The sequence below is a fragment of the Crinia signifera genome, chromosome 3 (genome assembly GCF_055691185.1).
Source record: "Crinia signifera chromosome 3, ASM5569118v1, whole genome shotgun sequence".
Lineage (NCBI taxonomy): Eukaryota > Metazoa > Chordata > Amphibia > Anura > Myobatrachidae > Crinia > Crinia signifera.
Window position 1 is genome coordinate 281,754,898 of NC_139219.1, and position 288,358 is coordinate 282,043,255.

Consider the following 288,358-nt stretch of genomic DNA (forward strand, 5'->3'; position numbering starts at 1 on the left):
ATCTCGCTGGTCCCGGCGGCTCCGTTCTTCTGCTGAGGACCACCACAAAATGGCCGCCCCCCTATAGCACACAGTTCTCTGAAACTGTCTGCTATAGGGGGGCGGCCATTTTGTGGTGTTCCTCAGCAGAAGAAGAAATGAGCCGCCGGGACCAACGCGATAGGTAAGGCTGCAGGGGATTGGGGGGGTTTGCATGGGCGGCGGGGGATTGGGGGTGCTTGGCGGGGTGGCGGCGGGGGGGGGGGGGGGCGCGCCCCCCCTAACGGCGGTGGGGCGCCCAAAACTTAGTTACGCCACTGGCTCGCTGATTAGCCCTCTGGTGTAGGACAAGAACCTGGGACAAATATACCTGCCCTCAAACACTACTCCAGTGTTCTTGTCACAATATATCTATCTATATCTAACTAACTATCTATAGATATATATATATATATATATATATATCTATAGATATATATATATAGATATCTATATATATATATATCTATATATATATATAGATATAGTATGGGAATAATGGGCGTCACTCCGGGACTTGGTGAAGAAAAGGTGAAAATTTATTTCTCTGCGCGGTCTAATGTGTATCACATTGTTGTTTGCACTTGTTCCATATTTCTGGTCCTGACGAAGGGTTTGTCCCGAAACGGCGTAGACCGCACAGAGAAATAAATTTTCACCTTTTCTTCACCAAGTCCCGGAGTGACGCCCATTATTCCCATACTATATCGGTGGTGAGTGCACCACAAAGGGAAGGCACCCGGGCACAGGATTCTAACAAGAGGCGGGGAGTGCCGGACATTGTACTGCTATATATATATAGATAGATATATATAGATAGCAAACAAACGTGCACATTTTTTTGCTTTGATAAAGGGGGTCAAACCCCGAAACGTTACCACCTACCTCACAGTGTGTCTGGCTGGTTATTGCTATTTGCAGAAGACCGAGGGAGTGCTTCTTCTATCTTGCTCCTGTATTCTCTCCTGCACAAGCACCCCGGCAGTTGTGGTCCTAGGTTTGGAGTGCCAGTCCTACCACAAGGACTATATATATATATATATATATATATATATATATATATATATATATATATATATTGGACAAAAGACACAGAATATGATCCAGGTATTGCGCTAATAAAGTCCAATAACAAGCTGCTACTGTGAAACGTTTATCCTGTTAGCTAGAGACACAAAGCAAATGATATAGAAGGGGGTTGTGCAGAGTGCGCTCTAGCAGTACCACGTAGCGACAATATGAAATACACATGATATAACAATCACTCCGTTCAGCAATGAGACGTAGACTTTGTTTATAAGAGTTAACCTTTATTAAAAATCCCAATGCGTTTTGTCAACACGACTTCTTCAGGGGCCAGGCTAAAAAGTGGTAAAGAAAGAAAACAGGGGGAAAACTATAAATAATCCCAACAAGAAATGAAACATAAATAATATAAAAAACAAATGGTAAAGAGTAAAATACATACCAAAGTACAAAATCAAGGTTATAACAATGAAGGTATTCCTTATACCGAACAATCTGTTGAAAATCTACAGAAATATACATACAGTACATAAAATAAGAATGCATTCAAAATTCATAATTTTTACACCAAAGAAAAAATAGTTGGAGGAGATGAGCAAGCAATTCCAAGAAAAAAGGGAAACATACACCTATCAATGTAAAGGTAGTGGGAACAAATTCCCTGAGGTAACTAGATATCTCCTTTGGTGATTAAGAGTAAGGCCCGGAAGTTATAAATAGTGGTAATAGTTAATACCTTATCCACTGCTGAGACCCAATATAGATATCAAGAGATATCAATATAAATATCCAGAGATTATAGTTATATTGATCTAAAGGATTTTAGTATTAGAAAAGTAGGCACGTACCGTATCAACAGAGTATACAGATCTGGACCGGCCCGCCGGAAAATGGCCCGGTTTCCCGCCGGGCCAATCCGCTCATGATAGCTGTTAAAGGGTAGCATTATGGTATTGTCTGTTAGACCTGAATGAACGTGCCACTGAAATAAACGGTCATATTGAGGTACCACCATATACCTATTGCAGGCACCCGAGGCTATACTGCTGTTGAACACAGGGAGATCCGGACAGAGTTCATCATCATTGCCATTTCCCTGCATCGGTTATAAGACCAAGGACGTAACTGCCATAGGTGCAAGGGGTGCAGCTGCTATGGGGCCCAGAGTTGAAGGGGCCCATCTTTACTTTCTAAGTAAAATGTTTTACATACATTTATCACCATCAGTTGCTTAATAGGGGGCCCTTACAAACTTTTGCTATGGAGCCTACGAATATCTAGTTACGCCTCTGTATAAGACACAACGATCCCTGTGACTATGTGCATTTAAAAAATTATTTCTTGTGACCACATGTAAAACACAGTGCATGAACAATGTCTGCCATGTATCAGTGTCTTTTCTTCAACAAGTACAGGAGACCTTACTGCTTTGGGGCTCATCCTAATTTAGATAAGTTTTTATGGCCCACCTCTCAGATGTAGCCGTGCATACTCGCCCTTTCCCCAATAACATTGCCTCTTCATCTTTCTCATTTGGAAAAAAGATATATGAATAGTTATTGTGAAATCTGTTTCGCTTGTTGATGGAGTTGCAAACAATGACTTGTATTCCGAATGTGAGGAAATGGAAAACAACAAGACAGGACAGATTGGAGGAGATTTATGCTCTGGAACCTCTCCTGTCAGACTCATCCAAATGGGACTGTTATTGTTATCTTTCTCTTATTAAGTAAAAAAATAGGTAAATGTCCTCATATGGAGACTGCATAAATTCGATGTATTGTCTTATGTTATCTCTCAGAAGTTAAAAACACAGATAATTATCAGGCGCTTGCAAATGTTTTCAAAGCTGTCCAAGTGCTTTTGGCAAATGTTTAAACACAGCAGGGAACAGACAATTATTTTCATCTCCACGTCAAATGCCTCTGGAATTAGAAATATTTCAGATGGCTCTATTAAGATAATCTGACCTTGGAGCCTTCACCACTCGGCTTAGAACAGTTCCGAGAGATATACACTGCTCTGCACAACACTGTCCATGACAAAAAAAAAAAAAACTTATACCACTGGTATATCGGGCTCAATTAATTAAAAACTGCTAATGAGTTTAAGTACATTAAATTACTGCATAAACATACTAGTGTGCTGCTCCCAAAATAACCAAACAAGCAGAAGAATATACAATATCACTGAGAGCGCACTGTAATGTCTATAACAATTTATTAAAGTAAAAACACATTAAAATATAAACAATAAAAATATATATAAAAATTTACAGTACTTTGTTGCCAAATAACATGCCTATCACGATATAACACAATTATATTGAAAGTATACCCCCAATGTTCTTACCCACTCAGGTTGTGTATAGTTTGATTGTAACGTGGGGACTCTTGGCAGGTAACGATTTTTGGTACTTGTGGAGTATCACGGCTCCCATCGCATGCCATCGCATTCCATCGCATGCCATATGTAGTGGCATGAGATGGCATGCGATGAGATGCGATTTTTACAGTTTTTAAGCCATTTTTAGCAAAATCGCATCGCATGCGTTTTTGCACTGAAATGCATCCAAATGCATTGAAATGTGCAGCAAACATGTTAAATGCCCCCAAATCTCATTTTTCAGAGTGTACCACCCCCACTATCAACGCCAACCCGAAGCGTGGCGAGCGCAGCGAGCCCGCGAGGGGCGGCGGTACGCGTCCTACGACCTTTTCATACCCCCACTAACCACGTCGGCGTGGAGTTGAGAATAGAAAGTGTGGCGAGCGCAGCCCGAAGCGTGGCTAGCGCAGCGAGCCCCGCGAGGGGATGCGGACACCTGTGAACCCCGCGAGGGGACGTGTGAAGGTATCCGCGTCCCCTCGCCACGCTTCGGGCTCGGTGGCTCGCTGCGCTCGCCACACTTTTTATTCTCAACTCCACGCCGACGTGGATAGTGGGGGTATGAAAAGGTCGTAGGACGCGTACCGCTGCGCTCGCCATGCTTCGGGTTGGCGTTGATAGTGGGGGTGGTACACTCTGAAAAATGACATTTGTGGGCATTTAACCTGTTTGCTGCACATTTCAATGCATTTGGATGCATTTCAGTTTAAAATCGCATGCGATGCGATTTTTTAGCATGCGATGCACATCGTGGGAGCCGCGATACTCCACAAGTACCCAATTTTATGTCCAGAATTCAAGGTGGCCAATTAGCTTATATTTGTATCCAGATATTATGGTTTGAGTTGTGGTAGCAATTGTAATTTTTTCAAATGTCCCAGTTAGACACACAAAAGAACCACAGATTGGAGACCGATGGTATGGGCAGGTGGGGATGAGACAACCAGTTGGTCAGGCAGGAGGACAGGGTAGATGGAAAACAGGTGCAGCGTCTTGGTTGCTACCACCGGCGTAGCTCTGTTGGGATGAGAGCCGGCGCCGGGAGCAATCTCCGACGCTTCTGTGTGGGTGGTCAGTCGCTACCACCGGCGAGACTCCGTTGTTATGAGAGTCACCGCGGGGAGCAACCTCCTCAAGATGTAAATGCCTCCTGACCTTAAACTGCATTGACCGGTGACGTGGTCCGGTTTCCTGCGGGTGAGCAGACGCTCACTGGCTCCACACTGGTCCCGCTGTGAGGTGAAGATAACAGCGCTGCAGTGTGAGGGAGACGTTCCCGCCGGACACCCAGTTGGTTTGACAGCCCTGCGTCTCCAAGCTTGGTATTGGTGCTGGGGAGGTGATTCAGCCAGCTAATGAAGGATAGGCAGATATTGGGTGTAATATTGTGTGTAAAGCGGGTGAGGCATAGTGCCAAATTTTTTTTCATGTTTGGGGGCATGCCCAGCACTTTCCTTGCCACTGGACAGCCCCCCGGCCCCCTCCCTGCCCTCACTCCTTCTCCCCCGCACAGCATATCTTCAGCGGTGATCTTCTGACTCCCCCCCAACTGCCCCCCACCCACGGGACATTGCACACCCATGAGAGGGACAGCAGGACAGTCTCCCAATAGAACTGTAACTGGGACAGTTGGGAAATGGTTATTGTATGTATTGTAGCATGGTTTGTAGCCATTTTGAGCAATAGTGTTAGGACCTGCAGAAAAGTGGGGTCCCGTGAAGGGGGCTGCAGGCTTAAATGCATTGATCAATTCATGAACTAAATCTCAACTATTTATTAATATCAGTTAATTAGGATTCGGCATGAAAAGCCAGTGGTCGGGATCCCGGCGTTCAAAATGCCGACGCCGGAATCCCGAACGCCGAAATCCTGACAAGGGGGGGACGTGGATCGCCCCCCTTGCGGGCTCGCTGCACTCGCCACGCAGCGGGCCCATGGGAACCAAACAAACAAACAAACGGCAAATCAATACGTGCATATATAAACAAGTGTAGTGTAAATCAGAGAAATGTGGCAGACATGTGGTACAAGACAAGGAACTGTTAAAGAATATAATAGTGAACATGGATCTATAATCCCTCTCAATGCTGGGTATATCGATCGGTCACAGACTATAAAGAAGGGAGCACATGATTACTGAAATGGACCTATAATGTTAATTAAACATATTAAATGTCAATTGTTCATTGAGCCCCCTGGGGCTGACAGTGTCAAGTCTGTATATCCATTTGGTCTCCGCTTGTAGCAGTTTCTTGCCTCGGTCCCCACCTCGAATGTCCCAAGGGATTTGGTCAATAATCATATACCTGAGGTGTAGGATTGTGTCCTGAAGACGGGGTTTAAAACCCCGTCAGCTTGACAATACACTTCCATTTTTTGTCTTTAACAGTTTATTGCCTCTGGAGTGCCAGTTATTTCTTTGGACTGTATACATACCCTGTATGGGCACCGGGGACCGCTGTTATATTTTCGAGAGTGCCGGCAGGCTTGGAGTTATATATCTATATATTGCTCTTTTGTTGCTCTTTTGTGGGACTCAGGACGCCATGATTAAGGGCCTTGTTAGGTCCGAAACGTCGGCATATCTGTTGTTGGCTATGGAATTGCCTTATTTGCTGCTTGGTGAGTGCCCTGATTCTGTGGGACTTTGAATTTGGACCATAAGCTTTGCTTGTGAGACTGGCGGGAGCACCTCCGGGAGCACCTCCGGACTGGCGAGAGCACCTCCGGAAAAAAGTATACCAAACCGTGAGTGCATTGGAAAAATACACATATATATATATACTAGGTGCTTCATCGCGCCCTACGGGCGCTCTTCACACCGTCGTAAGGGGCTGCGCCCCCTTAATTTGTGAACGTTTGTATATGAGAAATATGGTTAGAATTGTATGAAAGATGCCCTGTATTGCAACTTAGGTGTCCGCGAATCGCGGGAGGGGGGGTCGCGGAGGGTGCCGCGAATTGCAGGAGGGGGGGTCGCGGGGGGTGCCGCGAATTGCAGGAGGGGGGGTTGTGGGGGGGTGGATGCTGCGAATCGCGGGAGGGGAGGGATTGCAGAGAATCGCGGGAGGGGGGTCGCGGGGTGGGTTGCCGCAAATCGCGGGAGGGGGGTTACGGGGGCGGGGGTTGCGGCGAATCATGGTAGGGGGGGTCGCGGGGGGTGTGCCGTGAATCACGGAAGGAGGGGTCACGGGGTGGGGTGCCGAGAATCGCGGGGGGGTGTGTGTGTGTGCCGTGAATCGCGGGAGTGGGGGTTGCGGGGGGTGGGGGGGTGTGACGCGAATCGCCACAAGAAAAAATCAACACAGAAAGGTCAACACATGTAAATGTTGACATAAGTGTGGCACTTCATTGGTGTCCATGTTGACACATGAAAATGAATATGAAAACATTCAAAAAATGAAAAAAAAAACTTCAAAAACTCATGTCAACCTTTTTCATTGTCGACCATAGCCATGTCAGTGTTTTCCATGTGCAATTTAATTCTGGAGCTGCCGCGAATCGCGGGGGGTGCCGCGAATTGTGGGAGGGGGGGTCGCAGGGGTGGGTGCCGCGAATCGCGGGAGGGGGGGTTACGGGGCGGGGGTTGCGGCGAATCATGGGAGGGGGGGTCACGGGGGTGTGCCGTGAATCACGGGAGGGGGGTCACGGGGTGGGCTGCCGAGAATCGCGGGGGAGGTGTGTGTGTGTGCCGTGAATCGCGGGAGTGGGGGTTGTGGGGGGGGTGGGGGGGGGTGTGACGCAAATCGCCACAAGAAAAAATCAACACAGAAAGGTCATTACATGTAAATGTTGACATAAGTGTGGCACTTCATTGGTGTCCATGTCGACACATGAGAATGAATATGAAAATATTCAAAAAATGAAAAAAAAACTTCAAAAACTCATGTCAACCTTTTTCATTGTCGACCACAGCCATGTCAGTGTTTTCCATGTGCCATTTAATCCTGGGGCTGCCGCGAATCGCGGGGGGTGCCGCGATTTGCGGGAGGGGGGGGGTTGCGGGGGGGGTGCCGCGAATCGCGGGAGAGCGGGGTTCATGGGGGTTCCGGTGGGGGGTTGTCGCGAATTGCGGGAGGGGGGGGGGTCGCGGGGGGGTGCCGCGAATTGCCGGAGGGGGGGTTGCGGGGGGTGTGACGCGAATCGCCACAAGAAAAAAATCAACACAGAAAGGTCAACACATGTAAATGTTGACATAAGTGTGGCACTTCATTGGTGTCCATGTCGACACATGAGAATGAATATGAAAATATTCAAAAAAAGACAAAAAAACTTCAAAAACTCATGTCAACCTTTTTCATTGTCGACCATAGCCATGTCAGTGTTTTCCATGTGCAATTTAATTCTGGAGCTGCCGCGAATCACGGGGGGGTGCCGCGAATTGCGGGAGGGGGGGTCGCGGGGGTGGGTGCCGCGAATTGCGGGAGGTGGGGGGTCACGGGGGGTGCCGCGAATCACGGGAGGGGGGGTTGCGGGGGGGTGTGACGCGAATCGCCACAAGAAAAAATCAACACAGAAAGGTCAACACATGTAAATGTTGACATAAGTGTGCCACTTCATTGGTGTCCATGTCGACACATGACAATGAATATGAAAAAATTAAAAAAATTAAAAATAAATCTTCAAAAACTCATGTCAACCTTTTTCATTGTCGACCATAGCCATGTCAGTGTTTTGCATGTGCCATTTAATCCTGGGGCTGCTGCGAATTTAGGGGGGGGGGGGTGCCGCGAATCGCGGGAGGGGGGTCGCAGGGGGGGTGCCGCCAATCGTGCAAGGGGGGGTCGCGGGGGGGTTCTTTTTGCAGCGAATCGCGGGAGGGAGGTCGCGGTGGGGGTGTTTTTTCCGCGAATCGGGGGGGGGGGGTGTGTCACGGGGGAGGGTTTGCCGCGATTCGCGGGAGGGGGGGTCGCGGGGTGGTGGCTATGCCGCGAATTGCGGGAGGGGTCGTGGGGGGGTTCTTTTTGCAGCGAATCGCGGGAGGGGGGGTCGCGGGGGTGTTTTTGCTGCGAATCGCGGTAGGGGGGGTCGCGGGGGAGCGGGTGTTTTTGCCGCGAATCGCGGGAGGGGGGGGAGGTTTTGCCGCAAATCGCGGGAGGGGGGCGCTCACCTGGTGGCTGTGGAGTAGCAGTGCTGGGCAACATGGGAAGGCAGTTTGTGTCTGGCACTGTCTGTGGGCTCACTGGGCTGGTTCTCTGTCACATACCTCCCAACATGACCCTCTCCAGGAGGGACACAATGCTCTGTTTCTAGACTTCCCCTTAATGTATGATTGCCATCACCTGTTTTAAACAGGTTAATTTCTCAGAAAGGTGTTCAGCACAGATGAAGGCAATCACACATTAAGAGGAAAGTCCAGGAACAGAGCGTTATAGACACAGACACCCACTTTGAGTGACAGATGTAGCCAAATATATAGGAGATATATATATATATTATTTTTTTTTACAAAAAAGCAGGCTAAGGATAGTTTCTTCATAACTTAGGACCTTATTCTGATCGGTACGTACTTTCCCGAATTTTTACGGAGCGGGCCGCACGCCACGCTGTGCGGACATCGTCCGTAGAAACCCCCACCGAGCCTCCGCATTCGGATGGACTCACTCTTTAAGAAGAGGGCGTGTGTACGGACGACATCCAAACCTTGCGTGTGCGGTGGACACGCACAGATTCTGCACGGTCTTACAGCGTTAGAACGGACGGGAACCTGGCCGTACGCACCGATGCGTGTATTTACGCACAAATCACCACTCTTATCAGAACACCCAAATCTGTACCATGACCCGCTTATGCAATTAGGCTACCTCATTCAAAAGGGATTGTTTTTAATGGTCATCTATTATTTATCTAATTGATAATTAAACACTTTACTACCACTTTACATTAACCCTTTCATCATGCTAAGTTCACAACATTCTTTGTATGCATATTACATCATCATTTATTCTTCACCTGCAAACACACACATACAAATCAAAACACACTGTACATCTTTACATTACCCTTCACTTTCAACCACTTTTATGCACTAAACCCATCTATATATACTGTATATCCCTTTTGCACCTTACATAAATAAACACCACTATTTATACTTATATACTTATATTTATACTTACGGTATACTGTAAAATGATACAATAACACACAGACCACTTATAACTTTAACTGGAAAAATGTATGTACATCTTAGAAATTTTTTAAAACAAGCTCTTCAGACCAGGAGGTCGCAAACATTTTTCACCTCTTCTGCCATGAGCAGAAAGTGCTGGTGCAGTTTGAGGAGGGCCCCTCTCAACCCCTCGCCTTCTTGCATCTGGTCATCTGTTAAAGGGGGATCAACATTAATTATGCTAATCAGGTAGACCTTGTACTGTCAATCCTAAGTACCTACAGCATGCGAAATCATACATACAAACAATTACATAGGCAATACTGTTTGTAATGGTAAAAAATAAAATGGGCCCACACACACACACTGGCTTACAGTACTGAATATGTGACTGATAAAAATCTCCTGCCTTAACAATCACCAATCTACTACAAAGCTACATTAAATACAACATGCCACATTTTGCCATACATATATACCTGCATGTCACTGCTTAATAGCTAAACTGCATGATAGATAGATACATAGATAGATAGATACATAGATGGATACATAGATGGATGGATGGATGGATACCACATTTAAAGGCTAGCCTAGTCCCTCTACCCCTTACTTCCGGAATCATTGTCACATTGCCAGATAGGTGAAACTGCTGCACTAATCCGCTTCCTTACACCAAACAATTTCTAAAGTCAATGCATCCTACAAAATAGCTTGACAAAATACATGGCAACAACACGGGCCAACTGGCTAGAGGGGGGCCCAGGGGAACTGGCCACTTGGGACTCCATTATAAATCACGCCTGACCGTACTCCATTGATGTTTTATTTCTGCTAGTATAGAAAGGCCCTCCATAAATAAACACGCATCACCTACCTGAGCCTCCAGATTCCACGTTTGCAGCTTGGGCTTATAACCCCTAAGTGTGTCTGTTGTAACCCACTTTTGTTTATTTATTAATAATAGAGTAAAACACACTAGATTCACCAGTGGTACCTAACAAATAGTACTACCACCAATTATTAATGATGCCTTATGTTTACCTACCAATTCCTTCTTCCTCCACCACCTCACATGCCTCCTCCTCTTCCACAACCTCCTCGGCCACCTCCTCGTGGCCCATAAACTCCGAGGCCACCTCCTCCTCTTCGTCTGTGGCCTCCACCTCCACCATGTCTTCTGTGGCCTCCTCCTCGGCCACTTCTTGCACGGCCTCCTCCTCTGCCACTTCTGTGGCCTCCTCCTCCACCACTTCTGTGGCCTCCACCTCCACCATGTCTTCTGTGGCCTCCTCCTCCGCCACTTCTTCAGGGGCCTCCTCCTCTTGGCCCTGCTCACGGGCCCGTCTTGCACGGTCACGTGCTGTAAGGAAAATCAAAATGCAGAGTGTTAAATAAGTCACATGATTTGTTCATTCATCATGCATCCCAAAAAATGACATATTACACACACATTACAGCATGTCAAACATGAAGTACCACACAAATAGTGTATGCCATGTTTAACTTATGATCAACCAGGTTACCTTATTGTCAAAAAAAAGGTCATGTAAGCATTAATGTACAATTGGCCATTTAATGTGTAAACACTTACATCGTGCAATGCTGGCCCTTATTTGCTGGAGCTTTTCTGGCTCCTGGCGCCTCAGATCAGACCATCGCCGCTCCAGCTGGGCGATGGTCCTGCGCACCTGGGTGTGCGCGAATATGCGTCTGCGGGCAGCGGCATACGCCTGGCGCTTCTGGCGGTTTGTAATGAAGGGCCCCGCACGCCCCAGCCTGGTCTCCATAACGGAGACCAGTGCCCTCAGCTCCGCGCCAGAGAAGGGTGCTGCTCTCCCATAGGCCGCCATCTTAGCAATGGCACAATTCAAGCAATCATGTCCTGTAATTGGTTGTTCAGTGTGATATTTGGTATTAACTTTATTGTTCATTTTGACATTAACAGCGTGTATGCCCCACAACAGACGGCTAACCCATTGCATCGCAAAACAACACATGCTGTACCTTTGCATAGTTGAGCAGACCATGCCATTACTTAGTATCTCCTAAACAGACAGTGTGAAAGAAGTTTGCAACCCATTATATGTAATCTATTACATTCACCAAACATGGGTGAAAACAACAGGTGAAATAGTCTGCATCACTGGCCAATTACGCCTAACTGTACAAGGTACTAAACAGCTTTATTATAGTGAAAGCTATACAGCAGAAACATAGCAAATAGTGCAAGACCTTTTCCCAATATTAGGCCATGGTGCCATGTGTACACTTACCTTCTACTGGCCCACACTAGAGATGTGGAATGCAATGTAGCTAGCATCAAGCCAGTATTTTGAGACCTTTCACATGTGATTTGGATGTGTGGCAGTCCACCCCAGAGGTGTCCCTGTGCCCTCAAAGAAGGTCAATTGCAGCTAATGCTGCTCAGAGAAAGAACTGCATTTTTATAGAAACAGCAGGGCTGTGAGGGGTTAACAGACAGCTAGTGTCCCAGCTCCCCTACACTTGTGACAGGAAGCTAAGAGGTCAGAGGTGATCCCAGCAGCAAGGTGAGAGGGAGGAAGTGTGCAGAGAGTGAGAAGACATGCTTGGAGCAGGGAGAGGCTCGGGCAGAGAGAGGAGAAAGCCCAGCAGCGTGTGTGCAGTGAATGGAGAAGCTGTTCCCCTGTCCTGCACTGAAGAGGAGATCAGGTGCTGCTGATAGGTGCCAGGCAGAGTGAGAGACCCAGAGAGGAGTGAGAGACCCTGAAGAGTCATGACCAGCAGGAGCTGGCATCTGCAGCTGAGAGTTAAGGTACAGGAGCTCCCCTACCCCCAGGCTGGCCTGCACCTCACATTGGCCCACTTTACCCAGCTATTGAAGTGGCTCTCCACTGCATAGGGGACAACTGTTATTGGGGTGCTGATCACCCTGCGACATTACCAGCCCAGAGACACCTGCAATGCCCCTCTGGCTGCATGCCAGATTTGCCACCACTGCCAAGCCTATATCTACAGCCTGTGTTGTATGTCTAGCAGGGAGTTGCCCTAGGTAACGGGGACTCGCCTGTACCCCGTTATAGGGGACCATTAATATTTTCTGGCCTTTATATAGTAGTGTGCACACTAAGGTAGGGCCTACCCTTGTACTTGTGAGGATGTTCCTGCGTGGGACCGTTTCTTCATTGACTGTTTTCCTTGCACCAGGGACTACAGTTCAGTATAGTGTTATATGTGCAGTATAGTGTTATATGTGCAGTATAGTATTCTAGTGAGGTCATATTATTGTCTTTAATATTGCTCTCTTTGATGTCATTGTCTTTGTGTTTTTTTATCTTTCTTATTGATGTTTGCATATGTGTAGGAGTATATCACAGCGACTAGTCCAGTTGTTTTTCTTTAATAAATATTTGTCGCTGCTAACCGAAGTAGCGTTGTCTTTTGTGGGTCCCTTGGGTTGTGCCGTTCCCTGCCACAGGTTCTCCAGCAGAAGCCGCCGTGGTCACCAGCTCCAGATTTAAGGTACGCCATCTTGCACCACACCGTACAGGGGCACTGTCACACTTGGCGTCTACGAACAGGATTGCACAAGACCCCTGTGAATGGCAAGATGTGGCGATCGCAGTACATAGAACCGCTGGAGATGCGAAGAACTGCCACTCCACCAGCCCAAGCCAATCAGAACTCGATTGGGGCCATCATCGAAGCGATGACCGAAATGACCAGGATGATCCGTGAGATGCGTCAGGAATGGGCGGAGGATGAAAAGGAAAGACAGCAACGTGAAGGTGGCAGAAGGCATAGATGGCAACAGAATCGCCAATGGAGGTCGGAACGACTACACCGTGACCGAGCCGATGTATGCCCACAGACTGTGAGATGGCATGGGAGAAGAGGTCCACCGGCAGTGTTCCAGAACACGTCAAGAGCATCCGGTGTAACGCAGATGACTGATAGGCCGCGAACCGGCCCAAGAAGGATCACAGGTCGTGTCCTGTGGTTTGATGTGCCACGCGGATATGGATACATTAGACGTGTGGATACTGGGCGGAGCGTCTATGTCCATTACACCGCAATACAGAATGAAGACCCCCAGAATTGCTTTCGGAGCCTGAGCGATGGTGAAGCCGTCGAATTCGAATTAACAAGCGGGAAGAAAGGCACCAAGGCCGCAAAAGTGACGGGGCCGAATGGAACACCGGTGCTACGCAACAGACATGCCCCAGAACATCAGTGGCACTACCCGCACCGTAAAGAGCCTCCACCCTACCACCAATATAGCGGAAGCAGAGTTGAACCGAGAGTGGTCAAGCAGGAGAACGAAAGGGTCAACACCAACCCTCCTCGACCAGGACAGATGGCCCGCCCTCCAGAACCTGACATCACGAGGTCAAGCAAGAAACCGGTCGTGCGGAGTGAGGCAGTCCATCAGAACTGGCAAAAAGCGACCAGGCCTCAACTTCCGGAGCCGACGCGGGAGTATGTGCCCAGGATGGACGATGCCGATTACCGGGTGGCGAATCTAAGGCCGAGAAATGTCGGAATGGTAGACCAACAGAGAAGCCCTGAAATTGTGGTTCACATGGCTGTGACACAGACAGTGGAGCCGTCAGCAGCAGAACCAGTTGTGCCACTGCCTGAATCCAAGGCCAAGGTAGAAGCACCAGAGAGAGAAGACAAGGCCAAGATCTGTTTCATCGGTGGGAAGCCGGTAACAAGTGGTGAATATACGACCATCTCAGGAGAGGAATTCGCCCTCAGAATCCAGCAGGCGATACAGAGGTCGAAGAGGCAAGATCGAGAGGTGAGACATGCCTAAAGATGCGTACATCGTGAGAGTGGGCGCCATCCATTGACAGCCTTGGAGAAGCTGGACCGCGGAGGGATGGAGGTCCTGTGGCAGAGGGATGGTTGACCTTGGGAGCCCACATTAGATATCAGGTGGCAGGAAGGTAGTGATGCTTATAGTTGTTATTGAATGTATAATTGATCCCACCTGTTTTCATTTAGCGTTTGAATGTTGTCATGGACATTGACAGGACTTTGTCAAGAACTTGTTGGTCCGGGTAAGTTGCCTGCGGACAGGCAAATTTCCAGCAGGGAGGTGTGTGGCAGTCCACCCCAGAGGTGTCCCTGTGCCCTCAAAGAAGGTCAATTGCAGCTAATGCTGCTCAGAGAAAGAACTGCATTTTTATAGAAACAGCAGGGCTGTGAGGGGTTAACAGACAGCTAGTGTCCCAGCTCCCCTGCACTTGTGACAGGAAGCTGAGAGGTCAGAGGTGATCCCAGCAGCAAGGTGAGAGGGAGGAAGTGTGCAGAGAGTGAGAAGACATGCTTGGAGCAGGGAGAGGCTCGGGCAGAGAGAGGAGAAAGCCCAGCAGCGTGTGTGCAGTGAATGGAGAAGCTGTTCCCCTGTCCTGCACTGAAGAGGAGATCAGGTGCTGCTGATAGGTGCCAGGCAGAGTGAGAGACCCAGAGAGGAGTGAGAGACCCTGAAGAGTCATGACCAGCAGGAGCTGGCATCTGCAGCTGAGAGTTAAGGTACAGGAGCTCCCCTACCCCCAGGCTGGCCTGCACCCCACATTGGCCCACTTTACCCAGCTATTGAAGTGGCTCTCCACTGCATAGGGGACAACTGTTATTGGGGTGCTGATCACCCTGCGACATTACCAGCCCAGAGACACCTGCAACGCCCCTCTGGCTGCATGCCAGATTTGCCACCACTGCCAAGCCTATATCTACAGTCTGTGTTGTATGTCTAGCAGGGAGTTGCCCTAGGTAACGGGGACTCGCCTGTACCCCGTTATAGGGGACCATTAATATTTTCTGGCCTTTATATAGTAGTGTGCACACTAAGGTAGGGCCTACCCTTGTACTTGTGAGGATGTTCCTGCGTGGGACCGTTTCTTCATTGACTGTTTTCCTTGCACCAGGGACTACAGTTCAGTATAGTGTTATATGTGCAGTATAGTGTTATATGTGCAGTATAGTATTCTAGTGAGGTCATATTATTGTCTTTAATATTGCTCTCTTTGATGTCATTGTCTTTGTGTTTTTTTATCTTTCTTATTGATGTTTGCATATGTGTAGGAGTATATCACAGCGACTAGTCCAGTTGTTTTTCTTTAATAAATATTTGTCGCTGCTAACCGAAGTAGCGTTGTCTTTTGTGGATCCCTTGGGTTGTGCCGTTCCCTGCCACAGGTTCTCCAGCAGAAGCCGCCGTGGTCACCAGCTCCAGATTTAAGGTACGCCATCTTGCACCACACCGTACAGGGGCACTGTCACAGATGCTAGCACTGATTACTATTGCCTAAGTGGTGGACTGGATTTACATATGTAATGGTTAGTGTCATTTGTACTACATACCAAACAAGTGCACAGTACAGATGTACATTCACATATACATCTCATGTCTGACCTCTGTTTTATTTGGTCATTGGAGTACAAATCTGCAATTAGCTACTAAATCAGACTTACTAAGTTTGCCAGGTTTTGAATTTTTATTTTCCGCAGGTAGGGGCGTGGCCTATGCGCTGCACGGTCTACGCTGCCGTACGGAATGCTGCCGTATGGAACGCAGGGTGTCGCTGATGTACGCCAATTACAGTAATAGGATATAAAGGTGTGTTAGAAAACTGGAATGTTGTTGCAAACATGGCTGGCTCAGAATCTGAGGAAGACCAGGTGTTGCAGGACCTGTTTGCCCACATGGACTCCAACACCAGCTATGTCCCCCTCAACCCAGACCAGCCATTGGGAGAACAACAGCCAGATGGGCCATCTACATCAGGCCAATCGGCAGCTGGCCCATCTTCAGCCTCAGCAGAATCATTGGGAACACAACAGGTGGCTTCCCAACAGAGTAGCCTGGCCAGCACTTCGAGTACAGCGACAGGTGGCCGTGGCAGTGGCCGTGGCGGTGGCAGTGGCCATGGCAGTGGCCGTGGGCGTGGCCGAAATAGGGCAACAGAGGAACCAAGCAGCAGAAACATGGCATTCGAAGCACAGGAGCTTGCCATCCTGGTACCCCGCGCACGGGATTGGATCGAGTGTCCACAGGACAGGTTGACACACACAAGGAGATGGAAGATCTGGGAGGACATGACGGCGGAGATTAATGCGGTGGCTCCACAAGTTTGTGAGACGGAGCATGTTAAGAAGAGGCAAGTTCATGTGTGTTACATTTGAGCAGTACAAGACCAGTAATGTTTACATTAGATGTTAGATGGAGTTGGTCAATGGCCGGTCACGTTGCTTGGAGCCACAGACATGTTTGCCATGTCATTTAATCGATAGTTATTGTAGGGTGAGTGTGAATGTATCTTCTAAGGGTTGTTTTTATATTTTCATTGAATGTAAGTTGTGTGTAATGAAGCAAATGTTGTCATCTGTTGCAGATTGCAATGTGTGCTACAGCAAACATGAGGAGTGACATGTATTAATATGTAAACTTTGATTGCAGGTGGCACGACTTCAAAACCAACCTCAAGAAGAAATTGACCCAGCCGTGGGAACACAGCCACACCTCTGGGGCTGGCCCCATGCCTGGAAAGCTGAAGCTCACCCCCCTGGAGGAGATGGCAGAGTGCTGCATTGCAGTAGAGGAGGTCCGGGGGGTGAGCACCATCGACAGCGAGGCCCCCCGCGGAAGTCATGGCTTCTTTTCTTGAAGGTAATTATTTGCCATGCCATAAGTACCTGGTCCTAATTTTGCATGGAATGTGTTGTAATTGTAATTTTCTCTTTCACCAGCATCCCCACCGCTTGGGCCAGAATCTCTTGAGGTTGAGGAGTCTGTGCCACCTGCCACCAGTACCAGGCCCGTGCAGCAGCAGCAGCCACCGCCCGAGGCTGAATTCGACAGGTGGGTGCAGGTGCTTTCCCATATTCAGCAGCAGGGAGAGTCGGCATCAGAGCGGGTGCGTAGGACCGAGGAGGTGTTGCAGGGTTTGGTCAGCAGCCAGCAGGCTATCGCTGGGAGCCTGCAGGCTATGGCTGCCACCCAGCAATCAATTGCTGCTAGCCTGCAGGTGTTGGCTGATCAAGCCCTGTGCCAAAATGACCTCCTCCTCCACCATAATGAGCTTATGGTGGAGCTAGTTGCCAGCAATAGGGTCCTATTGTCATCTGTTTCTGGTGCATTCCCACCATCAGCACTCCCTGCTGGCAGAGGGGGAACACCATCCCCCCCTCACCAGCATCTGCTCCACCTGGCCAATCATCTGAACGTGGCCGTGGCCGAAGAGCTGCTGCACGTGGCAAGGAGCCTGCCAGGGGCAAACGTGCCCGCAGATGAACTTGTGTCCGCATTAATCTCCACCCTTATGTCTTTCCAAATCTTTCATTGAGCTGTGTGTGTCAGCTTCCTGTGTCCAATTCCGTGCAGAGGGTACCCACATTTGCCCTCGTTTCGAATGTCATGTTTGGTTCTCCTGTTGCCCTCTTTCGGCTACCATTACTGTCTGCTGTACTTGAAGTGTTGGTGCTATACTTTTGTTGTGAAGCCACCTGATGTGTTCCTAATGATTCTGCTGTGGCTATGTATGTCAAAAATGCATGTATTTATTATATATTTTTTATTTTTATTCCTGGCATGGTACCTTTTATTTTGTTACGGTTTCCATTTTATTTAATAAGTTCTTGTAATAAATGTTTTTTTTTTCCCCCAAATGTGTGGCTTAATTGATACATGTAGAAGTGACATGTGTATTTCTATTATTAATATTAAGTTGTGTCCATTATTTGCAGTGTAAAAGTGTGTGAAAAGTGCAGCATATATGTGTGTGTTTAGTAATGGTCCATTTAAGCTGCAATGGTTCCAATTGAAGCAGTGACAAGCGTGTAATTAATGAGTAATGCGTAAAGGAGTGGATTGTATTGTGTTCAGCTGACATTGGTTGTAGTGATTAGGCGTTCCGATTGCCTAGCGCATGACCGAGTGGTGTCCGCAAAGCAATACTTGCTTATTGACACCGCATATTTCTAGGCTTTTTGTTCGCGTGCATTCGGTGTGCTGCCCGAATGCACGCCTACCAAAATAAGTGCACTCCCTTGTGTCCGCCCATGTTTCCGCCCAGTTTAGCCCACTTTGAAAGTACGCCCCTGTGTAGTTCCGAATGACGCCCATAATACGCCCATATTTCCCGAGTGATTGCAGTGCACATTTCTGTACGGTATTGGGGAGTACAAGTACGGAGACCATACGTGGCACATGCGCATAGCGTTCCCCACGCATGCGCAGACGGCTAAAAAACGCCATCCGAAAGTATTCGGAAATGTACGCACCGACCAGAATAAGGCCCTTAAGGAGAGGTTTTGTTTAAGTTGTGAATCCATTGGCATTTGCTTTGTAATAATAATTTGTTACAAATCTAAACCTCTGCGAAGAGGGAGAAAGTGATCCAATAGTATGAATACAAAATGTTTTAAAGTACAATATGGCCACATCAGGGTAATACTATATAGCCACGGGCAGAGTAGTATGATCAATCACTGGGAGCCTTCTTGATAGATGATCTGTGCATGGCTACTCTTTCTATAAGTGGTTGACCAAATTAAATAGCAATAGGTCATTCTTTAGAGAGGAATTATTAACTTTCAGAAAGAGTCAGAGACTATTACAAAAACTTGTTTATCCTTGTCATCTAAATAACAGTTGGTGTCCTTGAAAAAGCCCAGAGTGGAAGACAGGTGCATCTACTGGACCTTTGAAGCAGAGATGGAAAGAGATTTTTTCACCTAGGTGAAAAACACAGGCGCTTATGGGGTGGATTGTTGAGCTGGCTGCTCACACCTAGGGAGGGTCAATCCCCAAAAACAATAATGAAAAAGAGAACAAAGAATGGGGTCGGAGCGCTCAATTTTACTGCTTTAGGAGTGTAAAAATAATAATATGATCAATTGGGTATCACATAAAATGATTTAATTCAATCTACTGAATATACGTATAAAAATTAATTAAAAACATAATGCAAGGAAATAAGAAATACAATAAAATATGCAATCAATTGTATGTTAGTGTTAAAAGGATGATGCAGGTTATACTTATATAGTGTGTTCCGCTTGTTCCTAATAGTACTCTCCTCTACTTGTTATGCATGGTCTCCCTCATTGATTTCCATAATTTAACTGGTATGATGGGTATCAATATACCTGGCTGGAGGCCATGTGTCTTTCTACAGTTCTTGAGAAATAAGGTGGTTTAATCTCACAGTCCGGATAGGCTCCAAAATTAAGCAGGTTGTGGTGTCCCAGTAATCAGAGTCCAGTTAGTAAATGTGCAGCAAAATATGGAGATCCAAGATGGAAAAAGGGAGAGGAGAGTTGGTCCAAGTGAGACAATAGCAATTAAAGTCCAAAGTCCAAAAAGGAGTGTGGCCGGAACTGACGCGTTTCATCGTCTTTAGACAACTTTATCAAAGTTTGATAAAAAAATCATCTTTAACACATCCAGTGTTCTTTATTTACTTAAAGCTTTCATAAAATATCAGGAGTGCCAACTTCCACTGTAATTCAACTGTGATTGCAGGGACTGTCCTAGGCCCTGCAACAAATCAGGCATATCAGACAGTGCTGATTTACATGCTCCTGTGTTTGTTAGCAACATTGTCCTCAGGTCCATTCTACAGCTCATGTTGCTGCTGAGAGATGGCGGGGACACCAACCTCCTTTGCCCCCAGCCAAGCAGTAGCGTAAGTTTGTCCCAGTTGCCCAGAGGCAAGAAAAATATTGGTCGCGATGAGTTTACTGCTAGGAAGAAGAGCCAGCCACAGAAGCATTATCGGTGTCTTTCAATTAACTTTCAGGGGAGTAGAGGAGCCCGGTGACAACCCTCTATCAGGTTTGGGTAATAAGTCCCCGCTCAAAGCTCCCCCCCCCCTCTCGGCAGCCATGGTCTGTACACGGCTCCGCTTTTCTCTTATACCCCCCAGATTTAATTCATTTTTATGCTTTAAGTTAGATGTTAAATATATACTTACAGCATACCATAATGAGACAATTTCTCAGTACATAAAAATAACGTCCTCATTTAAAGTAATATTATTAGCAGACCAACGCTCAGAGATATTTAACTTAGCAAGTAAAAATCTCATTATTACACAGACTAATCTGTACAAAAGAGTAAAATATCTGTCCAGCAAAAATGTCAATAAAAGTTGATTTACTCATTGATTTAAACAAACTGCCAAGAATAATGACTTTATTATGGGTTTTTGAAATGCACAATAAAGGAAACTATAATGGGACTCTGCGGGATGATAAACAGTATTTCACATCACCAGAGCAGCAAAGGATTCATGATCTTGTCATTTTTCTTTAGATAATAAGGAATGTATTTATTATAATAGATAAAATGTAGTGTATTGTGCTGTAAATGAGCAGATAATCAGCACAAGAGGAATTTCGGAGGAATTTTAGAACTTCAATAATAATGATTGGAAGCAGAGGAGCAGCTATTACACCAGCTTAGAAGCCATCTTCTGCCTACAATTTGCGCAGCAGAATAGGGAGGTGGAAGGTGAAAATGTAATAAACAGGATACCATTGAGGAAGGTTTTACTTTGTTAAGTGATGATACACATTCCCTTAAATTAAAAAGAACAGTCAATAAGTAATTACATATTTCACTTAAAGGTGCAAACTCAAATTCTGTTTATTCCAGATAAAGGTACAGTCAAGGGCATAACTACCATAGGTGCAGGGGGTGCAGCTGCTATGGGGCCCAGAGCTGAGAGGGGCCCACTTTGCCTGTCAAAGTACTACAGATAGAGCGGGTCTCGCTCTTGCCGGGGATGGCGGAAGATTCGCCATCCGCCAGCCGCCGTAAGGGGACGCGCGCGCGTCGCCTTACAACGGGGCTCCCCCCGGGTCCCCGCTGCCTCGCCGACGGTCACCCCGGGTCCCCGCCACCTGCCCCCCCCTTAACCCTGTCCGTCTCCCTGAAGCAGGAAACTGAGATGCGTGTGCGTGTGAGACGCACGCGCGTCTCAGTCAGATGGGGCGCCTCTCCGCCAGATTCTGGTGCTGGCGCATCGCCAGCAAAAATGAGAGGCGCTCCATCTGTACAGTATATACATTTTTCAGCATTAGTTAATGAATAGGGGCCCTTACAAACTTTTGCTATGGGGCCCACATGTATCTAGTTACGCCACTAGTATGTGCAAACTTTGGTCCATGTGCAAAACACATAATACAAGAACATTTATAGGGATTTGTTTATTAAGTTGGGAGTTCTATTGAGGATGGGCTGTTGCTATGGGCAACCAATCAGTATCTACTTATTTCTCAATTAGCACCTTCTAGAAGATAAAAGAATCTGGTTGGTTGCCATAGCAACAGCCCATCTTAAATAGAACTTCCATCTTAGTAAATAAACCCCTCAGTGAAGTGTATCCAAACAAAAATAAAGGGTGACATTTAATGGGATACATTTTTTAGTAAAGGTTCTGAAATTGCACATTATTGCATTTTCCGAAATCTGATTTTTTATTCTAGAAAAGCAACTATTTAATGGGATGCGAATTTGCGGATGAAAAGTGCGATATGGTGCCTATTTGGTACGATTTTTAGTTATGAAAATGTGAGAATTAGTGGACATGCGCGATTTTGTAGACATGTTAATGTGCAGGTTTTTTTGTTACATAAAAAAACATCTAACAATAACGAGACCAGACAAGTATTGGTGGGGTTAAAAGGTCAGCTTTTATTTAAATGTATTATTTGTTTAGTAAGTACAAGGTGTCAAAGAAATGACAAGCAATTACTGCATTAAAGTCAACTGCCTGGATATTTCCGAAAATTGGGATGACAATGGGAATGTTCTGCCCATAAGCTCAATAATGGGGTAATTCTGCCAGCCTGGTACACTGAGAAATGTGTATACTTAGTTGAGATTTGTACTGCGCTGCAATGGGGGAGGGAATGATAGAGGAGGCGAGCAGTAATGCCGGGTAGAGGAAGGGAGCAGGTAGAGAGTTGGGTAGGGTTAGGCCAGGTTATGGGGGGGGGGGGGGGGTCAGTGCTGCTGATTCTAGGGTGGTTTTCACCCTTGGGAGTATATACAGTACAAATGCAGTGTGAATAGTGCACTTGTACAGGAATGGTCAATAACATGTGTTGTATAGTATGATATGACAAATTATGAGGAAGAGGTTTAATTCAAATGAATTTTTATTTACTCAACAGGTAATGTTGTCAATTTGGTCCAGTTACTTCACTGGATCTCTGTCTAAGTACGTGGATGGTTCAGCGGGACACAGCATGAGCACACTTATTATCTAAGAAAGAAATTAACTGAGTATATCACACAATCTCTAAATATAATTGACTTTCTTTGACTTGACACCACCCCTGATTGCAGCAAGGTCAACTGCAACTACCTGGAGGAGACCATAGACTTCCAGTGGGGGCCGTGGATGTTTGCACGTACGCGGAGCTCCCAGCTCTGGGGCTCCCATCTCTGGGCCCTGGAGAAGCAGAGAAGGGAGTGCTCTAATGTGTGACCAGAGAGAGCGGCTAGAGGAGGTCAGATGACGGAGGTGAGGTCGGGAGGATGGAGGAGGGAAGCAGCGTGGCAGACCCCCGGGCTGGAGACAGGCTCTCTGACTATCCCCACCCCTCTTCCTGCATGCTGGCTCTCCCCCCAGCCGCAGCCGCAGCCTCAGCGCTGCCCCCTCTACAGCCTTAGGATCCATCCTGTGGTGTGCTGTAGAGGAGATGGCCTGCTGAGCCCTCTACTGCTGCCTGTGAGTAGCATAAATAAGATGGCACTGCAAATGGCTGCCTAGGAACTATACCACCCAGCCATATGTTCCCCCGTGTCTCCCCTGTCTCGTACCATGCATATCAACATATAACTGTACTGTCTCTGCTTATCTGTTACCTACCTGGCTGTTGCAATAACCAGTGGCGCTGCTGATGGCTGCCTGGGCGCTGTGCAGCTCGGCAGATACAGTATATGTTCCTGTGTCCTCCCCTGTACATGTCAATCACTCTCTCCCCAGGGTACATCTAGTGTATACCTGTATGTGTTATGTATATCTGTACTGTCACTGTTTAATTATTACCTAACTGGCTGTTGCACAGCAATCCAAATCTAATTCCTAGTATACACAAGTATACCTGGCCAATAAAGCTGATTCTATGGGAAAGAGGGATCCCTAAAAGATCACCTTATACCTCATGCAGGTTGATTCTCCTGTTGATCCAGTGAAGCAACTGGACCAAACTGATATTATCACCACCAATACCTATTGAGTAAATAAAAATTCATTTGAATTAATCCTCTTCCTCATAGTAAAGAATAAGTAAAGAGTAAATAATTTTGTTTAACCCTTTGAGTTCCAAAGTTGCTGTTAGAGATCCTCAACATATCTGCTAAAAATGCCAGCATCGCTCACAGCGACTGTTCTTTTTTAGCGTGCAATATTTAATTAAATGACTTGGCTAAATTTGTATTTACGTATACTAAAAGAACAGCCGCTGTGAGCGACTTGGGCAATTTTAGCAGATATTTTGAGCATATCTGACAGCAACATTGGCACTCGAAGAGTTCATCCTCTTCCTCGTAATTTGTCAAATCGTACAACACACACGTTATTGACCCTTCCCCTATAAGTGTGCTATTCATACCGAGAAATGGTTGCGTCTATTCAAGGCAGAAATATTGGTGACATGACCAGCAGATCCTAGAGTGCTAGGCATGCGTCCAGCATGATGAAAACGGCGGAGGCGTGGTTAATAGGTACGTCAGTTCCGGAAAGGCCAAGCCCCTTTCAGCGCACAAGCCCGAAGGCTCCAATCTACTGTATATTTATCAAAAGATGGGAAGTATAGGTTACAGCTGAGCTATCCATAAATTAATATAAGTAACCCCATTTGAATTCTGTTGCAGACAGGGGCGACTTCTGCCATCTTCTCCGGGCCAAGGGGCTTAACATTGCTATGCTTAGTCTCAGTTCAACTATTTTTGTCCTTCACATGGCCAGATAAAAGTTTGTGTGAGGGCATGTAGCTTTTGGGGATGCCCATGCCTGTTTAGATGCCCATGGGTTCTGTATTAATGCATTATGAGCATCCTAGTATGAATAACCATACTGACCAATAGGAAACATGAACCTAAATGCTTGGGGCATCTTATTTGTCAGTCAATCTCCATCCAGATGGTTAACAGGCCAACGATGTTGCTCATTTGTTGAAGGGAGCCAATCAATCTGTAGACTCAGCTCCAGACTCTGCTCCCATCTACAGTATACATCATCTCACGTTACAGTTTGGTAGATCTATACATTTAAAATAATATATTTTATAATACAATTATATAAATATTTAACCTTACAAAACTATATTATATTTATATATATATATATATATATTATATTTTATTACATAATAAAATCTCGCCTCCTATGTGAAGGTCCATGTTCATATAACTGGTGTCTGATAGTGTGATGAAATAGACACTTGTTGTTGCACGGATCTATAGGTTTCATTAATTAATAATATATGACACAACCGGAGCTCTGAGAACATCTCAGACACATACATATACATACATTTATCATTACATAAGCAGACAGACAATATTTTGTGTACCACTTCTGAACACCTACACAGATACTGTACATAATGTATGCTTAACAAATACTCTGAATGGCACATGTTTGGACTTTGCACATTACAGACTGGAGAGAACACATTTTATAGCACATATGCCAATATCATCAAGTCACATTCCCAACATGTCCGGTAACCAATCAAGAACATTTACTGTGTGAAAAAGAAGGAAAGGTGTTTTTCACCAATATACAAAAGTAAGACTCTAACACAGTGGCGTAGCTACATTTTGGGCGCCCCCCCTCCGTTAGGGGGGGGGGCGCCCATACCCACCCCCCGCCGCCGCCGCCCCGTCAAGCACCCCCCCGCGCCGCCCCGTCGCCCCGCCGCCTATGCTAACCCTCTCCCCCTCAGTCTTACCTATCGCGCTGCGCTGGTCCCGGCGGCTCCGTTCTTCTGCTGAGGACCACCACAAAATGGCCGCCCCCATACAGCAGACAGTTTCAGAGAACAGTGTGCTATATGGGGGCGGCCATTTTGTGGTGGTCCTCATCAGAAGAACGGAGCCGCCGGGACCAGCGAGATACGTAAGTCTGCGGGGGATTGGGGGGGGTAACTATAGCACCGCAGCCCCCGGCGCCCCCACATGCACAGCGCCCCCCCGCGGTGGCGGGGGCTGCGGTGCTATAGTTACGCCCCTGCTCTAACATATTCTTTATTGCAGAGTCTTCATTCAAATAGAAGTGTTTATACTGTGGCAGAGACAGCATTTCTTTTCACATGAAAGTAATGTGGACGATCCAGTCCAGGTTTTGGAGGAGCAGCAGCAGCAGGAAAACTGATGTGATCAAAGTTGGGCTGATTAAGCAGCACCTGTGGCTTCCTAATACATGTGTTTCCAGGGCAGAGGATCATTGCTCTTGATGGTGGAACAGCTGCCCAAGTGATAGGCCGGGGTGTGGGCTACGGTAGGGACCACTATAGCTTTCTGAAGAGATTGTACTATGCTGTGACACCTGTATGCTGCAATGCGGTACCCCTTCTTGCTTATGTTGATACCTGGTATGCTGTTTTGCCTGCTACAAAATAAAGACCAAGGGGCCCATTTATCATGGAGCGCATTTACAATGCGATCTGTGCATAATGTTTCCGCCAGGATCGCATTGAAAAATGCGATCCCATCGGAGGTATATATCATACCTGAGGGTGCAGGAACAGGGCTCGGAAAAGAGCTTGTCCCTGCAATGTCCTGAGCTGGAAGCCAGGGGGTCTGCGCATACGCAGTTAGCGCTGAACCGGTTAGCGGCAGAACTCTGGTAGGCAATGAAGTCATCTGCCACTGGGCTCCTGCTGCCAAGGGGGCACCTTTCCTCCCCCTGCAAGTTTAAATCAGTTATTTAAAAGCAAAAGATATTGCTTATGTGGCTGAGTTCTGAAAGATATATGTGTTTTCTATCTATATATCGATCCATCTATATTTCTTAACAGAAATATATATTTCATTTAAGGTTATAGGGTTGTGTGTGAGAGGGGGGGCACCAATAAATATCTTGCCTCTGGGCAACTGGAACGAACTTACGCCACTGTGTATAACCCATAGGCTACAATGGGCTATCGCCATCTCAGAATGGTGATAGCCCAGGGATGCAAAGCCGGGCTGCCCGATGTTGATACATTGGGCAGCTTCGAATCCCCCATAGAAACCTAGGGGATGCGGATGGTCGTGGTGCTGGGGGGATCTCAGCAGGGATCGGAGATTCCTGGTGCGGACCCCCTTAGATACATTCAAGGGATACTAAGTATTTGCGGCTAATCTCAGAAAACAGGGATTTAGCCGCAAATATTGTTTGATAAATGTGCCCCAAAGACTTCATCTTTATCCAGTGGATGTGATTCCTTATCATAATACCTGGAAGATCCTTTTATTTTTATAAACTGGGCTGCACAAATGACTGTGGTGAAGATGTATCTAAACTTCCAAAGAGGACAATTAGTGAAGTTGGTTATAGCAATCTATAAGATTCCCACGGTCATTTTATAGAATAAAAATTAAAGGCAGAAACTGATTGATTGCTTTTGGCTTGTTCTTCATTTGCCGTCTTTAAAAGGTTTGATACATCTCCCCAGAATATTACCATGTGTGACGGGAATACCAGTTCTCTTCTCTGTTCCTGAAACGTTCCTGACTGTATATAGCTGTGCACACAATGAAACAAATACAACTCTTGAAAGAACATATACAACAAACATAATGCACAACCCTGATGTATTTCACATTGTGTCGTTCACTTGTAATATTTGCCTATTTTTGTGCTCTCCCGGGCCCCTGGGAGAGTGAGTATGCCAGGCTCCCTGATGGCTCACTTTCCCAGTAATCTTGGGAAGTCCAGGGTCTTGATATTGCAATTTGCCCCCCCCCCCCCCTTATCATCCGATTGAGAAGTGTGCAGAGGGGTCACAATTCTCCAGGCTCCTGACAGCCCAGTAATGTGCCTTCCTGATGGATCTAGGAAGGTTCCATTTTAAAATGACGGCAAGTATGAAACATGTTGTATAAGACTCATGCTAACATCTGTTCTCTACATAAATATTGATTCATCTGAGACATTTGCATTGATATGATGAAACATGTTCACTATAGAAGACAATGCGATTGATGTAAAGTCTAACTAGTCAGATACTAACTAAAAACCTTGTAGTGGGAGAGAATATAGCAAAAGCAGGGTATCGCATTACCAGTGAGTTACAACTTACTGTCTGCTATAGGCTTCGGCGTACTTCTGTAAAAGTTCCACAATCGGCATACTCATACACTCTATCTAACTTACTACATCCAGTTGCCTTCCTCTTAAATTAAAATCTCTCTACAAGTAGCAGTAGGATTCTTGAAGATAACAGAGGAGTAAGCAGATGTCCTGAGTCTGGAAGTACAAGAGCAGGAACGAAGAACGTACAAATGAGCACATAGCCAATGAGATGATCATGTAAGGCTCTTCTGAGTGGAAACCTTGCTATGGTCAGTTTCCTCTGCCCAGCAGTCACCTACCAGCCATAAAATGACAGAGCATCAGGGTGTGTAATCAGGGTGTGTAATGTGCCACTAGAGTTACAACTAGTTTTTGTTGAAGTTTACACATTTGACTTTTGTTCTCATTTTGGTAATAGGTGACTGTATTGGTTTCGGCATTTGTGCTGGGTTCTCTCTCTTCTTCTGAATTTGGAAGTTTGGTGGAAGCAGCTTTAAACGAGATGTTATCTGGTAGCTTTCGTGTTGCTAAGCAGATCTTGGTGGACTTGGAGGAACCTTTAAAGCTGGAGGATTGGGGCGCACTACTGCAGTGAAGGAGGGCAATGAAGCATCTGTAGAACTGAAGGAAGAAAATAAAATCATTATAGTATATTCCTGATTGGCACAGTAACTATACTGCATACATGTAACTATATGCATACATGTATACGGGTGTGGATTATTATATGGATTGTGTCTAAATAGACAGTTAATAGGTCGACCACTATTGGTCAGCAGTCAAAAGGATGACACATGAAAAAGGTCGACATGCACTAAATCGAAATTGACAAAAGGTCAACATGCAATATGTTCAAAGGGGTCAACACCTGAAAAGGTCGACATGAGTTTTTCAAATATGGGGAAGTTAGGAATGACAAGTAAAATGTTTAGAAGAGCAGAAATGATTAAATGTGTTAGTTGTCACCATACAGTATATCACATACAGTAACAGATTGATTATATAGATAAGATGCACAAAATATCCACAAACACAAAAGTGTATAATGACTATAAATAAAAACTTTATATATTTACATACAATGTTTCTCTACATTGTACAACAAATAGTTTGACTGCGATTGACCTTCACATCTTCTAACAACTTCTCTTGGACATTATCTTCTGGTTTGATGGTGCATGTCCAGCACCTGTGACCCTTTGGTGTCAGACATACTACAACACTAGGCACAGTGGTAGATATAGTATTTGACTAAGTTCTATAATTGGTTAATATTCATACATCTTTCTTGTCTTGCCATTGTTTTTCTTTAGTACAAGTTTTACAACAGGTAAGGATCTCTTACTGTTTGTTCTCTGTGTTTGCAACCACTTATAACGTCTAAGGGCCAGATGTATCAAGCTTCAAAAAGTGATAAAATGGAGAGTGATAAACAACCAGCCAATCAGCTCCTACCTGTCATTTTTCAAACCCAGCCTGTAATGACAGTTACAGTAGGAGTTGATTGGCTGTTTATCACTCTCCATTTTATTACTTTTTTTCCTTCAATAATATATTTCTGTTATCACTTGTGGGATCTATCAGTGTGTAGTGATATCAACATTGTAAGCTTGAATCACTGCAGTTTAAAAAGGAAAGTTATCACTGGGAGACTTCTTAAATAGCAATTAGTATTATCTCCAATAATACCCATTCTTGATGGATCTGGTACTTTTTCCCCCTATAATAAATACATCCCTATAAAGATGTAGCCAGTGTCAACTTTGCTGTGATGCGTGCGCACAGGGATAGGCATCATGACTGCATGGCGCACTGGGCTTCCGACTATTTGCACCCAGCGATTGCTACATGTATTTCTATGGTTGTGCACATGCGTGTGTTCTACCTACAGTATTTTCAGACACACTTGTCACACCAGCTATGCCTCAATTGCTCAGCATGACCACATCCATACATATATTGTAGTGCCTAATTCAGGGGTGCAGATAGAGCTGTGATTTATCATGGATTCTCAAGTGCAAAAAATATACAAATGGAAGGCTTCTAGAAGTTAATAGATATAATCCGATTGGTTGCTATGGGCAACATCCCATCTTCAATAGAACTCCCATCTTAGTAAATTTACCTCAGAGTCTCCCTACCAACTTTATTAAAAAGTGAACAGTGCAGTACTGCTAAAGAGATCACAACCATATCCTGAGTCACACCCATGACTCTCCCATAACACCTGGGTGGTGATTATAGGCCACCACCCAGCTTCCACCCATGGGGCTTATTTCCAAACCCAAATGGAAAGGGACAAATTTGGCCCTGTTCTGATGGTGGGGTGGTGGGTGTGTGTCGAACGGCTGTGGAGAGTTTCATAGTCACCGAGCCATTCACTCCAGTGGGTGTGGACACCAGGCTGGAGCAGAGGAATGCAGGGGAGAGAACTCATCCAATGAAAGTATGATTTCATTTTATATGTGCAGAGAGTGCTGGGCTGGGGAGAGAGGCTGCTGCAGCTGCTGTTCTCTGTCTCTCTGCCCAGCTCTCTGCAATGGGGGAGGGGGTAGCGGGCCGTGGGCCCCTCCATCAGGCGGGAGAAAAGAGTACATGCTTACCCATCTCTGCGCCTGCTGTCTGTTGCTAGTGACATATTTAAAATGGATGTGGGGTGTCCATAATGCACACCTCTCATCTAGGGTCCTGCATCAGCGGCTCTGCAGAAATCACTAGGAACATGGTGTGGTGGCCATTTTCTTGATCATTTGCCCATGCACAGTAGCATCTTGGCCACCCCACCATCTACAGTTAATACAGGCACTGTCAGGCCAAAGATAATCTCCATTCTGACTGCTCCACCTTCTCCTTACCTACAACCCTTCTCTGCCTGCGTCTAGGTCTCTGCTCTTCCCTCAACCCAGCTCCAACCCCCAAAGTGTGTGGCTATTATTTGTGGGCTGAGCCCTCCTCTGTGAACCACCCTGCACCCTTCTAACTGCCACTTCCTCCCTCTCGGCTCCCCCTTTAGTCTCCTACACCCTTCACATGCTGCTCTTCATGGCCTCCCCTTTTCCAACCACGTTATGCTGAAAGTGTCCCTTGTAAAGTTTTATATCTTTCCATGCACAGCCTCAGCCGGTTTTTGTAGAATATTTATCATACACATTTTGGGCCTGAGTCAGACCAATTCTGCGAATTCACAGAGCAGCCGAACATCGATAAACCATGCATGCATACAGTACGCTGTGCGTATGCATGGGATCCCCTTTCATTTGGACCATGTGAGGGGTAGCCTTTGCTAGCCATACCCCGGGTGACTGACAGGTGGTGGTGGGGGGGGGGCGTTCCCGGGGTGGACCCATGGAGTTTCATGGGCATGCCCAATAAGGTGGCCGTGTCCATAGAAACCCTGGGCGGGCCCCAGTGAACACAGGCATACCCCTGCAAGTTCGGGCGGATGCATAACGTCGGCGCCTGCCCTGAAACCGCGTCCATACGAGCGTGACCCGGAAGTGACTCCTTACTCAGGGCCGGATTATAATGGGGGCACAAGGGGTCAGTGCCCCTGGGCCCCCCTCTAGCTAGGGGCCCCCTGTGGTTGGCATGTATTTTTCAAAAAAAAAATAATTATTTTTTTAAGCTAAAGGTTTTGTGCATGGGAGTGGGGTAGTTCTGCAGCTTCACCTATCTGCCAATGTGACAATGATTAATGGTGCTGAGCATTGGGAGCCAAGTGTGAAGTGCATTACTGGTAGTTGACTAAGTCCCATGACACTTTGCACCAGAGGGCAGAGGCTGAGACGTTTGTGCTGAGCTCTGATTGGTGGAGCTCATTACATGCTTCTCAGGCCCATGGATAACAGCAGCAGCAGCCTAGTCATGGAAGGGTTTTTAATTAGAGGCAGCACTGGGACTGTGAGGTCTCCTACAGAGTAAGATGCAGAGGGACAAACACAGGCTTTTCATGTGGTATGTATGTATGTATTTATGTATATATATATATATATATATACACATATATATATATATATATATATATATATATATCCCCTGCGGTTACCCATTGACCAAGTTTATACTGCATTTACTCTGTGTTTTGACAGTGTAATATTCCCCCATGCAGTTTGCGGCCAGTAATGACAAGTGCAAGGGGGCCCCCCTGTCTAAAGTGCCCCGGGCCCCCCGAAGGCTTAATCTGGCACTGTCCTTACTCGATGGTAAGCAACCATCAAATGATTTCTCCTCTGTGTGGCTGCATGCGAACAGATGTCTACATGTGTACACTCGTTCGCAGGCCTGCACATGGTTTTGGCCAGTGGGGGAGGGGAGCCAGGAAGGGACGTGCCATCGCCAGGGCTGAGTTAACTTTCTCGCTGGGCTCCAGACACACGCAGCCCAGTGAGCAGGTCTAAATTGGGCCCTTTGTGGGAAACCACCCGAAAAACACTCATTAGGTCCTTCAAAGCAGCAGATCATTTTTCTATTCTCTTCCCCAGATTTTTACCGAGAGAAAATCCTGTCTCGGAGGTCTACAGACAATTCCTTTCACTTCATGCTTGGTTTGTGCTCTGACATGCACTGTCAAATGTAGGACCTTATATAGACAGGTGTATGCCATTACAAATCATGTCCAATCCACTGAATTTACCACAGGTGGACACCGAATCAGCTGTAAGATGTAGAACATCTCAAGGATGATCAGTGAAAATAGGAAGCACCTGAGCTCAGTTTTGATCTTCATGGCTGAATACCTATTTTTTTTTTTTTATAAGTTTGCAAAAATCTCCCAAAAGCTTTTTTTTCACATTGTCATTATGGTGTATTGTGTGTAGGCGATTGAGGGGAAAAATGTATGTATTCCATTGTGGAATAAGGCTACAACATAACAAAATGTGGAAAAAGTGAAGCGCTGTGAATACTTTCCGGATTTATGGGGTCATGTAAGCTTGCCTGGATGCCTTCTCCAGGAGACAGAACTCTGCCCACACATGTACTGTACTCACAGAACGAGCATCACTCCAGGACTTTTATAAAGTGTATTTTAATCTGGTCTACGCCGTTTTGGGCTGTAACCCGTCTTTCAGTCTTGTTTGTCCTGAAGACGGACTACGGCCCAAAACGGTGTAGACCAGATTAAATGACACTTTATGAAAGTCCTGGAGTGACACCGTTCTGTGAGTACTATGTATAAACAGTACGCACAGAACCAAGCACACTTACCTCCCAGGGGAGGTGAGTGTGCATACTGTATATAGATTATTATTAATAACACCGGAAGGCATTAATAATAAAACTAAACTAAACCTCCACTATTTATTAATATCAGTTAATTTAGTGTGTGCAGAGCCCCTACAATTTCTGTTTAAACAATGTGGTCACAAGCCATAGGGCACCCCAAAACTAAGAAAGGTGAGTGCCAATGTTTAGTGTATATTGTTTATTAGATTAATTTTTTAATTAGTCTTATTGTGGTCATATTCTCTCATGCACCCTGTTTTAACCTATATTTCATAGCTTATGTTAACCATTTCCCTAAATGATTAGTGACAGGTGTGTTGGTAACTGCTCACCTTTAATAGCATAGTCTGCTGTGAGCTTTAGACCAGATAGCATGCCTGAAATAAACTTCTACTTTCTACTTGCAGTGAAATGGGGTCCCTTGGTGATGGGCTGCAAGCTTAAATGCATTGATCAATTCATGAACTAAAACCCCATTATTTATTTAATTGATTATTTGAATGTTAAGGTGAGTTAGTTTGTTGTAGTGAGTGCTGGGCCCCCTGTATTTGTATTCCCCCCAACCTGGGAAGTGTGGGTGCTGTTTGCACCCCATTCTTAGGAATGGCGAGTGTGTTGGTACTTCTGTATCTACAGTATATATATGTATATATCTATATTACAACAATATTCCAATACGCTCTATTACATAAGATAAAATTGGTGGATCTTTGGAGCAGCCTATACACTTCATTTCCCTGAAGGGAGGGAAAGGGAAGAACAATATATACAACAATAGTGAATCAGCGCTATTATTAGGCCGATTCACTGATTCACAGATAAAAAATAATAAATTAGAAAAGGCCTCAGGAATTTACCTGATTCAATAGAACCAGTTGGCTCAGAGTCTGAGGGTGAAATTTAATAGGATGAGAGATTCAGAAAGTGAGAGATTTAGTAAGAAATGTCCAGGTTTTTTTAAAGCGGCAATCATTTGCACTGAAAAATCAAACTGGTTTTGCATGTGCCTCTTTAAAAAAACTGGAGATTTCTTACTAAATCTTTCACTTTCTGAATTTCTCATCCTATTAAATTTCACCCTGAGAGTCTCAGTTATTATTTTTTATCTGATTTATCTTCTTGATCATGGGGGACTATACTATATATATGTATGTCATTACCCTATGATGCAGCCATTTGTAGTATAGTATAGCGTATAGAGTCTTCACTGGAGAAAATATTACCCCCGATGAAGTCCAACAAAGATGAAATGCGTTGGATACTTCTTCTTGCTTTTGAAAACCACTGAATAATTTGTTGGCATGTGCCAGTTTACATCTAAGAACTTTTTAATAATATTTTTTGGATAAGACTTCTGCTTAACATCTTGAACCTTGGGAAAACATTTTTACATCATTTTCAAAATCTGAACATCTAATCCAAGGGCCTAATGATAGCGCCGATTCACTATTGTTGTGTGTGTTTGTATATATACAGTGTATATATATATATATGTATATATATAACAAATTTCCAAAGGATGGCCGGCACTCCAAACAGCTGTAATGTAGGACCGGGTGCCCTCCCAAAGGGAGAGAGAGACAATCTCGCTCCAATATACCAGTACGACACGGGTGGCACTCCAGGAATAAAGACAACAGACCGGGATCAGGTTACCAACGTTTCAAATGTTATATATATATATATATATATATATATATATATGGCATAGGCCCTATCCAATGATTTGGCAAACCAATGTGGTTGCTGGTCACACCCCCCTTTGGAGACTAGCGACATCCCCAAATATGCTCTACCACTGCATTCCACCGGTGGGCCCTTCATGCCCCAGTCTGACACTGGTTATGAGGTATGCTATATCAACTATCTTGAATCATAGCCTACACATCTAAATCCATTATTATATTCATAGGCAAACGCGGGGGGTGGCGGGTTCAGGTTGCCTGGAAACCCCCCTCCTTTTTGTAAGTGCCTTAAATTATGACAACAATAGCACTGGTATATAGTATGATCAATAGAGCTGCCACCACATCATGCAGTGTAAGGGACAGAGCAGAGCTGCTGCACATGCCCAGTGTACCAGCTTCTTCTACCACATTTACTGTATTTGTGGATTTGAGCACTCAAACTTTGCAATGGACCAGAGAGTAGCTGCCAGGAAGAAGAGACAGGAGCCTTACCATGAAGTGGGAGAATGTGAGCTTAGAAAGTGCAGTACTAGTTCTATTATGTTTGTGTATTTATTTATTATGATACGTTTAGCCTTTTTCTGACCACTTATCTTATTTAAATAATTAAAATAGCCTATACTATAAGACCATATGCATTGTTAAATATTAATCATAATTGCTGACTTCTATGCTGCCCTCTTAGGCAGAGGGCAGCCAGCTCACTGAAGTAGGGGGGGGGGCATCACCGGGAGGGGAAAAGGGTGGGGTGGGGGCGGAGCCATGGTTTCTGGGTGGAGCTCTATTGGGGCATGGCTATAGCAAACGTGCCATTTTAATCCCGCCCCTGCAATGCAATGCCGGTATTTGAAGCATTGCACTGCAGGGGCGGGGCTAAAATGACGCGTCATTTTAACCCCGGACCCCCCCACCATGGGGGGTTTTGCGGGTGATGGATGGAAATGCGGGAGATCATTGTCCTTTCCTTTCAGTCCTCTGTTCTCAAGTGCACCTTTGATTATACATCTTAATGTTTATCAAACTTCAACTGCTGAACAATGATTATAAGACCAAGAGGAACATAACATTGGAAATTCATACTTGGCAGTCAGCTGCTGAGCCTGTGGGATACGTAACACTATAGAGTTACTGTAACAGATGCCATATGTCTTCTATTCCTCTGGAAAATTGGCAGAAGAAGACATGACTTTGAAACATACTTACAGCGTTCAGCTTAAGCTCTGAACAGAAACACTGAAAATAAAAATGGTTTTCATACGGGATGCTCAGATATAGGGGTACATTTACTACAGCTTGTAAAAGTGTGAAGTGGGAATGTTGCTCATAGCAACAGTCATATTCTAACATTTCTGTGTTGCATCCAAGACAATGATAGACATAATCTGATAGGTTGCTATGGGCAACATCACCTCTTTTAATCTTTAGAATCTTTAGTAAATTTACCTTATAGTCTATGGCAGTGGTCCTCAACCGCAGTCCACCAACAGTCCAGGTTTTATGGCTATTCCTGTTTATTCACAGATGGGTTAATCATGCTGACAGAGGTACTTATTAGGTCACCTGTGTCTAAGCCTTGACTGCCCTAAAACCAGGACTGCTGGAGTGCCTTGAGGAATGCGTTGAGGATCACTGGTCTATGGAGCTAATTTATCACCATCCACATCTGAAGGGAAGAACTAATCCCTCTATGTGAGTGTAAAGATTGCACAAACATATCTGCAGAGCTTGGCAATGGGCACCACCTTATAGGTGAGTGCTCGCTTCCCCTCCCTGTGGCAGTCCCCCATGCCAGCCTGGCACACCAGCAGAGGCATCACTGTCTCTGAATCCATGGTGCAGGGACACTATTTGTCCATGGGGTTTTCTGTGTAATCTACTATTGTGGGTATTATGTGTAAGGGGCACTATTACTGTGGGTATTATGTGTATAGGCGGCATTACTATTGCAGGCATTATGTGTAAGGAATCTACTACTGTGGGCATAAGGTGCATAAGTGGCACTACCACTGTGGACATTATGCTTAAGGGATGCTACTACTGTTCGCATTAGGTGCATAAGCGGTACTACTACTGTTGCCTTTGTGTGTATAAGCAGCACTTCAACTTTGGGCATTGTGTGTAAGGGGCACTATTGCATGGAGTAACGTATGTAAGGGGTGCTACTGTGTAAAGGGTACTATTGTATGATGGAACGTGTATTATGTAGCTATGTTTGCCTCCCCATCCTTGTCCTCTTAAGGAAACACACCCTTATTAAGTGGCAATGCCCTCTTTTCTAATAGGAAACCCCAGAGTGAACAATATAGCATACCTCTGAACTGTCCCATTTACCTCATTTTTGGGGGACATTCCCGCAGCCCGCCCAGGGCTAGCAGTGGCTGGCGGGGTGGGGGGGCAGTCAGAAGTCCCCACTGCCACCTGCTTGTCAGCGTGGAATAGACACATGCACACAGCGTCTATTCCCCGCAGGCAGAGGGGCATCAGCGTCAAAATGGGGCGTGGCCTCGCACAAGTGATGTGATTCAAAGACCACGCCCCGTGCCACGAGGCCATGCCCCCAACATTTCAGGCGCTTGGCTCTGCCACGCGCGAAGATCCCGCAGGACCAACAATGACAGTTGGGAGGTATGATATAGCCCTTTAATTTTTCCATACCCCCAGCTCAAAATTCCCACTTTCCACTTTATATAATGTGTGTGTCTGTAATATATGCATGGATAGTATCTCCTTGCTGTCAGTGTGGACAGCATACACAGCACAGCATATGGATTAATGGATACCTTGCAGCTTTCCTCCCACTGAGATAAAACACGACTGAATTACAACAACCGTATGATGTTGATGAGAAGGAATTGATTATAGCTCTTGTATTAGTAGTTACAAACTGTAATAAAGGAGAATGTATGGAAAGGTGAGTGGATGGAAGACAGTGACATGCTTCTCCCCCCGCCCATGTGTTCTGTATGTCTCCCACCCAGCTGGGCCCCTGCTGCTACGCTCCCCAGCCGCTTCCCATAACAAATGAAGACGGATGATGAGTTGCAATTTAGTTGTTTTGCTTTTATTGTGCTTTGCTGTCATTAACTAGAGTAATTGGAAATAAATGGGACATGTACACTGGATCTATAGCAAAGCATTAGTTCTCATTGAAATGAGTTTCTTCTTGCAATATAAAGAGACTGAAGCACACCCTGTATATTACACAGTTTTCTGCTTGAGTAGAATAATGATCTCGCTATGACACAGGGGTTATTCAGACCTGATTGCTGTCCTATGATCAGGTATAAGCCGCCCAGCCATAGTGAAGACCCACTTTGTGCAAGCCTATGAATTGCATAGCGCGACTCAGGGGAAATTAGCTGGATCTCGATTCGCTGCAAAGCCATTCGCAATTGTGTTCTCCCTGCTACTCCCAGAAAACAGCTGTACCCCTGCTCCAGCCCCCTGCCCACCCCATTCCCTCCCCTGAAAGTATGAATTCCTCAGTGAGTGTGTTACTCTCCAAAGGCATTCGCACAAGGGGTTTCCACATGCCTATATTCGCGCATGCGCAGACCCACACCATCGGAACCGGGGCTGAATCGGCCCCTGATATTTCAGCGAATATCTGCACTGTGTGACTCTTAATGAGCCACTTAGACCCTTATGTGCTGAACCTCGGAGAGAGATAAAATAATCAGATGCAAAGTCCCATCCTTGTGAGTGACCCAGATCCCGCCTTGCGAATGGTGGTACGCCGGCCCACCATTAGCAAGGCGCGTACGTTCACACTGGCTGCAAATGGATATTTTACATAAACATCCATTTGTATGCCACTCGGACCCGCCCACATTTTTCACTGGTCGGCAACCTTCGAAAGATGTGGAAGGTGCACTCATACGTATGGTAGATCTGAGCAACCTTACATATGCGTTTACGCTCGGGGGGAAGTGGGAGGGCAGCTGACATCCGGTGATGTCAGCTGTCCACCCCCGCATGTCTGTCAAGGCATGTCCGTCTTGAGAATGCCCACGAAATGCTGGGCATTCCCATATGCTAATGGACCAGCCCACCGCTCCCCGCCCTCCGTTCGCAAGCATGGATTGCACGCACCAAGCGCATGCACATGCTCAGAAATGCAAAAACATCGGCCCCCTGCGAATGCACGCGGGCCTGCGAACGGAACGAAATCAGGTCCAAAGTCCCAGCCATTCAGCTCTTAACTGTGATGATACATGCTTTGCTTTGAAAATGACAGGAGCTGATTGGCTGGCAGAGCAAGAATGGTTAGAGTTACTAAAGTGCCTTAAGCATGTTTGTAAATAAGAGTTAAGTAAAGAGCATCATTAAGGTAAATATGATAAAAGTGTCTGGATTTCAGAGTCTGCAGACATCATCATTAGCGCTAAAACAGACATCACCAACATTACACATTCCCCTCACACATTCCCCTGCTCCTGTCAGCATTTGCAGCATTCTAATGCGCCTGCCATGTCTCTAGTTGGATCATTAGCATGCTTTCTTTTTGTACCTTTATCAATCTGTACAGCTTCACCTTGATCCCTCTAAAGACTTTTGTACCTGAAGAAATATTAATGTAAAAATATTAATCCAAATCCCAACCTAATATGAGATTCATCTGTCATAATAAAGCTGCCAACATTTTTCGTCTGTATTATTTTTTTAACCAATGAAAGGCAAGCCTTAAAAGAAAAAACACTAATGCCTATACCATGGAAAACAACTATTGGGATCCTTATTCAGGGTAATGCTTTAAGCGCACTTATTTATTTATGCAAGAAATATTAAGTAAATGCTGGAGCACTGCCTTCATTTCTTATCTCTATAAGAAGTTGTGATAAAAATATAAATTTTTGATAAAACTTTCATAATATGAGGTCATGGGTTTGATTCCCACCATGGCCCTAACTGTGCAGAGTTTGTATATTCTCCCAGTGCTTGCGTGGGTTTCCTCCGGGTACTCCGGTTTCCTCCCACATTCCCAAAAATATACAGGTAGGCTAATTGGCTCCCAAGAAATGAACCCTAGTATGTCAATGTGTGCGTGTACATGTGGTAGGGAATATAGATTGTAAGCTCCACTGGGGCAGGGACTGATGGGAATGTTCAAATATTCTCTGTAAAGCGCTGCGGAATATGTGTGCGCTATATAAGAAACTGTTGTTAATAATAATATTAATAATAATATAAATAAATAAATCCCATAACATACTTACCTACTCTCCTGGTTCCTGCAGGACACACCTGATTTTTTGTTTGTCCCCTGTATCCAGGGGTGGGCTGGGCCGGGGGGGCACGGTGCCATGCCGGCGGCAATGTTCATGTAGCCCGCTGCACCGGCTTTCAAAACATGGCCACAGGTGTAGGGACATGGCCACCGGCCTCCAGGGCTAAGTGGAGGAGAGCATGGCCGCCTGTTCCTCCCGATGCCCAGTGGTGACACGCTGTGTGGAGAGTGGGACGTCATGACGATGATGCCGCCCACCCATGTGTCTATGGAGGACGGCAGGCAGAGGACGGGGACTGTGGCAGCGGCGCAAGGAAGCAGCAAGGACATGTAGGGAGAAACATCAATCAGGTGAGGCTCTAACTCACAAAAGAAAAAAATATATCTTCTGTTTCCTGTGGTGTCCTCCTGTTAATGTGCAGGGGGAGCAGCCTGTTGTGTCCTGTTCTTTACTGAAGGGAGCATCCTGTAGTGTCCTGTTCTTTATTTATGCAGGGGGCAGCCTGTAGTGTCCTGTTCTTTATTTATACAGGAGAGTAGCCTGTGGTATCCTGTTATTTTTTTATGCAGGGGGCAGCCTGTAGTGTCATGTTCATTATTTATACAGGAGAGCAGCATGTGGTGTCCTGTTATTTTTTTATGTATGGGGGCAGCCTGTATTGTCCTGTTCTTTATTTATACAGGAGAGCAGCATGTGGTGTCCTCTTATTTTTTTATGCAAGGGGGTGGAGGGGGGGCAGCCTGTAGTGTCCTGTTCTTTATGCGGGAAAGCAGCCCGAGGTTTCCTCTTTTTTTTTATGCAGGGGAGCAGCCTGTGGCAGGGGCGGATTAGGACGCCAGGCAAATATCCAGTGTGCCGTGTCCCGCACCCCTCTCAGTCGCCGTTCTCCTATCAAGCCAGGCTGATACATACAGAACCTCGGCTGCCACAATTGGAGCTTCTGCACATGCTCAGAAGCTCAGTTACAGCAACAATGGCGTGCTAGGCCGGGGCAGTGTCATTAGCCCCCCTGCATCATATATTAGGCTGGCTGTCAGTGTGGCAGCTACGGCCACTCTCATAGGCGAGCAGCTCCGCCTCCTTCAAAATGTGCTGTTACTTATGGGCCAGTGCTCTGGACTTGCCCCCCAGGCTAAAATTTGCCAGCCAGCCCCTGCCTGCATCCCCGGGAAATGGCATTCCACCAACTTGTGAAGTGGACAGCCTGGGAAATATAGGCCCTTATTCTGATCGGTGCGGATATTCCCGCATTCTTACGGTGCGGTCCGCACGCCACGGTGTTTTGCCGCGTGCGGCCATCGTCCGTAGAAACGCCCACGTGTCCTCCGCATTCGGACGGACTCACTCTTTAAGAACAGGGCGTGTTTACGGACGACATACAAAGCATGCGTGTGCGGGAGAAACACTCCGATTCGGCACGGTATTACAGAGTATTACAGAGTATGCTCGGGAATACCGCATCCGAACGGGAGCCAAGCGGTGCTACCGCACGTAAGCGGAGTATTTACGCCAAACAACCCACTATGAAGTATCTTCTGCTATACATCACATGACCCACTTATTCAATTACCTATCCTCATAAAAAACTGCTTATTTGGAATTGGAATCAATTAGATGCCAATATATCCTTACAAGCATGCCTAACACATGCATTGCACACATTAACCCTTACAGCAATTGAAGTGCAATGGTTTCAATTAAAGCACTGACAAGCGTCCTATTAGTGAGTAATGAGTAAAGGAGTAGATTCTATTGGGTTCAGGTGTTAATGGTTGTAGTCATTAGGCGTACGTTCGCCTAGCGCATGAACGAGTGGTGTCCGCAAAGCAATAGTACACTTGTGGACACCGCACATTTCTGCCCTTTTTGATCGCGTGCATTCGGAGTGGTATCCGAATGTACGCCCCCCAACATAAGTGTACTCCCCCGTGTCCGCCCATGTTTCCGCCCCGTTTTGCCCACTTTGAAACTACGCCCATGTGTCATTCCGCATGACGCCCATAATACGCCCCTATTTCCCGAATGATAGCGGTGAACAGTTCTGGACGGGATCTGGCCGAACTGGTACCGAGTCAAGGCGTGGCACATGCGCGTTGCGTTCTCCACGCATGCGCAGACGCCGTAAACACGCGATCCGAAAGTATGCAGTAAAGTCCGCGTCAATCAGAATAAGGGCCATAGTGAGTCCATTGTTTTGGCAGAGGGACGGGGCCTAATGACACATTTCTATGATAATCGCACAGTTTGCTCCAATCATGACAGGCAGGGCCTAATAATGTGATTAGTCGTCCCCCCCCCCCCCCCCCCATCATTCCTCACCTGCTTCTCCTCTCTGTGCATCTCATGGAGAATTTTTTTTATGTGATATGGCCCATAATGTGGCATACCAGCAAAGGGCAAGGCTGCCCTGCATGCCAGGTTCCTCCCCAAGATGCGCCAATGATACTTTGATAATGCTTAGCTAGCTGCGAAGCCAGATGAAGACCAGGCATTTGTTAGCATCATGCAGCTTCCGTAGCCCCTCCAAACATTCCAGACAAGCCGGAATTGCCCAGACTGCACCCCCACAACAAACTACCGCAGTTTAAGTGCTCGATCATGTGCAATGGCGATCTGCAAATTTCTGCAATCTGCGGGCTAGCGGAAATAGCTCATATCTCCCAGTCAAAATGAATAAGTTTCAAGCTGTGCTACTGTTAATAATGATAATCATAATTATTATTATTATTATTATTTTTGCAATATAAGTGAAATTAAGTTTTGTTTGTAAGAAATTTGACACTGATGCTGTATGTCCAATGGAATTGCCTGTGGGCCCTATTTCTAGATGCACCGCTGAGTTGTAGGATAAGTATATAGAGAACCTGATTGAGAAATTGCACAGATTCCATCCCATATACTGTACAGCAATTGTGTGTGAAAATGCAAATGTCGCAGCCACTAGGATTTGTATTGAGACGTGCATGAATCTCAGATTCAACGCTTTTACACAAAAACGCCAGAATTGGACACACAACGGAGAATCATTGTCCTTCTGAGTAGTCATATGATCACGCAGCATGGCTGATGGAAGGCCATATAGAAACACAGAAGGCTGATTAAGCCTGAAGTGACATAAACCACTAAGGGTTTCCACAGGGTACACTCTGCTGTTTTGGTCACATGACTATGATAATGAGGATGGGCACAAGGCCTATCAGAACAGGGGGGAGGGTCTAAGCAGGGTAGGAATGATCACGTTGTTAGAGTGATCTGCCCCTGTCCAAGAAGCTGTCCACCAGGCAAGACGTCCAGTGCAGCTTCCCCCCATTGAGTCAGGTTTTTACTTTGATATCTCAGATTCTGATATATATTTTCTCTTCTTTCTCCCCTCCTGCTACATTAGTCTGCGTGACATACCTGTGTTAGTCTGCGCTGTTACATTCCCTTAGAATTGTATAGGCAGCGTGTTGCAGGATGCCACGTCCAAGCAGGCTCTCCCGCTTGCCTGCCCGGCTTGCTGATGCGGCCTTCACGGCTGGGGGGCCCGCTGTGTCCGGCTTCGCCGCCCCTCCGGGTCCTGTGGTCCGGGGGAGGGCGCGGCGGGGATCGGCGGCTCCCAGCGCACGTGTGCGCGGCGATCCGGCCGGGCGCCCGGCCGCGTCATCACCTCGCGCCCCGGCCGGATCGCCGCGCACACGTGCGCTGGGAGCCGCTGGGAGCCGCCGATCCCCGCCGCGCCCTCCCCCGGACCACAGGACCCGGAGGGGCGGCACACGCGGGGAGAGGCCGCGGCCGTGGCGCCGCAGCTTCTCCGGCTGCAGGGGGGTCGGGCAGGGGTAGCGCCCGTGGTGCTGTTAGTCGCGGGCGCGGGCTAGGTACCCGCAGCCCACGTGGCGCCATAAACCGGCAGGTGGCGACCAGGTCAGGCGCCCGCCAGGCGGGGCCTGATTCAGGCCTGGTCGCGCCTGCATCCACCAATCCCCCACCCCATAGAGAGACGAGCAGGCCCAGTATAAGGGCAAGGGGTAGGGGGCGCCCCTCTGGGATACATCAGACACCCAGGGCCCCCGCTGCTATCCCCAGGGGGGAGAATGTACAGCGGGCACCCCTTCCAGTAGTTGCCCCTACTGCCACACCCACCAGGGCAGGTAGACTGGGGGTCACATCTGCACTGCACCTCGCTAGGAGGCGCTTGCTGCAGGTAGCTAGGAGGATTCCCCAGAGGGCCACCGGGGGCGGGTCTTCAGCGGCCCCCACTAGTGGGCCCACGTCTATAGTTTAGACAGCCCCGGCCCCCCAAACACCTATGGCAGGGGAGGATGCAAGGCAGTTCCTGGCTTTGCTGTCTTCCTTTCTGGGGCAGGCCCCAAATGCAGCATCATCCACCCCTTCCACCTCTGCGTTGCCCAACGTGACGGCCCAATCATCGGGAGGGGTCGGTGGTACCCATGCTCCGGAGGCTTCCACATCCGCGGCTGCAGCTGTCCGGCCAGCCTCTACGGATGCCCTTAACCAAGGTGGACCTTTGGAATTGAGCCTCGTGCCTCGGGACGGCACTTCAGGTGGGTCAAAAAAGAAGGGCAAGGGCAAGAGGCGCAGGCGTAGAGATTCCCGCACCTCCTCCTCATCCTCCGGGCGTTCAGATTCTGCTACGTCCGGGGAGGAGGGAGGAAGAAGGTCGCGGAGACGTCGGCGTCGCCACGGGCGACGCCGCCGCCATTCTAGCTCTAGCGGCAGTTCAGGGTCCCCCCTATACCCTAGAGGTCAGGTGGTGCAGTGTGAGAATACTGCTGTGCTTAGGGGCCTGAGGCGCAGCGTGCAAGAGCGGATCAGGGATGGGAAATATGTTAATTTCTTTAAAATGACAGCCCAGGACGAGAAGGATTACCGCGCAGCGACGCGGAAAGGGGGGATTGGGGAGGAGGCCTTTTGCACCTACCACCGGTGGCAAGCGGGCCTCTTCATGTTTGCCGCCTGTTACCTGGAAACTAGGCCCCAGGAACACATGAATATGGTGCGTTATATGCACATGATTCATGCTATGTTCCTTACGGATGGGGACTCGACATGGCGATCCTATGACGAGAGTTTCAGAAGAAAACAGTCGGGTTTGGAAATCATGAACCTAGGTTGCAAAGATGTAGAGATTTGGATGGGCCCAAAACCTGCAGCTCCGGCCACCGCTGCCCCCACCCCTCCTCCAAAGAAGACCACGGCGCCCTTTCGCGCAGGAGGGGGGGGCCGGGGGAGCTTCCGCCGGTCGCTGTTACGCATACAACGGGGCGGGTTGTCCCCTGGGGGCGCGATGCAAGTACAAGCACTGCTGTTCTAAGTGTTGGGGCCCCCACACCGTTAAGGAATGCAAAAAAGGGAAGCATGGAGGCCCGCCAGCTGCACAAGCGGCAGGGGGACACCCTCACTAAGGCCCCTTCCCCAATTAGGCTTGATCGCATGGCTAGTTGGCTGGCGGCATACCCCCAAAAGGAGGAGGCTTCCTTCTTACGGTCGGGATTCGACGTGGGTTTCCGCCTTCCCGTTGGCGGGGAGGTGTCGACCTCGTCACCCCGGAATTTAAAGTCCGCCATTCAGATGCCCGGGGTGGTCTTGGATAAGGTGGCTAAGGAGGTTTCACTGGGTAGAATGATAGGTCCTTTCCAGTTCCCCCCAGTGACCAATTTAGTTTTATCACCAGTGGGAGTGGTTCCCAAGAAGGCCCCGGGAAAATATCGGCTCATTCAACACCTGTCCCATCCTGTGGGCAGTTCGGTGAATGACGCCATCCCCGAAGAATTGTGCCGGGTTCGGTACCAATCTTTCGAACAGGCTTTAACAATGGTTCGGGGCTTTGGCCCTGGGGCACTGCTGGCAAAGATTGACATCGAGTCGGCCTTTCGCCTCCTTCCCCTGCACCCGGAATCGTTTCGGTTCATGGGCTTTCGCCTCCCCACAGGTTTTTACGTGGACAGGTGTTTGCCCATGGGCTGCTCGATCTCATGTGCTTTCTTTGAACGCTTCAGTAGCTTTCTGCACTGGTGCGTCGTTACAGGATCTGGGGAGTCTGGGGTGGCCCACTACCTGGATGATTTCCTGTGCGTGGGTCCCGCGGAATCAGTGCGCTGCGGAGTTTTGCTCGCATACATGCAGGGCCTGTTTCAACATCTGGGGGTACCGGTGGCTGCTGACAAGACGGAGGGGCCTGTTTCTTGCCTTTCCTTCTTGGGCATCGAGATCGACACCGTCGCCGGATGCTGCAGGCTGCCTCTGGACAAACTGGCCCGTTTGCGGGCCGCAATAGCCCTCGCGCTCTCCACAGGTAAGCTGCAGTTGCGCCAGATGCAATCCTTGTTGGGCCTGCTACATTTCGCCTGCAGGGTGATTCCAATGGGACGGGTTTTCTGTAGAAAACTTGAGAGATCCGTCTCTGGGGTCAGACATCCCTTACACTTCATACGGCTCTCAGCCGAATTGAAGAGGGACCTGCGCGTGTGGCTCTCCTTCTTGGAGCAGTTTAATGGGGTCCTCATATGGCCTTCCCCCCCCTGCGACAACCACCAACTGCAGTTGTTCACTGATGCCGCAGGAGGGGTGGGTTTTGGAGCCTTCCTGGACGGGTCTTGGTGCGCCGCACCGTGGCCTCCGGAGTGGGTCACAGAGGGCCTCACTAAGAATTTGCTGCTCCTCGAGCTGCTCCCCATAGTGGTAGCTCTGGAAATATGGGGCGATAGGCTGCGCAATGCTAGCATTGTTTTCTGGTGCGATAATTTGGGAGTGGTGCACGCAATCAACCGCCAGGGTTCTGCCTCCCTTCCAGTAGTTCGCCTCTTAGCGCGGCTGGTCTTAAGATGTTTGCTGCTGAACGTACACTTCGTGGCAAGACATATTCCAGGGGTGGAAAACTCCTTGGCGGACGCCTTGTCCAGGGCTGACTGGGCAAAGTTCCGGGCCCTGGCACCTCATGCTTCTCCCGTTGGTGAATGTTGTCCCTCTTATGTTTGGCAGATGATCAGGCCGGAATGGAGGGGCTAGCCATGCGGGCTATTGCGCCCACGACGCTGCAATGCTATCGGGCAGGTTGGCAAGAGTGGGAACAGTTTCGGCTGTCTGCCCCTCAATCAGGTAAGACACCTAATGCGGCCATGGTGGCCTTCGTATGGAGTTTATACTCCTTAGGTCGTTCTGTTGCATCCGTGCGCAGGATACTGGCAGGGGTGTCTTTCTTTTCTGCCTTGCAGGGTAGGGCGGACCCGTCCCGGTCGTTTTTGGTGTCGAGAGCATTGCGTGGCTGGCGGAGAGCCTCGCCGGCGCCCCCAGACCGGAGACGCCCGATTGATATGACCTTGCTACCGGCTTTGCTGGACGCCCTAGGGGACATTTGTTGGCCTGCCTACGAGGTGCTTTTGTTCCGAACGGCGTTTGCAATGGCATATCACGGGGCTTTCAGGGTCGGAGAGCTGGTGGCTCCGTCAAAACGGGCTCCTTCACCTTTGTCCGTGGACGATTTAGTGGTCCAGGAGGATTCGGTGCTTTGTCACCTGCGACGATCCAAGACAGATCAGGCTGGTAGGGGGAGATGGCTGTCCCTGCTCCCATGTACGGTGGAGGGGTTCGTGCCCTGTGGCGCTGGCCACGGCCTTGACGCAGGCACGCCCGAATCTGCCTGGTGCTTGGTTGATGCATGAGGACGGGTCGCCTCTCACCAAATACCAGTTTGGGCACGTCTTGGGACAGGCGCTGGAGGCCATAGGCCTTGATCCGAAGAAATTTGGGTCGCATTCCTTCCGGATCGGGGCTGCTACCTCGGCGGCTGCGGAGGGCCGCTCCGACGCAGAGATTCAATCTCTGGGTCGATGGCGCTCGGCAGCATTCCGAAGGTACATTCGGCCGTCTTTGTCTATCACTGATCACCATGGTCGACTGGACGCATAAGCGCTCGCCAACTTCCAGTGGGGGCCTTGAGGTGTGTTTTCGCATTCGCCCGGGGGCACAATTCGGCTATAATTACAATCTGGCATGGCGTACTTGGTAGTTTACTCCGGGCGGTGTGTTTTGTGCCTCAAGAGCTGGTCGGCCACGGTTTTTCCTCCTCCTATCTTCATAACCTGTTCAGCGTGTGAGTGCAACGATGAGTTTTCCTCCGACTAACTAACCTCTTGTATGCATATTTCAGATCGACGGGACGTTAAGTCCGTGTGGATGTTGGGCCATTCGTTTGTGTACTGGGCCTCGCAGGCGAAAATCGCCTCTGACGTATGCATGTTTCCGCAAGCTGGGGAGGTTAGGTGGTTAGGAGTGAGGGGCATGAGGTGGTGTGCACTGCAGGCCCAAATGATTAGTGCCGTGAAGCAGTTTGGGGTCCCGGAGGTCATTATATTCCACCTAGGCGGGAATGACCTTGGACGGGGATCCGTCCTGGAGCTGCGCTCCATGATTGTCCGGGACCTTCACATCATTGCCCAGGTGTTGCCATCATGTATGTTGGTGTGGTCCTCCATGATATCCAGGATAGTATGGAGGACAGCGAGATCATGCACCAGCATAGAGCGTTCACGCAAGAAGGTGAACTCTATGGTGGCAAGATACCTGTTAGCTAATGGCGGGGGTGTCATTCGGCACAACGCCATCAGCTTCCAGCGCCCTGAGCTATACAGGAGCGACGGCGTGCATTTGAGCCCAGAGGGTATGGCTCTGTTTTTAGGCAACATTTTTGCCTGGTTAGCGACACGGTGCTGAGCGTTTTATTAGTGGTGGCGGTGGCTGCGGCCTAGGGCCTGGCTGTGGCGGTAAAGAACGGTCATGCTTTAAGAACTCTGTGTGTGTGTAGGTAGTGGGGTACACTCTCCCTCGACAACGATTGTCATGGGCCACGCTTCTGCCCGGGGGATGGCCGTCACCACCAGGCCTGGTGGCTGACCAGGGAGAGTGGTCATCCAGCGTTGTATGTATGACTTAGTGATCTTTAACCCCTCCTTCCTATAATGACCGTTCTTTGGCGCTGCCACCATTCATAGTCTTAGTTTAATTTGTCAAATAAATTTGACATTCTGTTTTGAAACGCCAGCACTTGTGTCGTGTCTTTATTTTAGGTTAAGTTTTTAGATAAGGTTATATAAGTTATATATTTAAGTGTATCAACAGCAGGTGGGACCAAAGGGATACCCGATGGTGAGTTTAAGAAACACAGAAGGCTGATTAAGCCTGAAGTGACATAAACCACTAAGGGTTTCCACAGGGTACACTCTGCTGTTTTGGTCACATGACTATGATAATGAGGATGGGCACAAGGCCTATCAGAACAGGGGGGAGGGTCTAAGCAGGGTAGGAATGATCACGTTGTTAGAGTGATCTGCCCCTGTCCAAGAAGCCCCACCCACCATTCCCTGTTTTTCTTTTCCTCTTCGGCGGCGGTAAAGAACGGTCATGCTTTAAGAACTCTGTGTGTGTGTAGGTAGTGGGGTACACTCTCCCTCGACAACGATTGTCATGGGCCACGCTTCTGCCCGGGGGATGGCCGTCACCACCAGACCTGGTGGCTGACCAGGGAGAGTGGTCATCCAGCGTTGTATGTATGACTTAGTGATCTTTAACCCCTCCTTCCTATAATGACCGTTCTTTGGCGCCGCCACCATTCATAGGCCCTTATTCTGATCGGTGCGGATATTCCCGCATTCTTACGGAGCGGTCCGCACGCCACGGTGTTTTACCGCATGCGGCCATCGTCCGTAGAAACGCCCACGTGTCCTCCGCATTCGGACGGACTCACTCTTTAAGAACAGGGCGTGTTTACGGACGACATACAAACCATGCGTGTGCGGGAGAAACACTCCGATTCTGCACGGTATTACAGAGTATTACAGAGTATGCTCGGAAATACCGCATCCGACCGGGAGCCAAGCGGTGCTACCGCCCGTAAGCGGAGTATTTACGCCAAACAACCCACTATTAAGTATCTTCTGCAATACATCACATGACCCACTTATTCAATTACCTATCCTCATAAAAAACTGCTTATTTGGAATTGGAATCAATTAGATGCCAATATATCCTTACAAGCATGCCTAACACATGCATTGCACACATTAACCCTTACAGCAATTTAAGTGCAATGGTTTGTATTAGACCCTGTGTAAAAGATTATAAACAATCTACACATATACTGTTTAATGTGCAAAGAAAACCAACAACTGTGAACTTGCATAAACAATTTATTTGAAAACACAATTAACATATAAATAAAAAAATATCAAATAATAAATTAAATCAGGAGATCTCTGAGGTCCTGCAGGTCGGCTAGCAGGAGCCTCAAATGGTGCTCCGCCCGCAGGAGGGCCCCACGCACCCCCTCATCTGCCGGTGTGGTGTCATCTGTGGGCATGTCAAAGGGGCAAAAATTAGTCATGTTATTCATGCATACATTTCACATACTGCGACATAAATTGCACAAATGCTAGGTGACATGTGTGTGTATATATATATATATATATATATATATCTATCTATGTAGAGAGATAGAGACACACATAGATAAATAGATATGACACATACATATATACATACATGCAAACTTATTTACTACATACTGTCTTTTTTTGCCTCTACCCTTTACTCTGCAGAAGACATAACAGTCATAGTGTTTCTTCTCAGTCACAACCCACCCATGACTAACCAATGACAAGCATGTCATGGCCTCCGTCAATAAGAACTTGTCACAATCTGCTCAGTCTAAGTTCAGTGATGGTTCGTGGCATGGGAGTTATGCAAATGTCAGGAATGCACAGTACACATCCTCAAAATCATAATTCTGTCTAAACCAACCTACAATTCTGTGAGGGCAAAAAAGAAATCTGAACTACAGGGGGTGTTTAGGTAGAGGAGGCTCCTGGGACACTGGCAACTTCTGACTCCATTCCAAGGTAGGCCGGCCCATACTCCATTTATAGCATACATCCTAGAGTTTATAAATAACATTCACCAACAATATAGATTCCACTATTTGATGGGTCATAATCTACGATTGCAGCAGGTGAATTTAATCCACAAATGATCCACTCATCCCTTTACTCCAGGATCCTGTTTAACTACAACGGTTATGTGGCAGTCAAAATGGAGCTCCAACCCATCCCACAAACCTGTGTAATTGAGAGGTGTCCTGGATGAAAGGGATGCCTTGGACACCCCATCTAACCCGTACCTGTATCTGTAGCTACCCACTTTGGGGTCTATATGAATAGTATTGGAACAAAATTTTTAATCACCAGTGCTACATAACAAATACCAGTACAACTACTTCATGAATGATGCATTATGTAAACATACCGATCTGCTGGGACTCCGGGGCTTGGCACGCCTCCTCCCCCTCGGAATTGGAATCCTCTGGGGCAACCGTGGCCTCCTCAGCCCCCTCCTCCGCCAGCTCCTCTGCCACCATGACCACGTCCACCTCCTCCGCCACAAGCACCTCCTCCTCCACCTCCTCCTCCTCCTCCACCTCCTCCTCCTCCACCTCCTCCTCCACCACCACCATCTCCTCCTCCACCTCCTCCTCCGCCACCAACACCTCCTCCTCTGCCACCAACTCCTCTTCCACCTCCTCCACCACCACCTCCTCAGGCACCTCCTCCTCCTCCACCACCTCCTCCACCATCTCCTCCAACATTTCCTCCTCCTCCACTTCCTCCTCCTCCTCCACCCTTGCCGCCACCTCCTCCTCAGGGTCTTGGGCCTCCTCCTGGGCCAGGTCTGCCTCGGCCTCTTCACGGGCCTGTCGGGCTCGGGCTCGTGCTGTGTGGTAGAAAAAAAAATCATGGTCAATGTCGGGTCATTGGGGCACATGTATTAATCCATAACAAGACATACATGGAAGGGTGATAATGATGGCAAACGATGCAGGCAAGTAGCTCCTTACTGTTAATGGACTCAAAAATGTGACATTTAAATTATTATGTGATTGTTAGTAATTTGTTCAAACATTACAACCCTGGCATTTATCAATGTGTAACACATATTAGATCTGGCACATTGTATGCATCAGAATCCTCAATGCTATGTCATTACATATAAAAGCCACATGACTGCATGTTAACCAGGAAGAAGCACACATAACAGTCTATGGACTTTTAAACCCATGGACACCCACTTATCATGAGACACATGTTATTGTTTATATATGCTATGTTGTAAGTGCGAAATTTCATAGCTAAAATACTCACAATCAGCAATTTCGCCCCTGATTTGCTGCAAGAGCTGGGGCTGGCGCCTGCGGAGGTCCGACCACCGCCTCTCGAGCTGCCCGAGGGACCTCCGCACCCGAGTGCGGGCGTAAATACGGCGCCCTGCCGCAGCATAGGCCCTCCGCTTATGGCGGTTAGTGATAAAGGGCCCCGCACGGCCCAGCCTTGTCTCCATGACGGAGACCAGAACCCTCAGCTCCGCATGTGTAAAGGGGTCTGCCCTTCGTGTCTCCGCCATGTTAACAATGGCATCTATCAACCAATCAGGTGGTGGCATTGGTTGATCACAGTTATTTGTGTTAATAACTTTATTGTTCATCTTTACATGAACAGCGTCTCTGCGCCAACACAAATGGTGACAAATTCGCATGCCTTCAAAACAGTAGTGCTGATGTATGGCAATGAACAAATCTGATATATATAAAACACAGTGTGTATGCACTTAGCAAATCCAATGACGCCTCGCTCCGCCAAGCAACGCGTGCTATAGCTTAGCAACGCATAGCTGTAGTTAGCATTACTTACTCTATGCATCTATGTGTATGCGTACATTTATGTGTAAAAGACACATACACATACTTGCAGGTATCCTGAGACCAGCATTATACACCAGCCCTGCCTGCCTGCCTGCCTGCCTGCCTGGGTGCCTGCCTGGGTGCCTGCTCCTTGAAATGTTGAAACATGTGAATAAATTCAAATATCATATATATATATATATATATATATATATATATATATATATATATATATATCTGCAAACAAATCATACATCAACACAGGAAAAAAACCCCAACACATTAGAGAATAAATCAATGTACTCACCAGTCATCAGGGATAGTATCAACTACAATAATGAAGATATAACAAACACATAAGATCCCTTGTACAAGGTATAATAATTAGCACCTATATTGAACTTCCCCCAAAACTAAGCACATATGATAAATATCTCCTATTTCTTTGCCATTAGGAGGGCAGGCTGGCTAATTTTAGTTTTGTAACACTGACAACTAACACACTGTACTTATTTGAAGGGCTGATTTTGACTAAAATTGGTGTGTTCTGTCAACTCGATAACATGTACCTGAAGTATCTTTGCGCCACAGAGTCCCGCAGCTGGTATCCCCTCCGGCATTCAGGGGCGCGGGATGGGCGCATGGGCGGATCTTGCGGCTCAGATGGTACCTCCCACTCATCAAAGGATATCTCACGCCGCACAGCAATGTTGTGGAAAAATATACACAGGCCCACGATCCTCGACACCATTTGAGGCGCATATTGTAAGTCACCACCAGTGCGGTGGAGCACTCTAAATCGACCTTTTAAAAGGCCAATTGAGCGCTCCACCACTTGCCTGGTGGCAACATGCGCCCGATTGAATGCCTCCTGTGGGCCCGGTGCTGGGTAGCTGTACGGCGTAAGTAGCCAGGGCGTACATGGGTAACCGGAGTCACCCAGAACCCACGCATCACGGCCTTCCAGCTCTTGGAGTCTTTGCCATATCCCGGTTTGTCGGATGACATGAGAGTCATGGGCACTTCCGGGAAACTTCGAGTTGAAGGCGAGAATTTCCATGGATGGGCCACATACCACCATCACGTTCAGTGAGTGGAACAATTTGCGGTTCCTATATATCTTCTCACTTCGAGATGGAGGCACAAATGGTACATGGGTGCCATCCACAGCCCCTATCACATTAGGGAAGCCAGCAATTTGATGGAAGGCCTGCTGGCTTCTGCGCAGGGTCTCGGTGGCAAATGTCATGGCCATGAAGTGCCCCTTGCGCCTGAACATGGCCGACGTCACACGCCTCAGGATTCGGCAGAAGGCCGGCTGAGATATTCCAGCAAGTACTGCCACTACTTGTTGGAATGATCCTGAGGCGCAGAAATGCAACACCGCCAGCAGCTGTGTGTGAGGCGGAATTGCTGTCGTGATCCCGTGTAGAGGTTCCAGATCGCTCTGAATTAAGGTGAGCAGATCCAGAATTACATGTGGCGGTAACCGGTACCTAGTAAGTACCTCATCATCGGGCATAGCAAACAGAGTCACCCGTGTGCGATAGATTCTAGCACGTCCTGGCCTCCTTGGCCGACGAGTGGGGAGAGCCGCAAGTGCCCTTAGCCTCCTCTCCATGTAGCGCATCATTGCTTCAGCAACCTATAAAGAAATGAACATAAATACTGATGCACCTATGCACATAATGGCCATATCCCACTACAAATAGATTTGTAGCCTTCAATACGTACAATAGATGGCCGCCCCGTGAAATCCCTCAGATCCATTTGACTCTATAATGATGACACAATAATATGAACTCAATACACACCATCCAAAACACTCAGATAAAGGTGTCAGCATTTTTTGCCGACATCATGTACTATGAGACATTTCATCTATTGCTGGGACATGTTGTCCTGCAATAGATGAACCCACACAGGTTTAAGACCTGTGAGTGAAATAGTGAACATGTGACATGTTGCAATAATGCTACACGCACTTTGCTGGCCCAACAATCTGTAGTCAGTGAGGCAATGGTGCATACATTCATACACTTACATTGTTAATGGATATCATATCTACAAGGAGCATGGAAGAGCTTACCTTAGACCCTGACAAGTCCAGATCTGGAGACAAATGATTCTAGCAGCAAGTCACTATTTATAGGCCTCTCACATGTGTGGTCTATAACAGTAGAGATGAGTATTGCATGACTTGTGGCCTGGATTATCTAAGGGATTGGGCTACTTTTAGCTTGCAATCAAACGCCACAATACCACAGTAGTCATGAATCAAATGTCATGTCATGCTAGCAAATAGCATGTGTATTGTGCAATAGTCACAGGTGTATCAGAAGATTCTATGCAATGTTAGCATTGGTGCCCAGTATTTCATGTAGAACTTTCGCCAGGTTTTACACAATGGAATTTCCGCCACCGTATGCGGCGCGAAAAAACAGCGACGTACGCTCACGCACGGAACGCAGCTGCCGCTGATGTCCGCCAAACAGGATACACAAACAGTATATAAAGGTGTATTAGAAGGTGACCATGTTGTTGCTAACATGTCTGGATCACAACCAGAGGTGGACCCAGATCTGCAGCAACTATTTGACCAGATGGACTCCAGCACCACCTATGTGCCACTGCACATGCGGCCAGTGGGTAATGAGGAGGCTGCTGGCCCTTCTACAGCAGGGCAACCTGCACCTGACCATTCTACAGCAGGGCAACCTACACCTGGCCCTTCTGCAGCAGGCCAACCTGCAGCTGGCTCATATGCACCATCAGCAGAATTGATTGGAACACAACCGGGGACTTCACAAGGTAGTACCATGGCCAGCACTTCAAGTGCAGCGACACGTGACAGGGGGCGTGGCCAAGGACGTGGCAAGGGGAGAGCCAGGGCAACAGAGGAACCACCCAAAAAAAATAAGGCATATGAAGCACAGGAGCTTGCCATCCTGGTTCCCCGAGCACGTGATTGGATTGAGTGTCCATCGGAGAAGCTGACACACACACGCAGATGGAAGATTTGGGAACAGATAACGGCAGAGATTAATGAAGTAGCGCCACAAGTTCGTGAGACGGACCATGTGAAGAAGAGGCAAGTTGTTTTGTGATACATGTGCCCAGTAATAGCCAAGTAATGATTGAATTGATGCTTAGATGGATTTAGCAAATGGCCCGTGAGGTTGTTACGATACACATACATTATTGCCATGTTATTTCGGTGAGAATTAGAGTAGGGTGATTGTGAATGTGTATTGTAACGGTGGATATCATAGTTGCATGTAATATTATCTTTTGGACATTAATCACATGTCGTAATATGTAGCACAGAGCAATGGCTGCAACAGCTAACATCTGGAGTGACATGTATTAATATGTCAACTTACATTGCAGGTGGCAGGACTTCAAAACCAACCTGAAGAGGAAGATGACCAAGCGGTGGGAACACAGCCAGACATCTGGGGCCGGGCCCATGCCATCAGGGCTAGAGCTCACCCCCCTGGAGTTGATGGCCGAGAGCTGTATATCAGTTGAGGAGATCAGGGGGGTGAGCACGATGGATAGCGAGGCCCCAGCTGAAGTGTTTGCGTCTTTGCTGGAAGGTAAATATTGGTCATGCCATAAACTTGTGCAAGTAATTATCTTAGAATGTCTCCTAATTGTGTTTATCTTTTTCCACAGACACCCCACCGCTTGGTGACGACTCTGCTCAGGAGGTGGAGGAGTCCGTGCCACCTGGCCCCAGTGGTAGGCCTGTGCAGCAGCAGCCATCGGCCCAAGCCGATTTGGCCGCCTTGGCCCAGATGCTTGGGGACATCAACCAGCAGGGAGACTTGGCATCAGAACGGATGCATAGGACCGAGGAGATCCTGGCAAGCTTGGTCAGCACCCAGCAGGCCATCGCTGCGAGCCTGCAGGCCATGGCTGAGTCACATCAGGCCATGGCTGCAAGTGCTCAGGTGCTGGCCGAGCAAGCCACCCGCCAAAATGATCTCCTCCTCCACCATAATGAGCTTATGGTGGAGCTGGTTACCAGCAACAGGGTCCTAATGTCATCCGTTTCTGGTGCATTACCACCGGCAACACTCCCTGCTGGCAGGAGGGGTAGACCAGCCAACCCCTCAACATCATCTGCTCCACCTGCCCCAGCATCTGGCCGTCCCCGAAGAGCTGCTGCACAGGCCAAGGAGCCTACCAAGGCCAAACGTGGTCGCAAATGAACTTGTGGCTGCATTAATCTCCACCGTTATGTGGTCCCAAATCTTCCATTGTGCTGTGTGTGTCAGCTTCTTGTGTCCAATCACGTGCTGAGGGTAACCAGATGAGCCCTTGCTTCATATGTCCTTTTTGGTTCCCCTGTTGCCCTCTTTTGCCTGCCATTACTGTCAGCTGTACTTGAAGTGATGGCCATGGTACTATCTTGTGAAGTCCCCGGTTGTGTTCCAAATGATTCTGCTGATGGTGCATATGAGCCAGCTGCAGGTTGGCCTGCTGCAGAAGGGCCAGGTGTAGGTTGCCCTGCTGTAGAATGGTCAGGTGCAGGTTGCCCTGCTGTAGAAGGGCCAGCAGCATCCTCATTTCCCACTGGCTGCATGTGCAGTGGCACATAGGAGGTGCTGGAGTCCATCTGTGTGCAATTATATTTGTTTTGTATTATTATTTATTTTGCTACATTCCTGCCATGTTGTTTCTTTTTTGGATTTTGTATTTTTTGGTCATTGCATCACAGTGGCATTGACTGTGACATGTATAGAAATAAATTTGTTTACTTTACCCAAAAGTGTTTGGTTTCATGAGTACATGTCGAATACACATGTGTATTGCTAGTATTAATATTCTGTCATGTCCATTGTTAGCAGTTTTAAAGTGTCTGACAAGTACAGGATATGTGGGTGTTTAGTAAGGGTTCCTTGAAGCAGCAATGGTTTCAATTAAAGCACTGACAAGCGGCCTATTAGTGAGTAATGAGTAAAGGAGTAGATTCTATTGGGTTCAGGTGTTAATGCTTGTAGTCATTAGGCGTACGTTCGCCTACCGCATGAACGAGTGGTGTCCGCAAAGCAATAGTACACTTGTGGACACCGCACATTTCTTCCCTTTTTGATCGCGTGCATTCAGAGTGCTATCCGAATGTACGCCCCCCAACATAAGTGTACTCCCCCGTGTCCGCCCATGTTTCCGCCCCGTTTTGCCCACTTTGAAACTACGCCCATGTGACATTCCGCATGACGCCCATAATACGCCCATATTTCCCGACTGATTGCGGGGAACAGTTTTGGACGGGATTTGGCCGAACTGGTACGGAGTCAAGGCGTGGCACATGCGCGTTGCGTTCTCCACGCATGCGCAGACGCCGAAAAGACGCGATCCGAAAGTATGCGGTAAAGTCCGCGTCAATCAGAATAAGGGCAATAGTCTTAGTTTAATTTGTCAAATAAATTTGACATTCTGTTTTGAAACGCCAGCACTTGTGTCGTGTCTTTATTTTAGGTTAAGTTTTTAGATAAGGTTATATAAGTTATATATTTAAGTATATCAACAGCAGGTGGGACCAAAGGGATACCCGATGGTGAGTTTATTACTGTGTGTATGGGATTACAGGTACAAGCTTAATACGGGCGCAAGATTCCTGCGTTTGAGTCATCACCCAAATTATCCCCCACAAATGCTCTCTGACTGTTAATTACTTTGTAACCAATCCTCACTGCGATCGCCATCACAAGGCCATCATTGTACATGAGTCACTGTGTGTTACTGCAATGACTGTCACCTGGAAGAACGTATAAGTGGTAGACAATGTCAAGGTCGACATGAGTTTTGTGTCTATGTCAACATGCACACTGTATAAGTCTACTGTGTCTCCTGGCATGCTTCGGGCACGGTGCCCCGCTGTGCTTGGCACACTATCATTTTTCTAGTCTATGCCCACTTGGATAGTGAAGTAAAAAAAAACTTTTGTCAGTGTCGACCATTTCAAGGTGTCAACCTAGTCACTGTCGACCATTAGTGGCTGACCAAGTGACTGTCAACCTAGACATTGTCTACCCAGTGACCGCATACCCATGTACACACGCAGCATACATATGCACAGAATGTACACACACACTGGGGCAGCCCAACCAATGTCATGACAAAATGTACATCCACATAAATGAAAAGGGTAGAAGAGAGTATGCCATGTTAGAGGGGTGCTGTGACACGATAATCACAATTGGTGACAGTAGATTTAGGCTAATACTTTTAAGGGATACCTGCTCTGTTACAACTGATTCCTCCCTCCATATCAATGTGTCAAATGTTGTTTTATTCTCATAACATAATCAGGGGTGGTGGGAAGATGGCAGAAGGAGACAGACTGGTGGTGTGGGTCTGTTAGGGGATAGAAGGGAAGAATCAAACCTTTTGAGGAGGGATCCCATCCCTTCAATAGACCCCACCCCCTCAACAAACTCCACCTCCATGAGGGTTCCTTACAGAAATTCCCCAGGCTACTTTTAAATCCCATCCCCGTATACATGGGCAGTCATTTGAAACGATTGCCTACATCCCAGAGACGGAACTACCATTGCTGCAGCAGGTGCAGTGCACTGGGGCCCCTGAGGACTAAGGGGCCCACTGCTGCCCCTGTCCCCCTCTTCCTGTCACCCGCTGTTTTCCCCTGTCACACTCTGCGCCCCCCCCCCCCTGCCTCTTCCTGTTCCCCTCTGCCTCTCCTTGTTACCCACTGCCATGTTGCATATTGTGAATTTGGGCTGGGGTGGAGGAGGGGGGGGGGGGGGGGGGCGAATTATATTTATGTACATGGGCCCACAAGTTCCCACACTGATACATTCTTTATGCAAGCTGACCTGCATAAGAAAAAGTTATATATCAAAATCAGTTGTGTCTTTTAGTTGAGTAAGTCATTCTCTAAAGTGTGATTCTAATGTTAAGACATAAGTATTACAGCACCTGCGGGTTGTATTAGAGGATGATTACAACTCCTTTTTATTTAGAGGTAGAAAAGGAAAGCTTCTTACTGGAATATGACATATTTTAGACCCCCGAAGCCTCTTTATAATGAAACTTCTTATCTCAAATCTCCAGCAGATTTCTGTAGGACTCGACAAACTTTCCTGATGAAAACAAATCTTGAAATTGACAAATTTAAATATGGAGTGACTAAACTCTATAAAGGTAGCGATAATTAATCCAAAAACACCCAAGGCTTGATGTGTGCTAAGGAAACACACTTTTTTAAATTAAATGTTTTGATTTGCTTTTCCTGCAGAGTGACGCGGTTAAATGGTGGTACTCCCATTGCCACAGGATCCTGCTGCTAATGGTTCTGTAGCAACAATACACCAGGGAAAAGGCATTTTAGAGGGTGTGGATATGCAGGATTGTACTTTTTATTTCTTTATGTTTGCCATAACAATTCAAAGTTACAGTATCTATCCTCCTGCATCATGCAGGAGGCTCTCATTTCAGCCATAAATCTCCTGTTTTCCTGCATTGTACTTCTAATTTCCCATATTCTTCAGATTCTGCCAGGGGTGCCACTAAGGAGTTTCTTTACAAGGTCAGCAATTTGTACTATGATTAGTTATTATTGACAAGTGAATGAATGGAGAGCTACAATTCCATTCAGCCATCAGCTGTGCTACACTGACAACGCGATATGTCTTTGTTAGTAGATACTGGCTGAAGGACCAGCGATACAGTATATTGCCTGTTCAATTGACACCTTAACAGCCTAAAGCTGGGTAAATACTACTAGATATATCTACTGATGAATCAGGCAGCATATTCTCCATTCACACAGCCCCATTTGTCTGAACTGACATCACACTGAGCTGTCAATCACCGGTGGCTCCCGTACACACAGCAGAATGCGCTAGTTTATCTCCAGGTGATGTTAATCTCAAAGGGTTTAAAAGCCCAGACTCATCTGACCTTGCCCCAACAATTAGTACCTTGGGTTCCTCTAAGCAGTTGTGTAGAACACTGAAACAGAATAGTTGATGCTCACAAAGCAGGAGAAGGCTGTAAGAAGATAGCAAAGCGTTATCAGATACCCATATCCTCTGTTCGGAATGTAATTAAGAAATGGCAGTCATCAGGAACAGTGGAAGTTAAAGCAAGATCTGGAAGACCAAGAAAAATATCAGACAGAACAGCTCGCAGGATTGTGAGAAAAGCAAGTCATAATCCAGGTTTGACTGCACGATCCCTCCAGGAAGATCTGGCTGACACTGGAGTTGGGGTACACTATTCCACTATAAAGAGATACTTGTACAAATATGGTCTTCATGGAAGAGTCATCAGAAGAAAACCTCTTCTACGGCCTCACCACAAAAATCAGCGTTTGAAGTTTGCAAATGAACATATAGACAAGCCTGATGCATTTTGGAATCAAGTTCTGTGGCCCGATGAGGTTAAAATATAACTTTTTGGCCGGAATGAGCAAAGGTACATTTGGAGAAGGAAGGGCACAGAATTTAATAAAAAGAACCTCTGTCCAACTGTTAAGCATGGGGGTGGATCAATCATGCTTTGGGGTTGTATTGCAGCCAGTGGCCCAGGGAACATTTCACAAGTAGAAGGAAAAATGGATTCAATAAGATTCAAGCAAATTTTGGATGCTAACTCGATGCCATCTGTGAAAAAGCTGAAGATAAAGAGAGGCTGGCTTCTACAAATGGATAATAATCCTAAACACACCTCAAAAACCATGGTGGATTACATCAAGAGGCGTAAATTGAAGGTTTTGCCATGGCCTTCACAATCTCCTGACCTCAACATAATTGAAAATCTATGGATAGACCTTAAAAGAGCAGCGCGTCACAGACAGCCCAGGAATCTCAAAGAACTGGAAGACTTTTGTAAGGAAGAACGGGTGAAGATACCTCAAACAAGAATTGAAAGACTCTTGGCTGGCTACAAAAAGCGTTTACGAGCTGTGATACTTGCCAAGGTATTAACTCTGCAGGGTGCCATTTTTTATTTTCTGTTATTTTGAAAGTGTAAATGATGGAAATAAAATCAAACTTTTTTTGACATGTTATAAGAATGTCTAATCTGTAATTTGATGCCTTTTGGAAGTTTTTCCATCTTTCCTTGGCTTCTTTTTGCACATTAAAATTCATTTTTGCCTGGGGTGCCCAAACTTTCGATCCCAACTGTATATATATTCTTCCTATATATATATAATTTAAATGTCCAGACGGCGGCACTCACCCAAAAAAACGCACCCAAAGGCAGTGTTTCAATGTTTCGAACCTTTTAATCACGGTTCTTCATCAAGATGTACATATATCTATCTATATATATATATATATATATATATATATATATATATATATATATATATATAGATAGATAGATAGATAGATAGATAGATAGATAGATAGATAGATAGATATATTATAAAGCATTTTTTTTATTTTTTTTTATGGAAGTCATTTTTTTTTTCATATAGCAGCAGGATCTAAGCCTGAGACTACAGTTACCTTCTAATTTACTATCAAATGATGCATTTTGTTGTTACACAATCCCCTGACATAAGGAAAATATAATTAAAAGGGCTTTATGCAAGCACACAAGCGTTCTTTGTGAAAGATCAGACATTCCAACCAATCATACATGCTAGACTTTATTTACAGTAAAAGAAAAACACTATATAACAATATATTTTACTTTTGATTGCTAGTATATGTATTTATTTATTATTTATTAACAGTTTCGTATATAGCGCATACATATTCCGCAGCGCTTTACAGAGCATAGTTATTAGCAAAAACACATAACGAATTACAGCACAAGACAGTTTAGGACAAGTACATGGTTAATACGGATAGTTGCATTAGTGGACAGGACACTGAAGCAATCATCAGGGTGGCAGAGGTTTATATATTCTAAGAAAGGCACATGAGGAGAGAGGGCCCTGCTCGTGAGAGCTTACATTCTAAAAAGGGAGGGTTAGACAGACAGGGGTGACACAGAAGGGAAAGAGGTGAGCATAAACAGTAGGTTAGGATGAGAGATGTACAGAGCTCCATAGAGAGTGATGGAATTTTAATTTATCTGATTAACTAATAAAGCACCCTGTCTGTGTAGGATCCATACTATTTGTCTACAGCAAAAAGATAGACAACCATTAGGTCGACACCATTAGTTCGACAAGCAAAAAGGTCGACATGTGAAAAAGTTGACACTGCCATTAGGTCGACAGTGTCTAGGTCGACAGTCAAAAGGTCAACATGGGGTTTTTCACTGTTTTTTGAGCCGACATGTGCCAACAGGCAGTATTTGATACTCTACCATCCACTAGGGCGAGGAGTAAGAATAAAATAGTGTGCCTAACGCAGCGAGGCACCATGCCCAAAGCATTGCGAGCGAAGCGAGCGATGCGAGGGGCTGCGGTTCACTTCAAACTGTGTTCATGTCGACTGTGTCGACATTTGGGTAAAAAAAAAAAACAGCGAAAAACCCCATGTCGACCTTTTGACTGTTGACCTAGACACTGTCGACCTAATGCTTGTGTCGACCTTCTCGCATGTCGACCTTTTTGCCTGTCAACCTTTTTGCTTGTCGACCATTTTGCATGTCGACCATTTTGCATGTCGACCTTTCTGCTTGTCGAATGAATGGTGTCGACCTAATGGTTGTCTATCATTTTGCTGTAGATCCCTTGTCCAGGTTCCTTCTCTGTTCTCCATTACAATTTGCTCACACAGTATTGTGTGTGTAATTATAATTGTTGTATAAACTCTGTCTCTGATTCTATAGTAATATGTGCTGCAGACAGATAGATCATGTACGACAATAGGTCCGATAATGCAATGTGCTGAATGCAGGATCTGCATGGCAGATAGGTCATGGGTGACCAATAAAAGGATGTGTCATGGGCAGAATACAGGGATTATATGCTCCATTTACTGAGGAGGGAGACACAGTCGCGGCTACAGTACAGAAATTGTCACAAACAGTCAGGAACTAAATTCAGTTCTGTCCATGGAAATGTTGATAAAATTAGGTTAGTTAGAAATTTCATGGCCTGCTACCAGTGTCACGCTGGAGTGGTGGAGAGAGGGGGCTAAGGAGAATGGCAGACAGATTATGCAGAAAGGGGATTAGACAGTTTGTCAAAAAAAAAATAAGTGATGGAAAAAGAGAGGACAGGAAAATGTAAAAACAGCTGGAGCGAGAGAGAAAGATAAAATGAAGATAAACAAAACAGAATGAGAAAGAGTGTAATTATACTGGACCTGTCATCTATGCACTTAACCGATATCTGAATAAACATATATAGGCCTACTAGAAATGTATACCCTGAGGGAACTGCAATAGCCTGTGAGATGCAGACATGAGCATGATATTAGGAAGTCTGCCTTTTAAAGCAGTGAACATAGGTAAATGACTATAGTACAGGGTTGCCAACCCTCCCGGAATGGCCGGGAGGGTCCCGAAAATCGGGTCACCCTCCCAGCCCCCCGGAAAGGTGGGCAACCCTCCCGGATTCTGGGGCCCCCCGCTCCCCCCTTACCGCGGCTCCCTCCCCCCCCCTTACCGCGGCGTACATTACCTTATCTGCGCTGATCTCGGGGGCGGGGCGGGGCTAAAGTGTCATAATCGCGTCATTTAGCCCCGCCCCCTCAACCGAGATAGGCAAAATGAGTAATGTTCCTTCGTGGGGGCGGGGCTTAATGACGTCACATTTAAGCCCCGCCCCGAACTCCTGCTGAAAGTCTCCTTTCCAGGCTTCTCCCGGAGAGGGACTTTTAAAAGTCGGCCACCCTGCTATAGTAGCTGCAAATGTCTGATTTTTTAAGGAATATCTAGATAGGTGTATAGCAGCCCATTTCCAACAACCATTACTCCAGTGTTCTAATGGTACATTGTGTTTGCTAATCGCCTTAGAAGGCTAATGGATGATTAGAAAACCCTTGTGCAATCATGTTAGCACAGCTGTAAACAGGTTTGCTCGCTAGAGAAGCTATAAAACTGAGTAGTTGAGTATCTGGAGCATCACTTTTTTGGCCAGAAAGATAGAACTGTCATGTGAAAGTCGACAGTCTATTCTTGTTCTTCAAAATAAAGGCTATTCCATGCGAGAAATTGCCAAGAAACTGAACATTTCCTACAATGGTGTTTACTATCCCCTTCAGAGAACTGCACAAACAGGCTCTAACCAGAGTAGAAAGAGAAGTGGGAGGCCCTGGTGCACAACTGAGCAAGAAGACAAGTACATTAGGGTCTCTAGTTTAAGAAATAGATGCCTCACAGGTCCTCAACTGGCAGCTTCATTAAATTGTATTCGCAAAATGCCAGTGTCAACGTCTACAGTGAAGAGGTGACTTCGGGATGCTGACCTTCTAGGCAGAGTGGAAAAGAAAAAGTCATGTCTAAGTCTGGCCAATAAAAGGAAAAGATTATTATGGGCAAAAGAACAAGACAATTAACAGTGGAAGATTGCAAAAAAATATTATGGACAGACGAATCAAAGTTTGAGGTGTTGGGATCACACAGAAGAACATTTGTGAGATGCAGAACAAGTGAAAAGATGAAGAAAGAGTGCATGATGCCATATGTCAAGCATAGTGGAGGTAATGTGATGGGCTGAGGCTGCTTTGGTGCTGGTAAAGTGAGAAATTTGTACAAGGTAAAAGGGATTTTGAATAAGGAAGGCTATCACTCCATTTTGCAACGCCATGCCATACCCTGTGGACAGCGCTTGATTGGAGCCAGTTTCCTCCTCCAACAGGACAATGACCCAAAGCACACCTCCAAATTATGCAAGAACTATTTAGGGAAGAAGCAGGCACCTGGTATTCTGTCTGTAATGGAGTGGCCAGTGTGGTCACCAGATCTCAATACCATTGAGCAGTTGTGGGAGCAGCTAGACCGTATGGTACGCAAGTAGTGCCCATCAAGCCAAAACAATTTGTGAGAGGTGCTTCAAGAAGCATGGGGTGAAATTTCTACAGATTACTTCAACAAATTAACAGCTAGAATGCCAAAGGTCGGCAATGCTGTAATTGCTGCAAAAGGAGCATTCTTTGAAGAAAGCAATGTTTGAAGGACAAAATTATTATTTGAAATAAAAATCATTATTTCTAACCTTACCAATGTCTTTACTATATGTTATATTCATCTTGCAACTCATTTGATAAAAAAATATATATCTTGTCTCATCGCATACCATGCATCTAATCCATTAACCATATATCCTAGAAATTATGGCCCATAGTCAGTCAGCACTGATCCAGACCTTAACCTGCATAATACCAGGATCATGCCATGCTATAGTCGTGGGAAGAATTTACGTGACTGGGTTATGAAAACTGACATTATGGGAATTAGGTCCACACATTCTGAACAAAACTGGACATTGATATGCATTGGGTGATGTGTACAACTAAAATCATTATCTATTTGTTCACTTGCCCTTGCGGCCTGGGGTATTTGGGAAAACTGATCTTACACAAGTCTGCCAAATGAGCAGGGTTTGTTATTGGTCATAGCGACCAACCAGTAGCACGTCACTTCGTGCAACATGGAGATAATAACATATCGATGTTATGATACGTTATCATTGATCATGAACTGGCCAATGTCATTAAGGGGGACTGTTCATTATGACTTCTACAAAGGGAGGCCAGGTGGATCCCCAGGTTGGGTACACTGGCCCTTAGGGCAGTGGTTCCCAAACTTTTTGGAATCTAGGCACGCTGGAGCATCAGAATTTTTTCACGGCACCCCTAAGATAAAAGCATCTTATTGACAATGTAGAAAAAAAAATTAAGTAAACTGTGTTTACTGTATATGCCATTCTTAGGATTAATTATGTGAGGAGTGACATGCTGCACCTCTGTCAGTCCACATATGTTATGATTGGAAGCCACAAGCACTGGTTTTGGCTATTACAATGACCATAAATAATTTAATTGCTCCTGGACCACCAGCCTTAGGCACCCCTATAAGTGTCCTGAGGCACCCTGGGGTGCCACGGCACACAGTTTCAGAACCACTGCCTAAGGGGATTGAACGAATATGCCGATCTTCATTGCTTTCTTTGAGATATTTATTTTTACTTTTATTTTTATTATTGTTACCATGTGAGTCTGCACGGTAAACCGCCGTCATTATTACATATTGATGCTTGACTTTATAAGATTAATTTATTATTGTTTATTATGTACATGCTTATCGCTAACATTATCATGGTGTTTAGCATATATTTTTGGAAGTTGCCATGAATGTTTAATTTCCGTATTGTGTCAAGTATACACGGTTTTGTTATGGGCTCCCATAGCAACTGGCACAGGATGATGGCATCATCAGCTACCCGGCAAAAATCCTGCAAGTGTAAGTGGGAGCGAGTAATGAGTGTGGGTGAGAGTGCAGTTACTATGCACCTTGGTACTGTACTCTGTACATCTAGCCTCAATTCAGCAAGAGATGCCTTTCATGAGCGAGCTGACAGACCCTGTGTAGCTAGCGCCAGGTGCCTGTAATACATCTTAGAAACAAGTAATGTCACTATGATGCACCAGGAGACTGTGCTCATTAATGTCATATGCAACACTTGTATATTGTGTTTGACTGAGCCTGTTTACAAAGTACAATGGAATTTCGTACTAAAAAAACACCACGGCCGCTGCATCACAGCACACTTATGCAGAGTCGGAGACTCAATCTAAGATGCATTTAGGCAAAAAAGATGCCTGACACTAGCAGAGTCTCCCAGGACCAGCTCTGCCATCAGGGGCTGTTTGGCACCACTGCCGTAAAATGTATGAGGAAACATCTGTATATTGCACTGCAGCTGGGGCAGATTAAACTGTACAGAAAGATTCAGATTTGAGACAGCTGTGTCCCAGATCTAATCTAAAATGCTGTTTTAAAATAAAGCTGCTCAGTATTTTACAACTACAAAAAATAAAATGTATCTGCACCCATTTCTTGGAACATGGTATGGTCAGGTGCAGTTACTTGCTCTTTTTATTGCTTTACTCTCACCTCACAAATTATCCCATTATGTTTTTGTCTATTTGTTTGGAATTTTTTTAGTTTTCTTTGCATATGACATACCTCCTATTGTCCCACCAATGGGATGCGCTGTTCTGTAGGTGGTCGAAAGGTTCAGGGACACTGTGTCATATCTGCAGGCCAGAGCAGTGGTGAATGGATGTTAAGCTCTTGGGTGCAAGCAGAGCAGTGGTAGCCATGCACATGTGTGCAAAGCCCATTAAGTGTCAGGGAGAGGCTGGGTACAGCAAAGTAACTGCTGGAATGCTGGGCTCGAACCGAAATGTTATTAACCACAGGATGGGACCTCATGGACAATATGCCCCTCACTTGTAGGAGATGAGTCCTGCTGCCTAATATTAAATGTTGGGAGGTATGCCCATGGCAGGACTGACAGTGGGGTCCACCCTGGATTTCTGTATACATGTTTAAAAATAAAATTAACATTTTAAATTTGGCTTTTTTTTTATTATTCCATTAAATTGACTATCATCAAATGAGGGCGTATAACCAATCAATAAACATAAAAAAAAATAAGGCAAGGGGGCGGCCACTAATGTTGTGCATATGGGTGCCCTAAATCCGCTTATGATTAAGCAAAACTAAAACATGGCAGTACACCAACCTGATTTGTGCAAGCGACCGCATGGCTTTCACCACCATCTATGATGCTACTGCCACACGGATCCAGAAATCTCTTCGCAAGCACTGGCCCAATCTGGCCAAATTTAATCCACCAATGATGAGTTACAAGAGAGCACCCAACCTTAAACAACTTCTGCTCAGGCCTACAAATCCCCCCAAGGAAGCTCACAACACCACCTAGCTATTGGCTTATACTACATGGAGATGGCAAACCATCGCCTCACCATTAGACAGGCACTGGACACAGGTATAGCAGAACTTCCTGTACCCTGACACTTCCTCAGTGCCTGGCATAATGTCTCCGATCTCCGTTGTAAACATATTGACTGGGTCCCACCCAATGTTCCCTCTAATTTTACGAAGGCTGTGTGCGGCAAAAGATATTGGCTGTGCAACCTTTGAAGGAAATTTAAATTTTTGTGCGTCACATAACGTATAAAGGCCTAGGTTTCGAGTTCTGTTGAGTTAATAAAGCAATTTGAATGTTTACAGACTTTACACACCACACATATAGGCTATAGCAGTGATTTTTAACCTTATTAAACTCGTGGCACACTAAACAAGATTTTAACCTTTGTGCGCTCAGTTGTAATGTCTGTGCGCGGGCTTGGCGAGTTGTGTGCGCGCGCACATGCGCACAGCTTAGAGGGAACACTGGTCCCACCCCCTACCCGGGGTGGAGACCGTGCCATTTACTTATGCAAGACCGAGAGCAGGTTGATATACAAAACGTAACACTATTGAACCACACAGCAGGACTGAGAATAACTCCCTTTCCATCTTCCTTCGATTACATCTCTAATTACGTCAAAGTAGATTGACTCATGTGCCTGTGCCTCAGTGATCTGGACTCCCCCTTGGGGAGATATAGCTTTTTTGTTTGTCTCTACCACTTTTGCCTTTTTTTGATGCATTGATGTTCCTAGTCTGTAAAAAAAAGAAGTACTTGTTTCGTAGCACAGCGCCACCGATGTAGATTGTATGACATCGGGTGTGTAAAAGCGGTCGCATCGCATGCGACCAGATCGCATGCGATACGATGCGACCGATTTGATCCGATTTTTATTTGTACATCCACCCTGATGGCTGATTCCTATGTTAAATGTCCCCCCAGACCCGATTTTTCATTGTATACCCACCCTGATGGGTAATTACTATGTCAAATGCCCCCCACGCCACGATCAACGGCAACCCAAAGCGTGGCGTGCGGCTGCGGTACGCGTCCTCCGATCTTTTCATACCCCCACTATCCACATCGGCGTGGAGTTGATTTTATATAGTGTGGCGAGCGCAGCGAGCCACCGAGTCCGAAGCGTGGTGAGCGGACATGCATTACTTCACGCATTACATCTCATGTATTCCGTGGCCGCTCGCCACGCTTCGGGCTCGGTGGCTGGCTGCGCTCGCCACACTATATAAAACCAACGTGGATAGTGGGGGTATGAAAAGGTTGGAGGACGCGTACCGGTTTTTAACTGTACAGCCACCCTGATGGCTGATTCCTATGTGAAATGCCCCCCCAGACCCGATTATTTATTCTATACCCACCCTGATGGGTAATTACTATGTCAAATGCTAACTGTTAACACCATGCCACAATCAACGCCAACCTGAAGCGCGGCGAGCGGCGGCGGTACGCGTCCTGCAATCTTTTCATACCCCCACTATCCACGTCAGCGTGGAGTTGATTTTATATAGTGTGGCGAGAGCAGCGAGCCACCGAGCCCGAAGCGTGGCGAGTGGACGCGCATTACTTCACGCATTACTTCACGCATTACTTCTCATGTATTCCATGGCCCCTCGCCACGCTTTGGGCTCGGTGGCTCGCTGCGCTCGCCACACTATATGAAATGAACTCCACGCCGATGTGGATAGTGGGGGTAGGAAAGGGTCGGAGGACGCGTACCGCCGCCCCTCGTGGGCTCCCTGCGCTCGCCACGCTTCGGGTTGGTGTTGATTGTGGCGTGGCGCTAACAATGGGGGGCATTTGACATACTAATTAACCATCATGGTGGGTATACAATTAAAAATCGGGTCGGGGGGGGGCAATTTACATTGTAATCTGCCATCAGGGTGGCTGTACAATGTAAAATCGGGTCCTATTGCATACCTTAAATTATGGTATGCGATGGGACCCGACGGGCGCCATGCTAGGAAACAAGTACCAAAAAAAAATACCGGCCCACCTCCTTCTGCCTTTCCAACACCCCCCATTTCCCCATTGTTTCACATTTATCTCCTAACATTTCCATGGTTTATGTACTATTTCCATATATTTTGTGACAAGGATCACAAACACAGGGTCTCAGATGACGACTTTGTTGTTTTTCTCAACAGCAGGTGACAGCATAGCAGGTTACATTCATATGCAGTTGGTATTACAAGCAGTAGCATACAGGTTCTCTGAGCATAGCAGATTGACACGAGGGCAAGGTGACTCTACCCTGGAAACCCTTATATCAGAAAATCCCAGGTGCTGCAGATTACATCTGGGATTCTGCTACTGCTACCAAAACCTGGTCTGGATCCTCCACATTACGTTCATGTGGGGGAATACTGGCTCTGCCACCATTTGCTTTTTTGCATTTTTCTTTATTTTTCAAAAATTTGTATTTTGGCGTATGTTGCTTGTTTTCCGATGTGTCCATATCTTTTGCCTTCCATTCCTTCATGTCCCCCTCTCTGACCCCCCCCCCCCCTCGCCCCCTTTTCTTTTTAATATTAATATAGAGGTGGATAAGGAAAACTTTAAAATATAATACAGTATAAAGCTTCCAAAAAATATTGATCAACAATTGATATTTAAAAGTCCCATATGGATCAGGGGGAGCCACTGGTCAGGTAATATATATCCAATATCTAATCAGCTTCTGTATTATCTTATCTCTGCTGCGGGAGACATGTCCGTAAGGAATGTGGGACGGTTACTCTGCGGGAGATGTAGCAGGTGCTCCCGGTCTGCAAATTTACCTCTCCGTGCTGTTAATGGTGTCTGAAATAAACCTCAATGTTGTGCACTGCACGGCTGTCTACTGCAGACTTCCAGCATGTATGGCAAAAGGAGCAGTAAAACGCCGGTCCTGATCTCCACAATACAGGTGATTCACAGATACTACATGGCAGGTCGCTATAGACTGCTGCGTTTCACTCCACAGCAGGTGCTTTATTGAAAAGAATACTCCCAAAAATTAATATCTCTTGGATGTAATAAGTAAAGACAGCAGCAAATATAATTCCTTCATTTCTGAAAGCAAGAGAAGCCACCTTAGGTTCCTCTGGGACTTGCTACAAGGTGAAATTTACCAAGCTCTGGAATATTTCAGATAATGATATCCAATAGTAGCCTAAAGGCTTCATTCTCATTTTTTTTTCATCATAGAGGGATCCTTTGATATCATTTCCCACTGATACATACAAACGCCTGTACAATCAGATCTGGTCAGATCCCATAGCAAAATGATAGCACTAGCTTACGTATCTCTTTGCTTCTAACCCTTGTGTGATCCAACAACCCAACAACGATACATCCAAGCAGTACATTTTGGCGGTATACTAGGAAGTTCAACTCAAACGCCAAGGCAAAAGGCAAGTTGGAGTTTGGTGCCCTTAACTCAAATATATTGTGTCAACATTCACCTGTGTGTATCAGCACTGCTTACTGCAGCGCAGGTTGAGTGACACCAGGCAGGAGCCATCCTGCCCCTTATTGTAGAGGGTAGCAGGGCTCCTGGTATAGAGACAAATAACTACACGTGCTCTATACAGGAGCTGCCCTACATTCAGGTGCCCCTTCAGGGCTCAGAGCCTGGAGGCTCCATTGACTCTTGGAGTTAAGCCTTTGAGATAGAGTATAATCTCTATACATGCACAGATACAACGATAGATCGATAGGGGTGCTCATCCAATGCTACTCATAGAGCTGCATCCATATACACCCATAAGTGTTAAAAGAAGGATCACTCACCACTGACTTCTCTTCAAGTTGAAAATGTATTACTCACGTATCACCATAAAGTGTCATTACATCGACATTTTCACCAGGAAATAACCCAGCATTAGAAGAGACAAATAATTAATAAATATGCAACTCATCTCACCCAAAGTGCACCAGGTACAAGAGCTCATAGCTTGGGCTGGTTACCACTAAAGTAGGTGGGCGGCTTATTACCTCAGACAAAAACTACAAACCAGCACCAGGTGACGTCAGCCCGGGTTGGTGACCTTATAACGGGGCAATGCTAATTATGCGAGCAGGCCCTAAACCTCTTGGGAATTTATTCCTGTACTGAACTAGCTATATCTGTGTAACACTATAGCAGGTGTTCCCCAGCTTTTCCCTTTCCTTGGTATATAGGGTAACATGCCCATGTTGTTATATATAGCCTGATGCTTGGGCAGATAGTGTATACATGGATAGAACTGTACAAAAAGAAACACAATTCTGTTATATAATTCTGTTAAAATCCATTGGGTGGGATGCCCTAATATGAAAATGCAGTAAAAACCCTGTTATTGGGTTTTTACCGCATTTCCATAGGCTCCAAACCCCCTTCGCCGGGTCAGCGATGCGGAGGGTATCCCTAGCAAAAGCTGGCGATACCATGTTAAAGCCCATGTGATCCCTCCCAGCATGTCCCGCGGGCGGTTCAGCATTCTGCGCATGCACAGAGGGACTCCCGGGTCTCAGACTTGGAAGTCCAGCACTGGAGCCGCATCACAAGGGACAGCTGTTATCGCAAGAGCCATCCCTTGCATTACTAATCACATATGTTAGAGCATACAGTATGTGATTAGTATCGATGCAGTGGCTGATGGAGGGGGGTGAAAAGGGGTGGCGGATGTTAGAACATCCCGCCCTGTATCTGTATACATATATTAAAAAACAATCCTAATAAGATATATTCAAATAATAATATGGTACTTGTGTAGTTTCACGGCGCCACTGCCCCCCGGATCGCATAGTATGAAAATTGCATGTAATTTGCATACGATTTGCATGCAATGCAATTTAGCACATCCCCACTATCCACGTCAGCCCAAAGCATGGCGAGCGGAGCGAGCCCTGCAAGAGGATGAGGTATCGCATGTGATTTGCATGTGATACGATCCATAGTAGGTACCAATAGTACCAATAGTAGCAATACTAAATTTAAACTGGTTATTGTAATATTTATATGGATAACTGCTATGCCTAACTGATCATCACAGCCCTGTGCAAACGGATCATTAGTTAAATTATAATGCAGTTCTTGTTTCTCTTCTCCAGCGTTTTTCCCAAGCAAGAACAGATACTTAATAAAATATTCCCTATAGTGTGAGAAAAAAATTCTTCAAACCACGTCCCATTTCAGACAAGCCAACCAGCACAAATTCACATGTGACCATCCTGCCTGTCTATTAAAACTTAGGTACTCTTTACCTAGAACGGCGCCCATCGGGGTGATCGCGGGATCGCGGGCAGTACATAAACGGCCGCGACGCGATGCCCGCGATCACCGCGATTTTACCATAGGAATCAATGTTAAATGGGCTACAGAGCCCAAATAGGCTCAATTAACCCTTAAATGTCACCCCCATTTTTTGACGCCACCTCACGATCCACGCCAACCCGAAGCGTGGCGAGCGCAGCGAGCCCGCGAGGGGCGGCGGTACGCGTCCTCCGACCTTTTCATGCCCTACTATCCACGTCGGCGTGGAGTTGAGAATAGAATAGTGTGGCGAGCGCAGCGAGCCACCGAGCCCGAAGCGTGGCGAGCGCAGCGAGCCCCGCGAGGGGACGCGGATACCTTCACAGTTATACGCGTCCCCTCGCGGACTTCACAGGTGTCCGTGGCGACGCCGACACCTGTGAAGCCCGCGAAGGGACGCGTTTACCTGTGAAGGTATCCGCGTCCCCTCGCGGGGCTCGCTGCGCTCGCCACGCTTCGGGCTCGGTGGCTCGCTGCGCTCGCCACACTATTCTATTCTCAACTCCACGCCGACGTGGATAGTAGGGCATGAAAAGGTCGGAGGACGCGTACCGCCGCCCCTCGCGGGCTCGCTGCGCTCGCCACGCTTCGGGTTGGCGTGGATCGTGGGGTGGCGTAAAAAAATTGGGGTGACATTTAAGGGTTAATTGGGTCTATTTGGGCTCTGTAGCCCATTTAACATTGATTCCTATGGGAAAATCGCGGGCATTGAGGCATTTTACATTAAAATCGCGATCAATTAGGCTTTTTAACATTGTTCCCTATGGGAAAATCGCGGTGATCGCGGGTACACGATTTTGATGTACCCGCGATTTACCCGCGATGCCCGCGATGACCGCGATTTTTTACCCCCGACGCCCGCGATTCTGATCGCGGGCGCCGTTCTAGGTAAAGAGTACCAAAACTTATTAAGAAAATAAAAGATACAGTAATTACCCTCATTGTCAATCTGTATATTTCTCATCAAAATGACTTTATCAAAATGGGTACTTGTATACCTTCATGGCTCCCATCGCATGCCATCGATTTTTGCGGGGTTTTTATGCATTTGTGAGAAAAATCACATGCCATCGCATCGCATGCCATGCGCTGCGATGCGCTGCGATGGCATGCGATTTTGATCACAAATGCATCCAAATGCATTTAAATTAGTAGCAAACCTGTGAAATGCACCCCAAATGTAATTTTTCACACTGTACCACCCCCACTATCAACGCCAACCCGAAGCGTGGCAAACGCAGCTTTTCATACCCCCACTATCCACATCGGCGTGGAGTAGAGAATAGAAATTGTGGCGAGCGCAGCGAGCCACCGAGCCCGAAGAGTGGCGAGCGCAGCGAGCCCCGCGAGGGGACGCGGATACCTTCACAGGTATCCGTGTCCCCTCGCGTGCTTCACAGGTATCCGTGTCCCCTCACCACGCTTCAGGCTCGGTGGCTCGCTGCGCTCGCCACACTTTCTATTCTCAGCTCCACGCCGACGTGGATAGTGGGGGTATGAAAAGGTCGTAGGACGCGTACCGCCGCCCCTTGCGGGCTCGCTGCGCTCGCCACGCTTCGGGTTGGCGTTGATAGTGGGGGTAGTACAGTGTGAAAAATGACATTTGGGGTGCATTTTACATGATTTTAACACATGTCCATGATTTTTGTGAAAAATGCCATGCGATGACATGCGATGCGTTGCGATTTTTCCCTGTACGATGCCCATCATGGGAGCCGTGATACTACACAAGTACCTCAAAATGTACTAGCGACTATGATTTTTCTAAAACCATCAGCTCCATGTCTATAATATGTACACACACTGTACCCAAGTTTTATAACTTACCTTTCTGAAATCCTGTGTCGGACCTGCAGTGGTGGCAACAAAATGGCTGCTGAGCATGTTCAGTAGGAATTTTTGTCTCTTGAACATGGTGGCTGCCATGTTTCCAGAGACCTGCACATGAGTCGTAAAGAGGAGGAGCCTACCTGTAGTCTGCACACTGTCCCTCTCCTTTGTTCAACACACCCCTAATCAGCGCGTAGAACTGTAGCCATGACATTATTTGACATTTAGAGGTTGCTCTGAGGTAACCTTAGATGTGCGTGGGTATTCTGAAGGAAGTGGACTGGCAGCTGACATCTCCCGTCGCCGACGTCAGTGGGTGATTTCCATGGAAACGCCCAGCGAATGAAATGCTGGGCTTTCCCATGGGCGGGTGCCCCTTGGCCTTCACACTTCAGGGAGACAGGGAGATTGCTACTATTTGGGGAACTCAGTGCATAGGGATGAGAGAGGCTGGAGTTGGTAGAGGCACATGCCAGAACTGTCTCAGATGATGATTGCATCAGCCAAGGAACTCTCTGTCTCACACACTAGCTTCCAGGTCTATGGAACAGAAAGGTGGCAGATCAGAGATTTCTCTATAGAAACACCAGTCGGCAATAACCACAACACAGGGCTGTTAGTATTGGATAGATGTTAGTTGTCAAGGACCACACATCCAAAATATTATTTATTCAGTTTGTGGAGCGATAAGTGGAAACCGGACGGACCCTAGTGCATTTCGGCCCACATTTTGTAATCAAAATCATTTAGGTAACAAACATCACAAGGTCCCCCTGGATTTGTGATGTGGATTAAAAAATGCATCAAAGAACATTGGGGCAGATGTGTATAGTGATAAAGTGGTGATAGGTATAAAGTGGAAGGTGATACCACCATCCAATCAACTTCTGTCATTTTTCAAACACAGCCGATTGGCTGGTGCGTTATAACCATCCAATTTATAACCGCTTTATCACTTTACCAAGCTTAATGCATTTGCCCCATTGACACAACTAGATAAACCTTATTGTTTAATGCACTTGTCAGGTGGTATGTAACATAGAAGGATAACCAGAGATGTCTCCCATGCCAGCTGATAATATTCACTCCTATAAAGCTCTCTTTGCCTTGGGGTGCCCCACTGCTATGTAATATAGTGGGGGTATTCCGTCTCATTAAGGGTAATTAAAAAAAAAACATATACTGTATGTTACAGACAACAAAGAGTGGAAGGACACACTCTCACCGCAATGACAAGCTACAGAGCTTTTATTACAGAGGAAATCTATGAAGCAGTGAAAAGAATGGAGAAGTAAGTCAGTGGAGAAGTCACCCATGGCAAATACATGGGAATTTATATCATCTATATAGAGAATATGTCTAGTGTCCATTTGTGTGTCTCCGAAACACTGCCATCTGTTGGCAGCGAGTGAAACTACATCTCTTTTTCTCTCACACATGCACAAATAGAGAGGCATTCACAAGATAGCTTTCGAAGCATTTGCTTTTGGATTTACTAGTACATGAATATATCTATCTATCTATCTGTCTGTCTGTCTGTCTGTCTATATATATATATATATATATATATATATATATATATATATATATATATATATATTTATATATATATATATATATATATATATATCTGGTTGGATATAAATACTATATATGAAATTACCCATTTCACTGTTATCTATCTATCTATATTTTTGCTCAAATACAATATTGTTTTAAATACCTTGTGCAGTTAATCCCACAGTATGAATTATGGAATAAAGTATGTTTCTTGAAAGCCTTTGGAGCAGATTTTTATTCTCAAAACGCATAGCTGGGAGCAGGTGTTCCTGATCAAGCATGACTTTGCTCTGATGAGCTGAATGGCGGCCCTAAATGATCTAATGTTCTGGATTTCTTTATTAAAATATAAAAAAACATCTTTATAATCTACTGGGATCATTTCTTTTTCTCCATCCAGCACACTCTACAACTTAAACTCAAAATGTATACTGATAAGAGTTATATGAATGAAATAGATGAATAGTAGAGATGAGCGCTGAGGCCGAAGATTTGGATTTGGATTTGGGTTTCTCAAGCGGCAGTGAAAGGCTTTGGATTTGGATTTGCATAAATAAAAAAAAAAATCATGTAATTTTTGCATTTTTTTTGTCCCTAAAATAATATTAACCTCAATAACATTCATGTCCAGCCCTTTCTAGACAATTTTGACCACTTTACAGCACACAATGTTATTTTCATTCAATTTAGGCCAAGGTCTGCTGCAAGCTGGCTGGTTATTAACACGCGGAACTTCTGACAGTATCAGGTTTTTTTTTTTTTAGGTGTAGCTTGCGCAACACTGCATGGAGGCAGAACAATCACACACAGAACTTATAAAGTTATATTATAGTTTATGACAGTATCAGTATGGTGTACTGGGGTGCAGTACACACAATCAATAAAGAAGGTTGCATATCAGATGAAAGCTCAGGAAATTTTTGCTTTTTGTAGGGACTTAAGTGCCCGTGGTCCTCTTCAGATATCTTCGATGTCCACTGCTGACCATTTTTAATACATATAGGGGTTTATTTACTAAAATGGGAGTTCTATAGAATCTACTCCTTATTTATTTAGCTCCTTCTAGAAGATAATAGATAGAATCTGATTGGTTGTCCATAGCACCATCCCATCGTCAATAGAACTCCCATCTTAGAAACCCAATAGGGATTACGTAAAACTCAGACAGACAGCAGTTTTCAAAGATTTGCTGCATTTTGGAGTTCAGCACCACACGCCTGCATGGCTGAAGATGTAACTATTTATTGTCTTGACTCAAGACTCTTGAGGAATGGACATTTGAATACAGCATTGGCACACTGGTAAGCTACATGGTACACATACAGTATAACTAACAAGTACCCTATATTAAATAAATAATAAACAGTACTACATTACAAAGAATAAAGTGCTGTTTTGTGCGGATTTTAATGAAACTACTCAGGAAGTGGCATCCAAGGATAGCATTAGTAGAACAAAGTGTACTGCTTTGATTCTTGATAAATAGGCTCGCCCACCACCCAGCAAAAACTGTTACTATGAGGATAATTATCAAAGTTTGAAGAGTTATAAAGTACAGAGAAAGCTAAAGTACCAACCAACTATTTCCGTTTTTTTTTTGTTTTTTTCATTCCACTTTATATCTCTCTAATGGGGCCTACACACAGGGAAATGTGTGAGTGATGCTAGATCGCTCAGAACAGCATTATCGCTCAGCACACAGCGCTGCTGAGCGATCTATCAGGATCAGTGTTCTCCATTGAGAACACTGGCCATGATTACCACAATTATTGATTTGGATAATAGTCGCCGGACAATAGTGAGTTGCGGGTCCACACATCGCTATCGCTATGGTTTATACACACAGAGCAATGTAGGGGCATTTTCTAACTGATCTAGTGAGATCTCTTAGAAAATGGCCTCAAATCGCCCCATGTGTAGGTCACTTTAGATTTCATACATATATCGTGTGATCACCAATCTCTAATACATGTCATAATTAATGTTTCATGCACATTTATATTTTCATTTACTAAATATTTCATAACTTAAACTCATTATATTATTCCATTCACCAGTTATATCGTTTTAGTTCCTCTGTACTAAATTCCTTAATTGCCATTAATATAATCATATTCATTAATATTCATTTACCGCTACCGGCTCCCTCAGGACAAAAAATAAATGTAAAATGTGCAGCTTGTAATAAGTATGAGAGTATTCCACCACTTTAATTCCATTTATTTGCATGAATTGTCTTCATCAAACTTTAACACTATGAATTATTCTAACGTTTCCTATACTTTTGCAGAATTCCTTTACAAAAATTTTTTTTTCCCTAAGTTCTCTCTTTTTTATATACAGTCCCTAATTTATTTCCTCACTATTACAAAGTTATACTTTCATTTATCATTAAATTGTTATTTGGAATTTATATTTATCAATCAATTATTGGCAGTCCTTTATTCACCCACCACCTTCTGTTAGGCACAAGGTGCCGGGAACCCAAAGTGGAGGTATCGACACGGCTCAGACGTGCTAGGGAGACCCGGTAACTTTGAAGCTAAATGGGTCCTAGCTGGTAATCATCACCGGTCGACATGGGCCACAGAGAGATCTACCGGGTAGTGAAGGGAGATAGCCCTGGAGGGCCACTAGGTAATAGCGAGGGGAGGTGACTGACCAGGAGGTGGAAATGATCAGCACCGGTAGGGAGGAAACTGTCTCAGCCCCTAACTCCGTTGCCACCCTGTAGTCCAACGGTAGGTGCAGAGGCCCTAGATCTTCTCGCACGGCAGCCACGTTTGAAGCACGGGTTAAGCCTGTACAACTCCGGTGCCCTCCAAAGCGTCTTAGGTGGTGGCGACAACGTACCGTTGGAGGAACGAGGTGGACAAGGGGAGAACTGACTGGATGACCCCGGTGGCCGAGACAGGTGACAGGGAGACGGAAAAGGGTAATGGACGGGAAGCCCTGGTAACCCCTAAAGTAAGTAACCTAGCACTAACAACAGCAAAAATAATAAACCACGGTACAGCAGGAAAAATGAGAATAAGGAGTGAGTAACGATACCACTCCGGGGCACAAGGCATAAAGCAGGAAAGCTCCCAAGGAAACTGCAGGAAGCCGGAAGCCAGGAAAGGTTGCACAGATCCTCTGAGCTGCAGGATCCACCGACCAGAGGCAGGGAGAGCAATGTGGGTCTTAGAGCTGGAGAGCCCACAGGTACGATGCAGGGAAGGAACTGCGGTACTGAGCTGAGGGAACGAGAGAGACACCCCAGGGTGCCTAAGGTATCCTATAACCAGCGACTTGCTGGCTGAGCAGTCTCCATTTATAGGAGAGTGTGTGCGCACAGCACATCGTGCGGGGCGCGCCGTGATGACGCGGCGGGGCAAGACGCCGGGCGGCAGCGGGACGTGGTAGCTAAGCAACGCCCCGATGCTCGGACGCCGGGCGTGACGTCACCGACGCTCGGAACGTTGCCGACGCTCGGGGCGTTGCCGAGCAACGTCCCGATAGTCAGAGGACCGCCCGCCGTGCACCCCGGAGGACGGGGAAGCGGCTGCACGGCGGCGGCATCTGACAGTACCCCCCCCTTGAGGAGAGGTCAACCGACCTCTGAATCCGGGTTTGTCAGGAAAAGACTGAAAAAACCTCTTTTTAAGTGAAGGAGCATGGAGATCCTGATCAGCGACCCAAGACCTCTCTTCAGGTCCAAAACCTTTCCAATGCACTAAAAAGAAGATCCTCCCACTGGAAGTCTTGGTATCCAGGATGGAATCAACCACATACTCCTTTTGGCCACGACGTAAGATGGGCACTGGCCTGCGGACAACCGGCTGGAGAGCAGGTTTGAAAAGAGAGCAATGGAAGGTGTTGTAAATCCTGAGAGAGCGGGGCAGCCCCAATTTAAAAGCGACCGGGTTAACCTTTTTGATAATCCTGTAGGGACCGATGAAACGTGGGCCCAATTTGCGTGAGAACTGACGGAGCTTGATATTCTTGGTAGAAAGCCAGACCCAGTCCCCAACCTTGAACAGGCACGGTCTCCTGTGGCGGTCAGAGAAATGTTTGGCTGACCTGGCAGCAGAGAGGAGCGCTCCCCGAACCATGCGCCAAATCTTTCTCTTAGAAGCCACCCACCTAGAATTACCCACTTTGGCATACGTGGGAAAGAAGGAATTCGCTCTAGGGTGGAAACCGTAATTGCAGAAAAACGGAGACTTTCTGGTAGCGGCATGCCAAGCATTATTATAAGAGAACTCCGCAAAAGGCAGATTCTCAACCCAGTCCCTTTGGGTCTTGGAAACGTAACACCGTAGGAATTGTTCCAAGGATTGGTTAACCCGTTCCGTCTGACCATTCGACTGTGGGTGAAAGGCAGTCGATGGACTAAGTTTAACTTGCAGGGCCACACACACTGTTTTCCAAAAACTGGCAACGAACTGGACACCTCTGTCCGAAACAATGTCAGAGGGCAGCCCATGAGTACGAAAGATATGGGTGATGAATAAGGAGGCTAACGTCTTAGCCGAGGGTAAGCCTTTGAGGGGTACAAAATGTGCCATTTTGCTAAATCTGTCAACCACAACCCATATGGTATTAAGACCCGACGATGGTGGTAAGTCCGTAACAAAATCCATGGAGATGTGCGTCCAAGGTTTATCAGGCACAGGTAACGGAACTAGCTGCCCTATGGGGGAAAGACGAGAAGATTTGTTCTGCGCACATGTGTTACATCTGGACACTAACTGCTCCACTTCTCTTCTCATGTCTGGCCACCAGATCGCACGCGACATTAAGGAAAGTGTCTTAGAAACCCCCGGATGGCCGGCGGATTTACGTGAATGAAATTCTGAAAAGACCCTTTCACGGAGCTTCTGGGGAATAAATAATCTACCCTCCGGGGTGGTAGCAGGAGCCGAACATTGGGCCAGCAGCACCGAATCCAGTAGTCCTTGCGTGAGTCCAGCCAGAATGCATGAAGGTGGAATAATAGGATCGGGACGAGATACTGGATCTTGCATGGCCGCGAAACGTCTGCTAAAACGTTTTTTGCCCCAGGTCGATAAGTAATTAAAAAATTAAACCTGGCAAAAAACAGAGCCCACCTAGCCTGCCTCGAATTCAACCTCTTGGCTGAACGTAAATATGCCAAATTTTTATGATCGGTAAAAATCGTGACCTGATACTTGGCCCCCTCCAACCAATGCCTCCACTCCTCTAAGGCACATTTGATGGCCAGCAATTCCCTATTGCCAACATCGTAGTTGCATTCGGCCTCCGAGAATTTCCTAGAGTAGAAAGCACAAGGATGTAGCAAGCCATCCAGTTTGTCCATTTGGGAAAGAACCGCACCCACGCCAATCTCTGATGCGTCTACCTCGAGGATAAAAGGGAATTCGGGATCGGGGTGTCGAAGAATGGGAGCGGAAGAGAATGCCCGTTTGAGCTCTTTAAAAGCCTCAATGGCAGAACCAGGCCAAGATGCAGGATCGGCTCCCTTCCTGGTGAGGGCCACAATGGGGCCGCAATATCTGAGAAGTGGGAAATAAACCTCCTGTAGTAGTTCGCGAAGCCCAAAAACCTTTGAACCGCCTTCAAATTCGAAGGTTGCACCCACTCCCGAATGGCCTTAAGCTTGGCAGGATCCATGGCAAAACCCTTGGAAGAGATAATGTAACCAAGGAAAGAAATGGAATCTACCTCGAACTCACATTTCTCGAGTTTGGCAAAAAGATTATTCTCCCTAAGCTTCTGAAGCACAGCCCTGACATGCTGGCGATGATGATCCAGAGAAGAAGAATAAATTAAGATGTCGTCAAGATACACCACAACAAAGATGCCAAAAAACTCCCTGAGGACATCGTTGATGAGGTCCTGGAACACGGCGGGTGCGTTGGCAAGGCCGAACGGCATGACTAAATACTCATAATGGCCTGAGTGAGTGTTGAACGCCGTCTTCCACTCATCTCCCGCCTTAATGCGGATGAGATTATAAGCTCCGCGTAAATCAATCTTTGAAAAAACCACAGCTGCACGCAACTGATCAAAAAGAACAGAAATCAACGGCAACGGATAAGAATTTTTTACCGTGATATCATTTAACTGACGAAAATCAATGCAGGGACGTAAGGTCCCATCTTTTTTTTTAACAAAAAAAAAACCTGCTCCAACTGGACATTTAGAGGCTCTGATGAAGCCTTTTTCTAGGCTCTCCTCCACATACTCCTGCATAGCCTTCTCTTCAGGCAAAGACAAAGAGTACAATCTACCCTTGGGTAATTTAGAGTCGGGTAACAAATTAATGGCGCAGTCATACGGGCGATGCGGAGGAAGAGAGTCCGCCTCTTTCTTAGAAAAAACATCTGCGAATTCTGCATACTGGGCAGGAAACCCAGCAGGAATGGAAGTGGTGAGAAGAGCTGGAAAACTGATACAATGCTCAAAGCACTCCTTACCCCACCGTATCAATTCCCCAGACCGCCAATCAAAGACCGGATTGTGTCTTTTAAGCCAGGGAAGGCCAAGCACAATAGGTGTAATGGGACACTGAAGAACAAAAAACTTTATGCTCTCCGAATGGGAGAGTCCAACTCGGAAATCCAATAATTCAACAAAATGAGTAATTGCTCCACCGAGCAGGGTATTACCGTCTAATCCGCAAACGGTGAGCTGGGACGTCAACGGTTGCAGCGGTAATCCCATATCATCGACAATTTTACTGTCCAAAAAATTGGCTGCGGCGCCAGAATCCACTAACGCCCTACCCTCCCAGGAAAGGAAACTAACTGGGATAAACAACGAATCAGATGGGGAAAACAATGAAAGGCCCGAGAAGATACTCCCCATTACTTCTGGGCTCTGCCGTTTCCCTGTAACAGGGGACATTTGTTCAGAATATGATCCTTAGATCCACAGTACATACATAGACCCAGGGAACGTCGTCGGGCCTTCTCCTTGGGAGTGAGCCTAGAAAATAACCTGGTAGCCCCAAGCTGCATAGGTTCACCCAGGTCTGGGGGAGCCTCCTCTGGGAGCTCAAAACTGGGTAACGCTTGAGCCTCTTTTTCGAACCGCCTCTCTCTAATTCTCCGATCGATACGTATGGCTAGAAGGATTAATTTATCCAAAGAGGGAGGAGATGGATATTGTACCAAGCCATCCTTAACGTTATCCGCCAGACCTAGGCGAAACTGACTCCGTAGGGCTGGATCATTCCACCCAGAGTCGGCGGCATAACGTCTAAACTTGGCGCTGTACTCTTCGGCAGAAAGATGACCCTGTTTAAGGGCTCTAAGATAAGCCTCAGCGGAGGCTGATCTGTCAGGATCGTCGTAAAGGACTCCTAATGCCTGAAAAAAGGCATCTACCGAGCGGAGAGCAGGATCGTCTGGAGCCAGACTAAAGGCCCAAGACTGGGGGTCCCCCTGGAGAAGGGAAATCACAAGCCCCACTTTCTGTTGCTCGGAACCTGAGGAGTGTGGCTTTAACTGAAAAAACAACCTACAACTCTCTCTAAAATTTATGAAATGGGGCCTATGACCTGAAAACCTATCAGGGAAGTTAACCTTGGGTTCCTGGTGAGAAACCGCTGGCGGCTGAGCTGAGAATCTGGTCTCTACCTTAATCGATAAATCCTGTAACTGTTTGGTCAGGAGCGAAACCTGATTGGCCAGAGCTTGGGCCGCGTTGGGATCCATGACGACCAAGCAACACAAAAATGAAAAAATGGCGGTATGAGAATATGGACCGTTCACTGCGGGGGTGAATGGGCCCACAAAACTATTGGCTGGTTATACTGTTAGGCACAAGGTGCCGGGAACCCAAAGTGGAGGTATCGACACGGCTCAGACGTGCTAGGGAGACCCGGTAACTTTGAAGCTAAATGGGTCCTAGCTGGTAATCATCACCGGTCGACATGGGCCACAGAGAGATCTACCGGGTAGTGAAGGGAGATAGCCCTGGAGGGCCACTAGGTAATAGCGAGGGGAGGTGACTGACCAGGAGGTGGAAATGATCAGCACCGGTAGGGAGGAAACTGTCTCAGCCCCTAACTCCGTTGCCACCCTGTACGTCCAACGGTAGGTGCAGAGGCCCTAGATCTTCTCGCACGGCAGCCACGTTTGAAGCACGGGTTAAGCCTGTACAACTCCGGTGCCCTCCAAAGCGTCTTAGGTGGTGGCGACAACGTACCGTTGGAGGAACGAGGTGGACAAGGGGAGAACTGACTGGATGACCCCGGTGGCCGAGACAGGTGACAGGGAGACGGAAAAGGGTAATGGACGGGAAGCCCTGGTAACCCCTAAAGTAAGTAACCTAGCACTAACAACAGCAAAAATAATAAACCACGGTACAGCAGGAAAAATGAGAATAAGGAGTGAGTAACGATACCACTCCGGGGCACAAGGCATAAAGCAGGAAAGCTCCCAAGGAAACTGCAGGAAGCCGGAAGCCAGGAAAGGTTGCACAGATCCTCTGAGCTGCAGGATCCACCGACCAGAGGCAGGGAGAGCAATGTGGGTCTTAGAGCTGGAGAGCCCACAGGTACGATGCAGGGAAGGAACTGCGGTACTGAGCTGAGGGAACGAGAGAGACACCCCAGGGTGCCTAAGGTATCCTATAACCAGCGACTTGCTGGCTGAGCAGTCTCCATTTATAGGAGAGTGTGTGCGCACAGCACATCGTGCGGGGCGCGCCGTGATGACGCGGCGGGGCAAGACGCTGGGCGGCAGCGGGACGTGGTAGCTAAGCAACGCCCCGATGCTCGGACGCCGGGCGTGACGTCACCGACGCTCGGAACGTTGCCGACGCTCGGGGCGTTGCCGAGCAACGTCCCGATAGTCAGAGGACCGCCCGCCGTGCACCCCGGAGGACGGGGAAGCGGCTGCACGGCGGCGGCATCTGACACCTTCGGCTCATGGAACCCGGTTTTTGTGGCAGCTCCCTTGACATCCAGTCCTCGCATACACATTCCACCGAGCACTTGGCAAGAAATGACTAAATCTGTTTAACACCCATAATCTGATATTAGGTGACGCACTACTTTTATACAGGAAATAAAGTTTTTTTATACACAAAAAGCAAGAAATAAAATAATTAAAATACAAATGTAACACAGGTAATAATCGGAGCTGTAACATTTTGATGCCCTGTGCCAGAAAGAGAATTGATGACCCCCCAAATGACCCAAAATAGTACCGCTTCACATTGCACCACAGTATTTTCCATTAATCACACTACACCTGACAGTAATACCCCTTATACACATTACACTACACAGTATTGCCCCTTATGCATGTCATGCAATATAATAGTGACTCTTATACACACCACAGCACACCAGAGTAGAGCATCCTTTACACATTATGTCAGGTAGAGTCGCAACACCTCATTACTCCTCCATGATCAGCTGGCCAGTAGCATTCCCATCATGGCTCCAAGCACCATCAATGCTCACTCCACCACTACAGAGCCTAGCTGCTGCCCTTTTCTTCATTGTCCCTGCTCCTGGGTGACCCCGTGGCACCACCTGAGATGACTAACTCACCAAGGGGCACTCACAGTGGATCTTCTCAAGCCAGATCCTAATCCTTACAGTGGTGGGCTGAAGCTTAGCCTACATTTGGGTATTTATACAGGTAGGTTCATATAGTATTGTGCATGTATTAGTCTACACACATGTAATTGCATGATAGTGTGACTACACTCTATACAATGGCCCTTATTCTGATCGGTGCGGCCCGATCAGAATATGCGGCCACGACCGTGCAGGCGAATCCCCGCCTTCCATACGGATCGCCACCTCCGTCCGTACGCGGATATGTGGCGATCCGCATGAAAGTGGACGGGGATACGCCTCCTCCGTCTTGGGAGCAGCCCCTGCATTCGATGTTCGCCGAACATCGAATGCAGGGCTGCACGCTCCACTAGGTCCCGCCACCCAAGACCACACGGACACTTGGGCCTTATTCTGATCGGTGCGGATTTCTCTGCATGTGGTCGTCCCGCCGATGGTTATCGTCTGCGCATGGGCAGAGGTCACTCTGCCCATGTGCAGGCGATTTCGCCGCACGTATTCTTTACACGCCACACAGGGGGCGTAGAGGGGCTACTTAGCTTCATTACCCTATGCATACGCCCCGCGTTTCATGGGCGTTCCCATGCAAACGCGGGGCGTATGCATGGTAATGAAGCCGTGACGCGTGTGTAGGGGGCGGGCATCTGACATCGCCGGATGTCAGCTGCCCGCCCCCATACATGATTTCACACGGACAAGTGTCCGTGTGGTCTTGGGTGGCGGGACCTAGTGGAGCGTGCGGCCCTGCATTCGATGTTCGGCGACCATCGAATGCAGGGGCTGCTCCCAAGACGGAGGAGGCGTATCCCCGTCCACTTTCATGCGGATCGCCACATATCCGCGTACGGACGGAGGTGGCGATCCCTATGGAAGGTGGGCATTCGCCTGCACGGTCGTGGCCGCATATTCTGATCGGGCCGCACCGATCAGAATAAGGGCCACTTGTCCGTGTGAAATCATGTATGGGGGCGGCCAGCTGACATCCGGCGATGTCAGATGCCCGCCCCCTACACATGCGTCACGGCTTCATTACCATGCATACGCCCCGCGTTTGCATGGGAACGCCCATGAAACGCGGGGCGTATGCATAGGGTAATGAGGCTAAGTAGCCCCTCACGCCCCTCTACGCCCCCTGTGCGGCGTGTAAAGAATACGTGCGGCGAAATCGCCTGCACATGCGCAGAGTGACTTCTGCACATGCGCAGACGATAACCATCGGCGGGACGACCGCATGCGGAGAAATCCGCACCGATCAGAATAAGGCCCAATATTAGGCTACACTGGGTAAATGTGTTACTCTAATATATATGCACTTAAGATGTATGTCCTATTTTGTTTCACTATATGCCAAGGGAAAGTAAAATTGCATGTACGTACCTGCTTGTTCAGGAAGATGTAGATAATAGGGTTGTACACCGTGCTGCTCTTTGCTAGTACAGAAGGTATGATGCTAGCAGCAGGGGTGATGAGACCAGGCGTTCCAAATGTAGCAATCAGTGCCATTATCCCATACGGCAACCAGCAGAGAAGAAAACAGATGACCATCACAATGACCATGATAAGGACCTTCTGCTCCCGTGTGCGGGCTGTTACTGTAGTGACACCACTGATCTGTAGGACACAAAGCAGCAGTCTAAGTTCCTCATACTTTCCGGAGATACTTTAAAAGCAGATGAAAGTTTCACCACCTCAAATTGTTAGTCAACTAACTAAGTCAAAAGAGTCAACTTTAATTGATTAAATGTAATTTAGATGCAGGTCCTGATTTTCCACAAGGCAGCCTAGGCACCCCCCCCCCCTTAGGGCCGGCCAGCAGGTCACTGTGCACACTTTACATCTACCCCATCTGCAGTGCACATGGTTTTGTTCATTTAAGAAGGGATTTGCCTTTGCGAGTAAACCAGAATAAGGGCCTGTGACTAAATTGGAGCATGCTGTCCTGTCTGAATTATAGGAACATTGAAAGGAAATAACCCAGATAAAGGCCGAGCAAATGATACACCATGGATCTGGAGTGAGACACAAGTCTAAAAGCAGATGCATCCGGTGAATACATACCTGCACTATGCATGCTATCCAAAGTGAAGGCTACAAGAGTGGCTGCTCCACAGTTCGTGGCCAGATCTGTGTGTCTGTGAAGTGGGTATTAAAACGCCCGCCCACCACACACACCGCGAATGTCCCCGCACGCATGCGAATGAATGTTTAGCAGAAACATCCATTCGCAGTCGCCGACCATCGAATGATTTCTACAGTGCACGCAGATCTAAGCCATCTCTTTGGTGTCTTATATCTGCGTGCTCTCTGTACAGGAAGAGGGCAGGCCACTGACATCAGCTGCCCTCTCCCCGCACTCTCGTCATTGCCGAATTACCATGGGAACAGCCAGCGTTTTCATGGGGATATCCATGAACCGCTGGGTGCTCCCATGGATGTAGACCCTCCCCGCCGCCCCACGTCCCCCTCCCCCACTGTCCCGTACGAACGGATCGGGGACTATGCAAGTTGCCTCGTATCAGTATGCTCATGTGCTGAATGAAAACATTTCATTCATTCAAAATGACCCCCTAGGTGTATGAGGACTCACCTGTACCTTGGACTGCCGAAATTAAAGAAGGCCATGACAATATGCCAGATAGTAATGCAGATGTTCAATTTGACGAAAGTCACAATTTAAAATACAGGTATCACACAAATCCAATGGTATTCATAGCTTTTTGCAATAAGGGATGGTTATAATCCATTCCTAAATGCCGGAAAGCTTACGTATCAGTGTATGGTTGGTAATTGATGCAAAACTGGAGCAAATACACCAAACTGCATAAAATGAAATCAAGCACAAATCCCAGCAGAGGATTATAGTGTGTTAGTCAAAAAGCGTGCTGTGTCTGCTAATGTTGTACCTGGGAAAAATACTACTATCAGCATTTCAAAGTAGTCCATGAAATATGCAGCAAAATGACCCAGATGCCATGGCCGAGGCTCAAAAGTCAGATTTACTCATCACTTTCACATGCAATTCAAATTGGAAAGAAATACTGTAAATCCTGTTACATGGCAACATGGTCGACCTGATTTGGTAGCAGAGTGTTCCATTTAAAACTAAAATCGTTACGCAGATCTGAAAAATCTGATTCACTATAAATTGTCTGCAATAATCTGGCTAATTCCAAATTTATTTAATCTGCTGATTTAAAAAAAAATAACCATTTTTTTTTCTAATACATTTTATTTTCCACATGAAGATAAGGGAAATATTGTAAAATGTTATTTTATTAACAAAAGTCAAAGCATATTCTGATATACAAAAAAAAATAAAAGCAAAACTTTGCAATGTTACTTAAATGTGCAATTTAGGACCTCATCAAAGAACTTTGGGGGTTATTCTGGTTCACTTCTTCTGGCAAATTCCTTCTCAAATGGACAAAACAATGTGCACTGCAGGTGGGGCAGATGTAACATGTGCTATACGTCAGAAAGACAGCTAACCGCGCCAAATTCCCTTTGGCTTGAATGCAAGATTGCTTGAACACATGACATGATGAATAATGGAACGACAGAATGATATTGCATGCTGCCCTCCATTACACTGAACGGCTGAGCATAAGATATTGGGCCAGATGCACTAAGCTTCAATAGGGATAAAATGGAGAGTGATAAACAGCCAGCCAATCAGCTCCTACCTGTCATGTCACAGACTGTGTTTGAAAAATGTCAGGCTTGAGGCGATTGGCTGGTTGTTTATCACTCTCCATTTTATAACTTTTGAAGGTTAGTGCATCTGGCCCATTGTCTGATTGGCTGGTCAGAAGATGTTGCATACATTCTGTGGGAGTGCACAATTGTGCGTACACAATAGATGATGTAAATGATTTGTTGTTACAAAATGGAAAATTCTACTGAAATTGATTTTGTGTCCCCCCAGCATAGGTCTCACCTAACTGAATTCACTCCTATGAGTTTTTAATGGGAACAAAACAAATGCTATACTACATGACCAAAATACTGAATGCATACACAATCATGTGCCTGTACAGCCAGGTCCGTCGGATTTAATGGAGCGATTGTAGGTTGAGAATAATCACACATGTATAATTCCTTAATCTTGTGAGTTGTCCCTCAGGAGTGTTATTAACCCACAGTAAAGTATAGAGGGACAACTGATTGGTACTTCAATCTCTAGTACGCTATTTTGCTAATGTTGACATTTTCATTTCTGACTCTGAGGTCGAGATGTAGTAAAGAAAAAAAGGAGGTAAAACCCCTGTTTTCTCTGTTTTTACCACATTCACACGGACTGCGAATGGATGTTTGAGATAAAATTCCATTTTCAGGCTGTGGGTCAACACCCACATCATTCGATGGTCCCTGACCATCAAATGATGTGGCAGGCCCATGCATATCTAAGGTTACTTTCAGGTCACCTTAGATATGCCTGGACATTCGACAGGAAGTGGGCGGGCAGCTGACATCCTGTGATGTCAGCTGCCTGCCCTCGGCATCCACATCACGGGCTGATTACTATGGGAACACCCATGAAACACTGGGCATTCCCATGGTCACGACTATCCACCGTTGCCCCCCGGTTGCAGTCTTGGGTGCGTGCACATGGCGAACAGTCTGTTTGCCATTCCCCCACGCACCGGCTTATGCACTTGCACAGAAATGCCCCCGCGCCTGCACCCCAACATCAGTCCCCTGTGCGAACATGCGGGGGATCCGAACAGATTAGATTAAGGACCTAAAGCCTCTCTGGACAGGGCTTCATTGCAGAAGGTTAACCCCATAGAAGCCTATGGCTCCTCTACACGGCCCTTCTGTGTGAGGGATCCGACATGGATCCCTCCCAGCATGCCTCACAACCGCCAGCATCTCTCAGCATAAGCAAAGGGACTACCGGATCATGGACCCAGAAGTACTGTGAGCAGCGTGGATCGCAAAGGGCAGCTCTTATCCGGAGAGCTGCCCTTTGCGTTGCTCATCACATATGTAAGTACATATGTGATGAGCATCGGTGCAATGTACCATCACTGCTTGGTTCATCCCTCCCATTGAGTGCTGTCCACAAATATGAGAAAGATGTCTTGAATGTATCGCATAAATGATGGCTAGAATCTTTCTTTCCCTCTGATAGCCATAAGGTGACATTTCTTAGCATGGAGTTGCAGGCTGTGCGGGAATTGGTGCGAGTCTGCCCATATTATTAAAGCGGCAATCATTTACAAAGCATAACCAAGCTGTATTTACTTTTGCTGGTGAATGTCACTAATGAAGCTTTACTTCAAGGATTACAGAGATGAAGGTACCAGGAGGCTTGTGGACCAAAGCACAGCATACCAGCATGATAAGAAAGGCTCACGAACCACACACAGATGACTTGCATCATACTTATAAGGAGATTTACACAAGCTGCTTTATCAAATTGGAACACATGGCTACAAAAGTACATCCGTCGTCCTCTGTTGGCTATGTGTTTTGTTAATGGAAACAGACAGTCCAATATTCGCTGTAATCATCACATTCTCTCTTTAAAACCTCTGAATTATTTTCAGTACACCTAATATTCAGACTGATCTTTTAATATGTTCCTTCTGTTTCCCCTGCAAATTCTCCTCATCTCCTGAAAAATGTTCCCATAACTTTCTCTCTCAGGGCTTCAAATCTCTGTAACTCTCGCAGTTAGTAAAAAAACAGCTTTTCCTATATTTATGAGAAGTTCCGGACCCCAAATGTATTTAGCATTGACATAAATGACACATCGATCAGGTAGGTGGTACTTTTTCTAAAATCCATTTGGAACATTATCCCATCAAGCCTCCCTTATATAAATATGATGTGCCAGTCTTGCAGTCAGATAAGAATGCTTTGGTTATTTTTATAAGCAAATAATATGTTTTTATATAAAGCATAATTAATTGAGGGCAGACAGTAGTACTACTTTTATTTTACTGTGCACACATAAATTTGTTTCTCCCATACATTTCTATCATGTTAGTAAGAGGCAGAACAAGTGGTCTGTCCAGGTGCAAAAATACAGTTTGGGCCCCACACCAGTGGGTGACAGGGGTACAAGCTGCTGGTCTGGGCAGCAGTGATGCAGCAATGGTGCAGCTGTGCCTCTGATTTAGTGGCGATTTGGATAACAAGGGCACTTGTCAATATATACAACAAACTACTTATCAATAAAAAGTGCATACAAAAATATACAATAAACGTCATGCAGGGATATAGGGGGTTATTCTAATTAATTTGCTCCCGCGGTGTGTTGTGCATGTTTGGTGTCTGTGTATGTGAATTTATGCACACATGCAGCCACTTGGTTCAAGCAGGCACGACAAATTGCTAGTTCGCCGTCCCGTTCACACATAGCAGTGTGGGCGGGGTGTAGGGCGCCAGCAACGGGCTGCGCCCATGGGAACACCCAGGGTTTCATTGGTCATTCCCAAGGAAATGCTGGGCGTTCCCATGCTAATGCGCACGTGACGCATATGCGGGGGTGGGCAGCGGATGTCAGCTGCCCTCCTGCTTCCCGCACAGGTCGCCCGCAAATCTAAAACACCAAAGAGGTGTCTTAGTTTTGCGAGTGCTACCAAAATCATTCGATGGTCAGCTACCATCGAATTATTTTTTTATCCACACGCAAGGCTGCAAATGGATGTTTATGCAAAACATCCATTCACATGCCTGCAGGGGAACGCAGCATGAGAGGGGGGATAGCCACGCGGGCGGCATTTGGGTGGACTCGAAAAGCTGCAAAATTTGCAGCTTTGCGAGCCAACCAGAATAAGGTCCATAGTCAAGAGTTAAAAAAATGCTTATAGTCATAATTTCAACACCACAATATTGACAGTTATGTTGATGCCATTGTTAAAAGGTCAACAGATTAAGGGCGAGATGTATCAAACGGAAAATGCAGTAAAACCCCGGTTTTACCGCATTTTCCAATGTATCCTATATCCTATACCCTATAGAAGCCTATGGGCTTCTTTTCGCCGACGCCGACGCAAGCCCGTCGCCTCGCCGACCCCCCCTCTGGCTTACCTTCCTGAAGGGTCCTCCTGGACCCCAGAAGGTAAACCCCCTCCTCCCCCTAGTGAAGCAGCCGGACATCCTTCCGGCTGCAGGGGGGAGGAGGAGGCGCCGGGGACAGCCTGCTTAGCTGTCCCCGGCGTGAGGGGAGAGCCAGGCAGCAGGGAGGTGACGGAGACCCCCCGCACACCAGAGTACAGGTATCGCGGGGGGGCTCCGTCACTGCACATAGTACATATGCACTGGCATTGCGTCGGGGGGTGGGGGGGGCGCGAAGGGCGGCGATGTATTTTAATACATCTCGCCCAAAATGTCAACACTATCAGAATGTAGACATTAGGGTTGGGCTGTGTGTGGAATGGTTAGGGTTAGGCTGTGCGTGGAAAGGTTAGGGTTAGACTGCTGAGGGACAGGTTAGGTTTAGGCACTAGACGGTTTGTTATGGCTATGGATTTGGCTATGGCTATGGCTATGGATTTGGGTAGAGGTTGTAAACAAGATCCCAAAGGCACCCCAAAGCACCGGGTTTTAAGTATATTCCTGGTTCAGCACAAATGGGTAAGGTATAGCCCTCTGGCAGTCGGGATTCTGACGGTAATTTCTCTGACATCAGAATCCCAACGGTCAGGACTGACAGGGGGGCGAGCGCATTCAAGCCCCTTGCTGTCGAGTTGCGCTTGCCACATATTCTATTCTCCCTCTATAGGGGTCATGGCTATGAGGGAAAAATAGCCTTTGTCAGGATTCTGATGTCGGAGAAACCACTTTCGGAATCCCGACTGTCAGTGAGTCATCTGGTACCCGCACAAATGGTTAAATCAAACTGACTCAGGTACTCATTAAGTAGGCAACCCTGATTTAAAATGCAGCATTAACATAGATTTGAAAAGTAGAAAAGAAGGCAAATACAGTAGGTGCGGTCGTTCACAGAAAGTGAATTTCTCTCTGTATTACTGTATATTTCCTCAAGTAATTACAGTTGATTTTCTGTATCATATTAAGATAATTTTTATCAAAAGAAGATACAATCACTTAAAATAATCTGTCAGTATGATCCGGGCAGCCTTTTCTTACACAGTTCAGAAAAAGGTCAAGATTAATCAGCCCCTTCGTTTTTCAGTATATCCACATTATCGTCAAATTTTACAGTTGTCTTTGTGCATCTAATCTTCCCTACTACGACAAGAGAAAGAAAAATGACCTCCAGAAAAAGATTTCCTGCAACAATGTTTGATGCTAAAGTGAAACTATCTAGGCCATCATTTCTTTTCTTTACTCGGCATGATTTTAGGGTTGCTGCAAGTTACAGACAGAAATATAGAAACATTTACCAGTGAGCAAAAACACTTTGCAGAGAATAGTTTAGTCATTCAAATCTGTCCCAGTGGAGTTTACAATTTACATTCTCTACCACATGAACACATATACAAAGCTCTTCCCTGATCTGGCCTTAGGCATAGGCAAAGTAGGCAATTGCCTAGGGCATTTGGAATGCCTAGGGCATCAGCAGCTTCTGCTGATTAAAATGATATGCAGCATGCCTATATTCTGTGCGTGAGTGAGGCTGTATCTGCATATTAAACAGTGTATTCATGGAAATCACTGTAACATACAGTAGCATTCTGTATGCAGGTACAGCCACAGTCGCACACAGAATATATTCATGCCACATATCATTTTAATCATCAGAAGGTCCTTGTGTGAGCTGGTCATAACAATGCAAATAAGATGAATTTTCAGCAAAAAATGCACCCAACGTTAGCAGAACTGGCCAGGAGCTGCATGGCTTATTGAGTCAAGATGTATGAGGAAACATCTGTATCCAAGCAGAGGCAGAGGTCACAGTGTTAGCGGCTGTGCGAGTGCTGTCTGCGGGTGGGTTGGTTGTGCAATAGTGTTCGGCATATGTGTAAGGGGCATTATGTGTGTCATGTATAAATGCATTAATAATGTGCAACATATGTGTAATGGGCATTATGTGTGTCATGTGTGTAAGGGCATTAATAATGTGCAACATATGTGTAAGGGGCATTATGTGTGTCATTATGAGTATGAAGGGCATTAATAAAGGTTGGCATAATGTGTAAGGGGCATTATGGTTATAAGGACATTAATAATGTGTGTCATGTGTAAGGGGCATTACTGTGTGGTATTATCAGGGGTGCCGAGAGAAAGGGGTAGGGGGTACAAATTACCCAGGCCAAAGTCTGATGGAAGGGCCCAGTGGGACCCCCGGGCCCCCTCCCCTTAAGTGACAGCTACACTGCTTTGTGCTGGGTTGCAGTGTGACCATGGAGGTGCTTAAAATACAATATTTTCTCAGGATTTTTTTCTAAGGGTATAATGTGAATAATGTGAGGAGTAATGTACCTAAGGTAAAGTGGTACCACTGTGTGATGTAACGTCAATAAGGGACACCATCGCATGATATAATGTGAATAAAGTGGCACTACTGTGTGGCATAATTTGAATTGGGGGTACTATTGGGTGGCCATGCCCCTTCCCAGGAAGAACACACCCCTGTTTGGGCTGCGCACCGAATGTGTGCCCTGTTTCTATTTAAAATATTGCGGGTAGGAGCACCAAAATGATGACTGCTATGATGAGGGTTAATGGTGCTGGGAAAGGGGAGCAGGGTCAGAGGCGGAACTAGTGGCGGTGCTAGGGGGCACCAGCCAAAATCTTGCCTAGGGTGTCATTTAGGATAGGGCCGGCTCTGGCTCTTCCAACGGCCTAGATACTGTGTATAGTCCTTCAGTCCCATCCAGGGGATGCAGAATCCTATGCAGGAAGGAGGGTCTAGGTGCAGACAAGTTTGACATAGCAGAACAGTGGTGAACGACCAGATCGAAACACTATGTAGTGGTACTGGAGACAGTCCAACAGCTCAGAAAGCACTAAGCATGCTCCTTGCATGCTGATAAGCTGGGACATGAAGCACAGTGATGTCCCTGTACTGTGAGGCCACACCTTTTACTTTCCACAGCTCCTCCCTATTGTTGGCAGGTATGCACTTGCATAAATCCCAGCATGACCCTCTCGGTCTCCAGGAGGTACAAAATGCCCTGTTCCTACTAGGGCCAAACTAGGATCTATGTCATCCAGGCCAAGGCAGTAATATGACCCCCTGTGTCTCTGAAACAGCCTGTAGCCCCCACACCTGTGTCTGTGGGTCCCCCCAACTTTTCTCCAAGTGGTCATTCTACAGTAAAATACTTAGAGTCCCAGAAATATTGCAGTTATTGGGTTGGTAAACACTTATGTATGTGATCCATAAAAGTCTAAAAATATAGAATATTATCTACATTCCCCAGAATGCCTTGATAAATAAATGGTTCCTTCTGTTGCCGCATACACCCGCCGGAAGTGATGTGAGTCCAAGTTATGCACTGATTGGAGTCCTCGGGGCCTTTGCTGCCTTAGAATGCTGTCAGGATGCCACTACAGGACCCTGGCCCTTATTCTGATTGAGTCGAATGGCTCAGAATGCGGACGGACGATGGTTGGTGTTTGCGCATGTGCGGAGGCATATCTGCGCATGTACGAATGCCTCACACGTACGAACACGGCGTGAGTTCCATGCAGAAAATGATCATATGGAACCATCTGATCAGGGGATGGAGAGGGGCATGAAGGGCGGTTTGGGCTCATTATCATATGCGGATGCCCCGTGTTTCATGGGTGTTCCCATGAAAACGCTTGGCGTACGTATGGTAATGCGGCCGTGACGCACATGTGGGGGGTGGACAGCTGACATAGCCGGATGTCAGCTGGCCGCCCATATCCCTGCTTTCACTCGGTAAAATGTCAGTGGTCTGGAGCACTCGGTGCTGCCTGACCACTCGGTCCACCATTCAATGGTAGACGACCATCAGAGGATGGGGGAGGTTCCCACAGATGGAGGAGGTCTTCACATGAAGCATCCACTTGAGGTCCATTTGGTCGGCATTTTACCGCATTTGACGGTGTGAGCGATCTGTACGGTAGGCGGGGCTAAGAACACTCAGTTCCTGTCCGAAATACGCGTCCGTCCGATTCAACTAAAATAAGGGCCCAAATGCCAGAAGATCCCTGGCATTTCCAATAATAATTCAGTCACCCACACAGCAATTATCCCACAATACTTAGATAGACTACTATACTTTCTTGTGGGTCAGCATCTGAGGGAAAGATTATCTATTCATCTGCTGCTCATTTCATCTTCTTATCTAATTTAATCTCTCCTTGAACTCCATTGCTGGCTGTCCTTTCCCCACAGAAGTCAGATTTTCACACTAATGTTGGATTGAGAATAAAGGGTGTACCATGGGAATTTCATAGTATGGGCCTGCTGAAGGGAATGGACAATCTGCAAAAGTAGGTGTGGCCATTCAACAGGAAATGGTGGTTCCCAAACATTGGGTAAGATTTAATAGGATGAGAGATTCAGAAAGTGAGAGATTTGGTGAGAAATCTCCAGGGTTTTTTAAAGCGGCAATCATTTACACTGCAAAATCAAACTGGTAAATGATTGCCGCTTTAAAAAAACTGGAGATTTCTTACAAAATCTCTCACTTTCTGATTCTCTCATCCTATTAAATCTCACCCTGTGTGCCTAGGCTCTCTGAGGTGCAATGATGCTCTTGCAGTGGTGCCTCGTATTGGTGGCCAAAATTGACTAAATTAACTTATTCATGGTCAAAGTGATAGGTGAATCCAATAGTAGTGTCTGGCAATCAGAATGTCAGTACAGGTACAACACCAATAATCCGGCACCCTGGATTCCAGCACTGTGCTGGAATATCCATTTTGCCGGATTATTAGTGGTATTCCCCAGAGTGCGGCAGAACCCGAACATGAAACCCCCCACCCCCACAGTTCGCCTCCCCACTCCTCACCCATCTCACCCACCACAGTCTGTATATGTGATAGAGCACACCTTCCCCCCACAGTCAGTCTCTTCATGTCCCCTGTAGAGTGGCTCCCCCACCCACAGTGTGGCTCACCCCCGCTCCTGCTATTCGGCACCTAGATGTGTGTGGATTAAAAGAGATTCTGCACCATCATGTGCTATAAAATCGGTGTTGTACCTGTACTATGTATTCATACCCTCCAACTGTACCGAATATCCTGGTACAGTACTGTTTTTTAACGGTCTGTACCGGCATACAAAAACCGTACCGAATGTACTGTTTTTTTGCTTTTGTCCCGACTCCCGCCTGTCACTCCGGGCTGTCACTGATGGTGCGCTCTCCCCTGGCCAAGCACCCGTACCCGTATCCGATTTCTGTGTGCAAAACGTAGCAAAGAGAGCTGCTGGGGCTGTGCACAGCTTGGGTGCTGTGGCCGCTGTACAAGGGGATCCAAATCATCAGGTGCAGCTTTGCGAGGAAGGTGGCTATACCAGTTATTTATCGATCTCTCTCTTATCATTCGTGTGACATGTGCTGCACCTTATGTGATATGTGATGGCTGCTGGCATATTAAACAAATAATTAATTTATTTTCAATGTTCTTCCTATAATATTATGAATAATTACTTTTTTTTAACATTTAAAATGTGAAAAAAAAAAATTATTCATACTGTAAGTTATTTTAGGCAGAACATTGAAAATAAATTCATTTATTACAAATCTGTGACACATCCCATTAAAGGAATTCAGCCCAACAGCACTTAAAGTGCTCCTTAAAAGTTAAGGAGTATCACCTTATCAAAGGAAAAAAAATGCCCAGTACACATTTGGAAAGGAGACATGGCCCCGCCCCATTTTCCCATGACCAAGCCCTGTTTACATGTGGCCACACCCCCCTTTCTGAATGTGTACCGATTTCTGCCCTTCAAATGTTGGAGGGTATGCGTATTGTGTATCATTGCTTTAGAGATCGTCCCAGGCTGGTTTTAGTTTCATGGATGGCAATGACTGGATAGAAAATAGAAAGCAACGTGCAAAACACCATTGCAGACATTTCTCTATCCTATCTATGAGTCTGGGTAATGTGCAGCAATGGGCGGATGAGAGGTATGTTTGTATTCTGTATACTGCTAAGGTTCTGCTCCCTGCACATTGAATGGAAATATGTTTGGATCTCAATGATGAAGAAGTACTTGGAAGCACTTGTCAACAATAGACGATGCACAATGTAATATTCCTGCAGAAAAGGTCAAGAAGATTTAATCATGTTTCTAACGAACATTCCATATATTGATGGCATCATTTCACCTCCCTAGAAGTCCTTGGACACAATACACCTTCAGTGAGGGCATATATGCATTTATTAATCTGTTTATTTTCTAATTGCCAACAAATTATGCAATGCAGTTAAAGATCAGAATGCTAAGCAGATAAAAGACAATATGTCCATGAAATTATTATTAGTTATGTAGAACAGAAAACATGTACACGTGGCTTCTGTCTGTGATCTCCCGGTTCATATACTGCAAGCTGTGCCCCTTTTTCTTCAAGTATTTATTATGTATTACTGAGTATGAAATATTTTCAGTGAACTATGTACAATAGAAGATGTCAACCTGCTCATGTTCAAAGAAAAGAATGTAAGAAAAGGTTATCAACGTACATATCAATGTACATCCCTGTTCGATACATTGTGTAGCTGAATTTGCACTGCACTGCACATGCTCGGAAAATGGGGCAGATTGGGTGCAGAAGCAGGGGTGAATTTTGAGGTCAGGCTGCCACTAGGCACAACATTTTTCGCCACCCCCCCCCCCCCCCCCTATTTTAACATATTAATTATATATCTATATATATATATATATATATATATATATATATATATATATATATATATACATTTTTTATGCATAGCTCCGCTGAGATCTGCGGGAGAACGTCCTGCGGCTTGGGACGTGAGCTTGGTCGGTTTCCCAGGACAACGGGAGCTGGAAGCTGACGTCAGCATACCGGAACACTCTGTGAAGGGAGGGACGGCGTGCACCCGGCCGCCGGGCGGACCCTGACAGGTAAGCATTCTATTTAAATCATGCATCATGCTTTATTCTTTTGCTATGGTCTGCATGTCATGTCCTGAGGAAAATGGCTAAGTGCCATTGAAACGTCGACTGCATTGACATGCTGATGTCGACTTTTTTCTGCATAAAATATATTTGAAAATCCCTTGGAGTGACGCCAGTTTCTTACACTGTTCACCATTTGTGGATGGCACCCAGGGTACTTTACTTCTTCGATTGAGGAGTGCCGGCTCGCACAGCAGTATATACACCAGGAGCACCACGGTGTTTCACCCGGAGCAAGGCACCCATCTGCTGTATTTATACACCTAGACCTGACTTGTACAGTCCATGGATTCCAGCATGGAGAGTTCTTCACAACCTGCGGCAGGCTGTCACACTATGCCAGCCACCAAAGGTTTGCTACACAGTTTTAACGCAGCACAGGTGGAGCAAATACTTTTTGACGACACAGACGATGATTTGACTCCAGACACATCACTTGAAGACATTATGAATCAGTTGTTCCAATTTAAGAAGAGGGAGGTGGACTATCATTTACATGGATCATCCCTCTCAAAATATTATCGACAGCATATGATTCCTCGGGGATTCCGCATTAGAAATGTCCCCACTATCGGGAGGTTCAACCCCGATTTCTGTGCCAAATGGGTCGGCACATTGAACAAATGTAGCCTAGATCTAATGCTCTTAGTCATAGAGGAATCTAAGAGGGAATTGGGATCAGTAAAGGAGAAAATTGATAAATTGGAAGCACTGCACCAAGTCCCGGTGATACAGACCACTAACCCCGATTGGCAACGCAATCTTACCACTAAGGTGGAGAATTATAGAAAGGAACTACTTAAGTTCAAAGCCAGTAAGTTCACAACAGTGACCCGTGACTATGACGATAATAAAGTATACAGGTGGCTTATGGGAGGTGAACCAGCACCACAAAATTATAATAAATCCGGCCCCTATGGATATCGTCGCAGAAGGGAAAACCGGACTTGGGATACAGTGACCTCTAATTCGGACAGTGACTTTTGCATACAAGAGTCCGATGATACCACCCGCAGGACGGACGTCCCTTTAGAGCCACCCGTCACCACAAGCCAAAAAGGTCGGCCACCCGCAGGAGCGGCCAAAATCAGAGGGCAAAGAGAGCTCAAGGCCCTGTTGAGGAGCTGATTTACAACTTGTCCTCGCACACTTTGAAGGCAGCTGAGATCTCTGTCCTTAAAAAAGGCTTATCATTTATCCCAACTAATTCCCACAACAAGCTACAATGGCAGATTGATCGCCATAGATTTGATCGTCACCTCCGTTTAAAGGAACATTTTCAATACTCTGATTCAATATGTCCCACAGATCCAGTCCACAAATTTATTCAGTCCAGAAGCAGCTCCAAATTTGATCCGACATCCTCCAACACTTCCATCCCCACTTTTTCTCGTTTGGTCAATGTCGCTGTGACCAAATACAACTCAGCTACCAAAAACACCCACTATAATCTAACGAGGGAAGAACGAGACGCCCTCAATGATTTAGCTGGGTATATAATCATCCGAGCAGCAGACAAGGGGGGAGCCATCGTCGTTCAAGATTTAAGCGACTACAAGGCTGAAATTGAACACCAACTTAGTGATACAAATGTATATGACCGTTTGGATGTTGACCCCACCAACATCTACAAACGAGAGTTGGATGCTTTGTTACTTGATGCTACCCACAATCATCTCATCAACAATGATTTACGTAAAGCCCTCACACAGCAGTTTCCGGTCATTCCCATCATTTATACGGTACCAAAATTGCATAAAAATCCGACCAAGCCACCGGGGCGTCCGATTATTTTGGCGATTAATTCCCTATTTCAGCCTATTTCAAAATTCCTGGACACTCTGTTGCAACCTTATGTCCAAATCCAGCCTACTTACGTTAAGGACACCACCGACTTTTTACTTCGACTGCAAGAGATCTCACACGTTCCTGACAACACAGTGTTGGTAACACTTGATGTGTGCAGTTTGTACACTGCCATTCCACAGACAGCAGGAGTGGCAGCGGTGGTAGAATTCCTTCGTATTAATGACATCAACGATTTGGACCACAATTTATTTGTAAGGCTATTGACCATGACCTTAGAAAATAATTACTTTCTATTTAATGGAGTCATGTATCAACAAAAAACAGGGTGTGCTATGGGGAGCCCGGTGGCGCCGAGCCTCGCAAACATTTTTATGTTCGCGGAAGAGAACACCAGGTTCCTAAGAGTGGATCATATTTCTAAACATCTGTTGATGTACTGTCGTTTTATCGATGACTTATTCTGCTTGTGGACAGGGCCCATATCTGTTCTGGAAGAGCACATTCTGGCCATCAACAACAGCACCAGCCCCATTAAATATACGCATAACATCCAGCGGGAATCAATAGAATATTTGGATGTGAGGGTCTCATTGCAAAATGGACAGTTAGAAACTTCAGTGTATTCAAAACCTACCGACCGCAACACTCTGTTGTTGGGGTCCAGCCATCACCCCAAGCCTCTGAAAAAAGGCCTCCCGAAATCGCAATTAATGCGGGTTGCTAGAATATCCAGTACACCGGAATCAGCCAAGGACAGCACCAACATGATTGTGGATAAATTTGTCAACAGAGGTTACAACCTCAAACATCTGCGCAATCTTCAAAGACAGGTTTTGGCCACCCCAAGGGAAGAACTGCTAAAACCCAAAGTCCGCTGTCAACAGGACATGTTACCTTGGAAACAGCAGTATACAATGTCTAGTCCGGTAGTTCAAAGGGCAACAACAGCCCTGTGGCCCATTATTAAGACGGATACATCGCTGCCAGGATTACAAAAAAGAAGACCCATGGCGTGTTATACACGAGGCCGCAACATCAAGGACAGAGTTGTCCACATGGACATAACAGGTTTTGACATTCCGTTGCCCCCTTCCAATTTCCTAGTGAAGCCCCCAGGATGCTATAGGTGACTTGGATGCACCACTTGTAAAAATATGGTGGTGTGTAAGTCATTTAACCATCCCATCAACCACACCAGCATCCCCATAAAGCAAGTTCTCACCTGTTTAATGACACATGTAATTTATCTCCTGTACTGTCCCTGCCGGTTGCACTACGTGGGCAAGACCATCCGTACCATTCGGGATCGGATGGCCTTGCACTGTTCTGCGATTTCTAATGCCCTTAAAACCAAAGCTGCTGAGCAACCAGTGGCAAGGCACTTTTTGGATGCTGGCCATTCGATTGGAGATTTAAAATTCATATTGATCGATCACGTCCCTCCTATGCGTCGAGGGGGTGATCGTGATGGAGTTCTCCTTAAATTGGAGTCGAGGTGGATTTATCGGTTACAGACTAGTAAACCATTGGGACTGAATGAGCGGTTTAACTGGAGTGTGTTATACTGATCATCTCATTGGTCAGGTTGCCGTTCATCAAGTGTTATGCTCTTTTCTGTGCACGTTGTTATATTATATAGTGGTGCTTACTAGATAATGGTGGCACCTATTCATTATGAAACACTAATTGTTCACTCATTTTTTATGCATAGCTCCGCTGAGATCTGCGGGAGAACGTCCGGCGGCTGGGGACGTTAGCTTGGTTGGTTGCCCGGACAACGGGAGCCGGAAGCTGACGTCAGCATACCGGAACACTCTGTGAAGGGAGGGACGGCGTGCACCCGGCCGCCGGGCGGACCCTGACAGGTAAGCGTTCTATTTAAATCATGCATCATGCTTTATTCTTTTGCTATGGTCTGCATGTCATGTCCTGAGGAAAATAGCTAAGTGCCATTGAAACGTCGACTGCATTGACATGCTGATGTCGACTTTTTTCTGCATAAAATATATTTGAAAAATCCCTTGGAGTGACGCCAGTTTCTTACACTATATATATATATATATATATATATATATATATATATATATATATATATATATATATCTCCTATATATTTGGCTACATCTGTCACTCAAAGTGGGTGTCTGTGTCTATAACGCTCTGTTCCTGGACTTTCCTCTTAATGTGTGATTGCCTTCATCTGTGCTGAACACCTTTCTGAGAAATTAACCTGTTTAAAACAGGTGATGGCAATCATACATTAAGGGGAAGTCTAGAAACAGAGCATTGTGTCCCTCCTGGAGAGGGTCATGTTGGGAGGTATGTGACAGAGAACCAGCCCAGTGAGCCCACAGACAGTGCCAGACACCCACTGCCTTCCCATGTTGCCCAGCACTGCTACTCCACAGCCACCAGGTGAGCACCCCCCTCCCGCGATTTGCGGCAAAACCTCCCCCCCGCGCGCCCCCCCTCTCCCGCGATTCGCGGCAAAAACACCCGCGACCCCCCCTACCGCGATTCGCAGCAAAAACACCCCCGCGACCCCCCTCCCGCGATTCGCTGCAAAAAGACCCCCCCCACGACCCCTCCCGCAATTCGCGGCATAACCACCACCCTGCGACCCCCCCCTCCCGCGAATCGCGGCAAACCCTCCCCCGTGGACCCCCCCCCCCTGATTCGCGGAAAAAACACCCCCCCCCCCGCGACCTCCCTCCCGCGATTCGCGGCAAAAAGAACCCCCCCGCGACCCCCCCTTGCACGATTGGCGGCACCCCCCCTGCGACCCCCCTCCCGCGATTCGCGGCACCCCCCCTGCGACCCCCCCTACCGCGATTCGCAGCAAAAACACCCCCGCGACCCCCCCTCCCGCGATTCGCTGCAAAAAGAAACCCCCCACGACCCCTCCCGCAATTCGCGGCATAACCACCACCCTGCGACCCCCCCCTCCCGCGAATCGCGGCAAACCCTCCCCTGTGACCCCCCCGATTCGCGGAAAAAACACCCCCCCCGCCACCTCCCTCCCGCGATTCGCGGCAAAAAGAACCCCCCCGCGACCCCCCCTTGCACGATTGGCGGCACCCCCCCTGCGACCCCCCTCCCGCGATTCGCGGCACCCCCCCACACCCCCCCCCGCAATTCGCAGCAGCCCCAGTATTAAATGGCACATGCAAAACACAGACATGGCTATGGTCGACAATGAAAAAGGTTGACATGAGTTTTTGAAGATTTATTTTTAATTTTTTAAATTTTTTCATATTCATTATCATGTGTCGACATGGACACCAATGACACTTATGTCAACATTTACATGTGTTGACCTTTCTGTGTTGATTTTTTCTTGTGGCGATTCGCGTCACACCCCCCCGCAACCCCCCCTCCCGCGATTCGCGGCACCCCCCGTGACCCCCCACCTCCCGCAATTCGCGGCAACCCCCCACCGGAACCCCTGTGAACCCCGCCCTCCCGCGATTCGCGGCACCCACCCCCGCGACCCCCCCCCTCCCGCAATTCGCGGCACCCCCCCGTGATTCGCGGCAGCTCCAGAATTAAATTGCACATGGAAAACACTGACATGGCTATGGTCGACAATGAAAAAGGTTGACATGAGTTTTTGAAGTTTTTTTGTAATTTTTTGAATATTTTCATATTCATTCTCATGTGTCGACATGGACACCAATGAAGTGCCACACTTATGTCAACATTTACATGTGTTGACCTTTCTGTGTTGATTTTTTTCTTGTGGCGATTTGCGTCACACCCCCCCACCCCCACAACCCCCACTCCCGCGATTCACGGCACACACACACACCTCCCCCGCGATTCTCGGCACCCCACCCCGTGACCCCCCCTCCCGTGATTCACGGCACACCCCCGCGACCCCCCCCTCCCATGATTCGCCGCAACCCCCGCCCCGTAACCCCCCCTCCCGCGATTCGCGGCACCCACCCCCGCGACCCCCCCTCCCACAATTCGCGGCACCCCCCCGCGATTCGCGGCAGCTCCAGAATTAAATTGCACATGGAAAACACTGACATGGCTATGGTCGACAATCAAAAAGGTTGACATGAGTTTTTGAAGTTTTTTTTTTTATTTTTTGAATGTTTTCATATTCATTCTCATGTGTCGACATGGACACCAATGAAGTGCCACACTTATGTCAACATTTACATGTGTTGACCTTTCTGTTTTGATTTTTTCTTGTGGCGATTCGCGTCACACCCCCCCACCCCCCCCCCGCAACCCCCACTCCCGCGATTCACGGCACACACACACCCCCCCCCGCGATTCTCGGCACCCCACCCCGTGACCCCCCCTCCCGTGATTCACGGCACACCCCCCGCGACCCCCCCTACCATGATTCGCCGCAACCCCCGCCCCCGTAACCCCCCTCCCGCAATTTGCGGCAACCCACCCCGCGACCCCCCTCCCGCGATTCTCTGCAATCCCTCCCCTCCCGCGATTCGCAGCATCCACCCCCCCACAACCCCCCCTCCTGCAATTCGCGGCACCCCCCGCGACCCCCCCTCCTGCAATTCGCGGCACCCTCCGCGACCCCCCCTCCCGCGATTCGCGGACACCTAAGTTGCAATACAGGGCATCTTTCATACAATTCTAACCATATTTCTCATATACAAACGTTCACAAATTAAGGGGGCGCAGCCCCTTACGACGGTGTGAAGAGCGCCCGTAGGGCGCGATGAATCACCTAGTATATATATATATATAGATATATAGATATACATGGATTGTAGAAAGGCACTCACTATATCTGAGTAACTGGTGCTGTTGCCATCCGTAGTAAGAGGCATCCGTCTGACCCTCCACACACACGCAGATATTCGGCGGCACTCAGCATAAATAAAGACATCATGCTCAGCCTCAATTAGCCAACATTTCAATGAGCATATCCCATTTTCGCCCTGGCGCCATTAAAGATTTTTGAAGTATCACAAGCCCCGGAGTGACGCTCTCTGTTCTACTATTATATATATATATATATATTACACATCTAATATACAGCAGGAGAAGGAGAGCAGTTACCTGGGAGGTATCCTGGAGGAGGCCACATTATATCCTCAGCCGGGCAGCAGCTTTCCACAAATACAGGGGGGACCCTGGGTCCAGCTCTCACCCACATTAGACTGTAGCCTTGAGCGGGGGGGGGGGGGGGGGGGGGGGAGGCTGAGTTTTAATAGGGCCTAATGGTGTTAGGTTAGCTGAGGCAACACCAAGGGGAGGTCTGTTGCAACTGGAAAACCTATTGCCACCAAAAAATCTATTGCCATTGGGAGGTTGAGGGCATGGGTGGTTTGGCCATAGACCTTAAAGGGACTTGCCGACCCGACTGTGAGGCCACCTATGAGCCAGTCATTTATTTTTATGAACTGGGCGTGCCCAGACTAGTGGTCCCATCCCCTCCTGTCTCCCACACAAACATCGTTTGCCGGGTACCTGATGCTGCACATACTCATCTAAGGTAGGTGCCCATCTATATACATTGTGACATCTGTTAAAGGAATAGGAGCGGGTGCTATAAAGGGGTGTAGGAAGGGTGGGGATATTTGTGATATTTGGGGGATTATGATAATGAGTTGATTATCTGCTGGATGGAGGTTTCGGGGTTTAGGTTCTGTTTCATTGAGATGATGTGGTGTAGTATTTGAAATGTGGAGATTTGTGGTTTGTCGCAGCAGCTTAAATGTCTGGGGACCACTAGAGTGCTGAGTGTGTTGAAACCAACCGGTTTCCACCAAGGTGTAGTGATTTATTAATCTTGCCTATTCTGGTGTTGGCTCTGCCTATATTTGATTTAGTGCCACTCACGTGATGCCACTTCTAGAAAATTTTCCAGGACCACTTTTAGTTCTCAATCCGCTCCTGTTTGATGTTACAATGGTGCTAGGACCCCCCTCCATTTTCAAAAACATTTTCTTGACTTAAACAATTTTAAATTTCAAATTTTAAATTGTTTTTTTTTTTTTTTTATAGCAAACAAATAAAAGTAGACAAGGAACATGTCAAGAATATCCAATCAGTATTCAGTGTTGTGTCTTGACAAAGACCATAAAAAGGTTGCTGTAATTTTGTTGCTAGTAGAAATAGTACAATGTACAGGAAACTCAACAAGGGATAAAAGGAAATAATAAAAAACACACTATGGCATACAATATTGAGAGTCTTCAAATGAGAACAGATATGATTATATATAAAACCTAGGACATATTATTGACATAGAATTGAAACCCAACTAAGAAAGCTGAGCGTGAAAAGATAATAGAGGTATATAGTATATATTTTTTTAAGCTTACCAAGCTGTAAACATCTGTCAATTTATGGACAGAGAAAAATAACTGGGAAAATAAAATTGGTTCATACATCAAAGTGATATAAAATAGAGAGGGTATTAGGTGACTTGTTCAAGTTGGAACCCTCAAAAACTTTTCATAGATTCTCCTGTATTTCAGCAGATAATGTATCCATATAGGCTAACCACTTTTTTGAGAAAGTTAAGACACCCTTTTCTATTTATTTATGTTTTTTATTAGTTAAGCATCACTTCACAGCATACAATTGATATACAATACAATTAGAAAAGGGAGCACATTGGAAAATTGACACAGTTGCGATTATACAAAGATTCGTATAAACAATCGGGACATAGTAATGGCCATAACGTTCAACATTAAGGGGCATATTCAGGGTCCATCGTTAGGACATGCAGTTCCGCCTGTTCTAGCTTTTACATCAGCTAGACAGGCGGATTCTGTTTCACCCTTTCACCAACTAGTGTATTTAATGGTGCGCCCCTGCCCTGTCGCTGATAGGCTGAGCGGCGGAGGGATGGGATGCGGCTGTCAGAGCTGTGCTGACAGCCGCTCTCATTAGAGGTCAGTGTGGCAGGGGGGCGGAACACGGCTGGTAGCACGGAGTGACCCACTGCTAAACAGCAGCGTGTAAGCTCCTGTATTCACCCCCCCCCCAGAGCGGCGGGATGCGGCTACTACCACTGGCTGACACGCTGCTAAACTCTCAGAGCAGCATGTAAGGTGTGTTCACACTAACACCCCCCCCCCCCCCTGCACTGACTGGCAGGTGGTGCGCCTGGATCTGGCTGACCGGCTTTTTCTTGTGTGACTGTGCCCCCAGCTTCTCCTTCTACACTCTGAAGTCTGTCTACAAGGTGAGCCTCAGCCAACCTATGCTCAGGCCAGATATTATGGGATGTTATTGGGAGGAAAATGCCTGCACATTAATGGGTAGGAGGAAATGTCAACATGTGATTAGGTCGACATGGTGGTTAGGTCGACATGGTGGAAGGTTGACATGGTTATTAGGTCGACATGGTTATTAGGTCGACATGGTGGGGATAGTCGACATGGGGATTATGTCGACATGAGGAGGGAATGTCAACATGTGATTAGGTCAACATGGTCGACATTGTGAAAGGCTGACGGTCGACGGTGGAAAGTTGACGGTCGACATGGGGGAAGGTTGACATGGTTATTAGGTCGACATGGGGAAAGGTCCACAGTCTCAAAATGGGAGTGAGGGATAACAGAATCATGGGTAAAAACTATCACATGGGTACAACACTGCATGCTGGGAAAGACAATGCAACATGGGTAGAGTAAAAAAAATATTTTGTAAAAATCAAAATATATTCATATGGGCAATAATAATCATACAAAATATATTTACAACAAAATAAAAATAAATTACATTGATTCATGTAAAAAACTACATAAATAAAATAATATTTAAGGTTTTGTAGAGCAGTCCCGACAGAAGATTCACTTATTTATTTATTTATTTATTAACAGTTTCTTATATAGCGCAGCATATTCCGTTGCGCTTTACAATAGCAGACAATGATACAACAAAACAGGGTATTTACAGACAGTCAAAATGTAGGAGGGCCCTGCTCGCAAGCTTACAATCTATAGGGAAATAGGCATTGATACATAAGGATAGATACTGTATTCTTTATTTCATCGATTCCACCAGAACGCAAGGTTCTATGACTGGTTCTGGAATTTGATAAGCTTGCTTTGTCTAAAGCCTGACTGAAAACTGTAGAATCCATTTAGACAATCAGACACTGAATAGGTTTAATCAGATTAACATCACTGAGTTTAGACAATTTGAAACAAAAAGTCTAAATGACTCATTTAGACAGGCAAGGCAAACGAAAGGAGTTGACAGGCGAAATGGTTTAGACTTTCTAGAAAAAATTATAGTGAATACTACAATTCATCTAGACTTTTTTTTCAGGTGGAAAAAATGCTGTTGTAAACAGAACGGACCTAACGACCAACACTGAATACAGGCCTAAGTATCGGAGATGGCAATATAAGTATGCGTATGTATAGTCAGAGAAATACAAATAACAGCTCGTTGGGCTTCCTCAACCTTCTATCTCCAAACATACTATTTGGAGAAGTTTTGTGGATAATCACTTATCAGAATACATTGGCATGTGGACACAAAAACTCATCACACAATGATAGACTATGCAATTGGGGGATCTCCCGTGAGTATTCTTGTCTCATAATATTCTGTATTCTCAAGAGATTTTTTGATTCTGTCCTGGAAGTTACCAGGCAGAGTGTCTATGTATGACTCCCAAGTTGCGAAAAAGCCAGATTTATGTAGTGTTGTCTCCAGCCAATCCATAAAAAATATATGCTGTAGTTTAGTTTGAACAAGGCCAGTGTAGGTGGATTTGGAGTTATCCATGATTGTAAAATGGCTTTACGAGCCGCTGCACTAATTTCTATGACTAGCTTTTTACACCCTTTAGTTATTCTCTGAGAATCAGGAAGAATTCCGAAAATTGCCCATTCTATAGTAAAAGGTAAATAGTTTATTAGAGGAGAAGTTGCAAATGTCCTAATTCGTTGCCAGAATCCACGGAACATAGGACAAGCTCAAAAGCAGTGTATTAATTCCGCATGAGGGGTGCGGCATTTGAGGCATTCACTAGAATCCGTCATACCTGCCACGAATTGCCGTTTGGGGGAGTAGTACGCTCGGTGGACAATGTTAAAAAACATCTCTTGATATTGTGCTGCTGGTAGGCATTTGCAAGATGTAATCAGAGGAGTAGTACGCTCGGTGGACGATGTTAAAAAACATCTCTTGATATTGTGCTGCTGGTAGGCATTTGCAAGATGTAATCAGAGACTTTAGTAATATCTCACAGGTTAATGTTGGAAAATTAGGCAGCCATTGCATCATGCCAGTTTATATCGTTGAGTGGTCTATTGGGGAATTACAAATTTTATAGTTGATCGAGATAGCCTTTTTTGTGGCCTGTGGGGCCCTCAATAACCCATCTAGGGTGTTCGCTAGATCTATAGCCGAGAAATATCTCATCACCTCACTAACATAATGCTGCATTTAAAGAAATGCTAAAGGGAAATCCTTAAGTATAGGGAATGCCTGACTCGCTGCAGTAAACGTCATTGGTTTATTATTTGCGAAGTCGACGAGAGACCCCACACTTTTCACGCCCTCTCTGTCAAATAACGTGACAGGGAAACCGGCCTCCCCATGCTGGAATTCCTTGTTGTCTAGAAAAGTAAGGAATAAGCTTTTGTGGGAATGAAGTGTGTAGTTTTTGCCATAATCGGTATAATGACCATAACAAAGGATTCTCTTTGTGTTTTATATCTGCGTCAGCTTCTAATTCGTGGAGGAATGAGGTCAGATTACCCCTTTCCAAGAAACTCGCTTCCAGAGTAGTATTTGCATATATTTTCTGTATTTTTCAACCAGTCTCTAAGAAATCTGAACAGGCTGGCATGGTTGTATGCCCGGACATCGGGGCATCCTGCGCCACCATTAAACTTTGCCTGTTGTAGCTTCCTCAAAGCAATTCTCGATTTTTTCCCTTTCCATATAAAGTTCCTGAAAAGATTATTTATGCGGTTTAAATCTGAGTTGCTAAATAGGATGGGTAATCTTGGGAAGGTGGACATTTTTATTAGATTGACTCTGCCAAGGTATGACAGGGTCAAGTGTTCCCACCTCTCAAGATCACTACCCATGGACCGGATAGTTTCTTGGATATTCTTTTTGTATAGTTCAGACGGGTATTTAGTTAATTTAATTCCTAAATAAGTTATATAAGTTTTTGGCCAGGCGAAAGGTAATTGTCTTCCCCATTGTGGTGTGGTTATTCCATGTTTAAGATATAGCCCTTTCCAGTGCTATTTTTCAGCAGGAACCAGCAGGAACTCAGTTCCTGAACCTCTAATTAAATATGATATCATCAGGAACTAAAAATGTACTTTTCATAAGATAAGTTTTATTTTAAAGTCACCTGTGAGTGCCTTTGTTTCTAAATACAATATATACATCTATCTCTCCCTCCCTCTCTCTATAATATATTTTATTTTTTATTTAATTGATCCACCCCCAGACCTGAAGTTCCTGGACCTATTTTTCCAGAAAAATAGTACTGGCCCTTTCGATTTGGAGAAGTTCACTTGGAAACCCGAAATGTCTCCAAAGTTTTTTAACAGGTCAAGAATTCCCTTCAAGGATTCTTTTTTTTTTTTTTTTTTATATACAGTAAGATGTCATCTGCAAATGCTGATAATTTTAGTTATTCCCTTGAAGACTTGTGTGTCTTGCATAAGTCTAAATAGTGGGTCTATAGAAATATTAAAGAGGAGCGGAGACAGGGGAAATCCCTGTCTTGTGCCCCTTTTCATAAGTATGGGGGCTCCTTTTTTGCCATTAATTAATAGAGTCGTCATGGGGCGTGTGTAGAAATATTTCACCAATTCTATGAATCTGTGATTGAAATCCCTTAGTACAAAAACCTGAAATAGATAGTGACAATCAACTGTGTCGAACGTTTTATGCGTATCAAGACTTAAGAGCATGTTGTCTGAGTTTTTTATCCCGATTAGAGGCCACCGTAGCTGCAATAGCCATCCTAATAGCCTTTACCGAATGGCGTCCCTTTACAAAGCCTAGTTGATGTTTTGTTAGTATGTCTGGAAGAAATAATTGCAACCTATTGGCCATGATTTTGGCCAGTATTTTAAAATCGGAATTTAGAAGGGTAATTGGCCTATAATATTCTACCAACAAGGGTTTTTTATCTGGTTATGGGATCAGAGTTGTGAATGCCTGATTAAATGTTGGGAACTCAGGAGTTTACCCTTTCTGTTTTATAAGTGGCCACATGTCTTTCCTGATACAATACTTCTAATACCGTAAGCTTCCATTCACTACACACGCGGAGATGTGCTGAGCATTCTGAGCCATGCTAGAGCGCTCAGCAAGATCGTTCAGCACACAGCCATGTGTCAGCGCTGTGTGCTGAGCGATATGTCAGGGCCTGTGTTCTCTTAATCGACCGGCCTTTGCCCAGCGATTAAGTAGATTTATACAGCATGCTAGATATTAATTGCCATGTGATAGCGGCGAGCGCGGTCATGCATCGCTATTGCCCCTATGCATGGAGCAATGTAGTGGCACTTTATAGGCAATCTAGTGAGATCGCTTTAAAAAATGCACTGAAATCGTTCCGTGTGTAGGCCCCATAAGAGTTGGTGAGGATTTAAAGATCCAATGGTTTGAGTATTAAATGTTTAGCCACTGTAAATATAACTGTCAAAAGAGGCTTCTGAGGCCCTGTGGACATATCCAACCTCATATGGAGAATTCATTCTTAGTTAGCTGTACGTGTAGTGTAGAATTAATATAGTGTATAATTTAATGCTGAAATCTATTAATTTTGCTGCAATACCATAGGCTTATGAGAAAGTGACAAATTAATCTGACCACATTTGGTACAGTCCCCTTTGCCAGATGGCACAAAAGTTTTCTATGAGCTGGTGATATAGGTGTACAATTTAAAATGCGGAGATGAATCTCCTGATGAATTCTATCTACGGTAGTCTTGCAAGGAGTATTTATGTAGTTCAGTTATTTCTGACTGCCATGCAGGGGCAAATTTAGGGGTCAGGCCGCCCCTAGGCACAACATTTTTGCCCCCCCCCCCCCCCCCATTTTTATATAATCATTATTAAGTTATAAGTATATATATATATATATATATATATATATATATATATATTGCATTCAAATTGTACTGTAGCCCACCTCAAAAATTTTTAAAGCAATCTGAACTGCTAACTGTATGGAGTACTCGGACGGAGGGAGGGTGAATTAACTTTATGTGCAGTCTCAGTCAGTCTCTCTCACACTGACTGACTGCAAGGAGGTTCGCGCTGCTCAGCCTAGCTCCTTTCCCCGGCGGCGGCAGTGAGCCAGAGCAATTCAGCTCAGCTCACCCAGTGGCGGAGCCGGACGCGCAGGGGGACCGTCGGAGATAGCCAGTGATGTACTCTGCATGGCAGAGCGGGTGGGCAGCGGCGGGTGACGATCGGCACTGCCGCCGACATATGATGAATCATGTCGGTGGCGGCGCCACCACTTGTCACTTGCCGCTGCCCACCCGATCTGCCATGCTGCTATTTAAAAGAACGTCAGCCTGCTGTGCCGCCCTTGATTGGTGCTGCCCTGAGGCCCGTGCCTCACGGGCCTAGGCACAAATCCGGCCCTGCTGCCATGCATTTTTTTTAGTATTGGGGGAGTCAGTTTAATTAAATGACAATAAAGTTAATTTCTTCTGAATTTAGAAGAACAACAAAAAACGGTAAAAAATTAAGTTAAAACATCAGAAAGAATGCGAAATCACTAGGGGATTGCACAAAATGTCAAGCTTGTAAAAACAATATTTGTCTTGAAAAAGGGAAACAGGATCGAATATGTTTTTGATACACATAATACCCTTCTGATGCCAAAGTATGTAGGGGGTGGTGGTGATGTGGCCGCCGCTGCGCTCCATGGTGGGATGGGTTATGCGGCTGACGCCGCTGCACTCCACGAGGGGGGGGGAGAGTTGGTGGAGGAAGATGTGGTGGGGGGTTGGAGATGCGTCTCCAGGTGGGCTCCGGGGGGGGGGGGGCCCAAGGGGGAGGCAGGGGGTCACTTACCTGCTCCCAGCTCCTTTCTTCCCACTCTCCTATGAAGGGAGCACTGCTGCTTCCTGACTGCTGCTGCTTCCTGCTGCTCACCACTGCTCTCCAGTGGCCGGCGCCCTACGCAAATGCCTAATCCTGCCTAGTGGTGGCACTGGCCCTGTATGTAGGTTGAATTATCAAAAGATGGGATAAATGCTGGATTACTCCAAAGAGGTATGCAAGAGTAAGGTACAGATGTTCGTTGATTTATTAAGGCATTATAGGTATCCCAAAAGAGCATATTAGAGATAAATTGTAGGGTAAATTGTGATTTGGGAGTATACAATAGAATTGCTGGGTGGAGCTAATCTTCCTCTAGAGCTAGATTATTGTAATGTTCAGAATTTATTAAATATATTCAGAAGGAAATACTGGATAATACTGTATTAGAGGAATCTGAAATGAACTGCGAAAATGCAAACTGGAATTTGGATCAGATGGAATAGCACATTTCAATATTGGTTCAGTCATTATGGTCCATGACATGTGAAATTGAGCCTTAAAGTGCATAGACACTGGGTGTTTTGGGCCAGCGATGATGGTGAAAATCACTGGGCTGATAATTGCTCATTCCATACACACTGAGCGATTTTCACCCGTCCAAATGATATTCGCGGTGGTGGACAGTTTTCTATAGCAGGACACTATGGAAAGCCATCCACTCGTATAGTAATAAAGCAGCTCGAAACACCAAAAGTGATCAGCTTTCAGCTCAAAATCGCCCATTGTCTACGGTGCACTGTACAGTAAAGCTGGGTATACACTACATGATGTCTGTATCCAGCAAAGTCAAGAGTGACAGGACCAGGCGGAGGTGCTGGTATCTGCAAGTGCATAAACACTTGGTGGAGAAGATGAAACATGGTTCCCATATAGGTACTGTATGTACGCTAATTTATTCTAACATAGTAACATAGTAATCAATGTAAAAAAAAAGACGTTAGTCCATCGAGTTCAACCTATCTCTATTTTGAGTGAGTGGAAGGAACACCTAATTGGTATCTTATACATGTCTTGTGTTGATTACATAAATGTGTCCTTTTATGTTGTTAACACAAGACAGGTGGCTCACGGCATAGCAGAAACACGGGCCAGTATTCAATGCACCCAATTCACCATTTTTTTTTTCCGGCAAATCGTGCTGTTTTCACTCCTTGCAGTGAATCTTTTTCACTAAAAATGTGATTCACAATATTCAATGTTCACTGTTCACCGAAAGCGAACACTGAATGCCGGCCATTTCTCCGTTTCATGCTCGCTGCAAGTCACTGGTGTATTTCAGTGGGGTTTTCACTGGGATTTGCTGAGAGTGTATTCAATGCTAGGATGGAGAACTGCTTTCTCCCTCATTTTTGCCATGATTCACCGTTTTGCCTTCCACATCCTTTTAAGGTGAACTGGAAAGTGATCTTTTAAAATAATTTTTTTTTTGTTTTTTGGGGTTTTTTTGGGGGGGAGGGGGTCAAAAAACTGAAATTAAAAAAACAAACATTTTTTACACATTCGCCAGCAGGGGGCCGGGAGACGCTCATTAGATGTTCATATATTCACTGCGCACTGGTCCCGATCATTAAATATGCAGAAGCAGGACCAGTGCAGCGGCTCAATATCCCTGTCCCCTGCCAGCTCTCCCGGGGCTCTCCCTGTGTCCCTGCCAGCCCTCCTTCACCCCGTTGAATAGGGTGAGAGGGAGGGCTGGCAGCGAATGCACCAGCCCTCCGGAACCCGGCAACTGTGCAGCGAATCCAAAACAGGATTTGCTGCACAGGGTGAATTATGTCCTTGAATACCTGCCACAGTATGCACGCTCCCATAAGCATTAGTAGCAATGCCGCGATGCAGCTCTGCCATATACAGCAGAGAATTACAGGACACATCTGTACATTATAAAGTCATACTTTGGTTGTAATTCCCCAGTGTTTACATGACTTTAGGGCACAACTCTAATTAACATGCTCTATTTAATTAGCACATTGTTTAGCATTAATTCCCCTGCACATAACATGCCTGTATCAGCACCAACCTGACAAAAGAGCATAGTCTCCAGAGTATTCAGCCACACTCCTGGCTATTAACATGTTATTGCCAGTAATTATTTCAAACAAATCATATAAATTAACGGAATGGAAGAGCAGCCAGGCAATGCAAAATCATGTTAGCCTAATGAAATATGTATGTATTGTACAGAGCCAGATGTGTGTGGACAAGTCCCAAGGGAACACATTATGGTTGGACTGGATATTCTTCCTGCCTTCAGATACATCAAGTCAATTCTTTGGATGACTGTCCCTCTAATCACCTTGGTCTCAGTAGTAAATAATGACAAGACCACATTATTTATTCATTATTTTATTATTTATTTATTTACAGTTTCTTATATAGCGCAGCAGATTTACAATAGTAGACAGTGATCAAACAAACTGGGTAACAACAGACAGACTTGGAGGTAGGAGGGCCCTGCTGCAAGTTTACAATCTATAGGGATATAGGAGGGAAACAGAAGGACAGGCACCAGTAGCAGCATAGCAGTAACACCAAGTTACAAGTCCAGAAGGGAAGCTATATAATACATAAGTGCCTCAGAGGGTTATGTGTGTAGAACTTAACTATGATAAGCTTGCCTAAAGAGGTGAGTTTTCAGGGAACGCTTGAAAGTTTGGAGGCTAGTGGAGAGTCTTATTGTGCGTGGAAGGGCATTCCATAGGATAGGAGCAGCCCGATGAAAGTCCCGTAACAGTGAATGGGAGCTAGTGATCCATGCAGAAGAGAGACGCAGATCTTGTGCAGAGCGGAGTGGTTGAGATGGGAGATATTTTGTGATACGTAAGGAGATATATGCTGGTGCAGTATGGTTAATAGCTTTATATGCGAGTAGAAGTGTTTTATATTGAATACGGTAAGATCAGGATCAACAGACGATGAGCGTCTTGCAAGGAAGATCAGCCTAGCAGCAGCATTTAAAAATGGATTGCAGTGGTGAGAGTCTGTTCTTGGGAAGACCCATTAGGAGACTATTGCAATAATCAATGCGGGATATAATGAGTGCATGGATAAGAGATTTAGTAGTGTCTTGTGTGAGATACGGTCATATTTTGGATATATTTTTTAGATGCATGTAACATGATTTGGAGACAGATTGAATGTGGGGAAGAATGGACAGTTCAGAGTCGAGGATGACCCCAAACAACGAGCTTAGGGTAGATTTCAGGCTGGAAACTGTTCTTGGCTGGTGGGAATATAAGTAATTCCGTTTTGGAAATATTGAGTTTGAGTTGGCGGGAAGACGTCCAAGATGAGATGGCAGAGAGACATTCAGAGACTCGGCCCAAAACCACTGGTGACAACTCTGGGGTTGATAGATAGATTTGAGTATCATCCGTATAGAAGTGATACTGAAATCCGAAAGAGCTGATGAGTTTGCCAAGAGAGGAAGTATAGATTGAGAAAAGCAGAGGACCTAAGACTGAACCGTGCGGAACTCCGACTGATAGAGGTAGTGAAGAGGAGGTAGAGTCAGAGAAGCGAACACTGAAAGAGCGATCAGATAGGTAAGATGAGAACCAGGAAAGGGCTGTATCATTAAGACCTAGGGAGTGTAGTGTTTGTAAGAGAAGAGTGTGATCCACAGTGTCAAACGCAGCAGAAAGATCTTGAAGAATAAGTAGTGAGTAATGGCCTTTAGACTTGGCAGTTACCAGATCATTCACCACTTTAGTCAATGCTGTCTCAGTGGAGTGTTGAGAGCGAAAGCCTGACTGAAGTGGGTCTAATAGGATGTGAGAGTTAGGAACAGCAACCTGGAGTGCATTACCTGACCAGGTCGTATCCCATACAGGGCCACAGACAGGGCCCTTGAAAGGGGGGTGCTGTGGGTACAGCTGTCCTGGGCCTCCGCCTCTGGGGGGCCCAGTTAGCTTCCCACAGTGACAGCGGCATGGTGCCACCCGTCACACCCTTGCGGCCGCACACTGCCTAACCCACCCAGTGCCCCCCAACCCCCCCAGCCAGGCACACACAATACACAGTGCTACCTGTAGAGTGCTGAGCCTAGGACACAGAGGGGCTCGGCGCTCTGCAGGCTGCACTGTGCAGTGTATGCTCTGGAGGAGATGCGCTGCCACAGCTAGGTATGTAATAGTACGGGGGGGAGCAGCCGTAATGGTGCTGGGGGGGCACGGACTGAAGGTCAGTCCCAGGCCCTGCGATTCCTAGTGGCGGCCCTGGTCACATATAGGGGGCTGCTGTGGGTACAGCTGTCCTGGGCCCCGGGCTCTGAAAGGTCCAACTTGTCCAAGGCACAAGTGTAAAATACTGTAGTCAAAATTCAAATCTGCATCAGTGTCTAGTTCATATTAAGCTCACACAAAAAGGGGCAAATGCTTGGAATGTACATGCCTTGGTCATCACTGAGAAGAGTCCTCGGACAGTAGGGCTCACCCAGAATTTTTACTGTTCACCACTAGGTTGTTGATTCATGCCCCTTACATACTGTAAGGCCTGATTCAGACTTGATCTCTAATGGGCAATTCTGCGATCAGATAACCACCAGCCAAATCCTGCCCTTTGCAAGTGTGTGAATGGGTTTGAGAATCTCGCTGATCTGCGGCCTGCTTCAACAAGTGTACGATAGAAAGAGGCTGATCGAGGCCGGAGCTGACGCAACACACCATCCCCTAAAATGCTTGGGAACACCTTTCATTTTTCTAACACTCCAAGAAAACATCCAGTTAGCACCCCTAAATGCCAGCTACCTGTCAATCAACTAGCACCCAGCTTGCAAATAGATTCATCTTCATTTTTTGTCGTTCGATAATTGGAATCCGCGCACATTTGTATATTTTACCTTTTACGTTAAATGAAAGCAAATATGTGCAGATTAATGGAAACATATCATTATTTTCCCTTTGTATCTGTTTGTCCTTGTATTTAACCATATAAAATATTGGGGTCGAACCCATTAGGTCCGAAGGGTGCGAGGTGGCATTCGGGTGCCATTTTTATGCGTTTAAACACTGGAAATGGCACCCGATTCTGCCCTATCTCGCACCCTTCGCTGGACCGAATTCGCTAAAAATTGTTTGCACCCCTATTGAGCTACGAGCGCTTTTAAGCAAATTCAGTTCACCGTAAAGTGTGCCTAGTGCCATGATGATTCGCACTCACAAAACATTCTCACCCAATAGGATCGAGCCCCTTGATGGGATAAAAACATATTTTAAACGCTGTGTTTAAATCAGCAACAAATAGTAAAATGTATGAAATGACTTTAGCTGGGACATCATTATGTATAGAAAACAGATGTACTGTACACAAATGGTAAATGAACTGAAATGTTCCTTCCCTGTGGCTGACAGACTGTTGTATATTGTGTCTACTAACAAGTTCTACATTATTTTATGTTGCTGTGAATACATTTTCAGTACAATTGAATGTTCCTGCTGGTCACATTGATGTGCATGTGAAACAGCCGCGGCCATGAAGGTAAATAGACATTATGCTGAAACAAATGACTTATTCAAAAAGCAATATGCTTCTTGCTGAGTAATATAAGGCACTCACATGTGTAAACTGGGTTTGGAAGCTATTGTTTGGAGAACATTGAATGAAACAGGAAGTCTATCTACCGTGCTGATGCTAAACCGTCCACTTGGGGCACTGCTTGACACATACCTACAGAGATATTTAAGTTTGCTTCATAAAAGCACTACAAGTATGCTCAACAGAACAGTTATAAGTCCCAACATTACAGTAAAGTTCTAATGGTAATGAACTAATATTCTCATTATATACATGCAGGCGATGCCATGCACATGTTCTGTATAGGAAATTATATATGTGGGGTTAGATTCTGCACTCCTTTCTTCTCCCACAGATTGTTAGTCACAAGATGACTGCATATAGGGTCCAACATAGACCAGCTCGTAGCGGGCTGAATTCAACCCATACCCGATGGTGGGGGGTCTGCGCATGTGTGAATATGCCCCTGCGTAAACCCCTCGAGCGAATGGCTTCAGTGAGTTTCACACTCGCTGGGCCGTTCAATGCAGAGGGGCCGGACAGGTGGCTGGAGCAGGGGAATTCTCAGTGTTTTATGGGCATCCCCATGAAAATGCTGGGCATTCCCCTGGGAATGCAGGTGGACCGATGTCTGCTGGGGGCGTGACATGAAGTCAGCACCCGCCCCCTTTTGGGCCATCTGCAGAGGAAATAAAAGTCAGAGAAATCATTTGATGGCCACGTGCGAGGGAAGGAGTTCTTGTACTCATCCCCTCGCATGCTAGCAGTGTGTGTGTGTGTGTGTGTGTGTATGGGGTGGGGGGGTGATGGTAAACGTTGGTCGTGCTCCCTGGTGTTAAATATAACACAGCTCAGGACAATGTGGAAGGAAGACTCTTTGTTGGGGCACTAGTTCTAATAGAAAAGTATGTTGTACTATAATACAATTATAAAAAGAGGGGGGCTGGTGGTATAAAATAGTACTAAATCCCCTTTTTTACACCACCGCAAAACTCGGGTTTTTGCCTCTTTAACCCGAGTCAGCGGTGGTGTAAATGGTATAGCCCATTTTCACTGAAATCCTACCCTGGTCCTGGGTGGTGGGGCAGTGTAAACCAATTTACAGTTTACATCAATGGAGAAGCCCAACCTCCCGATCGCGGCCTCCTGTGGTCAGTATGGAAGTTGGGCAGGGGGTGCACACAGCCTCCACTGCTGTACTGTGCAGACAGCAGCAGAGTCAGGGAAGAGGTGAATGGATACCTGTGTGTGGCACCCATTCACCTCATGGCCAGGCCTAGGGGTGCACAGAGGCTGGGGGCAGCCCAGCAGCTTACCTTGGTGCTGGGCTTGCCCCCAGCATAGAGATCGGCAGTCCTGGTGCGTCCTTCGACGGTCCCGATGCTAGGAGAGTAGCCCAGGAATATTCCGGGTCGGCACCGCAGTGTAAACTTGGCAAATCCTGGATCCAGCCTGGATTGGAACAGTGTTCAAACTTCGCAATTCACTGTTCTGTGAATTTGCAGCATGTGTATGGTACACTGTGCGAATGCGCGAGCAGTCTGTATAAAGACAGCCAGCGAAGGCAGCCAAAAGCATTGGAAAAAAAGGTTGCTGCTCAAGGAAAGTCTGGGGATTATGGCTACAAGCGAAACCCCATCAGCACCAATGACTCTAGGCAGCCACCTCCTGGATCTGTTGGAAGAACAATACATACTAAAAACAAGCGAAGGATAAAGATCAAATAATGCTAATTGCACAAACAAACCCGATCAACGCTGAAGGGTGCCTCAGCTAGTGGTTCATGAGATTAGCTTGGGGTTGCAGCATAAAATTAACATACCTCCAAACTGTCCCGTTTATCGCGGAAACATCCCGTTTTTTTTTAAATGTTCCCGCATCCCTCCCGGGGCCGGCAGTTGGGAGTCCCCCCTGTCACACATGAATAGACGCTGTGCGCATGCCGGAGGTGCTGGGGGCATAGCCAGTAGCTCATGGAGCTGCTAAGCCTACCCCCACAGCGGCGAAAATGGGGCGTGGCCTCCTGGCAGGGCCGCATATACAGGCCACGCCCATTTCCAGCTAAGCCATGCCCCAAACTTACAGCGCATGTCCTGTTCCTCTTTGGGACATTCACAAGTTGGGAGGTATGCATTAACAACAGTGGAGAGGTGTCTCTCTAGATTCACTGGGACAGGGGCCCCTGCATAATGTTTCTATTGGGCCCAAAATGTTCTGGCTACACCCCTGGTTTCAGTACAACAATAAGAAAATTAATAAGTTGCCAAACTATAGTGAAGTGGAAGAGAACAATAAATTGCTGAATAAAAGGCCTGAATGTGAAAACAGAAAATAAGTACGTAACAGCATGTAGCAGGAGACTGCTGTGACACATCACTTTGTACATTTAACAATGTGTTAAGAAATTGAAAAACACAGTTCCAGTAAATATAGTGGGACAGTTAATACAATTATTTGCATGGCTCGTACAAGAAGAATCTGTGGAAAGAATGTTTCTCAACAGCGGGCATGGAGATACCAAGCATCATGAAAAGCATTATTTCCATTGTCAGTCTACAGACGTAATTTCAGCCTTCTATACAATACATACTCATTTGCAGACTGTCTTTGAACTGAACCAACTGTACATGCCGCTAAAGTACATCTGGGTGAAGTGCGAACGAACAAATCTTTCACTAAATGAGAAAGGTTGCATTGCTTTAACAGCCTTAGTGTGAATAGACTCAAAAACTAATTGGCTGCCACTGGAGGGACAAAGATTTATATACAAACAGTGATGCGAGAAAGAGCTGTGTGTGTGTGTGTGTGTGTGTGTGTGTGTGTGTGTGTGTGTGTGTGTGTGTGTGTGTGTGTGTGTGTGTGTGTGTGTGTGTGTGTGTGTGTGTGTGTGTGTGTGTGTGTGTGTGTGAAGTGAGAGCGTAGAATAAGTTTAACAAGTGACAGTTCAAAGTAAATTCAAAATAAATTCAGTCCTAGGGTAAGATAAAGATTCATTTACTTCTGTCAATTTAACGTTGCCGTGACTTATTTCCTTTATGTCTGCAAATTACGATCCACATATTTTAAAAAAATAGCGATTAATGTTCTTCCTATTAATCATGTCTGCTCCATAAACAACATTAAAACCACCTGCCTGATGCTGTGTTGGTCCTCCTTGTGCTGCCAATGCAGCTCTGACTTGTTGAGGCATAGACTCCACAAGACCTCTGAAAGGGCCTTAATCTAGTTCACTCTTTCTGACAAAATCCTTCTTAGATGGACAAAACCATGTGCACTGCAGGGGTGCAGTTGTAACTTGTGCAGAGAAAATAGATTTGGGTGGGGTTTTTCTTCAAAGTGAGATCTATATTGCAGTGTAAAATAAAGCAGTCAGTATTTTCCCTGCACAGAAACAAAATACCTCACCCAAATCTAATTCTATCTGCACATGTTACATCTACCCCCCCTGCAGTGCACATGGTTTTGTCCATCTAAGAAGGATTTTGTCAGAAAGAATGAACTAGAATAAACCCCATGGTTTTGTCCATCTAAGAAGGATTTTGTCAGAAAGAGTGAACTAGAATAATGCCTAAAGTGTCCTGTGGTATATGCCACCAAGATATTAGCAGCAGATCCTTGAGGTCCTGTAAGTTGTGATTTGGGGCCTCCAAGGTTCAGACTTATGTCAAGCCTGACATACAGTAAGCCTGAACTGCATGTCAATCAGATTGAGAACTGAGGAACATCTTGAACTCTTTCTCATGTTCCATAAACCATTCGAAAACAATGTTTGCAGTGTGCCAGGGCACGACATGCTGGAAGATGCCACTGTCATCATATAATACTGTTGCCATGAATGGGTGTACTTTGGTCTGCAACAATATTTAGGTAAGTGATATGTGTCAAAGTTATATTCACATGAATTGCAGGACCAAAGGTTTCCAATGAACATTGGGCCTTATTCTGGTTAGGTCGGTGAAACGTACGTATGGTCCGTTTCCCGTACGCGGACGGTGAGCGTAAGTCCGCCCACAGAACAGCCGCATACGGACGGTCACAAACACCCACAATGGAGAGTGGCGTACACTTGAGCGTACGCCGCCGTATACGGACAGGTCTCCTCTTAGACACCGTTAACTGGCGTACATCAGAGCGTACGCCACCGTATACGGACAGGTCTCGTCCCCTATCACACCGACATCTTACGGCTATCTGAGCGTACGCCACAGTGCATGGACGGGTCTCGCCTTTTTTTCAATGGAAAACTCAGCGTGTGTCACCGATCGTGAGAGTGAGCGTACGTCCGTGCACGGTGGCATACCCTTCACATATATGGCACTGCAAATCTTGCCTTTCAACTATAATTAAGACATAGTAACATAGTAACATAGTAGGTAAGGCTGAAAAAAGACTTGCGTTTATCTAGTTCAACCTGGTATAGATATCCATTGCTGATTTGGTTGGTTCTGGTATTTTACAGACAAATTATATTTCTTATTTGTACCCATGGATGTTTTTCTCCAGTAAATGTTTGTCCAACTTTGCCTTGAACGCATTTAATGAGCCAGCCGTTACCACCTCTCTGGGAAGAGAGTTCCAGAGTTTGACTGTTCTGACCGTAAAGAAATTCTTTCTACTAGCTGAATGAAATCTTTTTTCTTCTAATCTATACTCATGCCCTCGCGTCCTAGATTCCTTTCTAGTAGAAAATAGGGTGTGTGACAGTTCCTTATATTGGCCCTTGATATACTTGTACATGTTGAGCATGTCCCCCCTTAAACGTCTCTTTTCTAATGTAAATAGTCCCAAATTGCTTAATCTCTCCCCGTAGCTTAAATTCTCCATTCCCCTAATAAGCTTTGTTGCTCGCCTTTGGACTTTTTCTAATTCTATGATGTCCTTTTTATAGTGTGGGGCCCAGAACTGTACTCCGTACTCTAGGTGAGGTCTCACCAATGCTTTATATAGTGGCATAATTACCCTTGAGTCCCTAGTTTCCATTCCCCTCTTAATACATGCCAGAATTTTGTTGGCCTTTTTTGTAGCTACATTACAATGGGCACTACATCCTAGATTGCTGTCTATTTGGACTCCTAGATCCTTTTCAAGTATGGAATTACCCAGTTCCTCTCCGCTAAGGTTGTAACTTGCACACTGGTTGTGTCTCCCAAGGTGCATAACCTTACATTTATCTACATTGAACCTCATCTTCCATTTTTTTGCCCACTCATCTAGAATTGCAAGATCATTTTGAAGCATGGTGACATCTTCTGGTGATTTGATGACTTTGCTAAGTTTTGTATCGTCCGCAAAGATGGATACATTGCTGAGTAACCCTATCCCAATATCGTTAATAAAAATGTTAAACAAAATGGGCCCCAAAACCGAACCCTGGGGCACTCCACTTAGTACCGGTATCATATCTGATACGGCACCATTCACAACCACTCTTTGTTCTCTATTACATAGCCAATTCTCTACCCATCTGCAGATATTTTCACCCAATCCTAGGTTCTCCATTTTATTAATCAATCTCTTGTGTGGGACAGTATCAAATGCTTTAGCAAAATCTAGGAAAATCACATCTACAGCATTTCCATTATCGAGGTTTTTGCTAACCTCTTCATAGAACCCTAGTAGATTAGTTTGGCATGAACGATTTTTCACGAACCCATGTTGGTTAGTACTGAGTAGAAGGTGATGATCTAAATATTCCTGGATACCATCCCTTAAAAATCCTTCAAATAGTTTACCCACAATTGATGTTAAACTAACGGGTCTGTAATTAGCTGGATCTTCCTTTTTTCCTTTTTTGAATATTGGCACTACCTCTGCTATTCTCCAATCTTTTGGTACTATACCTGACGATAGTGACTTGCTAAAGATATAATGTAGGGGGGTAGCTAGTTCATCCCTTAATTCCATTAATACCCTCGGATGAATCCCATCTGGCCCTGGTGACTTATTTGTTTTGAGTTTGCTTAGCCTCAGTATTATTTCTTTCGGCGTAAAATCCACAATGAGATCTGGCTTATTTGTCCCGTTTGTGGTAAATGTTCGTTCCACAGTCTGCTCTCCCTTAGTAAATACTGATGAGAAGAACTCATTTAACAGTTTTGCTTTTCCCTTGTCCTCAGTAACACTTTTTCCACTAGTATCAGTTAGTGGGCCTATGTTTTCCTTAATTAAACGTTTACTATTTATGTATTTAAAAAATTTCTTTGGGTTGTTTTTGCTTTCAGTGGCTATGCACTCTTCATATAATATTTTAGCTGCTTTGATTACCCCTTTACAAGTTTTGTTTGATTCTTTGTATTTTGCGAATGCCTCCTCATTCAAGTTATTTTTATAGAATTTAAAGGCTCTGGTTTTATTGTTGATAGCTGACCTTACTTCTTTGTCCAACCATGGTGGCTTTTTTTTGTTGAATTTACCTTTAGTTACTTTAGGAATGTATTCAATAGTTAGTGAATCAAGCACCTTTTTTAGAGTATCCCACATTTCCTCTGCATTTTTTCCCTCCATAACCGTTTCCCACCCAATTCCTGTTAGGGCTTCCCTGAATAATTCAAAGTTCGCTTTTCTGAAGTTTAGTATTTTTGCAGATCCTTTTTGATGTAATTTACTGAAGTTGATTTCCAGTGAAACCATATTGTGATCACTATTCCCTAATTGTTCAATTACTTTTGTGTTTGAAACTAAGTCTGTGTTATTTGTTAATACTAAGTCCAAGAGCGCCTCATCACGAGTTGGAGTTTCTACCGTTTGTGTAATAAACTGGTCTTTAAGTAAGCTTAAGAACCCATTGCTTCTTGCTGATTTACCTGTTTCGTTTTCCCAATCAATGTCGGGTAAATTAAAATCCCCCATAATTAATACCTGACCCTGATTTGATGCTTGTTTGATTTGGTTTAAAAGAAGAGACTCTTCCCTTTCATTTATATTTGGTGGTCTATAGCATACCCCTATTATAAATTTGTTTTTTGGTTTCTTATTATTGTCGGTTATCTCTGCCCACACTGTCTCAGAGTTGTCGTCTTCCAGGTCTGTGCTCATATTTTTCTCACATGATGTTAAGTTATTATTTACATATAGGCACACACCCCCGCCCCTTCTATTTTCCCTGTCTTTCCTGTAGAGTGTATATCCCTCCATGTTTAATGCCCAGTCATGCGACTCATTACACCATGTTTCTGTAATACCAATGATGTCGTAGTCATCCCTACTGATCACCGTTTCAAGCTCCCCGATTTTACTCACTAAGCTTCTTGCATTAGCCAGTAAGCATTTTAATTTATGTTTATTTTTAGATATGGCTCTAATATTGTGATTAGTTTCACCCCAGGACCCATTTGAATTCTTTACTAGCTTCCTCTTTCCCCTCTCCCCTTCAATAGACTCTCTACAGGCCTCCCCACCATGCACACTGCCTGCCCTCTCCATAGTTCCGGGAAGACAATTAATTAATTATTCTAACTGTTATTCAATAATTGTTTTCTATTAACTCAATTGTCTAGCTTAATAAACACCCTAATAAAACAACATTTTAACCCTCATTACATGTATATTTATTATGTTCTAATGTTGCATTTTAATCACTATCTATGTGTCCCCACATTGCTTTTACTTTTAAATAAAGTTATATTGGTGTTACAGTGAAAAATTTGACACATGTCGACTTATGTGAATTGAGTGTCCTGCTTTTTAAAGTATACAAAAACACTTACTGAATGGGTGGATGGTTATAAGATAACTACCTTAGCATATATAAGCAGGTCTTAGAATGAATCTTTCCAAAAATTAAAACAACCTTTACATGTAGAGAAGTGTAGAAAGATATGCTTCCAATGTGTTTGAGGGCTGTGTGTGGCTTGCAGGTAGTGAAATCATGGGTTTACATTCAGGTGTAGTAATCAGCGTTAATTAGCAGACCCAGGCATCCGCTCTCATACGGTATCTCTAGGGGCTCTCAGATGTTTAATCTCTGTAGAAATATACAGAGAACACTATCAGATATGGGAATATGTGGGTATCGTACCTTGAGAAGGGCATTGCTATACTATTTTATCATTATATTTCTTGTCTTTGCCCCAAGAAAGGGGGGAGGGGAAAAAAAGGGAAAAAAAAAATATATATATTTCTTATTTTTTTTTTAAATGGCTCTAGATTCAGGTGAAATTAACATAATTGGTTGGAATGTTAGGGGGCTAAGTGACAGAGTCAAGAGGTCATTGGTTCTGTCACAGATTAAAAAATATAGATCAGATATTATATGCTTATCTGAAACGCATATGTTCGGTAGTAAAGTATTATCATTGAAGAAACCATGGGTTAGCCATATGTTCCACTCCACATTTTCCAGTAATGCAAGAGGGGTATCCGTTATTATTAAGAAAACGGTACAGTTTTAACTGGACCAGAGTGAGATAGATGAATATGGGAGATACGTTTTTCTTCGTGCATATATCAATCGTAAATTAGTACATATACTTGCCATCTATGTTCCCCCTCCATATACCAATGAAGTCTTACGTCAAGCAGTTAAATTTATTGCTAATTCTCCTACGACCCCTGTATTGTGTGTGGGAGACTTCAATAATGTTATGGATGTAGGCATAGACAGATGGCGGGAGATAGTATTGAATAACAGCACGCAAATACCACCCCCCACTGCATTTGCACGACTTGTGTCAGAAATGGGATTAGTTGATGTATGGAGGCATAGAAATGTGGCTACTAGACAGTTCTCCTGTTATTCTGCAACCTTCCATACATTATCGCGTATAGACTTGATTTTATTATCTCCGGAATTAATGCCAAATGTATTTAAGGTAGATTATCTCTCAAGAGGTATTTCTGACCACTCTCCGATTTCTATCACTATTAGGGTAAACCCGGATCAGGGTATGAAATTTTGGAAGCTTAATCCATGTGGCTGCCCTTAATGGGGGAGAATCTGGAGATGGTTTTATCCTGGGAGGAATTCCAAAAACAAAATGCAATACACTCTGACCCTACAATAAGGCATGATGCCTTTAAGGCATATATGCGTGGTTTATTCATAAAGCGTATATCTAAAATTAAAAAGGATAATAGAAAAGAAGAAGAGAGGCTAGAAAATATGAGCCGGCAACTGGAATCTCAATACTTGGCTTCACAACTACAGGCCGATAGAATATTATGGCAGGATGCGCAACGAGAATGGGTGGATTATCTATATGAAAAATCTAGACGCAGACTTCTCTTCTCTGGGCATGAGAAATATCTGCAATCTGAAATAAATGGTAGTTACTTGGCGTACCTGGCTAAAGCTGACTTAGCCAATAGCAATACAATTCAAGGTATACAGAGACCCAATGAACAGATATGTCATTCTGGGTCGGAGGTGGCGGAAGTCTTTCGTGTTTTTTATTCCTCTCTATACGCATCTAAGGCCACATACTCGGATACACAATTAGAGGGATATCTGGAGTCAATAGACCTCCCACAATTATCCAGTATGGAGTCTGAGGCTCTGGATGCTCCATTTACAGTGGAAGAAATTGAAGCAGCTATATTATCACTTCCTATATCGAGAGCTCCTGGATGTGACGGGTTACCAGTAGAGTTATATAAAACATTTAAAACTTTCTTTATCCCATACCTACTAGATTTATTTAACTCCCTTAGGGAATGGGGATCCCTTCCAAAATCTATGGCGGAAGCTAATATAATTGTATTAATAAAGCCCGAAAAGGACCCTACCCTACCCGAATCCTACCGTCCCATCTCCCTATTAACAACAGACGTAAAAATTTTGGCAAAAATACTATCGGCCAGACTGAATACAGTAATTAGGACTATAATTCACCCTGATCAAACGGGTTTTATGCCGGGAAAATCTACTACCCAGAACTTGCAAAGACTATTCTGCCATCTTCAGAGGGGGGCTATGGTAGAGACAGAGGCAGTGGTGGTATCTCTTGATGCCGCCAAGGCCTTTGACTCTGTAGAGTGGAGATATTTATGGGGGGTCCTCCGAAAGTTTGTCTTTGGGCCACGATTTATTAGCCTTGTACAGTTACTATACTCCAACCCCAAAGCCAGAGTAACAGTAAATGGATACACATCTGACATATTCTCATTGGAGAGGGGCACTAGGCAGGGATGTCCCCTATCCCCGGCATTATTTGCAATCTCTATTGAACCTCTAGCAAAATTATTGCGGGGAGCAGAAGCGGTTCGTGGGATTGGAATAGGGGATGTGGTGGATGTAGTGGCCTTGTATGCGGATGATGCACTTCTATTTTTACAGGACTCGGAGGGTTCCTTAAGTGCTGCACTCCAGGTAATAGAGAGATTTGGGGTATTCTCTGGTTTATTAATGAACTGGGATAAGACATACATCCTTCCTATATCTGGTCAGATTCCTTATCATGAGTGTGGGGGCTACCCTATAAAATGGACAACCCGGTTCAAATACCTGGGGATATGGATTACGCCACAGGCCACTGAATATGTATTACAAAATATAGATCCTATCATCCATAGCTTTAGCGGCAGGGCTCAGGCTTGGAGAAAATTGCCCTTGTCTGTTCTGGGCCGCATTAACTTATTCAAAATGGCTGTTCAACCCAAATTCTTGTACGTATTGCAGAACTCTCCAATTTATATACCGAAGAAAGTATTTAGTAAGATTGAAAATGTACTGCTGTCCTTTATTTGGAATAATGGCGTAGCCAGAATTGCTATTAAAACTCTATATAAAGCCCAGTCATCTGGAGGACTAGGACCGCCAAATCTGAGATTGTACTATATAGCTACACAATTGGCACACCTGGTTGATTGGGTGAAAGGAACGGTGGACATAACAATGGCAAGTTTCTTAATGGAACAGGTGGAGTGTTCTACCACCTTTTCATTTACTCCTCTCCAGCTCCTACTCTCCGGCTTGCCATCGGTTAAGCTTCCACACTTAATCCGCCAAGCACTAATGGTTTGGAGATTTGCTCATACACTATACGATTGGGCAGATCAAGATGAAAATACCCCATTATGGTTCAACAATGCGTATCCAGAAATGTTTAAGTTATCCAAGGATAACTTTTGGATTACCCAGGGACTATTAACAGTGGGTCAGTTATATTGTGAAGGTGGGTTTAGGACCTTTCAGCAAATGAAAGATATGTTAGGGGTCCCCAATACTGCCCTATATCGATATTTTCAGCTGCGTCATGCCGTGGCAGCTCAATTCCCTCAGGGCCCACCGATAATCTTAGATTCACCTATAAAAAAGAAGCTATCAAAACTTGGACAGAGGGGGAAAATATCTGCTATATATGCAGAAATAAATGAAAAAGATATACCGGATCAAATTAGTAAACTTAGATTGAAGTGGGAAACCGACTTAGGGCCCTTCTCGGATGAACAATGGAATCAAATCCTGGGGGCATTAGAATACACTACTCCATGTATTAGATTTAGACAAATATCCTTTTATATACTCCATAGAGCCTATCGGACTCCGTTATCTCTGCAGAGGGCTGGACTCAGAGAAAATTCACAATGTCCTAGGTGTCAAAGGGACAACGCCGGCTTTTGGCATATGATTTGGGACTGTCCCACTATTCATGATTTCTGGGGGGCTGTTTGGTCGGATGTGCGCCTCACTGTACCATCACTCCCCATAGCTAACCCACGAATTTGTTTATTTGGCATGGATTTAGAGGAATTATATTCAAACAATATGTATAAGTACGTTATATGCCTTATTACACTGGCCAAGGTAGTTATAGCTAGGATCTGGTTTTCGTCAGAAAATCCAAATATATATAGACTAGGTGATTCATCGCGCCCTACGGGCGCTCTTCACACCGTCGTAAGGGGCTGCGCCCCCTTAATTTGTGAACGTTTGTATATGAGAAATATGGTTAGAATTGTATGAAAGATGCCCTGTATTGCAACTTAGGTGTCCGCGAATCGTGGGAGGGGGGGTCGCGGAGGGTGCCGCGAATTGCAGGAGGGGGGGTCGCGGGGGGTGCCGCGAATTGCAGGAGGGGGGGTTGTGGGGGGGTGGATGCTGCGAATCGCGGGAGGGGAGGGATTGCAGAGAATCGCGGGAGGGGGGTCGCGGGGTGGGTTGCCGCAAATCGCGGGAGGGGGGTTACGGGGGCGGGGGTTGCGGCGAATCATGGTAGGGGGGGTCGCGGGGGGTGTGCCGTGAATCACGGGAGGGGGGGTCACGGGGTGGGGTGCCGAGAATCGCGGGGGGGTGTGTGTGTGCCGTGAATCGCGGGAGTGGGGGTTGCGGGGGGGGTGGGGGGGGTGTGACGCGAATCGCCACAAGAAAAAATCAACACAGAAAGGTCAACACATGTAAATGTTGACATAAGTGTGGCACTTCATTGGTGTCCATGTCGACACATGAGAATGAATATGAAAACATTTAAAAAATGAAAAAAAAAACTTCAAAAACTCATGTCAACCTTTTTCATTGTCGACCATAGCCATGTCAGTGTTTTCCATGTGCAATTTAATTCTGGAGCTGCCGCGAATCGCGGGGGGGTGCCGCGAATTGCGGGAGGGGGGGTCGCGGGGGTGGGTGCCGCGAATCGCGGGAGGGGGGGTTACGGGGCGGGGGTTGCGGTGAATCATGGGAGGGGGGGTCGCGGGGGTGTGCCGTGAATCACGGAAGGGGGGGTCACGGGGTGGGGTGCCGAGAATCGCGGGGGAGGTGTGTGTGTGTGTGCCGTGAATCGCGGGAGTGGGGGTTGGGGGGTGGGGGGGGTGGGGGGGTGTGACGCAAATCGCCACAAGAAAAAAATCAACACAGAAAGGTCAACACATGTAAATGTTGACATAAGTGTGGCACTTCATTGGTGTCCATGTCGACACATGACAATGAATATGAAAAAATTAAAAAAATTAAAAATAAATCTTCAAAAACTCATGTCAACCTTTTTCATTGTCGACCATAGCCATGTCAGTGTTTTCCATGTGCAATTTAATTCTGGAGCTGCCGCGAATCACGGGGGGGTGCCGCGAATTGCGGGAGGGGGGGTCGCGGGGGTGGGTGCCGCGAGTCGCGGGAGGGCGGGGTTCACATGGGTTCCGGTGGGGGGTTGCCGCGAATTGCGGGAGGTGGGGGGTCACGGGGGGTGCAGCGAATCGCAGGAGGGGGGGTTGCGGGGGGTGTGACGCGAATCGCCACAAGAAAAAATCAACACAGAAAGGTCAACACATGTAAATGTTGACATAAGTGTGCCACTTCATTGGTGTCCATGTCGACACATGACAATGAATATGAAAAAATTAAAAAAATTAAAAATAAATCTTCAAAAACTCATGTCAACCTTTTTCATTGTCGACCATAGCCATGTCAGTGTTTTGCATGTGCCATTTAATCCTGGGGCTGCTGCGAATTGCGGGGGGGGGGGGTGCCGCGAATCGCGGGAGGGGGGTCGCAGGGGGGGTGCCGCCAATCGTGCAAGGGGGGGTCGCGGGGGGGGTTCTTTTTGCAGCGAATCGCGGGAGGGGGGGTCGCGGGGGTGTTTTTGCTGTGAATCGCGGTAGGGGGGGTCACGGGGGAGCGGGTGTTTTTGCCGCGAATCGCGGGAGGGGGGGGCGCGCGGGGGGGGAGGTTTTGACGCAAATCGCGGGAGGGGGTGCTCACCTGGTGGCTGTGGAGTAGCAGTGCTGGGCAACATGGGAAGGCAGTGGGTGTCTGGCACTGTCTGTGGGCTCACTGGGCTGGTTCTCTGTCACATACCTCCCAACATGACCCTCTCCAGGAGGGACACAATGCTCTGTTTCTAGACTTCCCCTTAATGTATGATTGCCATCACCTGTTTTAAACAGGTTAATTTCTCAGAAAGGTGTTCAGCACAGATGAAGGCAATCACACATTAAGAGGAAAGTCCAGGAACAGAGCGTTATAGACACAGACACCCACTTTGAGTGACAGATGTAGCCAAATATATAGGATATATAATAATATATATAGGAGATATAGGAGATGATGCATGGCTGGGCTGAACCATAGACCTTTGTATATGGATGTGTGGGGGTGTACATGTACATGTATATATATGCATATGTATGTATATATGGGTATTATGCAACTTAATTAATTAAATTGCATATTCACTTCTAAATAATATCCTTATGGACCCGGTTGGGGTATATTTCAAGAATGCTCATGATTGCATGTATGTATGTGTATGCATGTATATACGGGCGCGTGGAGGTATATGTATATAGGAACGGGATAAGTAGATGTATAGTATATGAAAGGAAATAGATAGGAAGAGGTGGATGTGCTTAGATATATATATGGACAACACAAAAGGATATACAACATAAAATAATCCTGGACTGTGTTTTTTTTTGTTTGTTTTGTCTCTCTCTTTTTTCTTGTTGTTTTGTTTTTATTTTTTATTTTTTTATTTTTCAAGGAGGTGGTCAGGGGTGATTGGAGTTCCATGGAGATCGGCTGGAAGGTATATGGTCGGAAGAAGGTGGGAAGTATGGGGGGGAGTGGGGGAAGGGGAGGGATTAATTAGTAATAAATATAGAGATTGGGGTTTTTTTTTTTTCTTTCTTTTTTCTCTTACACAAAAGCAACACGTGCACGTACATTAACAATCTTTATTCTTCACAAAATTATTATTATTAATTTATTCATTTTTTTCCTCTTCTTTTTCTCCCACTATCCCCTAGTAAGCACACATAATATTCTTCACTAGAAATTAACAGTAAGCCACACAGACAATACAAATATACACATATTTTTATTTTCTCAGATACACATAGAATTTACATCTTTTTTTTTTTTTTTCTCTTCCAATTAGAAACAACATACTTGGGCACTTCACTATAATATACATACATCACATTATTGTATGCTGAAATCACTCAAACCCTGTAGGGGTATAATCTATGTTTACACAGAACACAGGGTTCTCCCTTTTTTTTTTACCTTTCCCATTCCCAATGTATATATTTCCCTTAAATATAGGTCACGCAGTATTCTATTCTATATATTTTCTCTTTTTCTCCTTCTTTCCCTTTCCTCTTTTAAATTATGATTAGACGATCTGAGTAGATCTCCGTTGCCTGTCCCTATGGAGCTGTAATCACCGCTGAAAGCAATGTAAAATACCATGTACACGAAATGTACCATACACCTTGTTGATTGTAATTGAATGTATTGTTTGTATTCTATAAAAAAATTTAAAAAAGGAAAAAAAAAAAAAAAATTAGCAGACCCAGGCATCCGCTCTCATACGGTATCTCTAGGGGTGGTCTGGAGCTATCTTTGGCGTCTGCCTGTTTTTGGCCCAAAATGCACAGTGCGTTCGCCGATCGAGCGGTTGTAGCACCATACATTTTGGGTGCACACATCCGTGTATGCCCATGTTTACGCCCAGTTTTCCTCATTATTCCGGCCGCTCCCCTGAAAAGGCCCCCATGTCGCCCACAATGACCGTACTCTTGCGTTCAGGTTTTTTCGCACGGAGAGACCCGTCCGTGAGCGGTGTGAGGTCGCCGCACATGCGCATTGCGAAAATAAGGCCCATTGTCCCAAGCATCACACTGCCTCAACCAGCTTTGCCCCAGGTAAACAACGCAGCTGTCCACACAATGAAAAAATAAAACACCATATACAGAAAGCTATAAAGTACTGCTTGTTCTGACACATTTCTATTATAGGAGTATAAAATATTTTTCTGTGTTGTACTATCCAGCTGGAGGGAACAGAGGGCACACATACTGCACATGAGGATTTGGAATTGTTCTTATCCTACATATATCCCATAGAAGGTGGATCGTTACCACTAGGGCGGTGCTGAAAGCCGCCCTCTTTCCTAATGTGTCCACACTGTTTGGGGTATATTCAATGCCAGGGGCTCGCTGTCACAGCTCGCCCTGTCAGTATTCAACTGACCCATCCACGCACACACGCCGATAGGCTTATGCGGCCGCAGAAGCAGCGACACTCGCGGCTGAATGCAGCGGCCTCTGTGCATTAGATGTGAGCCTCGCTGTTTGGAGGGATCCTTGCTGTCCTGTGACAGCGAGGACTTCCCTGGAACATAGAATAGGATGAGTGGCCGGCAAGGGGATTAAACAGCGAGGATAGCTGGTTTTCTGCGATCCCCGCCATTTATTCCCTTTGCCGGTCGCATTGAATATGGGCCCTTGTCTTGCAAGGCATAATCATTCTTTCTAAGTCTGTTCAACTAAATCCCAAGGAGGCATTAATATGACACAACTTCATTTAACAGAAAAAGGCTAAATTAATGGTACATCAGAGAAAAAACTTGATAAATTGAGGCTTATAAAATACAGGCCGATATGGTCAGAAAATTTATGAGATTTGTTTCCCCTGATGAAGTCTCATGAGAGACGAAACGCGTTGGGTCATGCTACATCATTGATTACAAACAACTGTAAATACGGAAAACTACTTCAGCCACAAGGAGCCTTACATATGTTTTTTTATATTGTATTTTTAATAAATGCCTTTATTAAATTAATACATTTAAGTTTGTGTATAATTATGGCAAAACTTCCCATATAAATACGGGGGAGCTGATAACACTATTCCTTGGTGATATTTGGTGTTTTGGTTCCTACTAGTAGGGAACCAAGTGTTAAGAGCGACCAAAAAAGTTATAAGTGCAATTTTAGACCTTTTGCCGATTGTATAGTGTTTACTTATGTATCTAATATTGGTAAGTCAATATAACAGGTCCCAATGTAGCTGCAGCTCATGCAGCATAATACTGATGTACTCGCATGTGCAGTACAGAGATTGGCAGCAGGCTGTCAGTAATTAACAGTCTGGTGCCATTTGGGGATGAGGAGGGGGCAGTGACTGCCCAATTGTGTTGCTGGTGATCCAGTGCCGTGTCGTAGGACGTAGGATGGATGACGAATGCATGCATTAATATATTAGTGCTATAGCACTGCAAACCACATCAGAATTATTCCCTCTATGCTTATGTCAAATTCTAATGGTAATTATTATGCATAAATTATATTTTCTGTAGTACATCTAATTTATGTTGTTCTTAGCTAATCTGAAAAATTAAAATTATCACAATTTCAATGCTATTTTGCATATTGTATATTAATTATATGGTCTTCTCACAGCACATTATGCTAAATTGTTTTAGTAATTAACAGTAAAACTAATGTAATAGGAAACAATATAGGTATCACACTGATAAAAGATACAATCAAGATTGACATGAGAGTCAGTAAAGTATCAGACTTGTTTGTTTTTTAACCTTACCTGCAGATTGATTTTAGATTCTACTGAAGAGCAAAGGTTGTCACGTTGACAAGATTTAAGATTATATATTTATATACAAGAATATCGGGAGGGGAACAAAAATTCCTCTGTTTATTTTACTTTCAGTTTATTGATCAGTCGTCCGACGTCTATCAATGAGAAATACATTTATCTGTGTGTTTCTTTTATCTCATATTGCTCCGCTCTCCCCGCATTTCATACAGAGCACAGCGTGATGGTCTTTCTCTGTAAAGGGCAGACAGATACTATATATAACAATACACAAGAAAGAAAGATGTTGACATTTACAGCTTTGTGTATTACATGGTTTGTGACCATGTCCCGCAGTTACCCAGTAAGGGAACTTATCACACGGTAAACTTACTCTTTGTTAAAAACTCATGAAAGGGTAATTTACAAACCGCCTCAGTGTAAAATTGCAGGGCAAGTGCTCTTTAATGACACTAAGCGCTGTGTTGTGTGGCTATCTTGGACTTTTCTTTGCCTGTCATGACCTTAAGGCACAGTGTCCCTTTTTCTTCTTCTCTTGTACTAGACATATGTTATCTTTCTGTATGAGTCATTTTAATGAGTTCTAACCACACCTATTCTTGCCTTCTTTTCCCTTCTATAATATTTTTCAATGAATTTGACTTAAGGCTCATACACACTTGACGATTTTCAGCTGAAAATCGGTCAAAACAGCCATTTTGAGTGTGTATGCCCCAGCGATTGCCGACTAGCGATGATGCGCGCTCCCGCTTCATCGCTAGGAAAGTGGTTCATCTGCTGGTTTTACCAGCAGATGTGGCGATGATGGATGGTCTTTTATCCATCATCGCTGTGTGTGTACGCCTGCCGGGCTGAAAGATTAACCTGCTTCCCCCCGCCCCCCACCACCCCTGGCCACTTGCCTGTGGGGGTGGGGGGCGGGGGGGAAGCAGGTTAATCTTTCAGCCTGGCACTTGCACGCCCCACCCCCCTACACTCTGCTCCCTCCGCCTCCCTCCACACAGAGCATCACTGTCCACCAATGTTTTCCTTTTTATGCCAGTAATATATACATTACTGGCATGTGCCAGCAATGTATATATTAATTGCGCCACTGGGCACCAATGAGATTCTTAAACCAGTAATATATACATTGCTGGTATGTGCCAGCAATGTATATATTACTGGCACCACTGGGCACCATTGAGATTCTTAAGCCAGTAATATATAGATTGCTGGCATGTGCCAGCTATGTATATATTACTGGCACCACTGGGCACCAATGATATTCATAAGCCAGTAATATATAGATTGCTGGCACATGTCAGCAATGTATATACTACTGGCACCACTACCCACAGAAGCTGTTTAGTCTCTAGCTGAGTGGCACATGTCAGGGGTTGGCCATGTAACCATCTTCCACTATTCTGGCAACCCCACAATGTGGAGACTGGTCTATAGTCCTCATTACCTCCTTGTCAGGGTCAGGTTATGAAGGCCTTATTAGCCGGGCAGGCATAGTGTCTATACATTTAATTATGACCCCAGGGGTCGACTCACGCTTCCTCTGATGGGGTAGTTCCGCACTTTGGTGGCCTGTTTGCGTCTTGGTTGGTGTCAGCTGGGCACCTTGTGGGGTGTAACACTAGCATCAAATTTACAGTGTGCCAGACAATAATGCCCACATTTCATATCATGCCACACAGTAGGGCCCTAGTTCATAATAAACCACACAGCAGGGTGACCTACACATACTATGCCAAACTCATCAGAGGCGGAATTGCCATTGGTGCAACAGGTGCAGTGCACCGGGGACCCAGAGGTTTAAGGGGGACACTGCTGCTCCAGTCACCCTCTTCTTGTCACCCACTGTTTTTCCCTGTCACTTTCTGCCTCCCCCTGCCTCTCCCTGTCACCCACTGCCATGTTGCGTATTGTGAACTTGGGTGAGAGTGGAGGAGGGGGCCCAAATTATAATTTTCACCTGAGCCCACATCCCAAAAGTTCCGCCTCTGCATACCCTAATGGCCAACAGGAAAAGGCAAAAAACCATAGCTACAATAATAATAAAAGGATTACATTGTACAGGTTAAGTATCCCTTATCCAAAATGCTAGGGACTAGAAGAATTTTGGATAACGGATTATTCTGTATTTAGAAATATTTTTATGAGGTATCTTGCATGTATGGTGTACAACCACATCAAACACATGAAATACAGACAAATATATTTGGTTTGTGCATAAAACAAGGTTTCAAAACATGAAACAAAGTTTGTGTACAATCTCAGGTACTGAATTGGACTGCCAAAAACTCATTTTCTTGCAAATATTGAGTGGCAGTTACATATCATGTCCCCAGTAGTGTAAATTACAGATGTCCCCAGTAGTGCCAGTTACATATCATGTCCTCAGTAGTGCCAATTACAGATGTCCCCAGTAGTGCCAGTTACATATCATGTCCTCAGTAGTGCTGTTACAGATGTCCCCTGTAGTGCCCGGTACATATATCCTCAGTAGTTCTGTCACAGATGTCCCCAGTAGTGCCTGGTACATATATCCTCAGTTGTTCTGTTACAGATGTCCCCAGTAGTTTCAGTTACATATCATGTCCTCAGTAGTGCCAATTACAGATGTCCCCAGTATTGCCAGTTACATATCATGTCCTCAGTAGTGCCAATTACAGATGTCCCTAGTAGTGCCAGTTACATATCATGTCCTCAGTAGTGCTGTTACAGATGTCCCCAGTAGTGCCCGGTACATATATCCTCAGTAGTTCTGTCACAGATGTCCCCAGTAGTGCCCGGTACATATATCCTCAGTTGTTCTGTTACAGATGTCCCCAGTAGTGCCCGGTACATATATCCTCAGTTGTTCTGTTACAAATGTCCCCTGTAGTAGCCGGTGCCGGGCTGCCCCATCACCATATGGGAACCCCCAGCGTTCTATGGGCATTCCCATGAGAACGCTGGGCGTTCTCATGGTAATGAGTCAGTGATGCGGGTGTGGGGGGCGGGTAGCTGACATCACTGGATGTCATCTGCCCGCCCATATCCACGCCAGCGTGCACGCAAATGTAAGTGACTGAAAAGTCACTTTTATAGGCGTGCACGCTAAACATCATTCGATGGTCGGTGACCATCGAAAGATGTGGGCGGTTACCAGAGCCATGCGAATGGATGTTTATGCAAAACATCCATTCGCAGCTGTTTGGGCGAAGCCGCACTTTGACGGGGAGGCGGGGGGGGGGGGGCGGTTGTTCACCGGGCGGGGTAGGGTGGACTCGCAAGGCTGCAAATTCGCAGCCTTGCGAATCAACCTGAATAACCCCCAAAGTGTCTTGTTTTTATCACCGGCCAATCAGCTGCTAACTGTGAAGTTACAGGCTTGGTTTGAAAAATGATAGGTAGGAACTGATTGGCCGGTGATAAAAACCAGACACTTTATCACTTCACCGAGCTTAATAAATCTACCCCACAGTGAAATGTTTCATTAGTAGAAGATGCCATCATCAGTATGTTTCTATAATCACCTTAAGCCTGAGCAATTTAGTTGGTACTCTTTACTTAGCACGGCGCCCACGATTTTGATCGTGGGCATCGCAGGTAAAAAAATTGCGGGCATCGCGGGCATTGAATGCACTAAAAATCGGGTGCGACGCGACCGACGCGATGCCCGCGATTTCCCATAGGGATCAATGTTAATTGTCTCAATTGACCCGATTTTCCTGTTCAATGCCTCAATTGACCCGATTTTTCCATAGGAAACAATGTTAAATGGCCCACAGAGGCCAAATAGCAAGTGTGAAAGGCCCCCACAATTGTTAACGCAACCCCACGATCAACGTCAACCCGAAGCGTGGCGAGCGCAGCGAGGCCGCAAGGGGCGGCGGCACGCGTCCTACGACCTTTTCATACCCCCACTATCCACGTCGGCGTGGAGTTGAGAATAGAATAGTGTGCGCTTCGGGTTCACGTTGAACGTGGGGTGGCGTTAACAATTGTGGGGGCGATTTCACACTTAAGGGTGCCTATTTGGCCTCTGTGGGCCATTTAACATTGTTTCCTATGGAAAAATCGGGTCAATTGAGGCATTGAACAGGAAAATCGGGTCAATTGAGACATTTAACATTGTTCCCTATGGGAAATCGCGGGCATCGCGTCGGTCGCGTCGCATCCGATTTTTTAGTGCATTCAATGACCGCGATGGCCGCGATGGGCGCCGTGCTAAGTAAAGAGTACCATTTACTTCATAGCAATGGTAAATTTCACACCATGATCTTGCATGATTCAGAAATACATTGCACCATCCATTTAGCTGTACCTGGCTTACATTTCTCTCCTGACATCTTGACTCTGCATCTCCCTTCGTGTTCAGAATTGGTTTTGCCAAAACCACCCTTTAGGGTTTTGGTTTTGGATTTGTATATTTTTTGGGAAAAAAATCATAAAACAGCTAAAATCATAGAATTAGTTTTTTTGTTACTACAGTAATATTAATAACATCCATTCCACTAATTTCCAGTCTATTCTGAACACCTCACAATATTGCTTTTAGGCCAAAAGGTTCCTCCAATGTAGCTGGATGACTAAGCTAAGCGACACAAGTGGGTGGCACATGTAGGAGTAGGCACTGCAGTGGCAGACAGGATGACAGTTTTAAAAACTAGGCCCCAAAGAGCACAAAATTCCAAGAAAACCCACCCATGTATCGTATAAATAGGACATGCACACTTTAACAACCCAATCGTTTCAGCGACGGGGTCTGCCACATGACTATGGCTGAAATGATTGGTTTATTTACTCAGAACACAGGACAGCACTGCTTTATTTTTTCAGGACAGGGTAGGGCCCCTTTATTTACGCAGCACATATATGCAAACAATAAGTATATCTGATGGGACTCAGGTGACCTTACATCATGCAGCAGATTACAAGTTTGATATACCTTGATTAATAATACAGGTTGAGTATCCCTTATCCAAAATGCTTGGGATCAGGAGAATTTTGGATAAAGGATTATTCTGTATTTCGGAATATTTTAATATTTCAATTATATATTTTGAACTAGCATTTATGCTGTATAAACACATCAAACACATGAAATACACACAAATATATTTTATTTGTTCAAAAAACAAGGTTTCAAAACATGAAACAAAGTTTGTGTACAATCTTTTCTTGGACATATATAGTGCCAGTTGCATATCATGTGCTCAGTAGTGCAGATACAGATGTCCCCAGTAACTTTTTAACAAAAAGAAAGGTACTTGTTTAGTTTCACGGCGGAAGCTGTACGCTACGCTAGGTTTAAATCTTGGCAGCACGCCAACGTTATCAGCGTAGCGCGGCAGCACTTTTCTAAGCTACGTTATCAGCATAGCGCGGCAGCAGCACTACGCTATACATGGCTTTCTTATCTAAGCTACGCTATCAGTGTAGCTACATTATCAGTGTTAGCTCATCGGCTGCGGGTAGCTACATTATCAGTGTTAGCTCATCGGCTGCGGGTAGCTACATTATCAGTGTTAGCTCATCGGCTGCGGGTAGCTACATTATCAGTGTTAGCTCATCGACTGCGGGTAGCTACATTATCAGTGTTACCTCATAGGCTGCGGGTAGCTACATTATCAGTGTTAGCTCATAGGCTGCGGGTAACTACATTATCAGTGTTAGCTCATCGGCTGCGGGTAGCTACATTATCAGTGTTAGCTCATCGGCTGCGGGTAGCTACATTATCAGTGTTAGCTCATCGGCTGCGGGTAGCTACATTATCAGTGTTAGCTCATCGGCTGCGGGTAGCTACATTATCAGTGTTAGCTCATCGGCTGCGGGTAGCTACATTATCAGTGTTAGCTCATCGGCTGCGGGTAGCTACATTATCAGTGTTAGCTCATCGGCTGCGGGTAGCTACATTATCAGTGTTAGCTCATCGGCTGCGGGTAGCTACATTATCAGTGTTAGCTCATCGGCTGCGGGTAGCTACATTATCAGTGTTAGCTCATAGGCTGCGGGTAGCTACATTATCAGTGTTAGCTCATTGGCTGCGGGTAGCTACATTATCAGTGTTAGCTCATTGGCTGCGGGTAGCTACATTATCAGTGTTAGCTCATCAGCTGCGGGTAACTACATTATCAGTGTGAGCTCATCGGCTGCGGGTAGCTACATTATCAGTGTTAGCTCATAGGCTGCGGGTAGCTACATTATCAGTGTTAGCTCATAGGCTGCGGGTAGCTACATTATCAGTGTTAGCTCATCGGCTGCGGGTAGCTACATTATCAGTGTTAGCTCATCGGCTGCGGGTAGCTACATTATCAGTGTTAGCTCATCGGCTGCGGGTAGCTACATTATCAGCGTAGCTCAGAGGCTGCGGGTAGCTACATTATCAGTGTTAGCTCATTGGCTGCGGGTAGCTACATTATCAGTGTTAGCTCATTGGCTGCGGGTAGCTACATTATCAGCATAGCTCATCGGCTGCGGGTAGCTACATTATCAGTGTTAGCTCATCGGCTGCGGGTAGCTACATTATCAGTGTTAGCTCATCAGCTGCGGGTAGCTACATTATCAGTGTTACCTCATCGGCTGCGGGTAGCTACATTATCAGTGTTAGCTCAGAGGCTGCGGGTAGCTACATTATCAGTGTTAGCTCATTGGCTGCGGGTAGCTACATTATCAGTGTGAGCTCATCGGCTGCGGGTAGCTACATTATCAGTGTTAGCTCATAGGCTGCGGGTAGCTACATTATCAGTGTTAGCTCATAGGCTGCGGGTAGCTACATTATCAGTGTTAGCTCATCGGCTGCGGGTAGCTACATTATCAGTGTTAGCTCATCGGCTGCGGGTAGCTACATTATCAGTGTTAGCTCATCGGCTGCGGGTAGCTACATTATCAGCGTAGCTCAGAGGCTGCGGGTAGCTACATTATCAGTGTTAGCTCATTGGCTGCGGGTAGCTACATTATCAGTGTTAGCTCATTGGCTGCGGGTAGCTACATTATCAGCATAGCTCATCGGCTGCGGGTAGCTACATTATCAGTGTTAGCTCATCGGCTGCGGGTAGCTACATTATCAGTGTTAGCTCATCAGCTGCGGGTAGCTACATTATCAGTGTTACCTCATCGGCTGCGGGTAGCTACATTATCAGTGTTAGCTCAGAGGCTGCGGGTAGCTACATTATCAGCATAGCTCAGAGGCTGCCTTGAATTACGTTGTCAGCGTAGTGACTCTGCGGCAGCCCAGCGCTGACAGGTCATTATGGCACTTATAGTTCCACAGAGAAATAGACAGCCCGGCACACCGCTAACAAAGGGGGCGTCTGAAGGGTGTGTCTAGTACTTAGACGCTATAGCGTCTAAGTACAGCACCGGTAAAGCTACTTTATCAGTGTAGCTGCCTTACTTGTGTAGTTCCACAGTGCCAGCTTGAATTATTTCTCTGTGGAACTAAAAGTGCCACAATGACCTGCCAGCGTAGTGACTCCGCGGCAGCTCAGTGCTGACAGGTTGCTAGGTTATCAGCGTAGCAGCCTTACTTGTGTAGTTTCACAGCACCAGTTTGACCTACGTTGTCAGCGTAGTGACTCAGCGGCAGCCCAGCGCTGACAAGTCATTGTGGCACTTGTATTTCCACAGAGAAATAGAGAGCCCGGCACACTGCTAACAAAGGGGGCGTCTTAATTTAGATGCTTCGCAAACTGTTAACAAGGGTGCATCTAAATACAGACCCTTACAGCTTCTAAATTTTAGTCGGGTATAGGGGTGCAGCATTATCCAAAAAATTGTGAAAAACACTAGTAAACCTGTCGACAATGACACTTGTCGACGTAACAGCTGTCAACCTTGTTTATTCCACTATCCACGCCAGCCCAAAGCGTGGCGAGTGCCCGCGTTACGTGTCCTACCGACCTTTTCATACCCCCACTATCCACGTCGGCGTGGAGCTGATTTCATATAGTGTGGCGAGCGCAGCGAGCCACCGAGCCTGAAGCGTGGCGAGCGCAGCGAATCCCGCGAGGGGACACGGAATACATGTGATGTTTCCTGCGTCATATATATATATATAAAATCAACTCCACGCGGACGTGGATAGTGGGGGTAAAAAAAGGTCGGTAGGACGCATCCGCTCGCCACACTTCGGCCTGGCGTGCATAGTGGGGGTGTTTCAGGAACACATTCACACCTCCCATATCATGCACCTAAGACAGTAACGACGACATGTGTTAACTGTTAACTTGATTTTATTTAACTTAAAGAGAATGGTTCAAGAAAAAATTATTAAAGAACAATACAATCAATAACAAGAAGGTAAAATACACCAAAAAAGATAAAAAGTCATTCCTCTGACAGTGTACTGTCAGAGACAGCAGCCGAAGTCGACACTCCGTCCAAAGTCTACAGTCGTACACATACTATGCCGATTTTGACAGGGACGCTTACGCTGACTACGTACTGCCTACACTCACTACACTACACTACTGACTGACTACGCTGGTCACACGGAACACACTACGCTGCTGCGGGAACACGAGGCCTATTCTGAAAAAGGACGCTACGCTAAGTACGTAACTGCCGCCGAGAAACTAAAAAAAAAATCACTTTCTTGAATGTATGGTTTTCGGAATATTTCGGATAACGGGTATTCAGATAAGGGATACCCAACCTGTAATATGGCTTACCTAACATGAGCACCTGTTGTTTTTTTTTACTTTACGGAGAGTTATTTGACACTTCCTTAGGGGGAAGTGGTCAGGTGGCGGGTTAGTAGAGTGCATGAAAGTTTTATTTTATAATGAAATTCCACAGGAGTCACTTCCTATGTAGAATTAGAATTAACAATTACTTATAGTAGTTATATTAACCTATATTGCCAAAGCTCCAGCATATTATGCTGTGCTTATGGTTTTCAACTATATTGCTATTTTTTTAAATGTCAAAGAAATAATGTCAACTCAATAAAACGATACATTTAAAAAAAAAGTCTTTGATTTTAACATCCTGGCTGCAGAAAACCTCTCATATGTGTTAAGAATATAATCACCATATTCCTCGAGCTAAGACAACAATTATAACATGGAGAACCATTACAGATTTATTCATCTGTCAAAAGAAACCAATTACACTGCTATTTCCAGTACTTCTACAGTAAGTGAAAAGCAAGGTGTGATGTCGTTTCACAAACAGTAATACAAGACAGTTAATCACAGGTGACACCACCTGGCAGGTTTGGGAATTGCAACTTATGGTTACTACAGTTAAGTACATCATAAACAAAAAATGAATTATTACTTTTATCTACTGTATGCGATGGACACACAACCGGACAATAAGACATTCATTAGTAATCAGACACATAGACATTCATTCAGGACTGTTTGTTAGACTTTTTTTTTTCCAGCCTAGATGACAAACGCTGCCCACAGATCGAATCCCCTCACTAGCATGCAACGCTGTCCACCTTCTGTGAAAATCACTGGGTCTGTGAAAATTGCTCAGTGTGTATGCACTCAGCGATTTTACAGCCTGTCATTTTCACATCATCGCTCCTTATACATGCCCAGTGTTTATGTGCAAGAAAAAAGGAGGTTGGAACCGCGCTTATACCTACTAACATGCAACAGGTGTGGAAAATATAAAATACATTTATTAAAAATACAGTTTAAATATTTCATGGAATGCCTGGTACTGAGGAGCACCTTGAAAAAGCCCTAAGAGCGAAACGCGTCGGTGTGGTGGAGCCCAGACACCCACTATTTGAATCCAGACTCAGCCTTCCCTCTGTGACCGGACCAGCTTCCAGAGTAATCCCAGCAGCCGCACAAAATCAGGACACTGCACTTACAAACCAGGTCGAGCCCTACACCATCAGGGGCTCCCTAGGTTGCAGGTCAACATCACTCCCGAGTCCCAACTGCCCTACCAATATCGGCATACATCCATTGGGACCAATACCAGAAAGTGCTTTATAGGGTACTCTTTACTTAGAAGGGCGCCCATCTCGGCCATCTCGGGCATTGAATGCACTAAAAAATCAGGTGCGATGCGACCGACGAGATGCCCGAGATTTCCCATAGGGAACAATGTTAAATGTCTCAATTTACCCGATTTTCCTGTTCAATGCCTCAATTGACCCAATTTTTCCATAGGAAACAATGTTAAATGGGCCACAGAGGCCAAATAGGCACCCTGAAGTGAATAATGGCCACCCGAATTGTTAACGCCACCCCACGATCAACGTCAACCCGAAGCGTGGCGAGCGCAGCGAGCCCGCGAGGGGCGGCGGTACGCGTCCTACGACCTTTTCATACCCCCACTATCCACGTCGGCGTGGAGTTGAGAATAGAAAGTGTGGCGAGCGCAGCTTCACAGCTGTCCGCGTACCCTCGCGGGGCTCGCTGCGCTCGCCACGCTTCGGGCTCGGTGGCTTGCTGCGCTCGCCACACTTTCTATTCTCAACTCCACGCCGACGTGGATAGTGGGGGTATGAAAAGGTCGTAGGACGCGTACCGCCGACCCTCGCGGGCTCGCTGCGCTCGCCACGCATCGGGTTGACGTTGATCGTGGGGTGGCGTTAACAATTCGGGTGGCCATTATACACTTCAGGGTGCCTATTTGGCCTCTGTGGCCCATTTAACATTGTTTCCTATGGAAAAATCGGGTCAATTGAGGCATTGAACAGGAAAATTGGGTCAATTAAGAAATTTAACATTGTTCCCTATGGGAAATCTCGGGCATCTCGTCGGTTGATCGCACCCGATTTTTTAGTGCATTCAATGCCCGAGATGCCCGAGATTTTTTACTAACGATGCCCACGATCAAAATCGTGGGCGCCCTTCTAAGTAAAGAGTACCCTTTAGAGGAACGGACACTGAGGGCCTTATTCTGGTTGGTGCGGCCGGGCTGTACGCGTACGTTCCTGGGTTTTTCATGATCTGCGCATGCGTACAATCGCCAATGCGCAGGCGCGAACACTCCACAATGCTTACGGACGGGTCTCTCCGTGCGAAAAAACCTGTACGCGAGAGTACGGGCATTGGGGGCGGCATAGGGGCGTGTTGAGGGGAGCGGCCGAAATAATGAGGGAAAATGGGCGTAAATATGGGCGTACACGGGGGTGTGCACCAAAAATGAACGGTGCTACTACCGCACGATCGCCTAAAGCACCATTCATTTCGGACACAAAACAGGCGCCCGCCAACCGCCACCTCAGACCACCCCTACAGATACCGCATGCCAGCGTGCGCCTGGGTTTGCTAATTTACGCTGATTACTACTCAAACACATACACCTGAATGTAATAAGCAATGCTGCAGTCTATTAAGTCAAAACCATGATTTCACTACCTGCAAGCCACACACAGCACTCAAACACATTGGAAGCTTATCTTTCTATACTTCTCTACATTTAAAGGTTTGTTTAATTTAAGGTAAGAATCTTTTTAAGACCTGCTTATATATGCTAAGGTAGGTATTTGTTAAACAGTTATACACATTCACTACGTGCTTTCATAGACTTTACACAGTAGCACACTCAATCTACACAAGTCGACATGTGTCAACGTGTTCACTCTAATACAAACATAGGTTTTGTATTTATGATACAATAACATAAACCACATCTAACACCTACAAAGGATGTTTCAGCAATGTTTTAAGCCCATGCCCACTATTTTGCACACAATCTTCAATTGAGTTAATAGAAAACAATAATTGAATAACAAATAGAATAATTAATTAATTGTCTGAATTGTAGTTGAAAGGCAAGATTTGCAGGTCCATACATGTGAAGGGTATGCCAGCGTACACGGACGTACGCTCACTCTCACGAGCGGTGACATAAGCTGAGTTTTCCATTGAAAACAATAGCGACCCGTCCGTGCAAGCTGGCGTACGCTCAGATTTCCGCAAGAAGTCGGTGGGAAGACGGACGAGAGACGTCCGTAAACGGTGGCGTACGCTCTGTTGTACGCCAGTTGTCGGAGTGTAAGGGCTGGTCCGTCCGTGTACGTTGGCGTACGCTCAATTGTACGCCACTCCCCTTTGACGTTGTTTCTGGCCGTACGTATGCGGCTGAGTTGTGGGTGGACTTAACCCCAACGGCCGCGTACGGAGAGCGTACGTTAATAGGGAACGTACGCACGTTTGGCCGCTCCGATCAGAATAACCTCCTGAGACTTTAACCCTTAGAAAATTGGGTGACTATCTTGGCTCCATTTTTTTATCTTTATTAATGTCAGTACCAGGCATTCCATGAAATATTTCAACTGTATTTTTAATAAATTTATTTTATATTTTCCACACCTGTTGCATGTTAGTAGGTAAAAGCGCTGTTCCACCCTCCTTTTTTCTTGCACACTTTTTGTAAGGGCTTGACTCCCTTACTCACGTAACCGCAGCTCTAGCAAAGCCACCCATTTATAGGCACCCTCACGGGACACTTTGTGCCCCATCCACCCAGTGTTTATGTACCTTTAGATTCAGTTATGTGAGGGTGACCAGGATTTCAATTTTGTCCACATATTTTATGATTGGCAGCCACCAGCACACATTGAGTGTCATTTCACCCCAAATAATTTGATTTGTTCCTGGACCACCAACCCATGGCACAGTTGTAAATGCCCAATGGTACTTAAGGCCCATACACACTGGGAGACTTTGAACTGAAAGATGCTCAAAACAGCCTGTTTGAGCGGCTTTCAGCTCAAAGCTGTCCAGTGTGTATGCCCCAGCGATGAGCGGTGAGTATTGCTGCGCACTCCCGCATCATCACCGGGAAAGCCGCTCATCTGCTGGTTATACCAGCAGATGAGCGGCGTTGAGGACGGCTTTGCATAGCTCTGCGCTATGCACCGCCACCTCCGTCGGTGCCGGGCAGGGGGAGAGCCGTTTAGTGTGTATGCACTGAACGGCTTTCCCCGCAGCGATGATTGACATCATCGCTGTCCATACACGATGGGCATATTCGCTTAGTGTGTATGGACCTTTAGAGGTACCAAAGCACCCAGTTTGGGAACCACTGCTGTACATGATATACTGTAAGTTCACAGTTGTATAGTGTCATCAGAATTTCTTATCATTACTGATAGATATTTTTACGGTCTTGAGCACAAATGTAATGTATGTAAGTAAATTTGCTGACTTTCAGTTCTGTTATGAGTAACATCTGTGAGTCAGTATCTGTGTCTTATTAGTAGTTATTTTCCTACACAAGTACCGTTATTTTATATAACCATGGCCCTTATTCTAATCGGATCGGTACGGCCCGCGTGCGGCCGTACCGCCGATGTTTTTACTCTGCACATGCGCAGAGGTGAATCTGCGCATGTGCAGCCCCCTTCGCCGCAGACGTATTTCGTCCGCCGCAAAGGGGGCGTATAGGGGCGTGAGAGGCATCATGCCCTCATTTCCCTATGTGTACGCCCCGCGTTTCATGGGCGTTCCCATGCAAACGCGGGGCGTATGCATGGTAATGAGGCCATGACGCAACTCATGGGGGCGGAAAGCTGACGTCGCCGGATGTCAGCTTTCAGCCCCCATACAAGCTACCACACGGACGATTGTCCGTGTGGTCTCAGCTTGCGGGAGCTGCCGCGGCGTGCGGACCTGCCTTCGATGGTCGACGACCATCGAATGCAGGGGGCAGCTCCCACCATGGTGGAGGCGTAGCCTCCACCATTTTTATGCGGATCGCCAGCCGTCCGTGTACGGACGGCCGTGGCGATCCGTAGGGTGGGCGGGGATTGGTTTGTGCGGCCGGAGCCCCGTGTGCGGCTCTGGCCGCACCAACCAGAATAAGGGCCCATGTCTTGTTGATGAGTTTGGACCTTTGATCCTAATGCACAGGCTACACACATCTACAGTACTGTATATCAGTGGCCCTTACATCATCTACCAACAGCTGTGGCTATGAATGCAAAATATGTCCATAAGGTTTCACTTCAATTCCCACTAATTTTGTATAGAAACATTAATTAGCATTACAAGTTGTGCAATCAAACAAAGGCAATCCCACAAATAACACAAAAGCAACATATAAATGATGGATTATTGGCAGAGAGCCAAGCCCCATGTATATATTCTCATTAATCACTGTTAAATGCTGTATTATTACAAATTTGAAGTCACGTTCAATCAGGGGGATTTAAGAGTATCACTGTTACAACTTGTCTTTAAATTGGATTAAATGAACATTTTGTTTTCCAATAATTCTTAAATCTTATATTGTACAATGCACCATCAGTTTAATAGGGGATGTTGTTAGTGCGTCGACTGTCAAAATGTCGACCAGCAGAAGGGGGCCATTTAAACATAATGGTAACGAATCAGGTTTAAGGTTGTAAAGCTGAGATAGTCACAGTGCTATAGACAGCGCTGGCAGTACGAGCATGCAGGTGGGTGTGAATCATTAGGTCAGTAATTAGGGTGATAGCCAATAGGTCGACCACAATTAGTTGACACATGAAAAGGGTCGACAGGCTTTTTGCCATTGGCAAAATGCTGACACAAACAAAGGTCGACATGAAAATGGAAAAGAGGAAAGAGGAAAAGGAAAAGAGTCACTTTTTTGGGGTATCTATGTCAAAATCTGCTGACATGCACACCGCCATGAATAACTCATGTCAGCATTTTCCTGTGCGGACCATTTTCATGTCGACGCCTTGCAAGCTATTTCATGTGTCGACCTTTTGTCTGTCAAGGAATAGTGGGAAATATATTACTGTTGACCGATCCTCCAGATCCCCATGCAGGCATGTCTGATTCCACATACTGTACTGACTGATTGTTAGGGACACGGGAGATCTCGCCAGCCCTAACTCCGTTGTCACCTATTGGAGTTGGCGGGTGCGTGCTAAGCTAACCTTCACCAATAATAGCCGCGTTCGTGGGAGCCCGTTAGTCAGGCTCCCACCCCGATGCCACCTGGTCTTACTAGTGACAACGCAGCCGAGCCGAGAAACAAGAGGCGAGAACTACCCTTGCCCTACGGAGGAGGGTGCCAATGGATAACCCTCTAGGCTGGAACCCCCTAGGCCTATGCTGTTGCCTATGGGTGTAAATACACAATAGCTGATCCAGTCAACCAAACTGACAGGTGTAACAATACACAGGATGGACCCAAAAAGAAATGCTGACAGGTGTAACAATACACAGTATGCTGACACAATACTAGAAATGCTGACGGGTGTAACAATACACAATACGCTGACACAATACTAGAAATGCTGACGGGTGTAACAATACACAAGATGAACCCAATAAGTTTAAACTGACAGGTGTAACAATACACAGTATGATGGTACAATAATGAAATATTAAGCATGGAGATAGGGAGTGGGAAAAACTCCCAACTTATCTGAGAACGGAGGGATCTGCAACCAGAAGCAAACAAGGATCCTGGAGGCAGCTAGAACAAGGCCACTGGGGACAGGAACAACGCTGTACAGAGACCTGGAACCGGGAACAATCAAAGAACTATAGCCGGCGTCTGAGTGCGCTGGCTGTGCAGTTTAAATAGCGGGCCAGAGCGCTAACCTGACGCTGCGTGCGGCGTCACGTACACCCCTTCCTCCCTGCGGCCGCCAGGCGTCCCCCGTCGCCTAGGCAACCGCTGCGGCAGGGGAGGAAGGGGTTGTCTCCTAGTTGCCGGGCGCCCGTCTCCGTCCGCCGGAAGTATCCGGCTGATGACGCGACGGCGTCCTGGTAACGTGGCAACCGCCGGGACCTCAGAGGAGACTGCCGGGCGAGCGCAGGTGCTGCCCGTGCAGCTCCTAACACTGATGTGATTGGCCCAAACATTCTCAGTACAGCGCTGCAGAATATGTGTGTGCTATATAAATAACTGGTAATAATCTCCTGCTGGTCTGCATTTCATTTACTTAATGTATCCCATACATAAATTGATTATAAACTAGTATCCCTGGGTTTCTTATCTTTTTATATAACAAATTAGTTTGTATATACAGCATTACCATTGATAGAATAGAATGATTTTGTTTAATCAGCTATTGAATTGCATGTCCTGCCTGATGAGTCCTGCGGTCAGCAGGTGCTTGACCTCTGCCCTAGAAATACAGTGAGTGCTGTAATTTTACAAGCATCAGTATACACAGGTACTTCACAGTTGTCATTGCTCACTGGGATATGGAATTGCCACATTCAGAGATTTTTAAATTTTTATTGCGGCGGGGGGGGGGGGGGGGGGGTTAGGGGGGCAGAATCATGTGCTTTTGGCATTGTGCTATATTTTCTTATGCCGCCTTCACATAGCAAATGCTAGCTTGTACCCGAGATTTTGACAGGGGTCCATCCTGGGAGAGAATTGGCATTTGCGATCATAGTCCCCTGCAGTGACCCATTAATAAACCGAGTTGCTGATGTCAGAAAGTGGGCGGAGCGGGACGTCACTGGGGGGCGGGTGGGGGAGGCAGCACTTGGAACTGACACTGCCTCCCTAGTGTGAACGGGATCTGGGTCGCTCGACCCGCGTTACCCTTTCACACTGCCCAGCAACCCAGGTCCGAACCAGGATTAACCATTATTTTTTCCTGTGTCGGAATGGCAAGTTGCTGGACACAGGTAATTTGAAAAGGCATTTTCAAACTGCACGTTGACCCAGGTCGACCCGGCAACAACCCGTTTCGGACCTACTGTAGGTTATTTGTCAGATGTGAAAGGGGTACTAGTAGGGAATGGGAGCGTTACATTTTTGGAGCTAAATCCTGCCTTGAAGGGAGTTCAGAATATATTTATGTATTATTATTTGATTAAATATACTGTATATTAAAACACCAATAATAGTATTTGTCAAGTTGGTGATAACCTTTAGACAAATCATCTTGCAGATGCATTTAATACACTATATTGAGGTATATATTTAAGTTCCACAAAATGCAAAATACACTTTTGGTGTAAATGCACATTTTTGAAGCACGCATTTTCGGAGTAAACTGTTCGCACCAGGGACCGATGGTGATGTTCTGTGCATGCGCATATTGTCATATGCGCATGTGCAGGGCTTCTGTGCAAGCGCCTTCACAGACCTACACTGTCAGCATGGTGCTCGCACAGGGGGACAGGGGTGGTGTGTAGTTGGCATCAGCGGCGTAACTATAGCACAGCAGCCCCCGCCACCGCGGGGGGCGCTGTGCATGTGGGGGCGCTGGGGGCTGCGGTGCTATAGTTAAACCCCCCCCCTCAATCCCCCGCAGACTTACTTATCGCGCTGGTCCCGGCGGCTCCGTTCTTCTGCTGAGGACCACCACAAAATGGCCGCCCCCATATAGCACACAGTTCTCTGAAACTGTCTGCTGTATGGGGGCGGCCATTTTCTGGTGGTCCTCAGCAGAAGAACGGAGCCGCCGGGACCAGCGCGATAGGTAAGGCTGTGGGGGATTGAGGGGGGGTTTGCATGGGCGGCGGGGCGGCGGGGTAGGGGTGCTTGGCGGGGCGGCGCGGCAACGGGGGGGGGGTGCCCAAAACGTAGCTACGCCACTGGTAGGCATTACCCTGTAGAAGTCTGTGGGCTTCACTCTGCAATGCTGGTTGAGGGATTTGTTAGGGATCCATCAACGGAATGAGTAATTGTCAAAATATTAACCTAGGTCCTGATTCAGAGTTGTACGCAAATTATTACAATGGCGGGAGGACCGCGCATAAGTAGTTCCTGCTCTGCCTATGTCATTGCACACAGTACTCTCTAAGCTACAGCCTGATTGACAGGATCTGGCCATTTGGGGGGTGGGAGGGTGATGCCAGTCAGCGTTTACGTAACCCCCCTGTTTTCTGGGAGTGCCAGGGCTAGTGTCTGGGTATTTTGGTGCAGATTTATTGACCTCAGCTATGCATCTGACAGCCATCTGGGTAACCTAATGTTAACTCTGATAATCATTGTTCTCACAAGTGATGCGATGGATGCGTATAATGATGCAGCTGCAGACTACATACAGCCGGCATACAATGCATCAGCAGATGTAGCAGTAGCGCAGTAACTACTGATTACCATGATACTCTGAATAAGGCCTATAATTCCAAGCATTATCAAAGAAAAATAAAACTGAAAAACGATCATCTACCTGGAGGGTAAGCTTAGAGTTGGTGGAGGAGATCAACAGACCTCACCAAATTAATTATTATTTGAGCCAATAAGGGAACAAAACCATTAAGTGTCTGTTAGTGAATAACATCTTAAGGGACATCATTGGCCAAGAATTAAGATTATATAAACAATGAATAACTTGTTCTCCCCTGATCTGGTATAATAGAGTGATGCATACAGTATTAGGGATAAACCCTCACAGGCCTTAATGAGATGGAACCTGGACAACATATTTCTGAAGTAATTGCTTCATATGGAGGATTTACCATCATGGAATTGTATCCTTGATGTGTCTTGTCACATGGCTTCTCTGGGGACTACTGTACTTTAAAAAAGTTTGAATATATACCATTAATAGGGTTTCCTATTAAATATTTTCCATCCAAGCAACAGCCAACATCTCCCTGTCCTGTTTGGTACAGCTAGTTTTGGTAACACGTACAGTTAGTGGTTCATTAACTCTATTTACTTCATCAAAACACACTGGGCCAGATGCACCGAGCTTCAAAAAGTGATAATGTCAAAAGTGATAAACCACAAGCCAGTAAGCCCCTAACTGTCATTTTTCAAACCCAGCCTGTAACATGGTAGTAAGGAGCTGATTGGCTTGTGGATTATCTCTCTCCACCTTATTGCTTTTTGAAGCTTGATGCATCGGGCCCAATGTATTAATGACAGTACATTTAACTGATATGTAGTGGGTCTATGCAGGTGATTCAGACTTGCTCGTTGCAGGCCCTAATCCGGTCCCCCGCCCGATGCTGGGGCACCCACCTGCTCTGGACGCTTCACAAGGGGGAAAGGGGGTGCCCGGCAATGCAGCATTCAACAGGAGGAGGAGAATCGCTCCAGGGGGGGGGGGGGGGGGGGGGAGTTCCCGCTACCCTCTATCCCAGGGGACCTGCTCCTAACTGCCGCCCTGCAGTGGCCGGCGCCCTAGGCAAATGTCTAAGGCTGCCTAGTGGTGGCACCGCCCTGGGTACTTGTTTCCTAGCACGGCGCCCAGATTTTCCACGTACGGCACCGTAAGGAAATCCAGATCGCATGCGATGCGATTTTTTTTGTGTCTTTTTTTCTTTTGCCATTGTACCCCAGTATATCGCATGGCAACGCATGTCCCGCAAAATCGCATGCGATTGCATTCGATTTTATAGGGTGTGCGATGCCATGACATGAGGTATACAATAATATGATTGTATGTCCCAAAAATAGGTTTAACGCATCCCCCCACTATCCACGCCACCCTGAAGCATGGCGAGCGCAGCGGAACGCGTCCTCCGACTTTTTCATTACCCCACTATCCACGTCGGCGTAGAGTTTTATATAGTGTGGCGAGCGCAGCGATTCACCAAGCCCGAAGCGTGGCGAGCGCAGCGAGCCCCATGAGGGGACACGGATTAATTTACATGGATTCCACGTCCACTCGCCATGCTTTGGGCTCGGTGGCTCGCTGCGCTCGCCACACTATATAAAATCAACTCCACGCCGACGTGGATAGTGGGGTAATGAAAAAGTTGGAGGACACGTTCCGCCGCCCCTCGCAGGGCGCGCTCGCCACGCTTCGGGGTGACATAGATAGTGGGGGGGGGGGGGGGGTGCGTTAAACCTAATTCCATGCAACCATTACAAAGATAGGTTGCAATACAAAAACGCATCCCATCGCATGGCATGCCAGTAATGTCATGCCATGCAATGCGATTTCTTATCGCATCCTATCTTATTAATGTATTCACTGACTTAGCCCATTAAGAAGATAGGATGCACAAAAAAATCGCATCTCATCTCATTGCCACTAATGGCATGCGATGCGATTTTTTATTGCATCCTATCTTTTTAATGGGCTAAGTCAGTGAATACTGTAAAACGCAACGGAATCTGCTGCGCTATATATAAGAAACTGTAAATAAATAAATAAGTAATAAGATAGGATGCGATAAAAAATCGCATCGCATGCCAATAATGGCATGCAATGTGATGTGATTTCCTTACCCTGAATAGCCCACTACGTAAATGGAGTAGTGGGCGCCGTGCTAGGAAACAAGTACCAACAATTCATTATTGTATACCAAGACAATGCTGAAGTAGATTAAGTGGAACAACTAAATACAATGAAAAAGAGAATATGAAAAGCGTATTAATAACCATATTACTGGCACAACTTTCTCATACCTGCTTAATGGCAATAAGAAGTCTTCCATAGCAGTACACAATCACAAGGAAAGGCAGGGCGAAGCAGAAAACGAAAAGGCACACAATGTAAGAAGTGTTTGCGGCATCACGAGAGTGCCAGTTCACGGAACACGTGGTACCCGGGCCTTCCGGTCCATAGCTGCTCCACCCAAAAAGTGGCGGAAGTGTCCAGCACAGCGAGTATGCCCAAGAGACCAGGATCCAAAGCCAAGCCTTCTTGAAGTTTGTCACATCAGCTTCTGTGCTCCCCAGCATGGTACAGTAACGCTCATACGACAATACAGCCAGAGATACCAGAGATACTGTGCCTACATGAGGGAATAGAAGACAAAATAGAATGGTTAGAATATTCAAATCTATAATTCCTTTAATCAAAATCAAACAGTGGCATTGTGTAATACCTGCAGGAAGCAGGCGCGGGAATGATTCCATCACAAAGAAGGAAAGAAATCTGCACACATTTACATGATGCCACTAAATTAGGGGCAATTTCCAACCGCCTTTATTTTCATATCATGGCGGGGGTGCAGTTCTGGCAGCTGAGGTATTAATTTAACACAAAAGAGAAAGAAATGCGCTGCTGGACGCACACCAGTGAATTTTTGTAATAAAACGTAATCTTTTATTATTTCTTTTTAGAAAGTAATAGGGTAAGATCCCGACAGCTTTTGCACATATACAGCAGTGGGGAGATCTACACACATGCTGCTATAAAATTGTGACTTTGGAGTGGTAACTTTGCCACCAAGTATAATGGTGAATCAAAGTATGTTAAGCAATGCTTGTTCATGTATTTATTAGCACAACCCTTTCTATATTCATTTTATTTTCTTATTTACTATACACAATAGTAATATAATGGAGTTGGCATCTCGAGTATGATTGAGCACAAAGCTGCCCATAATGATCATGATCCCACTTTACAGCAAGTAAATCCAGATCCAGAAGCCACTGGGAATCCAGTTCAAACTCAAAGGCGATGACATTCTAGATGTACCATTTCCCTGGCACCCACAGCCCAGTAAATGGATTCAGCTTGGGGCTGGCAATGTGTGGGTTCCAGCTGATCCGGCTCAGAGTGTGACAGGGGGATTCCATGCTGTGGGTTTACCAGTTACAGCATAATAGGCACAGACAGTGTAGTCCTAGTGCTAGATATTCTCTTTAGCAGCAAGCCCCCACTGTGGGCCTTATTCTAGTTTACTCTTTCTGACAAAATCCTTCTTAGATGGACACAACCATGGGCCTTATTCTGGTTGGTGCGGTTCTGTCCGCTTGCGGTCGGTACGCCGATGTTTGGTGTTTGCGCATGTACAGAGTCATATCTGAGCATGTGCGAACGGCAGGCAAGTCCAAATACCGCATGAATTTTCTACACTCCGAAAAGGGGGAGGAGAGGGGCGTGAAGGGCTGTTTTGGCTCATTACCATATGTGTACGCCCAGATTTTCATGGGCGTTCCCATGAAAACGCTGGGCGTATGTATGGTAATGCGGCCGTGACGCACGTGTGGGGGGCGGACATATGACATTGCCGGATGTCAGCTGCCCGCCCATATCCCTGCTTCAGCACGGAGAAATGCCCGAGTGGTCTGGAGCACTCGATGCTGCCTGACCACTCGGTCCTGCATTCGATGGTCTGCGAGATGGAGGAGGTGTACACACGAGAAATCCACTCGTGCTCCGTGCGGTCAGCGGCTTATTGCATTCGGACGCAGTGAGCGGTCCGTACGGAAGGCGGGGCTCAGGACGCTCGGTCCTGCCCGCATATACGCATCCGACCGCACTGGCCAGAATAAGGCCCCATGTGCACTGCAGGGGGCAGATGTAAAATGTGCAGAGAGAATTAGATTTGGGTGAGTTATTTTGTTTCTGTGCAGGGTAAATACTGGCTGCTTTATTTTTACACTGCAATATAGATCTCACTTGGAAGTAAAACCCCACCCAAATCTAATTCTCTCTGCACAAGTAACATCTGCCCCACCTGCAGTGCACATGGTTTTGTCCATCTAAGAAGGATTTTGGCAGAAAGAGTGAACTAGAATAAGGCCCTACGACACGGCTGTACCAGCAGCCCAGACAATGTAAGTCTGACTCAAAGTTTCCATTATGATCCAATGAAAAGGGAGGGGGGGGGGTTAATTAAAGGTTCAATGAAATGTAAAGCAGCCACCCCAAGAATAAGAAGTAACTTTTCTTTATGTTGTTAAATTACAAGGTGCGTTTCTGCCCCTCGCTCGCCTTCAGAGTGGAAAATCTGACAGCTTGGTCAGCTCAGGAGGACAACATTCTCATTACATAATACATTTCCTGTTCTAGTCCAACAGCATCAGTGCATGACATCACAAGCACCGGTGTAGCTACCAGAGGTGCAGGCAGGCCCTTTCTGAGGTTCATAGAGGCCTGGGGGAAAACCAAATAATTACTTGTTAAATGCCAAATTAGCAAATAAGTCAGTTGGGAGTGAGGGAGAATGCCCGAGGAATGGGCACTATACCACAGTAGGTAGGAATGGGATACTATTATTGGGCATACAATAACCAACTGTTGTGAAAAAGTGTCTCTAGAATCATTTGGACCGGGGCCTTTCAAAATGTTGCTATGGGGCCCACAACGTTTTTGTTATGCTTTTGGTCACTAAACAACGTTTGTGTTGGGTAGCCTACATTCTTGCACCTAGGCATGGTACTTTAATGCATGCCATGAATTTATAGGAGGATTTATAGGCTTTGTACAGCAATAGCCAATGTGCAAGAACCATAAACATTCCCTCAATAGCACATTTTATCATCAGCAAAGAAGATCAACAAGGATAAATTAGATAAACTGATATGGTTTAAACTGGGAGGGGGATTACTGCTGAGAACAAATGAGCTGGGGAGGGGAGACAACGCGCAATGTGTACAGGAGGGTTTACATATACCACAACAACCCTAAATCAGACTTTTCTGGTATTGTTATGTCCCAAAAACTTGCTTATTCACATACTGCAGGGTTGCTCACTTTGAGGCTGTCCTCTCCGGGGCCCAGATGTATCAAGCTTCAAAAAGATATCATGTGGAAAGTGATAAACAACCAGCCAATCAGCTCCTACCTGTCATTCTTTCAAGCCATCCTGTAACATGACAAGAACTGTAGGGGTAAGAATCTGACATTGGCAATGTTACATGATACAAAATAAATATAGGGGATCATATGGGTTTTAGGTCACACTGAGCGAGGATAAATTCTTTATCCTTTTTATTACACTGTATGTCGATATTTCGCCTCCTTTTTAAAGTATCTAATAAAGGTTAAATTTTTATGTTAAAAACTCTGTACTTTGAGGTGCACCACACAGAGACATTCTTCTCTTTCTCTTGATAAATCCTTCTCCCATGTCCAGTGGTAGCACACCCTCCAGAAATTACATTTGGAAATATCCATATTATTTGTACTGAGGGTCCACTAAGCATATTTACTGTACAAATCCTGTGCGACTGACAGTGGCGGGCTGGGCCGGGGGGCAGGGTGCCACATGCCCCCCAGGCCGGTATGCATTTAAGCATTCTGGGCCTGGCCTGCTTGGATCTGATGGCCGGGAGACAGAGGATGCTACCCGGCATGTAGCTACCCAGTTTTTCTTGGTCCCCTGCGGTTGTTATAGAGGAGAAGGGGAAGGAGTGCTCTGCATATGAAGATGCTGCTGCTTCTCCCGAGTCCCAGGCAGAGATAAAAGAACTGTCAGTCAGCCCTGTGTAAGGGGACATGACAATGTCTAGGAGCAGCAGCAGTGAGCTTGCTGATAGGTAACTAAGTGCTCCCACCCTCCACCCCTTAACAACAATAAATAGTGGGTGCCGAAAAGGGACGCAGCTAACGACGACAAGGGGCGGGGCTAACAACTCGAGTCAAATGGGGCAGAGTTACATGGGAGCAGCTGCAGGACATCACGGGGTCAGCCATTAGACCAAGTACTGTAAGTGTTGCCACAGTAGTCAGTGATTGAATAAGTGTGTATGGCCAATATGTCTAGATGCAGCCATGTTACAGGGAGCATTATATGTGTAGGCAGGGCTGCTCCTGGGTTAATTATGCACTATGCATATATTATAAACAGCTTTGCTACTGGAGGCATTATGGGTGTAAGCCAGTGCCGGATTAAGGTCTGTGGCGGCCCTGGAAAACAAAATTGTGGGGGCCCCCACAGACAACCACAACCACCACACAGACGACACAGTGCCCCCCGTCCCCCCCCATCCCCCGGCGAGGCTGGTACCTGGTCAGGCGGGTAGAGGGTCTCTGCAGCGGTCCAAGCAGTCAGCGCCGGGCCGAGGTCCCTGCAGTGTATGAGAAGTCAGCTTCCGGGTACCTGCAGCAGATGGGAACTAGTAGCGGTATTGGCTACTAGTTTCCATCTGCCGCATGGACCCCCGCTGCTGACTTCTCATTCGCGGCAGGGACCCCGTCCGGCACTGACTGCCCAGACAGCTGCAAGGACCCCCTGCCTGCCTGCCCTGCGCTACCCAAGCACGGGGCGACAGGAGCCCTACACTGGCAGCAGTGCTGGTATGGGGGCCCCCAAATGTGTGGGGGCCCCGGGGCGACCGCCCCTGTCGTCCCATGCTTAATCCGCCACTGGTGTAAGCAGTGCCGCTACTGGGGACATTATGCGTGTTAGTGATGCTGCTCCTGGGGGTTTGTTATGCGGTGCTGCAATTTGGGCATTATGAGGTTAAGTTGCACTGTTATTGGTGGCATCATGTGTGCAAAGTGGCACTGCTACTGGGGGCATAATTTGCGTAGGCAACAATGTTACTGGGGGCATTATGTGTTTAAAGGTCCGCATACGCTGTGATCCTGTTACGATCCGCTTCCAGCGGATCGGTGTTATGTACCATTCACATTTTCTGTGTGTTCTCCCTGGGTTTTTCTCAGCCTGTGTGTGTGTGTACTCGCTAGTGACATCCAGTGGTCAGCCTGGGCCATTGCAGGTTACTTTCAGTACTGTGTGTTCTGGACTCAGGTGTCTTGATTAGGCTCCTAGCCTGCAGTGCACACCTTCAGGCTATGTGTAATCAGCACCACATTGTGCTCTCTATATAAACCCTCTGGTTGTTCAGTCCCATGCCGGTTATAGCTTGTACCTCAGGGTCTCAAGTGTTCCTGGTTCCTGCTTACCCACTGCTCCTGGTTCCTGTGTCCAGTCATCCTGCATCCCGTCATTGATTCCCAGCTGTGTCCTCCATCCAGTCTCCTGTCCTCCCGGTGTCCGTGTGTCGTCCTTTATCCGTCTCCCGGTCCCTGCAGCTCCTGTTGGTCTTTGTGGGATTCCTTCTCCAGATATTGATATCCCTCGGTTCCAGATAAGTTGGGAAGATTCCCCCTCTTTGTCTCCGTACTAATCATTTGCTTATTGTGTCAGCGTATAGTGTATTGTTACACCTGTCAGCGGTTCTTAGTGTGTCAGCATATCGTGTATTGTTACACCCGTCAGCAGTTCTTAGTGTGTCAGCATATCGTGTATTGTTACACCCGTCAGCAGTTCTTAGTGTGTCAGCATACTGTGTATGGTTACACCTGTTAAGCATTAGCACAGCGGGTTCCTGTTTAGAGTGCTATCCACTGGCACCCCTCTCCGCAGGGCAGGGTGGTTCTCGCCACTTTGTTTGTAGATAGGTTTCCCCTTGTTCATCACTGGCCTTGGCGTGTGTGTTGTCCTAACATAAGACCAGGTGGCATCGAGGTGGGAGCCTGACTAACGGGCTCCCACGAACGCGGCTATTATTGGTGAAGCCTAGCACCCCGCACACACACGTCAACTCCATCTGGGTACAACGGAGTCAGGTTGGCGAGGCTGCCCTGGTCCTGTCTCTATCTCCTTCCAGCCAGTGTCACGTGGTGTCTCGCCAGACAGCGTGGCACAGGAGATCCTAACATTATAACCGGCCATACAGCACTCTGGAGCGGAGTTCTGCCCTCTCAGTCCAGAGATTTCAAGCCGTGTCAGCTTTTTGCCCGTGTCAGCTTTTTGCCCGTGTCAGCTTTTTCTTGTGTCAGTTTTTTTCTTGCTGGTGTATAAACTTGCATGGCCATATCATGCAGGCCATGCAAGAGTCATTAGCGGCTCTAAATTTGGCATTCAATGCCGTAAAACCTGGGCAGTGGGAGATTTTGCAGCAGTCTCTTCTGCAGCTGCAAAGACTCATCACTGATATTTTTCTGATCCTCCCAGAGGTCACTGGGGTTCGTTCAGCCCCTAATGAGGCCCTGCCTAGGGAAGTATTAGGCAGCAAGTCCTCAGACCCAGAGGGTCAGGTAAAGCATAGAAGTTATCTACGACCGAAGCTTCCGTTAGAGGAGCGTCAGCGGCGTAGAAACCTTAACCTATGCTTATACTGTGGAGATTCTGGCCACTTCTTGCAGACGTGTGGCTTGCGTAATTCCGGTGGTGCCGTCAGGGTATCTCCTCTGGCCAGGTCTGAGCAGGTTGTCAGATCTAAGCCTGTCTCCACTGTGGCAGAGGAGCTCTCTGCCGAGTCTCCCAGTAAAAGCACTCTGCCTTTTTCTACTGGTTCCAGTGCTGATGTTTTATTGACCAGGGAGTCAGAGTTGCAAACCCTTGAAGGGAAAACCCAGGTGGTTGACTCAGATACCGGGGGCCCGCTGAGCCGGTCTGATGCCGGGGGCCCGCCGAGCCGGTCTGATGCCGGGGGCCCGCCGAGCCGGTCTGATGCCGGTGGCCCGCCGAGCCGGTCTGATGCCGGTGGCCCGCCGAGCCGGTCTGATGCCGGTGGCCCGCCGAGCCGGTCTGATGCCGGTGGCCCGCCGAGCCGGTCAGAGGCCGGTGGCCCGCCGAGCCGGTCAGAGGCCGGGGGCCCGCCGAGCCGGTCAGATGCCGGGGGCCCGGAGGCCGCAGCCCCGAGTGGGGGCCCGGAGGCCGCAGCCCCGAGTGGGGGCCCGGAGGCCGCAGCCCCGAGTGGGGGCCCGGAGGCCGCAGCCCCAGAAGGGGTTCAAGTTGGTGTCACCCCAGAAGGGGTTCAAGTTGGTGTCACCCCAGAAGGGGTTCAAGTTGGTGTCACCCCAGAAGGGGTTCAAGTTGGTGTCACCCCAGAAGGGGTTCAAGTTGGTGTCACCCCAGAAGGGGTTCAAGTTGGTGTCACCCCAGAAGGGGTTCAAGCCTGTGTCTCCCCAGAAGGGGTTCAAGCCTGTGTCGCCCCAGAGGGGGTTCAAGCCTGTGTCGCCCCAGAGGGGGTTCAAGCCTGTGTCGCCCCAGAGGGGGTTCAAGCCTGTGTCGCCCCAGAGGGGGTTCAAGCCTGTGTCGCCCCAGAGGGGGTTCAAGCCTGTGTCGCCCCAGAGGGGGTTCAAGCCTGTGTCGCCCCAGAGGGGGTTCAAGCCTGTGTCGCCCCAGAGGGGGTTCAAGCCTGTGTCGCCCCAGAGGGGGTTCAAGCCTGTGTCGCCCCAGAGGGGGTTCAAGCCTGTGTCGCCTCAGAGGGGGTTCAAGCCGGTGTCGCCCCAGAGGGGGTTCAAGCCGGTGTCGCCCCAGATGGGGACGCTGTCCATCTAGTCCCTAAGAGGGATTCTGATTGTCCTGTCTCTGAACAGAGTTCCAGCCATGGCGGTAACATGGAGAGACCATCTGTTGGTCTTTTTGTTGTTGCCCAGCCAGAGTTTCACTATAGTGCTGCCCACTTAGAAGTGCATCACAGTGGTGATCAGCCAGAGACTCATCATAGTGCTGCCCAACCAGAAAGACCATCAGACTTGGAAGAGGTCATAACCTCTAAGGGGGTCCCTAAAGTCTCAGCCTCAAGGGCCATAATTCCAGCTATACAGACCAGTCAGTTAGCTGATAATGAAGTTACTGTTGATGCTTTGAACGATATCTCTACATCTATAGTTTTTGACGGGGACCTAACCCAATTTGTTGCGCTCACTAACCATTTTGTCACTATTTTGGAGTCCAGACCATTTTTAGGTATCACTTCAGATAATGTGGTGCTCCATTTAATTTATTGCTTCAGAGGTGAACCTTTCAAATGGGCGTCCAAATTTATTGAATCTGAGGATCCCATTCTTAAGAATCTCCCAGCATTCAGCGACGCTGTATTGAAAAAATTTGGTCCCAATAAAAGTGGTTCACCTGCCTCTGGACTGACCATCTTCTCTGCAGAGACTCCATCATGCATAGGAAAGTCAGTACAAAAGCCCCAGCCCATAGCTATGGTCGCTGGGTGTGCTCGTTTTAACAGGAATGCCCCTGGAATCTTAGCTTTTACAGCAGTGGAATCCAGGCTTGATTCTGTCTTGAATTCCGATTCAGAGATCGATGGTTGTCCAGTGTCTTGTCCAGTGTCGACTCAATCTGTCAAGAGTCCTGCCTATGTTCAGTCATGCGATACCACTTCTTCTCCAGTGCCAAATGTTACCAAGATTGAAACCATAATCCTTCCCTTAGATGCGGACTCTAACTCTGATTATAACTCTGAAATCGATGAAATGCCTTTAGTTGAGGGTACCGTTAGTTCAGACAATATTTTTGGTATTACTGTGTTTACTCCCAGGCAACCTGGGAAGAAGAAGAAGAAGAAGAAGAAGAAGTCTTGTCGGAGACATTGAGTCTGTTTTTGTTCTTGGTTCCCCTTGATCAAGCTGGGGTGTCCGGAGTCCACCTTTTTTAGGGGGGGATACTGTTACGATCCGCTTCCAGCGGATCGGTGTTATGTACCATTCACATTTTCTGTGTGTTCTCCCTGGGTTTTTCTCAGCCTGTGTGTGTGTGTACTCGCTAGTGACATCCAGTGGTCAGCCTGGGCCATTGCAGGTTACTTTCAGTACTGTGTGTTCTGGACTCAGGTGTCTTGATTAGGCTCCTAGCCTGCAGTGCACACCTTCAGGCTATGTGTAATCAGCACCACATTGTGCTCTCTATATAAACCCTCTGGTTGTTCAGTCCCATGCCGGTTATAGCTTGTACCTCAGGGTCTCAAGTGTTCCTGGTTCCTGCTTACCCACTGCTCCTGGTTCCTGTGTCCAGTCATCCTGCATCCCGTCATTGATTCCCAGCTGTGTCCTCCATCCAGTCTCCTGTCCTCCCGGTGTCCGTGTGTCGTCCTTTATCCGTCTCCCGGTCCCTGCAGCTCCTGTTGGTCTTTGTGGGATTCCTTCTCCAGATATTGATATCCCTCGGTTCCAGATAAGTTGGGAAGATTCCCCCTCTTTGTCTCCGTACTAATCATTTGCTTATTGTGTCAGCGTATAGTGTATTGTTACACCTGTCAGCGGTTCTTAGTGTGTCAGCATATCGTGTATTGTTACACCCGTCAGCAGTTCTTAGTGTGTCAGCATATCGTGTATTGTTACACCCGTCAGCAGTTCTTAGTGTGTCAGCATACTGTGTATGGTTACACCTGTTAAGCATTAGCACAGCGGGTTCCTGTTTAGAGTGCTATCCACTGGCACCCCTCTCCGCAGGGCAGGGTGGTTCTCGCCACTTTGTTTGTAGATAGGTTTCCCCTTGTTCATCACTGGCCTTGGCGTGTGTGTTGTCCTAACATAAGACCAGGTGGCATCGAGGTGGGAGCCTGACTAACGGGCTCCCACGAACGCGGCTATTATTGGTGAAGCCTAGCACCCCGCACACACACGTCAACTCCATCTGGGTACAACGGAGTCAGGTTGGCGAGGCTGCCCTGGTCCTGTCTCTATCTCCTTCCAGCCAGTGTCACGTGGTGTCTCGCCAGACAGCGTGGCACAGGAGATCCTAACAGATCCCCCCAAGACACATAGATTCTAGAGGTGCAGGAGCCTCTCTAGCATCTGTCTATTACAGGGGAGTGCAGAGCACCTAATGCTACCCGGAAGTGTGGATTCCGGGAGCGCTGGCCTTCAGTGTGCACCCCCGGCAATGAGCATGTAACACTGCTGTAGGCACCCCTGGGAAACTATCAAGTAACTAGCCCTGGCAATGACCATGTATTCCCCCATGGCAACAAGCATGTAACTCTCCCTAGGTAACAAGCAAGAAACTCCCCCTGGGAAACCAACAGGAAACCCCTGGAAATAAGCATTTAACCCCCACCCTCCCTGTGGCAACGAGCTTGAAACCCCTGGCAAGGAGCATATAACCCCAGACAATGTGATGTAATCCCTGGCAGCAAGAATGTAACCCCTGACATACATTGAAACAGAAACTCCTGGCAACAGGCATGTAACTCCTTACAACGAGCATGTAGGCAAGTAGCAGTTACGATATACACACATATACATGCACACACATATACTGTATATGTATATAAATGTATATATTTGTGTGTGTGTGTGTGTGTGTGTGTGTGGTGGGCCACTTGATTGTGTTGCCCTCCGGGCTAAAAGTTGCCAGCCAGCCCCTGGCAACTGACCTCTCCCATTCCCCTGTCCCTGTTCCAGGTCTGTGTGTATGCTTCTGCATTGGTATGGTTGGTACATCTCCCCAATAAAGAACATGAAATTATTACAGGGATAAGTTATGTCATGTGAATGGATTTTAACATATAACATTTTATTTATTGGCATAGTGAAAGAAAAAAAGACATATAAAGTGTCTGTTTCAAAAATTCAACAAGTTCTTTTAAAGTTTATATATATAAAACTATACAAGCATACCTCCCAACAGTCCCTATTTTAGTGGGACAGTTCCGATTATTAGGGCCTGTCCCCCTGTCCCACCCGCGGGCGGCAGTGTCCCGCGGTGAGGGGGGGCTGTCTGGAGTCCCCCCTGTCGGCTGCTAAGCAGCAGGGAATAAACACACAGCGTCTATTTCCGCAGCCAGGGGGCTGGGGGCATGGCTAGAGGCTCACAGAGTCTCTGGGTCATACCCCCATAGCAGCAAAATGGGGGCGTGGCCTTGCAGGGGGAGCCACAAGTATAGGCCACGCCCCCTAAATTTCCAACGCGCCTGCGGCGCGCAGCAGCAGTGTCCCGGAACCGGGGACAAGAAAGTTGGGAGGTATGTACAAAGCTTTATATGTAATTTTATATGACAGAAAAGATCGCTCTGTTAGTGCTGTCGCACTGATAAACAGGAAATATATATTCTTTATAAGGATTAGAAAAAAGTTAAGTATAGTACTAACAACAGATATTATAGGGGTTAGTATGTCACCTGGATCAATAGTGGCATTACTGGAAATGGAAGGTTCTAAGCATCACAAGTTTATGGAAGTCAGCAAAATATAGAAGAATGAATAACGTTGTGCTTTTCAGCATAGGTTTCTGTTGTGTTCATTTGTTTCTAGGATTTGCAGTGTCAATTCCCTCTAGTGGTCAGATCTATCTCAGAAGTAGTTTGTCCTCCTTAGCTCTATGTAGCTAGCTTAGAAATACATTCTGGGCCAAAGAAGCGGCAATCAGCTATTTTCCATCCACCTCATGGACTCAGGCAGACAAACCTCACATGGTCCAGCCTGGTAGAGCATTGGATGGTGAGATTATCACTCAAAACCTCATGAACCTAATTAGACAGTTATGCATGCCAGTTATATTAGTTGGACTGTAGCATGTCCTTTTACTTATAATTAGAGATGTGCACCGGCCACTTTTCGGGTTTTGGGTTCTGATTACCTTGAGGTTTTGGGTTCTAATGGGTTTTGGCAAAACACCTCCTAAGTGTTTTGTGTTTGGATTTATTTGGGTTTTGGGTTCTGATTTTTTTGTTAAAAAAGCCTAAAAACAGCAAAAATTGCAGAATTTTGTGGTTTTTTTTGCTCCTACGCTATATTGACCTCAATAACATTCATTTACACTCATTTCCAGTGTATTCTGAACACCTCACACCTCACAATATTGTTTTTATTGCCAAAGTTTGCACTGAGGTAGCTGGATAACTATACTAAGCCACACAAGTGTGCGGCACAAACACGTGGCTCATGTAAGAGTGGCACTGCAGCGGCAGACATGATGGCAGTTTAAAAAAATAGGCCCATAAAAGATACCTATCTGGCTTGATCATGCACTGTTTACCATGTGCAGCCAAGGAGCGGTGGGCATTTTGTGCAGCACAGAGTTTGTCTGCAAGTGTGTAACTGTTTCGATCACTTTAACATCCAACAAGACCCCTATCTGGCTTGATTGTGTGATAATGTAATCTGATTGTTTAATTTTGTGATTATTATTCATTTATTATTACCAGTCGTCTCTTAAATCATTGCCTAATGGGTGTAGGGGAGTGGGCTAATCAATTTTAAGGTGGCAGATGGAAGATGTAATGTAATGTAAACCATCACTAGCATTGGTTGCAGCAGTGGCAGTAACTAACGGACCCGGCTGTGCAGATAAGGAGGAAGCTGACAGTGATGATGTCAAAGGGAGAGCCAGCGAACTGTTGCTCCATGCAGCGCTGGAAAACTTCGCTGCCCGTGGTGATGCCATAGGGCATGCGTAACCATCACTAGCATTGGTTGCAGCAGTGGCAGTAACTGATGGACCCGGCTGTGCAGATAAGGAGGATGCAGACAGCGATGATGTCAAAGGGAGAGCCAGCGAACTGTTGCTCCATGCAGCGCTGGAAAACTTCGCTGCCCGTGGTGATGCCATAGGGCATGCATAGGAAGACGTAGCACCCAATAGGGGTCATGAAGGCAGTAAGCATGGAAGAGGCTCTGTCCAGAGGGATCTGCCAAAACCCACACTTGGCATTCAGGGTGCTAAAGACCGTTGCACCTGGCATGTCAGTGATCACCTGCTCGATGGTGCTGAGTGTGTATCTGTTTTGGTCAGTTTAATATTTCATAAGACCCCTATCTGTCTTGATTGAGATTATGATTATTTTTATAATTAATTTCATCTGATTTTTAATTTGGTGATTCATTTATTATTTATTATTACCATTCGTCTCGTCAATCATTGCCTAATGGGTGGAGTGGAGGGGGCTAATCAATGACTAGGTGGCAGCTGGAAGAGTTCTATCTGGCTGCGACTTCTGTAACTCTATTGATCGCTAGGGTGGATTCAGGTGATCTGGCTCGCTAGGCGGGTGTTCCCTTTGCTCACTGCTTCACATGCGTCCCTCGTGAAGCTGTGCGCTCTGTCAAGGAGGATGTCCTTTGCCGGTAGAGAAGTACTGATCTTCTCTCAAGGTGTTACGACTCGTAGCTGCACTCCCCTGCTACAACCTCAAAACAAGCACCAAGACCCCTATCTGGCTTGATTGTGCACTGTTTACACAGTGCAGCCGAGGAGCAGTGGGCGATTGGTGCAGCAATCAATTACTCTCATTAGTGGAATGCAATCAGTTGTATGCATTTAAAAGACAAGTCCCTCATACGAATGACTCTCAGCAGTGGGCACCAGACCAGACAGGTAGATGAAGCAGTACTAGACACCACACGGTAGATACTGCAGTACTAAGCACAAGACCGGTAGATAAGGCAGTACTAGGAAGTACTAGGCACCAGACGGTAGATACGGTAGTACTAGGCAGTGGGCACTAGACCAGACAGGTAGATGAGGCAGTATTAGTTGTGTGTGTATCTGTTTTGGTCAGTTTAATATTTAACAAGACCCCTATCTGGCTTGATTGTGATTATGATTGATTGATTATTAAGTAATTTAATGATGTGATTGATTCATGGTCGAAACCCCGTTTAACAACTTTCCTAATCTGACCCTGATGTGCAGTTTGTCTCTGTGCTGAAAGATCCCAATCTCAAATGGCAGACTGAACAACCTGTGGATAGCCATATTTCAAAAAATGTGAATGGGCTTGTGTGGCAGCCCACTACAGGATACCCCCTGTGCCCCTGGAGTGCCCCCAAAGAAGTTTAATTGCAGCCAATGCTGCTCAGAGGAAAACTGCAGGGATGTGAGGGGTTAAACAGCCCCAGCTCAGTCCACGTGCAGGGAGCCTGACACCCCCCTGATTGGCTGCCCAGGGAGTGTGGCAGTCCACCCCTGGTGTACTCTTGTGCCCCCAAAGAGATTTTAATTGCGTATTTGAATCCTTTGTTTCACCCAAACTCCACTTAAATGTCATTGTTGATTCTGAAACTGGGTGTTCTTGAATGATACTAAAATGTACACGTTAAAATGTATCTACCCTTTAGGTAAGTCTTTGCAAAAAGAAACACTGTATGCATATGTTGTGTTATCTGTCAGAGCTATTTCTAGGTTGTCTAGTTCATGGGTGTCGGGGTTACCGTGGTTATTATGCCAAGGTATATTTCTGAGATAAAGATCTACCTGCAAGAATGAAAGTGCTTGTTTAGTATTTCTAGAAATTTGCATTTTTTTGGCAAAAAAAATCAATGTACATTGAAGTTGTAAAGTGTAAATTTTTTGTAAGTAGAATAAATCTCTACAACGGTTAATTTTGATTATTCTCTTATTCATAAATTGTTCACTTTACATATTTTGAGCAAGTGCTTTATAGAAAGATACATTTTCTAATAAAATCTTGGTTTTGTATGTTTTCTACACAAAATTTTTTTTAATTTAATTTAATTGCTCAGAGGAAAACCTCCTTTGCTTGTGGAAGCTGCAGGTCTGTGAGGGGTTAACAGACTCAGCTAGTGTCCTAGTGTCCCAGCTCCCCTGCACATGAGACAGGAAGCTGGGAGGTCAGAGGTGATCCCAGCAGCAGTGTGTGAGAGAGAGAGAAAGTGTGCAGAGGGGAGAAGAGCTTGTATCCTGAGCCAGGAAGCATGCAGACAGAGATGCTGTGCAGAGAGAAGCACACATCTGAGACCAGGCACTGGGAGCAAGGACCCAGCAGTTAATGACAGCCAGCACTGCTGACCAGAAGAAGGGGTGAGCAGCATGTGAAGGGAAATAGAGCCCAGTAGGAGTGACTGCAGAGACCTACAGCACGGAACTAGGCAGAGAGGGACATTGCCGCCCATCTGGGAGTCACCCAGAGGACCACACAGCACCCAAGACAGGCAGTGGCCAGCCAGGAGTCGTGACCAGCAGGAGCTGGCAACTGCAGCTGATTGTTCAGGTACTGGGGGTATCTCAGGTACTGGGGTGTTGGATACCCCCACTAACAGGACTGCCTGTTTGCCTCTGATACAGGAGATTGCCCTAAGGGATGGGAATCTGCCTGCCCCTCTTAGAGAGGATTTTTGATCACTTTTGTTATACATAAAAGTAGTGTGCACACTAAGTTATGGCCTAATCACATTGTGAGGATTTCCTTCGCAGGACCGTTATTCAAATTCAGGAACTGTGTTGTTTTGCACCAGGGACTACCGCGCAGTGTATATAGGGTGCATAGCGCCACTTGGTGGACATGTTGTGACGTAATATTATTCTGTCATATTGTTATTGTTGTGATGTAATTTATTGCGTAATCGTTCTCTCGTTAATCTGGTCATTGATTAGTTATAGCTTTAGTTACTGAATGATATAAAGTGACTGTTTTGCATAAGTACGTGAGTGTATTGCAGCAACCCATTTACATATCTCCTTTAAATAAATATTTGTTGCTGCTAGCCGTAGTAGCCTTGTCTTTTGTGGGTTCTCCTTGGGTTGTGCCATTCCCTGCCACAGGTTCTCCGGAAGAAGCCGTGAGGAATCCAGAAGCTGCTGCCATAATCAGCTCCAGATTCAGGTACCATTTTACACCACACCGTTACAGGGGCACTGTCACAGGAGCGCAAAAGGATAAATCACCTATGGCACAAGGTTCATCGGCAATAAACCTCACAAAAACCATCCAGATTCCACAACACAAGACCATTTCAGGTCTGAATAACTCTGTCAAGGGAATGCGAATAAATGTGGTCAACCACCAGCCTGTTAAACAGGTCTCATCTCAGGATGATGACTATGATGATGATGATGATGAGATGGAACTTGCTCCCATCCCTTCCAAACAGATGAAATTCACAGCTGCAAATACTTTACAGAAAAGACCAGGAACATTGGGCAACCAATTTTCACTTGGCCAAACATTACCTTTCACTAAAGTTGTACAGAATGATACGTACACTGCTCCCAGTGCTACACCGCCTGCCCCAACAGTACCTTTACTACGGACTAAAATGCTGACCAATATGTCACGTACTCTTGTTACAAAGGAGGCCCTACCAGCCGTACCACCTCCAACAGAGTCTGTTTTCAGCCCCCTAGAAGGAACGAAAATGACGGTAAATAATTGCAAAATATTGCGCTCAAGGTCAAGCTCAAGTTTAAGCCCCAGCAGCAGCACCAACACACCCTCTCCCAACCCACTACTTGACTGGAGTGAAGATGGCGGGCGCGTCAGCCGCTTATAAAGCCTCGCGAAATCCGGCGCCAGGAGATGACGTTCTAATCACGCGGATGGACCCGAGTCAAGTGGGAATCTCCGAGCGCTGCTCAGAATCGGGCTCGGAATGATGACGTCCGTGGGGGCTCGGATCTCTGAAATCCGAGCCCGCACATCTCTAGCAGTAACTGATGGACCCGGCTGTGCAGATAAGGAGGATGCTGACAGCGATGATGTCAAATGGAAAGCCAGCGAACTGTTGCTCCATGCAGCACTGGAAAACTTTGCTGCCCGTGGTGATGCCATAGGGCATGCGTAACCATCACTAGCATTGGTTGCAGCAGTGGCAGTAACTGATGGACCCGGCTGTGCAGATAAGAGGATTAAAAAAGGAGGATAAAAAAAATGTAGCCTCCCAAAAAGAAGTGTAATTGCAGCCGCCCAAAAAGAAGTGTAATTGCAGGCGCCCAAAAAGAAGTGTAATTGCAGCCTTCCTGTCCCAGCCATGACTCCCCAGGTCAGGGAGATCACATTCTCACCCATGAAGATGGTGATGGTGACACAAATCCAAAAGAGGACAGAGAACAATCTCTTGCACACGAGACCACTGTGCTGGATACAAGACAGACCAGAGTCCACCTAAAGGTGTCAGCTAGTACAGCATCCCGAAAAGTCTCAAGGCTCCAAAAAAAAGACTGCAGTGGCAGACTCCCAAATTAATGCAGGGTGAGAGCTGCAACCAGTAGTGGGCGATTGGTGCAGCAATCAAGTGGAATGCAAACAGTTGTATGCATTTAAAAGACAAGTCCCTCATACGAATGACTCTCAGCAGTGGGCACCAGACCAGACAGGTAGATGAGGCAGTACTAGTTGTGTGTGTATCTGTTTTGGTCAGTTTAATATTTAACAAGACCCCTATCTGGCTTGATTCTGGTTATGATTGATTGATTGATTATTAATTAATTTTATGATGTGATTGATTGATTGTCGAAACCCCGTTTAACAACCTGGCTGATCCTGACCCTGATGTGCAGTTGGTCTCTGTGCTGAAAGATCCATATTTAAAAAAATGTGTGGCAGCCCACTACAGGATACCCCCTGTGCCCCTGTGCCCCTGTGCCCCAAAGAAGTTTAATTGCAGCCTCCCCCAAAGAAGTTTAAATGCAGCCTCCCCCAAAAAAGTTTAGCCGCCCAAAAAGATGTGTAACTAATTGTACCCAACTGGTCATCAAAAAGAAACCAATCTTTATTGTGAAAACAAGGTATCAAGTGGCAAAGAAAAGGAAGCCAGTGATGATAATTTTGTGAGCTGTGAAAGTATTATCAAGGAAACATAACTTTACTTAAGTTTTGAGGAAAGGCTTTATCGGACCATTTCATGAATAAAGAACAGTTGATGAAGAAATTAAAGAAGTATTCATCGTTCTTGTCATTAAATAAAAAGGAGAGAGATGCGAAGGTCAAATCATTACAAAGGTTATCTGATAAGGAAAAAGCAGTTCTCTCTAAAAGGCTATGCACATATGACAAATACTACAAAATGTTTGCAAATCAATTAAAAATTGAAAAGGGGGGCCAGAAGGTTTGTACAGCTTTATCTCCTAAAAAATTTCCAACAACTTGTTCTGAAGCAACTGTGTCTGTTAGTAGGTCAGCCTGTACAACTAACGGCAAAGAAAGTGACTATCTTCAAAACAAAAGGATTTTTGCCGCTTCAGAAACTGATCGTGCTCAAGGTGAAGGCAGTCAGTGTACACCTCAGAATGCTAACCAAATACATAAAGTCCATGCAAAGATAAAGGATATTGTAAAAGAAAATTGCACTGACAAGTCTTCAACTTACAAAAACCAAGCTATGTATAAAACTGCAGTAACTGGAAAACTAAAAAAAACTTTAGCCGCCCACAAAGAACTTTAATTGCAGCCGCCCAGGCTTGATTCTGATTATTTATGATTGATTGATTATGATAGATTGATTGATTATGATTGATTGATTATGATTATGATTGATTGATTATTAATTATGATGTGCCTGATCCTGACCCTGATGTGCATTAAAAATGACTCTCAGCAGTGGGCACCAGACCAGACAGGTAAAAAAAAGTGTAGCCACCCAAAAAGAAGTGTAATTGAGCCTTCCGGCAACAGCCCTGACTCCTCCAGGTCAGGGAGATCACATTCTCACCCATGAAGGTGCAGCAATGAGGTGGAATGCAAACAGTTGTATGCATTTGAAAGACAATACCCTCATTAAAAATTACTCTCAGCAGGGGACACCAGACCAGACAGGTAAAAAAAAGTGTAGCCGCCCAAAAAGAAGTGTAATTGAGCCTTCCGGCAACAGCCCTGACTCCTCCAGGTCAGGGAGATCACATTCTCACCCATGAAGGTGCAGCAATGAGGTGGAATGCAAACAGTTGTATGCATTGAAAAGACAAGTCCCACATATGAATGACTCTCAGCAGTAGGAATAATGAATGGTGATGCAAGATGTAATTGTCCTTGGGCCCTCCCCTCCACCCTTATGTTGCGAAAATAGGACATGCACACTTTAACAAACCAAACATTTCAGCGACAGGGCCTACAAAACTGTGGCTGAAATGATTGGTTTGTTTGGGCCCCCACAAAAAATAAACCAATTCATAATATCTCCCTGTATAAACTGGCTCTACAGTAACAAGATGTCATCGTCACTCATCATCATCATCATCCTCCTCCTCCTCCTCCTCCTCCTCCTCTGATTCCTCGCCCCCTTCAGTGTGTACTTCCTCATTCTCAGAGATTATCAATTCGTCCCCGCTGGACTCCACAATCACAGGTCCAGTTATAATCTCTGGAGGCAATTCCTGGTCTTCATTGAATAAGTGATAATTCATTTTTATAAACATCATTTTCTCAACATTTTTCGGGAGCAACCTTCTTCGCCGCTCACTGACCAGGTTCCCCGCTGCACTGAATACTCTTTCGGAGTACACACTGGAGGGGGGACAACTCAGGTAAAATAGAGCCAGTTTGTACAGGGGTTTCCAAACTGCCTTTTTTTCCTGCCAGTACAGGTAAGGACTGTCTGACATGTCTACTTGGATGCTGTCACCAAAGTAATCATCCACCATTTTTTCAATGTTGACAGCATCCAATGCACCGACAGTAGACATGTCAGCAATCGTTGGCAGGTCCTTGAGTCCGGACCAGATGTCCAAACTCCCTCCTGCCTGCCCTGCATCCCCGCCAGCGGGTTGTGTGGGAAATCGCAGCTGTTTCCTCACAGGCACAGGTGGGGAGAAAATGAAGGAGGAGCTGGGGCCGTGTCACGGTCCCCTTCAGATGACAATCTCCTGACCAGCAGGTCTTTGCACCTTTGTAGACCTGTGTCCGCCGGAAACAGAGACACAACATACGCTTTAAACCGAGGATCGAGCACTGTGGCCAAAATGTATTCCTCTGACTTTAACAGACTGACCACCCTCGTATCCTGGCAAAGCGTATGGAGGGCTTCATCCACAATAGCGACATGCTTTGTGGAATCGCTCCGCTTTAGCTCCTCCCTCACTTTCTCCAGCTGCTTTTGTAACAGCCTGATCAGGGGAATCACCTGACTAATGCAGGCAGTGTCGGAACTGACTTCACGTGTGGCTACTTCAAACGGCTGGAGAACCTTGCACAACACGGAAATCAGCCTCCACTGCGCTTGAGTCAGGTGCAGCCCCGCTCCTCTGCCTATGTCGTAGGTGGCTGTGTAGGCTTGAATGGCCTTTTGCTGCTCCTCCATCCTCTGCAGCATATAGAGGGTGGAGTTCCAGCGCGTCACCACCTCTTGTTTCAGCTGATGGCAGGGCAGGTTGCGGAGTTTTTGCTCCCGCTCCAGCCTTCGGCAGGCTGTGGCAGAATGCCGAAAGTGTCCGCAAATTTTGCGTGCCACCGCAAGCATCTCCTGCACACTCCTGTCATTTTTTATGAAATGCTGCACCACCAAATTTATTGTGTGGGCAAAACATGGCACGTGCTGGAAATTGCCCATGTTTAATGCCCGCACAATGTTACTGGCGTTGTCCGACACCACAAATCCCCAGGAGAGTCTAAGGGGGGTAAGCCACAGGGAGATGATTTCCCTCAGTTTCTCTAAGAGGTTGTCGGCGTTGTGCCTCTTCTTGAAACCGGTGATACACAGCGTAGCCTGCCTAAGAAGGAGCTGGCATGCAGGAGATGCTGCTGCTGCTGCTGCGGAAGGCGATGCATCTACCCAGTGGGCTGTCACAGTCATATAGTCCTTAGTTTGCCCTGATCCACTTGTCCACATGTCTGTAGTTAAGTGTACAGTGGGTACAGCCGCATTTTTCAGGGCACTGAGGACACTTTTTCTGACCTCCCTGTACATCGCAGGTATCGCCTGCCTAGTGAAGTGGAATCTAGACGGGATTTGGTACCGGGAACACAATACCTGCATCAACCGTTTAAATCCCACTCCATTGATGGCGGACACCGGACGCACGTCTAACACCAACATAGCTGTCAAGGCCGCAGTTATCCGCTTTGCCATAGGATGACTGCTGTCGTATTTCATCCTCATGGAAAATGACTGTTGGACGGTCAATTGCTTAGTGAAAGACGTAGCGGTCTTACGACTTCCCCTCTGGGATGATGACTGACTTCCAGGAGCAGCAGCAGCAGCGGCAGTAGTAGTAGTAGTAGGCGTAGTGCTGCAGGATCCTCCGGAGGAATCTATGGAGTCATTCATGCAGGTGAGATGGACTGCAGGACTCCCCCCTATCCGGATCGAGGAGGAATTTGTCGAGGAGGGAGTTGGTGGTGTGCTTTTCAGGCATTTGGCTCCAAAAGGAGGACCAAGTGATTTAGGTGTCGCTGGACTGCTAGCCGCACTTTCTCGACTAAACACTGAACCATGACGCGTCTTTAGGTGACGTTGAAGGGAGGTTGTCCCTAGGTGGGCAAGATCCTTACCCCTGCTTATTGGAGTTTTACATAAGCTACAAATGGCAATACTTTTGTTGTCCGGATGCGGATAAAAAAAATTCCAGACCGCAGAGGTGGATTTATTGGTCCTTTGTCCAGGCATGACGATGGGCTTTTTCATCCCATGGACAACAACTTTTTCCCCCACAGGTGCCTCATTCCCCCCTGGTGCGTCATTTAAGCAAACCAAGTCTCCATCCTCCTCGACAACTTCCTCCTCAGTGCCAGCTACATCAATATCCTCCTCCTGGTGTACAACATCACCTTCACTAATAAAATCTGGAACTAGACTGTGGGTGATCCTTCCAGCATATGCAGAGGGCGTACTGCAAATGGTGGAAGAAGCCACCTCTTCACGTACAGTGATGGGAAGGTCCGGCATCACAACCACCGCCACCCTCGGACTCTCCGTGGGGATTTGGGATATGTCTTTAGAAGGATGAGTTTTTATGTCTTTAGAAGGATGAGTTTTTTCAGACTTTTTTGAGTCGGTGTCAGCCTAACTCTCTTTGATTTCCTATTGGGTGGGGAGAGAGGAGGAGGAGGACTTTCCTCGTCATCTGAAGCTGCACCACTAGTCATGAAGTTAGGCCATGGCCTTAGCCGTTCCTTGCCACTCCGTGTCGTAAATGGCATATTGCCAAGTTTAAGTTTCTCTTAAAACGATTTACATTTCATATTTTTATTCCTTTTACGGAAGTTTGGTTTCAATTGTACATGCCCTCTGCTTTCACACTGGGCATCGGCCGTGGCAGACGACGTTGTTGGCATTTCATCGTCTATGTCATGACTAGTGGCTGCAGCTTCAGAACTATGAGGAAGTGCATCTTCATCTTTCCTTTGTTTGTTAACCTCCATATTTTGGATCTCCATTATTATTGTGGAGTTATGTCACAGAACAGCGCCACTGGAGTGCAATTATATATGTCAGTGAGTATGCACCAGCAGGCAGTTATACAGATACAGCAGTATTGGGCAGTGAGCCACACACCAGACAGGTACGGCAGTATTAGGCAGAGAGCCCCAGACCAGACAGGTAGATAATGATATACGGCAGTATTTAGGCAGTGAGCCCCAGACCAGAGGGTGGCTACGGCAGTATTGGGCAGTGAGCCACACACCAGACAGGTACGGCAGTATTAGGCAGAGAGCCCCAGACCAGACAGGTAGATAATGATATACGGCAGTATTTAGGCAGTGAGCCCCAGACCAGAGGGTAGATACGGCAGTATTGGGCAGTGAGCCACACACCAGACAGGTACGGCAGTATTAGGCAGAGAGCCCCAGACCAGACAGGTAGATAATGATATACGGCAGTATTTAGGCAGTGAGCCCCAGACCAGAGGGTAGATACGGCAGTATTGGGCAGTGAGCCACACACCAGACAGGTACGGCAGTATTAGGCAGAGAGCCCCAGACCAGACAGGTAGATAATGATATACGGCAGTATTTAGGCAGTGAGCCCCAGACCAGAGGGTAGATACGGCAGTATTGGGCAGTGAGCCACACACCAGACAGGTACGGCAGTATTAGGCAGAGAGCCCCAGACCAGACAGGTAGATAATGATATACGGCAGTATTTAGGCAGTGAGCCCCAGACCAGAGGGTAGATACGGCAGTATTGGGCAGTGAGCCACACACCAGACAAGTACGGCAGTATTAGGCAGAGAGCCCCAGACCAGACAGGTAGATAATGATATACGGCAGTATTTAGGCAGTGAGCCCCAGACCAGAGGGTAGATACGGCAGTATTGGGCAGTGAGCCACACACCAGACAGGTACGGCAGTATTAGGCAGAGAGCCCCAGACCAGACAGGTAGATAATGATATACGGCAGTATTTAGGCAGTGAGCCCCAGACCAGAGGGTAGATACGGCAGTATTGGGCAGTGAGCCACACACCACACAGGTACGGCAGTATTAGGCAGAGAGCCCCAGACCAGACAGGTAGATAATGATATACGGCAGTATTTAGGCAGTGAGTCCCAGACCAGAGGGTAGATACGGCAGTATTGGGCAGTGAGCCACACACCAGACAGGTACGGCAGTATTAGGCAGAGAGCCCCAGACCAGACAGGTAGATAATGATATACGGCAGTATTTAGGCAGTGAGCCCCAGACCAGAGGGTAGATACGGCAGTATTGGGCAGTGAGCCACACACCACACAGGTACGGCAGTATTAGGCAGAGAGCCCCAGACCAGACAGGTAGATAATGATATACGGCAGTATTTAGGCAGTGAGCCCCAGACCAGAGGGTAGATACGGCAGTATTGGGCAGTGAGCCACACACCAGACAGGTACGGCAGTATTAGGCAGAGAGCCCCAGACCAGACAGGTAGATAATGATATACGGCAGTATTTAGGCAGTGAGCCCCAGACCAGAGGGTAGATACGGCAGTATTGGGCAGTGAGCCACACACCAGACAGGTACGGCAGTATTTGGCAGAGAGCCCCAGACCAGACAGGTAGATAATGATATACGGCAGTATTTAGGCAGTGAGCCCCAGACCAGAGGGTAGATACGGCAGTATTGGGCAGTGAGCCACACACCAGACAGGTACGGCAGTATTAGGCAGAGAGCCCCAGACCAGACAGGTAGATAATGATATACGGCAGTATTTAGGCAGTGAGCCCCAGACCAGAGGGTAGATACGGCAGTATTGGGCAGTGAGCCACACACCACACAGGTACGGCAGTATTAGGCAGAGAGCCCCAGACCAGACAGGTAGTTAATGATATACGGCAGTATTTAGGCAGTGAGCCCCAGACCAGAGGGTAGATACGGCAGTATTGGGCAGTGAGCCACACACCAGACAGGTACGGCAGTATTAGGTAGAGAGCCCCAGACCAGACAGGTAGATAATGATATACGGCAGTATTTAGGCAGTGAGCCCCAGACCAGAGGGTAGATACGGCAGTATTGGGCAGTGAGCCACACACCAGACAGGTACGGCAGTATTAGGCAGAGAGCCCCAGACCAGACAGGTAGATAATGATATACGGCAGTATTTAGGCAGTGAGCCCCAGACCAGAGGGTAGATACAGCAGTATTGGGCAGTGAGCCACACACCACACAGGTACGGCAGTATTAGGCAGAGAGCCCCAGACCAGACAGGTAGTTAATGATATACGGCAGTATTTAGGCAGTGAGCCCCAGACCAGAGGGTAGATACGGCAGTATTGGGCAGTGAGCCACACACCAGACAGGTACGGCAGTATTAGGTAGAGAGCCCCAGACCAGACAGGTAGATAATGATATACTAAGAAAAAGAAGAAAAAAAGACTCTCTCTTTGTTGGGGCACTCTTGAATTATTGAGATTTTAACAGCAATAAAAGGATATCATATATTAAGAGGTGGGGGAAAAAAACCTACAGACCACTTGCCTGTATATGGTCCAGAGATAGGAAAAGTAACTGGTAGAAGAGTACTAGACAACAAGGTTCAGGAAAGTGGAGTTGCAGTCCCTATGAACGGGGCTGTCTCCAAATCCTATTTATGAAAGTGTTGCAAATATTAAAATATAACTTTTAATGTAAATTCTTTAAAATATCCTAGACAAACATGTAGACAGAACAAAAACATATATATAAATACACAAACATGTGCAGCAGGTTAATGCGATGCAGCACAATCTGAGACCGCTACAGATAACCATGCACAATAGGGCTCATATGTTGTAACTTAGTACAGAAATAATTGCAACACAGTTGCTTTATATCTTAAAGGCTTGGTGGGTGAAAATTACACCCGTCACAGTTGCACCCAGGAATGGTTCCTTTTCCTGAGTGTGAAGTAGGTACTGCAGAGGCCTATAAATGTGCGCTAAGGGATTTTTGTATCAATTATTTGGACATTACGGCATCCATTCTTTGGACACTGTCGGCATTTACACAGAAATTGACAATAAAGATTGTTCCAAATGACTGCAATTGGTACAAGTGTACAAATCAAAAAATTATATTGATTTGTCTAAGCTAAAGCAAGCTCATGTAGGTTGTGTACTGCCGACCACTGTTGTGTCAATATATAACGCCTGTCATCAGCAATATATTAGTCGGTGAGCCGACACCTGAGTGTTTCTCATGCACAGTAACCAACTAATCAATAAGTATTGTAGCTAGCACATACAATGTTGCCAAGATCTTATCACAATCTGTCCTCCACTGTGTCGGCAGTTACACAAATGTTGGCATTAAAAATCAATATATAGTAGTGGTTAGCACAGATATGCAGACACATATGTATATTCAGCCGACCATTCTCGTGTCGACAGAACAGATTATCCTGTGCTGTCCTTACTGATGCACTGCAATCAAGTAATATCAAGATACTATCACAATCTGCCCTCCACTGTGTTAGCAGTAACACCAATGTTGGCATATGAGGATTGATATACAGTAAGGGTCAGCACAAGTATATAGGCAGATATATAGCAGCCTACTGTTGGTTATCCTCAGCCAGCAGCTTTTGTGTCGACAGAGCCGGTTATGCTATCTACTTTTTAAGAGTATGTCCCAAACATTCTAGCCACAGTGAGCGTGATATCCGGTAGGACATGCAGGATTTACAGAGAACAATTTTTAACACTGACAGACAAATTCACCAGATAGCTTGAAGGCTGTATAACTGTTCAATTATCTGAGTCACACATCATCTAGAAATGATATAGGCGTTCCCGCAAAGTAATTGGATAGGGATTAGGAATGTGTGGGTAGAGGATTGCGAGAGGAGTTGGGGTATACACCAGGAAAAGGGTAGAGGAATATGACAAGGGAAAAGAAGGGGGGGGTTTTTGGAAGAAATGAAGAAAAGAGTGGAAGTAGAAAACAGATAGAGAAAAGAATCTGACTGTATCCACCGGGTATGAGTGATCCCACCAACTTTATATACCCTTGACAGAGGTGGGGTAGTCTGGTTGGAGGATTGGAAAGTCTCCTTTTCCACTCTGGCAGGCCACCCCCGTCCAAATGTCAGCTGCCACCTAATAGTTGTGGGCTTTTATGGGTATTGTGGGGGAAGAACTCTGTCCCGAGTGGAGTCAGAAGAGTAAAAAAAGGTGCTACCCTTATAGTGTAAAAGCGGCTGCTGCCCACCTGATATACCTATCACTAGGGGTGGAATACTGTATGCAACTAGGAGAGGTCTCCCTTCTCCTGTTATACCTTCATACGCCCCCCGTAAGCTGCCATCTGTGTTTAGATGGGCTTTTTTAGGTATGGTGGGTGAGCGGGCTTATCGTGACACCAGGGGATTTATTACACCTACTAGAAACAAAGGAGGACGGGGGGTTTGGTAAGAAAAAGGGGGGAATTGGGGGGGAGACAGAAGGTGGTGGATAAGGGGTAAGGGAAGGAGCCAGGGGGGAGAGGAGGTTATAGGGACGCGGGTAAACGAATACCTGTGAGTGCACACACTGCACTACGCTGAATGGCTCTGTGACTGCCCCCAAACGGGTATGCTGTGACTGTCAGACGGCTGTGTCCACGGAATCTCGTGGAGAAGACTATCAGGGTTGCTGAGACGATACTCTGGCTGCTGTTTGTAGCAGGTGAGGCAGAACTGATGCTATAGGTGTCTGCTTCTGATGCCGTTAGGTCAGTGATGGGAGCGCTGTGCTGGCACTAGGGCCCGTCTATGATGCGGTTTGCTGCTGCTGTTACTGGTGAGATAGAGCTGGACTGTAGATATTCAAAGCGCTGGAGTTGCGCTAAGTCAGGTCAGCGGCGCGGCTGCTGTGGTGAGACAGAGCTGGACCGTGGATGTCCAAGGCGCTGGGATAGCGCTAAGTAAGGTCAGCGGCGCGGCTGCTGTAGTGAGACGGAGCTGGACCATGGGTGTCCAAGGCGCTGGGATAGCGCTAAGTCGGGTCAGCGTCGCGGCCGCTGTGGTAAGACAGAACTGGACCGTGGATGTCCAAGGCGCTGGAATAGCGCTAAGTCAGGTCAGCAGCGCGGCTGCTGCTGCTGCAGTTTGTGAAGCAATGATCAGGAGGCGCTCAGTGACTGCGTCACTCCCACTAGAAACCTGGTAAGACAGAACTGGACCGTGGATGTCCAAGGCGCTGGAATAGCGCTAAGTCAGGTCAGCAGCGCGGCTGCTGCTGCTGCAGTTTGTGAAGCAATGATCAGGAGGCGCTCAGTGACTGCGTCACTCCCACTAGAAACCAACGATCGTTTCACCTGTGATCAGGCTTCTTCAGGGTCAGTGTATAGTAGGGTAAGGCGTGTAACCGCCTTTTAACTGGTTTACATGTTGTCAATCAACACTAATTGGATCAAATTAATTGCTGATGTTGTGGCTTGCGTGCACACTATAATTGTTTCTAAAGCCCTTTGTGTATTTAGAAGGTATGGGTACAATGAGTCAAAAATTCACATATTGGGCTATTACAAAGTTTGGGGAAGAATAGGAAAAATACTAATAATATAATACCTCTATAGAGGGGGCGTTATTTGTGGGATAAAGGTAAGACTAAGGGAAAAGGAAACAAAGCGGGATTGAGCATAACAGATTCACAATTGGGCTATTACAAAGTTTGGAGAAGAATCGGAAAAATACTAAAAATATAGTACCTCTATAGAGGGGGCATTATTTGTGGGATCAAGGTAAGACTAAGGGAAAAAGGACCAAAGCGGGATTGAGCATAACAAATATTGTATTGGACCCATAACACATTCAATCAGATCATGGTCACCCCGAGTACAGGAATAATAGGGGTTGTCGTCTTATGATGTTCGCAGTAAACTGTTTTGTATGTCAGACTGCGATATAAGACATATTGGCTAATTGAAAATGGAGAATGGATATTATAAGAGCTAAAAAAGGCAAGGCATATATACAAGACCCCTGTATGAAGGGATAATAAACTGGTTCCTATGGTGGCTGGAATGAGAGAAAGGGGAATAATAAGAGGGGAGAAGAGGGGGGGGGGGGGGAAGGGAAAGCATATTATTGTTCTGATGTGGAAGGGGTGGGTCACTTGTGTCTGTGGTTGGTTTGACACTCTAATGGTAAATATTGTGACCACATATTCCCACCGGCCAGCTTTTGTACATCCGTGTGTCCTCATTGATTATGTAAACGGGTTGTCATATTCAATCTGAGGGGCCAATATCAAATGCGAGTATGCGACTGACTTAGGGAAAGAGAGTGACTTCAATGAAGTCCTCTGACAAAATAGGGCGGATTTCTATGTTATCCAAGCATATCGTGGTCCCTTGTAGGTGGGTGCATGGTTATAGGGTGAAACCTCTACAACTTGGATATATGGGTAAAGTATGTCTTGGATATATGGGTAAAGTATGTCGTAACATCTGTCATGTCATGCCGGGTCTTTAGGTCTTGTCAGTCCATACCGTATTGGCGAGATGTCAAAGTTGGGGACTATATAGGTCAGTTCGGAGCCATAAGGTGTGTGTGTTTAGGCTGGAAGGGGGATGAGGTTCCAGTCAAAGGTGAAATAGTGTTAGGAATATAGGGGGGCTGGCTTAATTATGAGCCCCTAGTGCCTAAAGTGATAAATGTGCCTACTATATCAGCTGTGTGCTGAGTAGGAAACTGAGAATAAGTACCATGTGTCAGTGCTGAAAAAAACCAACAAACAAAGACAAAAAGCAAAACAGGTGAAAAATAAGTGAAACTCAGTACAGTTTACGTGATACCTAGGTATAGTGGTAAAAAGGGCCTCATTATGTGAGGTCCAACGTTGTCCTTTGTGTTTATGGTGGGTAGGGGTGAACCAAGTGGGGTACTGCTGACAATATGCAGATTGGTTGTAGTGATGATAGATATTGTTCAATGACAAGGTAGTGTACTATCCGAAATGGGGACAGAATTCCCTATGAAAAGAGGGGAAGAAAAGAAAAAAGAGGAGAGAGAGCAAGAGGAAAAAAGGGGGGAGGGCGCCAGCTGGGGGGGGGGGGGGGTTTTGGGGTTACATTGTAGAAAAGGAAGGGCTGGTAGTTGGAAAGGCCTAGATAATGTTTTACAGAAAGGATCCAAAGCTATTATTCTCGTTCAGGCCATGTGGATTGACAGAGTTAAGGTAGAAGATCCATTTGCTTTCTGCTCGTTGTAATTCTTTACTAAGATCTCCTCCTCTGATCCCCAAGCGGATGTTTTCTAGGCCGAAAGCCTTGAGTTCTTGGGGTGATCCTCTATGTCTCATCAAGAAATGTCTGGCCACTGAGGTTAATTTTTTTAATTTTTTGGTGTCTGCCTCTGCATTGCGGATATTGCTGGCGTGTTCTAGCAGGCGGAGTTTGAACTTACGGCCCGTCATCCCCACGTATCGGAGTCCGCAGGGGCACTCCAAGCAGTATATTACTCCTGAAGTCTCACATGTGATGAACAGGTTTAACTTGGCAACATTGTATGTGCTAGCTACAATACTTATTGATTAGTTGGTTACTGTGCATGAGAAACACTCAGGTGTCGGCTCACCGACTAATATATTGCTGATGACAGGCGTTATATATTGACACAACAGTGGTCGGCAGTACACAACCTACATGAGCTTGCTTTAGCTTAGACAAATCAATATAATTTTTTGATTTGTACACTTGTACCAATTGCAGTCATTTGGAACAATCTTTATTGTCAATTTCTGTGTAAATGCCGACAGTGTCCAAAGAATGGATGCCGTAATGTCCAAATAATTGATACAAAAATCCCTTAGCGCACATTTATAGGCCTCTGCAGTACCTACTTCACACTCAGGAAAAGGAACCATTCCTGGGTGCAACTGTGACGGGTGTAATTTTCACCCACCAAGCCTTTAAGATATAAAGCAACTGTGTTGCAATTATTTCTGTACTAAGTTACAACATATGAGCCCTATTGTGCATGGTTATCTGTAGCGGTCTCAGATTGTGCTGCATCGCATTAACCTGCTGCACATGTTTGTGTATTTATATATATGTTTTTGTTCTGTCTACATGTTTGTCTAGGATATTTTAAAGAATTTACATTAAAAGTTATATTTTAATATTTGCAACACTTTCATAAATAGGATTTGGAGACAGCCCCGTTCATAGGGACTGCAACTCCACTTTCCTGAACCTTGTTGTCTAGTACTCTTCTACCAGTTACTTTTCCTATCTCTGGACCATATACAGGCAAGTGGTCTGTAGGTTTTTTTCCCCCACCTCTTAATATATGATATCCTTTTATTGCTGTTAAAATCTCAATAATTCAAGAGTGCCCCAACAAAGAGAGAGTCTTTTTTTCTTCTTTTTCTTAGTAACCCATTTACTCTCCTGGGCGCACCTCCACCTGACCAACTGTTAGAAACAGGGAGATTGACTATCCCCCTTTAATAATTATTCTCGATTGTGGATCCTCTTATCTTCTCTTATAAATAAATCAAATTGTTATCTCTTGTGCACCGGTCACCACCCCCTTCCCTTTTCCCCTTAAAGTAGATAATGATATACGGCAGTATTTAGGCAGTGAGCCCCAGACCAGAGGGTAGATACGGCAGTATTGGGCAGTGAGCCACACACCACACAGGTACGGCAGTATTAGGCAGAGAGCCCCAGACCAGACAGGTAGATAATGATATACGGCAGTATTTAGGCAGTGAGCCCCAGACCAGAGGGTAGATACGGCAGTATTGGGCAGTGAGCCACACACCAGACAGGTACGGCAGTATTAGGCAGAGAGCCCCAGACCAGACAGGTAGATAATGATATACGGCAGTATTTAGGCAGTGAGCCCCAGACCAGAGGGTAGATACGGCAGTATTGGGCAGTGAGCCACACACCAGACAGGTACGGCAGTATTAGGCAGAGAGCCCCAGACCAGACAGGTAGATAATGATATACGGCAGTATTAAGGCAGTGAGCCCCAGCCCAGAGGGTAGATACGGCAGTATTGGGCAGTGAGCCACACACCACACAGGTACGGCAGTATTAGGCAGAGAGCCCCAGACCAGACAGGTAGATAATGATATACGGCAGTATTTAGGCAGTGAGCCCCAGACCAGAGGGTAGATACGGCAGTATTGGGCAGTGAGCCACACACCAGACAGGTACGGCAGTATTAGGCAGAGAGCCCCAGACCAGACAGGTAGATAATGATATACGGCAGTATTTAGGCAGTCAGCCCCAGACCAGAGGGTAGATACGGCAGTATTGGGCAGTGAGCCACACACCAGACAGGTACGGCAGTATTAGGCAGAGAGCCCCAGACCAGACAGGTAGATAATGATATACGGCAGTATTTAGGCAGTGAGCCCCAGACCAGAGGGTAGATACGGCAATATTGGGCAGTGAGCCACACACCAGACAGGTACGGCAGTATTAGGCAGAGAGCCCCAGACCAGACAGGTAGATAATGATATACGGCAGTATTTAGGCAGTGAGCCCCAGACCAGAGGGTAGATACGGCAGTATTGGGCAGTGAGCCACACACCAGACAGGTACGGCAGTATTAGGCAGAGAGCCCCAGACCAGACAGGTAGATAATGATATACGGCAGTATTTAGGCAGTGAGCCCCAGACCAGAGGGTAGATACGGCAGTATTGGGCAGTGAGCCACACACCAGACAGGTACGGCAGTATTAGGCAGAGAGCCCCAGACCAGACAGGTAGATAATGATATACGGCAGTATTTAGGCAGTGAGCCCCAGACCAGAGGGTAGATACGGCAGTATTGGGCAGTGAGCCACACACCACACAGGTACGGCAGTATTAGGCAGAGAGCCCCAGACCAGACAGGTAGATAATGATATACGGCAGTATTTAGGCAGTGAGCCCCAGACCAGAGGGTAGATACGGCAGTATTAGGCAGTGAGCCACACACCACACAGGTACGGCAGTATTAGGCAGAGAGCCCCAGACCAGACAGGTAGATAATGATATATGGCAGTATTTAGGCAGTGAGCCCCAGACCACAGACCGCCAGACTGGCAGATTCAGTGCAGGCAGCAGTGCAGCACCAGTGGACTATATATATTTATATTTAATATAATTAATAATTATTTATATATATAATAAATGGCACAGCACAGCACCAGAGGTTTGCCCCAGCACAGAGGAGACAGTAGTACTACAGGCAGGTACACACACAGTTAGACTGTTCTCCTAAGCAGAGGAGAACATAGTACACAGCAGCACTGAGGGAGACAGCCCTAACAAATAAAATAATTAATTACAGCACAGGTCACCAGAGGTAGACCGCACAGAGGAGACAGTAGTACTGTACAAGTACACAGTTAGACTGTTGTCCTAAGCTGAGAACAGAGTACACAGCAGCACTGAGGGAGACAGCCCCAGCAAATAAAATAATCAATTACAGGCAGCACAGCACACCAGAGGTAGACCGCACAGAGGAGACACAGCAGCACTGAGAGACAGCACCAGCGATTGCAAAAGCTCAAGGTCAAGCTCAAGTTTAAGCCCCAGCAGCAGCACCAACACACCCTCTCCCAACCCACTACTTGACTGGAGTGAAGATGGCGGGGCGCGGCAGCTGCTTATAAAGCCTCGCGAAATCCGACGCCGGGAGATGACGTTCTAATCACGCGGACGGACCGAGTCAGGCGGGAATCTCCGAGCGCTGCTCGGAATCGGGCTCGGAATGATGACGTCCGTGGGGGCTCGGATCTCTGAAATCCGAGCCCGCACATCTCTACTTATAATGCCATGTTTGTATGCACAATTTTATATGTATTGCATATGTTTACCTTGCATTTATATATGTGCATATTGTAATTGCATTTTCATGTTTCATTTACAGTTTTACCACTTGACGTGTATGCATTTCATGATACTGCAATTTCATGATACTGCAAATTCACATCACTACAGCAATTTCATGTCCATGCAACATTACTCTTATTACATCATCTAATCAATCATTGTGTATATTCGTGATCCCTTTACTGAATAATAAGTACCATTCTTCAGACATCGTATCAGGATCGATTATTGCAAAGTAAAAGAGGGTTATGCTGTAAGCCTTGAATTTGCCAAGTGGCAACAGTAATACATCAACATTAATACATCGATGCTATCAGTGATTTGGACACATGTACACTGACTTCATCAGTAAAATATCAGTCTGTCAGCAAGTGGAACACATGTACTGACTTAAAGATCTTTTACACTGCCAGCCACAGCTATCTACATATGACAGCACAGCAAGTTTCTATACAGTCTACTAACTGTGGAAACTCAGCAATAGGAGTACTGCTATTTGACTACAAAGAAGCCTCACACCGTCAGTGCAGCTACCTAAACACGGCAATGCAACAGTTCCCTGCACAGTCTAACAGCTTGATAACAGTTACAGCAGGGTTGCCTACCCTCCCGGAATGGCCGGGAGGGTCCCGAAAATCGGGTCACCCTCCCGGCCCCCCGGAAAGGTGGCCAACCCTCCCGGATTCTGGGGAACCCCCACTCCCCTCCCTCTGATTGCGCCCCCCCCCCTGACCGCAGCGTTTAAATTACCTTATGTCTGCAGATCTCCTGGGAGGGGGCGGAGCTAAAGCGTCATAATCGCATCATTTAGCCCTGCCCCCTTCACGGAGATAGGCAAACTAAGTAACTTTCCTTCATGGGGGCGGGGCTTAATGATGTCACGTTTAAGCCCCGCCCCGAGCTCCTGCTGAAAAGTCTCCTCTCCGGGCTTCTCCCGGAGAGGAGCTTTTAAAAGTCGGCAACCCTGAGTTACAGGAACCCAACTTCACAGAGCCCTGCTACACTGTCAGCAGAGTAACCTGCACGCAGCAATACAGCAGACTCTACACAGTCAAGCATTTATACCTCACATCATTATGTCTTCATACAAAAAAAGGTCATCTCTGGTTCCTCAAATTCAGCATCAGTCAGAAATGCAGCCATCCTTGCACATGCAAAAGCTGAAGTAGCAAAGGTACGAGCCAACTTTGCTGAGCAAGATATTAAGTTGAAAGTAGAGAAATCTCGCATGGAGGCAGAAATGTCACATTTGGGAAGCAGAGAAAGAAATAGAGACACCTCGCCTGGAGGCAGAAAAGTCCCGTCTGGAGGCAGAAAAGTCCCGTCTGGAGGCAAAGTCACGATTAGAAGTAATTACTAAAAAGCTTGTTGCTGAGAAGGTAGCTGCAGCTGCCATAGCCAAAGCAGAATCTGTACTTGTTTCCTAGCATGGCGCCCATGATTTTGATCGAAGTGCATCTAATCGCATCACATCGCATGCACTATAGCGGCATGCGATGCAATGCGATTCGATTTTTAATTGTACAGGCACCCTGATGGGTGCTTACAATGTTAAATGCACCCCCATTGTCAACGACACCCCCACTATCAATGCCAAGCCGAAGTGTGGTGAGCGCAGCGAGCCCCCGAGGGGTGGCGGTACGCTTCCTCCGACCTTTTCATACCCCTACTATCCACGTCGGCGTGGAGTTGACTTTAGATAGTGTGGCGAGCGCAGCAAGCCACCGAGCCCGAAGCGTGGCGAGCGCAGTGAGCCCCGCGAGGGGACACGGATTACTTTACATGTATTCCACCTCCCCTCACGGGGCTCGCTGCGCTCACCACGCTTCGGGTTCGTATTCCGCGTCCCCTCGCGGGGCTCGCTGCGCTCGCCACACTATCTAAAATCAACTCCACACCGACGTGTATAGTAGGGGTATGAAAAGGTCGGAGGAAGCGTACCGCCGCCGCTCACCACGCTTCGGGATGGCATTGATAGTAGGGGTGGCATTGCACACCATTAAGTATGGCATGCAATGGGCACCGTGCTAGGAAACAAGAACCGCAGAATCTTAGAGTCTGCAGAACTCATCAACATAAAGGGAACCATTAATATACTTGATGCAGAACTTGGATCTCAGAATACTTGCGCCAAGTGTCCAAAAATGGTAGCAACGCTCCACCAGTACAAGGTATGCAATCAGATTTCATCAAGGAAACAAGTCAAGTTCACTATTCAGTGCCACCACAAGTCAGTAGCACACTGCAAACCTACAAGCATGAGGACTCCACGAGAGACAACTCTCCCCCATGCCAAGTGCTTGTATCCACAGACTACAACAATGGCACTACATCTTACACACAAAGGTGGGGCGATACAAGCCAGCAGGAACTAGTCAACCCTAGCAGGTATGATAACATGCCACTTACCCATCATGCTAATGCACCTACTGCCAATCAAGACACATTAGAATTTGCCAGTTTTCTTCATGATGTCTTCTTCATCATGGCCTGGTCACAACAGGACTCTCAAAGTTCAATGATCACCCTGAGAGTTTTAGAGCATGGCAATCTTCTTTCCGAAATGCAATCAAAGATTTAGGCATTTTATATAATGAAGAGATAGGCCTCTTAAATTAAACGGCTTGGCAATGAATCCTTTGAACATGTTAGAAGGATATGAGGGAGACTTACCAGGACTTGCCTTCCTGGACACGGCCAGATGCATTAACCCTATATTGCAAAAACTACAGTACTTTCTAATCTACAGGAATTATGGATTATCCATAGTTCAAACAGCAGAACAAGGTACCTTTTCCACCATTCTCTGTTTTTGCTGACTTTGTTCATTAGCAAGCCAAGACCAGTAACAATATTAGTTTTGCTTTTACACTAACAGGTAGTACCCATGTGCTACCTAACCCTCACAAAACAACAGTCACATTTCACAAGACTAACGTTCATTATTCAGATTCTTCCCACCAAGAGCCAAGAGAGAAAGATCCCGCCAAGCAGTGCCCTCTGCATCACAAACCACACCCTCTCCTGAAATGAGTCTTCAGAGAAAAGTCCCTGGAGAACCGAAAGGCCTTCTTAAGAGAAAATGGGATCTGCTACAAATGCTGCTCTTCCTCATCTCACCTCACCAAGGATAGCAAGATTAGTGCACAGAATGTCACAGCACAGGTCATAACACAGCTTTACACCCTGGGCCTCCCCCATGGACTTTACAAAACAGTCACAGTGACACAGAGCATGGCGGGGAGCACAATGCAGAGCAAAAAGTCACTAACGCTGCAACACCAGAGATGACTGCACAATGTACTGAAGTCTGCAAAGATGCCATTAGCAACAGATCTTGCTCTAAAATCTAGTCAAAGTGTACCCCAAAGGCCAACCAAATAAAGCTGTCAAAATTTATACAATCTTAGACAACCAAAGTAACGGGTCTCTTGCCAGATCAAACCTCTTTGAGACCTTTAATATCAAAGGCCCCAGCACCCATTACTCCTTAAGGAGTTTTGAGACAGCAGGAAGGAAAGCCACTGGCTATCTAGTTAAATCTATAGCCTATATGTCTTCCCTTACCACTGATTATTAAGTGCAATGAGATCCCAGAGAAAAGGCCTGAAATTCCTACACCAGAAGCAGCTATTCAGCATACACATTTCAAACGTATAGCACATCTTATACCAGAACTGGACTCATAAGCTCAGATAACTCCATACCCTCCAACTGTACCGATTTTGCCGGTACAGTAACGTTTTTTTAACAGTCTGTACCAGCAAAATCACTTTGTATCGAATGTACCGTTTTTTAGTGCTCCGTGAAAAAGTGCATTCCAGATTCCACCTCCTTGCTGCCCGCTCGGCTCAGCAGTAACTTCCTTGGCCCGGCGCTGCTTGCTTCCCTGTGCGGCGTGCCGGCTATCCCCTCCCAGGCTCTGTTCTCATGAGTGCATTGCGGCAGGCGGGCATTGCCTGACGTCACGTGCCGCCAGTGCCGAACCATGAGCACTGAGGCGACTGATGAGAGACTCTGCCCTCGTGCGAATCATGTGAGGCCAGAGAGGATGCGGTGGCCAGCCGGGGCGCGCATGAGGGGGAATCTCTCCAGGAGGATGCAGCAGGTCATGGTCCCAGTCCGGAGCCGCTGCCTGCCACACAGCTCGATCATCCTCCAGAGAGTCAGTGAGTGACAGTCTGAGAGTGACAGTGCTGGTACAACTTGGTAGCTGCCAGCAGAGTTGCTCTGCAGCAGCCTCCTGTGTCTAAAGTGTGGTACTACGCTTCGGTCCTAGCTCTACTTCCATTCCCAGCTTCTGTTATTCCCTGGTTCTGTCCGTCCCTGTTTCTGCGTTCTGCAAGCCAAGTCAGCCATTTCAGTTAATGTTATTACTCCCGGATTCTCTGCAAGCCAAGTTGGCCATTTCAGTTAACGTTATTACTCCCCGGATTCCCTGGAAGCCAAGCCGGCCATTTCAGTTAACGTTATTACTCCCCAGATTCCTGCAAGCCAAGTCGGCCATTTCAGTTATCGTTTATCCCATTGCTCGACAAGTCAAGTAGGCCATCTAAGTTCTCATTATTACCCTTGGATTCTCCGCAAGCCAAGTCAGTTGTTTCAGTTACTCCTGCGCCGGTTCTCTACTGGCACTCATAGCTGGTCTACTTGTAGACCGCTTGTACCAGAGCTCCGTGGGTTCTCCGTGTGAGGGGCCACAACCTGCTGTCCAAACGCAGTGAAACCCAAACTTCCTTGCTTGGGTCCTGGAGAAGACCTCTGGGCAGTTAGACTCGCTAATACTCACAGCTTGGGATTAATGCACAGAGCCTACATACTGTACAACGCGCTAAATTCCAAGGACGTCCAGTTCATCCCGCATCTGAACAATCACCTGAGGTGGATCCTCAAACTCCGCCGGCTGTGACACAGACATTCAGCTCAAGAGGGTGAACTAGAGTATGTTTCTGATGTGAGACAACTAGGGCCGGCGCCACCACTAGGCAGAACTAGGCATTTGCCTAGGGCGCCGGCAGCTGGAGGGCGGTAGTGAGCCGCCGAGGTACCATAGAGAGGTACTCGGGAGCAGGTAAGTCTGTGATTCTTCATCCTTCCTCCTCCCTCACCCCTCTCCTATCCCGCCCGTGGCATGAAACAATGCTGCTCCCCCGCGCCGCCCGCTCCCCTCTCCTCTCCTATCCCGCCCGTGGCATGAAACAATGCTGCTCCCCCCGCTCCCCTCTCCCGCCCGTGGCATGAAACAACGCTGCTCCCGCCGTGCCGCCCGCTCCCCGCTCTCATCCCGCCCGTGGCATGAAACAACGCTGCTCCCCCCGCGCCGCCCGCTCCCCGCTGGGGGGATTTCTGTGCGGCACCACCTGCGCTCCGGGGGGGGGGGGGGTCGCCCACCGCAGTATCGTCCCCCCCGCTGCAGTATCGTGAGCAGCCGGCGGGCGGGCGGCGCGGGTTTTTTTTGCCTGGGGCGGGCGGGGGGCTTGCACCGGCCCTGGAGACAACTCATAGAAAAAGATTTCTACAAGGATGATTGTTAAAAACCTATGCCAACATACAGTATGAGACTGCAATCAGTCTTCTCAAGAGAGCTCAGAAAATGCTTGCAAGTTCTAATCTCAGGCTTCACAACATAGCCTCCAACAGTAAAGAAGTCATGTAACACTAACCTTCTCAAGATCATGCTACTGACTAAAGGCATATGAATTTGGAAACTGATTCTTCACCAGCCCAACATAGCCTTGGACTCTTATTGGATTGAAATCTGACTCTTTTACCTTCTCAGTAAATAGTGTAGAAAGGCTCTTCGCTCACAGAGGTGTCTTGTCTAATGTCAATAGGATTCGCAGCTTCTGTCACTATTAAAGCTCAGAGACCTAACCCATGAATCATCCGACTGGGATGCCCTACTGCTGCTACAAAAAAGGGAATTGTGGGAAGAGTGGAAAAGTTCTCTGTTCGCCTTAACCAGATAACTGTTTAGTTCTGAACTGTTTAGTTACAGGCTGGGTTTGAGAAATGACTGGTAGGAGCTGATTGGCCGGTGATAAAGTACCAGGCACTTTATCACTTCACCGAGCTTAATAAATCTGCCCCTCAGTATAGTATGAGTGGGCTATGTGTGTAATAAACTTTTCCTGTTCGTATGTGTCTGTGCATTTTTTCACAGAGACCTGATCTCTGGCTCAGCCAGGCACAGCGGGGAGCGGGACAGCTGGGCTGGTGGGGGGAGCGGGCTGCATTCCCCCTTGGCAATGAGCAATTGAAGTTCTCCTTGGCAATGAGCAATTGAAGTCCCCCTTGGCAATGAGCAATTGAAGCCCCTGGCATTGAGCATGAAGGTTAGCGGCACTTATGTGTCAAATGTGTAATGGCCATTACGGTTTGTTATATAGTATGTAATGGGCATCATGTGTGGCCTTATGTGTAATGGCCATTACGGCATGTGGCTTTATGTGTAATGGGTATTACAAAGTTCGCTAAAATGTGCAATGGGCATTACGGTGTGTGGTATAATGTTAGACCATGCCCCCTTTTCACAGCACAAGAGTCCTGCCTACAACAAATGGGGGGCGTGAAACATGCCCTTGCTCCAGGCACCGTGGCACCTAGCTACACCACTGGGTCTGCGCATGTTTTTTGTCAAAATTGTCTATCTGAACCTGGTCTGTTTGTGTGACGATTTTTGTTAACATTTTCCCAAAATCGCATCCCATTAGATTTGCTACTTGTAAACTTTTTAATGGGAAAACATCTGGATACAAATTGAAGTGTGTTGAAAAATCTCCAGTTCTGAATGTGCGAATTTGCGGCCAGAAAGCGCAATTCTCATCCCATTAAGTTAGCATTCTCGGAAAAACATGCAATTTTTGACTAAAATCCCTCCCCAAAAAACACATTTGCATCCCATTAATTATCACCCCTTGTTTTTCATATGGTTCCACCATTCATAATTATGAATCAATATGAGGGAAGTACCGTATAATTATTTTTTGAACCGCCCAGAGATATTTGAGGTTTTGTATGAGGAACATCACTTTAAAATTTTAAATTCAAAATACTGTATCAGCGCATTTGTCAGCTTATCTATCTTTTTCTAGAGCAATATACTGTAACAATATCACTTTAGTCAAGCAGTGGTGCTTTAAGCCCTCCGATATCTGTTTCCACGCCGTATAGTTTTTTCTTACCATTTTCTTTCATAATATCAATAGCAACAATTACCTCTCAGTACAAAACAGACCTATTAATTATGCAAAGCAAATATATGTGAACCAAATGAACATGGAACGAGAGTGGTATTTCACTTGTTCCTGACAATGAAACGATTGCCCATGATTGCAGTTTCTGACTGTAAACAGTTTGGTTTAATGACAGTAGGAAAGAGAGTATTGAATAGAAGACAAACCGTTCTCACTGATCTGAAACATGGAGACATATTGGGCCTTATTCTGGTCGATGCTTACTTTTCCGAATTCTTTCGGATGGTGTTTTTTAGCCGTCTGCGCATGCGTGGGCAACGCTATGCGCATGTGCCACGCAAGGTCTCCGTACTCGTTCTTACTAATACCGTACAGAATTGTGCACCGCATTCACTCGGGAGATATGGGCGTATTATGGGTGTCATTCGGAAGTACACAGGGGCGTAGTTTCAAAGTGGGCTAAACTGGGCGAACCAAAAGGCAAGAAATATGCAGTGTCCATAAGCAAGTATTTCTTTGCGGACACCACTCGGTCATGCGCTAGGCATTCGGATCGCCCAATTAGTACTCCCGCACCTGAACCAATGTCACCTGAACACAATACAATCCACTCCTTTACTCATTACTCAATAATTACACTCTTTTCATTGCTTCAATTGGAACCATTGCAGCTTAAATGGACCATTACAAAACACACAAATATATGCTGAAAGGCAGGTTCCCGTCCGTTCTGACGCGGTAAGACCATGCAGACGCTGTAAGACCGTGCAGAATTTGTGTGTGTCCACCGCACACGCAAGGTTTGGATGTCGTCCGTAAACACGCCCTCTTCTGAAAGTGTGAGTCTGTCCGAATGCGGAGGACCGGTGGGCGTTTCTTCGTACCATGTCCGCACAGCGTGGAGTGCGGACCGCTCCAAAAGAATTTGGAAATTTACATACCAACCAGAATAACCTCCATTGTGACCTCCATTAACCTCCATTGTGAGAATCCTGCTCACTCCCAATCCATCTATTAGCAACCTGCCCACTAAAGGTGCCCACACATGGCACAATTTTATGAACAATCCAATCTGTCACCCAATTCCCCTTAAAATCCAGAACAATTCTGCCCAAACAATTTCATGCGCATACACACAATGATTGTGTAAATGATCAGAGGATTAGATGGGTCGTTTAACGACTGAAAATCATGAACACATCACTGGCATATTGTTCCTCATGTTTTGTATATAACTGCACTGTATTGTGTTTTGAGCAGCTACCTATATTAATTAGCAATGAATAGGATTTTTTATGTCTTTAGGAGCGCTCTTTTGTCCTAAAATGTGTGGGACAGTAAAAATAATAAAATGTGCCAAACGGAAAAAAAGGGGGTTAGTGTTTAAAAATGTTTACACTCTTTTGAGTGATTTCTTTGATTATGAGGTGGGTCCTTTTTTTCAGGTAGCATATGTTGTTGAAAAACCCTAACTTTCCCTACCTGGGCCCAGGAGAAAAGTCGGGGATTCCGTAGCCTGCTGTCCAGGCAGGGGACTTGTGGCTCTCTGCTACACAGCAAGGATCTTTGATGCTGTCGCTGCCTGGTTCTGCAGCGCTAATGTGAGGATATTACGGCAGTGTTCTGAGCTGCGCTGCCGCCCGGCCAATAACGTCCTCTTCAGTTGCCGGCAGAGTGGTCAACGGAGTTACCGCTGCTCTCCTTGGCCCTTATTCTGATCAGTGCGGCCGGATCCGAATATACGGCCAGGACCGTGCGTGCGAAACCCCGCCTTCCATACGGCGGCGGCACGAACGCACGCGGATATTACCGCACCAACCAGAATAAGGGCCCTTATGTAGGGGTCCACGCTACCAGCCACCAACGCATTTTGTGTACATTGTACACTATTTCAAGGAAAAAGTGTACTATGGAAAAAGTGTACTATGTACACGAAACGCGTTGGTTGCTGGTGAGCCTGGACCCCCTACATAAGGACAGCAGTAGTAACTCCATTGCCCACTCCGCCGGCAACTGAAGTGACGTCATTGGCCGTAATCCCCGTCTTCTGCTGGAATACGGAATCCCTGACAATTCTCCTGTACCCATGGAACAATCTAGAGATAGATGGGTCGTTATCTTTCCGCATGTTGAAGGGATCAGTGAGCTAGATGAACGATCAGCAGGTACAGATCGATTCGAAATGAAGCACAGATTGCTCTGTATGTATGGCCACCGACAATGGCACTGCGCAGTGCCGTGCGTCGTTATCACCTGGCTAGATTTATACTGCATGCAGTATAAATCTTGTCATCATCAGTGTTCTCTCAATTGAGAACACTGGTCTGCTCAGCACACATAGCTGGTGCAGCATTGTGGGCCTTGTTCTAGTTCACTCTTTCTGACAAAATCCTTCTTAGATGGACAAAACCATGTGCACTGCAGGTGGGGCAGATGTAACTTGTGCAGAGAGAATTAGATTTGGGAGGGTGAGATCTATATTGCAGTGTAAAAATAAAGCAGTCATTATTTACCCTGCACAGAAACAAAATAACTCACCCAAATCTAATTCTCTCTGCACATTTTACATCTGCTCCCCTGCAGTGCACATGGTTTTGTCCATCTAAGAAGGATTTTGTCAGAAAGAGTGAACTAGAATAAGGCCCTGTGTACTGAGAGATCTGTGCTTAACTAGATCATTCAACACACTGCACCATTCACCCCATGTGTACTCAGTAGTGGAGGGTACACCAGTGCTTGCTGAGTGCTACCAGGCATGAGCCTTCCTGTCCCATATTGCAGGTTTTAACAGGGCTTCTGAAGTGGAGCCAATTCACCCCAGAGCTCTGTTGGAAGAGCAGTGGTCACATTTGGGTCCTGCTGTGAACCACACAAGTGCTGTTGTGCAGCGGTGCGCCCTAGGCGTGGGGGGGGGGGCGGGTGCTCTGGTGCCCTGGCGGTGTCATTGTATCAGCTCCCTACTCACCGCCGGGCTGCCCATCTGTAATGGACTGTCTGTTGCTGTTCTCTCCTCAGCTCAGGGCAGACCTTCTGTCTCCGCCTCCCAACCATTGCTTAAGGAGAAGCTGCTGAAGATTGAAAACTCGGCCGTGTTTGCTCTGCTGCAGCATCATCCCAGGGTGGGGGGGCTGCTCCGGTGCTCACACACTCCCCCTGGGGGGGGAAGGGGTGCCGCTTCACATGGGTGGGGGGTTGCGGGTATTGCGGCGGCAGGCCGCAGCGTCATTCCACGGGGGGTTGCCAGGGACGGGGGGGTGTCGGGTGATGTGGCGGTGGGGGGACCTGCTCCAAAAATGGCCCTTCAGTGGCCGGCACCCTAGGAAAATGCCTACATTTGCCTAGTGGTGGCGCCGGCCCTGGCTGCACATAGAGGTGCTCCTTCAGGGCTCTGAGCGCAGAGACAGGTGACTCCATTGCCCCTGGGATTTACACCCCTGGAAGTTGAACCATTCTGATAACAACTACACAACAAAGCTAAGATTTACCAACTTATCCAAAAGTAATGTGATGGACACCTGACTGCTTGTGCTTTAAACTCCGCCTGCACAAATGCAGCCCCCCCCCCCTTGCACACCGAGGTCCCCTTCATACTGTGCTAGGTAAATAAGTAGAATCTTATTGGTTTCTATGTACAACATCTTCACTTCTAAAAACCCATACTGTACCTTAGTAAATATACCCCATATACCAGTATCAGACATGCGACCTGGCAAATACCCAGCATTTTGAATGCCGGGTCATTTTGCCAGGTGCAGTGTGACCCCCTTTGACACAGAGCAGCAAATTACCAGGTTAATAATGTCAACCCCATAATTTTCTGAATTACATGGGTATTTCTTCAGTGTGAAAGGGTCAAACCGGGTCGCAAATCCCGGGTCGCCGACCTTGGTAAAGAGTAGGGTTGGCGACCTGGGATTTAAGAACCAGGTTGACCCTTTCACATTGAACAAATTACCAGGTAGAACTGCTTCACCTGGAAATGGGGCAGATGTATTAACCCCAGTGGAGAGATAAAGTGGAAGGAGATAACACACCAGCAAATCAACTTTCAACTGTCATTTTTCCAACACAGCTGATTGGCTGGTGCTTTATCTCCTTCCACTTTATCTCTTCACCAGGCTTAAGTTAATACATCTGCCCCAATGTACCTTGAGGACTGAGTTTGGGAAAGAGAAGTGGTAAAACAAAAATCTACTTGCACATTCTTCAGACCTGTTGGAAGGGAACATATACATTAAGCAGAGAAAAGTAATATGGCCATGTTTACCCTGTACATTAATGGATCATTACTAGGTAGTAGTACTGTACATTAAGGGTTACAACTAGCTAGACCACAGCTGGAGGAAACCTATTTAATAAATATAAAGTTGGTTCAAATCCCCCCTCCCCCCCATCCTGTTTAATGTCTAATTCAGTGGTTCCCAAACTGTGCGCCTAGGCTCCCTGGGGTGACTCTGAGCACTTGCAGGGGTGCCTCGGTTTGGTTGTCCAGAACCGATTCAAATTATTTATGGTCAATGTAATAGGCAAAATCAGTGCTTGTGGCTTCCAGTTTTTAAATATGTGGATAAACAGAAGTGAATCCTGTCCCTCACCACATAACTGGACCTAAGGATGACATATAAGCACAACTTATTTCATTTAATATTGTTTTCTGAAATTCTCGGTAGCAAACTTTGCCTTGACAAATATTCTGATATTCTTGTGTGCCGTGATGCAAAAAAAGTTTGGGAACCACTGGTCTAATTGTATTTTGAAAACATTAACAAAGAAAAACACCCTTTTTTCTGCTAGACAGGAATCTCGGACGTGATTGGAAGAAAACAGATTTTGGTTATCTAGAAGAAAAAATGTCTAGTCAGAACAGTCAATCTTTGGAACTCTCTTCCTGGAGAAGTGGTGTCGGCAGACACTATAAATACGTTTAAAATAAGGTTGGATAAACATTTATTGGTTAACAACATCCATGGGTACGAATAAGTAACATAATCTGTCTTTAAAATATCCGAACATACTATACAACAAGGTATAAGCTACTATAAACATAGGGTGAACTAGATGGACGCAAGTCTTTATTCAGCCTCACCTACTATGTAACTATATACAGTATGAAACTTTGTGGGAAGCTGAAGATACAGTATGCATGTAGAGTTAGTGGTCATTCATCCCTAGCCTCCTACAGTATGCAGCAGCAGCAGCAGCAGCTGAGCTGGATAATAAGGGCAGCTAATTGAGTATCGCACCTCTTGGGACTGTCAGCTCTCACACTCTCTTCTCATTACAAGTGACACTTTCTCACTATCGCACCCCATCCGATTATTAAGTGTTCAACAAACGTAAGCCCTTGCCTTCAGCCAGGAACATTCTCTCTGAAACAAACACTGTTCTTTGGGTTAGTTACAGAAAAGCTTGTTTGCTGGTTATGTGTGTGCGATCCGGATATTTCCTACTGTAGGTGTGGGCTGCTTTTCTGATTGGCCCTATATACTGTATGTACATCTAAAATACTTTCAAGATGTGTATTCTCTACAGTTCTTGCTTATTATTCTGTGTGCCAGCTTAGGTGATCATCACTGTCTCCAGAATGATGTACAGTATATCTTTGGTGACCTGAAAGAAACATTTACTGTACAATTGGGTATCTGTAAAACCGGACCTACACAAGACCCCGGACTGCCGGACCGGACATCAAAATCTGCATTTCAGAGCTTGTAGTGTCCGGTCCGGGGGGTGTCCCATTCTGGGGGTGTCCTGTCCTGGGGGCTTGAAGTGACAGCTGTCATCAGGGAAAGGAGGAGAATAAAGCCTCCCTGTATGGTCCGGGCATTTTGCAAAAAACGGAACAGTCCGGACCACATGGGAGGCTGTAATCTCTCCTTCCCCTTGTCCACAGTGAAAGCAGGCACCCCCACGGACAAGACACCCCCCCAGTCGGGACACCCCCCGGACTGGACACTACAAGCTCCGGACTGCAGATTTTGATATCCGGTCCGGCGGTCCAAGGTCTTATCCGTGTCCGGGTTTTACATAGTCCCCTGTACAATTTGCTAAAGCAAGCGTTTTAAAAGTTCCAGAAGACACAGGGGGTAAACTGACTTAGGTGGGAGTTCTATTAAAGATGGGATGTGTCCCATAACAACCAATGCAATTATATTTCTTATTTATAACCTTCTAGAAGATAATAATTAGGGAGAAATTTACTAAGATGAGAGTTCAATTTCACATGGGATGTTTCTATGGGCAAGGGAAGGGAAGGCCATAGACACAGGGTACCGATAATAAGGTAATAGGTCTGAAAAACAATATTTTAAATAAAAATAAAATAATAATAATAATATAAACAGAATTGGGATAAGTATTGCAAACTTCTATCTAGATCATAAAAAGTAATAAGCTAAATGGAACTAAAAAATGATTATCCCTTCCCATTCCGCATAACAAACCGCTCATCAATGAGTTACAAATTAGAGATAAGATAACACGAGACTCACCAAAAAGTGCGTTGACAAATCCATACCAGATGCAGCCGGCATCCCCGATGAGCCAGTGTCCCTGGGTGCTTGCAGCAAAACTGAATGGAGTGCCTAGGATACAGACCATTAAGTCACTGAGGGAGATGTTCATCAATAGCATATTAATGGGTGAGCGCAGGATCTTGTAGTGGCAGAAGAGGACAAGCACCAGCAAGTTATTTAAAAAGCCCAAACTTCCAATAATGCCAAGGGACACAGCTACCAGCAGGTGGCCTGTAGGGGACAAGTTTTCCTGATATGTTCCATGCTGGCTGCTGCTGCTTCTGCAGGTGACAATGTTGCTGTCACTGCAGCTGGCACTGAAACTAGGGAAAGCCATGTGTGTTGTGACAGAAGCCTGCAGTGTGATATAAACACCAGCTTCCCATACACACTACACTTTTTTTTTTTTCCTATCTGGGATTGTTCATGAGTTGTGAGCTGGGAAGGGTTAAAAGGCAGCTGTGTGAGGATGCTCAGTGCCTGCCAGGCTCCACCATGCGGCCATTTGGCAGCTGGATCAGCTCTGCCTTTTTATGTAGGCTGAATTTAAAGGGGGAGCGGCATGCACCTCTCAGAGGGGCTGCCACTCAGGAGTGGGGGCTGTGCTCTCAGACCAGCGTGGATGGGTGAGAGAGCGGAGAGTCAGCTGCTGGAAAATACATTGTGAATTGTGTTACTTTCATATACAGAAAGCAAATATTCCTACACATTAGAATGCATTCACTGTCCTGGTCACAATGATGGTATTTTGATAATGTAGAAGAAAAACAACAAGAAAGTATTATATGGAAGCAAAACAACATATAAAAAAGAATTATGTGGCCACTAGCAAAATGTGTGTTATCCCAGCATTATTACAGTACGTACAAGTGGTGAAAACCCGTCTAAACCTTTTTTTTTTTTAAATTAGAGTACAATGAAAATGTGAAAACATATTTAACAATCAAGTTCCATACGAGGGGCGAGATTCACCAAACTGAAAATACCGTAAAAACCCTGTTTTAGGGTTTTTTACCGCATTTCCATATGCAGCAAAGCCCCACCACCGGGGCTTCACGGCGGGGGGTTACGCTAGTTCTAGATAGCGTAACCCCATGGAAGCCTATGGGCTTCCCTTCGCGTCCCCCGCCGCCCCGTGCCCCCGCTGATCTGCGATGCCCTCCCTCACCTGTGTTCGGGCAGCCTCCTGCTGTGCTGCCTGGACCAGTGATCTCCTCCCTGCACAGCTTCCGGGTGCAGGGAGAAGGAAAATGAGCCCTCTCACAGCCGTGTGAGGGTTCAGGGAGGGAGGGGGGACCCGCTGCACATCGCCGGTCTTCGCTTTGGCGTTAATAATCGCATATGTTACTGCATATGCGATTATTAAAACTGCGAGTACCGGCGATGTGCTGCGGGAGGTATTAGAGAATCTCGCCCATTATGGTATATGTATGTGTTGCTATTATGCTGATCATGTAGAGTTGGTCCTCTGTCAGACAGGATAGCACAGAGGTGCAGATGTACTAAGCCTGGTGAAGTGATAAAATGGAAGGTGATAGCGCAGGTACCAACCAGTTCCTAACTGTCATGTTACAGGTTGTGTTTGAATATAGACAGTTGGGCATACTTGCTGACATTTAATGTCTCCTCTCTGGGAGAAGCCAGAAGAGGAGACTTTCAGCTGCCATTAGGGGTGCGGGAACCCTAAATCAGAAAGCCCCGCCCTATTGCAAAAAATCCCACGATTCATTCATTGCTCCACCTTCCATTGTTGTTCCTGGATTGTAGACCGAACCAGCCCCACCGAATTCTATACTATTTACCCATTAGGACCCTATTGGACTCTTAAAGGACAATCCGTGGGATCTATGAGACCAATTTATTACAAGAGCACCACCGTATAAGGAGTTGGTTATTTGTGCTACCTTGGGCCACTCCTTGAACCATCTGTACAGTATGGATTACTACTCCCTCCAGATGGAATAACTGGAACTACACATTTATGAGCATACAGGAACGGACTCTCCAGGACACCCCAAACTCCATGGTTGGTGGCTATTATGAAATTCTGATTTTAATCTTTTTTTTAGCATTTATTCTTTTACTATGGCTTTTTAACTCAATTAATTGTGATTAAAATTATATTTGTGATAGTTCAACCAATCCCTGATTTGTTTAAGCGCTGCTTATATTCTATTTATGTATATTTATGTATTATTATATTTTTCAGGACTGACTATCCTGTTCATTATCAGCAGCTGGTAAAGACCAACCATACTGACCGGTCCAGTCTCTCTAGTGATATTTGGCCCACAATTCCGGTATCTTTGTACGATATGTAGAGATGAGCTGGCTCGTGTTTGAGAAAACTGAGCTCACCTGAATTTCAGGGATCTGAGGGATCTGAGGGATACTGAGGGATACTGAGTTCCAGTTCGGATTGTAAAACCAATCAGAGAGGTTGGGGAAAGACCAAAACAAAGTGAAGATACAGTATCCTGTTGAACCAAAACCAACAAAAATGGGTCAGCACACATCTCTAATTGTATGGCGGTCACTAGACAGCTTTTGCTATTGAATGGAATTCATTAGGAAACTATATTGTTTGGTGGTCACTGGGATGCTCTATGTATTGTATTGTGGTCACTGGAATGATATCCGTACTGCATTGAAGTCAATGAGATTCCATCTGCACTGTATGGTGGACATTTGGATTCTGTCTTCACTGTAAGGTATTCCCTAGGATACTGTCTGTACTTTATATACTCTTTGACTGCCTGAAGAAGTTGATGGGTGACGTGAAACGTGGAACATATTTTAGTGAGACTTTTTTCTATGATTGTTGTTTACTGCTTTATTTTATCTACTGTTATCTTATTCTATTTTATTGTTTAATGCAGTGTTTCCCAAACTCAGTCTTCAGGGACCCCTAGCAGTGCATGTTTTGCAGGTGTCCGAGTTGGTGCCCAGGTGAACTAATTATTTCCATTTCATTAGATACAGATGAAGCGCCTCTCATACAGTGCTGGGAATCGCCAAAATGCCCCTGCTGGTGATCGCCGGTGGAGAGGCGCTCCATCTGACTGGGATGCACGAGCGCCTCACACGCATGCACATCCCAATCGTTCAGTGGTTGGGAGCAGAAACCCTGGCCATCTCCGCTTCAAGGAGACGGGCAGGGTTAGGGGGGTGCGGGGAGGCGACGGAGAGCTCTGTCGGAAGGGGGTGCACGTGCGTCTTGTGCGCACGCGTGCCCCCTTCCGGCAGATGGCAGAGGCTAACGGCTGCCAATTCTATCGCTCAAGTCCCTCTCCATCTGTATGCGCCCATATTAGCAAAGTATTATTTTTTAAATGACAGGACAATTTCTTTCTCAGCCATTGTAAACTCTGTGGTGGTGTATATACTGTATTTTCCATTTCCCTGGAATTTTTATTCACGGGTAGAATGTCAATAGTGTTATGGAATACATAATCACTTTCAGCAATATTTGATCATTTACTTATAGTCATGTGTCATTTGTATTTTGCCTCTTTGAAGCAGAACCAGCTTTGAACAGGTGCCCCAGCTTTTTGTATAGATTCCCATGTTGAACAATTCTTTCATGTTGAGCATTATAATCATTGTTGAAGATGACCTTGCGGTTTACAACAATGAACTCTGTGCCCTTTAGGTTTAATATTCTCAGTAACTGTAAAAATAAAAGTGCTTTGAATCCTAATACAGTATTTATTGTAGCCTACTCTCATTTCATATTTAGGTACTTATGTAGTATCTGGGCTGCCGATTTTTTGATTGTATGCCTTAAGTTAAGGCATACAATCAGATGCGATGCGATGCGATATCGCATCGCATACGACCATGCGATGCGATGCGATGACCCGATTTTTCCATAGGATTCAATGTTAAAATGGACTGAGTCCATTTTAACATGGAATTCAATGGGAAAAGGGGTCCTTTTCATACCCCTACTATCCAAGTGGGCATGGAGTTGGATATAAACCTGTGGCGAGCGTAGCGAGCCACCGAGCCCGAAGCGTGGCGAGCGAAGCGAGCCCCGCGAGGGGACGGTATTCTGTGTCCCCTCGCGGGGCTCGCTACGCTCGCCACGCTTCGGGCTCGGTGGCTCGCTACGCTCGCCACAGGTTTATATCCAACTCCATGCCCACTTGGATAGTAGGGGTATGAAAAGGACCCCTTTTCCCATTGAATTCCATGTTAAAATGGACTCAGTCCATTTTAACATTGAATCCTATGGAAAAATCGGGTCCATCGCATCGCATCGCATCGCATCGCATGCGATATGGTCGGGTGCGATGCGATGGACCCGATTTCAAAATCGGCAGCCCAGTTACTACATAAGTACCCATATTTATGTAATTGTTATAAGCATTCATAGCATAGATAATTAGGGTGCACATGCTATGGGTTATCCCCTAAGTAAGGGGTCTCAAGGCCGTAGAACTGACCACAATATTGCACTCTTGGAATGATATAAACCAATTTACATGTGTAATATGCAAATGTTTCCGGCTTCAGATACTGTAGGTGTCAGAATGATGGAGTAACTGTAAAACATACTTGCCTACTTTTGAAAATTAGTTTCAGGGAGATTATAGTTGTCAGTAGGATTTTGCATAGCGCACCATTAAGGGGGTGTGTCATGCTCTTCCCAAAGGGTGTGGTTAGTTCCATATATGGGTGCATATGTGCTTAAATGCTTGTTGCGAGATCTTTCTAGATACCATTAGTAACTATATACTTTGGGAAATGTAGCAGGTATAGATAATAACAGTGCTGCCTACAATATTGGATTATTTGTTTGCAATTATTTGCTGTGATATTTAGTTTATTCTCCCTCATCACAACATGCTTGATAATAAGAGTGATGCTATGCAATAAATTGCAAATCCCATCTCATTGTATCTATCTCTGATTTATTTTTCTCCCCCAAAAAAGTAAGAGCTGCATAAGGTGGGTTAGGAGAAATCAGGGAGATTTCTAGACTCTTCAGGGAGACAAGGAGATTGCTCTTATTTCAGGGAGTCTCCTGCAGAATGCAGGAGGGTAGACAACAAGGCTGTAATAAGTTTTATGAAAGCACAGACAGAAATGGTGTTGTACTGTAACACACAATAGCAACATTCTCTTATTGAAATATCTATATACTAGTAGCAGACTTTCGTGAGTCAATTATTTCTGATACGGTTGTCTGAGCAGGGCACATCATACCATATGAAATCTCTTGGTTTGTAGATTTGCAGAATGATGTTGGTATCTTAATTGGTTGCTCCATTTTGGAGTTATGTGGCAAAACTTCCCACTGCCATTGACAGATGTAGCCCCTGTCATCTTTGGCCGGGTCTCGCCAGAGCCTCCCCTCTGGGAGCGCCAGCAGACGGGGGCTACACTGAACTGGGACGCGCGTCCCAATCCTCCGTCGGTGGGGCAGCGGTATCCTGCACGTCTCCGCTTCAGGGGGGACGGGCGGCGAGGGGGACCGGTGGCAGGGACCTGGGGAAGCTCCGCTGCCACGGGCCAGGTGAGCGTCTAGTGCGCGCGCGACCGTGTGGCAGGAGCCGGCGGCTGGCGGGGCTGGTGAAAGTATCACCGGCCCCTGCAAAGTTTGGCCTGGCTCCATCTGTACAATGCATCACCATTGGACAGTTGGTGACCTCTGCCTCTGTGCCTGTTGGATGAGCTGGGACATATAAACTGCTGGGTGGTCCTGAAGCTGTGACGGTTGTTTTTAGTATCCCACTAAGAAGGGATTTTTCAACTTCTAAGGGGGTGAAAAGGAGTAACATGTTCCACCCAGCAAACCTTTGCCTTGTTCGCACCGGGCACATCCGCTAGTAATAATGAAAGCATGTGGGCGGTTACATTATTTTCAAAATGTTTACTACACTCACAAACATACCGAGGGCAATGCAGGGTGAGTACTATACCAGATTGTGTAGCGTATATCGCACAAATGCCCAAAAAGCAAATGCACACTCATACAGACTTGCACATTTTTTTTCTTGCATCGAACCTTATGACCATAGAGTAAGAACAGGGTTGAGTCATAGAGAAGCTTTTTTCACATAGGCAAAGCTCACTAAGAGCGTGTTTAGATAAATGTGACTTATGCAGATCACAATAATGATACGAGGACTGACAATTAAATTTGCAAACTCATCACAGTAAGGGCCAGGGGCAAACGCAGGATTTTCAGAAGGGGGTTTCCAGATGGGCGGAGAAAAGCACGGAGATGGTAACTTAGGTGACCCAGTATATGCCGGGTCAGTTAAAGTATTATAGATAGACCAAATGTATATAAATAATAATAATAAAAAATATATATATATACATACATATATATACATACAGGGGCGTCAACAGCAGTGTAGACCCCTGGGCATAGCAATGTATTGGGGCCCCTACCGATCCTCCAGCGGTAGGGGTGGGGGAAGCTTTGATGTCCCGCGGGTGGTAGGGGGTATTATATCAACCGCTCAGCATGTAGGGCCTGGATCAGTAATTTCCACTAATTACCCCTTTACTGCACATATGGTGGGAGATGGGGTGGGAGAAAGGGGCATTGGGCTGAATGAAGGGGCCCTGATACACAACGTCCAGGGTGGTAGAGGATGTTTAATATGCAGAGGAGGGGTGTATAGTAGAGTGGGCTTATTATTCATAATTTTCTGGTGGGGGGACAGCTTGCTTGACTGCAGATATCTCCAGTTCCCGGAAATACATTTCTTAGATTATTAAGATCTCTTAATTAATTAAAAACTAGAGAATCCCACCTATTAAATGGTACTGTGGACTAGGGGATCAGAGTTCAGGAGGCAGAGCAATCTGCCAACGAGTATATAAAACTACATACCAGGTGTGTGGAGCTGGAGCAGTAACCAGCTGCTGGAAGGCTGATATCTCTGGTTCTGGGAACAGTAGAGACAAGCTACTAGTGTTCATCAAAGGGGAGAGTCCCAGCTTTTGGAATGTACCATATTAAAAACTCTTAGTCAGACAGAACCTGAAGTATCTGACTGGGAAGAGCAATTAACAGGCTTGGATGGGGACCACTGCTTTGAAGTCAGATATCTCCGGTTCCCAAAGGCCGATTTTTTAAATTCTTGTACCTATGGAAAGAGGGGACCCTCAGCTTTCAGTCTGGGGCCCTTAGACTCCTGGGGGGGGTTTCTGGGTACTCAGAAACCCCCCCTGCGTGCGCTACTGAAGGGGGTCATTCTGGTTGACTTGCAAAGCTTCAAATTTCACAGCATTGCAAGTCAACTAAATGCTGCCCGCAGAAACACCCGCCAGCCGTATATACGCCAATTCTCCCCGCAAACATGTGGATGGATGTTTTGCATGAACATTCATTGCAGCTTGCATGTGGGGCAGAAATCATTCTAAAGTGCTCACAAATCTAAGTCACTCTCTGGTGACTCAGATTTGTGGCGCCCTTGTACGGGAAGATGGTGGGCAGCTGACATCAGGTGATATCAGCTGCCCGCCCCCGGCATTCGCGTCACGTCCAAATTACCATGGGAACGCCGATGAAGTGCTGGCCGTTCCCACAACCCTCGCCCGCACTGCTCTATGCAAATGTCCCATCGACTATACAAGATCCGACAGCTGATCCCGGCGCTGGGGGAAGCTGTGTCCTGTGCAGGACACAGCTCCATCTCCCCCTGTGGCTGCTGCTACTCTGGTGCTGGGAGCAGGGGAGCTGTACCAGCACCGGGCACAATACTACACATGCGCAGAACCCGTTTTTGGGGTTGCCCTGCAGTTGCACACAGAGGCATCCTGGAGGGAGGGAACACCTCCCAATGGGACTGCCTTGAGTGACTGGCAGGTCGGACCTCCAATCGGAAGTCACTGCCAGTCACAGTGAAGCCAGTGCTGTCTCACAGACTGCATCTGGCTTCACACAGTGACGGATTTTACCTGGAGGAGCTGCAGCCCAAAGGTAAAAACCGCCACTGTTGCTGTCCTCTCCCGCTGACAGCACTGGGCAGTGTGTATGCACTGAGCCGCTTTCCCCCCCAGCGATGATAGCGATCATCGCTGTCCATACACACTGGGCATAATTGCCCAGTGTGTATGGACCTTAAAAACAAATTGCACATATGTTCTGTACCTTTATTTATTATTTATTTATTAACAGTTTCTTATATAGCGCACACATATTACGCAGAGCTTTACAGAGAATAGTTATGAGCAAAAACACAACGAATTACAGCACAAGACAGTTTAGGACAAGCACATGGTTAATACGGATAGTTGCATCAGGGGACAGGACACTGCAGCAATCATCAGGGTGGCAGAGGTTTATATATTCTAAGAAAGGCACATGAGGAGAGAGGGCCCTGCTCGTGAGAGCTTACATTCTAAAAGGGGAGGGTAAGACAGACTAGGTGACACAGAAGGGATAGAAGTGAGTATAAACAGAAGGTTAGAATGAGAGATGGTCAGGTTTTATGCAGGAGGGTGGGAAGAGGTCAGCTTAGTTTTTGATATTTTAAGTCTAAAAAAAGGGCTGGGTCATCCAAGAGTAGACTGCACAGAGACAGTTGGAGATATGAGTGAAGATAGAGGGAGAGCGATCAGGAAAGGAGCGGTAGATTTCAGTGTTATCAGCATAGATGTGATAGTGGAAGTCGAGTGAGCAAATAAGTTCACCCAGAGAGGACGTATAGAGAGATAGAAGAAGAGGGCCAAGAATGAAATTTTTGGGGACACCTACTATCAATGGTAGAGCAGGAGAGTTGAAGTCATTAGAGGTACAGCTGGGCATTTTCAAAACTGACAGTGCACATACAATTATTAACAGTGATAGTAAAAGTTGTTTGCAGATGTAAAAATGATGATATTATGTATAATCTTAATAATATCAACTCAAACAATAATACAGTATTGCAGTATATGGCAATCACACAATTATACTTTATTACCCAAGTTTACACACACACAGTACAGTAACAGTTTTGTATGTTTATTGATTAAATAAGCCTTGCCAGTAAAACCTCACTTGTTTAGTAACTTATAATCCAGCCAGCATGTATTGTTTTTATAGCTTATTTATGTGTTTCACTTACAGTAACTGCCATTACATTGATAAGACTGAACAGCACTCAGAAGACTGAAATCAACCTTCTTTCTGATTCGCCTGCAGCGCCCGATACTGAACACTCCCCAAACAACAAGCAGTGTGTTTCCCAGAACAAATTTGTTACATACAGTAAACACCATTCCACTGAATTCAGGTGGTGAAAATAAACATTAGGGCAGGCATCCCAATAGCAGCAGTAATGTAACGTTACAAATACGTTCACCAGGGGCTACCTAATTAGCCATTATAACTGGCACTTATCGGAAATTATGGTTTCGTTCAGTGGCGTAAGTTCATCCTAATCGTTCGGTGGCAAGTTGGAGTTTGTAGCCGCCCTCACTTCTTAAAAATAAAAATAAAAGATAAAAAAAATCTGTGTGTGTGTACCGGAGCCCATAGTGGATTGGCCAGGCTCCAGCTATGCTGTGTGAGAGTGGATGGTGGGATAGACTCACAAACAGTCAGGTGCACTGTCACTTGCTGCAGCACAGGTTGAGTAGTACCAGGCGGGAGCCATCCGGTCCCCTATTACAGGTGTTAGTGGGGCTCCTGAGAGAGAGACAATTAACTATGTGGTGCACCACAGAACTCCATTGGAAGAGCAATGGTCACACTTGCATACCACCCAATTTGACCCATTACAGGAGGAACAAATCTCTATGGGCAAAATTTACTAAGCTGCTTATTTTATTCAATGTCATTCGTATTTGTGTTCGAATGACATTGAATGACTTTGCATGACTACTTCTGGTGTTTATGTCAAGTTTACATAGCTGCCAAAAACCACCATTAGTATTATCCAATGTTCTACTCATTTGTATTGATTCGTACCAATCGTATTTTTTGCATTCATATTTGACTTCAGATTTTATATATCGTACGTACTTAGCATTGGTTGGTATACGTACGTATTTTTTCAAATTGAGAGATGTCATTCTATTTTTACATGTCTATTTGTGATTGGTTTAAAAATGCAGACATGGGTGTGTCTTAACACAGGCATATATATACAGACCCCCCAACCCCACTTGTTCTTTGTGGGTTTAGTTAGGTGATGAGAGAGTGAGGTGTGATGGAGCTGCAGAGGTTTTTGGTGAGTTTGTGCTATTTTTGGCGATTTCTGAGAGTGCTATTGTGTTTGTTAGTTGTCTTATGTATTTATATAGATTATATTATATATATATACAGTTTAAAATGTGTCTAATTTGCTGTGTTTTGTGTTTTTATTCATTTATTTCAGTCTACTGTCACTGTGGCCCTTATTCTGATTGAGTCGGATGACTCTGAGTGCGGACGGACAGGCGATGGTTGGTGTTTGCGCATGTGCAGAGGTGTATCTGCGCATGTGCGAACGCCGCGCACGTCCGAATACGGCGTGAATTCTGTACAGGAAACGATCGGTCAGAACAATCCGAGCAGGGAGTGGAGAGGGGCGTGAAGGGCTGTTTGGACTCATTACCATATGCGTACGCCCCACGTTTCATGGGCGTTCCCTCTTCCGCAGATACCAATGGAAATAAGTCAGTTTAGACTGACTCTTATTTCTGAAGGAGAGAGAATCATTAGATGCTCGGCTCTGCGCTTGCACGTATCTGCGCATGTGCAGGGCCATTGTACAAAACACCTTCGGTGACTATTACAGTCGCCGGCCGTCCGCATGGGTAGGAGCATCCTCATGAAAATGTGCGGCGTTCCCCTGGGAACGTGGGCAGGCTGATGACTGCTGGGGGGCGGGGCTGCTGATGTCTCATGATGTCAGACCCGCCCCCTCTTCCACAGATACCAACGGAAATAAGTCAGTTTAGACCGACTCTTATTTCTGAAGAAGAGAGAATCATTCGATGGTCGGCGACTATCGAATCATTTCTCTGCCCTTCGGCCACATGTGAGGGGATGTGTTCGCGTACATCCCCTCGCATGATACAAAGGAATTCGGCAGCAAGGGTGGGGGCAGAAGTTCGGTCAGGTGGCGTGCAACGTTTCAGGGCTGCTGCTTATGAAGCTTTGCTGAATCAGCCCCTCAGAGGTTATCTATACTTCTGAGAACCTAATTTTGTAACCACCTTCAAGTTCTCTTGTCTGCTCTCCATAAGAACAATGAGTCATTATTCCTAAGGAGCCAACTCATGTGTCTATGTTGTGGTTGTCCTTGGTGCGCTTGTTGTTAAATAAGGAAATTCATGTAGATCTGTTTCACCTCAGGTGCGATTTTTCCCTTAGGGGGTTTCAACTTGTTCCTGATAGATAAGACTATTCCTGCTGGTATTAGATGAAACTGGTTCCTTGCTCTTGCATACAAGCTGTTTCTTACCCTTGTTATTAGCTCTTGCTTTGTTGATGGGAAACTAGCACTGTGTGTAGCCATCTGTTAGACCAAACTCTGTTGACCATACATTAATAAATGACACTTTAGAACTTGAATGTTTTAAATGCAAACATACCATCTGAAATGTTCCTCAGCCTGCTCACTGCTGATGTGTACGGCATACATACAAGCTGGCCATTACCTCTCTATCTATCACTTCAGAAAATCTGTCTTTTCAGCCTAATAATATGCCAGCACTGCAGAACCTCTCAGGTATTATCCCTGTGTTCTCGGGTTCATGTAAGGAGAAACAAGACAGGTGGATTGAGGAGAGTTAACCTATGACTCTGATTCCTTCTTCACTCATTAGAGCAAGTGGAGGCTCCTGAGTCCTGAGACTTTGCCTGTACCGCTCTTAATAGATGGCTTTGTCTTGTTTCTGCTGGGCTATTCACTTAGCAGCAATGCAGCCTCCGCAATGACGCAGCTATTGTTTCAGGGACCTTGGGGCAGAATCGTCCCCCCATAACAGCCATAACTGGCACACCAAAGCCACTTTTCATCCTGGGGGAGATGTGATAAAGTACCAGGCACTTTATCACTTCTCCTCCCTTATCACTGCTTCATACATCTACCCCACATGAACTTGTTAGTCATAGAAATCTGAAATATTTAAAGGTAAATAGTAATTGAAGGATGCATGATGGTGACAGGCTTAACGTGTATATATACAACGTGAGATTTTTGATATGCGATTTCCCTTGAACTCCGTAGAGCCCAGAAACTACCACTGTTCACACTACAGGTGGGGCACATGCACTGCAGGTGGGGCAGATGTAACATGTGCAGAGAGAGTTAGATTTGTGTGAGTTATTTTGTTTCTGTGCAGAGTAAATACTGGCTGCATTATATTTAACAATAGAAAAATGCTAATAGTGTGCAATACTTGGCAAAAAATAAAATGTGAGATTGGTTAGATCTATCACAAGTTTTAATACATTTTCTAAAAACTACAAGCCAAAGAATACAGGCTAAAAACAAATAACAATGATATATTTAAAGGATTAAAATAGTCATCTCACCGAACCAGACCACATGGGGGTTAGACCCAGGAAGTCCCAAACATCCAGATGGATGGACACTGGTAGCACCCACTTGGTGGTGGGGAAAGTCCAAAGTGTCCAATGATGGTGATGGTACAGTCCCCAAACTTGCAATATGGATGCACCTACTGAACTCGGTCCACCCAGAGGGTCTTAATGAGATGGTGGAACTAAATTCAGTTATCTGGCCCACCTGCAGTGCACATGGTTTTGCCAATTTTGAGAAAAAATTTGTACTGTGATCAGATCTGAATAAGGGCCTGTGTGCAATTTTGACTATGTAAGATTTTGACTCTACTAGAACACTAGATTGTACATAAATGGGGATGTATTCAATCCCGTGCAAAAAATGTTGCCAGGCAAGTAATCATCAATTTTGGGGAGTTTTTTTGAGCGAATTCGACACGCCCTATTCAATCCCCATGCCAATTCACCCTTCGCAAAAAAAGTAACAGAATGGGTGAAAATTTACTAAATAAAAGTCAAAAAGGCCCATGTTTAAATACTGATCATCAAATTATTGCTGATTTTTCTTTTTTACATTATATATATATATATATATATATATATAAATGTTGGTGGGTGGTGCGGCACTACCCGCATATTGAAGACAGGAGTCAGGTTTTAAAAGGCAACGTTTCAACGTCTTTTAATAGACGTTTTCATCAGGCTAACAACATAATGAAATGTATCATACCTTTATACACCATCGTGAAAGCAAGATTACGTGCGCTCCCGCCGTCCAGAGCAAAGGCGCATCAGGACTGACGTCATTGCGCGATCCATTAGTGAAACCATCACCATGACAACATACAAACAATACAATACAAGGTAAACTGACATAGAGGACAGTAGCGCTAGCAAGTTCAGACATTAATCAATACTATACAACAGACAAGTTGGGTGACATTCTATGGGATGCGATTATCGTTTTTTTGCGGTAATTAGACCACAAAATGGCGCATCTAGAGCAGAGATGTTTCCTCCTCGGCGTCTGTATTCAGAATGATTTCTGGCCAATCAGGAGCCGACTTTCTCGGCTCCTGATTGGCCAAGAAATCATTCTGTGCAGAGACGCCGAGGAGGAAACATCTCAGCGCCGGTCAAAGTCCTGCAAGCCGGGTACCAGATGGGAGAAGCGCAGTCACCGGTGAGGAGTCCGAGGTCGCCGCCGGGGACCAGGTAAGTTGGATTTGCTTCCTTAGGTACCCCTGGGGACTACCTCGGATCCCGGACCCCGGATTCTGCAGCCCATGAGCCCCGGAACCCCAGGACCAGCCCCGGAACCAGGACTAAGGCCCCGGAACCGGTCTCTTTTGCCCTGGAGCCCCGGAGGACGGACCCAGGATCCAGGGACCGACCTACGGGCTCAAGGTAGGTAAGTATCAGTGTGTGTGTGTTTTGTGTGTATTAAAGTTTTATTTTACAGTGTGTCAGTGTGATTTTGTGAACTATTTTTTGCACTGCAGAACTACAAGTGCCAGCGGGCCCTTTAATGCCCTGCATGCTGGGACTTGTGGTTCCCCAAGTCCCAGCATGCGGGGTAGGCTTGCTGGGACTGATAGTTCGCCAGTATAAAACAATAGTTGTAATTCTTTTTTTTTACACAAATCATCAGCCCGATGCCCACCGCCCAGGGGCATCGGGGACAGCCCCGGACTATCAGCATGGGCTGGTAAGTCCTGGAGGGGGGGGACCCCTTCATTGGGGGGGTCCCCACTTCCCCAGGACCCCTGCCCATGCTGACCAGCCAGGGGGTTAATGCTTTGGCCGCGGGAGCTTATATAATAAGTTTCCCCCGGCTGTGGCATTACCCTGCTGGCTGGTTGTGTCCGGTGCTGGTTCTTAAAATACGGGGGACCCCTAGTCACTTTGTCCCCCGTATTTTGGGAACCAGCGCCGGACCTTGAGTCTGGTGCTGGTTTCATAAAATCAAGGGGACCCCTATTTGTCGGGGACCCTGATTTTATGTCACCAGCACCGGCTCAGTGAGCCCGGGGCTGGTTATACTCGGGCGGGGGACCCCGCGCTCGGTTTTTTTTTTTACACTTTGCGCTGTCCTGCAAATGTGCGATTTTCAGACATGAAAATCGCACATTTTCAGGACTAAATACAGCGCACCACTTCGCTGAAAATCGCCCCTCTTCGCACTTTTCAGCCTCCAATGCGCATCACATTAAATATGCGCATTTTGACTGAAAAATGCGATTTCTAAAAGTGCGATTTGCGGCGATGTGGTGCGCAAATAAAACATGCGCATTTAGCGCATAGCATAGAATGTCACCCTTACTGTCAAATAAAGTCAAATAGAGTGCTGCAGCAGGATAATACACAAATACATATAAGTACTAGGCAAGTAATGGATGAACCTCAGCTAATCATAATACTGAAGCTGGGAACCAGGAATACATTTATTTTCGTGTCAAACAGCTGATACCCAAATTCTCGTTTAAGCCCTTGGGAGCCAGTGTGTCAAGGCGGTGTATCCACCTTGTTTCACATTTCAAGAGATGGAGACCTCGATTACCCCCTCTGATATTTAACGGCACATGATCTATCATCCGATATCTCAAAGAAGGCAGAGTGTGTTTCAAAGCAACAAAATGTTTTGGGACAGGTAGATCACATTTATCCCCTGCAAGCGCTTGTCTGATAGTGGAGCGGTGTGTAGTAATGCGCTCCTTTAAAGTTCTTTCAGTCTTGCCTATGTAAGACAATCCACACGGGCAGATAAGTTGATACACAACAAATTTAGACTCACAACTGAGGGTATGCCTGATCGTAAATTTAGTACCCTGTTGAGGGTGGTAAAAGATGTTACCGGGAATCATACAGGTGCAGACGGTACATGTGCACCTGATACATCCTCTCGGGGGTGGTTTAGATGGTTGGTTGAATGTGGTGATATCAGTTTTCACCAACATATCTCGAAGATTTAGGGCACGTTGGTAACAGGCTAAAAGTCTAGTGTTAGCAATATTGATGTCCCGATCACTCTGGACAATCGGCCAAAATTTTTTAGAAGTTTTATTAATAATGGGACTGGCAGTGGTGAATTTGGTCACCCACGGAATGATTTGAGGAGATGGTGCTAAAGGTTTAGGCTCCAGAAGTTGGTCTCTGGAATAAGAAGAAGCCCTTTCTCTAGCTGATAGTAGATCATTTAATTTGTAACCTCTGACCAAGAATTTCATTATTAATGCATCAATTTGTAATTCGGCCTCCACCGGGTCTGACACAATGCGTTTAATACGAATTATTTGGGAATAGGGTAAACCATTTATGAGACTTCTAGGATGTGCACTATTACCATGTTAAAGGTTATTCCTGTCAGTTTCTTTTTGGAACAACCTAGTCTCAATAATACCATTGTTAAGACATAAAGATACATCAAGAAAACTAATGGATTTTTGATCACTTGTCATGGTTAATTTCACCGGGCTATCACTCAAATTATGCAGGTCGACGTGTCTTCTCAAATCCTCAATAGGCCCAGACCAGATTATGAGAAGATCGTCGATAAAGCGCCGGTATAGCAAAATTCTGGCTGCCAGGGTAGGGACATCAAAGAATAAAAGCTGCTCAACGGCAAACATATAAATGTTGGCATAGGCTGGTGCAGCTTTTATTCTTTTATTCTTTGATGTCCCTACCCTGGCAGCCAGAATTTTGCTATACCGGCGCTTTATCGACGATCTTCTCATAATCTGGTCTGGGCCTATTGAGGATTTGAGAAGACACGTCGACCTGCATAATTTGAGTGATAGCCCGGTGAAATTAACCATGACAAGTGATCAAAAATCCATTAGTTTTCTTGATGTATCTTTATGTCTTAACAATGGTATTATTGAGACTAGGTTGTTCCAAAAAGAAACTGACAGGAATAACCTTTAACATGGTAATAGTGCACATCCTAGAAGTCTCATAAATGGTTTACCCTATTCCCAAATAATTCGTATTAAACGCATTGTGTCAGACCCGGTGGAGGCCGAATTACAAATTGATGCATTAATAATGAAATTCTTGGCCAGAGGTTACAAATTAAATGATCTACTATCAGCTAGAGAAAGGGCTTATTCTTATTCCAGAGACCAACTTCTGGAGCCTAAACCTTTAGCACCATCTCCTCAAATCATTCCGTGGGTGACCAAATTCACCACTGCCAGTCCCATTATTAATAAAACTTCTAAAAAATTTTGGCCGATTGTCCAGAGTGATCAGGACATCAATATTGCTAACACTAGACTTTTAGCCTGTTACCAACGTGCCCCAAATCTTCGAGATATGTTGGTGAAAACTGATATCACCACATTCAACCAACCATCTAAACCACCCCCGAGAGGATGAATCAGGTGCACATGTACCGTCTGCACCTGTATGATTCCCGGTAACATCTTTTACCACCCTCAACAGGGTACTAAATTTACGATCAGGCATACCCTCAGTTGTGAGTCTAAATTTGTTGTGTATCAACTTATCTGCCCGTGTGGATTGTCTTACATAGGCAAGACTGAAAGAACTTTAAAGGAGCGCATTACTACACACCGCTCCACTATCAGACAAGCGCTTGCAGGGGGTAAATGTGATCTACCTGTCCCAAAACATTTTGTTGCTTTGAAACACACTCTGCCTTCTTTGAGATATCGGATGATAGATCATGTGCCGTTAAATATCAGAGGGGGTAATCGAGGTCTCCATCTCTTGAAATGTGAAACAATGTGGATACACCGCCTTGACACACTGGCTCCCAAGGGCTTAAACGAGAATTTGGGTATCAGCTGTTTGACACGGAAATAAATGTATTCCTGGTTCCCAGCTTCAGTATTATGATTAGCTGAGGTTCATCCATTACTTGCCTAGTACTTATATGTATTTGTGTATTATCCTGCTGCAGCACTTTATTTGACTTTATTTGACAGTAATTGTCTGTTGTATAGTATTGATTAATGTCTGAACTTGCTAGCGCTACTGTCCTCTATGTCAGTTTACCTTGTATTGTATTGTTTGTATGTTGTCATGGTGATGGTTTCACTAATGGATCGTGCAATGACGTCAGTCCTGATGCGCCTTTGCTCTGGACGGCGTAATCTTGCTTTCACGATGGTGTATAAAGGTATGTTACATTTCATTATGTTGTTAGCCTGATGAAAACGTCTATTAAAAGACGTTGAAACGTTGCCTTTTAAAACCTGACTCCTGTCTTCAATATGCGGGGAGTGCCGCACCACCCACCAACATTTGTATGAATCGCTTAGTGTGGGCACCCAACAAAGTACTCTACAGCGTGGGAGCAGTGCGTGTGCCGGTCTACTGGATCTGTTTTATATATATATATATATATATATATATATATATATATATAGGAGGGGTCTGAGGAAGGGGTTTGTCCCCCGAAACGTTACCCTGTAACCCTGTATTGCTGAATACAATTTACCTTTATTCATCAGTTGACTGACTCTGAGTGCCGTTCATTTGTCTCATTCTTGGGATTTGGAAGGGATCTGTTACTGCTGATTCGGGCACCAGAGCAAGCTGTTTTGGATTATATTGAGTGCCGGCTGAGTACTATATATACACAGCAGAGGCTTCCCTATGGCCAGTGTGATGGTTGCCATAGTGATCCGTTGCTACATTTTTAGACTAGTCAGATCTGCATGCTGGTTTCAGGCGTCCATTTCATACAGACCCCTCCTTACACCTATCTTGATTATGATGTTTCCTTAATCCCTTTTTTGCTAACAAGATCTAAACTGAAGGGGAGAAGGATCTGAAAGCCTACTGTGTAACTCCCATTGCACCCTCCACTTCGCTCCCTCACCACCAGCATCGGTTGCCATCTCTAAAGATCTCGCTGGGTGCACACATTAGGCCTAAATCAGACCTGATCGCAGGACATATTTGTTTGCAAAATGGCCAATACCATGCTGAACCACTGCAGGTGGGGCAGATGTAACATGTGCAGAGAGAGTTAGATTTAAGTGAGTTATTTAGCTTCTGTGCAGGGTAAATACTGGCTGCTTTATTTTTGCACTGCAATTTAGATTACAGTATGAACACACCCACATAACTCTAACTCTCTCTCTGCACTTGTTACATTTGCCCCACCTGCAGTTAACATGGTTTTGTCCATTTAAAGTAAAAATGGACCCTGCAATCAAGTCTGAATTAGGCCCATTGTGTAGTGTGTACCCAGCATTAGAGTTTTAGAGCTAGGGTTATGCTGCAGTTAGGGTAAGGTGTAAGGTTAAGCTGCGGTTAGGTTAGTGTAGGGGTGAGGGATTATAAATGCTATATTCACAAAGTTGACTACTGGCACTGTCAATTATATATATATATATATATATATATATATATATATATATATATATCAATGATTTCTTCTACATTACTTCTATAAGTTTACAGGCTTGTTGAATATTTTAGAGGGATACATATGGATGACCTGCAGTCAAGATATAGGCAGTCAGAATACCGAAACCAGCCCCACCACCTCAACCCTACCTTCAAAAATGTCCCTACATGGCTCCGTGTGTAGGGGCAATAGTGATACTGGCCCTGTCAGATCACTGGCCCTGTCAGATCACTCAGCACACATTGCTGATATATCGCTGTGTGTGCTGAGCAATCTTGCTGAGCAATTCTGAGTGATCTACATTTTTCAGATTGCTCAGCAACATCTCCCCGTGTATAGGCCCAATTGCTGTCAATATTTCAAAACTATTTAGCAGCTTAGCAGCTCTTCCAACACACCCATGAGGTGGCTGCCAGGTGTCGTTTTTTTTTTTGGGGTGTCGCCAGTAGCCCTAATCCCCAGATGTCCTTGGTGTTCCCCCAATGACGCCACTGTGATCTGGAGCCGTGACTACACCTATGGGAGATGCATGACTGCTCATATACGTTAGAGTCCAATCATACCAGACAGCTGATGGTATGGCTGCACATGAGAGTTGATGTTGAGTTGCAGCTAATAATACCCGGAACGTTTCCACCGTTTGTTACTTCCACTTTCTTCAAGGTGTTTCCGTTTCCTCGATTCTGGAATTGCTGTAGATTTTCCAGTGTGTAGGCTGCTGTCTGCATCAAGAGTCCCCGATTTGTAATGGCATCTTCTTTTCCTAATTTTAGGAAATGGAGTAAAGTTTCCAGTCTCCAGGCACTGTATAAGATGTGGCGTCATTAGTGCATAGTTGTATCTGCAGCTGGGGACACTGCCAGTGAAGAGGATCTGCACAGCATTGGCTATTGAATATAGTCCACAATCCGCTGTGTTTGGTCTCTGTTGCTCCACATCTAGGATTTCCAGGCTTTGCAGCAGTTTTCTTGGCACAACATTCCCATAGAGTTCTCGCAGTTGTCTGCTAGCACAGGGGGTAATTTGCCATCCATCACTGTCCGCAATTTGGATTTGTCCATTATGATAACAGGACACGTAAAAGTGATTGTGATCCGTATCTGGGTGGATCTGTACTGCTGGCCCGGAGATGGGGGTGAAGGAGCCAGACGCTGCTCTCACTGTAGACTGCAAGCCTTCAACATTAAATTGCTTCCGCAGTATTTTCTGGGCGGCATCAATAACTCGGTCACTCAGACCAATGTCTGATAGAATTTGGAGTCTATCTGTCCATGTCAGCCTTAAATAAGGCAGCCACAAGTTCTGTAAATATGTATGAAAAACAGGCGTTAGAAAAGTATAAAATAAATGTTAAAATAATTCAAGTTTTTTTGTACGTACTAAACGAATGTCACTAAATTCCAACAACAAAAAATACACGTGGGTTTTCGGTTCTGAATCAGCCCTTTTATGAAGAGGGTTTCTGTATTAAAATATCCTCGTAGATTTGATTATGTAGGCCAGGAGTATTCAGCATGTCGTCCTCCAACTGGTGTAGAACTACATATCGCAGCACAGGCTGCAATCGTTTTGCTATAAATGCATGTAAACCTGTGACAGGGCTGTGTATGGTATGTTCCACAGCAGCTGGAGGGCCACATGTTGAATACCCCTGATGTGTACCAAACCAGCCAAAGAATCAAATCGAAATAATTTGAATAGTAGAGGAAAAATTACAAATCTTAAACAGATTCAAAGGGAAAAATAAGATGGGATGTTGCCCATAGCAACCAATTAGTTTATATGCTTTATTTATTTAATAACTTCTAGATACTAATAGATTAAAATGTATTGATTGTTACGGACAGCATCCCGTCTTTAATAGAACTCCAATCCATTTAGCCCATTGAGTCAAAATTAAACAATTTGAACATGGGAACAAAATATTATAATCCTCAAACACATTCATAAGGGAATATTTATAATATTTGCATAGAAAATCCTGTTTAATAAGAAAACACTATTGATTATGATGAGTTGCAACAAATGAATTATGAAATGGAACAAAAAAACAAAACTCTAAACTATTTTTTAATATTCAGATAAAAAATAAGCTTACCTTAGACTTCCACATTCTAAAACAGCGTTAAAGCGATAAGAAAACGCGTATGTATAGCAATACAAAATAAAGCTACCACACAGCTCACACTCATCCAATAACTGATGATTCTGTGCCAAGCACAGCCTTTTTTTATCACACCTGTGACATCACAAAGGCTGCCTGTGACTTCATCAGCCTCACTCCACCACTGAATGTAATGATTTATGTGCTTTATTTGAATGTTTATTTACATGTAGATCACTATCATGCAAAATATTTTTATTAAAGATCGGCACTGATTTGCTAAGTCATTACATAGCAAAGAAGAATAATTAGCTTTGTACGATTAGTTGATATGATTAACCAATAAATAATATAAATTTCTTCCAATATTACTAAATAAAGAAAATATTCATTGTCAAAGAAATATATATATATATATATATATATATATATATATATATATATATATATACCGTGTTTCCCCGATAATAAGACACTGTCTTATTTTTTTTTCTTGAACAAAAAACACCATAGGGCTTATTTTAGGGGTAGGGCTTATTTTAATGAACATTGACAGCAAATGTCAAGAAACATGCCCCCAGTCCTCCTTGATACAGGTAAACATACCCCAGTACTCCTTAATAAACATGCCCCCAGTCCTCCATTATATCGGCAAACATGCCCCCAGTCCTCCATTATACCGGTAAACATGCCCCCAGTCCTCCTTACAGTAAAAAACATGTCCCCAGTCCTCCGTGATAAAGGTAAACATACCCCAGTACTCCTTTAAGTCTCAATAATGTCCAGCTCTTCTTTGCTGTGACACAGCTCCGTTCTGCAGCCGCGTTATGTGCGCGGTGACGTACAACACCGCAATGCATCCATGGGAATAGAAGCGGCTTCAGAAGAAGCCTGTGCTTTTACCTACACAACGGAGGTGAGGGGGGTAAGGGGTGGTAAATGGGGGATCAGGGGGGTTTAGCAGGTGTAGAATCTATTGTCTGAACGCCAGATAATGAAATTTTACTAGGGCTTATTTTCGGGGTAGGGCTTATTTAGGACCAGTGTCCAAAATCAAGGGTAGGGCTTATTTTCCGGGTAGGTCTTATTATCGGGGAAACACGGTATATATATATATATATATATATATATATATATATATATATATGAAGAGAAAAGGTGTAGAGGTGCGCTCAGAAGATAGTTTCACCAATCCACAATTGGAAAAATATAAAACATTTATTACATACAGTGATACAATTAAAAAGACTTTCATAAAAAGCTTCTCATTTGAAATCAATTATACAATTTCATGGTGTGTCATTGTCATCCAATATAGCTTTGATCATAGGTGTTGAGAGATCACGCAGAACCCTACGCGTTTTCCACTAGGGACTTCTTCAGGGGTAATACACCAGGATCTATGGACTTTATATACCTTGGTTCGATACAAATGAAAATATATTGGGTAGCTCTTTTGGGAGTTATTAGGGGAGATGTGGTCACAGTAGTTATTCCGGTGACCTTGTGATACTCCACTTAGTGGTGAGTATAATGGAATCGAATCAAGAAGCACAATAAAACACCTCTCCGACAGATGACCTATTATCCAACTGCACAGTCAATTCTGAATCTGTAAGCCTCAGTCTTAATCAGCATGTGGAGATATATATACTTGGACACAGATTCCCTTCCAGATATACGGAAATCCTAGACACATAGGCGTGCGCAAGGGGGATGCCAGGGGTGCACAGGCACCTCCTAATGGCAGGCACCCCCCGCACGATCGCAGCCAGGTCCGACATCACAGCATAGCTTTTTTTTTTCTTTTCGGGAGCCGGCTGCAGTGACAGACGTGTCAGAGCTGCAGCAGGATAGACCCTGGCTGCCTGTAGGGGGAGCTGAAGTGCACAGACAGCTCCTCTCAGGCATTACTTGAACAGTTCTGGCCGAGTGAGGACTTCCTTGTGTTTGAAATGTGCTGCAGGTGAGCTGGAACAGGGGGGTGTGTATGTTATGAGGCTATGACTTTGTTTTAGAGGGGGAGGGGGAAGGTATATTGGTCTTTAATAATGCTGGCTACTTTTTTATGTTATGTCATAAAGGTGTGTGTTTATCAGCTTGTTGTAAGTATACTATGTGTGCATAGGGGGGCTGTGTATATGTGTACTATGTGTGTGGGAGGGGGCTCTGTGTATACTACAGGACATTGGCCCTTATTCTGGTTGGTGCGGTCAGAGCCGCACACGGGGCTCCGGCCGCACAAACCATTCCCCGCCCACCCTACGGATCGCCACGGCCGTCCGTACACGGACGGCTGGCGATCCGCATAAAAATGGTGGAGGCTACGCCTCCACCATGGTGGGAGCTGCCCCCTGCATTCGATGGTCGTCGACCATCGAAGGCAGGTCCGCACGCCGCGGCAGCTCCCGCAAGCTAAGACCACACGGACAATCGTCCGTGTGGTAGCTTGTATGGGGGCTGAAAGCTGACATCCGGCGACGTCAGCTTTCCGCCCCCATGAGTGGCGTCATGCCCTCATTACCATGCATACGCCCCGCGTTTGCATGGGAACGCCCATGAAACGCGGGGCGTACACATAGGGAAATGAGGGCATGATGCCTCTCACGCCCCTATCCGCCCCCTTTGCGGCGGACGAAATCCGTCTGCGGCGAAGGGGGCTGCACATGCGCAGATTCACCTCTGCGCATGTGCAGTGTTAAAACATCGGCGGTACGGCCGCACGCGGGCCGTACCGCACGAACTTGAATAAGGGCCATTGTGTGTGTGCATGCTGTGCCTGTATGTATACTATGTGTGTATATATGTGTGGGCTGTGTATATCTGTGTATATGTATACTGTGTGTGTGTGTGTGTATATATATTAGTGCATACTGTAGGGGGGCTATATATATATGTATACTATGTGTGGGGGGGCTCTTTATGTATATACTACATCTGTATGTGTGTATGTGGGTGAGCAAAGGGGGGTAGTGCATATGTATACTATGTGTGGGGGGCTCTGTATGTTTGTATGTGTGTGTGTGTGTGTGTGTGTGTATACTATGTGTGCGGGTGGGCATTTTCCCCTGGGCACTTGGGGTACAAGTGTCCCGTGCCCGCCACAGCCTCCTTCCCTTTTGAGCGGCTGACCAGATGCTGCCTGCCGCTGACAAGTAAAGTAGCTTCAGTGTGCGGCGTGTAGCATCCGGCCAGCGGCTCAAAAGGGAAGGAGGCTGCGGCTCCGGTGGGCATCTTATAAGAAGAGTGCCCAGCGCTACCCGGAAGTGCGGATTCACGGGAGCGCTGGTGTGCAATGCGCACCCCTAGCAATGAGCATGAAACTCCCCTTGTCAACGAGCATTTAACCACCCCCTTCCCAGGGAGCATGTGACTCCTGGCAAAGAACATTTCACATCCCCCCCCCCCATGGCATAATCTGTAATGGCCATCACAGTCTGAGGCGTGACGTGTAATGGGCATCATGGTGTGAGGCGTAACGTGTAATAGGAATTACACGTACAACGTGTAATGGGTTGATAGCTAAGAAAGCCCAACAGCGTCTCTTCTTTTTGAGGAGATTGAGGGCAGCCAATTTTTCCCAGGAAAACTTAGTCAGATTTTACAGTTGTGTTATTGAAAGTATTTTATCCTATTGTATTACAGTATGGTTTGGAAATAGCTTAACTAAGGATCTGAAGAAATTAACCAGGGTAGTACATACTGCTGAAACTATTATTGGCTGCGACCTGTCCACCATCTCAGATATTTTTGTAAAAAACTGTAGACGTAAGAGAGATAGCATTATGCGGGATCATTATCACCCTTACAATTATGCCTTTTCCTTTTTACCATCAAACAGACGGTTGAGGAGTATAAAAGCTAGAACCTCTCGTCTGAAAAATAGCTTCTTTCCTACCGCAGTGTGTGATTTTAACTTAAACTGTTAACACTGTTGTCTTCTGTTGTATCTCCTCTGGGACTAAGATTGTAATTTCGTTGTGTTGGCAACTGTGCTGGTTGTTTTTTACAATGACAATAAATTATCTTATCTTATCTTATTATGGAATGTGGTATACTATGTAATGGCTGTGTGATGTGTAATATGCATGTAAGTATGTGTTAATTTTTGGCGCGCGCCTTCGACATGCACAGTCCCTATTGTCCCTGTTTTACTAATATTTTTTTAAGCCATAACATAATGTGTGATGGGCATTACGGTGTGTTGCATGTGTGATGGGCATTATTGTGCATGACATTATGTCTAATGTGTTTCATTATGTGTAATAATAGGAGATGATGAACACGCCCAGTAGATAGTGATGGACACGCCCCCTCCAATGGTGCACCCCCTAATAAAACGGGCTGCGCACGCCTATGCCTAGACAGCCACACTGTGGCCCAAATTAAAGCATATTGCCACAAGTCCAGGACACCACATACATCGTAGAGATGGTGGGTACATGGACACACATTCATCTCAGCCCCCACGGACCTTAGATAGCAGGATCTCACTCCACATTCACTTTGAAATTTTCTACAGCCTCAGGGACCAGTCACGCTGAATACAGGTACTGAGGTTCTTACATTGTGCAGACTCACTGCAGCGCATCTTAAATCTTTTAAACACATGCCTTGCTAGGCCACTTTTACAAGACCTTGTCACTTTAATATCACTTATACCAAAGCGCTTTAGTCACATGCAATGCTCACTATACTTGAACTGTACATATTTTTGTTTTGAATAGGGATCGTGACTTGCCGTAGCCAATCACCAGCCGCCGGGAACACAGCACTCAGTTACACTGCAGTAGCCGCGACTACTACAATGTTTGCGTTCCACAGCGTTCCACAGGCCGGAAGTAGACGGGCTTCCTATCCGAACACTTCCGGTATACAGACCAGCCGGCGGCGGGCGCACGGCAAATGGCGGGACACGCTCCTAACACTCACCCTTTATAAGGTAAGCACCCATCATGTTTTCTTTTGTTATCACCACGCACCTTGACAAAGGGGGACCACCCCCGAAACGTTGGTCGTTTTGTTGCCATCAATACAGCACGTTTTGAAAAGACCCCGGAGTGCCAGCCCTTTTCTTGATTCTTCATACTAATTTGTGGAAGGGCACCAGGGCAGCTGAACCACAGCGGTGAGTGCCGGGCCGCACCAACCTATATATATATATATATATATATATATATATATATATATATATATATATATATATATATATATATAGAAAATTGTGGCCCTAATAATGTGCTTAAAGAAGTAGCACCCCTATAGTGCCCCACAGTTCATGAAGGCACAACTGAAGGAAGAAAAGAAAGAAGAATAGAGGTGCGCTATAGTAAATTACCACTCAGTGGCTGTATACAAACAATGATACAAAAAGATTAATACTTTTTTTTTTTTAAAACAAATGGACATTTATTGTAGGTTCTCCAGAATATAAAGACTCATCCACATTTTCATACTCTTATGGATGCCACATATAAAATTAATCCGCGGCCGCGGATTCATGTTATATGTGGCATCCATAAGAGTATGAAAATGTGGATGAGTCTTTATATTCTGGAGAACCTACAATAAATGTCCATTTGTTTAAAAAAAAAAAAAAGTATTAATCTTTTTGTATCATTGTTTTTAATTTACTATAGCGCACCTCTATTCTTGTTTATATATATATATATATATATATATATATATATATATATATAATATACTCACGCTGCTTCCCAGCAGCTGCAGCAGCACACGGTATGTAGGAAAACACAAGGAGGCAGGAGCTTCTGCTACGTTTCGATTTTAATAATCGTCATCAGGCATACAAACAGCATAAAACACTCACCTTAAATCCCCGTTCACCCGTGCACGCACAGGCACGCTTCCCGCCAGACGACCCGGACAACGTCACCAACGCGCGCCAGACACGTCACGGCCACCATGGAAACAACCCACAACAAGCGGGACGCGTCACCATGGAGACAACTACGTGAGTCAGGCGCACTGTTGCTGACAGCCAGGGAGCGTCCGTGCAGGGAGGCGCAGCCGTGCAGATACCCGATGGCCACCAGGGGAGACAAGTGCCGTGCTAGTAGACATATTATATATATAGATACAGAAGTACCAACACACTCGCCATTCCTAGAATGTTAAGGTGAGTTAGTTTGTTGTAGTGAGTGCTGGGCCCCCAGTGTTTGTATTTACTAGAGTGTGTGGTCACAGGCCACCGCACCCCACCCTGGGATGTGGGTGCTGTTTGCACCACATTCCTATGAATGGCGAGTGTGTTTGTACTTCTGTATCTATATATGTGGGTTGATTTTTAATTAACCTTTGTTACTGTGATCATAGCTTTCTCATGCACCCTAGATAAGCTCATTTACCTGAAACCTGTGACAGCTGCCCCTTTAATACTAATTCAGGTGCTGTGTTTGGGATTGTCTCACCTTATAAAAGCCATGTTACTTGGCAGTTGAGCATTAACCCAGGAAAAAAAACACATGTTCATTTTAGCTATGATGTGTAAGCAGGTGCCAGGTTCCCAAGAAAACCAGTTGTTAGTATAGGACTTGCAGTGAAATGGGGTCCCTTGGCGATGGGCTGCAAGCTTAAATGCATTGATCAATTCATGAACTAAAACCCCATTATTTATTTATTGATTATTTGAACGTTAAGGTGAGTTAGTTTGTTGTAGTGAGTGCTGGGCCCCCTGTGTTTGTGTATATATATATATATATCGAGAAAAAGAAGGCCACACAATGCGCTCAGTGAAATTGGCTAAGCAGCAACCCTGAGGGGGTCCCCTGTTAGATAGGACCCAGTATAGAAATAGAGAAAAAAGAGGTTTTCAGGGTGCGCTAGGACCTTTCAATTATTAAGACAGTATAGTTTAAAATAGAAAAAATTTAATAAACATTTGCTCACAGAGCATAGCAGTATAAACAAAGGTCGAATTGATACACTTTACAATGTATAAAATGACATAAACACAATTCAGGTCAATAGTCGAAATGCGCCCAATAGGCCCAACGCGTTTCGTCGTGAACACGACTTCCTCAGGGGCACAATACAACAGTAGGCAACGATGGTCACACAGTCAATGGTTTAGGGTTTGGACACCAACCAAATATAGAAATTTCACGAAAAGTGGATGTCCTTAGGTGATTACAACAAAATGTCCACCAGCTTGTTTACAGATGGATAAACAAATAGAGAAACCATTCAAAGTTATACGGCTATAATGACCACTTTCAATTGTAGATAGGTAAGGGGAATCTGTTCGTCATTCCCGCTACGGCCATTTAATGGCAAAAATGGCAAAAAACAAGCATAGTACTCATCTGTTTAGACAGGCATAGGCAGCTTAATCCAGCTGGAAGCAGCATAACATTATAGCCATAGAGCCAAGCATGTCCCCTGACGGGCCGTTTCGGCGCTCATGCGCCTTTCTCAAAGGGTAACCAGCCTTTATCAAAGGTGGTTACCCTTTGAGAAAGGTGCATGAGCGCCGAAACGGCCCGTCAGGGGACATGCTTGGCTCTATGGCTATAATGTTATGCTGCTTCCAGCTGGATTAAGCTGCCTATGCCTGTCTAAACAGATGAGTACTATGCTTGTTTTTTGCCATTAAATTGCCTATTACATTTATTGGATGTGCTGGTCCTATCTTTTGCATACCCTATGCAATTGGAAAAAGACTGTCCTATTCTATGACCTGGCACTCCCTATTGTCTATTGCTAGTGTGCGTCTCCCACCTGCAACATATATATATATATATATATTGATAGATATATAGATAGATATGTATATAGATATTTACATGTGTTTTGTATTTCCCCTCCACTCCCACCCTGAACCGGGTCCCTGTTGGCAGCTTGGTACTAGCACACTGCCCGCTCAGACACTTGACAGCTCTCATGTAAACATTAGACACGTGACGCGTAGACACCAATCAGCAGCTGTGATTGGTCCTAGGTCACGTGTCTGGATGGCATACGACCACCGGACTTATCCCCTCAGCCCCACCTTTATGGCCAGCGTTATTTAGCTTTAGCGGCAGCTGTACTGTAGCTGACCGCTATGTAAAGTGCCTTAGATCGGCACTTTCAAGCCGCAGTATACTGCGGCCGCGCACTTCCGGTCTGTGGAGCGCAATTAGCGGTGGGAGGCTATTCACTCCCCTGTATAACAGGGACCCGGACAGAGGCTCCCTGTCCCTGTTACCCCGTTTGCTGCTGAATTGGTGCTGATGACTTGTTGGATACTCTCTGCCTTGATAATGGTCCGTGTTGGACCGAAACGTCGGCAGGCTCCAAGTAAGAAGTATTAAACCTGGGACACCTTGTTCCATTATACCATTGTTGCATGAAGTCTGGTGAGTGCTGTTTCCCTCACGGGAGCTACTGTATCTACGTAGTACTGTCCCCTGTGGACACTGCTATTTATACGGCACCCTAGCGGTTACCTTTATGTGGGTGAGAGTGCAGGTCTTGTACACTTATATCTATATATAGATATATATATACATATATATATATATATCTATATATAGATATATATATATATATATATATATACTGTATATATATAGAGGTTGAGTATCCCGTATCAAAAATGCTCGGGACCAGGAGAATTTTGGATAACGCATTATTCCGTATTTCGGAATATTTTAATATTTCAATTATGTATTTTGAAGTATCTTGCATGTATGCTGTATAAACACATAAAATACACACAAATATATTTTATTACCACATAAAATACACACAAATATATTTTATTTGTTCAAAAAACAAGGTTTCAAAACAAGAAACAAAATTTGTGTACTATCTCAGATATGGAATTTGAATGCCAAGCAATCATTTTCTTGCACATATATAGTGCCAGTTACATATCATGTCACCAGTAGTGCTGTTACAAATGTCCCCAGTAAGTTTTTAGCAAAAAAAATATATTTTTTTCACTTTCTGGAATGTATGGTTTTCGGAATAATTCGGATAACGGATACTCGGATACGGGATACTCAACCTGTATATATATATATATATATATATATATATATATATATATATATATATATATATATATATATATATATATATATATATATATATACACAGGTATATATCCTGGGTATCAAGCAGCACTCGCAAAACTCATAAGTGACAACTGCTGGGGTGTCTGTAAAGCTTTAGGTCATAGCAAAAGTTCTCCAATGCATGCCATATGTATCCAATATACGTTGCTTGGTACAACAAAGCGCACTCACCAGACTTCATCCACTGTTAAAAAGTATTTCTTTAATCCATATCAATTAAAATCATCCAGCATAGTCTAGGATGATTTTAATTGATATGGATTAAAGAAATACTTTTTAACAGTGGATGAAGTCTGGTGAGTGCGCTTTGTTGTACCAAGCAACGTATATTGGATATATATATATATATATATATATATATATATATAGAACCATCAAGCAGAGAGCACTCACCAGACTGTCTTTTCATCTAAAAGGAAAAGGTTTATTTACATATCAGGGCGATGTCAACGGCGACGTTTCGGTACACTAAGGGACCTTATTCATGACCACCTTGAAAGAATACAGCATTTGCTTAAATGCTTTATTCTTTCAAGGTGGTCTTGAAAAAGGTCCCTTAGTGTACCGAAACGTTGACATCGCCCTGATATGTAAATAAACCTTTTCCTTTTAGATGAAAAGACAGTCTGGTGAGTGCTCTCTGCTTGATGGTTCTATATATAAAAATGGTTCATTTTGGACTTCTTTTAGAGATTTTGACACCCCAGCCGATGCCTTGGATATAACTATGTGTTGTGCAACTCTGCTCTGGACTATATATATATATATATATATATATATATAGTGTGAGGGATGAATGGCGTCACTCCGAGGGTCTTTGTAGAAAGAATTTAATAGCAATAAACAAGTACGAATGAACAATCACATTGCACTGTGAAGGTCAACGTTTCAATGTCCTAACGACATTTTTGTCAAGACTGGTGCAATGGAAAAAACATTAACAATGTGATAAACAGGTAACTGCATTAAATAGGCTTACCTGCGCTGTGTCATCCGGCGGCCGAGTGCTCACCGCCCCTCCCCCAGCCGGGGGTACGTACAGTGTGCTAGCCGCAACTTCCGGCTCCCGTTGTCAGGGAGACACTACAAGCCGCGGCTCCCGGCCGCCGAATGACAGCACCTGAAAATGCAAAAAATGGATGATAGTATATATAGTAAATATGCATAAACGAGCAGTGGAAAGGGGCACAATTACTGGCCACTATAATATGGTGTATCCTGACACTGCAAAAAAAGGGGTTTTAACGTCAAACAACCCAGATAGGGTAGACACTAAGAAGCGTGTCGACACTGCTGGACTGTGCAAAAAACAGAGTGCAACAAAGCGCACCACTTATAACAAACACAAGGGGACATAAAACCACAGTACATGGGATGCAGGGAAAAAAACAACAATAAGAAAAAGCAAACTACTAAAGTGTGTCAACCCAAACCATGTAGACAATAAAGTACCATGTTGACATGATGTAAAGTTTGTAAGAAAAACACTGCTTTTTTAGAAAGACATGTTTTCAATAAAAAACACTCCAATTGAATCGGTCATTGAGACCTTTGGGTTTACTGGTTTCAAGTTTATAAATCCATTTGGATTCCAGTCTAAGTAGAGCTCCATCACGATCTCCTCCTCGCCGAAAAGGGGGGACATGGTCTATAAGAATAAACCTCATGTCTCCGACGGAGTGTCCAGTTTCCAAAAAATGTCTGGCCACTGGTTGGTCAGCTGAACCAGAACGTACAGCATTATTAATAGCTGAACGATGTAAAGCCATCCTATCACGGATGGTGCGTATAGTTTTGCCCACATAATAAAGATGGCACGGGCAAAAAAGCAAGTAAATAACGTGGGTGGTCTGGCAGGTGAGGACATGTTTAATGGGAATGAGGACTTTGGTAATCGGATGTTCAAAAGATTTACAGACCACAAGATTCTTGCACGTAGTGCAGCTGAGGCATTTATAACATCCAGGGGGTTTTGTTAGAAAATTAGTTGAAGGTGGTACAACATCAAACCCGGTAATGTCAGTATGGACAACCCTGTCCTTAATGTTGCATCCGCGGGTGTAGCAGGCCATGGGTCTTTTGGTATGTAAACCCACTAGAGTGGGGTCTGTTTTCACTATGGGCCACAGGGCCTTAGTTGCCCGTTGCACCACAGGACTGGCAGTTGTAAATTGCTGCTTCCATGGAAGAATATCTTGCTGATTGCGGACCTTAGGTTCTAACAAACTTTCTCTGGACATAGAGAGTACCTCATGTTGTAATTGTTTTAATAGTCCCAAGTCATAGCCCCTGGTATGAAACTTTTCTACCACTTTGTTGGTACTATCTAGGGCGGCCTTGTAAGTGCTGGAGATGCGCGCTACCCGCATCAGTTGGGACCTGGGCAAACCCTTCTTGAGTGGTTTGGGATGATGACTGGACCCCAATAAAAGGGTATTGCGGTCCGTGGGTTTCGAATAAACTTCCGTATAAATTTTTCCATTTTGTAAAATTACTTCCACATCCAAAAACTGTATCCTTTCCTGCTGAATATTATATGTATATTTAATGGGGCTGGAGCTGGCATTTATGGCATCAATATGATCACGTAGCAATGATATAGGGCCTGTCCACAAACAGAACAGGTCATCAATAAATCTACCGTACAATAACATATACTTTGAGATGTGCGGTAAATCCAAAAAAATCCTGTGCTCCTCCGCAAACATAAAGATGTTCGCGAAGCTGGGGGCTACCGGGCTCCCCATAGCACACCCACTGGTCTGCTGAAAAAATAACCCATCAAATAGAAAATAATTTCTCTCCAATGTCAAAGATAGTAATTGTAAAAATAACCCCTGATTGATATCATTAATTTCATGAGTCCGCAAGAACGAAGCCACTGCTGCCACCCCTGCGGCTTGGGGAATGGCAGTGTAAAGACTGCTTACATCATTATATCATTGCTACGTGATCATATTGATGCCATAAATGCCAGCTCCAGCCCCATTAAATATACATATAATATTCAGCAGGAAAGGATACAGTTTTTGGATGTGGAAGTAATTTTACAAAATGGAAAAATTTATACGGAAGTTTATTCGAAACCCACGGACCGCAATACCCTTTTATTGGGGTCCAGTCATCATCCCAAACCACTCAAGAAGGGTTTGCCCAGGTCCCAACTGATGCGGGTAGCGCGCATCTCCAGCACTTACAAGGCCGCCCTAGATAGTACCAACAAAGTGGTAGAAAAGTTTCATACCAGGGGCTATGACTTGGGACTATTAAAACAATTACAACATGAGGTACTCTCTATGTCCAGAGAAAGTTTGTTAGAACCTAAGGTCCGCAATCAGCAAGATATTCTTCCATGGAAGCAGCAATTTACAACTGCCAGTCCTGTGGTGCAACGGGCAACTAAGGCCCTGTGGCCCATAGTGAAAACAGACCCCACTCTAGTGGGTTTACATACCAAAAGACCCATGGCCTGCTACACCCGCGGACGCAACATTAAGGACAGGGTTGTCCATACTGACATTACCGGGTTTGATGTTGTACCACCTTCAACTAATTTTCTAACAAAACCCCCTGGATGTTATAAATGCCTCAGCTGCACTACGTGCAAGAATCTTGTGGTCTGTAAATCTTTTGAACATCCGATTACCAAAGTCCTCATTCCCATTAAACATGTCCTCACCTGCCAGACCACCCACGTTATTTACTTGCTTTTTTGCCCGTGCCATCTTTATTATGTGGGCAAAACTATACACACCATCCGTGATAGGATGGCTTTACATCGTTCAGCTATTAATAATGCTGTACGTTCTGGTTCAGCTGACCAACCAGTGGCCAGACATTTTTTGGAAACTGGACACTCCGTCGGAGACATGAGGTTTATTCTTATAGACCATGTCCCCCCTTTTCGGCGAGGAGGAGATCGTGATGGAGCTCTACTTAGACTGGAATCCAAATGGATTTATAAACTTGAAACCAGTAAACCCAAAGGTCTCAATGACCGATTCAATTGGAGTGTTTTTTATTGAAAACATGTCTTTCTAAAAAAGCAGTGTTTTTCTTACAAACTTTACATCATGTCAACATGGTACTTTATTGTCTACATGGTTTGGGTTGACACACTTTAGTAGTTTGCTTTTTCTTATTGTTGTTTTTTTCCCTGCATCCCATGTACTGTGGTTTTATGTCCCCTTGTGTTTGTTATAAGTGGTGCGCTTTGTTGCACTCTGTTTTTTGCCCAGTCCAGCAGTGTCGACACGCTTCTTAGTGTCTACCCTATCTGGGTTGTTTGACGTTAAAACCCCTTTTTTTGCAGTGTCAGGATACACCATATTATAGTGGCCAGTAATTGTGCCCCTTTCCACTGCTCGTTTATGCATATTTACTATATATACTATTATCCATTTTTTGCATTTTCAGGTGCTGTCATTCGGCGGCCGGGAGCCGCGGCTTGTAGTGTCTCCCTGACAACGGGAGCCGGAAGTTGCGGCTAGCACACTGTACGTACCCCCGGCTGGGGGAGGGGCGGTGAGCACTCGGCCGCCGGATGACACAGCGCAGGTAAGCCTATTTAATGCAGTTACCTGTTTATCACATTGTTAATGTTTTTTCCATTGCACCAGTCTTGACAAAAATGTCGTTAGGACATTGAAACGTTGACCTTCACAGTGCAATGTGATTGTTCATTCGTACTTGTTTATTGCTATTAAATTCTTTCTACAAAGACCCTCAGAGTGACGCCATTCATCCCTCACACTACCTTATCGTTGTGGAAGGCACCCAGGGCATTTGCGTTCGTTGTTTGGAGTGCCAGCTCGTCCCTACAACTTATATATATATATATATATATATATATATATATATATATATATATATAGATACAGAAGTACCAACACACTCGCCATTCCTAAGAATGGGGTGCAAACAGCACCCCTTCCCAGGATGGGGTGCGGTGGCCTGTGACCACACACTCTAGTAAATACAAACACAGGGGGCCCAGCACTCACTACAACAAACCAACTCACCTTAACATTCAAATAATCAATTGAATAAATAATAGGGTTTTAGTTCATGAATTGATCAATGCATTTAAGCTTGCAGCCCATCACCAAGGGACCCCATTTCACTGGTAGTCGCCAAGCGTTAACCCATGATAGTAGTAGTCAGTCAACCGCTTATGCATTTTCAATAAATCTTTAAATAAGACCTCAGACGGGGTGGCTTCGGGTAGAGTTGTAGGTTTAAACAATATACCATCAACTTCTGTTTCAGAGAAGGTTAGTATATCACCAATATGTTGTTTGGGAAATTGTGCACCACTGCCACTTGCTTTCACATTATCCTCCGTCATGTTACACGATGTTAATGGTGTTGTAACCAAGTAACAATTCACCAGTGCAGGTAAGTAAAAAGGTAGAAATCACCTGAAGACAATGATTGTTCAATAGGGGTGCTCGGATCTGGATAGGTCTTTCATGCACACAGCAACTTAAAGTCCTTCCAAAATACAGCAAATCTGATAGAATGGCATTGAATGCACTACGTGATAACCCCTCTTTAATTTTCAGGTCAGCAGATAAAGGTGGTGCACTCGTTATACAAGATGCGGACAAGTACCATGTACAAGTCATGAAGCATCTTAGTGATGAGTTTACTTACAGTTTACTGAGAAAAGATCCTACTGATGTGTTGAGAGAGGTTTTACAAAGAGGTGTTGATTGCAAATTAATTTCTGAGAAACTGATGCATAGCTTAATTCCATTACATCCTATAGTCCCAGTATTTTACTGTATACCTAAATTGCATAAATCAATGATAGATCCCCCGGGCAGACCTATTGTGTCTGCCAGGAAATCTCTGTTTCAATTATTATCGGTATACATTGATAGTGTCTTGCAGCCATGTATTAGGGTACTTCCTTATTATTTGTTGGATACTGCCTCCTTGCTACGTAAATTAGAACAAACCTCAGATTGGGGAGATGATTTATGGCTCTTTACAATTGATGTAAGTAGCCTTTATACAATAATCCCACATAAAGATGGCTTGGCGGCAGTTCAACAATTCCTTTATAATAATGATGTATACGAAGGCCCTAATGTTGATTTACTTTTAGAATTATTGAATCTAATTCTTACAAAAAAAAAAATTCTGTACAAAGATCAATTTTATGTACAAAACGTGGGTTGTGCGATGGGAGCGGCAGTATCGCCGTCCTACGCTAACATTTTTATGTTTCAGGTTGAGGAAGAATTGTTATTTTGTGACCCCTATGTAGCGGGTAGAATTGCTTTATATACCCGCTACATAGATGATCTCCTGGTGTTCTGGAGAGGTAACCCAGGTGATTTGATACAAATTATCGAGACTCATAACAATAGTAACAGTCCAGTTAAACTTACTTTTACCCAAAGCTCCAGCCAAGTCCATTTTTTGGATGTTAACATCACGCTCAATGAAAGAAAAATTAGTACATGTCTATTTTCTAAAGAATCTGATAGGAACAATTTATTGTTACCTACAAGCTGCCACCCAAAAGGGTTAATACATGGGCCCTTATTCTGATCGGAACGGTACGGCCCGCGTGCGGCCGTACCGCCGATGTTTTTGGTCTGCACATGCGCAGAGGTGAATCTGCGCATGTGCAGCCCCCTTCGCCGCAGACGGATTTCGTCCGCCGCAAAGGGGGCGGATAGGGGCGTGAGAGGCATCATGCCCTCATTTCCCTATGTGTACGCCCCGCGTTTCATGGGCGTTCCCATGCAAACGCGGGGCGTATGCATGGTAATGAGGGCATGACGCCACTCATGGGGGCGGAAAGCTGACGTCGCCGGATGTCAGCTTTCAGCCCCCATACAAGCTACCACACGGACGATTGTCCGTGTGGTCTTAGCTTGCGGGAGCTGCCGCGGCGTGCGGACCTGCCTTCGATGGTCGACGACCATCGAATGCAGGGGGCAGCTCCCACCATTTTAATGCGGATCGCCAGCCGTCCGTGTACGGACGGCCGTGGCGATCCGTAGGGTGGGCGGGGATTGGTTTGTGCGGCCGGAGCCCCGTGTGCGGCTCTGGCCGCACCAACCAGAATAAGGGCCATGGTCTTCCTCATTCGCAACTCTTGCGTGTATATCGCATTAATTCAGATCTTGCTACAGCTAATACTCAGATGAATACTATGATTGATAAATTTTCAGCACGTGGGTATGACAGGCAAGAGTTGCTAATAATTAAAGATAAAATCCTAAAGTTGGATAGACATGAGTTGTTAACTAAAACAAAATCTAAAACCATTAATGAACCTGTCTTTCCATGGGTTAATACATTTAACCGGCGAAGTACCAGGATTAATAGTGCAGCAAAGAAATTGTGGCCGATGGTTCAGACGGACCAGGATTTGAAATTGGATAATACACGTCTGATGTGTTGCTACAAACGTCCACCCAATCTAAGGGATTTTTTGGTGAAAACATATACTCCCCCGATTGATAGATCTAACAAATTGGGTTGTGTCAGATGTCCGTGCACCACCTGTTGATATATGATCCCAGGACCAGTATTCTACCATCTACATACAGGCAAATGTATTAATATTAGACATACTCTCACTTGTAACACCAAGTACGTTGTATACCAAATTTTTTGCCCTTGCGGCCTCAGCTACATTGGTAAAACTGAGAGATCTTTCAAAGAAAGAATGGCAGCCCATCGCTCAGCCATTACAGAAGCGTGGAAGAAGGGTAGTAGTGAGCAACCGGTTGCCCGACATTTTTTGACAGCAGGGCACAATATGTCTGCTATCAAATATAGAATGATAAACCACATCGCACATCTCTCTACTGGGGGGTGACCGGGGTCTCGCTTTATTGCAAAGTGAGGCCAAGTGGATAATTAGACTGGACACAGTCACCCCCCAAAGGTTTGAATGAGAGCATGGGGTTAAACATTCTGTTACAATAAAACTGTCATTTTAGTCTATGGGTCAGCTAGCAATAGTTTCTACAATTGTTATAGGTCATTCTGCTTATGCATTGAATATTGTAATTGTATATTTTTTTTAATGTCTTTTGTACTTTGAAATATTCCTGCGCTATGTATATATTGTATGTTAAAGGGTGTTTGTCTTTTGGTTATAGGTGTTTTTGATTTTTTCTTAATTATGTGTGGTAACGTGGGAATGCTGACATCATCTGGAGGCGGCCCCCCGGCTGGGCGGGTACGCTGGCTGAGAGGCGGGAGATATGCTATTTAAACTTTGTATGGATTCATGTCTGTAGCCTGACGATAATACTTGAGTGTATTGAAACGTTGCTGTTTTATTCACAATAAAGAAAGTTCGTGTTTAAGTGGTTGGAGTGCTGTACATCTGTTGGAGTATATATATATATATATATATATATATATATATAATATATATATATATATATATATATATATATATATATATATGGAGCAATGTGTGGCAGCACTCAGAGACTGTATACATCCAATGAAGTGTAGATAAAACTTTTATTCAAGCAAAGTTTGCGGCTGCACCCCTTTCTGCACCCCTTTCTCAAGCCTCTTGCATTATTGACCACATTCCCCGAACACAAAGGGGAGGGGACTGACAACGGAAATTGTCTCAATGTGAATCCCGATGGATTCACACTTTAAACATGCTAGCACCTAATGGATTAAAGTTTTCTGTAAATTATGATGCTAAAATCTTCTGATTAATTCATGTCTGATTGTTCATTCTTTCAGGATTGTGTAGCCTATGGGATAGGGTCATATAATAAAGAGAGTTAAAGTATTGGTATGATAATACAATATAAACCATGCCCAAATACCTTTACATCTTATAATATATTTTATCAAGCCTTATTCTCCATCATTAAATAAAATTTTATCACGTTAATAACAGATAAGTAAAGTTTTTTGGCTGAGAGCACTGGGATATATATCTTAATTAATAATATTTACCTTAATTAATGATATTTAAATTTGATTAACCAATGGATTAAGGCATTCACCCTTAATTAATTAATGTATACCCAGGAATCTATTTTCGCCTCTAATAATTTCTATTTTTTTTTTTTTTCATTTATTTCTCACACTGATAATTTTAGAACATATTTTAAATATACTTTTAATATTTTCAGATATTCACACATTAATAATATAACCACTAATCCTGTTATTTTCACTAATGTCTGCACTTAATGTCTGATGACTCCAGTATTTCACGCTCATTATGAGTTTTATGTTTGGAACATTATTCTGTAGCACGTTTGTATCACATGAGTTTGCAGTTACGAGTTGTGCACTGTTATATTAGGCTTGTTATGTTTTTCAGTGCATCCCGGCATCTGGGCATGAACATGTCATACAAATGGCATATTTAATGAGATGCGAATTCGGGAAAATGTGTCTAAAAATCAGGTTCTGACAGGCGAATTGGCCAGAACCCTGAACAGACCATCATTTTTTTTTTTAAATGGCGTGGGGTCCCCCCTCCTGGGCATAACCAGCCCCGGGCTCATTGAGTCGGACCTGGTTCCAAAAATATAGGGGACAAAAAGTGTAGGGGTACCCCGTATTTCTGAAACCAGCCCCAGACTCTTGGACCGGTCCTGGTTCCAAAAATACAAGGGGACAAAAAATCCAGGGGTCCCAGCGCTACAGAGGCTGCTAGCGTGGTTGGTCGATGCATCTACATGGAGACACATAGCTTAGCCCATGGAGACGCATCGAGCCAAAGATGCTAATCGCAGACCCAATTTAGTATAACGGGGGGCCCCTGGATTAGTTGGGCTAGGTAGCTCTAGTGCGGCACACCTTTACATTCTATTAACACACACACACAAAAAAACAGGATTCAAGACTTTAGGTTTAATGCTCCAAATCCTGAGGATTGCAGTAAATCCACAGTTAAACAGGAAACAAAATATACATGACCTCACACAAGGGGTTATGTGTGTGACATCAGCTCCGGCCTCAATCACCCTGATTCTATCCACAGAGTACTGTAGGTACTGGGTTCCGCACAGACTTCCCAGACTGTGGAAATCCTTTGTTGTTGAGTGAGTTGCCCAGGGCGGGATTTAACTCTGGTGGGGCGGTGGCTAGTTGATTGCAGGGTGCTGCTAGATGAGGTCTGAATAACCCCCAAAGTTCATTTTAATAATTATTATTATTCTTTATTATTGTCAATACAACAATAAAGGATATGAGGAGAAACTAAATAAAACACAAGTATTACCAGCAGTATGCCACAGAAGCCAAGAGGAAGGCAGATGGGACTGAGAATTGCCAAAACGCTGCTTCTACCACCGCAACTCCTACAGTAACTTGGGAGGTTCCTGTCAGCAGGAAACCAACAGGGGGCAACAGAAGACTGGTATAATATACAAAATGTAATCAATGCACCAGGACAGCAATGAGAGAAGTACCCAATGCACCAGAACAGCAGTGGATTGGATGGCAGGTAGAACAGAGCCGGAGTCCATCGAGTTTCAGAATAGATGATGAACTATCTTTGAGGAAAGCCCCAGGCTACTTCAGACACCAACAGATAAGCCAGTCCTGAAGACATAAGCATCATAGAGGGAGGATGTCACTAGAAGCAGCCAGAGACATCATAGCAGGCAAGGTGGTGTGTGCTAATGGAGTTGTGTATTTCTAGATTCACCATCAAGGATTATCAATACTCCAAACTCTGGACATATCTTGACATTTCTGGACTGTCTGGAGGAATGATGGATGGGTGCTAAGCTACTTTCAAATAGTTTTCGCCTATAGAAGGCCATAGAGCGGACTCTGTGGTCAATGTTGGATGGGGGCATGAAGTGCCGACAGGGAGGAAAGCAGTGGTAGGGGACAGGTACATGTTTAGGGGTGGGACCAGCCTCCCCCTGAGAGGGGGGGGGGGCACCACATTGGTTTCCCTAAGCATTGGAGAGTGCGTGGGCTTATCCCTTATCCCCTTGATAAATATATACTATACATACAGTAAATAGTGCTAGCACTTGCATGATAATATACCAGATTTATAACAGCAGATAAATAACAGCAATGCACTCTATAAAATACACCACCATAGTCCTGTGCAGTATAATATAATTCTAAGTGCAAAGTGTGGAATCTGATCCCAGACAGTGTGGCCCACTGGGGTTTCCCCTATACCCCTGTGGGCCAGTTCAACTCTGTCTGTGGTCCCCTGTGAGGGGGGCTGAGCCATCACATCACTAGACTCTGGGGAAGGGACTGATTGATGGGATTTAGCTTCATCATCTCAAAATGGAGCTGCAATTGCACAGTGTAATTTAACAGTGGCACTTCAAGCATTTCTTGAGTAGTCACAGACATACTGTACTTATGTTGTAGTTGAACGTGTTTATGACAGTCCTCCAAGACAGATTTATATGTCTCCATGTGGGATTTATAGTCACTGACCAAGCTGTATGTTGCCTACTGTCCTGTAGTAGTCAAGAATGTGTTCCCAGTGAGGTCACTGGGGCCTGGTGGGGTGCCAGAATTGGACACACTTGCCGATGTCAGCCTACAGGTAATATGATTAGTATGTTCAAATACAGGACTGGGAATCATATGGAACTGGGAGATGATTGGTCTCTAACAGGCCTATACTTAGGACACGCGGGCATGTACTGAGGCTCGAGGAAACAAAATTCTGTACTGAATTAAGAAGAGGATTCTTCACCATTAGAGCAGTAAAATTCTGGAACTCATTGCCGGTGGGGGTGATTACAGCAACTACTGTTGAAGAATTTAAATCAAAACTGGATGCATTTTTGGCTACTAGGGGAATCCTATAGATATGACTTATTAAACTCAGTAGTTACAAGTTAGATAGGTTGAACTCAATGGACCAACATCTTTTTTCAGCCTTAAGTACTGTTCCTATGTTACTTGCCAATGTTGTGTATGCACCTTTAAACTGCTACTTCTCACTACTGTGATGCCTTGGGACTGTTGGGTTGGGCTGTGGGGTCCCATGTTCTGGACTTGTACCTTAGGAATGTTAGGAACCCACCTGATGAAGTCACCTGGACACGGTACGTGGGCCCATATTTTATGGCCAAAAAAGAACTTCATTTTTACTCCGTGTTAAATTGCAAAGTTTATTATAACTGTTCTGATTTCTGTGTAGTTAGGGCATTTTCTTGTTTTTTTGTGTGGTACTACAAGTCTCTGCATGATAGCACCTTTTATGATGTGTAGAATTAGGGTTTACATCCAAAGCCTGTGTATCCTACTCTATATACTGACAGGAAGCTAAGTAAGTTAATGCAGGTGGTGATTCCTGCTGACAAAAGCAGGACGTATAATAGGGTGCCGTCACTGCCATGCCACTAGAGAGGACATCATTACAGCACTATCTCCGATATGCCCTCTATGGCCAAATGAGCAATTTCCATATCAAGTACCATGAGTATGGGAAATTAAGAATTTGATTCACCCTAATTTTAGTACATTCATGCTCACCCAAATGGGAAAGCCATAAGACATATTTTGTGTTAACAAAGACTTTTAGTAATGTCAGCCAGCTCCTATATTTGTTTTAAGGCTATTGATGTCAAATCTTCAAAAATAATTGCATGCATATGAGTATTTGATACATGTAGTGGGATGTCCAAATATTGGACTTTTGTTTTTTAAGTTTTGCTTGTAAATTATTGCCTCTTTAAAAAAAAAAATCCCAATTCGGCCAGAATCCCGCACTCCATCCAACTGGGAATGTATTACATCCTGTCAATGGTCTTAGTATTTTTGGATGCAGAGTCTCTATTTTACATGGTAATTATAAAACTGGTAATATTGCGGACATGGATGGCTATTTTGTAAAGCGTCATGTGTGTGATATGGAAGCAAGTCCGTAAATTATGTGTTTGATGCTAGTTTAAAAAAAAAAAAAAACATCCACATATATATACATACAGTATATATATACTGGTCCAACGGCGGCACTCAGACGACTGAAATAAACATAGAGCACACACAGGGTTCAAGATCTTTCAAGATTTAATCTCGTCATCTCGAAAGATCTTGAACCCTGTGTGTGGTCTCTGTTCATTTCAGTCGTCTGAGTGCCGCCGTTGAACCAGTACATATTTGCCAACCCTGTCCAGGGATTGTGCTTGGGATGGCACCGGGCGCATATTACACACTCAAGCAAGGGAGTGCCGGCTATTCCACTATATATATATTAGTTACTGGGATATGTTTTAAACTTATATTGTGTCTCTTGATTTTCTTGAACTTTCATTTGATCTTTGATGGACCCTAGCTCAGTTCTGCTACTTTGTTAGTTCTAGATCCATCTGTTCAAAATATATACCAACAAAAAGACACAATGCTACTAGGAACTCATATATTAGGCACCAGTGATTGAATGTATCAGTGTTTTCTTACTGTTGTAGAATCCGAATCATGGTATTAGTTCAAAACCGCAACTGACTCTCAGTAGATGAAGAAATCTCATACAGCACCTACAGTAGCGAACAGCATTTTCTCTAGTTCCAGTAGATGGCAAAAACACAGTTGTGAACGTAAGAGAGCTTTGAGGGCCTCTAGTGATGAAAGATGGAACTACTGATCCCAGACGTTTTGTTTTCGAACCGTAGGAATTTGTAATAAAAACAGTATAACAGTCAGAGGCGTAACTCTGGGAGGCAATGGAGTCATCTGCCATTGGGCTCCTGCTCCCTAGGGGGCACCTCTTCTCCTCTGCAAGTTTAAATTTGCTAATTGAAAGCCGTCGATATCACTTCTGTGGCTGAGGTCCTTAATAAATTATGTCTCTCTCTCTCTCTCTCTCTCTCTCTCTCTCTCTCTCTCATGTAAGAGAACATGTAACAAGTAGATAAGAAGGAGCGCATACATGAGAAAAATAATGACCAGTTTTACTTAAAAAAAAGTGTAGGCTCACATACATTTCAATAAAAAGATGTCGGCATGGGGAGTGATCACCGCTCACACAGCACCCTGTAGCATGGAGACTAGAAGTAACTCCAGCAGACCCGGCACGGAAGATACGGCGGCAGCGTTCTCCACACTGCGACCACAAGACGGAACAGCAACACAGATCCAGTACGTCAGGAGACCATGCCGCCATATCTTCCATGCTAGGCCTGCCATATATATATATATATATATATATATATATATATCTTGCCTCCGGGCAACTGGGACAGACTTACACCACTGATAACAGTAGATAACTACAATAATTCCAAGAGTCCATAGATGTTAGAACTAGTTCTTGATTAGGCCCCAAGTGAAGTTTGTAGTACAGGATACTCTGCTGAGATACTGTAGAAATGCATATACCGCATTAAACCTCTCTTCAATATCAGAAGGAAACAAAATATACTGTACTTTGAGTCCCAGGTGGGGCCAGAAGCCGCCTGGTTTCATTTGTTACTTAATACTCATTTATAATCATAGTTGTAATACATTTTTTCAAGTTCATCTAACAGTAGATGTTTCATTCATCAAAAGAAACATGGGTACTCTTTACCTAGCACGGTGCCCACGATTTTGATCGTGGGCATCGCAGGTAAAAAAATCACGGGCATCGCGGCCATTGAATGCACTAAAAATCGGGTGCGACGCGATGCCCGCGATTTCCCATAGGGATCAATGTTAAATTTCTCAATTGACCCGATTTTACTGTTCAATGCCTCAATGGACCCGATTTTTCCATAGGAAACAATGTTAAATGGCCCACAGAGGCCAAATAGTCACCCTGAAGTGTGAAATGGCCCCCACAATTGTTAACGCCACCCCATGATCAACGTGAACCCGAAGCGTGGCGAGCGCAGCAAGCCCGCGAGGGGCGGCTGTACGCGTCCTACGACCTTTTCATACCCCCACTATCCACGTCGGCGTGGAGTTGAGAATAGAATAGTGTGGCGAGCGCAGCGAGCCACCGAGCCCGAATCGTGGCGAGCGCAGCGAGCCCCGCGAGGGGACGCGGATACCTTCACAGGTAAACGCGTCACTTCGCGGGCTTCACAGGTATCCGCGTCCCCTCGCCACGCTTCGGGCTCGGTTGCTCGCTGCACTCGCCACACTATTCTATTCTCAACTCCACGCCGACGTGGATAGTGGGGGTATGAAAAGGTCGTAGGACGCGTACCGCCGTGCCTCGCGGGCTCGCTGCGCTCACCACGCTTCGGGTTCACGTTGATCGTGGGGTGGCGTTAACAATTGTGGGGGCCATTTCACACTTTAGGGTGCCTATTTGGCCTCTGTGGGCCATTTAACATTGTTTCCTATGGAAAAATCGTGTCAATTGAGGCATTGAACAGAAAAATCGGGTCAATTGAGAAATTTAACATCGTTCCCTATGGGAAATCGCGGGCATCGCGTCGGTCGCGTCGCACCCGATTTTTTAGTGCATTCAATGCCCGCGATGGCCGCGATGGGCGCCGTGCTAGGTAAAGAGTACCGAACATGTTAGAAACTTGGGATGCCTTCCAAAATGTAGACACTTGAGGCGCAATCTCAGCTTTAAGTCGAGTTTTTCTCTGTTAATGTCAATAGTATGAATTCCTCAAGGTAATGCTGTTATTACCGGATTGCGAGAAACCTTGTTTGCCTTATCAGATTGTTTTTTAAAAAGCAATAAACGGGGCTTGTAGAGCATTTATTCTTTTTGTTATTATAATAGTATTGGTGAAAGCTGCCGATGAGCTTAGTTAAGTTCAACTCAAGCACGTGTCAATGAGTTGTCCTAATAATTGGTAGGAATGACCTTTTTCTATACCAGTCTAATCATGCGGATCTGGAGTGCAGGTGTCTAATTGTTCTGGAGATCATTCAATTAATCCCATTACCCTGCTGTGTATCTACACAAACAACCAGATTTAAGCTCTCTTCCTGTCTAAATAATAGAAAAGGTACAGTATAAGCCTATGCTGGGAACGTCTGATGCTGCCCGGTGTACCAGCTGCGATAGAAATGCCCTGTAGGTGATGTATATAAATGAATACAGTTTTTCACATAGCGTTTCCTTTGTAATGCAAATTTGTATTCAGCAAAATGAACTCATATGATAGTGCCCAATGTTGCTTTTTAAAAAAAAAAGAAGAATAACTCTACCAGTGGGTACCCAAAAAGCTTACAGCATGGCAGCCTATAGATCAGTTCGCTGCCATGTACTGATTGCACAAATGATGCGCAGACACTGTGCTGTATTTCTGCTTTTTGTTTTCCTTCCTCACCATCCACCCCTTTTTTGCCCCCTTCTCATATATGCATACCTGCCTGGTTTTAAGGGTAGTCCCCTTCAGCCCCGATTAGGTGGCTCTCCTGCATCCTGCCCACTTCCCAGTGAAATGGGCAGGATTGTATATTGCTCACCAGCAATCACTGGAGCTGGTGGAAGGGGGCAGGGTCAAATTACTGTATCAAGTTATTTAGCTCCGCCCTCACTGCAGAACCACAAATCACAGGTATTTACCTATGTTGGACCTGGACCCAAATTACAAAACCTTTCCACTGCTCCTGTGCAAATCTGGAGCTGAAATGTTGATCCCAGCACCTTAAAAGCCCCAGCTTCATTGACATGATGCTGGCGCAACAAGCAGCATGCAGAAAACAAGAGCGTGTCAGCCCTCTTTTCTGAGCACGCTGAGGACAGTAGTTGCCTCCCTGGCCTCAACTTCATTGGCTTCAGCAGTGTGAAGATCCCAGTTATCCTGAGAAACCTGAGGGCTTTTCACACAGATGATCCTATGCTGCATCTTCAGAAGCAGCAGCTCCTTACAAATGTACGCAGTGGGTGTCACTCTAATACAGACGCCTACTGCTTTTACACATTTTAGTACCGCCGCTGTGTACAAAGGCCTAGAGACTATAGCTAATGTGCACATCTCTGAATCAGGATCTTAGTTAATAAATAAATATAGACAGAAAAATGATGGGGCCCCATACACGATTTTTCACGATTTCGATGTTCCAATACTGTATATCATTTGAAAATTGTTTGTGTTTTCCATCTGATCCGATTCGATGTGTGGTCCCATGAGTGTTGGGTAGGAGCCCCTAGATCGGTCGTACTGCACCAATGATTTATCGGAATTGGATGGAATCGGTTAGAAAAAGGAGTGCTTTTTGCACATGCGATATATCGTATGCAATATATCGCATGACTGACGCTTCCAGTCCCTCTAGCCCATAAACATATCGTTGTAGTGTATGAGGCACTTTAGATTTTCTATGCGGAATTAGTTATTTTACCAACATATACAATTATCACTAAACATCATAGCTGCCTACCCTCCTGCATTCTGCAGGAGACTCCCTGAAATAGCAGCAATCTCCCTCTCTCCCTCATTAGTCTAGCAATGTCCCTCATGTCACCTAGCCCACAATACACTGTTACATTTTATTGGGAAAAAAGGAATAAGAGATAGATACATTAACAATGAATCATCAGCATTTCCCAGCACTTTACCAAGTATAGTATATTTTACTAACTGCTTTGGGGCTCATCTACATTTGGATGTAAGTCATTTTAAAAAATTCCTCTCAGATGTAGCAGTACACACCCATGCTTCTAGGTGCCACGTTCACAATCTCTTTATACAATCTCTCCATATATGGAACTAAACACACCCTTTGGGTGGAGCATGATGTGCCCCCTCAATGGGGCACTGTGCAAAATTCTACTACCAATTATAATCTCCCTGAAACTAGTTTTCAAAAGTAGGCAAGTATGCTAAACATTTACAGACAAATAAAGCAAAGATCAAATAGTTTAGCTCTTCCCTTTAAATTTGAATATATTTAACCCCTTCCTGACGCAGCATGTTTTTGCCTTCCTGACAGAGCCCTTTTTTTCAAATCTGACATGTATCACTTAAGTGGGGATAACTTTTTTTTGCTTTTACTTATCCCAGTGATTTTGAGATTGTTTTCTCGTGACACATTGTACTTCAAGTTAGTGGTAAATTTGGGTCGATACAGTCTGTGTTTTTTTGTGAAAAATACCAAAATGTCGTAAAAAATGGAAAAATTAGCAATTTTCAAAATGTTAAATTTTCTGCTTGTGAGACAAATAATCATACCACTCTAAATAGTTAATAACTAACATAGACCATATGTCTACTTTATGTTTCCATCATTATTTCAACCTCCTTTTCATTTTTTTGGACACTAGGAGGCTTAAAATATGAATAGCAAATTCTCAATTTTTCAAGAAAATTTCAAACACTGATTTTTTTAGGGACCAGTTCAGTTCTGATGTGACTTTGGGGGACTTGTATGTGAGACACCCCCATAAATGATGCCATTTCAAAAACTGCACCCCTCACAGTATTCAAAACAGCATTTTGGAAGTTTGTTAACCCTTTAGGTGTTTCACAGGAATTAAAACAAAGTGTAGGTGAAATTTCAAAATTTCATTTTTTTTGCAGATTTGCAATTTTAATACATTTTTCTAAGGAACACAGTAGATTTTACTAGAGAAATGTGACTAAAAATTGATTCCCCCAATTATTTTGTTTTCATAAATATCCTATATGTGGCCCTAGTGTGCACGTTGACCAAACCACAGGCTTCATTATAGAAGGAGCACCTACTTGATTTTGGAGCCTCCTTTTTATGAGATTATTTTTTAGGCACCATGTAGGTTTCTAGGCACCATAAGATGCTAAAAGTTAGGAACCCCCCCACAAGTGACCCCATTTTGCAAACGACACCCCTCAGGGAATTCATCTAGGGGTATAGTGTACATTTCAAACCCACAGGGGTTTCACCAATTGTGGTACAACTGGGCAGTGAAAATGAAAAATTAATTTTTTTACACAAAAATGCAGTTCTGGCTCAAAATTTTTCATTTTCACAAGGAATGAAGGAGACAAAGCACCCCAAAATCTGTGCCCCAATTTCTCCCGAGTACGGCAATGCCTCATGTGTGACCAAAAAATGGCAGGACTCAGAAGGGAAGGAGTGATATTTGGATTTTGCAGCACAGATTCTGGTGGAATGTTGGTGGGTGCTATGTCGCATTAGCAAGACCCCCAAAGCACCAATACAGTGGAACCCCCCCACAAGTGACCCCATTTTGCAAACTACACCCCTCAGGGAATTCATCTAGGGGTATAGTGTACATTTCAAACCCCCAGGAGTTTCACCAATTTTGATACAACTGGGCTGTGCAAATGAAAAATTACATTTTTTTACACAAAAATGCAGTTCTGGCTCAAAATTTTTCATTTTCATAAGGTATGAAGGAGAAAAAGCACCCCAAAATCTGTGCCCCAATTTCTCCCGAGTATGGCAATGCCTCATATGTGACCAAAAAATACCAGTTGGGTGCATGGCAGGACTCAGAAGGGAAGGAGTGATTTTTGGATTTTGCAGCACAGATTCTGGTGGAATGAATGGTGGGTGCTATGTGGCATTAGCAAGACCCCCGAAGCACGGTGAAATGATGAACCTAATCATAGATGTGTGGTATATTTTAAAACACTCCTTTATACTGTACATAGGCCGGGTTTGTCGGGGCAAGTTTCACAGTGGAAAATAGTATCCTTTCTTATTCCCTTTTTATAGCAAACTTTGCACCTTTTTTGTGTCCTGCCCTTTCTTGCAGTGGAGGGGATTTCGTTAGGAAAATGCTGCCCTGGTACAATACGGGGGCCAGTACTAGAAGTACTGGGGCCCTCTGCCTGCTGGTTCCCAAATATTAGGCCCTTTATGACTTCCTCTTGAAAGTGCATAAATGTCCCCCGCTGGCTGGTAGAACGGAATAGCACGTAAGCGTTATACAGTGCCATCTGGATGATATACACGGCCAGCTTCTTGTACCAGATTTTTATTTTCCGCAGGGGACTGTACGGCTTCAGTACCTGATCTGAAAGATCCACTCCGCCCATGTACTTATTGTAATCTAGGATACAATTAGGTTTTGAGGTGTGGGTACTGGTACCTCGTACAGGGATGGAGGTGGTACTGTCTCCATGAATTGTTGTCAGTATAAGGACATCCCTCTTGTCCTTATATTTGACCAACAACATATTTTCGGTGGATTGTGCCCTGCTTTCACCCCTTCTCAGTACTTGGGCAATGTGCGTTTTTGGGAGGCCTCTTTGGTTCCTGCACACAGTACCGCAAGCTGCTGTACCTCTTGAACCAAGGGCCTTAAATAGGGGGATGCTAGTGTAAAAGTTATCCACAGAGAGGTGATAACCTTTATCCAGGAAGGGGTGCACTAAATCCCAGACAATTTTTCCACTTACACCTACGAGGGAGGGGGGGCATTCTGGCGGTTCAATTCTTGAATCCTTCCCTTCATATACCCTAAACCTGTGGGTGTACCCTGAGGTGCTTTCACACAGTTTATACATTTTTATGCCATACCTTGCCCTCTTACTGGGAAGGTACTGGCGGAATTTAACCCTTCCTTTAAAATGTATAAGGGACTCGTCGATACAAATAAATTTTTCAGGGATGTACATCTCTGCAAATTTGGCACTGAAATGATCAATGACCGGCCTGACTTTGAATAGCCGGTCAAAGGTGGGATCATCTCTGGGTGGGCACTGTGCATTATCGGTGTAATGTAAAAATTTAAGGATTGTCTCAAAACGAGTCCGAGTCATGGCCATATACGGTAAAATGGGGTGCTGTACAGAACATCTGTACTCCAATATTGCCTAATTTCTGGCTTTTTTACTATGCCCATATGTAACACCAGACCCCAAAACGTCATCATCTCTACTGCATCTACAGGGGTCCACCTAGCAAATGATGACGTGGGGTTTTGAGCAATAAACTGCTGGGCATATAAATTACTTTGGTACACCATTAAATTTATAAAATCATCAGAGAAAAATAATTTGAAAAAGTCAATTTCTCTGAGACCTGTTGAATCAAATTGGATTCCTGGGATGGCCAAAAACTCAGGAACCTGGGGCTCAAAATTGTCTGGTGGTGGGGTCCATACGGGATCAATCATTTGGGGGGGGTCTCAGCTGCTCTACGGGGGCGTCTTTGAGGGGGTCCCTCATCACTAGAGGAGGAAGAGGAGCTTAAGACGAATCCTTCAAATTCCCCGCTTGCATCACTGGCTGTGTCAGAGTCAGAGGCAAGCATGGCATATGCCTCCTCCGCTGAATACATTCTTCTGGATGACTGGGATGACATTTGGGATGACATTTGGGATGCCATTTTTATTTTTGTGTTTCTGTAAGTGTAATGTTTCAACACGTGTATAGTGTAGGGGGGGTACAAACTTTATTTCAACACGGGGGGTATGTAGTGTGTAGTGTGTATGTAGTGCAGAAAAAAAAATACTTTATACAGGAATTTGATCCCAATAAAAAAAAAAAAATTGAAGGGGTTAAAAAAAAAAAAAAAGGTCCTGCGCCAAAAATTGAGCACAGATGTTGGTCAGTAACGTCCGTCACTGAACAGCGCTCAAAGGCAACAGGACACCCACAAAAGCAACGTGGGTGTAATACACCACAGCACTCTCCAAAAAAAAAACAATTTAAAAAAACTGCAGAAACAAAATTATATCAACCCTGTGCCTAAAATTCTGTTATTCTGTTCAGTGATGTACGTCACTGATCAGCGGCCACAGGACACCCACAAAAGCAACGTGGGTGTAATAAACCACAGCACTCTCCAAAAAAAAACAATTTAAAAAAACTGCAGAAAAAAAATTATATCAACCCTGTGCCAAAAATGCTGTTCAGTGATGTACGTCACTGATCAGCGGCCACAGGACACCCACAAAAGCAACGTGGGTGTAAAAACAAAACCCCACTGCACTCTCCAAAAAAAAAAAAAAACTGCAGATCAGTGATGCAGTGATGCAACACTGATTAGCAGTGAGGGGCAGCAGGCACACAACTGTGGGTGCAACCTGACAGGGTATATATATAAAAAAAAAAACCCTGGACCCCCAAAAAGTTGCTGATCTAAATTAATTTAAACTGATCAGCACAAAAGGGGGGGCAGCAGGGGGGGCAGCAGTCAGTTGCACAGGCAGCACAACCTTTGGTGCAACTGACAGGTATATATATATAAAAAAAAAAAAACCAAAAGTTGCTGATCAGCACAGATATACTGATCAGCACAAAAGGGGTGCAGCAGACACAAAATATAGCACTCTCTATCACTCTCTGTCACTCTCTGTCACTCTCTGTCACTATCTGTCACTATCTCTCACGATCTGTGACTCTATGACACTGCAGCAGCAGCACACAGGAAGTCACAAGATCCAGGAAGCATCCAGCTGCTGGCAGCACGCTACCAGCGGTGATCAGGTAAGTATCAGGCAAGGATCAGGTCAGTATATTATGACAGATTGGCCGGTGACCGCTCTGCACGCAATTCCAGACCGGAATGGCGTCTGCAGCGCAGTCACCGTTAGTTTAAATGACGCGCCTTGGCTGTGATTGGTCCGTCGGTCCGATGGACCAATCACAGCCTTGGGGGCAGGTGGGGTGAGGTGGGGTGAGGTGTGGTCATCACCGGTGACCCCCTCATGCCCCCTCACACCCGACGGTGATTGACACCTGTGTTACCGGGCGTCTGATTCGCCGGTAACACAGGAAAACGCTGCGACTGGCTGTTCACATTGAACAGCCAATCACAGCGATCGCCGACAGGGGGGAGGCATCGCCGCCCCCCCCCTGGGCATGCAGGGACATGTCTGCTGTCAGGGACAGCAGACATGTTTAAACTGTCACCGCGTCTATAGACGCGGGGACAGTTTAAAGTCATGACGTATATATACGTCATGTGTCGGGAAGTACATCCCGGCCATGACGTATATATACGTCAAATGTCGGGAAGGGGTTAAAGCAGACTTGAAATTTGTTATTATGTATTAAAACGGTAAATGATAATATAAGTGCTGCGAGTATTATCTTCTGGAGAAATGATATAGCAGCACAGACAGACATGCCTCAGCTAAATATCCAGTGGGATCTGTAGTGCACCTCGGCTGAAGAGCCTCCCTACCGCTGCTATATACAATATCTATCAACTGTGTTCCCAATAGATAGAAGTACTGTCAATTCCACACATGTCAGCAGGCTTATGCTGTGAATAATAAAATACACTGTGGAGAGTACCGACTTGTACATTCTTCTAAAAGCTGATGTCTGTTAAACTGTAATCAGCTTTTCTCTCCAGCTGTCCCATACAAGCTGCTGTTACATAAGGTCACACAGCCTTATGCATCCAACACAGTGCAAGGCCACAGATAGGGTGCCTGCTGCTACTGATGGAGACAGTCCTCTTAGAAGTGTTCCTCTAACCTAGACTCTTCTACCCTGTAATGGTCCCCTTCTCCACCCCTCTGTACCCCATCTGCATACTAATCTATCCCATCAAATGCTTTACTGGGACTTTGCCAATGCTGCCCGTTTCTAGGTTACGGAGAGATCTTCATTTTAAAGCCTAAACCCTGCTGGCAACTATATATTACTATTTTACTTAGAGCAATTAAATTAGGTTAAATGACATCCCTGCTGGCTAGGGGTCATGTCTGTCACACTTCAACACTTTGGGGGAAATTTACCAATATGAAAAACCTAGTTTTTCGTATTGGTATTTCCCCTACGGTTGCATACGACTGTTTAAGTCGTATGCAAACTCGTGTTCCGGAGGGTCAGTTACAAAGCAGTCAGATACTGTACGACTGCTTTGTAACCCTCGGATGGTGTAACCATCCGTATTAGTGGCCGTATATACGGCCGCTAATACAAATTATTTCTAGCAGTCTGCACGGATCAGTCAGATCCGTGCAGGCTGCAAGGTGTAAAAAAAATAGAAAAAATAAATAAATGAAAAAAAAAAACGGCGTGGGGTCCCCCCCACAGCAGAAACCAGCACCAGGCTGAAGGAGCCGGGGCCGGTAATTAAAAATCAGGGAACCCGACAAATAGAGAACCACAAGTCCCAGCCTGCTGGGCATTAAAGGGCCCGCTGGCACTTGTAGTTCCACAGTTAAAAAAATAGTGCACAAAACACACTGACACACTTTTAAAATAAAACTTTAATACATCCATTACACACATACTAATACTTACCTATCTTCTTCCCGTAGGTAGCCCTGGTCCTGATGTCCTCCGGTCCTGTGTCGGCGTTCCTCTTCATGTTGACGTCCTTCTTGAAGTCGACGTCCCTGTCGGCGATGGCGTCCGGTGTCCGGGTCCGACGAAATCCATGGAGGAAGCTGTGGAAGGAAACCATACTCACCTGTCCCAGCGCGACGTAGTCCAGGTAAGGGTCTTGACAAAAAAACAAACCGAACACCCCGAATCCAGCCGGACAGAGAGCCGCACGGTGTTTACATCGTGCGGCTCCGCCTCCCGAATGCCGCTATTGGCCGCCTTGCGGCCTAGCGGCCAATCAGGAGCCGCTAGGCCGCATGGCGGCCAATAGCGGCATTCGGGAGGCGGAGCCGCACGATGTAAACAAACACCGTGCGTCTCAGTGTCCGGCTGGTTTCGGGGTGTTCGGTTTGTTTTTTTGCCAAGACCCTTACCTGGACTACGTCGCGCTGGGACAGGTGAGTATGGTTTCCTTCCACAGCTTCCTCCATGGATTTCGACGGACCCGGACACCGGACGCCATCGCCGACAGGAACGTCGACTTCAAGAAGGACGTCAACATGAAGAGGAACGCCAACACAGGACCGGAGGACATCAGGACCAGGGCTACCTACGGGAAGAAGATAGGTAAGTATTAGTATGTGTGTAATGGATGTATTAAAGTTTTATTTTAAAAGTGTGTCAGTGTGTTTTGTGCACTATTTTTTTAACTGTGGAACTACAAGTGCCAGCGGGCCCTTTAATGCCCAGCAGGCTGGGACTTGTGGTTCTCCAAGTCCCAGCTTGCTGGCACTTGTAGTGCCACAGTAAAAAACAATAGTTTAATCTATTTTTTACACCACTATCAGCTCGATGCCCACCGCCCAGGGGCATCGAGGACAGCACCAGGCTTCAGCCTGGTCAGGTAAGTCCTGGAGGGGGGGGACCCCTTCATTGGGGGGGTCCCCACTCCCCCAGGGCCCCTGGCCAGGCTGACTGGTCGGTAGGGTTAATGTTTTGGCCGCGGGACCTTATATCATAAGTGTCCCCCGGCTGTGACATTACCCTGCTGGCTGGTTTTGCCTGGGGCTGGTTCTTAAAATACGGGGGACCCCTAGTCATTTTGTCCCCCGTATTTTGGGAACCAGCCCCGGACCTGGAGCCTTGAAATTTAAATAATGGGCAGGACTAGTTGTGGGGTACAAATAACAGCAGCCATTTTAGATCTGTGCATTTGTGCTTTGTGACTAGTGAGGCTTGGTGTATACCTGCTGAACGCTGTACATAGCTGTTTGCTCTGCTTTGTTTTTGCCTGGCATTACAAAGTGTGCTTTTCCTGTGTCCATTATGCAGTCTGCAGTGATGGATTCTTACCAGCAAGATTTTCTGCTTTCCTATGCTGTGCTCAGGGTGAGGCAGCTGAGGGCCCAGCGTAGAAGAGCTAGGTCATGCTGGACCAAGCAGTGGCTGCTGAGCCGTCAGGCTCGTTCTCACATGCCACTGCTCCTGGAAATTCGTGAGAATAATCCCAATGATTATAGGAATTTCTTACGTTTGGATGATGCCACCTTCCATGAGTTGCTGCGTCTCGTCACCCCCCACATCCAGAAGCAAGATACCAAGTATCGCATGGCTATACCTGCTGAGGAGCGGCTGGTGGTGACCCTGAGGTTTCTGGCTACAGGACGGTCTCTGGCTGACCTGAAGTTTGGATCCCTCATCTCCCCGCAAGCTTTGGGCCTCATCATCCCCGAGACCTGCAAAGCAATCGTGAAGGTACTGCAGCACGAGTATTGCAAGGTAAGGAAAAATACACCACACTTTTGTAGTTAAAACATATAATGTTTTATTAAAATAAATCAAACTTTGACATCCACACATTTTTAGTTTTCCTTTTTTTTGGATTAAATACAAATGGTACAAAAATAGAACCCATTGATACGCATAACTGCAAACTGTTCCAAAGTGCAATAACATGTCCAAAAATATATAAAACATTTCACTTTTCTGCCTTGAGGTACGGAGCAGTAGAACACACAGTGCTTATGGCGCAGATAATCAAAGTACCTTCATGCACACGCGGTGCATAGTGCAGAAGCAGTGGTCCCGGCCCCATTGCTCCGCACCATGCGCCACGTGAGCATGGGCTTTATCTGCGCCACAAGCATCATGTGTCATACTGCTCCATGCATGTGCAAATGGCAAAAGTGTCATTTTAGAAACATTAGGTACGCATAATATAAAAATAGACCAAAGTGCTATAACAAGTCAAAAATTTTGTAACAAACTGAGCTTTAAAACCTACTGCCGCACTCACTTGAGGTACGGAGCAGTAGAACACACAGTGCTTGTGGCGCAGATAATCAAAGTACCTTCATGCACACGCGGTGCATAGTGCAGAAGCAGTGGTCCCGGCCCTATTGCTCCGCACCATGCGCCACGTGAGCATGGGCTTTATCTGCGCCACAAGCATCATGTGTCATACTGCTCCATGCATGTGCAAATGGCAAAAGTGTCATTTTAGAAACATTAGGTACGCATAATATAAAAATAGACCAAAGTGCTATAACAAGTCAAAAATTTTGTAACAAACTGAGCTTTAAAACCTACTGCCGCACTCACTTGAGGTACGGAGCAGTAGAACACAGAGTGCTTGTGGCGCAGATAATCAAAGTACCTTCATGCACACGCGGTGCATAGTGCAGAAGCAGTGGTCCCGGCCCCATTGCTCCGCACCATGCGCCACGTGAGCATGGGCTTTATCTGCGCCACAAGCATCATGTGTCATACTGCTCCATGCATGTGCAAATGGCAAAAGTGTCATTTTAGAAACATTAGGTACTCATAATATAAAAATAGACCAAAGTGCTATAACAAGTCAAAAATTTTGTAACAAACTGAGCTTTAAAACCTACTGCCGCACTCACTTGAGGTACGGAGCAGTAGAACACACAGTGCTTGTGGCACAGATAATCAAAGTACCTTCATGCACACGCGGTGCATAGTGCAGAAGCAGTGGTCCCGGCCCCATTGCTCCGCACCATGCGCCACGTGAGCATGGGCTTTATCTGCGCCTCATGCATCATGTGTCATACTGCTCCATCCCAACAGGGCAAGAATTGGTTTTACAATTCGCGTAAAACCGGAGGGTCCTGCTCTCCTGTGAACTCAGGCAATAATGAGGTGTACAGGTGGGTATAGCGGGCTGGAGTTGAAGGTTGTGCGGAGGATGCTTGGACAGGTGGAGATTGATTTGGCAAAGTGGAAGGGACTGGTAAGGGTGCTGGGGGAGTAGGCCCTGGTGGTTGTTGGCAAGGAAGAAGGCCAGCTATGTTGCATTCAAATGTAAGGCGGTCTAAACGGCCAAAAAACAATAGCTCGCTGCTTATGCGTTCAAAGGCCATTTGCTGGGTTGGACTCAGCTGGCGTAAGCCGTCAGACAAATATTTCCCAAAAGCATCAAATCGGTCAGGAGGCCTACGTAGAACCTGTTCGGCCCGTATCAGTAATTCCTCCTCTGGGTTGTCTATTTTCTTTTCCTTGCGGCGCGATTTTTTACAGGCCTGTTGTGGCGGTGTGGGTGTAGTGGATATTCCTTGCGATGTTCCTGGAGACTCCGACAATCCAGACAGGTCCAGGGTCGGTGAATGTTCTGTCTCTGCACTGTGTTGCTGTGGAAACAAATACAAAGTTCAATTTATTAATCAAGTTTATTTATTATTTCTACAGTTCCCTACCAGCGTGAAGGATTGGCAAAATATCGCTGCAGAGTTTGAAGAGACATGGAATTTCCCAAATTGTGGAGGAGCCATTGATGGCAAACACGTCCGCATCAACCAGCCTGCACAGAGTGGTTCCTACTACTTCAATTACAAGGGATACTTTAGTATCGTTCTAATGGCTGTGGTTAATGCGAACTACGAGTTCATCTTCCTGGATGTTGGCAGGAATGGGCGTGCTTCGGATGGTGGAACTTTGAAGGATACCAAGTTCTACCAGAGGCTCACCTCCAACACTCTTCACTTGCCGTCAGTCCAGGAAACCAAACATGGACTCAATTTTGTGTTCGTGGCAGACGAGGCATTTGCCTTTCATGAGCACATCATGAAGCCATATGCCAAAAGGGGCCTGGACCACGACAAAAGAATTTTCAACTACAGGCTTTCCAGGGCACGGCGGCTTGTGGAGAGTGCGTTTGGTATCCTGGCAAGCCGTTTCCGCATTTTCCATACTGCCATCAACCTGAGGGTGGACAAAATAGACTGGGTCGTCATGGCGTGCTGTGTCCTGCACAATTTACTGTGCCGCAAGGAAAGACCACAAAGGCCTACAGGACCAGCACCACCAGAGGTCCCAGAGGAGCCAAAGGAGGTAGTGCAGATATCCTCTGTGGAAACGCCGGCGCAACAGTATAGGGGGACTACACGCGCCATGCAGGTTAGAGACCAGTACAAGGACTATTTTAATGGAGTGGGTGCTGTCCATTGGCAGGAGAACCACATTTAAGACATGTGTGGACTGAACCTATTCTCCGGGCCCAAAAAAATAATGAGGAAGGACATGTGTCAATACCGGGTCTGTACTTACCGACAATGGTTGGGAACTTTCATCCACAGTCTGCAACACCTCATCCCCCTCACTCTCCACCATGAGGTACAGTCCGGTCCTCTGTGCCTCCTGACTCAGGGTGAAGGTTAAGAGATTGTAGTACCACAAGGAGGTCTCATACACGTCGCCGGCTCCGGCACCAGATCTCTTGGTGGTCTGCATTTTCTTATGCTCTTTTAGGAACACAGTGCGGAGATTTTGGATTTTTTTCCGCACCCACTCCGCATTGGCTTCAGGGTGATATGAACGGCTGAAATTGGCCAACTCATCCAGGGCATTTGCTCTTTTAATTTTGTTACTGTAGTCTTTGGACTTCGTCTTCCAAAGACATTCGTACTCCCTGTATTTGTCGATAAATGCTTCGACGAAGTCACGCTCCTTTGCCAGAGCCTGAGACATGTCTATAAGAAAATAGATAAAAAAAATTATTTTTTTCAAAATCCTATGATTATAGTTTATATATTGTTAAGACACTTCTTTTATTTCAGGTTCACTTTTGTTAATATCACAATAAAGTTTTAAGTTTCACCAACCAGTTTCCTTTTTATTCTAAACAAGGTGATAGTGTACACAGCTTCACCTATTCCAGTGTTGGCCAACCTTGACACTCCTGCTTTAGTTGAACTACACATTCCAGCATGACCTGCTGTGGTTTTGCTATTTACCATTTACACACACAGATATATCACTGCACTGCATTGGTGGGCATCAAATGCACTGGGGGGGAATTGGTGCGCAGCTAATGCATTGGTGGGCAGCTAATGAATTGGTGGGCATTGGCGGGCAGCTAATGCATTGGTGGGCAGCTAATGCATTGGTGGGCAGCGGTGGGCAGCTAATGCATTGGTGGGCAGCTAATGCATTGGTGGGTAGGGAAGGTCCAAATACCTGTCTTCAATTTGGCTGTGCTCCAGGATCCTCCGTCACTGCTATCCTGTACCATCCACGAGTCTCACAAAATGCCTGCGGAGGGAGTGACACACACAGATATATCACTGCACTGCATTGGTGGGCATCAAATGCACTGGGGGGTAATTGGTGCGCAGCTAATGCATTGGTGGGCAGCTAATGAATTGGTGGGCATTGGTGGGCAGCTAATGCATTGGTGGGCAGCTAATGAATTGGTGGGCATTGGTGGGCAGCTAATGCATTGGTGGGCAGCTAATGCATTGGTGGACAGCTAATGCATTGGTGGCCAGCGGTGGGCAGCTAATGCATTGGTGGCCAGCGGTGGGCAGCTAATGCATTGGTGGGCAGCGGTGGGCAGCTAATGCATTGGTGGCCAGCGGTGGGCAGCTAATGCATTGGTGGCCAGCGGTGGGCAGCTAATGCATTGGTGGCCAGCGGTGGGCAGCTAATGCATTGGTGGCCAGCGGTGGGCAGCTAATGCATTGGTGGCCAGCGGTGGGCAGCTAATGCATTGGTGGCCAGCGGTGGGCAGCTAATGCATTGGTGGCCAGCGGTGGGCAGCTAATGCATTGGTGGGCAGCTAATGCATTGGTGGGTAGGGAAGGTCCAAATACCTGTCTTCAATTTGGCTGTGCTCCAGGATCCTCCGTCACTGCTATCCTGTACCATCCACGAGTCTCACAAAATGGCTGCGGAGAGAGTGACCAGGAAATGAGTATAAACAAGCAGGATCTGACGACGGTCTGACGAGGCAAGTGCACACGATCATCTCGCAATCTGCATACAATCAGCCCCCAATCTGAGGTCGGATTGACAGATCTTTACTGCAGTAGGTAGGATCTTCAATCCGACCTACGACCGGCGGGTACGCGCATCGGATCGGAATTGTGGGCTTAAAACAAAAAATTTTGCACCAATCTATAGCAAACGCTCGTACGACCCATCGAAATCGGAGGTTTTTATGCCAAATCGTCCTGGTGTGTACGGCCCCTTAGTTCTAGGGCTTTGTGTTGTAGTTAAAGTAGACGTGCTACATTTAGGTTGTGTTAGGCTCTGCACGTGTCTGGTGTTTTTGGTCTCCTTACAGGGACCTGTAAGGGATGTTAAGGAGAAGGTACAAGATTGGCGACGGTGAGTGTCATCTTGTCTGTCCATCTGTGTGTGTTCTTACCTGTCCATTCCTTCCTAAATCCAGGGCGCACGTGGACCTTGCATCTCCGTGCGAGGGCAAGGTCTCACCTAGTTGTGCGAGTGCCAATAGGTGACACTCCGGGCTCTGATGCCGTGCGCCGATGATGATGTTTCACGGAGCCTGGAGCTTCCTATTGTAGAGATGTCGTGGGACGGAGGGCAATTCGGTCTGCTTCCAGGAAGAACAGTGCTCATCACCTCTTCTTCCCCCTAGGAGTTTGTGTCCGGGTGCCGGAGATTTCCAGTACCTTGGTTTGTCACGGCCTGAAGGTGAGAGGGTGCGGCGCCAGGTAAGTGGTCCGATGATACCTGCATGGCAGCAGGCACCACACCGACCCCAACATCCCTCTCACATATTCATGTTTGCATGCAGAGGCAGTGATTGCAAGACAGTTGTTAGGGGCAACACCAGGTGGTACTAGGTAGCACTATTGATTTTTGTAATTACACTTGTCCAGCAGTACTCTAGAATCCTGCAGTGCTTGCTAAGGCACTGTTCTATGGAGAATTAGGTCCACCAGGTACTGTTACGCTCTGTCCTGTCTGGCCATCTGCTAGTAGCTAGCAGGTTGTGCTTCATGTTGCTCTCAGCTGCTGCCACTGATTATCTCGGCTGATGGTATAAAAGGGAATCAGTAGGACTCCGCCCTGCTGGTCATAGTTTCTGTTCCTGCTCCATGTGTGGATGTTCTGTACTCCAGCTTCTTCAGGAAATAAGCCTTGGATATTTGCCTTGTCTGTTCCTGTTATCAACCTTGCCTGGATATTTACTTTACCTGTTATCAAAAGGACTTTTCAGTTAAGTACTTTGGTTCCTGCTAATACTTACCACTGAGTAGCTGGCCTGCATCCTCCCAGTACTCTGTATCCTGTGAACATTCTTCTAATACAGGTCGAGTATCCCGTATCCGAATATCCGTTATCCAAATTATTCCGAAAACCAGACATTCCAGACATTTTGCTAAAAACTCACTGGGGACATTTGTAACAGCATCACTGGGGACATGATATGTAACTGGCACTATATATGTGCAAGACAATGATTGCTTGGCATTCAAATTCAGTGCTGAGATAGTACACACATTTTGTTTCACGTTTTGAAACCTTTTTTTTGTGTGTATTTTATGTGGTAATAAAATATATTTGTGTGTATTTTATGTGGTAATAAAATATATTTGTGTGTATATTATGTGTTTATAGAGCATAAATGCAAGATACTTCAAAATATATCATTGAAATATTAAAATATTCCGAAATACGGATTAATCAGTTATCCAAAATTCTCCTGGTCCCGAGCATTTTGGATAAGGGATACTCAACCTGTACTGAGTAGCCCTGTTCCCTGTTCCCAGGCATTGTGTTTCTTAGACTTCATGCTCAAAAGGTGCTAATCTCCCCTGGTTACTACTCATCAAGTACCTTTCCACACCTGATCCAGAGTCCTGAGCTTGTCTGAACTCCTCTGCAGCCACAGTCTAGTCTGTCTTTACCAACCTGTTGCTTTACTCCAGATACTGACATATGGTTTCCAGTCTGCCAGATCCTAACAGGTACCTCACTAGGGGGATAAGGTGGCTACTGGAGACTTTACAAGGTAATATACAGGACAGAAAGATGGAGCTCACCATGGGGTAATAAGATGGCTACTGGATACTGGGCAAAGGGGACAAGGTGGCTACTGGATGCTGGGCAAGGTAATATACGGGACAGAAAGATGGAGCTCACCATGGGGTATTAAGATGGCTACTGGATACTGGGCAAAGGGGACAAGGTGGCTACTGGATACTGAGCAAATGGGACAAGGTGGCTACTGGATGCTGGGCAAGGTAATATACGGGACAGAAAGATGGAGCTCATGCAGGGGTAACCAGAACTCTTCCAACTCCCACAGAGATAGCAATAGTGTATTAAGATTATCAGATGGTTAACTAACTGATGCAATACTGTATGGAATGGAGTGTACACTGTCTAATAATATGCACAAGCGCAACAATGCGCAGGATGGAATAATGACCAACTAATATACACAAGTGCAACAGGATGCAATAATATAACACTCTTGCAAGATGCACAGGTGTAACCATATACAGGATGTAACTAGGGGATATTCTTGCAATATGCTCAAGTGTAACAATACACAGGATATAACACTGAGGTCCTCTTGCAATATACGTAGGTGTAACAATACACAAGATGGGAAAACTCCAGAAATGTAGCTTTTGCTGTTAGCTTGGAACACAGGACTGGGACACAGACTGGAAGGCCCAACTCCCATGGGAGCACAGGACACTAGACCAACAGCACTGACCAAGATCGGATAACAAGACTCTATAACCAGCATTTAATCCAGGGCAGCCTGGGTGATATGCCGTAGGGATCAACTGCCAGTGAGAACCAACAGGCAATATGTTTGCGTAAAGCAAAGGTTTTATCCACAGATATATAAACGTAGATTTGGAAACAAGTTTCTGGAACTCTTAAAGGGACAGTACCCATCTAATTTTTCTAACACACATGGTGTAAATTGGGAGAGCTTTATTGAGTGTTGGCTTATTTGTTCTATTGTATATGCTTTGAAGTGTACTGGATGTGACTTTTTGCTTTCACGCTTTAGCTGCACCTGTTTTACTTGTGCGCAATGAATATTTTGACTATTTCTTTCTAACCAACAGAAAGGACAAGCCCCCTAATCACCACAGGTGGACAGCCAGAAACACAGGCAGAGTGCTGATGGATTAATTATATGACAGCTGAGTGGATACTCAACTGCAACTAAACAACTGACATACACTGCAGCATGACATATAGGCCCTTATTCTGGTTGGTGCGGTAATATCCGCGTGCGTTCGTACCGCCGATGTTTTGTGTCTGCGCATGTGCAGAGGCGTCTCTGCGCATGTGCGAGCGGGGCGTACGGCCAAATCCCGCATGAAATGTGAACACTCCGAACAGGGGGTGGAGAGGGGCGTGAAGGGCTATTTGGGCTCATTACCATATGCATACGCCCCGCGTTTCATGGGCGTTCCCATGCAAACGCTGGGCGTACGTATGGTAATGCGGCCGTGACGCACGTGTAGGGGGCGGACATATGACATCGCCGGATGTCAGCTGCCCACCCAGATCTCTGCTTTTGCACGGAAAAATGTCTGTGTGGTCTGAGGTTGCGGGAGCTGGTGGACCACTCGGTCCTGCATTCGATGGTCTGCGACCATCGAATGATGGGGGAGGTTCCCTGAGATGGAGGAGGCGTATTCCATGAAAAATACACATGCGGTCCGTTCGGCCAGCCTCTTACCGCGTACGGACGGAGTTGGCAATCCGTATGGAAGGCGGGGTTTCGCACGCACGGTCCTGGCCGCATATTCGGATCCGGCCGCACCGATCAGAATAAGGGCCATAGAGATAATGGGCTAATGTGTAGTAGCTAAAACTGCACACAGAACACATACAGGAATTAAGTTGCGGTAACCCAGACTAGCCAACTGTGTCTCTGCAAATAGACTTATTGCTCTTCTTAGGGTATTTCATGAAAATTACCTGATTGAGGCCCTTATTCTGATCGGTGCGGCCGGATCCAAATATGCGGCCAGGACCGTGCGTGCGAAACCCCGCCTTCCGTACGGATCGCCAACTCCGTCCGTACGCGGTAAGAAGCTGGCCAAACGGACCGCACGTGTATTTTTCATGGAATACGCCTCCTGCATGTCAGGGAACCTCCCCCATCATTCGATGGTCGCAGAACATCGAATGCAGGACCGAATGGTCCACCAGCTCCCGCAACCTCAGACCACACGGACATTTTTCCGTGCAAAAGCAGAGATCTGGGCGGGCAGCTGACATCCGGCGATGTCATATGTCCGCCCCCTACACGTGCGTCACGGCCGCATTACCATGCGTACGCCCAGCGTTTGCATGGGAACGCCCATGAAACGCGGGGCGTATGCATATGGTAATGAGCCCAAATAGCCCTTCACGCCCCTCTCCACCCCCTGGTCGGAGTGTTCACATTTCATGCAGGATTTCGCCGTACGCCCCGCTCGCACATGCGCAGAGACGCCTCTGCACATGCGCAGACACAAAACATCGGCGGTACGAACGCACGCGGATATTACCGCACCAACCAGAATAAGGGCCCATGTAACTGTGCATATGCTGCCTCCACTACAGTTATGCTCCACTTCTGAAATTAGTGCACTAGGAGTGTAACAAACACATTTTCAACTTTGTGAAAGGCAGTTTCTCTCACATACAGTATGTCCTGGTTCTCCATAAACTAATAACATCTCTCAGTAGTCAGCCTTTATTCATTTGTTGATCTATTTGTGCAGTGATACAGGTGATTGGTTCCAAGCGCATGGTCCATCAGAGGTACTGAACGTTCCGAAGCTAATGCTAGTTCAATTCATGACCATGTACGGGGCTGTCTCGGGAACATTGTCAAGGTCTGTAAGACGAAGGCTTGCCCTTTTTTACTTTTCTGCACACTTTCTTTGTGGCTTTGGCAGACTCTCATCTGTGACCTTTGGACACGGGCACACAAGCCAATAGAGGTGATTGAAGTTTACTCAATTTGTAAAAGTTTTTGGAGAACGTAATCTGATAAATTTGAGGAGAAATTACAGTAAGTGTTCTATAAATTGCAAAGTGCTGCTACAGTGTTTGTGTTAATGCTGCAAATCACATTTATACAATGAAGCTCACCAGTCGCAGGGTGTTGGCATTTGGTTTGGGAGTTTTTAATAAGATAATTGGATTTCTGTCGCTTAGAGACACTTTCAACGTCACAGAGTGACTGCATGTATTTTAAATGAGTTAAATGAAACTGGGTCTAATTCAGCATAGATCGCTAAGTTAAGAAAATGCAATCCGGTTGATTATTGAAGGACGTTCGCGTTGCACATGTGCTCCCGCAATTTACAAGTTATTCTGTGCACGCATTCTGCAATCACATTTTAATTGACAGGAAGTCAGCATTTAAAGGGAGGAAACATACTGTAGCTTTTGTGGATGTTTTTGTCCAAATGCAGTCATGCCCAAGCGTTGTCTCTCTGACGTCAGCAATGACCACTTCAAGCCTGTTGCTTTAGCAGAATTGTGGAAACCATTGACTGGTGCAGATGGAAAGTACTCTTTGCTGTTCTGGTTTTTGTGAATGGATCTGTGTAATTCACAATTTCCGCAATGGACTGCAACTATTTCATTGTAGCAACTGCTTCTTCTTAGTTTAGCGACCCATGCAGAATAATGCCCACTATACTGTAGTCTACTGCATTACAGTTTTTGGTGCCCACACACCTCTTTCATCCTGACGAGGGTGGGCAAGCCTCCTGCTTTAGTGGGGCCCTCACACCTCCTCCCTCGACGTGGGTAAGGTCGACATGGGGTTTTCCACTTTTTTTTTTTACACGAATGTCGACACGTACACTGTTTTAAGTGCAGCACGTCCCCTCAAATGGCTCACTGCGCTCGCCATGCTTTGGGCACAGTGTTTTTTATTCTCCCACCATGCCCTGGTGGATGGTAGGGCATGAAATACCGCCTTTCTGCACATGTCAGCTCAAAAAACAGTGAAAAACCCCATGTCGACCTAACGCATGTGTCAACCTAGACAGCTGTTGACCTTGTCCCCTGTCGACCTTGTCTCATGACGACCTTCTGCCATGTTGACCTAGACACCTGTCGACCCAATAGTGTCGACCTAATGAATGTCGATCATCTTATGGTCGACCCATCGACCGTATCCTCTGTGCAGGGAGGAGACTATCTTTACCTTATTTATTCATTTCTACTTATTTATTTTATCTTACTTTATTTTTATTTTTACCCACCCCCTCCTTTTTATGCTGTAAAAACCTCATATGTGAGCCTGTGTCCCAGAAATGTCCATTTAAAATGACATCCACTGTTTTTTTATGGGTGAAACAGAAACATAAAAACAGAATTCGATGGCAGATAAGAACCACTTGGCCCATCTAGTCTGCCCCTTTTTTAAACATGTTACCTCAAACCATATTTGATCCTTATTTTTTTGTAAGGATATCAATATGCCTATCCCAAGCATGTTTAAATTGTACTACTGTATTTGCCTCTACCACCACTGATGGGAGGCTATTCCACTTATCTACTACACTTTCTGTGAAGTAATTCTTCCTCACATTTCCCCTGAATCTTCCTCCCTCTAGTTTCAGTGAAATGGGTTGAATGTGAATGGTACAAAAATGGTATTGAAATGGTTATATACCAGTTGCAACATGCAATGTGAAAGGGGTTTAACTGGCTTTAGACCCGTTTTAAGAAACGTTTACAAAAACGGGTTGAAAGCAGGTTTGCAATGTGAAAGCAGCATTAGTGATATTGAGTGCAGTTAACAGGTCCACCATCAGGGGGTACTATTGGGAGACCAGTACTGGGCCCAGACACTTTGACAGAGAATGAGAGCCCAGCATGAGGCACATTTCTATGGGTGTCACCTGCTCTCATAGGGGGTCTGCAAAACACGGGAGGGGGGTCACGGGGGGGTTAGCAAAATGCGAGAGGGGGGTTGCGGGGGGGTTGTCCCGCTAATCGCTGGAGTTGGGGTCATGGGGGAATGCCAATTACTGGGAGGCCAGGCTGACAGCTGTGTGCTGTCCAGCATGCAGTACATTTCTCCCCTTCTCCCGGGCAGCATGCAGGTTGATGTGTCCACAGCTGGCTCTGGGCTGCTGCTCTATATCCTAGCAGCACTATGGCAGCAGCTGTGGGAGTGACTGGGAGCACCAGCTGCAGTGGCAGCAGCGACATCTCCAGCACTGGGGAGGAGGAGAGAACAGGGTGCCTATTTCAGACCTGTGACTAGGACAGCTGTATCAGCAGGTACAGGGGGGCGGGGCACAATGTTGTGCCTATGCGTGGCCTGTTACTTCAATCTGGCCCTGACAGTAGTGGGTGGTAGGAAGAGGCAGAGAATGACAGAAAAAACATTGGGTGACAGGAAGAGGGTGACAGGGGCAGCGTGGGCCCTTAGTACTCAAAGGCCTCGAAACACTGTACCTGCTACACCAGGGGTTCCCAATCTTTTTTGATTCACGGCACCCTAGAGAATCAGAATTTTTTTCACGGCACCCCTAAGTCCCAAAAAAATTAATTAGATTGGGTTTATATGCGATTCTTAGTGGCAGTTATGTGGTAAAGGGCAGGATTTGCTTCTGTTTGTACACATTCTATGATTGGCAGCCACCAGCACTGGTTTTGCTCATAAATAATTAACCATTAATAATTTGAGTTGGTCCTAGACCACCAAGCCGCGGCACCCCTGCTTGTGTCCCGAGGCACCCCAGGGAGCCACGGCACACAGTTTGGGAACCACTGTGCTACACCAATGGTAGTTCCACCTCTGGTAAGTAAGCACTGTATCATTTGTCCAGGACTTCCAGGGAAAATGTGAGCAACATTTGTAACTGTTGTAAGACTAACGATACAATTATAACAACTAAGGGTACTTATGTACTAACTGGGCTGCCGATTTTGAAATCGGGTCCATCGCATCGCATCGCATCCGACCATATCGCATGCGATGCGATGCGATGGACCCGATTTTTTCCATAGGATTCAATGTTAAAATGGACTGAGTCCATTTTAACATGGAATTCAATGGGAAAAGGGGTCCTTTTCATACCCCTACTATCCAAGTGGGCATGGAGCTGGATATAAACCTGTGGCGAGCGTAGCGAGCCACCGAGCCCGAAGCGTGGCGAGCGTAGCGAGCCCCGCGAGGGGACACAGAATACCGTCCCCTCGCGGGGCTAGCTTCGCTCGCCACGCTTCGGGCTCCGTGGCTCGCTACGCTCGCCACAGGTTTATATCCAACTCCATGCCCACTTGGATAGTAGGGGTATGAAAAGGACCCCTTTTCCCATTGAATTCCATGTTAAAATGGACTCAGTCCATTTTAACATTGAATCCTTGTTACGATCCGCTTCCAGCGGATCGGTGTTATGTACCATTCACATTTTCTGTGTGTTCTCCCTGGCCTGTGTGTGTGTGTGTACTCGCTAGTGGCATCCAGTGGTCAGCCTGGGCCATTGCAGGTTACTTTCAGTACTGTGTGTTCTGGACTCAGGTGTCTTGATTAGGCTCCTAGCCTGCAGTGCACACCTTTAGGCTATGTGTAATCAGCACCACATTGTGCTCACTATATAAACCCTCTGGTTACTCAGTCCCATGCCGGTTATAGCTTGTACCTCAGTGTGCCTTGGTGTTCCTGGTTCCCAGTCTTCCTGCATCCTGTCATTGATTCCCAGCTGTGTCCTCCATCCAGTCTCCTGTCCTCCCGGTGTCCGTGTGTCGTCCTTTATCCGTCTCCCGGTCCCTGCAGCTCCTGTTGGTCTGTGTGGAATCCCTTCTCCAGCGTGGTGCTTCCTTCGGCTGGTTCCCTGCCTTGTCCGCAGCATCTCAGCTCCAGCTAAGTTGACTAATCATTTGCTTATTGTGTCAGCGTATAGTGTATTGTTACACCTGTCAGCAGTACTCATTGTGTCAGCGTATCGTGTATTGTTACACCTGTCAGCAGTACTTATTGTGTCAGCATATAGTGTATTGTTACACCCGTCAGCAGTTCTTAGTGTGTCAGCATATCGTGTATTGTTACACCCGTCAGCAGTTCTTAGTGTGTCAGCATACTGTGTATGGTTACACCTGTTAAGCATTAGCACAGCGGGTTCCTGTTTAGAGTGCTATCCACTGGCACCCCTCTCCGCAGGGCAGGGTGGTCCTCGCCTCTTTGTTTGTAGATAGGTTTCCCCTTGTTCATCACTGGCCTTGGCGTGTGTGTTGTCCTTAACATAAGACCAGGTGGCATCGAGGTGGGAGCCTGACTAACGGGCTCCCACGAACGCGGCTATTATTGGTGAAGCCTAGCACCCCGCACACACACGTCAACTCCATCTGAGTACAACGGAGTCAGGTTGGCGAGGCTGCCCTGGTCCTGTCACTATCTCCTTCCAGCCAGTGTCACGTGGTGTCTCGCCAGACAGCGTGGCACAGGAGATCCTAACATTATAACCGGCCATAACAGATAACTCTGGAGCTGAGTTCTGCCCTCTCAGTCCTGCAGTTTTCCTGTCTTGTCACAGTATCTGTTTTGTCACTGTCCTTGTCGAGCCACTTTTTGTCGTGTCATTATTTGTTGTGTCTGGTCTGTAACCTTGCACGGCTATATCATGCAGGCCATGCAAGAAACTTTAGCGGCTCTAAATTTGGCATTTTCTGCCTTTAAACCTGGGCAGTTAGAGGTTTTGCAGCAGTCCTTACTGCAGTTGCAAAAACTCCTCACAGAAATTTTTCTGATCCTCCCAGAGGTCACAGGGGTTCATTCAGCCCCTAATGGGACCCTGCCTAAGGAGGTATTAGGCAGCAAGTCCTCAGACCCAGAGGTTCAGGTAATGCATAGAAGTGTTCTACGGCCGAAGCTCCCATTGGAGGAGCGTCAGCGGCGTAGAGACTTGAATCTATGCTTATACTGTGGAGATTCAGGCCACTTTGTGCAAACTTGTGTTTTGCGCAACTCCAGTAGTGGCAACAGGGTGTTTCCTCTGGCCAAGTCGGGGCAGGTTGTCAGATCTATGCCTGTCTACACTGTGGCAGAGGAGTGCTCTGAGTCTCCCAGTAAAAGCGCTCTGATTAATACGGTTGGTCCAAGTGCTGGGAGTCCCCATTTTGGGTTTAATAATCAGCAGAGGAGGTGCTCCCCGCATGATGGGATTTCTGTTCATATTAAGTCAGAGTTGCAAACCCTTAAGGGGAAAACCCAGGTGATTGACTCAGATGCCGGGGGCCCGCCGAGCCGGTCAGATGCCGGGGGCCCGCCGAGCCGGTCAGATGCCGGGGGCCCGCCGAGCCAGTCAGATGCCGGGGGCCCGCCGAGCCGGTCAGATGCCGGGGGCCCGCCGAGCCGGTCAGATGCCGGGGGCCCGCCGAGCCGGTCAGATGCCGGGGGCCCGCCGAGCCGGTCAGATGCCGGGGGCCCGCCGAGCCGGTCAGATGCCGGGGGCCCGCCGAGCCGGTCAGATGCCGGGGGCCCGCCGAGCCGGTCAGATGCCGGGGGCCCGCCGAGCCGGTCTGATGCCGGGGGCCCGCCGAGCCGGTCAGATGCCGGGGGCCCGCCGAGCCGGTCAGATGCGGGGGTCCCGGAGGCCGCAGCCCCGAGTGGGGTCCCGGAGGCCGCAGCCCCGAGTGGGGTCCCGGAGGCCGCAGCCCCGAGTGGGGTCCCGGAGGCCGCAGCCCCGAGTGGGGTCCCGGAGGCCGCAGCCCCGAGTGGGGTCCCGGAGGCCGCAGCCCCGAGTGGGGTCCCGGAGGCCGCAGCCCCGAGTGGGGTCCCGGAGGCCGCAGCCCCAGAAGGGGTTCAAGTTGGTGTTGCCCCAGAGGGGGTTCAAGTTGGTGTTGCCCCAGAAGGGGTTCAAGTTGGTGTCGCCCCAGAAGGGGTTCAAGTTTGTGTCGCCCCAGAAGGGGTTCAAGTTGGTGTCGCCCCAGAGGGGGTTCAAGCCGGTGTCGCCCCAGAGGGGGTTCAAGCCGGTGTCGCCCCAGAGGGGGTTCAAGCCGGTGTCTCCCCAGAGGGGGTTCAAGCCGGTGTCTCCCCAGAGGGGGTTCAAGCCTGTGTCGCCCCAGAGGGGGTTCAAGCCTGTGTCGCCCCAGAGGGGGTTCAAGCCTGTGTCGCCCCAGAGGGGGTTCAAGCCTGTGTCGCCCCAGAGGGGGTTCAAGCCTGTGTCGCCCCAGAGGGGGTTCAAGCCGGTGTCGCCCCAGAGGGGGTTCAAGCCGGTGTCGCCCCAGATGGGGACGCTGTCCATCTAGTCCCTAAGAGGGATTCTGATTGTCCTGTCTCTGAACAGAGTTCCAGCCATGTCGGTAACATGGAGGGACCATCTGTTGGTCTTTTTGTTGTTGCCCAGCCAGAGTTTCACTATAGTGCTGCCCACTTAGAAGTGCGTCACAGTGGTGATCAGCCAGAGACTCATCATGGTGCTGCCCAACCAAAAAGACCATCAGACTTGGAAGAGGTCATAACCTCTAAGGGGGTCCCTAAAGTCTCAGCCTCAAGGGCCATAATTCCAGCTATACAGACCAGTCAGTTAACTGATAATGAAGTTTCTGTTGATGCTTTGAACGATTTCTCTACATCTATAGTTTTTGACGGGGACCTAACCCAATTTGTTGCGCTCACTAACCATTTTGTCACTATTTTGGAGTCCAGACCATTTTTAGGTATCACTTCAGATAATGTGGTGCTCCATTTAATTTATTGCTTCAGAGGTGAACCTTTCAAATGGGCGTCCAAATTTATTGAATCTGAGGATCCCATTCTTAAGAATCTCCCAGCATTCAGTGACGCTGTATTGAAAAAATTTGGTCCCAATAAAAGTGGTTCACCTGCCTCTGGACTGACCATCTTCTCTGCAGAGACTCCATCATGCATAGGAAAGTCAGTACAAAAGCCCCAGCCCATAGCTATGGTCGCTGGGTGTGCTCGTTTTAACAGGAATGCCCCTGGAATCTTAGCTTTTACAGCAGTGGAATCCAGGCTTGATTCTGTCTTGAATTCCGATTCAGAGATCGATGGTTGTCCAGTGTCTTGTCCAGTGTCTACTCAATCTGTCAAGAGTCCTGCCTATGTTCAGTCATGCGATACCACTTCTTCTCCAGTGCCAAATGTTACCAAGATTGAAACCATAATCCTTCCCTTAGATGCGGACTCCAACTCTGATTATAACTCTGAAATCGATGAAATGCCTTTAGTTGAGGGTACCGTTAGTTCAGACAATATTTTTGGTATTACTGTGTTTACTCCCAGGCAACCTGGGAAGAAGAAGAAGAAGTCTTGTCGGAGACATTGAGTCTGTTTTTGTTCTTGGTTCCCCTTGATCAAGCTGGGGTGTCCGGAGTCCACCTTTTTTAGGGGGGGATACTGTTACGATCCGCTTCCAGCGGATCGGTGTTATGTACCATTCACATTTTCTGTGTGTTCTCCCTGGCCTGTGTGTGTGTGTGTGTACTCGCTAGTGGCATCCAGTGGTCAGCCTGGGCCATTGCAGGTTACTTTCAGTACTGTGTGTTCTGGACTCAGGTGTCTTGATTAGGCTCCTAGCCTGCAGTGCACACCTTTAGGCTATGTGTAATCAGCACCACATTGTGCTCACTATATAAACCCTCTGGTTACTCAGTCCCATGCCGGTTATAGCTTGTACCTCAGTGTGCCTTGGTGTTCCTGGTTCCCAGTCTTCCTGCATCCTGTCATTGATTCCCAGCTGTGTCCTCCATCCAGTCTCCTGTCCTCCCGGTGTCCGTGTGTCGTCCTTTATCCGTCTCCCGGTCCCTGCAGCTCCTGTTGGTCTGTGTGGAATCCCTTCTCCAGCGTGGTGCTTCCTTCGGCTGGTTCCCTGCCTTGTCCGCAGCATCTCAGCTCCAGCTAAGTTGACTAATCATTTGCTTATTGTGTCAGCGTATAGTGTATTGTTACACCTGTCAGCAGTACTCATTGTGTCAGCGTATCGTGTATTGTTACACCTGTCAGCAGTACTTATTGTGTCAGCATATAGTGTATTGTTACACCCGTCAGCAGTTCTTAGTGTGTCAGCATATCGTGTATTGTTACACCCGTCAGCAGTTCTTAGTGTGTCAGCATACTGTGTATGGTTACACCTGTTAAGCATTAGCACAGCGGGTTCCTGTTTAGAGTGCTATCCACTGGCACCCCTCTCCGCAGGGCAGGGTGGTCCTCGCCTCTTTGTTTGTAGATAGGTTTCCCCTTGTTCATCACTGGCCTTGGCGTGTGTGTTGTCCTTAACATAAGACCAGGTGGCATCGAGGTGGGAGCCTGACTAACGGGCTCCCACGAACGCGGCTATTATTGGTGAAGCCTAGCACCCCGCACACACACGTCAACTCCATCTGAGTACAACGGAGTCAGGTTGGCGAGGCTGCCCTGGTCCTGTCACTATCTCCTTCCAGCCAGTGTCACGTGGTGTCTCGCCAGACAGCGTGGCACAGGAGATCCTAACAATCCTATGGAAAAATCGGGTCATCGCATCGCATCGCATCTGATTGTATGCCTTAAGTTAAGGCATACAATCAAAAAATCGTCAGCCCAGATAATACATAAGTACCCAACTAAGGTTTTATGTTCGAATTTATGTATTGTTGTACTGTTACAAATTTGTAGCCATCTGCATGTAACATACATATAGGGTGAAATTTAATAGGATGAGAGAATCAGAAAGTGAAATCTCTAGTTTTTTTTTTTTTTTTTTTAAGTGGCAATCATTTACATTGCAAAATAAAACTGGTTTTGCAGTGTAAATGATTGCCGCTTTTAAAAATAACCTGGAGATTTCTTACCAATCTCTCACTTTCTGTATCTCTCATCCTATTACATTCCTCCCATAGTGTTCATTGAGCCTAATTAAGCATGGATTTGTAATTAGAGAAATAGCAGTTACTGCAAGCAGAAAGCCACTGGCCGGACTAAAAGGTAAAAACTCCCTGGGTGACATTCTATGCTATGCGATTTCCGTTTTTTGGCGTTATTTAGACCACAAAATGGCGCTATCGCATTTTTCAGTGAAATCGCAAATTGAATGTGATGCGTTAAGTCACAGAAATCGCATATTATGTGCGTAAAGGTATGCGGAACAAAAGTGCGAGATTAATTCGCACTTTTATCGCATCCAGATGTTTTCCAATGCAAAACTATACAAACCGCTTATTTAATGCTATGCGCATTTGCAATTCGCACTTTTGCGGTGTCTATTTATCGCACTTTTTTCAGACCTGGTTCTGTTTGGCGCATTTGCACAGAACTCATTTTGGTCAAGTGCACACATGGTTAATTTCAACACAGGTGCCTTCATTATCACTCACAAACCCCCCTACATTAACCCCCACATCAGTAAGGACACCTGTGAGGGTTTAAATCATGTAGATTTTTATGACTATTTTAAACTTGCTTATCTGTGATGTGTCCCAATTGGAGGAGCAACGCAGGAGGGAGGAAGGTGTCCTAAAGATGCTGGTAGCCCCCCCACTACTGGGTACCCCACGTATGTATGGTGCTCACCTGTACCTGGACTACCTGTCGGATCAACAGGTTGTGGGTATGGTTACGCTGAACCCCATTACCCTGTAGGAGTTATATGAGCAGGTGAGAGATGATTTGTCCCATTTTGTGGGTGCCAACTACGTAGTGTCTGGCCAGCACTAATTAATGTGTGCCCTCTACTATTTGTCCACAGCCTCCACTCAGTCTGTGACCTCATGGGCCTTGGTGGTATCACAGGCCACTTTGTCTAAGCATTTTACTCAACTGTTACTTGCTATAAATAAGTTGTTGCGGACATACATCAGCAGGCGTAACTTTTCTGGTAAGCACATGTGGCCTGTACTCCAAAATGTACCAGTGTTGTAAGTGTACTCATTAACAAATTATTGACCAATACCATCTGTTTCCACCCACATTTAACCTAACACCAGTCCACAACGGATGCACATGGTGGTGCTGACCTATCCCTTGCTGATATCTACCTTCTAAGTACTCTTGGTACATGTATGAATAAAGTTTGCAGTGAAACATGGCTCACTGGTGTTGTGGAACTACATGTGCCAGCATGGCCAGACACACTACAACCATTACAGTCCAAACCATGAGTGTCAGAGCCTGCTGGAAAATATACATCCACAACCTTTGCCAGGCAAGGAGTTATACCACACTACTTTACTGCAATCCCATAGTCATATACCATTACAATATGTTATAATTCACACATTAATTTATATTGAGAAAAAGACACAAACACAATGGTATGCAGTTAGCAACTTTTACTGTTTTTGGTGTAAACCATTCTGCATTTTTACATGTGCAAAATACAAACTGTGGGGCCATGTACAAAGATATTTGGCTTTTTACTATGTATAAACACTGATGTAGCAGCTACCTTCGGCCAGCATTAGGCAGCCCTACACCACTTTTAGAGCCGGCACTAAGCCCACCACGGGTCCTCACACTACGATGGGGTGGAGAAGTGGGGGATACACTTATTGGGGTGCTGGAGACACTGCTGAGGGTTGAGGTAGTGCCACCTCCCACATTGCCTTCCTGCTGCTGCTGTATTTGGGCCTGCATAGCTAGTAGGGCATTGGTCTGCGCTGTGCATGTTTGGGTTAGGGCTGTAAGACTTTGGGCCAGGCTCCCAATATGGCTACTCTGATCCCTTATTGCAGCAGTTAGTTCTGCAAAACGGGTGTCAATACTGTTGGCAATGCGCACTTGAGTACCTACACCTACCCGTACACTACGTGCAATTTTGCGTAACTGAAGGAAGGTGTCACGCATGTACCCCTGTATATTACCAATTTGGAGGCTTTGGGAGGCCATGAATTCTAGCTGTTTGTCCTTAAAATTAACCAAGGAGTTAGCTACTTGGGAAGCTGTAGCTGGTGTATGGGGTTGCTGGGTGGTTGGGGGTGGGTTGGGAGACACCCCACTTGGGGGAAGATCACTCTGGGACGAGGTCTGCATTTCTTCCTCTGCCGCAAAGGTGTCGACCGGATCAAGAATGATGTCCATTTCGTCTAGCACCACTATTGAAGAATCTGTTGTGTTGCTCCCTGGTTGTATAGCACCTGTGGATACAGATGAAGAGGTAAGTATTGATGCATATATAGGCCACACTGTCGTCTACACTTTTTTACATAGGGCTATAGATGGCTGACGCCCATACCTAGAGGTGTTATGTACTTACACATTGTTAATGGCGATTAAATATGACCAAAGAAACAATAAGTGAAAAGCGCAGGTTAAGTATTATGTCCGTAACCTGCGTACCCTTTATGCCTAGCTACGTGCGAACAAAACGTAGCGCAGCGTAGCGTACCTTTATCGTGTATTATACACCAAAGAACCAATACCTTAATAAGAGATCCTTTCGCAGTACTTTGACTCTAATCTGCAAATATACCTTTTAAGGACAGAGTCCGTAATAAACCTTTATCGCTAAATGCGAATAACAGACACAACCACTGTATAGAAGTAAGGAGATAGGAACTCCACAAAAAGATGTATTTAAGTCCCTAATGGACAAAAGGGGGTTACAGAAATAGAAAATACAGGTATGACAAGTTATGCAATAGTCTAACAATAAATATACTAAACAGGCTCTACTAAGGGAAGAAAAACAGATACAGGATACAATCAGCCAACAATACAATAAGAATAAGTACCGTGAATGCAACCGTTACCGTCTCATCTAATATGCGAAGCGCAGTCCGGTCAGAGCTCGCTATCGTTCAGGGTTGAACTATAGCCCGGTTGAAGGTCAGGGAAAGAAAGATGTGCCGGAGTGACCGTGGCTGTTCTGGGTCGCCTATCTTATAGGGTCAGAAAGGGGAGGTCAAAGGCCATTCCCATTGGTCAGAGATCGTATGTCAGGTCCACTGTGATTGGGGGGTAAGATGATACACCTGGTTTGACTAGGTGCAGGGGAGTGAACTTTAGGAGTCCTTTGTTCGTTAGTATCGTCGGCAGGGATTGTAAACAGCTGTAGAAACTGGTTACATCTAGATTCCTTTGTTATGTACTTTCAACCGAAACTGTCTTGAGAATATGGAATTATGTCCATAACTATCGGGCCGTGTCTATTGCGAAATATTCGCAATGACCGGAATACTACGCATAAGAAACGGAACGGAACGGTACTAAACATGATACAGACAGATGTATGCAGGGCTAACTAAGCTATGTGTGGCGTTCTAAACCTTTAACTATATTTTATTTAGTGTAAGTATGTTATTATGAATTTATGTGTGATAGTATGGCTACTCTTCTGGTCCACTTTGTCACACATACTCGGGTATGGAAACTTTATTTGCGCAACTCTGCGAACCAAAATGGCGGCCATACTATCCTAAAATGGCGTGTGTGCAACTCGACTTCCACAGTCCACCCTTTAACAGTAAATATAAAACTGTTACAATACAAAACATTTTACACAGCAATACAGAAATTCATAATCCTAACAGAGAAATTGGGATACATGAATTAAACATATAAGGGGAGTAAACCATATGCTCACGGCCGATCCAGGATCATGGATAAACGATGGGCCGCATTTATCGAACAATCTACTCAGGGTCACGAAGGATAATGTACAATTTGGGATAAAAATAAAAACAGGGGTGGTTACAACATATATACTTTCACAAATATGGTTTCTTTAAAGAGAGGTGGTTTCGATTCTAGGGTCATATACCAAACCCTGGTCTTCCTCTGTATCTCTCGTTCTTACACTCATGATTTCGGTACGTTTTGCCTTTCCCCGGGTCACCACCTTTAAACATTTGAACAATAACACAAAGACTAGGATGGCACCACCGATACAGAGAAGGAGTTTTCCTATGCTAGCTATGATCCCTTGCGCCCATTCTCCTAAACCAGAGAACCAGTGCATTGGATTCAACCAGGAGGTCCATTCGCTAACTTTGTTACCTATTTCTGCCAGGCTGATATTATGTTCCCTTCTAAATTCCCATTTAAGCTGAAGAATCTCATCCATCCGATGATCGATGATTTCTTCTGGGTCTTCAGTATTGTTGGTGATATATGTACAACATTTCACCCCAAACTGTGTAGAGAGGGTGACACAATATCCTCCTGTCATAACTGTCAGATAGTTCAACACCATCCGATGTTGGACTAGCTCTCTTTTATACGCTTGCAACTCCTTCCCAGTGTATCTAAAAGTGTCATCATAAATCTCAGTGATGTTATCTACCAAGCTGGCTAATGCTTGTATATATTTAAAATTTATGACTCCTCTGGCGGTATGGGTGATATCTAATGCAATGAGGAGTTGGATACCGAACGACTCGTGTATCATTTCAGAAGCTAGGGGTTCTTTCCTGATTGTTAAATCCCTTTTATGGATTTAGTCATAATGGGTATGAGTGTAAGGAGGAGGTATACCTCTGTGTATGCTCATCATCTCATCATGTGTGAGGGTCATCACTTCGGGTAATACTCTGCCTAAATAACAAATTCCAACGTAGTTCATGGAGAGCCATTTGTACGCCCTCCTACCACAAATATAATAAACGTCGTCAGGGAGAAAATAAGGGACAGAGTATTTCATGATCTTGTCACACATTATCCATAAGAACATTCCCGTCCCCTGCTCCCTGACTTGTTCCTCACAAGTTTCTGGCTGTAGGGTCATATTACAGTAGCCGGCTGATACTCTGCCGGCCATCATTTTACTTTTCTTCACCGTGTAGACATATTTATAGTGTCTCCCACTGGTTCGGATTTTTAACAATAATTCCTTATCAATAGGCTCTCCATCTGGACGCTGGGAGTAAGTTATTGTCTGGTTGTGCCATGTCACTTCCCAAGTACCAATCGTTCTGGAACTAGAGAAGTTCATACATACCAGGGATTTGTCCACTTGGTATGGGTGTAATCTAAGACTAGGGGACCTGGTATACAGGTATCTCTTATCCAGTGGCCTCCCTTTATTTAGTACACTAATCTCAGAAATATTAAGCGGGTATGGGACTAGGCCTACACTACTCCTTTTATGTAGCACTTGTGAACACACCCAGCATTCTGTTTGGTTTAAGACCTTACCCACTAGTGAGTGGTAATCACTCAAAGGATGTCAGCCTGTAGTTGCCTTATTTGTCGACTGACATCGCTGGATGCATTCTTCTTCCATTTTAGGTTGACAATATCTACAGACACAGTACTCCCCAGACAATAACTCATCACATAGCCCTTGAACTACGTTCTCCTCATACCTTTTACCTTCTCCTGTCATGGGCAAAGTATCAAGCTGGTTTAGGGATTCTACCTCACCCATATCTGGGTCCATTATTACACTGTCAGAACTCCGCTCCGATCGCTCTAGAATGTGGCAGCCACCGAGTATCTTTGGATGAAGAAAAGAACACAGAAAGAAAACAAAGAAATATATGCATAACTGTGAACCTGTTGCTTGGAGTCCTTCCATCATCTCTACCAGGGGACTTTTATTTGCTCTGCTCTTGGACCTTTGCGCGCTCAGGTTGCTTGACCTTGGCCGCTTCTCAGTGTTCCCGAAACAATGCTTCTAGCGACACTTCTTCTCTTTCGCTCTCTGCACACTGGGACTCTGGGTTACTGGCTTTCTTGCAGTGGGACGAATGTATCCAAGTCTCTCTCTCTGCGACTTTAATTGATGTAGTGCTGGTCAACAAAACTTGGTACGGTCCTTCCCAACGGTCTATCAAACAACCTGAGCGTAAAAAATTTCGGATCATAACAAAGTCTCCTGGTTTAAGATTGTGACAATTCTCGGTAGGCATATCAGGGTTCAGTAAATTCAGCTGCTTTTGTTGTTTCCTTAGCTGTTTGTTTAGCTTTAGGATATACTGTACAGTTAGCTCATTGTTACATTTGAGATCATCCTGTGGGTCTATCATGATGTGTGGCTGCCGACCAAACAGTATCTCGAAGGGGGACAAGTTGAGCGGAGTCCTGGGAGTGGTCCTAATGCTATACAACACAATAGGCAGTGCCTCTGGCCATAACAACCCTGTTTCAGCCATAACTTTACCCAATTTGTTCTTAATAGTACCATTCATTCTCTCAACTTTGGCGCTTGCCTGGGGACGATATGGAGTATGAAGTTTACTATTAATCCCCAGGAGTTTACACATGATTTGGAAGACCTCTCCTGTGAAATGAGTGCCTCTGTCACTCTCAATGACCTTTGGGATACCATATCTACAGACAAACTCCTGACATATTTTCTTTGCTGTAAAGGTAGCAGTGTTGGAGGCAGCGGGGAAAGCCTCCACCCAGCTGGAAAACATGTCAACACAAACTAATACATATTTCAAGTTTCTACAGGGTGGTAACTGTATGAAGTCGATTTGTATTACCTGGAAAGGGCCTTCTGTAGGAGGGATGTGGGATGGCTCTGTTGGGATGGCTTTTCCAACGTTCTTCCTCAAACAGGTGAGGCATGACATTGCCACTCTACCTGCTTGAGAAGCGAACCCTGGTGCACACCAGTAGGCCTTTACCAGCTTGCACATACCTTCCTTCCCAAGATGTGTCAGCCCATGGGCCGCCTCGGCTAGACTAGGAAGGTATGCCCTGGGGGCCACTGGTTTCCCGTGTCCATCTCTCCAAAGTCCGGTGGACTCTTGGCCACATCCCTTCGACTTCCATTCTGCTCTTTCCTGTGGGGAACACAAATTCTGCATGTCTATCAGTTTGGATGTGGATACCATGTTCAGTGTACAAAGGTTGGTAGGATGGGTGAAAATATTTACAGGGCATGCGGCCCTTTTCGCTGCCTCATCAGCGCGGCTGTTACCAAGTGACACCGGGTCCTTCTCTGATGTGTGAGCTTTGCACTTGATAACAGCCACTCTGTCTGGAAGCTGGATAGCTCCCAGAAGTCTCCTAATGTATGTCGCATGCGCCACTGGTGTGCCAGCCGCCGTCATGAAATTTCGGAGGCGCCATAGGGCTCCAAAATCATGCACTACTCCGAAAGCATATCTGGAGTCGGTATATATGTTAACTGATTTTCCTTTGGCCAGTTCACATGCTCTGGTCAGTGCCACCAGTTCCGCTACTTGTGCTGAGTGAGGTGGCCCCAAGGGTTCAGCTTCCACAATACCTTCTCCATCTACTACCGCGTAGCCTGTGCACAGCTCTCCCGTGTCCATCTGTCTATGGCAGCTACCATCTGTGAATAAGGTTATGTCTACCTCACTTAATGGGCTGTCGCTTATGTCAGGACGTGCTGTAAAGGTCTGATTCAGGTAGGTCATGCAATCATGCTTATCCTCACCATCACTAAACTCTGCTTTACCATTTTCAGCAACATTCCCATCACCCTCCACCCTTTGTGCCTTGGAGGGCACATGAGGAAGGAATGTGGCTGGGTTTAGTGTGTTGCATCTTTTGATGGTAATATTTACTGGGGCCATCAGCGCCAGTTCCCACTTGGTGAACCGTGCTGAGGACACATGACGTGTTTGGGCAGAATTTAGGAGGGCAGAGACAGCATGGGGAGCATGAACAGTTAAATCGTGTCCCAACACCACGTCCTCACTTTTGCTTACTAGTTGTGCTATTGCGGCCACACTTCGTAAGCAAGTTGGGAGTGAGTGTGCTACTGTGTCCAGCTGGCCACTGTAGTACGCTACTGGTCGGTTGGCATCACCATGTTTTTGTACAAGTACTCCTGCCGCACACCCAGCTGATTCAGTTCCGTACAGTTCAAAGGGTTTCCCATAATCTGGCATTCCCAGTGCTGGGGCCTTTGTTAGGCTCACCTTTAATTCCTCGAAAGCCAGCTCAGATTCCTCAGTATGAGAGACCCGATCTGGCTTAGTTGAGGAAACCATCTCTTGTAGTGGTAATGCCAGAATAGAGAATCCTGGGATCCAATTGCGACAGTATCCACACATGCCTAGGAACGTACGGATCTGGTGCTGGGTCTGTGGCAGTACCATGTTTTGAATCGCTTGGATTCGGTCGTCGGTGAGGTGTCTCAGCCCTTGGGTAAGGCAGTGGCCCAGATACTTAACACTGGTCTGGCATAATTGCAGCTTATCCTTTGATACTTTATGTCCTGTCTCTGAGAGATGCATCAGCAGCTGTCTAGTGTCATCCACTGATGACTCCAGTGACTCAGAACACAACAATAAGTCATCGACATATTGTATTAGTATCGACCCACTCATGGGTTGAAAGGATTGCAAACAATCATGCAAGGCCTGGGAGAAGATGCTGGGGCTGTCTATGAATCCCTGGGGGAGTCGTGTCCAGGTATACTGTACTCCTCTGTAGGTAAAGGCGAACAGATACTGGCTGTCTGGGTGTAAAGGGACAGAGAAGAACGCTGAACACAAATCAATGACTGTGAAATGAGTACAGTGAGGTGGGATTTGCATTAGGATGACAGCTGGGTTCGGCACTACGAGGAATTGGCTCTCAACTACTTTGTTTACCCCTCTTAAATCCTGCACTAGTCTGTAGCCCCTCCCCCCGCTCTTTTTCACTGGAAAGATGGGACTATTGGCCGTGCTGGAAGTTCTAACTAGGATTTCCTGTTGGAGCAATCGTTGGATCACTGGGAATACTCCTAGCTCAACTTCAGGTTTTAAAGGGTATTGCGGTATTTTTGGGGCTATCCTGCCTTCTTTTAAGCGGATCTCTACTGGAGCTACATTTGCCATCAGCCCAGC

At 45.9% G+C, this 288,358-nt stretch overlaps 2 protein-coding genes across 4 annotated transcripts; both read right to left on the reverse strand.

Moving 5' to 3' along the window:
- Window positions 1-25,660: 25,660 nt before the first annotated feature.
- On the reverse strand, window positions 25,661-205,790 carry LOC146064597 (opsin-3-like). 3 transcript variants are annotated; one of them, XM_083178288.1, is made up of 5 exons: window positions 205,270-205,790; window positions 158,683-159,011; window positions 88,146-88,379; window positions 39,253-39,302; window positions 28,349-28,452 (listed from the first exon to the last, which is right to left on the reverse strand). In XM_083178288.1, the coding sequence occupies exons 1-4, from the start codon at window positions 205,628-205,630 to the stop codon at window positions 39,273-39,275; spliced, it is 954 nt and encodes a 317-aa protein (XP_083034414.1). In that variant the 5' UTR covers window positions 205,631-205,790; the 3' UTR covers window positions 28,349-28,452; window positions 39,253-39,272. The 3 variants fall into 3 exon arrangements, with proteins under 3 accessions (XP_083034413.1, XP_083034412.1, XP_083034414.1); XM_083178286.1 differs by lacking the exon at window positions 39,253-39,302 and having other exon boundaries at window positions 25,662-28,452; XM_083178287.1 differs by lacking the exons at window positions 39,253-39,302; window positions 88,146-88,379 and having other exon boundaries at window positions 25,661-28,452.
- A 56,719-nt stretch (window positions 205,791-262,509) lies between these two features.
- On the reverse strand, window positions 262,510-265,075 carry LOC146063012 (uncharacterized). Its single transcript, XM_083175019.1, has 3 exons — window positions 264,881-265,075; window positions 263,972-264,393; window positions 262,510-263,055 (listed from the first exon to the last, which is right to left on the reverse strand). The coding sequence occupies exons 1-3, from the start codon at window positions 264,933-264,935 to the stop codon at window positions 262,510-262,512; spliced, it is 1,023 nt and encodes a 340-aa protein (XP_083031145.1). The 5' UTR covers window positions 264,936-265,075.
- Window positions 265,076-288,358: the final 23,283 nt, after the last annotated feature.

What these genes read in the sequence shown, in the direction of transcription:
- LOC146064597 (XM_083178286.1), bottom strand. Translation starts at nt 205,630, where the DNA reads ATGGCTTTCCCTAGTTTCAGTGCCAGCTGCAGTGACAGCAACATTGTC. An exon ending in ATTTGTCAACGCACTTTTTG is followed by an intron (nt 159,012 to 205,269) that starts GTGAGTCTCGTG and finishes TCCCTCATGTAG; the next exon opens with GCACAGTATCTCTGGTATCT. An exon ending in TTCTTATTGCCATTAAGCAG is followed by an intron (nt 88,380 to 158,682) that starts GTATGAGAAAGT and finishes TGTGTCCTACAG; the next exon opens with ATCAGTGGTGTCACTACAGT.
- LOC146063012 (XM_083175019.1), bottom strand. Translation starts at nt 264,935, where the DNA reads ATGGTACAGGATAGCAGTGACGGAGGATCCTGGAGCACAGCCAAATTG. An exon ending in CACAGCCAAATTGAAGACAG is followed by an intron (nt 264,394 to 264,880) that starts GTATTTGGACCT and finishes ATTTTCTTATAG; the next exon opens with ACATGTCTCAGGCTCTGGCA. An exon ending in AAAGTTCCCAACCATTGTCG is followed by an intron (nt 263,056 to 263,971) that starts GTAAGTACAGAC and finishes TTGTTTCCACAG; the next exon opens with CAACACAGTGCAGAGACAGA.